We start from the raw sequence: 288,358 nt of genomic DNA, 5'->3' as shown, positions 1-288,358 counted from the left end.
GCACTGGCAGCCCACCCCCTGTAAAGGCTCTGAAATTGGAAAGTGGCCGACGGGACCCTGTGAAGACTCCTGGAGGCAAAACAACTCACAGGGGTCCCAGGGGGATTGCAGAGTCAGCTGTGACTCCTCCAAAGGTGGTGAAGGGCCAGAGGAAGTCTGCACAGCCTGGTGTGAGCATCACGGCGGAGAAGGGCGGCATCCTTCCCGGCGGTCGGGACGCCACCGCCAGCACCGTCGTCACTGGTCCGGAGACCACCGCCAGAGTCATTGCCCAGGAGGGCCCAAGTATCGTCACTGGTCAGGAGACCACCGCCACCGCCAGAGTCATTGCCCAGGAGGGCCTAAGTATCGTCACTGGTCAGGAGACCACCGCCAGAGTCATTGCCCAGGAGGGCCCAAGTATCGTCACTGGTCAGGAGACCACCGCCAGAGTCATTGCCCAGGAGGGCCCAAGTATCGTCACTGGTCAGGAGACCACTGCCACCGCCAGAGTCAGTGCCCAGGAGGGCCCAAGTATCGTCACTGGTCAGGAGACCACCGCCAGAGTCAGTGCCTAGGAGGGCCCAAGTATCGTCACTGGTCCGGAGACCACCGCCACCGCCAGAGTCATTGCCCAGGAGGGCCCGAGTATCGTCACTGGTCAGGAGACCACCGCCAGAGTCAGTGCCCGGGAGGGCCCAAGTATCGTCACTGGTCAGGAGACCACCGCCAGAGTCATTGCCCAGGAGGGCCCAAATATCGTCACTGCTCCGGAGACCACCGCCAGAGTCATTGCCCAGGAGGGCCCACGTGTCGTCACTGGTCAGGAGACCACCGCCAGAGTCAGTGCCCAGGAGGGCCCAAGTATCGTCACTGGTCAGGAGACCACCGCCGGAGTCAGTGCCCAGGAGGGCCCAAGTATCGTCACTGGTCAGGAGACCACCGCCAGAGTCATTGCCCAGAAGGGCCCAAGTATTGTCACTGGTCCGGAGACCACCGCCACCGCCAGAGTCATTGCCCAGGAGGGCCCAAGTATCGTCACTGGTCAGGAGACCACCGCCATCGCCGGAGTCAGTGCCCCGGAGGGCCCCGGCTGCCACAGCCCCGCTGGGCAATGAGGGAACGTCATGCCACACACCAATGCCCAGTCCAGAGAACGTCATGCCACACACCAATGCCCAGTCCAGAACCGCCATGGCAAAGCACCGCTGAACAGTCCAGAACCGCCATGGCAAAGCACTTCTGAACAGTCCAGAGACCGCCATGGCAAAGCACTGCTGAACAGTCCAGAGACCGCCATGGCAAAGCACCGTTGAACAGTCCAGAGACCGCCATGGCAAAGCACCGCTGAACAGTCCAGAGACCGCCATGGCAAAGCACCGCTGAACAGTCCAGAGCCGCCATGGCAAAGCACCGCTGAACAGTCCAGAGACCGCCATGGCAAAGCACCGCTGAACAGTCCAGAGCCGCCATGGCAAAGCAGCGCTGAACAGTCCAGAACCGCCATGGCAAAGCACAGCTGAACAGTCCAGAGACCGCCATGGCAAAGCACCGCTGAACAGGGTATGCACCGGGGAAGAATGAAAAGGCCGCCACATCAAGCATCGTTATCCCATGTGCAGCTGGGACAGTGACGGGACAGGAACTGTCACGAGGAGACTAATCCAGTCTGGGCACCAGTCCCCCTCCAGAACCAGTGGAGCCTGTTATCTACTTGCAAAACTGTGGCTTTGCAATCCCCAGGATGGTCCAGTGGGCAACCCACCCACTGTAGAGACTTGAGAGACTGTGGCTTTGAACTCCCCAGGATGGTACGGTGGGCAAACCACCCACTGTAGAGACTTGAGAGACTGTGGCTTTGCACTCCCCAGGATGGCCCAGTGGGCAACCCACCCACTGTATAGACTTGAGAGACTGAGGCTTTGCACTCCCCAGGATGGTCCAGTGGGCAACCCACCCACTGTATAGACTTGAGAGACTGTGGCTTTGCACTCCCCAGGATGTTCCAGTGGGTAAACCACCCACTGTAGAGACTTGAGAGACTGTGGCTTTGCACTCCCCAGGATGGTACAGTGGGCAAACCACCCACTGTAGAGACTTGAGAGACTGTGGCTTTGCACTCCCCAGGATGGTACAGTGGGCAAACCACCCACTGTAGAGACTTGAGAGACTGTGGCTTTGCACTCCCCAGGATACATCAATGGGCATGGAGCCCCGTCATGGATCTGGCTTTGCACTCATCCGGCTGAGGTGCCCCCCCTTCCCTTCCCCCTGAGGTGCCTGTAGTATTTCTATCTGATGCCCCGGCAGTGTTCTCTCCGTGTGTGGACAGGTATCTTTTGTGGGCCTCGTCCATGCATTTTTGGACTAGTGGTGCACGGACATTGATATGTGCATATCTGCACTACTTCTCGTAATGCATATACTTTTGAATGATTTTATATTATATCTGTATATTTTTGGAACATGTATATTGATACATTACATGTTTGAACTGATTTTGTTTTGTCTTTGCATTCTTCCGGGGGGGTTGTGGGTTGTTACTGTGATTTTTGTGAATGCATTGGTGTGTGTGTTGTAATATGCGAGGGTGGGGGTGTTTCGTGTGTGTCCCCCTAACTTTTGCCTCCCCCCTCCCCTATGTCGTAGGTGCAGTACTCACCGTTGTCTTCGCCGGCGCAGGCGTTGCTCTTCGTAGATGAGTAGGAATACAAGGGCCGGTAGGATTTGTAATTCCGGCTCCATGGAGTCCTCTTTCCTCGTGGGATGTGTTCAGGTGAGCGTTTTCCCATTGCAGTAACTGTTTCCGCCGTGTTTTTATCCACGGTGAATCCGCCCCGGAAAAGGTGGCGGATTGGCGGGTTGTGATACTATGGGCAGTACATTGTCTTCCGCCTGTCTGTTGGCGGTGACCGCCGCGCTGCTTGTCTGTACCGCCGTGGCGGGCGGTGTGTTAAAGTGGCTGTCTTTGTTGGCGGTTTCCACCAGGTTCATGATTCGCTTTTTTTCTCCGCCGGCCTGTTTGCGGTATTACCGCACCTTTAACACCGTCCTCCAGGGTTGTAATGACCCCCATAGAGAGGACACTTTCCATGGGACAGCCTCTGAGCGCAGTGTAAAGAGGAGGGTGGCTCTTTCAAAAGAAAGCCTTCGAGTGTAATGGAGGCAGGAGAAGATGAACAATCACTTCGACCAATAACCAGATCCCATTCCATTTCGAGAGCTAGCACCTTTATATTATAGCATTTCAAGTGAAATGCCCTCTAAGAATGTAATAGCTGATGGCATCTCTTTAGGTCTGGCTAAATAGTAATTTTCATTGAGAAGAACACAACATCCTTTACAATATAAATAAAATGCAGACACTTCAAACTAAAGTATATTGAAAAGTGAACATTTTCAGGAGGAGAAAAAACTAAGTAACTCATTTTCCCAACTTTAGTAGACAATTAGACAGTGCAGCTCTTGGGTGGACCTATTGTTAACTGTACTTTAAAATATACATGGAGTAGACTTTGACTCCACCCGGAGGACGATAACTTTGTCACTGCATGCTTTTGACTTTTTTTAAACGGAAAAGTACACTCAATGATCACACTATCAAATTCAATTCTTTATCCTCCATATGCTTTTGAAACAGAAAGCAATCGTGTTTTAGTACTTTTTTTCTGCATTACCAAAGTCAATAGAGCTGGCTTTAATAAGCTAAACAGGATTTGTACATCCATTTGTGAATGTCTTTGTTAATATGCTTTGGTAAATTAAAGCCTGGCCTTGCCAATTCTTGTTTTCATTTATGACAACGCCATAGCTGACCCGCTCTTTCGCAAGGCATTGTATAGTCAGAATACTGTATTGCATGAGTGTATTGCTTGTGTTCAATATTTTCAGGAACGTGGTCTATAGCAACGCCTGTAGAGTCGATATATTCCAATGAGGGGCAGGTCTCCTCCATGGCGCAGTTATCCAGTAGTTTAGGTCCAAACACACAGACAAAGAAATAAGGACCATGGGAGGACCTGAGATTGAACCCACAAAAAGAAGCAGAACCTTTTCTCCCTCAAGGATGGCAAGGAGGGTCCACAGTGACACTACCTCTAATTTTACTTCCAGGGCTTTAAGTGCAATGAAAAAAGTGTGTGTGTTGGTGCCGGGGTGTTCGAAAAGGGCTGGGGCTTATGTAGTTATAGGTGTGGCTTAAACACATAGACTAAATTGCTGTGATTCCCAGTGTCCACCAAGCAGGTATTTTGGTCGCTTTCTGAGCATTCTGTTCTTGCATCCAGGTATAATAACACAACTGATATGCACTTAAAACCAGCCTGGACTATTGTCTTTGTCAATGGTTGTCTCTGTGTGCGTTGCAGAGCCAAAGATTGGATGATCATGTATTCTGAACATTTTTTGACCCTCTGACAGGCACTATGGGAAGCTTACACTACCTTTAGCCTCAACTCCAGAGCTCTCCACTGTGGCGTATAAACACCTGGAAGCGACTGAGTTCAAAGCATGCAGTGCACAAGAGTAATTGTGGCATGAAAAAAAAATACAAAACTCATTACCTGGGAATTACTAACTCTTATGGAGTGTACGATTCAGTAAAACATGTGAAATGTAAATGGGAACTAAATCGCTGACATGGATTACCGAAACATTTATTACACTAAGGGCCAGATGTAGGTAGCCTTTTGCGCCTCACACGATGCAGAAACACATTTTGCGAGTCGGAACCGACTCGCAAAATGTTTTTCCGACTCGCAAATAGGAAGGGGTGTTCCCTTCCTATTTGCAACCGCATCGCTATGTAGAGTTGATTTGTGACCGCGAAAGCGGTCGCAAATCAACTCGCAGTTACCATCCACTTGAAGTGGATGGTAACTCATTCGCAAACGGGAAGGGGTCCCCATGGGACCGCGAAAGCGGTCGCAAATCAACTCGCAGTTACCATCCACTTGAAGTGGATGGTAACTCATTCGCAAACGGGAAGGGGTCCCCATGGGACCCCTTCCCCTTTGTGAATGCAAAAAAAAATAATTTTTCAGAGCAGGCAGTGGTCCTATGGACCACTGCCTACTCTGAAAAAAAACGAAACAAAAAGGTTTCGGTATTTTTTCTATTTGCAGCTCGTTTTCCTTTAAGGAAAAGGGGCTGCAAAGAGAAAAAAAAAAAAACTGCTTTATTGAAAAGCAGTCACGGACATGGTGGTCTGCTTTCTCCAGCAGGCCACCATCCCCGTGAGTGCCTAGACTCGCTATGGGGTCGCAAACTGCGACCCACCTCATAAATATTTATGAGGTGGGTCTTTGCGACCCCATAGCGAGTCGCAGAAGGTGTCTGAAACACCTTTCTGCATTCCCTTTTGCGAGTTGCAAATTGCGAGTCGGTGGGACTCGCAATTTGCAACTTGCAAAAGGGAACCTTCCTACATCTGGCCCTAAATGTTTTTAGAAATCATCAGTGTTTTTCCCAGTAAAGTTAAAGACATGAATACAGGGCCAACAGGGACCCGTTTCAATGCCCGTTCTAAAATACTACCGGGCCTAATACCCAGGGGCATAGCTTGGTCAGTGAGATTGGGGCAATGTGATTCAGATTTTCCGACAATCAGGCTGGCATATAGGGGGTCATTACGACCCAGGTGGTCGGTGATAATGCGGCAGTAAGTACTGCCAACAGGCTGGCGGTACTTACCGTCATATTATGACATTGGTGGATTGGCTGAAGCCAACCCGCCAATGTACCACTCTGACCGCCACAGTGGTAACAGACGCAGGGCTGGAGATAACCATCTCCAGCCCGGTGGCCGTCATTATCCCGCCTGCGGGATTATGACCCCCCTACTACCATGGTTTTCATGGAGTTCGTAACGCCACGAAAACCATGACTATAGGCCATATCCTGTCACTGAAAGGGGTCTCCCCCTTCCCATTACCCCCCACCCCCTATCTCCTCATGCCCCTCCACCCCCCTACATTCACGTCCCCCTTTCGCACACACATGCATGCACACACTCATTCACATGCACAAACACACATGCATACATCCAGTCACACACACATCTGCACACACTCCCAAACATACACGCAGACACGCATTCACATTCACAACATTCATGCACTCACACTTCCATACATGCACACATGCATTCAACACTCAACACACACCCCCATTCACATACACACACACATTCACACGCACACACACACACAACATCCATCAGCCTGCATTATTTCCTGAAGAGTTCAGTTTGAAGAAGTTTCCTAAATTGAAGGTGGTTTGGTTCTGCCCTGACCGGAAGTCCGGCATGATCCACAGTACAGAGCACCACGTAGGTCATCCTGCAAAGCGATAACACACTCTCATGTAGGCCACACTGTAATGCATCATCCATCCTTCAACACGGCACGCCCACCCTGGCGCGAGCTACCCAATCGCTAATGCGCTTCAGTGACTTGTCAGAGGTATGGAGCTAGTGACATCTTAAGAATTTTGGGGGCCCCTGTTCGGAACAGGTTTGAATTTACGATCCAATTTTACTTCTTTCCTGCCCTCTTTGGCCCAGTCACTGAGAGTGCAGTTCAGACCCCTCTAAATGCTAAATGTGTTTACATCTAATATTCAGGGTAAGTGACATTTTCTAACATTGTATCACACAGCAACAGCTCACTAATATTACTGCAAACAATCTCTGTGACGCCCTCCCATTTCCTGTCTGTGAGTTCCCGTTCTGAATTAAAATAAACTTTATGGCTGTTGCATGAAACATAAACATAACATTTCTCTGCAAAATGTCTGTGATATACTGCCACACATCACCCACATCAAAAATAAATTAAAGGGAAACCGTATTTAAAACAATATGTATCAGAACTATTCAAGATCATCAGAGCAAGATCTTCTGCAGAACAGAGGGCTGGCTCTGTCAGGGGCGCCCCTGAAAGGCTGGGGCGCTGGGCCAGAGCCCACTTTGCCCGTGCCTTAAAGCGTTTCTCTATGAAGCACTATATAAATAGAATACAGTCCAAGGAGAGTTCTGGCGCATTAAGGCCACTCAGCTTCGAGTGACCAGCAGCTGATGCAATAGAACGCTCGGCACCAAAGAGGCCCTTGTGAAACCGGAAGGAAGTGACACGTATTCAGCTGTGAGGTGGGAATGTGCGGGTGATGGAGAAGGTAACGAGGTCAACAGAGAAGTGACTTCCCTATAGACTTCTCTTTTTTATTTTTGCTGAAAAAGAGACCACAGCGCTGCTCCAGCTGACACTTTCAAAATAAGTTAAGCAGGGCCACTGGCGCTAGCACGTTTCTGCGGGGGTGGCATGGTGGGAGGGACACAACTTGATGGACCCATCTGAAGTGTGACTGGAAACAGGAACATGTTTGGCCAGCTATGTGTTTGCCAGGTGCTGTGTGCAAGTGTGAGTGACGCAGAATGCCCACCAGCCTTAAGTCAGCGGCTGTGACCAGTGTTGGCGACTGCGGAATTTACATTGCGCCAAGCCTGATCCCTGCGAACCTCGAGGCGCTCAGAAGATCTCATTGGTAACAGACACCCCTCGAGAGCACTCTACCCAGGAAATAAACTGGAAAAAGATGCAGCTTGGAAAGTCTATTAAGGATGGTTTGTGAGTCGCAATAAAGTCATATCCCATCCACAGACGAGCGAAAACAGCACGGGATGGGGCTTGCATCGTGGATATCATTGGTGCAAATTCAGGTACAAGCTGCACTCGAGTGGATGGACCTTTGTCTGGAATGGAGCTTAACATCAGTTCATCTATAGTACACCAATGACAGTGAAGCACTTCAGGCTGCATAATAATGACAGAGAGGAGTAGATTGCAAACCATGAATGTTTATTAGCAGATTAGCAAAGTTACAAACTCAAATCATTTGATTTAGCCATAAATGAATAATCGCCTTATAAAAGCATGTTCTATATAACACAAAGCAAGTCAAACTAGCAAATACAAAGGCAAGTCATTTAAAGATTGTCATGAGAAAATGGAATAAGATTCAATTACCCATGAATGGAAATTCCCTAATACTAGCGGAGGTTCAAATTAGGTTGGGGGGTGGGCATTAAACAGCAGGTGTCAGCAAATAGAGCCTGTAAAAGGCAGAATCAAGTAAAGATTCAGTCAAGTAAGCGAGAAAGGATTTGCTCAGGAGTTTTCACTCTGTGAACATGGGCAAAGACAAGTAACAAGTCTCAAATGCATGGAAAAGGGAATCTGGTACAAGCAAGTGCTGAATCTAACCAGCTCAGTAATGCACAATTAAACATACAATTTCTACAGTAAAGAGCAACTTCCTACAGTTTCCAAGCAGTGGGAACCAATCAAACTCCAGCTTGCCCTAATAACATATAGACTAATGCCAATGGGGAGAAATGTAAGGGGAAAAAAGCGCTCTCAACAGTACCTAAACAAGAGTAAAACAAAGTACAAAATGTTACAAAAATAGGTGCTCCCGGCCTCAGAGGAATCTCCCCCACCCCCACAACTGTGAAAACACAGATATACAGAGTAAATATTGGAGACCTAGGCACTCATATTATATATCAATTCAGTATTGAATAGGGCTCTGACAAACAATGTAGAGTAAATAAATCATTAATAGAACATTCACTGGAAATCTGTAAATTAACACAGTCCAATAAACATCATGTTGATTGACGAATCCATCCTTTATTGTGACAATGAACCAGCCAACACGTGTTTCGTCATGGGAGTGGGTACTCCCCGTGACTTTATCAAGGCTGTAAAGAACCCAAAATGCAATATATGTGTAAATTGAAATTAAGGATAACAATGCATATTTACATGTATTCTATTACTAATATTAATTACCATAACAAGAAATAAAACATAACACAGAACGGCAGTTGCCAACTCTTCATTATTGTGCAATTAAAGTCAAATTCAGGAACTATTCATTTAAAAAGTACTATAACATAAAAATTTACCATATAGGTCACAACCATCACAGCCCAGTGTGACAAGCGAGAAAGGGAAAACCAAGGCAACACCCACAGCTAACCAACTATCAATAATGATAATGTGAACTAAATTCAAAAGTAAAATAAGTGTGATCAATGTCTACAAGTGACCCATCAAATTACACCCAAAACACCAGTAACCGGTGAGCAATATCTCGAGAGAATATAAGACCCAGGTGAAATTGCCATACCTCGATCGATTATAATGCGAGAAAACTCAGTGTTGCTAGCTTTTCATAGACATGTATCACATCAACTTCTGAAAGTAAAATAAAATGCGAGGTATAACAAGTAGCAAACAAACTATCATAGTCAAGTGCTTCCCCTGATATCAATGTCAAACACCTACCCGCTTATGGCCATATAGCCATAGCAGCGTTAAAATGTAATAGAGTGTCCACGACGTCTCTGCTGTTGAAAATATTACCAAAGAGCCGATTAGCACAATGTCGTAATTAAGATAAATCTCAATATTAAGTATGCTCCCAATATAACCACAAAAAGTATTTATCTCTTACCTGATTCTCATATGAGACACATCGGATAGACCGGAGCCGAAATTAGCAGTTCCGATCACCCAGCCTTCAAAGAAACCTGACTACATTGAAATGCCTCCTTAAGTAACCGCCCATAAGCCGGCGCACGTACCACTAAAAAGCGCAACGTATTAAAGTGTAAGGTACAATTCACCGCCAACTCGCGGGCGCCATCTTGAAGAGAAAAAGATCATCATTCATTACTACCCCAAACACCCTGTAACTAATGAGGTTACAGTCACTAATTTCAACCTTAAAATGGTATCAAAAAAGGGGAGAATCCAACCAGGATCAGTATAAAGAATATAAAAATAAACCGCTTAAGACCACAAAATGAAAAATAGTCAAGCATGTAACTACATCAACCAGAGTATGCCAATATACAATATTTCCTCATATATCCTGCAGTGATGATATATCTATATCTGAAGCAACATATCAAGAGATCAGAGAATTAAACGAACATTTGTGCCTTGGCCCCTGTCTCTCAAGTCAAAGAGCCGTTGATCAAAACAAACTTTTAGAAATGTATTGATCTTATTAGAAAGAGCTGGTATAGGGTTATAATGAATTGGCTCATAACAGGCAGGATCCTCTAATTGTCTCGATATCTCTAAACTGTAATCATAGGTGTTCATTATCACAATGTTGCTGCCTTTGTCAGCCTCCCTTATAGTAATGTCCTCACAAGTACGTAAGCTTTTAAGGCACTCCAATTCATTCTGAGTCAGATTGTTGTGCTGCTTCCGATAGTGAGCCTTATTTTTATTCTCAGCCTTCAAAAGATCCTGCCACACCAATTTAAAAAAGGTATCTACGCTATTGCCTCCACTCAGAGCAGGTGTCCATCTTGATCTAGATTTCAGGCCACTAGCTCTAGTCTCTGGTACCACATCCAAGTCTTCTAAAACCTTAGTGACTGCCATAGGATCCTGTTCATAGTCTGTAATCGAGATCAATACCGCTGTATCATGTATATCTTTAATAGAAAGAGGGTGATAATCTTTACTAACAGCCGAAAGGATGTCCCTGTCCGTAGTATTGTCATAAGCACTAAAAAACTTCTTAAGTTTCAGTCTCCTCACATATTTAAAAAAGTCAATTTTGGTTTTTTGAAAATCCCCGGAACTAGTCGGGCAAAAGCCTAGTCCCTTAGTAAGTAATGTATTAGCACGAATAGAGAGTTCAAAGTTCGATAAATTGACAATAGCGATAGACCCACTATTAATATCCCTCATTTCCTCCTGTTCCAAGATCTGGTTTGAACCCCTACTCTGATTTCTTTTTGCCCCCCCTCTCTTACTTCTTCTTGTTTTGCGGGGTCTTCTATCCTTCTGTTTGTTTCTCTTTGTCCTTGTCTGATTCTCTGCACTTCGGTTAAAAAAGACCTTGTTCCCTGTTTATTAGAAGCTTCCTGATCTGAAATGTTAGAGACCTCACTGGATTCACTATTAGTGGCAGAGATATTGCTAAGTGATGACTGCGAGCCAGAAAGTCGGACCTGTTTGCCATCAATGTCCTTGATTAGATGATCATATCTACGTGAAAAGGTAAAAACTCTGCCCCTAATATAGTCTAATTCGTCCCGTTTAAGCTTACGAGATTTCCTACGTGTCACCTCTAGTTGGTGTTGACTCACAATCTCGTTTAGAATGGCATAATTTTTGGAAGTTGCCTCCTCCATGTTCATGTCTTTGATATCAGTCTCCAATATTTGAATTTCACGCTGTAATTTATTAACTTTCCTCTCAGAATTTTCAATTAAAATTTTAAAAAGTTTCATAGAACTCGAAGTCAATTCCTGTTCCCAAGCATCTAATAGGTCCGGGTCCAAATCATCAAATGTGGGAAATATGTGTGATCTCAAACCTCTAGGAATTCTATTGAGTTTAACATAATGTTTTAAAGTGGCCCCATCCCACCACTTAGAAATTTCCTGCTTCTTTAGCCTCTCTAATCTGATAAATTTATCCCTTAATCCAACCCTAGCTCCTTTATTGGTATTAGAAGAGTGTGCTGTCTGCATAGATCCCAAATCACCAAACAGATCAGCCGCCAGTTTATCACGATCCATTGCAAATATCTCAATATAAACACCTAAATAAAGGTATATGGAGCTGCTAACCCCTATTCATGTATAGACTAATGCCAATGGGGAGAAATGTAAGGGAAAAAAAGCGCTCTCAACAGTAGCTAAACAAGAGTAAAACAAAGTACAAAATGTTACAAAAATAGGTGCTCCCGGCCTCAGAGGAATCTCCCCCACCCCCACAACTGTGAAAACACAGATATACAGAGTAAATATTGGAGACCTAGGCACTCATATTATATATCAATTTAGTATTGAATAGGGCTCTGACAAACAATGTAGAGTAAATAAATCATTAATAGAACATTCACTGGATATCTGTAAATTAACACTGTCCAATAAACATCATGTTGATTGACGAATCCATCCTTTATTGTGACAATGAACCAGCCAACACGTGTTTCGTCATGGGAGTGTGTACTCCCCGTGACTTTATCAAGGCTGTAAAGAACCCAAAATGCAATATATGTGTAAATTGAAATTAAGGATAACAATGCATATTTACACGTATTCTATTACTAATATTAATTATCATAACAAGAAATAAAACATAACACAGAACGGCAGTTGCCAACTCTTCATTATTGTGCAATTAAAGTCAAATTCAGGAACTATTAATTTAATAAGTACTATAACATAAAAATTTACCATATAGGTCACAGCCATCACAGCCCAGTGTGACAAGCGAGAAAGGGAAAACCAAGGCAACACCCACAGCTAACCAACTATCAATAATGATAATGTGAACTAAATTCAAAAGTAAAATAAGTGTGATCAATATCTACAAGTGACCCATCAAATTACACCCAAAACACCAGTAACCAGTGAGCAATATCTCGAGAGAATATAAGACCCAGGTGAAATTGCCATACCTCGATCGATTATAATGCGAGAAAACTCAGTGTTGCTAGCTTTTCATAGACATGTATCACATCAACTTCTGAAAGTAAAATAAAATGTGAGGTATAACAAGTAGCAAACAAACTATCATAGTCAAGTGCTTCCCCTGATATCAATGTCAAACACCTACCCGCTTATGGCCATCTAGCCATAGCAGCGTTAAAATGTAATAGAGTGTCCACGACGTCTCTACTGTTGAAAATATTACCAAAGAGCCGATTAACACAATGTCGTAATTAAGATAAATCTCAATATTAAGTATGCTCCCAATATAACCACAAAAAGTATTTATCTCTTACCTGATCCTCATATGAGACACATCGGATAGACCGGAGCCGAAATTAGCAGTTCCGATCACCCAGCCTTCAAAGAAACCTGACTACATTGAAATGCCTCCTTAAGTAACCGCCCATAAGCCGGCGCACGTACCACTAAAAAGCGCAACGTATTAAAGTGTAAGGTACAATTCACCGCCAACTCGCGGGCGCCATCTTGAAGAGAAAAAGATCATCATTCATTACTACCCCAAACACCCTGTAACTAATGAGGTTACAGTCACTAATTTCAACCTTAAAATGGTATCAAAAAAGGGGAGAATCCAACCAGGATCAGTATAAAGAATATAAAAATAAATCGCTTAAGACCACAAAATGAAAAATAGTCAAGCACGTAACTACATCAACCGGAGTATGCCAATATACAATATCTCCTCATATATCCTGCAGTGATGATATATCTATATCTGAAGCAACATATCAAGAGATCAGAGAATTAAACGAACATTTGTGCCTTGGCCCCTGTCTCTCAAGTCAAACCAGGCAGCGATAAGTCAGTTAATATTACAAGAGTCAATACCTGCTATATAAGTCATCATAACAGCTATACAATGATCCAACATCAACAGATGGAGAAGGCTATATTGTAAAGAGAAAAAAATTATATATACTTTAAATGAATATACCATAATATATAAGCAGTACATAATAACCGATTGAAACAATGGCTATCCTCCACAGCACTCTAATAGACAATATTATTTACTGGAATGGAGAAGACCCATATACTAATGTAAAGACAGCAATATGATAACCGTAATGTCTACAATTGTGTTACATCAGTCCAAAAAATATTCCATTTCGTAATTCGAATTAAGCCCCATTTCTACCGCTCTAAGTTTGAGAATCCATTGGCATTCCCTCTTCCTTAGTTGTAATTCCCTGTTTCCGCCACGCGGATTGGCACCAACTGTCTCAAAGCCAAAAAATTCAAAGGTCCATCTGTCCGTCTGGCTCGGACATTGACTCATATGTGTAATAATGGGATAACGCTCATCTCGATATGTAAGGGCTCTGTAGTGCTCACTAATTCTAACTTTAAGGGGTCTAATAGTACTACCAATATAGTATAAACCACATTTGCAGATTATCATATATATAGTGAAACAACTATCACATGTGATGTGGGAGGTGATAGAGAATTTATCTCCCATCAGACTGACAAAATTAGAAATACCGGATCTACTAAGTTTGCACATCCCACATCGGCCAGATTTTAAAAAAAACTTGTTATGGGTGGTGAGCCAATTATCATGTGGAGAAAACTTAGGGTAACTTGGACATAAAATGTTCTTAAGAGTTCTACCCCTGCGAAAAGTAAATAACGGTGAATTAGATAAAAGATCCTTAAGAGTTGTATCTGCTTTAAGTATATGCCAAAACTTCCTCATACATCTCCGTAAAGCCATTGATGCAGGGGTATAATCAACTACACACCTAATGTGTTTATCTTATACTACGTTTTTGTGCTTTAAAGTATCTACCCTGGGAACACACATAGCGGGTCATTCTGACTTCGGCGGGCGGCGGAGGCCGCCCGCCAAAGTTCCCCCGACAGAATACCGCAGTGCGGTCAAAAGACCGCCGCGGTAATTCTGAGTTTCCCGCTGGGCCGGCGGGCGACCGCCAGAAGGCCGCCCGCCCGCCCAGCGGGAAACCCCCTTCCACGAGGATGCCGGCTCCGAATGGAGCCAGCGGAGTGGAAAGGGTGCGACGGGTGCAGTTGCACCCGTCGCGATTTTCAGTGTCTGCTATGCAGACACTGAAAATCTTTGTGGGGCCCTGTTAGGGGGCCCCTGCAGTGCCCATGCCATTGGCATGGGCACTGCAGGGGCCCCCAGGGGCCCCACGACACCCGTTCCCGCTAGCAAGGTTCTGGCGGTCAAAACCGCCAGAACCAGGCTGGCGGGAAGGGGGTCGGAATCCCCATGGCGGCGCTGCCTGCAGCGCCGCCATGGAGGATTCCTCAGGCCAGGGGAAAACCGGCGGGAAACCGCCGGTTTCCCTTTTCTGACCGCGGCTTTACCGCCGCGGTCAGAATTGGCCTGGATGCACCGCCAGCCTGTTGGCGGTGCATCCGCGGTCCCCGGCCCTGGCGGTCTATGACCGCCAGGATCGGAATGACCCCCATAATCTTATCACATGCTTTCTCCAAAACCCCAACAGGATACCCCCGTGATTTGAACCTGGCTGTTATATCACAAACATTTTCAATGAAATCAGATTCAACACTACAGTTTCTTCTGGCACGTATCATTTCCCCATAGGGAATAGAAAAAATCTGATGTCGCGGATGTGCGCTGTTAGCGTGAAGAATTGAATTACAAGCTGTGCTTTTCCTATGTAATCGACTTTTAATTTTGTCTTGAAGAATAAAAAGTTCCACATCGAGAAATGTAATGTTAGTTTTGCTATATTCCCAGGTAAACCTAATATTGAATTGATTGGAGTTTAAAAATTCAACAAACTGCTTCAGTTGGGTAATATCCCCAGTCCAAATCATGATACAGTCATCGATATATCGTCCCCAGAAGAGTATATATGAATTCCATGTTTGTGCTTCCGGACCCCATATAAGTTTGTGTTCAAGATACCCCATAAATAGGTTTGCATATGATGGAGAAAAGCGAGATCCCATAGCTACACCTCTCTTTTGACGAAACCATTTGTTTTTAAATAGAAAAAAGTTATTATCCAATATCAGTCTAATCATATCCAGCACCATTGTAGTGTGTCCATATAGACTGCAGGATATATGAGGAGATATTGTATATTGGCATACTCCGGTTAATGTAGTTACATGCTTGACTATTTTTCATTTTGTGGTCTTAAGCGGTTTATTTTAAATTCTTTATAATGATCCTGGTTGGATTCTCCCCTTTTTTGATACCATTTTAAGGTTGAAATTAGTGACTGTAACCTCATTAGTTACAGGGTGTTTGGGGTAGTAATGAATGATGATCTTTTTCTCTTCAAGATGGCGCCCGCGAGTTGGCGGTGAATTGTACCTTACACTTTAATACGTTGCGCTTTTTAGTGGTACGTGCGCCGGCTTATGGGCGGGAGGCATTTCAATGTAGTCAGGTTTCTTTGAAGGCTGGGTGATCGGAACTGCTAATTTCGGCTCCGGTCTATCCGATGTGTCTCATATGAGGATCAGGTAAGAGATAAATACTTTTTGTGGTTATATTGGGAGCATACTTAATATTGAGATTTATCTTAATTACGACATTGTGCTAATCGGCTCTTTGGTAATATTTTCAACAGTAGAGACGTCGTGGACACTCTATTACATTTTAACGCTGCTATGGCTAGATGGCCATAAGCGGGTAGGTGTTTGACATTGATATCAGGAGAAGCACTTGACTATGATAGTTTGTTTGCTACTTGTTATACCTTGCATTTTATTTTACTTTCAGAAGTTGATGTGATACATGTCTATGAAAAGCTAGCAACACTGAGTTTTCTTGCATTATAATCGATCGAGGTATGGCAATTTCACCTGGGTCTTATATTCTCTCGAGATATTGCTCACTGGTTACTGGTGTTTTGGGTGTAATTTGATGGGTCACTTGTAGATATTGATCACACTTATTTTACTTTTGAATTTAGTTCACATTATCATTATTGATAGTTGGTTAGCTGTGGGTGTTGCCTTGGTTTTCCCTTTCTCGCTTGTCACACTGGGCTGTGATGGTTGTGACCTATATGGTAAATTTTTATGTTATAGTACTTATTAAATGAATAGTTCCTGAATTTGACTTTAATTGCACAATAATAAAGAGTTGGCAACTGCCGTTCTGTGTTATGTTTTATTTCTTGTTATGATAATTAATATTAGTAATAGAATACGTGTAAATATGCATTGTTATCCTTAATTTCAATTTACACATATATTGCATTTTGGGTTCTTTACAGCCTTGATAAAGTCACGGGGAGTACCCACTCCCATGACGAAACACGTGTTGGCTGGTTCATTGTCACAATAAAGGATGGATTCGTCAATCAACATGATGTTTATTGGACTGTGTTAATTTACAGATATCCAGTGAATGTTCTATTAATGATTTATTTACTCTACATTGTTTGTCAGAGCCCTATTCAATACTAAATTGATATATAATATGAGTGCCTAGGTCTCCAATATTTACTCTGTATATCTGTGTTTTCACAGTTGTGGGGGTGGGGGAGATTCCTCTGAGGCCGGGAGCACCTATTTTTGTAACATTTTGTACTTTGTTTTACTCTTGTTTAGGTACTGTTGAGAGCGCTTTTTTTCCCTTACATTTCTCCCCATTGGCATTAGTCTATACGTGAATAGGGGTTAGCAGCTCCATATACCTTTATTTAGGTGTTTATATTGAGATATTTGCAATGGATCGTGATAAACTGGCGGCTGATCTGTTTGGTGATTTGGGATCTATGCAGACAGCACACTCTTCTAATACCAATAAAGGAGCTAGGGTTGGATTAAGGGATACATTTATCAGATTAGAGAGGCTAAAGAAGCAGGAAATTTCTAAGTGGTGGGATGGGGCCACTTTAAAACATTATGTTAAACTCAATAGAATTCCTAGAGGTTTGAGATCACACATATTTCCCACATTTGATGATTTGGACCCGGACCTATTAGATGCTTGGGAACAGGAATTGACTTCGAGTTCTATGAAACTTATGAACATTTTAATTGAAAATTCTGAGAGGAAAGTTAATAAATTACAGCGTGAAATTCAAAAATTGGAGACTGATATCAAAGACATGAACATGGAGGAGGCAACTTCCAAAAATTATGCCATTCTAAACGAGATTGTGAGTCAACACCAACTAGAGGTGACACGTTGGAAATCTCGTAAGCTTAAACGGGACGAATTAGACTATATTAGGGGCAGAGTTTTTACCTTTTCACGTAGATATGATCATCTAATCAAGGACATTGATGGCAAACAGGTCCGACTTTCTGGCTCGCAGTCATCACTTAGCAATATCTCTGCCACTAATAGTGAATCCAGTGAGGTCTCTAACATTTCAGATCAGGAAGCTTCTAATAAACAGGGAACAAGGTCTTTTTTAACCGAAGTGCAGAGAATCAGACAAGGACAAAGAGAAACAAACAGAAGGATAGAAGACCCCGCAAAACAAGAAGAAGTAAGAGAGGGGGGGCAAAAAGAAATCAGAGTAGGGGTTCAAATCAGATCTTGGAACAGGAGGAAATGAGGGATATTAATAGTGGGTCTATCGCTATTGTCAATTTATCGAACTTTGAACTCTCTATTCATGCTAATACATTACTTACTAAGGGACTAGGCTTTTGCCCGACTAGTTCCGGGGATTTTCAGAAAACCAAAATTGACTTTTTTAAATATGTGAGGAGACTGAAACTTAAGAAGTTTTTTAGTGCTTATGACAATACTACGGACAGGGACATCCTTTCGGCTGTTAGTAAAGATTATCACCCTCTTTCTATTAAAGATATACATGATACAGCGGTATTGCTCTCGATTACAGACTATGAACAGGATCCTATGGCAGTCACTAAGGTTTTAGAAGACTTGGATGTGGTACCAGAGACTAGAGCTAGTGGCCTGAAATCTAGATCAAGATGGACATCTGCTCTGAGTGGAGGCAATAGCGTAGATACCTTTTTTAAATTGGTGTGGCAGGATCTTTTGAAGGCTGAGAATAAAAATAAGGCTCACTATCGGAAGCAGCACAACAATCTGACTCAGAATGAATTGGAGTGCCTTAAAAGCTTACGTACTTGTGAGGACATTACTATAAGGGAGGCTGACAAAGGCGGCAACATTGTGATAATGAACACCTATGATTACAATTTAGAGATATCGAGACAGTTAGAGGATCCTGCCTGTTATGAGCCAATTCATTATAACCCTATACCAGCTCTTTCTAATAAGATCAATACATTTCTAAAAGTTTGTTTTGATCAACGGCTATTGAGGGAAGATGAGTACCTATATTTGCAGGTATGCAGACCGAGATTTCCCCGTCTTTCCACGTTACCCAAAATTCACAAAGATGCTTGCTCACCTCCGGGCAGACCTATTGTATCGGGAATGGGTGGTCCGACGGAGAGGTTGTCCGAGTATGTAGATGTATTCTTACAGCCATTTGTTAGCAATCTCCCCTCGTACATTAAGGATACCAAACATATTCTTGGTATCCTAAGTGATATCACTTGGGAGCAGGGTATGACGTTAGTGACGTTAGATGTTACCTCTTTACATACCAGTATTGATCACGATTTAGGTATGATAGCTTTACGTCACTTTCTATACAGCCAATCGGCCAGTCTATATGGACACACTACAATGGTGCTGGATATGATTAGACTGATATTGGATAATAACTTTTTTCTATTTAAAAACAAATGGTTTCGTCAAAAGAGAGGTGTAGCTATGGGATCTCGCTTTTCTCCATCATATGCAAACCTATTTATGGGGTATCTTGAACACAAACTTATATGGGGTCCGGAAGCACAAACATGGAATTCATATATACTCTTCTGGGGACGATATATCGATGACTGTATCATGATTTGGACTGGGGATATTACCCAACTGAAGCAGTTTGTTGAATTTTTAAACTCCAATCAATTCAATATTAGGTTTACCTGGGAATATAGCAAAACTAACATTACATTTCTCGATGTGGAACTTTTTATTCTTCAAGACAAAATTGAAAGTCGATTACATAGGAAAAGCACAGCTTGTAATTCAATTCTTCACGCTAACAGCGCACATCCGCGACATCAGATTTTTTCTATTCCCTATGAGGAAATGATACGTGCCAGAAGAAACTGTAGTGTTGAATCTGATTTCATTGAAAATGTTCGTGATATAACAGCCAGGTTCAAATCACGGGGGTATCCTGTTGGGGTTTTGGAGAAAGCATGTGATAAGATTATGTGTGTTCCCAGGGTAGATACTTTAAAGCACAAAAACGTAGTATCAGATAAACACATTAGGTGTGTAGTTGATTATACCCCTGCATCAATGGCTTTACGGAGATGTATGAGGAAGTTTTGGCATATACTTAAAGCAGATACAACTCTTAAGGATCTTTTATCTAATTCACCGTTATTTACTTTTCGCAGGGGTAGAACTCTTAAGAACATTTTATGTCCAAGTTACCCTAAGTTTTCTCCACATGATAATTGGCTCACCACCCATAACAAGGTTTTTTTTAAATGTGGCCGATGTGGGATGTGCAAACTTAGTAGATCCGGTATTTCTAATTTTGTCAGTCTGATGGGAGATAAATTCTCTTTCACCTCCCACATCACATGTGATAGTTGTTTCACTATATATATGATAATCTGCAAATGTGGTTTATACTATATTGGTAGTACTATTAGACCCCTTAAAGTTAGAATTAGTGAGCACTACAGAGCCCTTACATATCGAGATGAGCGTTATCCCATTATTACACATATGAGTCAATGTCCGAGCCAGACGGACAGATGGACCTTTGAATTTTTTGGCTTTGAGACAGTTGGTGCCAATCCGCGTGGCGGAAACAGGGAATTACAACTAAGGAAGAGGGAATGCCAATGGATTCTCAAACTTAGAGCGGTAGAAATGGGGCTTAATTCGAATTACGAAATGGAATATTTTTTGGACTGATGTAACACAATTGTAGACATTACGGTTATCATATTGCTGTCTTTACATTAGTATATGGGTCTTCTCCATTCCAGTAAATAATATTGTCTATTAGAGTGCTGTGGAGGATAGCCATTGTTTCAATCGGTTATTATGTACTGCTTATATATTATGGTAAATTCATTTAAAGTATATATAATTTGTTTCTCTCTACAATATAGCCTTCTCCATCTGTTGATGTTGGATCATTGTATAGCTGTTATGATGACTTATATAGCAGGTATTGACTCTTGTAATATTAACTGACTTATCGCTGCCCGGTTTGACTTGAGAGACAGGGGCCAAGGCACAAATGTTCGTTTAATTCTCTGATCTCTTGATATGTTGCTTCAGATATAGATATATCATCACTGCAGGATATATGAGGAGATATTGTATATTGGCATACTCCGGTTGATGTAGTTACGTGCTTGACTATTTTTCATTTTGTGGTCTTAAGCGGTTTATTTTTATATTCTTTATACTGATCCTGGTTGGATTCTCCCCTTTTTTGATACCATTTTAAGGTTGAAATTAGTGACTGTAACCTCATTAGTTACAGGGTGTTTGGGGTAGTAATGAATGATGATCTTTTTCTCTTCAAGATGGCGCCCGCGAGTTGGCGGTGAATTGTACCTTACACTTTAATACGTTGCGCTTTTTAGTGGTACGTGCGCCGGCTTATGGGCGGTTACTTAAGGAGGCATTTCAATGTAGTCAGGTTTCTTTGAAGGCTGGGTGATCGGAACTGCTAATTTCGGCTCCGGTCTATCCGATGTGTCTCATATGAGGATCAGGTAAGAGATAAATACTTTTTGTGGTTATATTGGGAGCATACTTAATATTGAGATTTATCTTAATTACGACATTGTGCTAATCGGCTCTTTGGTAATATTTTCAACAGTAGAGACGTCGTGGACACTCTATTACATTTTAACGCTGCTATGGCTAGATGGCCATAAGCGGGTAGGTGTTTGACATTGATATCAGGAGAAGCACTTGACTATGATAGTTTGTTTGCTACTTGTTATACCTCGCATTTTATTTTACTTTCAGAAGTTGATGTGATACATGTCTATGAAAAGCTAGCAACACTGAGTTTTCTCGCATTATAATCGATCGAGGTATGGCAATTTCACCTGGGTCTTATATTCTCTCGAGATATTTCTCACTGGTTACTGGTGTTTTTGGTGTAATTTGATGGGTCACTTGTAGATATTGATCACACTTATTTTACTTTTGAATTTAGTTCACATTATCATTATTGATAGTTGGTTAGCTGTGGGTGTTGCCTTGGTTTTCCCTTTCTCGCTTGTCACACTGGGCTGTGATGGTTGTGACCTATATGGTAAATTTTTATGTTATAGTACTTATTAAATGAATAGTTCCTGAATTTGACTTTAATTGCACAATAATGAAGAGTTGCCAACTGCCGTTCTGTGTTATGTTTTATTTCTTGTTATGATAATTAATATTAGTAATAGAATACGTGTAAATATGCATTGTTATCCTTAATTTCAATTTACACATATATTGCATTTTGGGTTCTTTACAGCCTTGATAAAGTCACGGGGAGTACCCACTCCCATGACGAAACACGTGTTGGCTGGTTCATTGTCACAATAAAGGATGGATTCGTCAATCAACATGATGTTTATTGGACTGTGTTAATTTACAGATTTCCAGTGAATGTTCTATTAATGATTTATTTACTCTACATTGTTTGTCAGAGCCCTATTCAATACTAAATTGATATATAATATGAGTGCCTAGGTCTCCAATATTTACTTTGCCCTAATAACATGTCTTCCCCCTTCGCACCAGGTTCACACAAAAGAAGTTGCAGCAGCACAGCCTTTAGAAGATATCTCATACAGGATGGTACATTGTGTACAAGAAATTCATTCTTCAGCTTTCAGTGAAACTTTCAAATATACGATATTCCTACAGAACTGAACATTAGCTTAAACTTCTGCAGTTCAGCTCCTGAAATGAGAGAAACGAGAGAGAGAGTGAAATAACCAACAAAAAACCAACACTTTTCCAGCGTCAGCATGAGTTATCAAATTGAGGCCTACAGGCTACTTTAACGTGAGCACACTTTTTACTAGTGTCACCACTGATCGACTAAAACTCACCCTCCAGCTTACTGAACCCTACCATCCAACCCACTAAAATTATCATTCGATGCACTGAAACTGAGTGAGCATCATGCCCACTAAAACTCACTGAAAAGCTAACTCACTAAGAATAATAAAGCATTTTTTTTTCTCTTTGCAATAAATCTGCACATTTAACTCGTCAGGATATGAATTTGAGTCAAGTGAGACAGAGACAAGACTCTGACTCAGTGACGCTGACTCAATACAGAGCTTTTTGTTGAGAATGGACACCCAAGCAAGTGGGAGTGAGCCTCTGAATGTCATACTGAGAATGAGTGCTCACTGTAGTGACACAGAGGCCCTGAATGAGATCCGCTTTTGCAAAAGTGAACATTAGACATTCTAAAGTCATCATTCTTAGTGGTTAGGTGTGATATTTATTGCATCTGATAAATAACAATACCGCTGAGTGAGTGGTTTATTGATTGCAATAAATAGCACCTAATTATGAGTTTTTCCCCTATAATGAGGAATAACATGCAGATCTTGGTGCTTATTGCACCAAAATGCATATGCCCATTAATTACTGAGCAATTTTCTCCCTTTAAATTCTGACACGTTCAATCTGCTGAAATTTGTTGAGGATGCATTTTCTATTACATTGAGTGCCTCATTTACAAGGCCTTTGTGCCACCTTTGCGTAATTTTTTAACATAGCAGTGGCACTAGCAGTGCTATACACTGCTCCAGATTTACATACTGACGCATTGGGACTAATGCGTCAGTTTGTAAACCCTTGTGTCACATTATACCTGCACCAGGTATAATGTATGCAGGGTAGGCGTTCCCACGAAAAAAGCTACAGAGAAATGACGCAGTGAAATCTTACTCAGTGATATTGGGGGGATATCCACCTCAGTGAGACAGGTCATCCAGTTCACTGAGATGGATGGCAGTGAGACCAGGGACCATTTCATGGAGACTGATCATCAAGTGAATCAGAGCATTCAAAAGTGAGAGACTTAGAAGACCAGTGAAAACGAGCATCGACTCAGCCAGGAAAGATATTCAACTCTCTGTCCAAAATTGAATTTTTCCTGCTAGAGTGCTCCCCACAGACAGATAAAACAACATTTTTGGCCCTTTTGTTTTTTTGTATTTTGGTTCTGCAACTATGTGTAATTTAATGCTTACCCAAGCCTCAGCTCACCTTATAGAAGCAGTAGCCCTCAACTCAGCGATACTATATCTTTCTTTTCAATCTACACCTTTGCTACAGCTCAGTTTTTTAGGTTGGGCATAGCAGAGCGCAAACACTGCTTTTCTGACGTGTTGTTATCTATTTGGGCTCTTAACCATGCCCACCTCACACCCTTCACTTTCACTCATTCATGGGATTGCCCTTCAAAAATAAAATCCTTTGTTATCTTTGGTAAATGCTTTATGTTTGTCCCTCCTTGGGGCGGTTTAGTTACCGCCTTGGAGATCGACTCTGTTACATGGCTAATTGCACTTTTGCAATACATTTGACTGAAACAAACATCTTTTTCCTTTTGTGTGTCTCCTTCACGCTCATGTCGTGGTGCTTTGAATCAGATCCTTTATGTGAAACTGTTTTACTTTTCATTCAAGGCCTGAAGAAATACAATCAAAATCACCCCATCCTGATTGAAGTCCATTGGCTCCCTAGTCCGGCCTTCACCATCTACAAAACAAGCTGCATCATTTACAAAGACATCAAGACCAACACTGTCTTGAGGACAACCTCACCATATCCTGTGATCCTCAGCATGCCTGCAACTCAGACTCTATCAGGCTACAGACTGAGAAGAGTAAAAAAGAAAAAACAAGGCATTAAAGACCGCCAAGGAACCGCCATGCTGAAGACTGCCAGTGCAGGCGGTTTTCCGCTCGGCGAATTATGACTGCTGGCAGCCCTCCGTCCTTTTTCGGATGGAGAGCTGCCAGCAGCCATACTGGCAGTCGGCGGGGAAGTGGAGGTTGCTCCACGTCCACCGCCCGTCATCAGAACACCACCCACCGAATCACATCCCATGATTCGGTGTGGTGGTGTTCTGGTGACGGGTAGCTGGCGGCGGAGCAGCCCCCATGCATCCCGTCCCCTCCCGGAGGATCAACGGAACAGGTAAGTTGATCGTCCGTTAGGGGAGGGGGTGAGGGGGTGTTGTGTGCGTGCATGGGGGTGTGCGTGTGAGTATGTAGGGGTGTGTGTGAGTGCGTGTATGCATGCGGGGCGTGTTGTGTGTTTGAAAATGTGTGCATGTCTATCTGTTTGTATGTCTGTGAGTATGTGTGCGTGTATGTCTGTATGTATGTGTGCGTGTATGTCTGTGTGTGTGTTGGTATGTTTGGTGGTTAGAGTGCAGGTATGTTTATTGGTGGTGTCTGTATGCGTGTAGGGTGGGGGGGTGTTCCAATGTTGGGAGTAGGGGTGGGGAGGGGGGTCCTGCCACCTTTGGGGGGTGGCAGGGGGGTTGGGGGTGTGAGGGGAGGACTCGGGGGTGGGGGGTGGAGGAGACCCCTATCAGTGCCTGGAAGGAATTCCCTGGCACTGATAGTGCCTACCGCCATGGATTTCATGGCGGTTCCAAACCACCCGAAATTCATGGCGGTCTGCAGGGTCGTGATACCGCCGGCGGTTTGGTGACGGCTGCCGGGCTGGAGACCGAAGTCTCCAGCCCAGCAGTCGTCACCGCCCTGGCGGTCAGAATGGAGAAGTGCCAGATGACCATGGCGGTAACCTCCATAGTCTTAATTCCATTTTTTTTTCCGCCGGCCTGTTGGTGGTATTACCGCCACTTCTCCACCGTCCGCCAGGGTTGTAATGAGGGCCTAAGTCTTTTTCATCTATGAACCCAGAATCTGAAACACTCTTTCCGTATGCATCAGGAACGCCACAAGCTGCTCCAAATTAGGACAGAGCTGAAGATAAACCTCTTTCAAAAACACTATAGCACAATGAATAAAAAGTTTACAACAGGAGCCCACCTCTCTTATCACTTGTTGACTTTATGCATGTCTTTGACCCTGTATGACACTCCACTACATTTTGGCTAGGTTTGTGACAAGGAAATACCACATACATACATTCATAAAATCAGATGCCATGTGCACCCAATATGTGCGCTAGATTCCTATAATACATGAAGTAACATTACAGACTATAAAAACAAACTCAACAGAGATAATTTCCTAAGGTCAAACATTTCGGTCAAGCAGGGGAGCAGGGACTAGTTGCAGGTATTCTGTTCGTACATTGTGCAATTCAGCAGCTATATGGATATTTCTTTCTCACCCCTCCTTTACACTCAAGTTTAATCCTTTGTCTTAATTCCGTAGATCATCACTGGGTTTGATCCTGTGAGGCTTATGGGGGAGGGATCCAGCAATACAATCAAAGCAAAAGGGCCCCCATCCGCCATCCGCCACAGATTCAACATTAGTTATTCCATCACAACATGAACACAAATCATATCGTGTCAATATATTGTTTTCCAAAATTCAGTATTATTTAATTATATCCAGTACATGGCTGCTCACCATCGAGTTGGGCCGCTGTTCAAGTGAAAACACTAACCAATAGCTCGTCTTGGTTAGAGAGGGATGCCTTAAGTCATCTTGGCATTCATCTGGTTTAACTGCCACATGCTAGATGAACACATAGAGTAGGGCTGATTTTAAAATGTTCGAAGGTGTTACTATACCTTCTCTAGATTAACCATGGAGAACCTAAAAATCCTCTTTTCTGTAGTTGTGTCCACACAGTAATGGATATATGCCCTGATGATGACCTCACTAAAAATAATGTCTTACCTCTACTGAGGTCGAAACGCGTTGGCAACGATTAATAGGAGGAGTATGGAGGAGTCTCCTTCCTTTTGCAACTCAAATTATTCCCTCAAAAAGAACTGACCCGGGATGATAATATATAGCCTTAAGGTGGAAACAGTCTTGTTGACGCATCTCCCCCACTTATGAATGTTTATATATCTAAAGAGAGTAAAATGATATACATCCTATATTTTGTGTTTACTATCCTGGATACTCATCAACACTTGAAATTTGTATGTGTGTCATTGTTTTATGTATTGACATGATGTGTGACATGTAATCACAATGCTTTGTAGTATTTTGGTGTATAGAATTACAGTATGTATTTTCTGTTTGTTTTTTTATTTTAAAAAACAATTCCTTTTGAGTGTTACAATATTTTAAGTGCTAAAATATAATTAAATAACGCTGAATTTTGAAAAAGAAATTCCTGACGTGATTTGTGTTCATGTTGTGAAGGAATAACTAATTTTGAATCTATGGAGAATTAGGGGTCTTTTGCTTTGATTGTCTTAATTCTTGGCACATGAGGTTAGAGCACCGGTGCAGGCAGAAGGTACATATGGCCACTTTTCTAGTTTGGGGTCAAAAGTCCAAGAGGACTCAGGGTGTTGGCATCAAAATAAAAGTGGTTCCATTTAGCAAATCAAATAGCCCACATTTGCAAACCAGGGCAGTTTTGAAGTTGTAATGACACGCTGTATAGGTGTTTTGCAAAGTATGGGAAACTGCATGCATTTGTGCTTGCTGCAGACAATGTTTGTGGAAATATCAGGGAAATCAACAATAACAAGCATGGGCAAAGCCAATTGGTCTCCATTACAAAATGAGATATTTGCTTTGTCAATGTTTAGCTGTGTTGTACAGTAAGGTGGCTGCTGTGCAGCATGGCTGAAAGTTTAAAGAAGAACTGGGAGGGACAATTTTTGTCAGGAGGGAGGGTTGGGGCGGGAGGCAAAACAGTGGGAGGGGCAAGGCAACCTGAGGGCAGCGGGAGGCAACACACACAGCAGAGGGTGTGGGGAAGAATCTCTATGATTCAGCCAGTGGTGTCCGTGTCATATTGCTTTTTTTGTTATGGCAGGTGGGATGTCAAGCAGCAACATGAAAGTGGGAGGGGGAAAGCAGCAACACAGACAAGGGAGGGAGAGTAGGGCAAGCAGTAACCTGGATGCGGGAGGGAGGAAAGGGGCAAGCAGCCATATGGATGACAGAGGCAGGTTGGGAGGCAAACAGCAACACACATGAGGGGGAGGTATGGGCAAGCGGCAACATGGATGAGGGAGGGAGGGCAGGTGAGGGCAAGCACAGATGTGGGAGAGAAGGCAGATGGCTGCAAGTAACATGGATGACGGGGACCGGGTGGGTGCAGGTGAACAATAAGGACAAGCAAGGAAGGAAGAACCATGGATCAGGGAGGAAGCAAGGGCAGGTGGAGGCAAGCAACACAGATGATGGAGGGTGGGAGGAATACAGAGGGGGAGAAGTACACAAAGTAAATGGCTGAAAAGACGTGCCGTGGCAGGGTGCTTAACAAAAAAAAGTAAAGTCTAAAAAGAACATGAGCAGTGGAAGGGCACAAGTAATGCATCCTTGCTTCAGGGGAGGGGCAGACCAATAAAGAGGAAGGAAGCCTATGGCAAGCTGACTAATAAGAAGAAAACAAACGAGTACGACAAGGAAGCCAACCAGGCCCGCAACACTCATTGGGCTAAAAGGGCTTCAGCCCTTCTCGACGCCTTCCTTAGCCTGGGCTGCCTGCTGATTGCACGCACAACCCTTCCTGATGTACATTTCTTAAAATTATAAAAAGAGAAACAATTCCAATCCTCTTTTGTTTCCATTGAAACTGCACATCGAGTTGTGTTCCTAACATCCGATGTTTTAGCACCAAGAGAAGATCATTTTAGGGACCATTTCAGATCCGCCTGAGCCAACTGACCACTAAAAGGGCTTGAGCAACCCCCCACCTCCTTACCCCCTCCCTCACCTGTAGGGCACATCCTAAACTCACATATTTGAAAGCGCTCTCATATGTGTTAATGTAGAAAAACTAGGCTCTGTGAATTATTAGCCTAGGATCACACAATTTGGTGAAACAGGGAAGGTGTGACAGATCTACAGTTTTCTAGTTTCATGCTGTGAAAATCAGCAACTGGATGGGTATCTCTCTCATATCAAACATTTAATACCTTGGTTTAAAATGTTTGGCGAATGATGTTAGAGCAAACCACATTTTGTTGCAGTTTTCCATAACACAAACTTGCCCCAAAGTCATATGAGAGCTTCACCACAAACCCAGAGTAGTTGTACACTTCTTTTCCAAAATAGATTAAGGCCCTCATTATGACATTGGTGGTAAGTGCCGCTTACCGCCATGCTGACTGCTGCCAACATACCGCGACCGCAGCGGTATACCGCTACGGGTATTATGACCCACACATAGAAATCCGCCACTATACAGACACACACATAAGTTCACCAGTGTAGGACGCTGGCCTGGCTCATAGTGGGTACCTTGTGGTACTTACACCTTGTGCCAGGTCCAGTTACCTCTTTTTAGTAGAATAGAGGTGTTTCTAGCAGCTTAGGCTGATAGAAGGTAGCTATGGCAAAGCAGCTAGGCTGAACTAGGAGACATGCAAAGCTCCTACTATACCACTTATATCATATAGCACAATATCATAAGAAAACACAATACTCAGAGTTACTAAAAATAAAGGTACTTTATTTTTTTGACAATATGCCAAAAGTATCTCAGAGAATACCCTCACTTAGAAGGTAAGTAATATACACAAGTTATATGTACACAAACCCAAAACAGGTAAGTAACAGTAAGAAAAGTAGTGCAAACAATGTAGCATCACAATAGGATGCAATAGGTGAACATAGGCCTAGGGGCAACACTAACCATATACTCCAAAAGTGGAATGCGAATCACAAATGGACCCCAGACCTATGGGAGCTTGTAGAGGGTCACTGAGACTGTAAGAAAACAGTCAGGGTGTCCAAGATACCCCACCCCAAGACCCTGAAAAGTAGGAGTAAAGTTACCCTATTACCCCAGAAGGACACAACAGTCGTGATAGGGGGATTCTGCAAGAACCACAAGCACCAGCTAAACACTGAAGACGGATTCCTGGATGTGAGGACCTGCAAGGCAAGGGGACCAAGTCCAAGAGTCGCAATAGTGTCCGGGGGGGCAGGAGCCCAGGAAACCCTAGATAAAGGTGCAAAAGGGCTGCCTCTGGGTGGAAGAAGCCAAAGATTCTGCAACAACGAAAAGGGCTAGGAACTTCTCCTTTGGATGGAAGATGTCCCACGGCGTGCTGGATATTGAAGAAGTGTTTCCACGCAGAAATACTGCAAACAAGCCTTGCTAGCTGCAAGGGTTGCAGTAGAGGTTTTTGGGAGCTGCTGGGGACCAGGAAGGACCAGGATGTCCCCCTTGGAAGAGGAGACAGAGGGGGCGCTCAGCAACTCAGAGAGCCCCCACAGAAGCAGGCAGCACCCACAGAAGTACCAGAGCAGGCACTTAGAAGATTTGTGAACCGGAGTCCACTCAGAGTCACAAAGGAGGGTCCCACAACGTTGTAGTCCAACTCAGAGGGTTGAGCACTGGAGGACGGAGTGCTGTGGACCCAGGCTAGGCTGCGCACAAAGGAATCCTTGGAGAAGTGCACAGAAGCCGGAGCAGCTGCAAATTACGCAGTACACAGGTTTGCAGTCTAGCGTGGGGAGGCAAGGACTTACCTCCACCAAACGTGGACTAAAGGATCACTGGACTGTGGGGGACACTTGGATATAGCTCCTGTGTTTCAGGGACCATGCTTGTCGAGATGAGAGGGGACCCAGAGGACTGGTGATGCAGAAGTTTGGTGCCTGCGTTAGCAGGGGAAGACTCTGTCAAACCACAGGAGATTTCTTCGGGATTTCCAGTGCAGGGTGAAGGCAGACAGCCCTCAGAGCATGCACCGACAGGAAGCAGTCGAGAAAGCAGGCAGGATTAGGCTCTACAATGTTGCTGGTAGTTGTCTTGCTACTTTGTTGTGGTTTTGCAGGCATCCTGGAGCAGTCAGCGGTCGATCCTTGGCAGAAGTCGAAGAGGGAAGTGCAGAGGAACTCTGGTGAGCTCTTGCATTCGTTATCTGAAGAATACCCCAGAGGAGAGACCCTAAATAGCCAGAAAAGGAGGTTTGGCTACCAAGAAAGGAGGATTGGCTACCAAGAGAGGTAATAGCCTATCAGAGGGGGTCTCTGACGTCACCTGCTGGCACTGGCCACTCAGAGCAGTCCAGTGTGCCCCCAACACCTCTGAATCCAAGATGGCAGAGGCCTGGGGCACACTGGAGGAGCTCTGGGAACCTCCCCTGGGAGGAACTGGTCAGGGGAGTGGTCACTCCCCTTTCCTTTGTCCAGTTTCGTCCCAGAGCAGGGCTGGGGGATCCCTGAACCGGTGTAGACTGGCTTATGCAGAGGTGGGCACCATCTGTGCCCATCAAAGCATTTCCAGAGGCTGGGGGAGGTTATTCCTCCCCAGCCCTTCACTCCTATTTCCAAAGGGAGAGGGTGTAACACACTCTCTCAGAGGAAATCCTTTGTTCTGCCTTCCTGGGCTGGAGCTGCCCAGACCCCAGGAGGGCAGAATCCTGTCTGAGGGGTTGGCAGCAGCAGCAGCTGCAGTGGAAACCCCGGAAAGGCAGTTTGGCAGTACCAGGGTTCTGTGCTAGAGACACGGGGGATCATGGAATTGTCTCCCCAATACCAGAATGGGTACATGTTATATGGCCATGTTCGGAGTTACCATTATGACGCTATACATAGGTAGTGACCTATGTAAAGTGCACGCGTGTAATGGTGTCCCCGCACTCACAAAGTCTGGGGAAATTGCCCTGAACGATGTGGGGGCACCTTGGCTAGTGCCAGGGTGCACACACACTAAGTAACTTGGCACCCAAACTTCACCAAGTGAGGGTTAGACATGTAGGTAACATATAAGTTACTTATGTGCAGTGAAAAATGGCTGTGAAATAACTTGGACATTATTTCACTCAGGCTGCAGTGGCAGGCCTGTGTAAGAATTGCCTGAGCTCCCTTGGGGGCAAAAGAAATGCTGCAGCCCATAGGGATCTCCTGGAACCCCAATACCCTGGGTACCTAAGTACCATATACAAGGGAATTATATGGGTGTACCAGTGTGCCAAAGAGAATTGGCAAATTTAGTCACTAGCCTGCAGTGACAAATTTATAAAGCAGAGAGAGCATAAACACTGAGGTTCTGGTTAGCAGATCCTCAGTGATACAGTTAGGCACCACAGGTAACACATACAGGGCACATACTATGAGCACTGGGGTCCTGCCTAGCAGGATCCCAGTGACACAAGGGCTAAAACAAACATACATACAGTGAAAATGGGGGTAGCATGCCAGGCAAGATGGTACTTTCCTACAACCAGCCCAAAGGTAAGTGATAAACTGGCGGTACCAAAACCCACACCGTTAAGGCAACAGAAATACCCCCACAGCATCATGACCCACGAATCACTGCGCGGTCATTCAACCGTGGTAAACCATTGCCGGTACAGACCGCCGCGCTCAAAATACACACACACATACAAAACTACACCACAATGGACAATTCAAACTACATACACCTGACACCCATACACACACCACACCCACACACCCACACCAATATAAAACACACACTACCCACAACCCTTTACGACCCAAAGAATTTGACAACTGAGAGAGAGACAAGCCAGGAGCACCCACTGAATCTGAGCCACAAAACACCGTCATCCATACACCATCCATGCACCTCACAGCACACACGCCAACACATCACCCCACACACACTTACACACACTACTCACACTGCACCAATGGCACCACAACGACACCCCAGATTTTCTGAGGAGGAGCTAAGGGTCATGGTGGAGGAAATCATCCGGGTAGTGCCACAGCTATTCGGATCACAGGTGCAGCAGACGTCCATTGCTAGGAAGATGGAGCTGTGGCGGAGAGTCGTGGACAGGGTCAACGCCGTGGGAACAAGGGCTGACATCAGGAAGAGGTGGAACGACCTACGGGGGAAGGTGCGTTCCGTGGTTGCAAGACACTAGATAGCTGTACAAAGGACTGGCGGTGGACCCCCACATCCTCCCCCACAACTAATAACATGGGAGGAACAAGTCTTGGCGATCATGCATCCTGAGGGCCTGGCAGGAGTAGCAGGAGGACTGGACTCTGGTAAGTCAAATCTTTACAACTTAATCCCCGCTACCTGCATGCATCACAAACTCCTACCCCTACCCTCACCCCCATCACTCCACCACCTCACATATACCCCAACATCACAAGCCCCCCATCCCAATACCAAGCCCTGCATGCAACACCAATGCATGGACCCCCATCACAGACCTGCATGGACACCCATCACCACAGCATGTACACTAGTGACAATCACTTAGCCTACCAAGTCACAACTCACACAAGCAAAAGCTGCCTTAGTAATAACAACCATAGAGGGAAACATACCCATGCACAAGATGTCACACGCAGAAACAATAACACTGCATTTACATCCCCACATGACCCCCACACAACATCACCAGAGAAGAGGTGCCAGCAACATCCAGTCCCCCCCAAAAGAGGCCCACAGTGATGACAGCAGCTCTGCAGGCCTGAATCAGGATGACCAACCTGGCCCATCAGGGACCTCTGGACAGTTGGTGACCCAGCCACATTCCCAAACCACCACAGAGCCTCCCCCCCTCAGAAACACCAGCACAGCACACACCCAGCGGGCCCATCCCTCTGTCCCCAGGACATGTCAATCAGCAGCGTGTCCACAACTACAGGGACCCCAGGCAACCCAACAAACACAGGCCGATCAGGGACCTGGGGTCAGTGGCAGTGGGCACACGGTTCAGGGGACAGAGGCATATGACAACAGGGAACCGACCCTCCAGGAGGCACTCACCAACATCCTGGGAGCTTACCACCATTCCCAGGAGACCATGGGCCAGATACTGGCCAAGCTGCAGGAGACCCAGCGGCTGCAGGAGGGACAGTACCTGGGGATCAGGGAGGACCTGAGGGACATCCACACCACCCTGGTCACCAGTGCAGGGGTGCTGACAGACATGGCCAACACCATGAGGGAGGCAGTGGCACACCAACGGGCCCCTGACACTAGCCACACCGAAGAACAGCCCTCCACCTCCACCAACGTTAGTGGACAGGAGGCCCCCCCACTGGAACAACAGGCCACCAGCACCCCACCCCCTGCAGAAGGAGAACCACTACGCAAAAGGTCCCTGTGATCAAGGCAGAAGCCAGGGAACATTGCCAAGACCCCTGCCAGGAAATAGGACTCCCTTGATTGTCACCCTTGTGTCCCACTCTGTCACCCTGTCCACCTTGAACTGACATTGCTCCACTTCCTTTGTCCCCTTGGACAATGCACCTGTGATACCAATAAACCGGACTCTATCCTGGACATTCCTCCACCATTAACCCAGCACATTGCAATACCCCCTAAACATATTATCACAGAAATAAACACACTTGAAATAAATACAAGTATGGAGTCTGTCAACTGATTGAAATATGTATTACTTAAACAAGCTGTAAACATTGCAATTAAAATGTACAGTTATATTTACATAGGTATGACCTGTAGTGGGCAGCAGTAAACACACCAGGAGCCAGAGTGGGGCACAGATATCTGAAAATAGAGATGCCAAAGGGTACAGTAAGTGGCCATGGAAATAGGGAAATCAGGCTGCCATGTACAATGCCCAACACAAAACTGCAATGAAAGGTGAAGTTACAGTGTCTTACCTATGTGTCACTGGAAGTAATGTTGGATTATTGTAGTTCTGTTGTCCACATCCTCTTCCTCTGCCTCCTCTTCGTCACTGTCCACATGCCCCACCGCTGTCACACGACTATCCTCAGGTTCATCCTTCTGCAGAAAAGGCACCTGGCGTCTCAAGGCCAGGTTGTGCAACATGCAACGATGATCTGGCACACCTTCTTGGGTGAGTAGTACAGGGATCCACCTGTCAGATGGAGGCGCCGGAATCTGGCCTTCAGGATGCCAAAGGTGCGCTCAATGATCCTCCTTGTGCGCCCATGTGCCTCATTGTAACGTTTCTCTGCCCTTGCCTGGCATTCCTCACTGGGGTCAGTAGCCATGAGAGGTTGGGGTAACCAGAGTCACCTCTAAATATCGAGGGATACCTGTTAGCCACACACTCACCACCCTTAGGGACAACCCCACCCCTATATACCTACATCAATTGGGTGGGGACCATGGGCTCACCTATTAGCCACACCCGGTGCCTCAGGAGTTGAGCCATCACATATGGGATGCTACTATTCCTCAGGATAAAGGCATCATGCACAGAGCCAGGATACTTTGCATTGACATGGGAGATGTACTGGTCCGCCAAACACACCATCTGCACATTCAGAGAGTGAAAGCTCTTTCGATTTCTGAATACCTGTTCATTTCTCCGGGGGGGACAAAGGCAATATGTGTACCATCTATGGCACCAATGATGTTGGGGATATGTCCCAGTGCATAGAAATCAGCCTTCACTGTGGTCAAATCCTCCACCTGGGGGAATACGATGTACCTGTGCATGTGTTTCAGCAGGGCAGACAACACTCTGGTCAGCACGTTTGAGAACATAGGCTGTGACATTCCTGATGCCGTGGCCACTGTCGCTTGGAAGGAACCACTTGCCAAGAAATGGAGCACTGACAGGACCTGCACTAGAGGGGGGATACCTGTGGGGTTGCGGATAGCTGAAATCATGTCTGGCTCCAATTGGCCACACAGCTCTTGGATTGTGGCCCGATCAAGTCTGTAGGTTAGGATAATGTGCCTGTCCTCCATTGTCGCCAGGTCCACCAGGGGTCTGTATACGGGGGGATGTCTCCATCTCCTATTCATCCTTAGTGGTTGAACTCTAGGGTGAAAAACGGTGAGCAGAAGGTCATATTCAAACATATACTCAGATTAATATGCAATTTTTGTTTTATAGAAACAGTATGTGAACTTGTAAGTCAGTTGATGTGCCTATGTCTGATGTGACGCAGTTAGGTGCCATGGACTGTGCCCCCCTGAAATGGCGGCTGCTGGACCTGTGAGGAGGGACAAGTGGAAATGAAGTGATTCCGCTGGCGTTGTTCGCCGTTGCGGTTGGCGGTCGATGACCGCCGTGCAACACCGCATTGGTTATCATTGGGGCCTACGGGTTCCAGGAGCCAATGGCGATGTATGCCAGCGGTGACGGTACGCATCGCCACGGACGTCACCACCATTTTCTATCTGTTTACTCACTTGCTACCTGACCTTCAACAGGAGAGGACCTACACTGCAAGTGCTGCTGTGACCTGTGTCTGGAAGCGACCATAGCTCGAGTGTCTGGGGAAAGGGCCCCTGCCTTCACTTCCGAGGAGTTGGAGAGACTGGTGGATGGGGTCCTACCCCAGTACCCTTTACTTTATGGTCCTTCATACCAACAGGTGGGTACACTGTGAGCATGATGCGTGGGGTATGAATGTATGGAGTGCTGTGTGTGTAAGCCTCATGTAGGGGGGGCTGAGGGGGCCTGGACAGAGTGCTGCATGTATGGTGGTCAATGTCTGTGCGTAAGGGGATGGGATGGATATGGTGGGCCATGAGTATGACAGTCCGGATGGTATGACTAATACCTTTTCTATTGTATTTTTCCTGCAGGTCAGCGCCCATCAGAAAAAGGGTGTTTGGCGTGCCATCGCCATGGAGGTGCGGACCCTGGGGGTCTTTGACAGGCGGAGCACCCACTGCCGCAAACAGTGGGAGGACCTGCGCTGCTGGGCAAGGAAGACGGCAGAGGCCCAGCTGGGGCTGGCCTCCCAATGAGGAAGGGGCGCCCGTCGTACCCTGATCCCCCTGATGTTCCGCATCCTGGCGGTGACCTATCCAGAGTTGGATGGGCGCTTGAAGACATCACAGCAGCCACAAGGGGGTGAGTACAGATTCAGATTCTTGACTTTGCTGGCATTAAGGTGTTACCTGGGTGGGGGATGTGGGCTGTGGGTGCCCCTAGGCCAGGGCGAACATGGCAGGGTAGGTTCCATGATGGGCAAGCTCAGATGCACTCCAACCACAATAATGTTGGTGGGCATCTACTACTGGGCAGGGTCCTGTGGGTTTCAGGTGTGCAGCTAATGGCGTTAGGCATTGTACCCCATTGGCTGGTGACTAGCATTGTAACTGGTAGTGCATGGCCTAGTGCATAGGGCTGTTCCCTGTGAGTTGTGTACGCCAACGGTGGTATTGTTGCTGGCATTGACCAAGTGTATCCTCTGTCTCTCCCCCCTTTTTGTTTTGTCACCCTGTTCTTGTGTGCATTAGCATCATCTGGCGGAGGAGCAGAGGCACCGGCGACAGAGGGAGCTGCATCCCACATGGGCCAGGTGGCTGAATCCACCAACGGTGAGGGCACCAGTGGGACGGAGGGCGAAGGGAGCACCACGATGGAGACAGGAGGGGACAGAACCGGCAGCGACTCCTCCTCCGATGGAAGCTCCCTGGCGGTGGCGGACACCTCTGTGCCCACCCCAACTACAGGTACTGCCGCCCCCCGTACCAGCACCACCCTCCGAGCAGCCCCTCAGCGTGTTTCCTGTGCCCGCTCACCCAGGAGGGTGGGCATCTCCTTCGCCCCAGGCACCTCAGGCCCTGCCCCAGTCAGCCCTGCTGCCCTCAGTGAGGAGACTATTGAACTCCTGAGATCCCTCTCTGTCGGGCAGTCAACCATACTGAATGCCATCCAGGGTATTGCAGGGCATTTGCAACAAATAAATGGGCATTCACTCTGGCGTGGTGGCCCAACAGAGAGCATTCCAGGCTCTGGCCAACTCACTGATGGCAGCCATTGTCCCTGTCTCCAGCCTCCCCCCTCCAACTTCCTCCACCCAGTCCGAATCCCCTCAACCCCGGCCTATCCCAAGCACACCTTCAGACCAGCATTCACCCAAATCAACACACAGAAGTGGCTCAGGCAAACACAAGCACCACACTTCATCCCACAGGCACTCACACAAGCACCATCCAGATGCAGACACACCAACATCCACTGCCTCCACTGTGTCCCCCTCCTCCTCGTCGTCCACCTCCCTCCCAGTAGAGTCTCCACTCTGCATGCACTACATCCTCATCCACTACCTCCATCACCAGCACGCCTATCACTACACACCCCTCACTGGCAGTCACCACCCCCACATCCATGCACACGTCCCTTGTGTCCTCTCCCACTGTGTCTGTGACCCCTCCTCCCAAGTTACACAAATGCAAGCACACAGACATCCAACAGCCTTCCACCTCACAACAGCATCCAGCCCATGCACCTGCATCCAAGCACATGAGGCTGACACCTTCTACAACCACTCCCTCTCCGTTCACTCCCAAACCTTCACCCTCTTCCCACCCCAGTGTCCCTAAGAAGCTTTTCCTCGCCACCATTGACCTATTCCCTACCCCTCCCCACGTCCTTCACTTCAGGCCAGGGTGGCCAGAACCCAGACCAGCACCTCAGACTCCCAGTCCACGGCCACTGTGGTTTCTGCAGCTACTGCAGGTGTGAGAGGCTCCAAGGAGGCACCCATCAGCACAGCCAGTGTGCCAGCACCACCTAGCAAGGGCAAGAAGGGGCCGCCACCTAGCAAGGGCAAGAAGGGGACACCAGCCAGCAAGGGGAAGGAGGCACCACTAGCCAGCAAGGGCAAGAAAAAAACACCAGCTGGCAGAAGCAAGGATGCACCACCATCTGCCAAGGGCAGGAAGGGGCACATATCACCAGCCATAGCACTTCACCGAGGCTGCAGGGGAAGGGCTGGAGCCTTCCCCCATCACCGACAGCACAGCCACCTGCACCGCAGCCAGCCACTTGCACCGCAGCCAGCACCGCCACCTGCACCGCGGCCAGCAGCACCACTGCCAGCAGCAGCAGCCCCAGTGGGCAGCCGTCCGAGGCTGCAGTTGAAGGGATGGAGCCTCCCACCACCACTGACAGCATCACCACCTGCACCGCGGACAGCACCGCTACCTGCACCGCCACCTTCCCCGCCGCCAGCGGCACCACTGCCAGCTGCAGCAGCCCCAATGGGCAGCCGTCCGAGGCTGCAGGTGAAGGGCTGGAGCCTTCCACCACCACTGACAGCACCGCCATCTGCAGCACACCTGCCATCCAATGAGCAGCCGTCACTGCCGGCGAGCAGTGTGTAGTAGTGACTACATGGGCTGCAGTGCATCCTGGCCCCTGCAACACCTGTCGGTGTGACATCCAGGGGAGAGACTGTGACCTTGTCCCATCCATGATGAAGCACAGTGGGCACAAAGCCCCCTCCAGAACCAGTGGATGAAGGCATCCACTCACCCCCTCCTTGGCAGGATGAAGCACAGTGGGCACAAAGCCCCCTCCAGAACCAGTGGAAGAAGGCATCCACTCACCCACTGCTTGGCAAGATGAAACACACTGGGCACAAAGCCCCATCCAGAACCAGTGGAGAAGCCACCCACTTGAGAGACTGTGGCTTTGCACTCCCCAGGACCAAGCAGTGGGCACACCACCCACCTGAGAGACTGTGCCATTGCACTCCCCAGGACCAAGCAGTGGGCATGGAGCCCCCTCCAGGCCAGTGGCGTTGTACCATCGTTCGGCTGAGGTGCCCCCCCATTCCCCGTCCCCCTGAGGTGCCCCTGCAGTGTTCTCTCCGTATTGAGGCAGGAGTCAAGTGTGGCCTTGGCCTATGTGTTATGGCCCTGTGGGCCAGAGACATTTTGGAGTGGGCATTGTCCCTCCTTTTGTATATATTGTACATACTGTTTATTGATTTAAGGACGTATTTATCTAAAACTGTACTATTACACTCATTTTAATCCATTCCTTTTGTCCTTGCGTTATTCCTGAGGGTTATGGGGTGTATATGTAATGTTGTTGCATCTGTTTGTGTGTATGGTGCTGGGGGTGGGGGTGTTGCGTGTGTGTGTCACTGTCTTTTTCCTCCCTTGTGTGCTAGGTGCAGTACTCACCGTGGTCGTCTTCGCCGGCGTTCGTGTTCCTGGTGTATGAGGAGGTACACCAGCATTGGAAAAATGTGCAGCTCGGGCTCCATGGCATCGTGGTTCTTCCTTGAGTGTCCAGAGGTGAGTTGTTTCCCTTCCGTGTACTGTTTCCGCCGTGCTTTTGATGGCGTTGATACCGCCCCAGAAAAGGTGGTGGATAGGCCTGTTGTAATGCTGTGGGCGGTACATTGTCTTCAGCCTGGCTGATGGCAGTTACCACCGCGGTGTTTGTTGCTACCGCCGTGGCGGTCGATGTGTTCAAGTGGCTGCCTGTGTTGGCAGTTTCCCCCGTGGTCATGAGTCCATTTTTTTTTTTTTACTGCCGGCCTGTTGGTGGTATTATCGCTGCTTTATCACCGACCGCCAGGGTTGTAATGAGGGGCCTAAGTGATTTGCCCTAGATTCAAAGGATGTTGAGCAAAGGCTGGGTTTCGAATCTGGTTCCCATGTTCCGGGGTTGGTAGTGCTAGCAACTAGGCCACATCTATGCATGTGAAAGCTTGCCTTACTTGCCCTCGAGGACCAAAAAGGAGGAACTTGAGCTGAGCCAGTGGCTCTAGTCAGTGGCTCTAAATCACTGTGTAAAATGAATATTTAGCTCGAGGTCAATAGAAACAGAACTAATTAAGTCTCGACAAATGCCTGGCACCACTTATCTACCAAATGGCAGCTTAATTTCATTGCAGTTTACAGGCACTATACTAAAATGCAGCAAACCACAGATCTGTTGGCACACAAAACTGAATAACAGTATACCTCTAGTATATCAGGGCCAGCATTTTGTCCTGGTATCATCCATCCAATATGCAATGAGTATGATGTCATATCTCAAGAACGACCTCCAATGTGCCATCATGAGCATTTTCCCACAGGTGCCCCTTATACAGAGAATTGCCTTCAGTAGGTCAGCAACAGCATTTTTCCACAGGTGAAGCTTACTCCAAGAAGTACCTGTGATATGCCAGTGCCAGCATTGTACCATGGGTGTCAGTAGTGTGCCTTTTATGCCATGCTACATGACAAATTACATCTACCATGCCTGTGCCAGTACTTTGCCAAGGGTGTCCCGTATGCCAGGTTTTACACCTCTAGTAAGTCAGTGTTACGCATTACCTGTAATTTGCCAATGCCAATGCCAATTACTTTGTCAAATGTGTTTTGCTAAGAATTCCCTTCTGTATTCCAGGGACAATGGCAGACTCTTGTACACACTGCATTCTCACTCACTGTTGCTCACTTACATCGACCTACTAACACTTATTCTCATTCTCACTCACGCTTCTCTCTGATTCTCACTCAATCTGTCCCTTTCTTGCTTACACTGACTCGCACTCTCTCTAGCACTCATTCTTACTCCCATTCATTCTCAGGCTCTCATTTGGCATGTAGTATTTCATTTCCTGAGTGCTAGCAGCAGCTCAGCAATGTGGTGTCTGGCTAGGTCAATGTGCTTAGATTTTCCTAAAGCCTGTGGTCTGCAAGCATATATATATATTTTTAATCTTACACCAAAATGTTTAAAGGGAAATAAGTAACAAATTATGTATTTTATTAAGCATGTTGACCAGTTAAAATTCAATAAAAATACTTACATTTTATAGTGGACTTGACGCTCTATATGCTGTGGATTTGAAGCAGATGAGAAAGCATGTAAAGAGTAGACGAAGGGTGGGCAGTAAACCTCGCTCCACCGTCGGAGTTCACAGAGTTTCACCGCTCCTTCCTCCGCTTGGAGCATGGAGTTCGGCAAAACCTTCACCGACTGCTGGCGGAGTGGACTTTACCAGCACGCTAAATTCAGGCTCCTCCTATCCTGCCTTATTCCCGTGCTTATATAGCTGATCAAGTGCACAAGTTGACCTCCTTCCCTGTTGCTTTCTATCCAGAAGTTTCCAGTAGGCAGTCAAGCTCTAAAGGGTGTTAAGAAGCAGCTCTCGGTATGAAGCTAGTTAGGTGGTCGTGCGGCGGGAATATTGGGCTGCCAGGATAGGACATTCATTCCACTGGGCTCACATATTGACGGAAACAAAAAACATGTCCAGCATCTCCACCTACACATTTGAAAGTTAATCTGTGTGTTTGCCTTTTGAAAGTTAGTCACATTAACCAATTATCGTCATCAGGAAGCCTGGATGCTGTAGTCTTCTGGTCTGCGCGATGGAGATGATCAGTCTTGCCACTGCCATGCCAATATCTCTCTTGGCAGCATGCTGTCCTCTGTCCCCTGGGCTACTGGGTCTTCAGTGCAACTGGGGTTCCACGCCCTCCCTTTGCCTGCACCAGCTGTCACCCCACCCATCCAGCCTTTCCTCTGCCGCCATTCATTGGTCCCCAGCTTCCATTTTAGACATGCCCGTGCTCATGGATGTTTCCTGCCACTCACACTCCTCAGCAGGTTGCTGAGGCATTTACCATGCTGTGCAGAAGGAAGGTGGCAACACCGATGAGCAAAGCACCTCGCCTAGAATGGAGAGGCCCAGGCTGGGAGCCTTTCCTCCAGCCTCACCTGTACTAGCCCCCAAAGAAAGTTTTTTTTAGTTTTTTTAGTCCTCATAAAGTAAATCCCACCACACCACTCGAGGGTCATCAACCTGCATCCAGCATGGTGAACCAGTTTAACCAGGTTAAACCCAAGCAGATACAGCACTTCACCTCTACCGGGCATCCCCAATGCTCATATCAAACCACAAGCCCGGGAGAGAGGGGGGGAAGAGGAGGGAGTAATCATTGGACTATATACCAAAAGTAATTCCATTTTGCAGAACATTTTCCCAAATGGCCCAACATTCATCGTTGTTACCCATCGGGCCACTACGTTCTAAGCAAGAAAAGTAATCTACAGAAGACAGCCAGTCCAAAACATTCGGAGGTATGGGGCTGACCCATTTTAAACATATTTGTCTCCTAGCCAATAACATCAACAAAAACAATAAACACTTGAGCGACCTGGATAGCTTCTGGTCCCATGCGGAACCAGAGGAAACACCAAAAAATACTAAAGAGGAGGTCACCTCCACTTCAGTACTTATAAACTGCTTAAGACCAAAAGATAACTAAATTTGGACAACTCCAAAACATATGTATATCGTTTGCATTAAGCTCCCCACATCGTGGACACTTTTTTTCTGACTTCCCCACAGTGGATAACTTCTGGGAGGACCAGTAAACCCTATGCATTGTGAACAATTTATTTTTTTTCAAAGCGGCTGATCTAGTTACCGACCAGAGCATGGAGCTTGATAATTCCCAAATATGCACTATATCGATATCTGGCAAGACCTCTCCACATTTTTTCTCGGGAAGCAAAACCGCTGAATCTGAAACATCAAGCAATGCCTGATACCAAACAGAGACTTCTTTATGTACTGAGATCGAGGATAATTTCTCTTCCCAATAATTATACACTCCCACTTTCTCTTGGAGGGATGCCGCCCGCTTGCTAATTGTAAATATTTAAACCTTGAAATCTTGTGATCTGTTAATTCCTCAAATCTTGACCAGGGCACCAACTTAGCTTCCTTCAAAATTTGTCCCCACCTCATCACTCCCTTTAACACCAAGGCCAATCTATCTAAAAGGAACTCAGGAGTACCAGGAGAGTCCCAGACTGGAGCTCTTGGACTGTAATAATGAATATGGAGAGCTTGGCGTACCAACCACCATACTCTGGCAGCACCCTTAAGAAGCTTCAAACTAATCTTTTTGAAGAATTTCGGGTGACCAAACTTATTTTTTTTAAAAACTACCAGCCGCTAAAAACACTTGAGTCACTGCGCCCCAAAAGAACGTATATTCAGACCTATCCCCTAGCAAAATCCTAACATTTTTCAAGTGAAAAGCTAAGTAGTATTTATAGAAATCTGGAGCTGCGATCCACCCGCCCCCTTCCCCTAGGGCCTAAATAATTTTTGCCAAGCAATCCTAACGCCTTTGGAGGACCATACGAACGAGGTGAAATCAGCTTGCATCTTCTGAAACCAGCTCTTCTTGAATTCCAAGGGGATCGTATTAAACAGGAATGTGCATTTAGGAAGAATAACCATTTTAAGAACATTTACTCTACCTATAAAAGACAGAGAGAGCCCACCCCAAGTCTTAAGTAAGTTACGAGTCTCCTTACAAAGCTTATCAAAATTAACTCTAGCCAATTCATTAAGATTGGGAATAACTTGAATTCCCAGGTATCTAATCTGTTGCTGAACCAGCGGGCTATCAAAGGTAGTATTCCAACACATAACTTCAGTTTTCTCGGGGTTAACAGAGTAACCTGAGACTTCTCCAAACTCCTTTAAGCAGAATAGAATTCTAGAGAAAACATGTGTCAGGTCCCCAGTGTATATCATAAGATCATCAGCATACAGAGCAATCTTCTTCTCCCAGCCCATACATAAGAAAGGAGGGATCTTTCTATCCGCCCTAATTGTGGCTGCTAAAGGTTCAATATATAAATCAAAAAGAAGAGGGGATAACAGACAACCCTGCCGTGTCCCTCTCTGAATGCTAAATCTAGAAGATACCTTATCGTTGATCAAAATGCAGGCAGATGGATCTTTATTGATGACCTGAATAGCCTCAATACATTTCGGGCCCAACTTAAAAGCCTCCATTACACATTGTAAGAAACGCCAATTTACCCGGTCAAAAGCTTTGGCTGCATCAAATGTGAGGATCGTTAGGGGAACTTTTTCAGAGATTGCCAGATCCACCGCACCCAACAAGTCATGAGTCAGCTCGTGTAGATATCTGCCCCTAACAAACCCTTTCTGGTCCTCATGGATCAAATTGCAAATCACGCTCTGAAGCCTGTTGGACAAAATATGGGTGTAAAGCTTATAATCTGAATTCAACAGAGATATTGGCCTGTATGAACTACAGAGGGCCGGATCTTTCCCTGGTTTCAAAAGGAGGCTAATAACTGCCTCACCCCAAGACTTAGGCATATCAACCCCTTCCTGTAGAAGATGATTAAACAATTCTGTCAAAATAATTACCAACTCCTCGCAAAGGTTACCATATAACTCATTTGGCAGACCACCTGGACCCGGAGCCTTCCCCTTCTTTAGATTCTGAATTGCTGCTCTCACCTCCCCAGAATATATTTCCCTAGAGAGTTGCTTCTGATTCAATGCTGTTAACTGAGGGAGATGAAGCGCATCCAAATGCGCCTTTACAGACGTTTCAGAAAAATGCTGATCTTCTGTGTACAGACTCTGAAAAAAGCCCACAAAGGCCTCCTCTATCTCAGAATTGGTTGTGATTAAAGCTCCCGTAACCTCTGATTTAACAAGCGAAATAGCATTCTTGGAACGGTCTGATTTGGTTTTCCTGGCTAAAAGTTTCCCACAGCCTTCCCCATATTCATACTGGGCAAACCTGCTGCATTCCCATGCCCATCTCGCTTTCCCCTCTAAAAATAAGCCCAACTCAGATTTTGCAGATTCTAACTGAGCGTTGAAATACCTCCTCTGACTCTCCTCCACCCGTAAAGTAGCCTCCTGCAAGGAAGCCACCTTAAGCTCAAGTTGTTTTAATTGATCTTTCTCTGCCCTTTATCTATAAGTGGCCAACCCCACAAGCCTACCTCTAATAAAAGCTTTATATGCGTCCCACAATATCTGCAATGTGGTGGATCCATAATTCAGTTAAAAAAATTCATTAGTCTCCTTCCTCAAGCCATCCACAATCAACTCATCCAAAAAAAGAGTACGATTAGCTGTCCACCTGGGAGTAGACACTTGGCTATTAAGGGAGACTTGCATTATTACTGCTGAATGATCTGACAGATGTGTTGGGGCATGGCAAACCAATATTACCATGTCCCTTAACTGATGTTGAATTAAGAAAAAATCTATCCTTGAATGATGACCATATTTCTTGTTATTAAATGTGTACCTGGGACCCACCCCACCCTTCTGATGCCAAATATCTATTAAACCAAGATCCAACATTCCTTGTTTTATCCTTGACCGAGTTTTAGGTGAATTCACCGTTGGTCTTGGTGTAGACTTATCTAGAATAGGGTTCAATAAAACGTTGAAATCCCCACCAACTATAATCGGATATTTAGCAACCAATAAATGGTTAAACAGATCTTGAAAGGGTGAAGGGTCATCGACATTAGGACCATAATACCCAGCGATCGTAAACCAGGTACCGTGCAAGGCGGCCTCCACAATCAACCACCTACCCCTAGAATCCTTTTTAACAGTAGTAACCTTCACACATACTGATTTCTTTATCAAAATTGCCACCCCCTTAATTGCACATGATTGATTAGTGTATGCACAATAACCCACCCAGTTCAGATGTTTAAGATATACATTCCATTCGGTATCTAACAAATTAGTTTCTTGTAAGATAATTACTTCCTCCTCTACCCTCTTTAAGAATTCAAAAATTCTCCTCCTCCCAGGAACCTGTAAACCATTAACATTCCATGATAAAAACTTCAACAGGGCCCCCTTCAGGTTAACCATTGTCGATAAAAGAAAAATTATCGCAGGAGGACCATAAACTTAACAAAAAGTTGAAGCCGCTCATAAGAGTACATACCACACTGCTGAGGACATTTTCAAACATTTGCATAATTTCCCATCCCTCCACCCATTCCCCCACCCACCACCCATCCCGCATGAAAAACACCACCTGATCTATATCCCAAGTACACCCAATACCTTCTCCACCCATGGGAACACTCCCTCGTCGTCCAGAAGGGTGACTATTACCACCCATATGAGCTCAAACCGGCTGGCTCTTCTAAAAATATATACAATCAACATGGAGTTTTCATTTTCTCAATTAATGCCTGGACTTCCGCAGGTTCCCTAATGTTGTACATAGTATTATTCCACATAATCTTCAAAAAGGCCGGGAACCTCATCTGGACTGTGGCGCCATAGGACCTGAGATCCTGCATATACTTCCCCAATTCCCACTGCCTATCTAAAGTTGCTTTGGAAAGATCCGAGCGAATCTGAAAAGACCAATCGCCCATTGAAAAACTGCCCGCCTTGAGAGCATCAAACAAAATTCTTTCTTTTACAGAGTAAGTACCAAAAGTTAACAATAATCTTCCTGGGGGTCTTCCTATCAGGCTTCCTCCTGAAGGGATCCCGGTGAACTCTTTGTATATCCTCTTTCAACCTTATCTGGTCCATAGTGGGGAACAATTTCTTGAACAGGGTTAATACAAAAGCCTTAATATCATCCCCTTCCAGCCCTTCAGGAACATTCAGTAACCTAATATTATTACTCCGTAAGCTATTCTCCAGAGATTCCAGCTTCTCCTGAACCATCTTGCCGTTGCGTGTCAGCTGGGAAATATCCTGGGAATTCGACAGTACTCGGGCCTCCTGCTCTGAAACTGCTGTCTCTAATTTACTTATCCTCTCAGCCAACGCATTAGGTTTAGTTTCCAATGCCACACAGGACTCTCTGATTTTTCCTTGGTTATATTCAGATACCTCAAATTTACCTCTGATCTCCTCAAATAAGGAAATCAAGAGGTTCTGTACTGCAGAATCATGAGGGGATGGACCAGATTCTAAGGCCTTCGTATACAAGGGGCCCTGCGCCCCACCACACTCAACAGATCGGATTTGCGCAGACTCTTTCTCGCCAGCCTGCTTCCCATTCCCAAGGGAAGAGGCTAAGGGGGTCAAGGAGCGAGGAGAGTTCTCCAAGGGTTGTGGAGGCTGCATCTCTACACTGCGTAAAGTATTCCTCAAAAAGGGTGCAAAGGGAGATGCCAGCTTGCCCCCCTCAGATAGTAAGCCTTGAGCGCACAAAGCCTTACTGATTTTACTAAGTTTGTTACTGTGCCTCTTTCTTGGCTCCAAATCAGGCGGAAGGAGTGCAGAAAAACTCACTTTTTTAGATTTTATAGTCCCCTTCACTTGTGCTCTCTTATTATCAGAACCCCCCTTACTAGGAACTACTGAGCTATTAATTACACCTTTTTGGAGGGCCTCTTCACTCTCCCCAATACTGCTAAAATCTTCCTGTCTCTGCACCAATGGGGGGCCCCTACAAGACACCCGTACTCTTAATTTCACTGGCGTCATAAACACACTGCCTCCCACTGAAATGGCCGAATAATACTTGCTGTGATCCTTGGATTCCTCCCCTGAGTCCTTCTTAAAGATGTTGAAAGCTGCTGCAAAACATGGCCCCCGGAAACAACAGAGGATGAGAAAACGTTTTCCTCAATGAAAAATGAAAGCTGCCTCTGCCCAAAATCCGGTGCGTGGAACGCTGAGCCTTGGCATATCCATGAAAGAAATCAACTCCCCGCCTTGCCCTGGCTCACAGGGGGGGCTGGGACGAAGTAAGAGGCTCATCAGCCTCGCGGCTTCCAGGCACGGCGTTACAGCGTCATTCAGTCCCGAGCGCCAGACGGAGAGAGCTCGCGACCACGAAGCTTACGTGGCCGCCATGTTCCCCCCCTCTCTTTTTCCCCCAAAGTAAAGTTTTGCACAGAGTCCTATATAGCCCTAAGATGGGTGGGTCACCATCAAACTTATAATGGACAGCAAAGAGCTGACCTTGCCACAAGTTCATATCAAGTTTTATGTCAAGCCTCGTCCTACCTAGGAAGCAGAAGGGCTGGATTTCCCTGATATGTCATCGAAGCAGTGCCCCAACGCATAAGACTCTGTGTCAAGAGGTGCATATATGTCTCATGCAACAAAGTACTCTGAAAAGGAAGAGGTTTGAAAGAATGAAGACCTTTCATAAAAATAAACCCCCCCCTTCGTCGCTGCGGTGAGCCATGAGTGACTTGATGAAGGGATACTGTTTAGGAGACTAGAAGACAGAGAAATCAGAACCTGTTACCAGTGCCACCTGGCTTCACAAACAATCTATCCCACACCCAACCCAGACACTGAACAAAGCTGCCCACTGTGTACTGCTGTGTTGAGGTGGCCAGGTATAAAGATAAGCATGTTCCGCGGTACACAGTAGGACCTTTGAACTTTATAAATTATTTAAATTCTGTTTTGTATACCTGTTGTGTTGTGACTCCATCATGTCAAGCAGGTGGTATTTTTTTCATTATTATACACCCCTTCTTTAGTGCGCTCCCTGCTCATGTGCTGAGCTGGGGTGGGGAGTGTTCATTGTGCTGGAAGCGGGTCACAGAAGAGTGTGAGTTGGTGCTTCGCCCACAACACGGGCATTCAGCTGATTGCATATGTATATAGGGAAAGACAGCTGTGCTTCAAGCAAGACTTGCTCTCAATTGATGAGAGCTGCTACCTTTTTTGCATTATTTAAGTGGCAGGCGGGCCAGCCATTCTCCGCCTGCTCGTGGAACTCCATGGAATTCCATAGTTTTTTAGTAACTCCATGGAATTCTGCAAAGTGAAACTCCACGAGCTCAACCCAGGCCTACTGTAGGCGCTGTTAATGGAGAGACCTCTTTGCAGACCTTTGCACATCATCCCACATATATATCTCACATTCAGTGTGTTGTAGTGCACCAAATAATACTTGAAGGTATACTATAATATATAATGCAGTAAATAACCTTTCTGTGCTTGTTCTTTAGAAACAAATTAGTGAGCTCCTGCATTGGGCTGGTTCAATTGCCATTTGTACAGACAAGCAGACTACTTCTAGATTACTTCATTAAGGAGTTTGAGGTGATTTAGGCAGTTACTGGATGATTAACTTTCATTTCTTGGCTTTTTTTGTTGGTTTATTCAAGAAAATTACACTGTTCTTTTTCCCACCAACTTTTTGTAATGAAGAAGTAATTGGCGTGGGACCTTTGTATTTATTTTTTATATATTTCTTCAGACATTGTTATTTACACGCAACAGGATGGTGGACACCAGAGGCTTTGGACCACAAAATGTTAAACGTTGAAAGAAAGAGATTTTTTTTACTCGTTGGTTAACCACACAAGATCAGCATGTGCTGTGTTAGATGAAGAACCTGGCCTGCCATTTTCCAACTATACTCCAGTAGAAGATTTACAAGTTATTGATTCTGGATCTGTTGCTTATGCAACCACAGGCATGCCAAAGGCTCCTAGCCTATACCTGAAACAGTAAAAGCATTCATGCAACTTAGATATAGAAGAACACAGAGATGCCCATCAGTTGCATCATCAAAACCAGATAAGTTACACTACCAACGTTTGCACTCTTCCTGGACACCAGGAAAATTATACAAGTTTCTGACAGTTCTGCAGGAAATAAAACACTTTTCATCCATTAAACATGAATGGTTTAAAATGTAATGTCCATGGCATGCCTGTACTGCTAAAGTTGAAGGTGCCTTATGCAAGAAGTGTGTACTGTACCTATAAAGAAGTTGGAAGAGGTTCTCATCAAATTGTGGGAAAATTAGTGTTTCAGCCCTTGACAAAATGGAAAGATGCTCAAAGTGATTTTTATTCCCATGCTTCCTCCATGTTTCACAAAGGGAGTTTAACAGCAGCAGCTCACTGCTTGTCTGTTTTTGAGGGGAAGGCTGTTGCTGCTACAAGTATGATTGAGAGCAACTGGAAGAAAACAATTGTGGAAAACAGAAAACAGCTTGTACCTATAGTGCCAACCAAGATACAGCTCTTTGAGGGCACAGAGTGACTGGATAACTCATTACACTAAAAATGAACTTGAAGAGAATTATGGCAATTTCCGTGCTTTCTGCACCTACAGCTTCAAGAGCTGATGAGGTTCTTGCATGGCATCTGGCACCATGTCCTTCCAACGCAACCTACACTACTATAGAAGCAATTGTTGATGAACCGGCGAAAATGGTTGCCACCTTGAAACAGCATTGTGAAAATTGGTTCTATTCTGTTCCTAAAGTGCTTTGTAGAAAAATATATAGAAGATACATTTTTATTCAATTTTCAGCGCATTTCATAGAACAGTAGTGTATAAATGTGTTAAATTAACAGACGTGTGAGCTCTCATTATTGTTCAGTTCGAAATGCAGAATTTGCCACTTCTTTTTCTCAGCTTGGCCTGGGCATGACCCAATCCTCATTCCTTGGCATGATTGACATGATAGCCAAGCCTCTTTTCTGACATGCTGTGTTGCCACCTTTCCCTGAGAAAAATACCAGCCATCTGTTCACCTTTTAATATTCTGCAAAGGCCCCGACAAGATACTTAATCAGACATTTATATGAAATCATTTGTATTCATTTTTAACAAGCCTTTCTGTCTTTGTTTACTTTAATTAGTTTGTTTTACTTAATTATCCATCAGCTCTCACTAGACGTAGACCACATTTTTAAGTGTTTTTTATTGTATTAGCTGTGTGTGAAGTGTGTACTGCTAGCTGGAAAAAATACAGCCTTACCTGATTTTTCTATTTTTTGTCCCAGCAGGGACATTAAAATACTAGTAACAGTGGTATGAAACCAGACAAGTGGTAACCCTAGTGTGCCCCTGAAGCCAACCAATGGTAAGAAACGGGTGGCCTTCTAAGTCCACTGTTAGGAGACAAAAGCTCTCAAAGAGAGAGCAAATGCGCTGTCTGGGCGAGACCTAACAAAGGGCATACCAAAACACAAACAGAGGCCCTCAGTCAGCCGAACAAATGGCCAGCACGTGACCTGTCAGACCTGTACTTCTTGTACTACCAGAATACACTGTGTGGCCAGGGTACAGGTCAGGAGTACATGCGGATGTACGGAGTCCACCCCATTAAAATATGCTAAACTCGTTCAGTTTCATTTTCAGGCACTGGGGCACAATCAGTAGTGCCTACAATTGTCTGCTTTCATTCCAAGCAGCAATGTGCAGGTAGCGAGGGGGCTTAGTTATTTTGAAATTTCAGCTGGGCACAAAACAAAGGCTTAAGTTAAGGGGCCATCGGGCCTCCTTTAGTACGAGTATTCTTGCTGAGATCTATCTGGAGCCTCACACCTAGAAGCAAATGCAATGGGGAGGAACAAAACACACAGCTTGTTGTTACTTCACAAATATTTAGGAGAGGCATGGCCTTGGCTTTGTTTGGTCCTTCTTTATAAGAGATATGCATGCGCTGTGAGAATGTCAGAGGTGTAGGTCTGTCCAGTATTCACACAAAAAGCAATTTAAATGCCACTGTTTTGTTTTATGTCTTTTCTATTGCTACTCATCCCAATGTAGAGTATCAGAGTGCTTTACATCATATGTACACATTATTCATTTACAATAAGTCATGTGAGTGTAAATCAATGTACAGCTTGTGTTATATAAGACAGTTAGTGCTACAAGGTGTAGGAGTCACATGCCCTTCATAGCTCACTGTGCTACATTAGAAGGATTACAATTTATGAACTGCAAGGAAAAAGGATCTCTGTGTTAAAAGCAGTAACATACATCCCTACATAAAATAAACATGTCATCTGAATGTTACATCATGTGCTTTGCTGGACACACACCTAACTTCAATGCTATTTTGATTCAATATTAGGACTAGACAAAACGCAGATCTTTCCATCAAATGTGTTAACTTCCAGAGTTATCTTACCATTGTTGTTATTCCCTGAGATTTACTCTGCACACAAAGATCTTTGCACTAGGTGCCTTAACCCTGTAAGATATTTTAAAATGCAGCCTTTTTTTACAATATATTTTTATTGAGTTTTCAGTACAGAAACATAGAGCATACCAACTATCACCTCCTTCCAGGTGTTTGCAGCATACTTCTCTGAGTCCATCAGTTACATATTCAGGTCAGTCACCTCATTCCTCTAGCTAGCAACTTACCAGCCCTCCTGCCACAATTCTACATATAGAAGCTTCACACAGCACCCATGATGACCCCATTCTCCACTGCCATCCAACCACGTGCCAGCTCACAGCCTTTAGGAGTCGGCGTCTTCTGTGGCCGAGGGACTCCATTCCTTCTCTGACTTTCTTGGGGACCCTCTTCCCTAGTACACCAATTTTATAGCCCTCCAGGTTTGCTTGAAATGCAGACTTTGCATTAAGCAAAATAAGCAGAATAGATTTATTGCCTTTTCTTAAAAACATAAAAATATAAGTTGAGGCCCAGATTTTGCTTCGGGTTGAATCACTTTTTTGGCACAGCCCAGACTCAAAATCTCATTTGTTAAATCTCGAAATGGGCTCAAATGTACTCATGGTAGAGATGCTAAACAGGTGTGAGGTGTTAAGATCTGATGTGACTTCCTGTGATGTCACTTCCAGTAATGACACGTGCAGTTTCACACGCTGTGCTGTCACCTGCGTACTGCTCAACTTGGTTAGCCCCCCACTTCTTTTCTTAAGACTTTTGCCCCGAGGCCAGTCCGACCCCGAGAGACCTCGAGCTCAGCCAGAGGCAAGCTTCCGACACAATCCGATCTTGGCCCTTGAGCAGTTTTGATGCGTTCCTTGTTAACCCGTTCTGTGCCGGGGACGTAATGGTTACGTCCACCGGCACAGTGCTCCTGTGCCGAGGACGTAACCATTACGTCCTGGAACATGAGCTCGGAGGGAGCGCTAGTGCTCCCTCCGTGGACTTAGGCAGGGATGGAATGGGAAGCCCTTCCCCTTTCACCCCGACCCCTCCCTAATGACGTCAGCGCTCAATCGTGCGCTGACATCATTCGAGGGTGCCGGTCACACTGGAAGCCATTTGCTTCCAGCGCGACCTCGGAAAAACAGGTAAGTTTCTCCTCTGCCAGGGGTGGATGGGGGTTCACACAAAGAGGCATCGGGGGAAAAGAAAGGGTTTTCCTTTCCCCAGATGTCTCTTTGAGCATTCCTGCTGCCCGATCGCATAGCGTTCGGACAGCATGAATGCCCACTAAACACCAGGGATTTTATTTATCTGTTGTAGATGTTGTTTGTGTGTGTCGGGAAGCGGCCCCCTAGGCATGGATTGCTCCCCTTTGGGGGGCATATATTTTTTATGGCCATTTCTGCCCCCTTTGGCAGGGGTCGCCCCCCCCAAAGGGGGCAAGAACTGTTGGCCATTTCTGCCCTGCCTATTGCCCCCAAGGGGGGCAGAAGCCACTTAGGCACAAGGGATAGTGTGTGTGTGTTTTTTCTTGTTTGGGGGGTGGCCCCTTCGGCAAGGGCCGCTACCCATGGGAGCACACTACTAAAGGTATTTTTTGCCCCCCTTGAGGCAGATAGGCCTAATTTTTAGTAGGCCCATCTGCCCCTATGGGGGGCAGAATCCACTTAGGGACTAATTTCTAAATGCTTGATGGTGGAGTGTTTGTCAACTGGGAAAGTATTTGCATTTGTGATAACAGTTTTTTTCTCCTTTTTGTTCTAGTTCAAAGCTTTTGCTTCCTTTGCTGTGGCTCCTTGCGGTTTTGGCAGTGGTTGACCTGCGGTTTGCATAGTTACATGTTTTAGGTTAGTAAAAACAATTTACTCCAAAGGAGTATTGGTGCCATGCATGAATGACATGTTTGTAGGTGGTGTACTAAATGCAGGATTGTGTGTGAAATTGTCCTTAGATTTGTGCACAATGATATTTGTGTTTTCTTATTTCTAATTTGCTTTTCTTTCTTTCTTTTTAGTGGGATTTCATTGGTGATTGCTGTCTGTGCAGAGTAGTTGCTGGTGAGTAGGTTTTTCCGACAAGTGAGTGGCAGCATTTTTCAGTACATAACTCTTTGTATAAAGCCACACTTTGTTTATTACATTACTTATCTTACACAGTGCTGGTTGTTGGTGGTGCATTTGTCCAGTTAATTTTCGTAGGAAGGATCATGGCTAGCCGCAGGATGACCGCTCAGCAGGTTGCTGGTATGCTTTTTGAGTCATTGTCTGATTATGATTATGAGACTGCCTCTGCATCTGAGGCAGAGGAGGAAGTACAAGATTCTGGCAGTGACGTTTCTGACGGAGAGGAATCTTCTGATGAGGAAGCCACTCTCAGTGCGGATGAAGGGCTTGTTTTAGAGGAGGACACTGATGTGCCAATAGTGCAGCAACCTGGGGCTGAAAGGTTTCCTGTTGGAAGACCTGAACTCTGGGTTGCCCCAAACATGGAGCAGCCAGAGTTGCCTGCCTTTACTGGTCTCCCCAGGTGTAGAGTCAATACGGATAACTTTTTTGCCTGTCAGTTTCTTTGAGTTATTTATGGATGATGTGTTTTTGGAAGAGATTGTTGAGCAGACTAATTTGTATGCGGAGAAGTATTTGAGGGACAACGCTGCCAGACTTAGGCCACACTCTAGAGCTACCCAGTGGATTCCCACAAATTTGGAAGAGATGAAAAGGTTTTTGGGTTTGACTCTTTTGATGGGGTTGATAAGGAAGCCGTCACTGGCTTCTTATTGGTCTACTAGTCCCTTGATGGCAACGGCTATATTTCCTGTAACCATGAGTCGTAATCAGTATTTGCTTCTTCTTAGGATGCTGCATTTTGTTGACAATGCTTTAGCCTTGCCATGAGATCACCCTGATTCTGACCGTCATTTTAAGGTTAGGCCTGTGCTTGCTCATTTTATAGATCGGTTTTCAGAGATCTATTGTCCAGGCAAAGAAATAACTGTGGACGAGTCTTTGGTCCTCTTCAAGGGTTGTTTGGTTTTTAGGCAGAACATTCCCAGCAAGAGGGCATGATATAGAATTAAATAGTATATGCTGTCTGAAAGTAGTACAGAATATGTGTATAATGTCTGGGTCTACACTGGTAGGGATTCCAGTATTGACCCCCCTGGTTGTCGGCCCACTTTTGGAGTTACTGAGAAAATTGTGTGGGAACTTGGTAGACGATTGTTTAACAAACATCTCCATTTGTATGTAGATAACTTCTACACTGGAGTGCAGTTGTCCAAGGAATTGTTTAGAGTGGACACTGTTGTTTGTGGCACACAATTCGTTGTAACCGGAAAGGCTATCCAAGGGAGCTTGTCTGTAAAAAAACTTGAGAGGGGACAGTGCAGTCCCTTGTGGAATGATGAGCTCCTAGCTTTGAAATTTTCAGACATGTCTACATGCTAAGTACCATTCATGATGAGAGTACTTCCCCCGTGACTGTTTGGGGCCAGGTTTCTGAAGTGCGCAAACCTGTGTGCATTTTAGATTATAATAAGCACATGGGAGGTGTAGATAGAGTTGATCAGAGGTTGGAACCTTATACTGTTATTCGTAAGTCTTACGTTTGGTATAAGAAGTTAATAATTCACCTGTTCCACATGGCAACTTTTAATGCTTTTATTGTGTTCAAGGATAGGTCTCCAGAGTCAAAGATGACATTTGTGAAATATCAGGAGTCAGTGATAGAGAGCCTTATTGTGGTGAAACAGGCAAGAGTTCCGAGATAAGCAGTGGTGGAGGATGTGGCTAGATTGAAAGATCGCCACTTTGCTGAGCACATTCCTCCCACGCCCAAAAAAGACTTTCAAGCTAAGAAATGTAGAGTCTGTGCTCAAAGAGGTATCTGGAGGGAGACTCAAATGTACTGCCCAGATTGTCCCTCAAAGCCTGTGCTGTGTGTGGGTGGCTGTTTCAGGATTTACCACACCCAGAAGAATTAGTGGGAACTGCCATGAGTGTAAACTGCCTGTTTTATATTTTCATGTGTTCAGTTCCATGGTTGGCATTTCTGTCATGTACTTAGTTAGAGCTTTTGTGGTTGTAGTGTTGTAATTATTTCTAATTAGTTAGTGGTTTCTTTGTTTTAAAAAAAAGTGATGCCATTGTGTGTGGAACGGCGCTTGGCTGGGGGTGTAAATATTGACTTGCTGTTGGCTACATCAACACACTGCCAGCCAAACGTCAGCCCACACACTCCCATCAGCTGGTGTGAGTGCTGTATCAGGCTGTAAGTGATGGGCCCTTGAGTGGCGCTGTCTGTTGATATGTGATATGAGTGTTGTAATGTGCTGGGCCCGTGGCTGGCGGCGTGAATGGTCTTGTGCATGTCATGTATGAAAGGTGTGTGAATGGACTGTAAAGCGGTTGGTGCCTTGTCGTGGATTTACAGCTCACGAGCTGTGTCATTGGTTCAGTTTTTTGGCCTTTCAGTTATTAACAGTGCATTTCATTTTTGTGAAATCTCTTGTTAATAAAATTTGATCTACTGAACCATCACTCACCCTCGTGCCAAATCCAACCAGTATGTGTGGTAAAAATGACAAAACATGCCCCGCTTTAATCAGGCGTTGCAGCACACCTGTGACACGTTAGGTGCCTTGGGTGGGACCCCGATGATGAAGCATGCCACCAACTTGGTTGGTGGGTGAGGGGTCTTTTTAACATAACCAAAGTGTGTTTCTTTTCACAATTTTAGTGTTTGGAGCATCACATAAGTATGTTGACACATCAAAATGATCTATTGCAAAACTACCTGTGTTTTGGGGAGGGGGGCACCTATGTTTTTGGTCCCAGGTGCGGCCTTCATCTAGGGAAACCTACTAAACCCAGACATGTTTTAAAAATAGACACTCCAAGGAGTCCAGGGAGGTGTGGCTTGCCTGGATCCCCCCACATTTTCTTACCCAGACTCCTCTGCAAACCTCAAAATGTCTTTAAAAAGCATATTTTCCTCACTTTTCTTTGTAGGATCACCACTCCGGCACAAATTTCCTACCACCCAGCGTTCCCCTCAGTCTCCCAAGTAAAATGATACCTCACTTGTGTGGGGCCCCAAAGCAGAGTCAGCCTAAAAGATGTATAAAAGAAAAATATGTGCTTATCAACTCGCTGTGCTATCCCATCAATCTCTACAGGTTTTTGGCATTTTTCTGTTGCAGGCACCTGGGCCACCCACACAAGTGAGGTATCATTTTTATCAGGAGACGCTGGGTGGAAGGAAATTTGTGGCTCCTCCCAGATTCCAGAACTTTCTGTCACCGAAAATGAGAGGAAAAAGTGTTTTTTTTAGCCAAATTTTGAGGTTTGCAAAGGATTCTGGGTAAGAAAACACTGGGGGATCCACGCAAGTCACAACTCCCTGGTCTCACTCGGACATCTAGTTTTCAGAAATGTTTGGGTTTGGTAGGTTTCCCTATATGGCTGGTGAGCCCAGGACCAAAAACCCAGGTGCCCCCGCAAAAACAGTTAGTTTTGTATTTGATAATTTTGATGTGTCCACATAATGTTTTGGGGCATTTCCTTTTGCAGGCGCTAGGCCTACCCACACAAGTGAGGTACCATTTTTATCGGTAGACTTGGGGGTACGCTGGGTGGAAAGAAATTTGTGGCTCCTCTCAGATTACAGAACTTTCTGTCACCGAGCCCCACTAGTCACCCCATCTTGGATTCCCGTAGGTGTCTAGTTTTTAAAAATGCACAGGTTTGGTGGTTTCCCAAGGTGCCGGCTGAGCTAGATGCCAAATCCACAGCTAAGCGCTTTTCAAAAAACAGGTCTGTTTTCTTTGGGAAAATGTGATGTGTCCACGTTGTGTTTTGGGGCATTTCCTGTCGTGGGCGCTAGGCCCACCCACACAAGTGAGGTACCATTTTTATCGGGAGCCTTGGGGGAACCGTGGATGGGAGGAAATTTGTGGCTCCTCTCAGATTCCAGAACTTTCTGCTCACCGAAATGAGAGGAAAACGTGTTTTTTAGCCAAATTTTGAGGTTTGCAAAGGATTCTGGGTAACAGAACCTGGTCAGAGCCCCACAAGTCAGCCCATCTTGGATTCCCCTAGGCGTCTAGTTTTCAGAAATGCACAGGTTTGCTACGTTTCCCTAGGTGCCGGCTGAGCTAGAGGACAAAATCCACAGCTAGGCACTTTGCGAAAAACAGCTCAGTTTTCTTAGGGAAAATGTGATGTGTCTACGTTGTGTCTTGGGGCATTTCCTGTCGCGGGCGCTAGGCCTAGCCACACAAGTGATGTACAGTTTTTATCAGGAGACAAGTGATGTACAGTTTTTATCAGGAGACTTGGGGGAACGCTGGGTAGAAGGAAATTTGTGGCTCCTCTCAGATTCCAGAACTTTCTGTCACCGAAATGAGAGGAAAAAGTGTTTTTAGGCCAAATTTTGAGGTTTGCAAAGGATTCTGGGTAACAGATTCTGGTCAGAGCCCAACAAGTCACCCCATCTTGGATTCCCCTAGGTGTCTAGTTTTCAGAAATGCGCATGTTTGCTAGGTTTCCCTGGGTTCCGGATGAGCTAGAGGCCAAAATCCACAGCAAGGCACTTTGCAAATAACAGCTCTGTTTTCTTTGGGAAAATGTGATGTGTGCACATTGTGTTTTGGTGCATTTCCTGTTGCAGGTGCTAGGCCTACCAACACAAGTATGGTACCATTTTTATCGGGAGACTTGCGGGAACGCTGGGTGGAAGGACATTTGTGGCTCCTTTCAGATTCCAGAACTTTCTGTCACCGAAATGAGAGGAAAAAGTGTTTTTTTTGGCCAGATTTTAGGTTTGCAAAGGAATCTGGGTAACAGAACCTGGTCAGAGACCCACAAGTCACCCCATCTTGGATTACCCTAGGTGTCTAGTTTTCAAAAATGTGCAGGTTTGCTATGTTTCCCTAGGTGCCGGCTGAGCTAGAGGCCAAAATCCACAGCTAGGCACTTTGCAAAAAACAGCTCTGTTTTCTTTGGGAAAATGTAATGTGTCTACGCTGTGTTTTGGGGCATTTCCTGTCGCAGGCACTAGGCCTACCCACACAAGTGAGGTACTATTTTTATCGTGAGACTTGGGGAACGCTGTGTGGAAGGAAATTTGTGGCTCCTCCCAGATTCCAGAACTTTCTGTCACCAAAAATTAGAGGAAATAGTGTTTTTTTTAGCCAAATTTTGAGGTTTGCAAAGGATTCTGGGTAAGAAAACACTGGGGGATCCACGCAAGTCACAACTCCCTGGTCTCACTCGGACATCTAGTTTTCAGAAATGTTTGGGTTTGGTAGGTTTCCCTATATGGCTGGTGAGCCCAGGACCAAAAACCCAGGTGCCCCCGCAAAAACAGTTAGTTTTGTATTTGATAATTTTGATGTGTCCACATAATGTTTTGAGGCATTTCCTTTTGCAGGCGCTAGGCCTACCCACACAAGTGAGGTACCATTTTTATCGGTAGACTTGGGGGTACGCTGGGTGGAAAGAAATTTGTTGCTCCTCTCAGATTACAGAACTTTCTGTCACCGAGCCCCACTAGTCACCCCATCTTGGATTCCCGTAGGTGTCTAGTTTTTAAAAATGCACAGGTTTGGTGGTTTCCCAAGGTGCCGGCTGAGCTAGATGCCAAATCCACAGCTAAGCGCTTTCCAAAAAACAGGTCTGTTTTCTTTGGGAAAATGTGATGTGTCCACGTTGTGTTTTGGGGCATTTCCTGTCGTGGGCGCTAGGCCCACCCACACAAGTGAGGTACTATTTATATCGGGAGCCTTGGGGGAACCGTGGATGGGAGGAAATTTGTGGCTCCTCTCAGATTCCAGAACTTTCTGCTCACCTAAATGAGAGGAAAACGTGTTTTTTTAGCCAAATTTTGAGGTTTGCAAAGGATTCTGGGTACTGGAACCTGGTCAGAGCCCCACAAGTCAGCCCATCTTGGATTCCCCTAGGCGTCTAGTTTTCAGAAATGCACAGGTTTGCTACGTTTCCCTAGGTGCCGGCTGAGCTAGAGGCCAAAATCCACAGCTAGGCACTTTGCGAAAAACAGCTCTGTTTTCTTAGGGAAAATGTGATGTGTCTACGTTGTGTCTTGGGGCATTTCCTGTCGCGGGCGCTAGGCCTAGCCACACAAGTGATGTACAGTTTTTATCAGGAGACAAGTGATGTACAGTTTTTATCAGGAGACTTGGGGGAACGCTGGGTAGAAGGAAATTTGTGGCTCCTCTCAGATTCCAGAACTTTCTGTCACCGAAATGAGAGGAAAAAGTGTTTTTAGGCCAAATTTTGAGGTTTGCAAAGGATTCTGGGTAACAGATTCTGGTCAGAGCCCAACAAGTCACCCCATCTTGGATTCCCCTAGGTGTCTAGTTTTCAGAAATGCGCATGTTTGCTAGGTTTCCCTGGGTTCCGGATGAGCTAGAGGCCAAAATCCACAGCAAGGCACTTTGCAAATAACAGCTCTGTTTTCTTTGGGAAAATGTGATGTGTGCACATTGTGTTTTGGTGCATTTCCTGTTGCAGGCGCTAGGCCTACCCACACAAGTGAGGTACCATTTTTATCGGGAGACTTGCAGGAACGCTGGGTGGAAGGACATTTGTGGCTCCTTTCAGATTCCAGAACTTTCTGTCACCGAAATGAGAGGAAAAAGTGTTTTTTTTGGCCAGATTTTAGGTTTGCAAAGGAATCTGGGTAACAGAACCTGGTCAGAGACCCACAAGTCACCCCATCTTGGATTACCCTAGGTGTCTAGTTTTAAAAAATGTGCAGGTTTGCTATGTTTCCCTAGGTGCCGGCTGAGCTAGAGGCCAAAATCCACAGCTAGGCACTTTGCAAAAAACAGCTCTGTTTTCTTTGGGAAAATGTGATGCGTCCACGCTGTGTTTTGGGGCATTTCCTGTCGCAGGCACTAAGCCTACCCACACACGTGAGGTACCATTTGTATCGTGAGACTTGGGGAACGCTGTGTGGAAGGAAATTTGTGGCTCCTCCCAAATTCCAGAACTTTCTGTCACCGAAAATGAGAGGAAAAAGTGTTTTTTTAGCCAAATTTTGAGGTTTGCAAAGGATTCTGGGTAAGAAAACACTGGGGGATCCACGCAAGTCACAACTCCCTGGTCTCACTCGGACATCTAGTTTTCAGAAATGTTTGGGTTTGGTAGGTTTCCCTATATGGCTGGTGAGCCCAGGACCAAAAACCCAGGTGCCCCCGCAAAAACAGTTAGTTTTGTATTTGATAATTTTGATGTGTCCACATAATGTTTTGGGGCATTTCCTTTTGCAGGCGCTAGGCCTACCCACACAAGTGAGGTACCATTTTTATCGGTAGACTTGGGGGTACGCTGGGTAGAAAGAAATTTGTGGCTCCTCTCAGATTACAGAACTTTCTGTCACCGAGCCCCACTAGTCACCCCATCTTGGATTCCCGTAGGTGTCTAGTTTTTAAAAATGCACAGGTTTGGTGGTTTCCCAAGGTGCCGGCTGAGCTAGATGCCAAATCCACAGCTAAGCGCTTTCCAAAAAACAGGTCTGTTTTCTTTGGGAAAATGTGATGTGTCCACGTTGTGTTTTGGGGCATTTCCTGTCGTGGGCGCTAGGCCCACCCACACAAGTGAGGTACCATTTTTATCGGGAGCCTTGGGGGAACTGTGGATGGGAGGAAATTTGTGGCTCCTCTCAGATTCCAGAACTTTCTGCTCACCTAAATGAGAGGAAAATGTGTTTTTTTAGCCAAATTTTGAGGTTTGCAAAGGATTCTGGGTAACAGAACCTGGTCAGAGCCCCACAAGTCAGCCCATCTTGGATTCCCCTAGGCGTCTAGTTTTCAGAAATGCACAGGTTTGCTACGTTTCCCTAGGTGCCGGCTGAGCTAGAGGCCAAAATCCACAGCTAGGCACTTTGCGAAAAACAGCTCTGTTTTCTTAGGGAAAATGTGATGTGTCTACGTTGTGTCTTGGGGCATTTCCTGTCGCGGGCGCTAGGCCTAGCCACACAAGTGATGTACAGTTTTTATCAGGAGACAAGTGATGTACAGTTTTTATCAGGAGACTTGGGGGAACGCTGGGTAGAAGGAAATTTGTGGCTCCTCTCAGATTCCAGAACTTTCTGTCACCGAAATGAGAGGAAAAAGTGTTTTTAGGCCAAATTTTGAGGTTTGCAAAGGATTCTGGGTAACAGATTCTGGTCAGAGCCCCACAAGTCACCCCATCTTGGATTCCCCTAGGTGTCTAGTTTTCAGAAATGCGCATGTTTGCTAGGTTTCCCTGGGTGCCGGATGAGCTAGAGGCCAAAATCCACAGCAAGGCACTTTGCAAATAACAGCTCTGTTTTCTTTGGGAAAATGTGATGTGTGCACATTGTGTTTTGGTGCATTTCCTGTTGCAGGCGCTAGGCCTACCCACACAAGTGAGGTACCATTTTTATCGGGAGACTTGCGGGAACGCTGGGTGGAAGGAAATTTGTGGCTCCTTTCAGATTCCAGAACTTTCTGTCACCGAAATGAGAGGAAAAAGTGTTTTTTTGGGCCAGATTTTAGGTTTGCAAAGGAATCTGGGTAACAGAACCTGGTCAGAGACCCACAAGTCACCCCATCTTGGATTACCCTAGGTGTCTAGTTTTAAAAAATGTGCAGGTTTGCTATGTTTCCCTAGGTGCCGGCTGAGCTAGAGGCCAAAATCCACAGCTAGGCACTTTGCAAAAAACAGCTCTGTTTTCTTTGGGAAAATGTGATGTGTCCACGCTGTGTTTTGGGGCATTTCCTGTCGCAGGCACTAGGCCTACCCACACAAGTGAGGTACCATTTTTATCGTGAGACTTGGGGAAGGCTGTGTGGAAGGAAATTTGTGGCTCCTCCCAGATTCCAGAACTTTCTGTCACCGAAAATGAGAGGAAAAAGTGTTTTTTTAACCAAATTTTGAGGTTTGCAAAGGATTCTGGGTAAGAAAACACTGGGGGATCCACGCAAGTCACAACTCCCTGGTCTCACTCGGACATCTAGTTTTCAGAAATGTTTATGTTTGGTAGGTTTCCCTATATGGCTGGTGAGCCCAGGGCCAAAAACCCAGGTGCCCCCGCAAAAACAGTTAGTTTTGTATTTGATAATTTTGATGTGTCCACATAGTGTTTTGGGGCATTTCATGTCGCAGGCGCTAGGCCTAGCCACACAAGTGAGGTACCATTTTTATCGCAAGACTTGAGGGAACGCTGGATGGAAGGAAATCTGTGGCTCCTCTCAGATTCCAGAACTTTCTGTCACCGAAATGTGAGGAAAAAGTGTTTTTTTAGCCAAATTTTGAGGTTTGCAAAGGATTCTGTGTAACAGAACCTGACCAGAGCCCACAATTTACCCCATCTTGGATTCCCCTAGGTGTCTTGTTTTTAAAAATGCACAGGTTTGGTAGTTTCCTTAGGTGCCGGCTGAGCTAGAGGCCAAAACCTACAGCTAGGCACTTTGCAAAAAACATGTCAGATTTCAATGTAAAAATGTGATGTGTCCATGTTGTGTTTCCTGTCGCGAGCATTAGGCCTACCCACGCAAGTTAGGTACCATTTGTATCGGGAGACTTGGGGGAACACAGAATAGCAAAACAAGTGTTATTGTCCCTTGTCTTTTTCTACATTTTTTCCTTCCAAATATAAGACAGTGTGTAAAAAAGATGTCAATTTGAGAAATGCCCTGTAATTCACATGCTAGTATGGGCACCCCGGAATTCAGAGATGTGCAGATAACCACTGTTTTTCAACACCTTATCTTGTACCCATTTTGGAAATACAAAGGTTTTCTTGATACCTATTTTTCACTTTTTATATTTCAGCAAATGAATTGCTGTATACTCGGTAAAGAATGAAAACCCATTCCAAGGTGCAGCTCATTTATTGGCTCTGGGTACCTATGGTTCTTGATGAACCTACAAACCCTATATATCCCCGCAACCAGAAGAGTCCAGAAGACGTAACGGTATATTGCTTTAAAAAATCTGACATCACAGGAAAAAGGTACAGAGTAAAACGTGGAGAAAAATGGCTGGTTATTTCAGCTGTGATTTTCCGTAGGAAAACCTTGTAGGATCTACACAAGTGACGTCTTGCTGAATTCAGAATTTTATCTACTTTTCAGAAATGTTTAGCTTTCCAGGATGCACCATTGGTTTCACACCCATTCCTGTCACTAACTGGAAGGAGGCTGAAAGCACAAAAAATAGTAAAAATGGGGTATGTCCCAGTAAAATGCCAAAATTGTATTGAAAAATTGGGTTTTCTGATTCAAGTCTGCCTGTTCATGAAAGCTGGGAAGATGGTGATTTTAGCACCGCAAACCCTTTGTTGATGCCATTTTCAGGGATAAAAACACAAGTCTTCTTCTGCAACCCTTTTTTCCCATTTTTTTTAACCAAAAACTAAATTTTCGCTTTATTTTGGCTAATTTCTTGGTCTCCTTCAGGGGAACCCACAAAGTCTGGGTACCTCTAGAATCCCTAAGATGTTGGGAAAAAAGGACGCAAATTTGCCATGGGTAGCTTATTTGGAGAAAAAGTTATGAGGGCCTAAGCACGAACCACCCCAAATAGCCAAATAAAGGCTCAGCACAGGAGGGGAAAAGGCGTGGCTGAGCAGCAGGCAATACATAATACAGAACCATCGGTACAATATGTGTTGTTTTTAATGTGTTATTCCATTTTCAGCTTGCTGTGCGGAGGAGAGTGGCGGAAGCCCAGACTAGCTAGTGTTTTTTTTCACTACAAAGGGTGCCCTCTGCCTTTGGAGCTGTCCCTACCAACTCTTTGCCCCTTGTCAATAAAGTCAGCTCGAAGCACATCTTTCGTCTTCCCAGAACTGCAGCATGAAAACACACCCCTTGCCTGAGCTGCTGCGAACTTTCGCTGAAAAGCAAATATGCGTTGAAACAAACGTCTGATTGGTGTAAAAAGGTAACACCCGCGCTTCTTTAGGACGAGACGTGACGACTCCGGGCGTGTCACGTATTTGTGCTTCATGTATGAATGTAGAGAGCTGCAGCTTGCTGTGGTCAATACTGCCCCTTAGTGGCAAGTGTACATAGGACACCTACATGAACCAAATTGTACTACAAAGCTGGAGTCAACCCTTAATGCCAACCTTTGTCTGGGTTCTTCAATCCATCTGCCTATCCGATAGCAAACCAATCGTATGACGATTTCAGAATTAAACAGTTGCAGGATCCCAAATATAGGTAAAACATTTTTACTACACTGTTCTTCGTTTCTTATTACAAATTTCAGTTAGTGTTAAAAAGAAATATATTTTTATCAGCTCTTTTTAAGTTTCGACAACATACAACTTTTAGTTGTCTATTGTGGAAGACCGATAGGGTGCAATACTTGCAGCGGGCTTTTGGCCAACCCACTGCTTATCATTAGTTGACTCTGTAATCAATCTCATTTGGTTTATTGTTTTTTGCTAATGCTGCATAACATCAGCCAAAGCATCTATTTTTGCCGATGCTGAATTGGCAAAAAAGCGATGGCAAAACCATTAGGTCTGCCAAAATGTGCAACCCTTTGGTTTTTCCAGATCTTGCCTGTCCGTGAGATGGAGAGCACAGATGTACAGCACCAGTCCTAAATGTCTCAGTGCACCCAATGTTTATGGCAATCACAAACTTTGTGAAAGATTCCTTTTTGCGATACTATTGTTAATTTAATTCGTGTTAATAGCCTGAAAAAGAGTGATGGCTAAGACCCTAGGAGAATCAAGGCTCAAAAGAAAAAACCCTCTTTATTTAAAGGAGGCAGGGTAATATGACAACCTACAGCTTCCAGTGCACTTTACTATATTTAGACCATTCTCACCTAATTAACACAATATATCAATAAACTAATAACATATAAAACGTTTTATATCAAACCGTATACAATGTATTCTCATTATTATAAATAAAAAAGATACAAGGAAATATTTTTCTTTAAAAATATCATACAATCTTTATTCAATGTGCTTTCTGGTTATCTGCCTAGGAAATGATTTATCCACCTTCAGTTGCTCCTCCAGGACTCATCCTTCTGCAGAGTCATCTTACTGTATATTGTTTGACTCGTGCTCTTCACAAACAACTTTGAGGACATCACTGTTTACAAAATGGCTAGTCATTTGATGAAATATATGTTCACAAAGATGTAGTAATATTAATCTAAACAATCTGTGTTGGTGAGTGATTGTGTTTGATGAATGCTGTGATATGGGGGAAATGATTTATAGTGATTTTTGTTTCCACACTGTGAATTTAACTTGTATGATATTTTAAAGGAAGATTATTTTTAGGGAGATATTTTTAATTAAATGAATGAGACTTAATTATATACGTTTTGAGGTAAAAATTTGGATGCGATCAGTGCTTAATTTGTAAAATGATGAATGCCAGTGCCCCAAGCACCGCTTCCATGCATGCGACAGGCATTATTGAGTATTAGTGGCCCAACACCAAGGCTGCGTAGTCTTGAATCCACAAGACTCTTGAATCCACTGCTGTCCCTTTATCTCACTCTACTGAGTTCCTGCTTTCTCTACTCGTGATGTTTGTTTCCGTCTTTCACTTCCTCCTTCTTTCCTTTTTAAAAACATTTCTTTATTGATTTTTAAACAACCAGGAGAATATAGGCCACCCTTTCACAACATAAAGAGAAAAAAACTTGAGCTATGGAAATGACAATACAACAAGCTTCGCTGACCGAGGCCCCGGTCCAGACACTGCAAAAATTATATACAAAACCTACCCCATGCGGGACCCCAGTCTGTGATACCGGGGTTATTCTGTTGTGTCCTCTGTTTCTGGGCCAAGCCAGGTCTTACACCCCTCTCTTCCCTTCAGGGAACATCTTCCTCAGCATGTTTCCAGGGTCCTCTCACCTTCTTGTACTTTCTGGGGCAGCCACGTGCCTGATACACCATGTTTTCATAGTGCATGCACCAGTGTACATTGGATTCCAGCGCCCTTTGCTCAGAGACTTCTCCATGCCCCACATCCGAACCACATCCCATACTGCCACCATCAAGGCGGTGTCGCAGAAGAGTAGGGAATATCGGTCCAGGGACTCCCCCCCAAGAATCCCCAGGGCAATCAGCTGGGGCGTCAACGCCAGTGCACAGCCTAAGGCAGTGAACATGGATATCCTCCTACCCCCTCCCTCCCAGTATCTCTGCAGCTTGGGGCATCCCCATATTGTGTGCAGTAGTCTGCCTTTTACCTGCAGCCCCTCGGGCACCGTTCTGAGTCTGCACTTTCTATTCAAAACAGTCTTGTTCTGGTGTAATAAGCCCTGTGGAGCAGTTTCAGCCGGATCCGTTGGAATCTGGCCTGGATGGCTGCCTCTCGATGGCGCCTGAAGGCTGCTACCCGGTCACCGTCCTCCAGTCTACCCAGATCTCCCTTCCACTGTCCCCAGAGACGATCCATTGGGGCGTTACTATTGTGTAGGAGCTTTGAGTATAGTTTGTACACCGTATGGTTAGTCAAGGGGGTCCTTAGTGCACTATATTCTAGATGGGATTCATCTGGGGCCTCCCTTAGCTCCTCAAAGTGTGGCTGCAGAAGATGTCACAGATGTTGATATCAGAGGTACTGGCCCCGGGATAATTTGTATTTGTTCTGCAGTTTGGGGAACAGTATAATCTTTTGCCCCTTTCACAATATCCCCACCTTGGGTATTCTGATCAGATCCCATCTGTTTGGCCCTGGACTGCCCTCAAGCTTCTCAACTGATCTGTGGCCCAATGAGGGATCTGCCAGATCTCCATCACCACCGCCGTGGGGTGTCAGCAGCTAAGACAACTCTCATCTATCAAATAACCATAGGACCTATCCTTCCAGGTCCATCGCTCACCTATCGGCCATAACCAAGGGTTTCTGCTGCAGGGAGAAGACCCACTCATTGCTACCCGTAGCTGGGTATCCCAGTAATACCAGCGGACATCAGGGAGAGCTATGTCACCATCTGTCTCCGTGTGACGGATGTTCATGCTATCCTAGGAGTTCCGCCAACCCAGAGCAGGCTGCGTGTGACATTAGCCGCTTCTCTGGAAAATTCCTCTGGGACCTCAAACGGAGTGTTTTGTAGGATTTACAGAAATTTGAGGCGGTATATCTATATCTATATATGTAGGTATATAGAGAGGAAGCTTTTTCCACCATTCCATCTCGGTTTTATATGACTCAAACATTTTCCCAGGTTTTCTGCTAGGAACAGTTCTCGATCTTTTGTGACGAATGTTCCCAGATAACTGAACCCCTTTGCTGCCATGTTAGGGGGTGATGCCAAGTGCCACCTCCAGCCCCTCAGAGAGTGGGAATGCAATTGACTCACCCCTGAAAAGGAGCCAAACACTTCCAGAATCTCTAGCACCCTGGGTACTGCATTTATGCGCCTGCCAGGTACAGTAGGATGCCATCCCCATACAGGAATATGACATCTTCCCAATCTGGGTACCATCTCAGGCCAGGCAGTTCGATCACCAGTGCATGGGGAGAGAGCTGGCACCCCTGTCTGGTGTCCCTACCCAGGGGGAACTCGGCCAAGAAGTCCCCATTCACCTTATCCTGAACCATGGGGTCCTTGTACAATAAACCCACGCAGGACAGAAATCTTCCATGGATCCCCATTTTCCTCAGTATAGCCATGAAACAGGGTCATTAAAGAGAGTCAAAAGCCTTTTCTGCCTTGGGGAGAGTAGGAGAGGTGACTCTGCTAGTCGTTCGCTATGCACCAGGTAGCTGACTAGGCAGTGGAGATAATGGCCCTCATTATGAGTTTGGCGGTCTTTTGCCAAGACCGCCACAGTTGCGACCGCCAAAAGACCACCAGTGTTGGCGGTATCCCGCCCGCCATATTAAGAGTCCACAATGAAGACCGCCAAAAACAGCCACAAATCCAACACCGCCAGGACACTGGTGGCTGGGAAAGATGCGGTTCCACCACCAGTACCGCCATGCCGACAACATTCTACCGTCCGGAAGCACAGTGGTCCTTCCATGGCGGAAAACCATTGGTGATCCAATTTGCAGCGGACTGAACATACTCCTGTCAAAACACAACACCACATTGGACAGTTCGAAGACCCCACACCTGACAAACACACCAGACACACCTACACACAGCAATATATCACACATCCCCACACAACCCACAAGCCTTTGTGACTAAAACCACAGAACGAGAGACAAGAGCAGCCACAATCACAAACCTAGCACCTACACACAAGGCACATTTACACTTCACACTCACCACACAACTGGACCACCTACACTATACACACACATCACAACTACACACAGACACCATAACCTACCAGCACTCACAACCAAATATCCCCAACCCACCAAGCACCCTACACTGCAGGAGTTGAGGGTCATGGTCAATGAAATCCTGAGGGTAGAGCCACAACTCTTAGGAGCACAGGTACAGCATACCTTCATAGCTAGGAAAATTGAGTTATTTCAGAGAATAGTCGACAGGGTCAACTCTGTGGGCACCCATCCAAGCACAAGGGAGGACATCAGGAAGAGGTGGAACAACCTGCGGGGTAAGGTGCGTTCCATGGCGTCCAGGCACCAGCTGACAGTACTGAAGACTGGCGGTGGGCCCCCACCTCCTCCCCCAGAGTTCACATTGTGGGAGAAGAAGGTCTTGGACATCCTGCATTCTGAGGGCCTGACTGTAATACCTGGAGGACTGGACTCTTGTGAGTAACTAATATTCCCCTGGCACTAATTTGTCCTGTCCAGCATGCTTCCTCACCACCCAAACCCTCCCCAATTCACTCCTTCTCCCACAGCATCTCCCACCAGTCACCTGATACCCCTCTCCTGCATGTTACACCACCACCCACCCCCAATGCCCACACACTACCTTCCGAATACACTGCCAAGTACAATCACTAAGACTCCCACATTGTGCTAGCCCATCCACATCAAAACATGCAATGTGCACGTCACATCACACATCTTGCATGTATGACTATTGCACTAGTTACAACAACTGGATGCTTCGACTGAGGACCACTACATGGCAATCACAGCAATGCAATGGCACTACACAATGCCAAACTTGCCCAAACACAGACACAGCACTGTCAACAATCCAAAGGGCCACAAATCCAGGCCTACTACCCTGAATGGACTAATCCTGCCTTGAAAGTGAGAAGGTATACTCCATGCACAACAGGCACAGACAGGACAAACAACCTTGCATACACACATACCCCCTCTCATTTGGACACCACGCTGAGATGTACAGCCATTCCCACTCACATTACCAAGCCAGAATGCCCACCAGCTAACAGGGCAAACCTGTCATGTGAACCATCACACAGAAACAGAACCCACCCACCAAGCTAAAGTGATCAAGCCTGATTCACAACAACCCCAAGGAGCATGGTAAACATGTTACAATCAAAATCCACAAATAATGTTAGCTTTGCTGCACCTGTCAAAGCCATTGTTGGAAATCAAGTCAAGTCACTGTATGCATCAGACTAACAGAAAACCATATACACCTCCAACATTTAACTCTCTCTTACTCCGTTCACAGGTACCTCTGCCACAGCCATCATGTAGAGGTTACCAGAGACTGCCAGCCCTCCTCAGGATGAAGGCCCCAGTACGGAGGCCACTGTATTTCTGGAGAGTGATGACCTATCTGGCCCATCTGGGACACCTGGTCAGTCTACCACTCCCTGCCTTCACCCTTCCCACATCAACTCACCGCCCCCCCCCCCACCCTGTGGCAACAACATTTTAGCCAACTCTTCAAACCTATGCCCCAAGGACTGTTCAATCCAGTGTGTGCCCCACAGTACAGGGACCTGAGTCCACCCCTCACACCCAAGACAATAAAGGTCCTGGTGAAACTGGGAATGGGCACACAGTGCCAGGGACACAGCCACATGGGGGCAGGGGATGTGGGAGGGAACCTGTGACCCAGAGGATGGGACAGCCAAGGGAGGCCTCTGACCAGGAAGCCATCTTCTAAGTTCTGGGAACATATTAACTATCCCAGGACAGGATGGCCCAGATCATATCCATGTTGGGGGAAAACCAGAGGCTCAGAGGGAGTACCACCAGAAGGCTGTGCAGCAGTGGCAGGCCCACAGTGCCACCACGGCCTCCATTGCAGGGATGCTCAGGTACCTCACCACCCTCATGAGTGCTTTCTCCACCCACCATTAGGCCCCTTCCACAAGTCACATCACATTTGAGCCATCGACATCTGCGGCTGCTAGTGGAGTGGAGGCCCTGCCAGAGGAAGCACAGGCCTCAGGCACCCCTCCCTCTGTAGCTGAAGAACTCCCCCGCAAAGGTGGACATCCACCCAGACACCCTGCTGGAGCAGATGCCAAGACCAAACCCACTGCCAGGAAGTGACCCTCTCCTGATGACTCTACCTTGTGTGCCACTGAGACACCCTGTTGACTGTTCAGTGACATTACTCCATTTTCCTATGGCCCATGGACACTGGACCTGTGCAACCTACAGCTGTGCCTCCTACCCTGAGGATTTCATCTACCATGACCCCACTCATCTCCTGTTTGCCAATGTATTCACCTGTTTGTCACTCTATTCACAATAAACACTATGGATTACAGCTACTGCATATGTGTCTTTATTTATACAGATACAATTGTATGTTTACCTAATTTTCAATGTTGTATGGGCCACAGTCCAACAGGCAGTGAAATGGAGGCACCCTCTGCAGCAGACACAGTAGAACAGATATGTGCCAGGGTAGATGTAAGGGAGTCACTAGTCTTGAAACACACCAGAGTAAATCCACTTATCCCACCTGAAAAATGAGCATTACAGAGTCTACGATCAGGATAGTAGCCATGGTGCTACACAAAGCACATATGTAGTCCATAGTTGACCTGCCCAGTTTAGTAGGCAACTAAACAGGGCACAACACGTAACACTACATCACCAGTTGCTGAATATACATCACAAAACACTGTAGCTGGCACCTCTCATGAGCAAAACACCACTCAGTGAACAGTAATCTAAGGATACTGATTATGAATGGCTCAAGCAATAGGTAGGACTGACAAAGATGAACAGTGCACAGTCAGTAGCTGGGATGACATGAGTACAGGAGAATGCAGGACACATAGCACAATGCAGGCTTGTCCACAGGAGATGTGATTATTTCAACCTGCATAGAGTGCACGTTATAGATGAGACATTTCAAATCAGCACCTTATTGCAGTCAGTTACCTCCCACAACATACATCGAGGGATAGGAACACCTTACACCACCACTGATATGCCAAGTCAGGAGGACCATTTATACCGAACTATGTTGAAACACTAGACATGACACTACACAGACAACATACCTGTACGTTACTGGAAGTAATGATTGATGAGCTCAGCCCTTGAGTCAGATGTACCTTCTTCATCTGCCTCCTCATCCATTTCCATTTCTGCATCACCAGCCACTGGTCCAGCTGCTTCCTCCTCATCAGCTAGTAAGGGTATCTGACATCTCAGGGCTAGATTGTGGAGCATGCAGCAGGCAACTATGATCTGGCATACCTTTTGGGAGGTGTAGAGGAGGGCACCTCCAGAGACGTGCAGGCACTTGAATCTGGCCTTCAGGAGGCCAAATGTTCTTTCTATTACAGGCCTTGTTCTGCCATGGGCCTCATTGAAACTGAGTTCCCCTTCAGTGGCAGGGTACCTCACTCGCGCTAACAGCTAGGGAAGATTAGAATAGCTAGAGTCCCCTGTGTGCACAGAGATGGGACCTGTTACAGGATAGGTACATCCACAGGGAACATTGTGGTGACAGGTGCCATAACAGGGACACACATCCAAATGCATACATACCAATGAGCCAAGCGCTCTCCCTCTCTAGACATGCCATCATGTGTGGGTCATTGCTGTTCCTCAGAATGTAGGAGTCATGCACAGATCCAGGAAACTTGGCTGTCACTTGGGAGATGTACTGGTCTGCCACACACACCACCTGAACATTGATGTGGTGAGTGGCAGTTTTTCCGGTTCCTATACACCTGTTAATTGGCACTGGGAGGGACCATGGGTAAATGGGTGCCATCTATGGCCCCTATCACATGAGGGATGTGTCCCAAATCATAGAAGTCTGATTTCACATAGGTCAAATACCCTCTTTGGGGGAACCTGATGTAGCTGTCCAGATGTTTAAAAAAAGCACCCAGTACATCCTTCAACACAAGACTGAACATGGGATGTGACATCCCTGCTGCAAAGCCCACTGTAATCTGAAAGGATCCTGTGGAAAGAAAGTGAAGTACTGACAGAACTTAAACTGTGAGAGGAGTGGTATAGCGATTATGTTTGGCAGGCAATAGATCTGGCTCCAACTGGGTATATAGATCCATGAAGGTCTGACAATTCGGACAATAGGTCTGTATTATATGTCTCTCCTCAAGGGTTGCAATGTCCACTTGCGGGCGGTACACTGGTGTATATCTCAATATCCTCATGACAGGATATCTAGGATGGAGAGGAGAGATTGTACAATGTGATATGCACACCACACATGTTAGCAGAATATATCAAAATAGCACACACCTAACACTGTAGACATGCCGCACACTGCTGACATACTATATTGGTCATGCTGAAGCGGCATGGACTCTACGCTAGATGCACATTGCTGCCCCTGATCAATACTTTATGACATACATCAAGTGAACACTGACCTGTCCTGCACAGAGCATGTATGTAGTCATGCCATTTACCAACATGGTGACAGCGCCAATCAGGCGACGGGTATCTGGACATGCTGGTCATTAGACAACCAGCCACATAAGGTCACTGTGTTATGCATGTCACATGTATGTGTCAAACCATGATGGCCCAACTGGGGCCTACTGCACATTCTGCCGAAAAAAGATGTATGGCACACTTCTTTTGCTGCATCAAGGCATGATATGTGCATAAGATAGCAGGTGCTTGTCCTGCAGCATTGGACAGGTGGAAGTGACCTACGTCTGCCAGCATATGTCGTCATGGCGATAGGCGGTCGCAACTGCGGTTCAACTTCTCATTGGGCAACATTGCTGCCTATGGGGGACTGGGGCCAATAGTGATTATCGCCCGCAGTGACGGTGCTGTACGCAGTGGCTGTTTTCTGCCACCTTGCTCACTTAACTCCTGACACTCTAGCAAGCAAGACCTCCACGAGCTGTGCTGCTGTGTACTGACTCTGGGAGCCATCATGCCACGTCCTGCAGGTGTTAGCGCCCCTATCTTCACCCAAGAAGACCTGGAGAAGCTGGTAGGAGGGGTCCTATCCATGTATGGATAGCTGTATGGAGCACCAGAGGAGCAGGTGAGCCCGATGCCATATTCATGTGAGATAGGGTGTGTGAGATGGTAAATGGCATACATGTACCAATCAGAGAGTACATGCCTGCTGGGGGCATGGAGTTTAGGCGTGTGAACCGTGAGGTTGGAATGTTTGGGCATTTGATGGATCTGCTGTTAATAGTGCACTGCTGTTGGTATGGTGCCAGTGTACATGACTTTCTCCTTCTGTCTGTAACATCCATGCAGGTCAACACCCATCAGAAGAAGGGGATCTGTCATGCCATCGCCAAGCAAGTGCAGACCATGGGGATCCATAGCCAACGGAGCACTCATTGTCACAAGCGGTGGGAGGACCTATGGTGCTGTGCCCGGAAGAACGCAGAGGCCCAGCTGGGGATGTCCTCCCAATGAGGGAGGGGTGCCTGTCGAACCCTGACCACCCTAATGGGCAGCATTTTGGCAGTGGCCTACCCTGAGCTGGATGGGTGTTTGAGGGCAGCACAGCAGCCACAAGGGGTGAGTACTGACTGAGTCCTGGGATTTGGCTGGCCTTAATTGGGATATGGGTGCCTCAATGCTGGCAAAGTGCCATTGTAGGTAATGCCACATGCACATCAACATTTGGGAACTGGCAATAGGCACCCTGGCAGAGTACATTTTGGGGTTGTGTCTCCACCCTTAATTGTCAGTGGATTTACATCTCCCTGTTCCATCTCTCTCCAGATCTGTAATGTGGGGATACACTAATGACATAGGCACATGTGTAACTCCATTCTGGCCATACAATGGATGTGATTGTCAGTAGCACCCTAAGCACTGTGTACGTGCAGCTCCATCCTTCTGCATTAGTGGTTCTGAGGTGTCAGTCCACTGCCATCTGTGTAGGCTACCTGTATATGCAACTGTGTTACTCTCCTTTCATCACTGAGACTATGTAAATCATGTATTGTTTCTGATACAGACAGAGTGGGGCTGGCATTACAGTTCCACCACAGAACTTGCCTTCATGGAACAGGAGTACTGGCCTGCGAACTGACTAGGCCTATATAGGTGATCTGCTGACTGCAGGGTATGTGTAGGCAGGCAACCTGGGATACTGATACATGTAGATTTAATGAGGTCTGATTGCACGGGTTTTGCATTGCTAGGAGCAAAACTTGTGGGGATGTGGCCTTCCAAACTATGGGTTGGTACCAGTGGTGGTAAGTGCCCTGGAAGATTCCTGATGTGTCACCATGGTGGGTATCTGGCATCTATTACAAAGCCCCTAGCTTGTCCTCTGCTGCATTGCTGACTGACTACCTACACCATGTTGACATGGATAGTTGGGGGCACATCATATGTCCTATGACACTTACAGCTTGGCTTGGCTTGGCTTTTGGGTTGTGGTAGATTAGATGTGGTTTGTGTATTGCATGACACATGTCATGTTGATTTGATGGAAAAGTTGCAATCAGTCTCCTCAGGATGCTTATGTGGTAAGGGGATGTGTCTTAGGTGTACTGGCAGTAGTGTTTGTCCATGTGGGCCTAATGCATGCAAATATTTACCTCCTGATATGTGTATTGTCTGGCCTGGTTTTGCCAGTTGTTGTATGTGTGTGCTAGGGTTGAGCTGTCATGATGCGTAGTCCAACTGGTGTAAATGCATGTGTAGTGGCATGGGAAGTGGTGCATGATATAGTATGTCTGTTCCAAAGGTACTTCTGTTGTGACAGTGGATCAATCAATCAATCAGTACATTTGTAGAGCGCGCTACTCACCCGCGAGGGTCTCAAAGTGCTTTGAAGGGGGGGGAGGTAGTGGAGCTGCTACTGCTGGAACAGCCAGGTTTTGAAGTGTCTCCTGAAGGGCAGCAGGTCCTTGGTCTGCCGTAAGTGGATGCGGAGGGTGTTCCAGGTCTTGGCAGAGAGTTGGGAGAATGATCTTCCGCCGGTTGTTGTCCTGTGGATGCGTGGAACGGTGGTGAGGTCGGCAGATGGGAGCTGTCGGTTCGGGGTGTAGAAGGTGAATCGTTCATTGAGGTATGCTGGTCCGGCGTTGTGGAGTGGTTTGTGGGCGTGGATGAGGAGTTTAAAGGTGATCCTCTTGTTGACGGGGAGACACGGTGTAGGTCTCTCAGGTGGGCTGTGATGTGGCTGCAGCAGGGGATGTCGAGGATGAGGCGTGCGGAGGCATTCTGTGTGCGTTGCAGTCTTTTCTGGAGATTGGCCGTGGTTCCAGCGTAGAGCGTTGCCGTAGTCCAGTCTGCTGCTGATGAGGGCCTGGGTGACCGTCCTTCTGGTTTCGGTGGGGATCCACCTGTAGATCTTGCGGAGCATGCGGAAGGTGTTGAAGCAGGAGGTTGAGACGGCGTTGACTTGTTGAGTCATGGAGAGCGATGAGTCTAGGATGATCCCCAGGTTGCGTACATGGTTGGTGGGTGTCTGTGCGGCTCCAAGTGTGGTCGGCCACCATGAGTCATCCTAGGTGGAGGGAGTGGAGTTGAGAATGAGGACCTCCGTCTTGTCCGAGTTCAGTTTTAGGCGACTGTTCTCCATCCAGTCAGCGATGGCCTTCATTCCTTCGTGGAGATTGGTTTTGGTGGTGGCAGGGTCCTTGGTGAGGGAGAGGATCAGCTAGGTGTCATCGGTGTATGAGACGATGTTGAGGTTGTGAGATCGGACGATATTGGCGAGAGGTGCCATGTAGAAGTTGATGAGGGTTGGGCTAAGGGAAGATCCTTGGGGTACGCCGCAGATGGTCTTTGTGGCTTCAGATCGGAAAGGAGGGAGGCGTACTCTCTGGGCTCTGGCGGTGAGGAAGGAGGTGATCCCGTCCAGGGCTTTGTTGTGGATCCCTGCGTTGTGGAGGAGTGTGCGTAGGGTGTGGTGGCAAACGGTGACGAAGGCGGCCGAGAGGTCCAGGAGGAGCGCAGTTTCGCTTTTGTCCAGCAGGGTCCAGATGTCATTGGTGGTGGCGATGAGGGTGGTCTCGGTGCTGTGGTTATTGCGAAAGTCGGATTGGGACGGTTCCAGAGTGTTGTTTCCATCAAGGAAGTGGGTCAGTTGCCTGTTGACAATCTTCTTGATGACCTTCGCCAGGAACGGGAGCAGGGAGATAGGCCAGTAGTTTTTGAGGTAGTTTTTGGATGTGTTAGTATGTTTAGCACATGGTATATGGCCCATTGTAGATGCATTTAGCAGTATGCTGAGTATTGATATATGTGTAATGTGTCAGCAGCTCTGGCTCTGTGATGGGGTCTGGCTACTCACATGACTAAACCACACATTCACATAATACACATCTGATGTGAAGTGTGTGGGTGTCTGACTGGTATTGGCTAAATCTGAGTTGTCCTCCAAAATGGCATCACTATACTGAGTGGCCAGCCATGTGTAAGGACAGATAGGCGGAGTGTGCTCAGTGAGTGTAGTTGTCATCACTGTAATGGACATGTTACAGAGGATATGGAGTAATCAGGTGATGTCACTGTAGAGGCCTGCAGTGTCTTGTTTTGCCAGGTGCACATCCTCTGGGTGATAGGGGAATGGAGAAGTGAGATGTGTATTCAGGCATAGTATTGATAGTGCATCCAGGGCATGCTGTGCCAGCTTAGGAGAGCATAGGTTGGCATCATGGGGATGAGTCTAGTAGTGCAGTCCTGCTTAGGTATTGCTCTAGTTTTGACGGTTGGCAGACAGGTGTAGGTAGCACTGACATGTAATGACATGATGTAGGTATGTGTCTTTGCAAATGAGATTGCCTAGCCATGATATTTATTATGACAGATGTAAATGTTTAGCTGTGTCAATGGGAGGTGTGTGTTATCCATTTTGCCCCCTACCTATCTCTCTCTCCCTCCCTCCCTCTCTCTCATTGTATGCATCAGCATCGTCTGGCGAAGGAACAGGGGCACAGGCGAGTGGGGAAGCAGCAGCCCATGGGACCCAGGAAGGTGGCACCACCAACACCAAGGGACCCAGTGGGACCGAGGGCGAGGGGAGTGCCATGGGGGTGACCTGATCCAACATCTCATCTTTGAAATCCTCCTCCAGTGCACACTCCCTGGCAGTGGTGGACCCATCTGGGACCAACCCAGCACCATCTTTGTCCGGCACCCCACTTACTACCACCGCCCTGTAGCTTCCCACCCAGTTGCCCGTGCCCGCTCACCCAGGAGGGTGGGTGTCTCCTTCACTGCAGGCACCTCTGCCCCTGCCCCAGTCAGCCCTGCTGCCCTCTGTGAGGAGGCTATTGACCTCCTGAGGTCGATCTCTGTGGGTCAGTCAACCATTGTGAATGCCATCCAGTGAATAGCAGCTCAAGTACAACAGAGCAATACGTTCCTGGAGGGCATTCACGGTGCCATGTCCATCCTCCAGAGATCCTTTCAGGCTCTGGCCTCCTCTCTAATGGCAGCCAGTGTCCCTTTGTCTACCATCCCCCCTCCAACTACCTCTTCCCAAACCCAAACCCCTCTCCCCATCCCCATCCAAACCACACGAAAACACAAGCATGCATCCACCTCAACAGACAAGGGTTACACAGACAAACATAAGCACCACAAGTCCCACCACTGGCATGCACACAAGCAACACCCACCTGCAGACACATCAACATCTAATCCCTGCACTGACTCCCCCGCCACCCTCTCCCTCAGAGACACTACACCAGACACACCTGCAGCTTCCACACCACCATGCACGGATCCAGCCACCAGTCCCATCTTACCCACAGTCAGCACAATATCAGACCTGCAGACATCCACCCCAGTCACGACAACCTCACCCACCACAACCATTGACTCCCCCACATGCAGCACATGTACCATACCTGCAGAGACCACCCCAACAGACAGTCACCCATCCACCACAGCATCTCCCAGCACCTCCTTCCCCCTCCTCCCAAAACACCTCACTCACTCAAAATACACCCAGAACCCACAAGCATTCCACCCATGCACCTGCACCCATCACATCCAGACCAACACATCTGTCAACCACTCCCTCTCCCTCCACTCCCAAACCCTTTTGCCATGACCACCCGTGTGTGTAAAAGGTGTTCCTCTCTGAGTTTTCCCTGTTCCCTAACCATCTCCCATTCCAAGTCCTCCCCTGCCCCCCGGTAGTGTCCATGCCCCTCCCCCTGCCAAGAAGTCTACCCCTCCCAAGCCCAGGCCCAAGGACCCCCTCCCAAGCCTAAACCCAAGCACCCCCTCCCAAACCCAATCCCAAAAGCCCCCTCCCCACCCTAATCCCTGAGGTGCCTGCCTGCCCCCTTGATGCCCCTAACCTCTGGTGGTCATTTTGCAGTCAGGAGTCAAGTAGGGGCACTGGTAGGTGCCATTTGTGCCTTGGGCACTTGATACTTTGGACTGGCCAATGACCTTATGTATATTTGTAAATAGTTATTTGATGATTTTATGGTGTATAATACATCTAGGCCAAGCTGCTGTTGGCTTTGGTGGTAACATACTAGTCCTGCCTTTTTTTCTGCATGGGTGTTTAGTGTTTGTGGGCTTTGGTTTGTGTGTGTGCGTGACTTGTGTGTGTGTGTTGATTATGCTAGCTGTTGTGCCTGACCTCCATGTGTGTGTGTGGTCCTGCCATTGGGCCCCCTGTCCTTGCTGTGTTTTTTCTGTTGGATAAGTATGTTTGTTCCATGCATGTGTGTAGCCAAATTGTGTATAGTTTGTGTTGGCATGTGTAATGTTGGTGTTGTGTGCCCTTGTGTGGTTGTTGTGTGTGTGTGCGTGTGTGTGCTGTTGGCTATGTCCTATGCCTTGTGTGTGGTGTAAGCGTGGTGTGACAAATGGATTGTTGCATGACTGTGTGATAGTGTTGATTGGTTGTGGTTGTTACGTGTTGTTGTAAGTATGTGTTGTCAAGTAGAGGTGTGCAGTGTGAGTGGTTGCTGAAGCGTATATGTAGTAGCGGCTGTGATGTGGTTGTGTGAGTCGGTGGTATTATGTATGATTGTGTTATACAGTGGAGGTGCTGTGTGTGTGCGAGTTGGTGTGTGTATGGCATGTGTGTGTTGGCCGTGGTGTGTGTAGTTTGTGTGTATGTAGGTGTGTGAGTGTGTTTAGATTGGCACGTGGTTAAGTGTGTATATGTCTGTTGCAGTGTGTCTCGGCTGTGTGTGGTGTGTGTGTACTAATACCTTTCCCTCCAGTGTGTGCTAGGTGTGTATACTTACAGGTGTTGTCTTCTTCACCCTTGCTGGTTTCAGAGTCGCTGGACGAGCAGGAGCAGTGGGAGGTCTTCAAGTTCAGGTTCCATGGCGGCTCGGGGCAGCACTGTGTTCCAAAAGGTGGGTGTTTCCTTTTATAGAGTTGGTTACCGCCAGGGTTTTGGTGGCGCTGCGCACATGGCGAAAACACTGGCGGTGTGCAGCCTCGTAATATGTCTGGCGGCAACATGGTCCCTGCCGGTCTGAAGATGCTTACCACTGCACGCGGCGGACTGAGTGCACTGCCGGTACTGGCGGTGTATTGGCTGTAAACTGTAGGGAAGACTGCCATGGTCATAATTTGATGGTCTTCACCGCCGGACCGTCAGCGGTACGACCGCCACCGCCAACAGGTATCTCATTTATTGGCAGAGTTGTGCAAAGTGAAACCAGGAAACCTGGATAAACTGTTGCTTACCCACTTAAATTGAGTGATCCTAGAGAAATATTTTACTTCACAAAACTCTTTTTTCTTCATCACCACTTAGGAAAGCACTTTTGTCTGTGTACACATGAGGAATCACATTTTAAGAACTGTATGTGGTTGCTACATTATTTCTTTTCTGTTTCGTGTTCTTGTTTCATGCTTTGTCTTTTGCCATAACTGAAAAGAAAGCACTTTCGAAAATGTGCCTTCAGATTACCACCACCTAAGCAAAACCTATTGTGTTTGGTTAAATAAACTATAATGTTGATCTGTAATAATCCCGGCCACACACACAGGGTTTACATGACAACTGTCTTCATTCTTAGTTCACTAATAGCTCGTGTATAAAAACATCACTTTTGAAAAGTACATCTCAGTGCAGCACTATAATGTGACCTAGTATTGTCAATGCTTCCATTTGTTGATGTACTTTTTTGACTTTTGAATAAACTGCCATATCATGAAAGGATGGATGAATGCAGGGGCGTAGCGACCCCTCCCCGCTTTAGCAGCTACAGCGGGGTGCTTTTTTTTATGGGACTCTTAACTGCAACTTGACAGATAGGAGATCATAATTAACTGAAAGGAAAAAAGAAAGGTGGGTTGCTAGAAAAGGGAGAGAAGAATGGATGAGTGGGTGGAAGTATAGGTGGATGAAAGGTTGGATGATGTGTGGGTAAAAGGATGAGTGGGCAGGTGAAAGGATGGATGGGTGTATGAAAGGATGCATGGATGAATGGGTGAAGGGATAGGTGGATGAGTGGGTGAAAAGATGTGTGTGGGTGAGAGGATGGGTGGCTTGGTGGGTGGATGAGCAGGTGAAACGATGTGTAGATGGATGGATTAAAGCAGTGGTTCCCAACCTGTGGTCCGGGGACCCCTGGGGGTCCACTAAGCCTCCTCAGGGGGTCCGCGACTGCTTAGAAAATGTAATAATTTTAACAGATTTAAGTCCCCAGCTTTCAGTAATGACCCATTGGGGGGTCCTTGGATTCCAATAATGATTCAGTGGGGGTCCCTGGGTTCCAGTAATGATAAATTGGGGGTCCACAGAAGTTAAAAGGTTGGGAACCACTGGATTAAAGGATGACAGAGTTAATTGAAATTTGAGAGGATGGTTGGATTGGTGGGTAAATAAAAATCTGAGTGGGTAGAAGGATGTCATAGTGAATGGAAATCTGAGAGGAAAGATGGATGGATGGCATAGTAAATGAAAATCCGAGAGGATGGATGAATGAATGGATAAAAAGAACAACTGATAGCTGAAAAGCTTTATTGATTGAAGGTACATCAAAAGATGGATGCATGGGTGGATGGATGTGTGGATGTTACATGCATAGATATTGGATGGGAGAATCGATGGATAGATATATGAAATGATGGATGGACAGATGGAATGGGGAAATATTGGACGAATGATTATTGAAAGAATGAATGGTTGACATAGAATAAATGGATGGCAATGTAAATGTGAAATGGTGGACATGAGGTGGTAGATGAAGCGTGAAAGGATGAGGGAATAATGCTTGGATGTAAGTGACAACGGAGTTTTAGAGAGGTCCGTGCTCACTTACATCAAGTGCTTGGCGCTTACGTCAAAGTGGGGAGTATTTTAATGTTCTGCCCATTCCCTTGTGCGCACCCTGTTATTTTGTTCGCTTGCCCGCCGCTCCTTGTAAAGAAGCAGAATGGAGCCAGGAGATGGAACGTCACACAACTGCAAGGAAATGTAAACCGGGGAAAAGGGAGAAAACAGTGACGTGCAAAGGACGCTCCACGATGAACCAATAGGACGACGCTCGCCTTTGAGTGACCAGCAGCTGACGCAACAGGACTTCACGCTCAGCACCAAAGAGGCCCTTGTCAAACAGGAAAGAAGTGAAGTGTTCAGTTCCGTCGGTGGGAATGTCTGGGTGAACGAGAGGGGGGTGGTAACGAAGCAAACAGAGAAGTGACTTCCTTATCGACTTCTGTTTTTTCACTTTTACTGAAAAAGTGACCGCAGCGCTACCACGTTTCTGCGGGGTGGCATGGTGGGAGGGGCACAACTTTATGGAAACTTCTGAAAGTGTGAGTGGAAACAGGAACGTGTTTGGCCCGCAATGTGTTTGCCAGGTCAGGTGTGCAAGTGAGTGACGCAGAATGCCCACCAGATTTAGATCAGAAGCTGTGACCAGTGTTGGTGACTGCGGAATTTACATTGCGTCGAGCCTGATCCCTGCGAACCTCGAGGCGCTCAGAAGATCTCGGTGGTAAACACAGACCCCTCGACCCAAACCCAGAGAATGCACTGGAAAAAAGACACGGCTTGAAAAGTCTATTAAGGGGGTTGGTGAGTGGCAATTAAATAATATCTCAATGGCCAATTGACTCGCTAGGACCCATTCTTAAATTTACTGTAACCTACCATCCGACTACAAGAATGAGCATGTGACAAACTCGAACTGACTGAGCATCCCGCTCACTAAAATTCACTGAAGCGCTAACTCACTAAGACCAGTGTAACTCATTCACTCGGGAGTTTAACTCATTGTGATTTAATTTTGAGTCAAGTGAGAGGCACATTCTGAGCCAGTGAGGCTGACCCAGTACAGAGCAATGTGTTGAGACTGAACATTCAAGCAAGTTAGAGTGATCCCCTAACTGACATATTGAGAGTGAGTGCTCAAGGTACACAGAGGGCCGGACTGAGAGGTACTGAGAATTATGTTGAGAAACTTAGCTCAACAACAGGTACGCAGCACCCTTGTAAATGTCCTTTTATATGTATAAGTGTGTCAACCACAATTCCATTAGGCAATGCACGAGAATCCATTTATTTAATCAAAAATATCCTCTGTTGCTTCCATTAATGTAAGTTGCTATCATACAGTTGCTTGCATCCAACTTGTTTCGTTCATATGAAACTTCTTCAGGGCACAATTATTGTGATGAAGAACAATCAAAGTCCTTAACATTGTTTAGCTCTTCGTAGTGCTTCACTGGAAGTGTTTTCATTGCTTTGTTGTAGTTGCATGTACATGTCTTGGGTTGGGTTCAGATGATTTTTTATATTCTGAATGTCTAGTTGTTCTGTGTTTTTTCCATTCTCTGGGTTACAAATACACAGTTCTCTGTAGTGTGTGAGACCTTGCATTCTCTCAGCTTTAGGAAACTGAATACGAGACACACCCATGGCCCTCATTAAAGTGGGGCGGTGTTAGGTGTGATATTTATGGCCTCTCATAAATAAAGATAATGTGGGATAAGTCATTTATGATTGTGATAAATAGCAAGTATGATTTCTTTCCCCCTAAACATTGGATGTAACGTGGATTTTGGTGCTTATTTACAAAGGAAGAATACTTTTGATGGCAATGTTTTAATGAGATTAATGAGAATAAATCATACTTTTTGAAGTATAAAGTTGGATGTCAGCTGTGTCTATGGAGTTTTAACTGAAGGAGAAGGGTGTAAGTAGACGGGCAGGGAGGGCTTTGTTTGTGGTAGGGCCCTAGCGGATCAGCATTTAATGCTCTTGATTTAGATCCTGAGAAAACCACCCCGGGAGCCATGGTCCACAGATGCTGGGTGCCCCTCCAGACATGTCAGCATTCTCAAGATATGTAGGGCTTGAAGCAAGAATCCAGATGCTAATTCACCAAACCTCTGTAAAGTGGGATCCAAGCAAACCAGGAATGGTGCAGTTGGCCTGAACAATCCCCCCCCGTGGAAACGGGGTAGGACAGTAATGGAGACAAAACACTGAAATCCGCTCTGTCCTCAAGACTTTGGTAATGGCGGCCTCCTGGCTCTTGATGCGAACATGCTGTTAACCCATCTCTGGGACATCAGATGTGTTGGTTTTGAGGAAGTTGTCTCAGAGATGTGAGCAGTAGCTGTGCAGAGTGTAATTTGTGTTCAGAAGGATAAAGCTTTAATTTACAACCAGTCTCACCTGATACGCTCTGCTGTAGTAGTTGACGAGTCTCATATATTGCCATGACTCCCACTCCGGAGCAATGGAGCCTCAAGGTACCACAGCGCGTCTCACCACCAAGAAGAGGAATTAGCATGTAAGTAAGCAGGATGGACAAAGGACAGGGGGCATCACATGACTGCAGAGAATAGGAATCAGGGAAAGAGGGAGAGAACAACAAACTGCAAGGGACGCTGAACAGTGAATGAACACTAGTGGCAGCAGAACCATACAACCAATAATTGCTGTGGGGCATCTGCCTATTCTCGCTTTCTCTACTAAACTCTCCCAGAAGTGTTTAAGCTTCCTCTTGACTGTATGTTTCCTGAATCAATCCCTGTGTCTCCGTGCCCTCGAAGTTCTTCCCTTATCCTACAGTGCACCAGCCACCACCGACCGGCCCTCTAAATCTTCAAACCAACCCGTCCCTGTGTCATGGTTCTTCTTCTTCTTGCACCAGTCCGTTCAATGCACGCACCCACTGGGCAGAGATGGTGACCATCAACTGCATTCATAATCTAGGATGCATTTCTTCCAGTGGAATGGCGCTTGGAGAAGGCCAGCATAGGCCTCTTCTCTTCCTTTTGGATTGTCACTCAGCCTGACACTTTCATATATTTCTCTGCTGCGAAAGCAACTAGACAGCAACCACCGGAAGTCAGATGGCCAGCACTGGCATCGCCATGCTGGTGCTGACTTAAAGGAGCATGTAATTGGATACCTGCTTGTGACGTCATCCAATGACAAGCCTGCTCGCCTGGTAATGAGCAGCAGTGAACGCCGCCCATTCCATACGTCAGCTGTGCTGTAACTGTTCAGATTTGGGGGCACCAGAGTCTCTCAGGGCCCTGTTTCACACTTGATTACAGTAACCCAAGGCCCCTTGTCCCTTTCCCTGAAGAAGAAATGAAGAACCAGGCTCCAGGCGGGCACCCACAATGCCTCTCAGCTGCACCAATGGCAGCAATGCCGCTGCTTTCCACATGTTCAACTCCCACTCTAACTTTAGTGTGATGTACTTTCTGTGCCTAGATGCCACCAAAATTCCCCAGCAATATTTTGTGAGATAAAATCTACAGTTTTTGGCCATGAAGCTCTCCCTCCCTTTAAACTTCACCCACTATCAACCCTTTCAGCCACATGGAGACGTTGCCTGTTAAAAAATAGGCAAACATACACCATTCATTACACACACCTGAACATTGATTGGAAAGATGTTCCTTGTTTCAAGAGAAGTGGTACCTTGTAACGGCAAGTGCATGACTTGAGGCCCTGAATGTGTCTTAAGATTCCCTCTTGATTGCCCGAGGAAACGGAACTTCTCCCAGGAGCCACAATGACTCCCTAAACTTACTATATTGGGAACTCTTGATTGTAGTTGACAGTGATTGCAGAAGTTGAAAATCAAGATGGGGGGGGGGGGAGCAGCCAGAATGTTCCCACATACATCCCTGAGTCTTTACAAATCACTAGTAGTACCATCGTACACAGAGTGATCCATTGAAATGATGGTGATGGCTGGGCATAACTGGATACTCTTCAAAATCCAAGATCAAATGGCCACATTCCAGACAATCTAGGGACACTTACATCCGCCTCCATGGAGGTAAACACTCAGTGGGTGTGCAACAGACCACCTAACAAACAACTGCCCCATTTGCCGTCCTCTGCTTAGTAGGTAAGAATCACACCTCAAAGAAACACCCCTCTTTCTGCGAGAACAGAATAAGGTTCCTGGAAAAAGCCTAAGGATAATAAGGCCTTATCCGTCCCACACCTCCTCACCCCAGGACCCTGCTTACTCACTGTTACGAAATGTAAACACCCATCGATGGAGTGTATATGTTACTGCATACTTACCAACATTTCTTCAACTCACTATCACACTCATTACCTTTAGTTTCCAATGTGTGTTCGATTTATGATACTCCAAGTAGAATTACAGACAGCGCTTATACTGTGTCTCTAACGGCAATCTGAACTGTAATCATTCTGGGATGGAAATGTTAACAACGAATTGAAACAAAAAAGAAAATAAAGATATCAAAACAAACTTTAATCATGGTTGATAAAGAAAAAAGCCCAGCAAAAGGTCTTCCATGAGAAAGAATCCAAAAGGAATTGCATTAAAGGCTAAGGGGCAGTTTTACTAAAGTTTCACACAACGCAGCAGCCTAAAAAGCTGAGCTGCATTACACGAGGAAGAAGCAGGAGAGCACCTTATTTACAGAAATATGGCACTCTCTTCCCCTCCCCCTAGCGCCGGCGCATAAATCTGCTGCCGTGCAACATGCGCACACCTTTACGCCACAGTGCAAGGGTGTCTACGTGAGTCTAGCATAAGTTTTGTACTGGAAGGATAGCCTTAAGTGATTTTCCAGCAGCAAACAAGTTTGGCGCTGGAAAGTAAATTAGTGAAAAAAGATTTAGAGTCATTTTGTGTCACTTTTGTGAGTAGACACTCTCCAGAGCAAACATTCAGAGGCAAACAAAAATATCTGAATGAGTGAGGAAGTCAATTAAAATTAGGGAAACACATGCTTTGTAATGCATCCTTCTCTTGCAGTAGCCTCCAAATATACGCTCTATGCAGGAAATTATATCACAGAAAAAAGACTCACACCATCTTACAACAGGAACTTCAGGGAGCAAGTGCCAGTGATGTGAGCATCTTGGAAATGTGTTAATAAAGGGCTAAGCACCCATATTTTTCCAGGAGAATGGGGCATCCAAGAAACACCAGGTGAAGAACCCCCACATTTGACATCCTTCATGCCTCCATGTCGTCTAATGCCTAACGCTCTCCATCGCATGTGGAGCTCTCCACCAGGAGACCGCGACCACAGTTATGCCGGTGCTGACTCCATGGTGTGGCAGAAGAGAACACGCTGCTCCCTCCAGTGGTTATGGAAGATGTGTTGTCTTCCTTTAGAAAGGCATGTCACCAAGAAAACTTGCTGTCAGGACTACCCGGAAATCTTCCATAGATCAGATTTCCAGAGAGGAAGGTAAGCCCCAAGGCTGACTGAGAAGTTAGCTGGTTAGGATAGCTTGGTTGTAGAGTGGTTGAACGTGTAGCAGTTGGAAGTGGTGGCATCCAGGTGATTCATGGTGGTCGGGAGACAGGGTGCAACATTGTATGTGTAGAAGGCGGGCATCCTGCCCAAGCAAAATGGCCAGAGCCATCCATCTATATTGTATAAATAAAACATTCCAAGATGGTTTTCTTCATCTTCCCAGTGAAGAGTGACAAAGATGCTTAAAAACAAACATCGGTTTTGTATTGTTACAAGTCCTGCAATTAAAATACATTGTTTTGTCTTACATGCCCGCCTCTTTGAGAAATTCATTTTCATTCAAGTTAGCTCACTACAATAGATACGAGCATCCTCTTGACTCTTTAGTGTGTGTTGCTATAAATCTGTTTCTAAGTATGTCTAAACTGTCTATTCAATGATTCCCTTGACTGCACTGTTCTTAGTTGTTATCTACACTCAAGCTTACGAGTGGTCTTTGGGTTGCCATTATATTTCTGTGAGAGATCCTTAAAAGCCAGCTGGGGGCTTTATTTCCTTGCTTGGAAATGAAGAGTGTTGGAAGACTTTCCACTATTGCTCCAAGTTCTCACCCGCGCGTCCTATGAATCAAAATTTGATTCCTATAGGTTCCCTTCCTCTCCTAGGTCCTTCTGCTTGTTGGACCTACCTTGGATGAAATCTCCAATTACTGTAGGAACGTTGATCAAGTTTCTTCCTGGAGTCTACATCTGCTAGTACGCATCTCCTTGGGCCCTGCTGTCCTCCATTTCTAGGATACTGAGTGATTAATAGACATGTATAGTATTTGAAAACTCTGCTTTGACATATTGTGCTGATATATTTTTAATGATCAGTATTTTTATTTTAGTGCCCAGACTTAGGCTTCTTCATTACGTACCAGTGTCCTCTGTTTCCCTAAGTCTGATGCATTTCTTACAGTAGTTATCCACTTGCCATGCAGGTTTATCGGTCTAATGAGAGACAGAGGGGTTATCTGCAAGCATTCCTTGAAAAAGTGGTCATAACTATCGCCTCCTTCAGAGTCTTGCTCTGAGATGTAGTAGTGCTCTACAATAATGTCCTACTGAAGAATACAAAAGAGTGATGGATGGAGTGCACAAATTAATCTAAGTCACTGGTAACTACTTAGGACTGCATCTCAATCGATTGTTATTTTGCACACCACACTACCTCAGTATGGATCCAGCCATGTGCAAATCAGCCTTGACACTGAAGTATACAAAAAGTGATGGATATGCTTCAATTAATTTCAGCCACTGGTAAGTACTCAAGGCCTAGGTTTAGGGAGGGCCTGGCCTGGTAGTTTGGGCTGAAGTGTTCATACTTTAGAAGGGCCAAGACTGATTTGCATATGGCTGGGTCTAAACTGAGGTGGCATGGTGTGCAAAATAACAATGTACTGGGATTCGGCTCTGAGTAATTACCAGTGGCTCAGATTAATTCAAATACTGAATCAATCACTTTTTTGTATACTTGACTAAACATGCCCTGTATATTGTTTCCCTAATATTCCAACTCAAAGTGCACCATGATATTGACGGCATACCGAGTCACTGTGGATTAAGGATAGGTAATTCTAGAAGGTAGCACCAGCCCTGAAATAGCACCAGAACCAGGAGTATGGGTCACCACTCTCCTCACTCAAAAATCAGATTCTACATAGACATGAAATTTCACCTGAATGCCTTGTGTAGTATGAGGCTCTAGGTCTGAGCTGGTACCAGCAAACCCTCTTCTTGGGGCTCTCTTCACAGCCTTACTTTACTTTATTCTGGCAGACTCCTCTTAAACAAGGTAGGCTCCATTAACCGATTGGGCTGATACCTTTGACTGGTCAGGGCATGAACCCCAAGATATTGAGTTGTATTGGTTTGCAACAATCCCCTCAGCTTGGCCTTACCATCAAGTTTCCTGATTTTCTCAATTCAAGCTGATTTATGGAAGCCTTCAGCTCGAAGCTAAAAGGCAACAAAGTAATTCTGTGTCCTTTGGGTTGAGCTGCTCTGTTAGATACTGCGAGAATAGTACAACCCCAGGCAATTGGAGATCTCAGGCCTGATTTAGATCATGGCGGTGTTACTGTCTGGCTGCGTCAAGGGTGGACCTGAGAAGACTGTCAAGTGGACAGTGTTCCGCCCTCCATATTTAGATGTTACAACTCTGAAAGCGGAGGACTGGCGATGGATTGCTGATGGAGGGAGACAGTGGCGGGACCCAATGGACTTCGTACAATGGCAGGGGCTATGAAATAGAGGTGAGTGACACACACACTTCCCTTAGCCATGGGCATACCCCAGCACTACACAACACACCACATACACACCATTATCGATTACAATGCCAACACAACACAAACTGAAAACACACATTGACATCCATCCATGACACGACATACACACACAAACTGACAATGCACCCACACATTACACATCCACACCAACCAACACAACTACACACTCAGCTATACAAACACACATGCACAACTACACACATCAGAACAATGTCCACCACACAACAACACTCACCTGAATGTGTCACATGGCAACACAACATACACAACAACATTGATCTCACATACAAGTGACACACATACAGGCACAACCACAACACCCACTCCCTCAACCATCCAATCCACACACACACACATAGACATACTGACTCACATACACAACAGATGGCAGAAACCTACCCATACAGGTCCCCCTTGCAATGCACACACATGGACACTGTAATTAAGTGTGAGTATACCGTCATTGTGGTGCCAGCATTCATCTGGCAATGAATGATGACACCACAATGACAGTTGTGTCTGTGGGTGATATGCTTGTTGTGCCAGTGTGTCTCCTGCCATGTGGGACACCATTGTGCATCCCACATATGCATGTCACAGTGATTAAAATAAATACTCTGACATGTATATGCCTGCAGTGGTCCCAACCACCTGTGCAGTGCCCACTCAACGTACCCTGGCAATGCAGCATCCCTACTTTTGAATCCGGCGACGGGGGTTGTGTTTTCTCCGTGGGTCAGCGGCAGCTTTGATGACAGGTGTTGTCCAGTTGTGTCCAGTCAAAGACGGGTTTGGAATGGGGATCAAAAGTACGTTTTCACCCCTTTTCCCCCAATTCGCCAACGCAGACATGGAGGTTGGATCACCACTTTTTTTCTTGCTGGTAAGGCACATCCAAATCTCGTTGGCGGGAAGAGTGGCTGGGGTCCCGCCTGCATCCACTTTTCCCTCTCCCGCCATTAAAGTAGGTGGTGTTTCTTGGCAGAGACGGGGATTCCAATGCAGGCTTTCGTCTATGGTACTGCCAACATTTAAATACGACAGGTGGACTGTCACACAAGGGGACGGATTTTCAGTCGAAAAGTCAACGGCTGGACCGTTACCTCCAAGTCCTTTGCCTCTCCCAGCGTTCTGTGAAAAGTCGCTGCCTGTCACAGCCTGACTCTTGGCCCATCCTCGCATTCTCCTGCAAATCCAGCCGCTTCTTCTTGCCCCACTGCCATACACCTGGGCTGGATGGCTGGGGCTCTGGTCAATCCATCTTCAAGACTTCTCCCTTGCAAGATGCAGTCCTTTTAGGATTCAATCACCAACCTGGACACCAACCCTGATGCTTGTACCAGTGAACATGAGGATTTATACCTAAAACAGCATGCCCTAATTGAGGCTCACATATGTATCTAGAACCTGGTGGTGGCCTCTGCCCTTTCACGATGCCTGTCCTCGTTACTGAGTCTCAAGAGCTGAGGGATGCTCTGAATATTAGGAAAAAGCCACATTCTGATCTAGTTATCATCTGTACTTTAGCTGGCAAGTATTAAGCACACAAAGATATTCTTATCATTTGGGGGAACCCATAAGTCCAGTCTGTTGTAGTGAGAACAGCTTCCCTGAAGAACGTCCCCCCAAATGCACAAGGCTAAATGGTATAAGTTCAGTATCAATAATCTATTTTATCAGAATGAGTCGCACTCAGGCAGGCTAACACTAATGCCATCATGGTGTGGCATAGTTTAACCATGCAACATAAATATAACTTTAACACCTCATTTACCTACAATCTGTAGGAGTCAGACCACAAGCTTATTTCAAACTTGCAAAGGTTTTCAGGGTTTCAAAGCCACTATCTTTTGTCACACAGTGTGAGGTGCTGCAAAGGAAAGCCCAAATGCTATTTTGCTCATTTTTAGGAGATGCACCATGTTGCAAAGTCATCTTTTTACCCTGTTCACCCCCATATTTTTTGTTGCTGACTGGTGATAGATATATTTGCTTTAGTTCTTTTCCTTAGTGTCCTCTTGACATCGTCTGTTTCCAGCTTCTCTAATTTGGCATTTCTCCATAATATTGGATCAGGAGACTGTGCCAGCATCCTTATGCCTATCACATTGTGAGGCAAACAACCATGCAGCTGACAACATCGTCCCTTGCACAGGAACTTCATTGAGAAGTCCTCAACTTCATACTCAAACTTGGGGACAGTAATCACATAACTTCCTGAGAGACAGCCTGATGTTCAGTGGGAACGGAAAGGGATGGTTCGAAATGCCTTTCTTCTGATTTTTCAGATTTCAAGACTCTTGTAGAAGATAAAAGATAGCCTGACTGCTCTGTCATTCCGGTGGCTCCACCTTAGCATGGCTAGATCTGGTTCTACTATGCATTAAATATTTTTAATGCACCACATCCACCTCTACAAGAAGAGGTATCTTCTGTTCACAGAGCAAATTGCTGGGGTTTTGATATTGAGCCTTATTCAAGAACATCTAGCTTACAAGATTGGGCAGATCTACCTTGCAGTCACTGGGTCGCTCCCCTGTCCTCACAGCGCCACCAGATCCAGATCCCCTGTTCTGCCTTCTCTTTTGCCTGCATCGCTGCCTGTGCCCCGAGTGTCTGTGTTGCCGTGTGTCTGCGTTCGTGCTCCCCTTTTTTTCCTTCTGTATCCCCGAGTGCCTGTGCTGTGTGATCGCGCTCCCCTTTTTTCCTTCTGTATCCCCAAGTGCCTGTGTTGTGTGATCGCACTCCCCTGGTTTTCTTCTGTATCCCCGAGTGCCTGCATCTTCTGAGTGCCGTCCCCCTTGCCCTCCCGCCGTCTTCCCCCTTGTTTTTCCTGTTTATCTGCGCCTTTCGGCACTTCGCCATTTTTCTAGGCCTCCTCGCCTTCGGAGCCTTTTTCCCGCTGCTTTTTTGCCGCTTTTTTCGCCCTACCCGCCCTCCTCCCGCCTCCCAGCTGACCCCGCCTACCCCTTAAATGGCGGCCACTGCGAGGCAGTAGTAGCGACCCTTGACCCCAGGGTAGGTCGCTCCCCTGTCCTCACAGCGCCACCAGATCCAGATCCCCTGTTCTGCCTTCTCTTTTGCCTGCATCGCTGCCTGTGCCCCGAGTGTCTGTGTTGCCGTGTGTCTGAGTTCGCGCTCCCCTTTTTTTCCTTCTGTATCCCCGAGTTCCTGTGCTGTGTGATCGCGCTCCCCTTTTTTCCTTCTGTATCCCCGAGTGCCTGTGTTGTGTGATCACGCTCCCCTGGTTTTCTTCTGTATCCCCGAGTGCCTGCATCTTCTGAGTGCCGTCCCCCTTGCCCTCCTGCCGTCTCCCCCTTGTTTTTCCTGTTTTTCTGCGCCTTTCGGCACTTCGCCATTTTTCTAGGCCTCCTCGCCTTCGGAGCCTTTTTCCCGCCGCTTTTTTGCCACTTTTTTCGCCCTACCCGCCCTCCTCCCACCTCCCAGCTGACCCCACCTCCCCGGCTACCCCTTAAATGGCGGCCGCTGCGAGGCAGTAGTAGCGACCCTTGACCCCAGGGTAGGTCGCTCCCCTGTCCTCACAGCGCCACCAGATCCCCTGTTCTGCCTTCTCTTTTGCCTGCATCGCTGCCTGTGCCCCGAGTGTCTGTGTTGCCGTGTGTCTGCGTTCGCGCTCCCCTTTTTTTCCTTCTGTATCCCCGAGTGCCTGTGTTGTGTGATCGCGCTCCCCTGGTTTTCTTCTGTATCCCCGAGTGCCTGCATCTTCTGAGTGCCGTCCCCCTTGCCCTCCCGCCGTCTCCCCCTTGTTTTTCCTGTTTTTCTGCGCCTTTCGGCACTTCGCCATTTTTCTAGGCCTCCTCGCCTTCGGAGCCTTTTTCCCGCCGCTTTTTTCGCCCTACCCGCCCTCCTCCCGCCTCCCAGCTGACCCCGCCTCCCCGGCTACCCCTTAAATGGCGGCCGCGCGCAGCTGGCGCGCCAAAGGCGCGCCTAAGGCAAGCCCGTCTGCGCCCGTCGGCGCCTGGACCACGCACAGCGCCTGAACCCCTGGCCCCCGCGCCCCCCGCCTGCCCTACGACTCCGCCACCCTTGTCAACCTCAACCCCGGCCGCACTCCGGGCTGCTACCGCGCCCCCCCCCAAACGGACCCACGGACCCTTCACCTGCAGCAACTGTCACTTCACCTGCCTACGGACCAACACCGCTCCCGTCAAGAACGACTCCCCCGGAAGCAATCTCCACTGCATCCTGGTCAACACCCGATCCGTCCACAGGCACGCCATCGAACTGTGGAACCTCATCAACTCTACGAACCCGGACATCGCCTTCCTCACCGAGACCTGGATGAATCCCTCCTCGGCACCCGACATCGCCGTAGCCATCCCCGACGGCTACAAAATCATCCGGAAAGACCGCACCAACCGCATCGGAGGAGGCATCGCCATCGCACACAAAAACTCCATCCGCATCTCAACCGACACCGACAACTCACTCTCCGACGCCGAACATCTCCACTTCACGATCCACAGCGACCCCAAGACCACCCTCAGAGGCACCCTCATGTACAGACCACCAGGACCCCGCACCAAGTTCAGCGAAGACATCGCAGACTTCGTCAACCCTCACGCACTCTCGTCCACTGACTACATCCTCCTAGGAGACCTCAACTTTCACCTGGAGAACCTCACCGACAACAACACCACCGCCTTACTGGACAATCTCACCAACCTGGGACTGAATCAGCTAGTCAACACCCCCACCCACTACGCCGACCCCATCTTCTCCTCCAGCAAACACATCACCTTCAGCCACACCACCGAACTCACCTGGTCGGACCACAGCTGCGTCCACTTCATCTTCAAGAAGACCACTGTGCACCACCACACCCAGCAACCACCAAGAAGACACTGGAATCGTATCACCACGGATCAGCTCGCATCAACCCTCTCCCAGAACCGACCCACCAGCACCACCGACCCAAACGAAGCCGCCAACAACCTCACCAACTGGATCTCCGACTGCGCCAACCTCCTGGCCCCCCTGAAAACTCAAGCCAGCACCAACAACCACAAGAAAAACTCCTGGTTCACCCCCGACCTCAAGGACTCCAAGAAAGAATGCAGCGCCCGCGAGAAGACGTGGCGCCTCAACCAGACCGAAGAGAACATGTCAGCTCTCAAGGACGCCACCCGCCAACACCACCAACGCCTCCGCGCCGCACGAAAAACAGCCTACCGGATCAGACTTGACAACAACGCCCACAACAGCAAGGAACTATTTGGCATCGTCAAAGAGCTCTCCAACCCGGACGCAGAAAACAACTCCATCCCTCCATCACAGGACCTCTGCGACTCCCTCTCGACCTTCTTCCACCACAAGATCACCGACATATACAACAGCTTCCCGACCACCGACGCGAACCCCCCCCCGGAACCCGCTACCGACATCGCCACCATCCTCACCTGGAGCCCAACCACCACCGAGGAGACCACCCGCGTCATGAACTTGATCCACTCCGGATCCCCATCGGACCCCTGCCCGCACCACATCTACAACAAAGCTGACGACATCATCGCACCGCTCCTCCGAGATGTCATCAACGCCTCCCTCACCACCGCCACCTTCCCGGAGAGCTGGAAACACGCAGAGCTCAACGCCCTCTTAAAGAAACCCACAGCAGACCCCACCGAACTCAAAAACTTCCGGCCCATCTCTCTCCTGCCGTTCCCCGCCAAAGTGATTGAGAAAATTGTCAACACTCAACTCACCAACGCCCTGGAAACCAACGACTCCCTCGACCCCACACAGTTCGGTTTCAGGACCAACCACAGCACTGAAACCGCCCTCATCGCAGCCACGGACAACATCAGAGCCCTGACCGACAAGGGTGAGACCGTGGCCCTCGTACTCCTGGACCTCTCCGCAGCCTTCGACACGGTCTGCCACCGCACCCTGATACGACGCCTCAGCAACGCCGGCATCAGAGGCAAGGCCCTCGAATGGATCATCTCCTTCCTCTCCGGAAGGACTCAGAGAGTCCGCCTTCCCCCCTTCAGATCCACAGCCACGGAGATCATCTGCGGCGTACCTCAAGGATCCTCCCTCAGCCCCACTCTCTTCAACATCTACATGACCCCCCTGGCGAACATCGCACGCAAACACGGACTCGACCTAATATCATACGCCGACGACACCCAGCTCATCTTATCCCTCACAAACAACCCAACCTCAGCTAGGACCAGATTTCATGAAGGAATGAAGGAAGTGGCGAACTGGATGACAGACAGCCGCCTGAAACTGAACGCCGACAAGACGGAGGTCCTCATCCTCGGCCCCACCCCACCGCATGGGAAGACTCCTGGTGGCCCCCCGCCCTAGGCAGCACTCCCCAACCCACCGACCACGCACGCAACCTCGGCTTCATCCTGGACTCATCCCTCACCATGACCAGACAGGTGAACTCGGTGACCTCAGCATGCTTCAACACCCTACGCATGCTCCGCAAGATCTTCCGCTGGATCCCCACCGACACCAGGAAGACTGTCACCCACGCCCTCGTCACCAGTCGCTTGGACTACGGGAACACCCTGTACGCGGGCATCACCACCAAGCTGCTGAGGAAACTCCAACGGATCCAGAACGCTGCCGCAAGACTCATCCTGGACATCCCTCGCCACCACCACATCTCAGGACACTTGAAAAAACTCCATTGGCTCCCCGTCAACAAGAGGATCACCTTCCGACTCCTCACCCACGCACACAAAGCCCTTCACAACCTAGGACCCAAACTCATCAACAACCGCGTCTCCTTCTACACTCCTCCGCGCACTCTACGATCCGCCGGACAGGCCCTGGCAGCCGTACCCCGCATCCGCAAAGCCACCGCCGGAGGAAGATCCTTCTCTTTCCTGGCAGCGAAGACCTGGAACTCTCTGCCCAGCCACCTTCGCGCCATACCTGAACACCTCTCCTTCAGAAGGCAGCTCAAGACCTGGCTCTTCAAGCACTGACCCCCCCCCCCAGCGCCTTGAGACCCTTTATGGGTGAGTAGCGCGCTTTATAAATGCGAATGATTGATTGATTGATTGGTGCCTAAAGAAACTGGGCTGACTAAGCCTTTTCCACTGCCACCAACAAGGTCACCAAGCACCACCTGGCAGATATTCTGCATGTTTTTCCTCAGGCCAGGTATCCTGAAGGTGGTTGCAATCTAAATCTGGTGCTGGCCGGAGACATGAACAAACCTTTGAACCTATGGTTTCCCACAATTTAGAGCTTCTATTTTGGAATACCTCTTTTCCTGTCAACATACCTTCTGCCATTGATGCAAATTTCTAGCACTACACACCTTGGGGCTACACACAATATTACACTGGGAGCCGGTGTTTCCTGAGGACCAGTCCCACTTTGCTCCCAGAGTATTAGCTGAATTGGGGCTGAAAGGCAAATTTTCTTCCTATTTTTTTCCACACTTACATTGCACTTTGGCTGGTGAATGCTGCACATCAGTTTCAGCTTATTGTTTACCGTGACGTAACAAATCTCTGCATTCCACAAATACACCATTTGTGACCTTTGTAGTGGGCGCTGCTGGTAGAGTTGCAGAAACACCAATGTTTTGATAGTTAACATGATGTATGTCCCAGTGCTATCCTACTCATAGGGCAGACCCTCCATCCATTGTATGAGTACAGTTCACCACAGTTAAGGCAGCTTCTATAGCCAGGCATGTGCTGGTCACAGAGATAAGCCCATATGCTATCCAAACATGTCCTACACATACTCTACTCATGAAGCTTCCTCCTGAAGTGATACCCAGTCTGTAAGTGAGGCCTGAGAAGCCTTAGCTTAAGCAGGCTGGTGCTGCCTTCTTCCCCTCCTCTCGATTCTCTTTGTAGAGAGACTAGGAGAGAAGGGGGGTCACATAAAGTTTGCTTTATGTAGGAGAAGGGCTGTGCTCACCTGTGAGATACATCCACACTCATGGTACCTGAGATAGAAAGCTCAAATTTAACATCTAACCGGCCCTTATCCAGTCATATACCTAGGAGGGGCGTCACACTCACAAATTTATAATGGGAACACTTGACTAAAAAAACTATAAAGTTAACTTTAACCTTCTTTCTGGCTATTTTATGGTTAAAGGGTGGAAAGCAGCTTGCAAAGTGTGCATAAGTGTACTTACAAATGTGTCAGTTCTTTTCAGCACCTCTCTCCCACCCCCATTTCTTACTTGGGTGGTACAGAACCACTAGGTCTCTGAAGCCTGCTTAGTTTCCTTTTCTATTTAGGTTGAGGAGCATAAGCAGCTACAGTGGACATTGTTCAAGGTCTCGTTGGCTACTTTGAGCCCAAGTCAATGAAATTCTACTGGCATTCTGTATACTGTAATCGTAACAGTGCTCCTGTTAGTGCCAAACCCTGAAGCAAGAATAACACTATATGTATGTACTATACCCATCCTTGTAAAAGGAGCAAAATCCTAGCAAAGGAGTGTTGCACATACCAGCATGTGAGAATGGGTATTATGGGAGAAATTCAAGACTATGTAGAATATGTAACAGGAGTGAGGGAGAGTCTTTGCTGTAGGCTTTGTCAGAGTGGGCATGACTTCATAAGGCGCTGTCTAAGAAACAGTATTTTCTACTACACTACAGGAGTGTTGTGTGAGGAGCATGTAATGTGGAGAGGTGTTGTATCACATCTATGATGTATACAGCAGAAAAGACTTGCCTCATGGCCTTGCCTTTCTTTTCGATCTTGATTATGAGTTTGGTAGTGACAGGGCTCCTTTTGTTGTGTTTCATGTCTAGCAATCAGCTTTAGGCCAGGATTGTTAGTGTGTAGGTTGGAACTGCTCTGTTGGTGATGCAGCAGGGTTTGAAACTGTGAGACTGAAGAGGAAATCAGTTCACATCTATTAAAGGGGGTGTGATGTGGTTGTGTTTTCCTGCCCCCACATAAGTCGGTGGTGGCCGTAGATTACACTTCAGTGGGCTAGTGAGGAGTCCGGTGATAAAGACATTGCTGCTGTACAGATGAGAGGATCAGAGCTACGGTGATAGTCCTGAAGTCCAACATGGGGGGATAATGGTTTATTTTGTATAGCAGTGAATGCTGATATTGTGGAAGCTGAACTTTCGTGGTGTTCTCCACTGTTGATGGAGAATCAAAGTGCTTCAGGGTCCATGAAAAGCAGAGGAGTGAATCCATCCAAATTAATATTGGAGAGCCACCATGGATCTGAACTTACCTGCTATTTTTAGTGTTGAAAATGTGCTTGGTTTTTAGTTGGATGGAGCTTGAGGAAGGTACAGAACACCCAGGACAGTCTATGGATGGGGCAGGTCTTGGGGTGGTGCCCACCAATAAGGTCATCAAGCCTGACCTGGCAGGCCTGTTTCCTTCCACCCAGGTATAATGCAAGTAGTTGGGATTTGAATCTAGTCCTGGCTAAATAGATGCACAATCCCTTCAAATGAAGAGACTTCTGTGACACGAAGATACTCTTTTGGAAGATTTCTATTCTATTTGCTATTACATCTGCCAGACACATGCGAGTGTCAGGCAAAGTGACATCGCTGTGTTGATGAATCTTGATTTCACTGTTGGTAAGATGGAGTCATAGGAGCTCCACGTAGAACCTGAACATGACGGGGAGATGATGGAGCCCTCACGATCTCTACAGGTAACATGTTGATGCTACGATCCAAAAATACCCATTTGGATGCGTTAGTATCTTTCTGACAAACAAGTAGTACCAGCGGACTGAAGGGACCGCATATGTCAGGTGTGTTACTAGGTTTCTGGTGAAGGCGTTAGGGGCACTGGTGTTAAATCTTTCTTAGCAGACAGGTAGTACAAAGTAAATAGTTTTCTGCTGTAAGGGAAAACAGCTTCCTTTGTGCCCGGCTTGATTGGCAATCACGTCTGCACTGCTGTGAGGCCTGAAGCTAGAGATGTAGTTGTGCTGGGATGGTTGTCAACTTGGTCTTCCATCTAGATGCCAAATGCTTGCTCAGTTAGTTGAATAATTGGTCAAAACATGGTCAGATGTTTTTGCGGTTTGCGGTTGACATTTCTCAGAGTTGGATTGTGTGAACTATTTGAGTGTGTCAGGGAAGATGCTTGTGCGAAGTCTTTGATAATGTTGAGAGGAGCTGTCTGCTTCTTTGCTTCACGGTGGTAGATGATTCAATATCATCATGATATGTGGTTGCCTTAGGAATTGCGAGGATGTTGGTATGACATTTGCATGAAAGTGGTTTGAAGATCTCAGGTGCTACATGGTGTGATTGGAGTCTGAGGTGGAGGTGATATCTTTTCTCCAAGGCTGGACTGGCCATCCCGGACATCATGAGTTTCCCCGAGAGGCTGGAAGGGTGGGGACCTGCTTTTGTATCTGGGGGTCTGTTTTATAGCAGTGCAGCTGTTTTAAAAGCACTGCAGAATCCTTGTATATCACACAGTTTTCAGACAATAAAAGTGCCAAGATAACTCGGATGATTAATGTACTTGCTGGACAGAGATCGGATTTTTGCCTAGTGGCAGTTTTGACTCATCTAGGATAGTGCAGAGGGTTAATATGCTTGCTGCAAAGGACATGCACTATGCAGATAACACAGCATGATTTTATGTGCGTAGCTCAGTGGAATACTGCCTTTGTCACACAACTCCTTTTGTTGTTGTGCAGTTCATAACTTACAATCATAATTCAGTACAGTGAGCTATGAACTGCCATGAAAGAGCTGCATGCAAACTGCATGCTACAGGTTAGAAAGTTATGTTTACCCCCAGTCTTTGATCATCCTAATTTTGCTAAAAAGGGTTTGTTTGGGAAGTGCCGCCTCAGGAACACCAGCCCCCTAACCCCCCGTAAGAAGGACTACGCCTCGCCTATAATCTTCTCAGTAGGGTAGTTTGAGAAGGCCACATTCTTCCAACTGGCCTCTCGCCCCATGACCGAGATTGCAAGCCTGTCCTATTCCTTCAGATCTATGCGAAGAGCTTCCAAGAATGGAGCTGTATATGTGTCCCATATCACCGCCGGGTTTTGTGTGAATATAATTTCCGATATTTAAAGTGCACTCGTTCGCAGAGCAAGGTGGCCTGCCAGTTCATTGCCCTCCGCTCACACTACACCAGGAGAAGAATAGGTGTGTCCCAATTACGTTTCAGACGAGAGAATTTCCCAAACATATCTAATATTTGCATCAGTCACTCGCCTGGGCAGAGAGGGAGCGATATGAATAAGAGCAGATCATCAGTGTAAAGGACTCCCCTTCTTGCCTTGAAGCCCATTCCATCCTAGCCCCGGGATCAGAGCATCTCATCTGATCCACTCCACAGGTGCGATCACAAGGGCAGATGGCAGCGGCTGGAGGGGACAGTCCTGATAGGAAGAGGAAAACAGAGCAAAATTCACCCTCACTCTGGCCTGCGGTTCTGTGTACGAAATCTCAGTTTCCTGAAAAAATCAGGGACCTATGTTCATATTCGACAGAATCAGGAAATGATATTTGCAGTACAACATATCACACACCTTCTTAGAGTCAACCAAGAAAAGAGTGCAAGGACCTTATAAGCGCTCAATACATTCCGCGGCATTATTCACTCTGATGATGATATGCCGACTGGTCCTGCATGGCATTAACAGCTTTGATGAGGGCTTTGAATTTGTTGGAAAGTTTCATGATGGCTAATCAGTAGTCTGTTACTTTGTCTGTGGTGATGATATTTTCTTTTTTAACATTTTTATTGAATATTTATACAGACTTCAAACAATAAAGGTATGTCATCCCACCACTTATCCCATAAAATCGGTATAGATTACCATATGGATTTTCCTTTGATAAATCTAAAGTCCCCCATCAACCAGTTACAGAGCCCCCCGCCATCCAGACACACTTATCTCATAAACCACAATTACCCCCTGACTGCCCCTAATATAAAACACCTAAATATTGCATCTAGCTGAATAGGTGAGCACTATTTCATCACTTTAAATCAATCCGTGACTTAAACTTTTTTTAATTAACCCCTTCGCTGCAAGGCCTTTTCCCCCTCCTGTGCCGAGCCTTTTTTTTGGCTATTTGGAGCAGTTCGCGCTTAGGCCCTCATAACTTTTTGTTCACGTAAGCTACCCACGCCAAATTTGCGTCCTTTTTTTCCAACATCCTAGGGATTCTAGAGGTACCCAGACTTTGTGGGTTCCCCAGAAGGAGGCCAAGAAATTAGCCAAAAAACAGTGAAAATTTCGGTTTTTTTTTTAAAATGGGAAAAATGGGCTGCAGAAGAAGGCTTGTGGTTTTTTTCCCTGAAAAGGGCATCAACAAAGGGTTTGCAGTGATAAAATCACCAGCTTCCCAGCTTTCAGGAACAGGCAGACTTGAATCAGAAAACCCAATTTTTCAACACAATTTTGGCATTTTACTGGGACATACCCCATTTTTACGATTTTTTGTGCTTTCACCCTCCTTCCAGTCAGTGACAGAAATGGGCATGAAACCAATGCTGGATCCCAGAACCCGCAACATTTCTGAAAAGTAGACAAAATTCTGAATTCAGCAAGGGGTAATTTGTGTAGATCCTACAAGGGTTTCCTACAGAAAATAACAACTGAAAAAACAAATATTGAAATTGAGGTGAAAAAAACATCAATTTTTCTCTAAGTTTTACTCTGTAACTTTTTCCTGCAATGTCGATTTTCGAAAGCAATATACCGTTACGTCTGCTGGACTCTTCTGGTTGCGGGGATATATAGGGCTTGTAGGTTCATCAAGAACTCTAGGTACCCAGAGCCAATAAATGACCTGCACCCTGCAGTGGGTTTTCATTCTATGCCGGGTATACAGCAATTCATTTGCTGAATTATAAAGAGTAAAACATAGCTATCAAGAAAACCTTTGTATTTCCAAAATGGGCACAAGATAAGGTGTTGAGAAGCAGTGGTTATTTGCACATCTCTGAATTCCGGGGTGCCCATACTAGCATGTGAATTACAGGGCATTTCTCAAATAGACGTCTTTTTTACACACTGTCTTACATTTGGAAGGGAAAAATGTAGAGAAAGACAAGGGGCAATAACACTTGTTTTGCTATTCTATGTTCCCCCAAGTCTCCCAATAAAAATGATACCTCACTTGTATGGGTAGGCCTAGCGCCCGCGACAGGATATGCCTCAAAACACAACGTGGACACATCACAGAAAACAGAGGTGTTTTTTGCAAAGTGCCTACCTGTAGATTTTGGCCTGTAGCTCAGCCGCCACCTACGGAAACCTACCAAACCTGTGCATTTCTGAAAACTAGAGACCTAGGGGAATCCAAGATGGGGTGACTTGTGTGGCTCGGACCAGGTTCTGTTACCCAGAATCCTTCGCAAACCTCAAAATTTGGCTAAAAAAACACATGTTCCTCACATTTCTGTGGCAGAAAGTTCTAGAATCTGAGAGGAGCCACAAATTTCCTTCCACCCAGCGTTCCCCCACGTCTCCCGATAAAAATGATACCTCACTTGTGTGGGTAGGCCTAGCGCCCGCGACAGGAAACGCCCCAAAGCGCAACGTGGACACATCCAAATTTTTGAAGGAAAACAGAGGTGTTTTTTGCAAAGTGCCTACCTGTAGATTTTGGCCTGTAGCTCAGCCGCCACCTAGGGAAACCTACCAAACCTGTGCATTTCTGAAAACTAGAGACCTAGGGGAATCCAAGATGGGGTGACTTGTGTGGCTCGGACCAGGTTCTGTTACCCAGAATCCTTTGCAAACCTTAAGATTTGGCTAAAAAAACACATGTTCCTCACATTTCTGTGGCAGAAAGTTCTGGAATCTGAGAGGAGCCACAAATTTCCTTCCACCCAGCGTTCCCCCACGTCTCCCGATAAAAATGATACCTCACTTGTGTGGGTAGGCCTAGCGCCCGCGACAGGAAACGCCCCAAAGCGCAACGTGGACACAGCCAAATTTTTGAAGGAAAACAGAGGTGTTTTTTGCAAAGTGCCTACCTGTAGATTTTGGCCTCTAGCTCAGCCGCCACCTAGGGAAACCTACCAAACCTGTGCATTTCTGAAAACTAGAGACCTAGGGGAATCCAAGATGGGGTGACTTGTGTGGCTCGGACCAGGTTCTGTTACCCAGAATCCTTTGCAAACCTCAAAATTTGGCTAAAAAAACACATGTTCCTCACATTTCTGTGGCAGAAAGTTCTGGAATCTGAGAGGAGCCACAAATTTCCTTCCACCCAGCGTTCCCCCACGTCTCCCGATAAAAATGATACCTCACTTGTGTGGGTAGGCCTAGCGCCCGTGACAGGAAACGCCCCAAAGCGCAACGTGGACACAGCCACATTTTTGAAGGAAAACAGAGGTGTTTTTTGCAAAGTGCCTACCTGTAGATTTTGGCCTGTAGCTCAGCCGCCACCTAGGGAAACCTACCAAACCTGTGCATTTCTGAAAACTAGAGACCCAGGGGAATCCAAGATGGGGTGACTTGTGTGGCTCGGACCAGGTTCTGTTACCCAGAATCCTTTGCAAACCTCAAAATTTGGCTAAAAAAACACATGTTCCTCACATTTCTGTGGCAGAAAGTTCTGGAATCTGAGAGGAGCCACAAATTTCCTTCCACCCAGCGTTCCCCCACGTCTCCCGATAAAAATGATACCTCACTTGTGTGGGTAGGCCTAGCGCCCGCGACAGGAAACGCCCCAAAGCGCAACGTGGACACAGCCAAATTTTTGAAGGAAAACAGAGGTGTTTTTTGCAAAGTGCCTACCTGTAGATTTTGGCCTCTAGCTCAGCCGCCACCTAGGGAAACCTACCAAACCTGTGCATTTCTGAAAACTAGAGACCTAGGGGAATCCAAGATGGGGTGACTTGTGTGGCTCGGACCAGGTTCTGTTACCCAGAATCCTTTGCAAACCTCAAAATTTGGCTAAAAAAACACATGTTCCTCACATTTCTGTGGCAGAAAGTTCTGGAATCTGAGAGGAGCCACAAATTTCCTTCCAGCCAGCGTTCCCCCACGTCTCCCGATAAAAATGATACCTCACTTGTGTGGGTAGGCCTAGCGCCCGCGACAGGAAACACCCCAAAGCGCAACGTGGACACAGCCAAATTTTTGAAGGAAAACAGAGGTGTTTTTTGCAAAGTGCCTACCTGTAGATTTTGGCCTGTAGCTCAGCCGCCACCTAGGAAACCTACCAAACCTGTGCATTTCTGAAAACTAGAGACCTAGGGGAATCCAAGATGGGGTGACTTGTGTGGCTCGGACCAGGTTCTGTTACCCAGAATCCTTTGCAAACCTCAAAATTTGGCTAAAAAAACACATGTTCCTCACATTTCTGTGGCAGAAAGTTCTGGAATCTGAGAGGAGCCACAAATTTCCTTCCACCCAGCGTTCCCCCACGTCTCCCGATAAAAATGATACCTCACTTGTGTGGGTAGGCCTAGCGCCCGCGACAGGAGACGCCCCAAAGCGCAACGTGGACACAGCCAAATTTTTGAAGGAAAACAGAGGTGTTTTTTGCAAAGTGCCTACCTGTAGATTTTGGCCTGTAGCTCAGCCGCCACATAGGGAAACCTACCAAACCTGTGCATTTCTGAAAACTAGAGACCTAGGGGAATCCAAGATGGGGTGACTTGTGTGGCTCGGACCAGGTTCTGTTACCCAGAATCCTTTGCAAACCTCAAAATCTGGCTAAAAAAACACATGTTCCTCACATTTCTGTGGCAGAAAGTTCTGGAATCTGAGAGGAGCCACAAATTTCCTTCCACCCAGCGTTCCCCCACGTCTCCCGATAAAAATGATACCTCACTTGTGTGGGTAGGCCTAGCGCCCGCGACAGGAAATGCCCCAAAGCGCAACGTGGACACAGCCAAATTTTTGAAGGAAAACAGAGGTGTTTTTTGCAAAGTGCCTACCTGTAGATTTTGGCCTCTAGCTCAGCCGCCACCTAGGGAAACCTACCAAACCTGTGCATTTCTGAAAACTAGAGACCTAGGGGAATCCAAGATGGGGTGACTTGTGTGGCTCGGACCAGGTTCTGTTACCCAGAATCCTTTGCAAACCTCAAAATTTGGCTAAAAAAACACATGTTCCTCACATTTCTGTGGCAGAAAGTTCAGGAATCTGAGAGGAGCCACAAATTTCCTTCCACCCAGCGTTCCCCCACGTCTCCCGATAAAAATGATACCTCACTTGTGTGGGTAGGCCTAGCGCCCGTGACAGGAAACGCCCCAAAGCGCAATGTGGACACAGCCAAATTTTTGAAGGAAAACAGAGGTGTTTTTTGCAAAGTGCCTACCTGTAGATTTTGGCCTGTAGCTCAGCCGCCACCTAGGGAACCTACCAAACCTGTGCATTTCTGAAAACTAGAGACCTAGGGGAATCCAAGATGGGGTGACTTGTGTGGCTCGGACCAGGTTCTGTTACCCAGCATCCTTTGCAAACCTTAAGATTTGGCTAAAAAAACACATGTTCCTCACATTTCTGTGGCAGAAAGTTCTGGAATCTGAGAGGAGCCACAAATTTCCTTCCACCCAGCGTTCCCCCACGTCTCCCGATAAAAATGATACCTCACTTGTGTGGGTAGGCCTAGCGCCCGCGACAGGAAACGCCCCAAAGCGCAACGTGGACACAGCCAAATTTTTGAAGGAAAACAGAGGTGTTTTTTGCAAAGTGCCTACCTGTAGATTTTGGCCTCTAGCTCAGCCGCCACCTAGGGAAACCTACCAAACCTGTGCATTTCTGAAAACTAGAGACCTAGGGGAATCCAAGATGGGGTGACTTGTGTGGCTCGGACCAGGTTCTGTTACCCAGAATCCTTTGCAAACCTCAAAATTTGGCTAAAAAAAAACATGTTCCTCACATTTCTGTGGCAGAAAGTTCTGGAATCTGAGAGGAGCCACAAATTTCCTTCCACCCAGCGTTCCCCCACGTCTCCCGATAAAAATGATACCTCACTTGTGTGGGTAGGCCTAGCGCCTGTGACAGGAAACGCCCCAAAGCGCAACGTGGACACAGCCAAATTTTTTAAGGAAAACAGAGGTGTTTTTTGCAAAGTGCCTACCTGTAGATTTTGGCCTGTAGCTCAGCCGCCACCTAGGGAAACCTACCAAACCTGTGCATTTCTGAAAACTAGAGACCTAGGGGAATCCAAGATGGGGTGACTTGTGTGGCTCGGACCAGGTTCTGTTACCCAGAATCCTTTGCAAACCTTAAGATTTGGCTAAAAAAACACATGTTCCTCACATTTCTGTGGCATAAAGTTCTGGAATCTGAGAGGAGCCACAAATTTCCTTGCCCAGCGTTCCCCCACGTCTCCCTATAAAAATGATACCTCACTTGTGTGGGTAGGCCTAGCGCCCGCGACAGGAAACGCCCCAAAGCGCAACGTGGACACAGCCAAATTTTTGAAGGAAAACAGAGGTGTTTTTTGCAAAGTGCCTACCTGTAGATTTTGGCCTCTAGCTCAGCCGCCACCTAGGGAAACCTACCAAACCTGTGCATTTCTGAAAACTAGAGACCTAGGGGAATCCAAGATGGGGTGACTTGTGTGGCTCGGACCAGGTTCTGTTACCCAGAATCCTTTGCAAACCTCAAAATTTGGCTAAAAAAACACATGTTCCTCACATTTCTGTGGCAGAAAGTTCTGGAATCTGAGAGGAGCCACAAATTTCCTTCCAGCCAGTGTTCCCCCACGTCTCCCGATAAAAATGATACCTCACTTGTGTGGGTAGGCCTAGCGCCCGCGACAGGAAACACCCCAAAGCGCAACGTGGACACAGCCAAATTTTTGAAGGAAAACAGAGGTGTTTTTTGCAAAGTGCCTACCTGTAGATTTTGGCCTCTAGCTCAGCCGCCACCTAGGAAACCTACCAAACCTGTGCATTTCTGAAAACTAGAGACCTAGGGGAATCCAAGATGGGGTGACTTGTGTGGCTCGGACCAGGTTCTGTTACCCAGAATCCTTTGCAAACCTCAAAATTTGGCTAAAAAAACACATGTTCCTCACATTTCTGTGGCAGAAAGTTCTGGAATCTGAGAGGAGCCACAAATTTCCTTCCACCCAGCGTTCCCCCACGTCTCCCGATAAAAATGATACCTCACTTGTGTGGGTAGGCCTAGCGCCCGCGACAGGAGACGCCCCAAAGCGCAACGTGGACACAGCCAAATTTTTTAAGGAAAACAGAGGTGTTTTTTGCAAAGTGCCTACCTGTAGATTTTGGCCTGTAGCTCAGCCGCCACCTATGGAAACCTACCAAACCTGTGCATTTCTGAAAACTAGAGACCTAGGGGAATCCTACTGACTTGTGTGGCTCGGACCAGGTTCTGTTTCCCAGAATCCTTTGCAAACCTCAAAATTTGGCTAAAAAAAAACACATGTTCCTCACATTTCTGTGGCAGAAAGTTCTGGAATCTGAGAGGAGCCACAAATTTCCTTCCACCCAGCGTTCCCCCACGTCTCCCGATAAAAATGATACCTCACTTGTGTGGGTAGGCCTAGCGCCCGCGACAGGAAATGCCCCAAAGCGCAACGTGGACACAGCCAAATTTTTGAAGGAAAACAGAGGTGTTTTTTGCAAAGTGCCTACCTGTAGATTTTGGCCTCTAGCTCAGCCGCCACCTAGGGAAACCTACCAAACCTGTGCATTTCTGAAAACTAGAGACCTAGGGGAATCCAAGATGGGGTGACTTGTGTGGCTCGGACCAGGTTCTGTTACCCAGAATCCTTTGCAAACCTCAAAATTTGGCTAAAAAAACACATGTTCCTCACATTTCTGTGGCAGAAAGTTCTGGAATCTGAGAGGAGCCACAAATTTCCTTCCACCCAGCGTTCCCCCACGTCTCCCGATAAAAATGATACCTCACTTGTGTGGGTAGGCCTAGCGCCCGCGACAGGAAACGCCCCAAAGCGCAACGTGGACACAGCCAAATTTTTGAAGGAAAACAGAGGTGTTTTTTGCAAAGTGCCTACCTGTAGATTTTGGCCTCTAGCTCAGCCGCCACCTAGGGAAACCTACCAAACCTGTGCATTTCTGAAAACTAGAGACCTAGGGGAATCCAAGATGGGGTGACTTGTGTGGCTCGGACCAGGTTCTGTTACCCAGAATCCTTTGCAAACCTCAAAATTTGGCTAAAAAAACACATGTTCCTCACATTTCTGTGGCAGAAAGTTCTGGAATCTGAGAGGAGCCACAAATTTCCTTCCACCCAGCGTTCCCCCACGTCTCCCGATAAAAATGATACCTCACTTGTGTGGGTAGGCCTAGCGCCCGTGACAGGAAACGCCCCAAAGCGCAACGTGGACACAGCCAAATTTTTGAAGGAAAACAGAGGTGTTTTTTGCAAAGTGCCTACCTGTAGATTTTGGCCTGTAGCTCAGCCGCCACCTAGGGAAACCTACCAAACCTGTGCATTTCTGAAAACTAGAGACCTAGGGGAATCCAAGATGGGGTGACTTGTGTGGCTCGGACCAGGTTCTGTTACCCAGAATCCTTTGCAAACCTTAAGATTTGGCTAAAAAAACACATGTTCCTCACATTTCTGTGGCAGAAAGTTCTGGAATCTGAGAGGAGCCACAAATTTCCTTCCACCCAGCGTTCCCCCACGTCTCCCGATAAAAATGATACCTCACTTGTGTGGGTAGGCCTAGCGCCCGCGACAGGAAACGCCCCAAAGCGCAACGTGGACACAGCCAAATTTTTGAAGGAAAACAGAGGTGTTTTTTGCAAAGTGCCTACCTGTAGATTTTGGCCTCTAGCTCAGCCGCCACCTAGGGAAACCTACCAAACCTGTGCATTTCTGAAAACTAGAGACCTAGGGGAATCCAAGATGGGGTGACTTGTGTGGCTCGGACCAGGTTCTGTTACCCAGAATCCTTTGCAAACCTCAAAATTTGGCTAAAAAAACACATGTTCCTCACATTTCTGTGGCAGAAAGTTCTGGAATCTGAGAGGAGCCACAAATTTCCTTCCACCCAGCGTTCCCCCACGTCTCCCGATAAAAATGATACCTCACTTGTGTGGGTAGGCCTAGCGCCCGTGACAGGAAACGCCCCAAAGCGCAACGTGGACACAGCCAAATTTTTGAAGGAAAACAGAGGTGTTTTTTGCAAAGTGCCTACCTGTAGATTTTGGCCTGTAGCTCAGCCGCCACCTAGGGAAACCTACCAAACCTGTGCATTTCTGAAAACTAGAGACCTAGGGGAATCCAAGATGGGGTGACTTGTGTGGCTCGGACCAGGTTCTGTTACCCAGAATCCTTTGCAAACCTTAAGATTTGGCTAAAAAAACACATGTTCCTCACATTTCTGTGGCAGAAAGTTCTGGAATCTGAGAGGAGCCACAAATTTCCTTCCACCCAGCGTTCCCCCACGTCTCCCGATAAAAATGATACCTCACTTGTGTGGGTAGGCCTAGCGCCCGCGACAGGAAACGCCCCAAAGCGCAACGTGGACACAGCCAAATTTTTGAAGGAAAACAGAGGTGTTTTTTGCAAAGTGCCTACCTGTAGATTTTGGCCTCTAGCTCAGCCGCCACCTAGGGAAACCTACCAAACCTGTGCATTTCTGAAAACTAGAGACCTAGGGGAATCCAAGATGGGGTGACTTGTGTGGCTCGGACCAGGTTCTGTTACCCAGAATCCTTTGCAAACCTCAAAATTTGGCTAAAAAAACACATGTTCCTCACATTTCTGTGGCAGAAAGTTCTGGAATCTGAGAGGAGCCACAAATTTCCTTCCAGCCAGCGTTCCCCCACGTCTCCCGATAAAAATGATACCTCACTTGTGTGGGTAGGCCTAGCGCCCGCGACAGGAAACACCCCAAAGCGCAACGTGGACACAGCCAAATTTTTGAAGGAAAACAGAGGTGTTTTTTGCAAAGTGCCTACCTGTAGATTTTGGCCTCTAGCTCAGCCGCCACCTAGGAAACCTACCAAACCTGTGCATTTCTGAAAACTAGAGACCTAGGGGAATCCAAGATGGGGTGACTTGTGTGGCTCGGACCAGGTTCTGTTACCCAGAATCCTTTGCAAACCTCAAAATTTGGCTAAAAAAACACATGTTCCTCACATTTCTGTGGCAGAAAGTTCTGGAATCTGAGAGGAGCCACAAATTTCCTTCCACCCAGCGTTCCCCCACGTCTCCCGATAAAAATGATACCTCACTTGTGTGGGTAGGCCTAGCGCCCGCGACAGGAGACGCCCCAAAGCGCAACGTGGACACAGCCAAATTTTTGAAGGAAAACAGAGGTGTTTTTTGCAAAGTGCCTACCTGTAGATTTTGGCCTGTAGCTCAGCCGCCACCTAGGGAAACCTACCAAACCTGTGCATTTCTGAAAACTAGAGACCTAGGGGAATCCAAGATGGGGTGACTTGTGTGGCTCGGACCAGGTTCTGTTACCCAGAATCCTTTGCAAACCTAAAAATTTGGCTAAAAAAACACATGTTCCTCACATTTCTGTGGCAGAAAGTTCTGGAATCTGAGAGGAGCCACAAATTTCCTTCCACCCAGCGTTCCCCCACGTCTCCCGATAAAAATGATACCTCACTTGTGTGGGTAGGCCTAGCGCCCGCGACAGGAAATGCCCCAAAGCGCAACGTGGACACAGCCAAATTTTTGAAGGAAAACAGAGGTGTTTTTTGCAAAGTGCCTACCTGTAGATTTTGGCCTCTAGCTCAGCCGCCACCTAGGGAAACCTACCAAACCTGTGCATTTCTGAAAACTAGAGACCTAGGGGAATCCAAGATGGGGTGACTTGTGTGGCTCGGACCAGGTTCTGTTACCCAGAATCCTTTGCAAACCTCAAAATTTGGCTAAAAAAACACATGTTCCTCACATTTCTGTGGCAGAAAGTTCTGGAATCTGAGAGGAGCCACAAATTTCCTTCCACCCAGCGTTCCCCCACGTCTCCCGATAAAAATGATACCTCACTTGTGTGGGTAGGCCTAGCGCCCGCGACAGGAAACACCCCAAAGCGCAACGTGGACACAGCCAAATTTTTGAAGGAAAACAGAGGTGTTTTTTGCAAAGTGCCTACCTGTAGATTTTGGCCTCTAGCTCAGCCGCCACCTAGGAAACCTACCAAACCTGTGCATTTCTGAAAACTAGAGACCTAGGGGAATCCAAGATGGGGTGACTTGTGTGGCTCGGACCAGGTTCTGTTACCCAGAATCCTTTGCAAACCTCAAAATTTGGCTAAAAAAACACATGTTCCTCACATTTCTGTGGCAGAAAGTTCTGTAATCTGAGAGGAGCCACAAATTTCCTTCCACCCAGCGTTCCCCCACGTCTCCCGATAAAAATGATACCTCACTTGTGTGGGTAGGCCTAGCGCCCGCGACAGGAGACGCCCCAAAGCGCAACGTGGACACAGCCACATTTTTGAAGGAAAACAGAGGTGTTTTTTGCAAAGTGCCTACCTGTAGATTTTGGCCTGTAGCTCAGCCGCCACCTAGGGAAACCTACCAAACCTGTGCATTTCTGAAAACTAGAGACCTAGGGGAATCCAAGATGGGGTGACTTGTGTGGCTCGGACCAGGTTCTGTTACCCAGAATCCTTTGCAAACCTCAAAATTTGGCTAAAAAAACACATGTTCCTCACATTTCTGTGGCAGAAAGTTCTGGAATCTGAGAGGAGCCACAAATTTCCTTCCAGCCAGCGTTCCCCCACGTCTCCCGATAAAAATGATACCTCACTTGTGTGGGTAGGCCTAGCGCCCGCGACAGGAAACACCCCAAAGCGCAACGTGGACACAGCCAAATTTTTGAAGGAAAACAGAGGTGTTTTTTGCAAAGTGCCTACCTGTAGATTTTGGCCTCTAGCTCAGCCGCCACCTAGGAAACCTACCAAACCTGTGCATTTCTGAAAACTAGAGACCTAGGGGAATCCAAGATGGGGTGACTTGTGTGGCTCGGACCAGGTTCTGTTACCCAGAATCCTTTGCAAACCTCAAAATTTGGCTAAAAAAACACATGTTCCTCACATTTCTATGGCAGAAAGTTCTGGAATCTGAGAGGAGCCACAAATTTCCTTCCACCCAGCGTTCCCCCACGTCTCCCGATAAAAATGATACCTCACTTGTGTGGGTAGGCCTAGCGCCCGCGACAGGAGACGCCCCAAAGCGCAACGTGGACACAGCCAAATTTTTGAAGGAAAACAGAGGTGTTTTTTGCAAAGTGCCTACCTGTAGATTTTGGCCTGTAGCTCAGCCGCCACCTAGGGAAACCTACCAAACCTGTGCATTTCTGAAAACTAGAGACCTAGGGGAATCCAAGATGGGGTGACTTGTGTGGCTCGGACCAGGTTCTGTTACCCAGAATCCTTTGCAAACCTCAAAATTTGGCTAAAAAAACACATGTTCCTCACATTTCTGTGGCAGAAAGTTCTGGAATCTGAGAGGAGCCACAAATTTCCTTCCACCCAGCGTTCCCCCACGTCTCCCGATAAAAATGATACCTCACTTGTGTGGGTAGGCCTAGCGCCCGCGACAGGAAATGCCCCAAAGCGCAACGTGGACACAGCCAAATTTTTGAAGGAAAACAGAGGTGTTTTTTGCAAAGTGCCTACCTGTAGATTTTGGCCTCTAGCTCAGCCGCCACCTAGGGAAACCTACCAAACCTGTGCATTTCTGAAAACTAGAGACCTAGGGGAATCCAAGATGGGGTGACTTGTGTGGCTCGGACCAGGTTCTGTTACCCAGAATCCTTTGCAAACCTCAAAATTTGGCTAAAAAAACACATGTTCCTCACATTTCTGTGGCAGAAAGTTCTGTAATCTGAGAGGAGCCACAAATTTCCTTCCACCCAGCGTTCCCCCACGTCTCCCGATAAAAATGATACCTCACTTGTGTGGGTAGGCCTAGCGCCCGCGACAGGAAACACCCCAAAGCGCAACGTGGACACAGCCAAATTTTTGAAGGAAAACAGAGGTGTTTTTTGCAAAGTGCCTACCTGTAGATTTTGGCCTCTAGCTCAGCCGCCACCTAGGGAAACCTACCAAACCTGTGCATTTCTGAAAACTAGAGACCTAGGGGAATCCAAGATGGGGTGACTTGTGTGGCTCGGACCAGGTTCTGTTACCCAGAATCCTTTGCAAACCTCAAAATTTGGCTAAAAAAACACATGTTCCTCACATTTCTGTGGCAGAAAGTTCTGGAATCTGAGAGGAGCCACAAATTTCCTTCCACCCAGCGTTCCCCCACGTCTCCCGATAAAAATGATACCTCACTTGTGTGGGTAGGCCTAGCGCCCGCGACAGGAGACGCCCCAAAGCGCAACGTGGACACAGCCAAATTTTTGAAGGAAAACAGAGGTGTTTTTTGCAAAGTGCCTACCTGTAGATTTTGGCCTGTAGCTCAGCCGTCACCTAGGGAAACCTACCAAACCTGTGCATTTCTGAAAACTAGAGACCTAGGGGAATCCAAGATGGGGTGACTTGTGTGGCTCGGACCAGGTTCTGTTACCCAGAATCCTTTGCAAACCTCAAAATTTGGCTAAAAAAACACATGTTCCTCACATTTCTGTGGCAGAAAGTCCTGGAATCTGAGAGGAGCCACAAATTTCCTTCCACCCAGCGTTCCCCCACGTCTCCCGATAAAAATGATACCTCACTTGTGTGGGTAGGCCTAGCGCCCGCGACAGGAAATGCCCCAAAGCGCAACGTGGACACAGCCAAATTTTTGAAGGAAAACAGAGGTGTTTTTTGCAAAGTGCCTACCTGTAGATTTTGGCCTCTAGCTCAGCCGCCACCTAGGGAAACCTACCAAACCTGTGCATTTCTGAAAACTAGAGACCTAGGGGAATCCAAGATGGGGTGACTTGTGTGGCTCGGACCAGGTTCTGTTACCCAGAATCCTTTGCAAACCTCAAAATTTGGCTAAAAAAACACATGTTCCTCACATTTCTGTGGCAAAAAGTTCTGGAATCTGAGAGGAGCCACAAATTTCCTTCCACCCAGCGTTCCCCCACGTCTCCCGATAAAAATGATACCTCACTTGTGTGGGTAGGCCTAGCGCCCGTGACAGGAAACGCCCCAAAGCGCAACGTGGACACAGCCAAATTTTTGAAGGAAAACAGAGGTGTTTTTTGCAAAGTGCCTACCTGTAGATTTTGGCCTGTAGCTCAGCCGCCACCTAGGGAAACCTACCAAACCTGTGCATTTCTGAAAACTAGAGACCTAGGGGAATCCAAGATGGGGTGACTTGTGTGGCTCGGACCAGGTTCTGTTACCCAGAATCCTTTGCAAACCTTAAGATTTGGCTAAAAAAACACATGTTCCTCACATTTCTGTGGCAGAAAGTTCTGGAATCTGAGAGGAGCCACAAATTTCCTTCCACCCAGCGTTCCCCCACGTCTCCCGATAAAAATGATACCTCACTTGTGTGGGTAGGCCTAGCGCCCGCGACAGGAAACGCCCCAAAGCGCAACGTGGACACAGCCAAATTTTTGAAGGAAAACAGAGGTGTTTTTTGCAAAGTGCCTACCTGTAGATTTTGGCCTCTAGCTCAGCCGCCACCTAGGGAAACCTACCAAACCTGTGCATTTCTGAAAACTAGAGACCTAGGGGAATCCAAGATGGGGTGACTTGTGTGGCTCGGACCAGGTTCTGTTACCCAGAATCCTTTGAAAACCTCAAAATTTGGCTAAAAAAACACATGTTCCTCACATTTCTGTGGCAGAAAGTTCTGGAATCTGAGAGGAGCCACAAATTTCCTTCCACCCAGCGTTCCCCTACGTCTCCCGATAAAAATGATACCTCACTTGTGTGGGTAGGCCTAGCGCCCGTGACAGGAAACGCCCCAAAGCGCAACGTGGACACAGCCAAATTTTTGAAGGAAAACAGAGGTGTTTTTTGCAAAGTGCCTACCTGTAGATTTTGGCCTGTAGCTCAGCCGCCACCTAGGGAAACCTACCAAACCTGTGCATTTCTGAAAACTAGAGACCTAGGGGAATCCAAGATGGGGTGACTTGTGTGGCTCGGACCAGGTTCTGTTACCCAGAATCCTTTGCAAACCTTAAGATTTGGCTAAAAAAACACATGTTCCTCACATTTCTGTGGCAGAAAGTTCTGGAATCTGAGAGGAGCCACAAATTTCCTTCCACCCAGCGTTCCCCCACGTCTCCCGATAAAAATGATACCTCACTTGTGTGGGTAGGCCTAGCGCCCGCGACAGGAAACGCCCCAAAGCGCAACGTGGACACAGCCAAATTTTTGAAGGAAAACAGAGGTGTTTTTTGCAAAGTGCCTACCTGTAGATTTTGGCCTCTAGCTCAGCCGCCACCTAGGGAAACCTACCAAACCTGTGCATTTCTGAAAACTAGAGACCTAGGGGAATTCAAGATGGGGTGACTTGTGTGGCTCGGACCAGGTTCTGTTACCCAGAATCCTTTGCAAACCTCAAAATTTGGCTAAAAAAACACATGTTCCTCACATTTCTGTGGCAGAAAGTTCTGGAATCTGAGAGGAGCCACAAATTTCCTTCCAGCCAGCGTTCCCCCACGTCTCCCGATAAAAATGATACCTCACTTGTGTGGGTAGGCCTAGCGCCCGCGACAGGAAACACCCCAAAGTGCAACGTGGACACAGCCAAATTTTTGAAGGAAAACAGAGGTGTTTTTTGCAAAGTGCCTACCTGTAGATTTTGGCCTGTAGCTCAGCCGCCACCTAGGGAAACCTACCAAACCTGTGCATTTCTGAAAACTAGAGACCTAGGGGAATCCAAGATGGGGTGACTTGTGTGGCTCGGACCAGGTTCTGTTACCCAGAATCCTTTGCAAACCTTAAGATTTGGCTAAAAAAACACATGTTCCTCACATTTCTGTGGCAGAAAGTTCTGGAATCTGAGAGGAGCCACAAATTTCCTTCCACCCAGCGTTCCCCCACGTCTCCCGATAAAAATGATACCTCACTTGTGTGGGTAGGCCTAGCGCCCGCGACAGGAAACGCCCCAAAGCGCAACGTGGACACAGCCAAATTTTTGAAGGAAAACAGAGGTGTTTTTTGCAAAGTGCCTACCTGTAGATTTTGGCCTCTAGCTCAGCCGCCACCTAGGGAAACCTACCAAACCTGTGCATTTCTGAAAACTAGAGACCTAGGGGAATCCAAGATGGGGTGACTTGTGTGGCTCGGACCAGGTTCTGTTACTCAGAATCCTTTGCAAACCTCAAAATCTAGCTAAAAAAACACATGTTCTTCACATTTCTGTGGCAGAAAGTTCTAGAATCTGAGCGGAGCCACAAATTTCCTTCCACCCAGCGTTCCCCCACGTCTCCCGATAAAAATTATACCTCACTTGTGTGGGTAGGCCTAGCGCTCGCGACAGGAAATGGCCCAAAACACAACGTGGACACATCACATTTTTTCATAGAAAACAGTGCCTACCTGTGGATTTTGGCCTCTAGCTCAGCCAGCACCTGGGGAAACCTAGCAAACCAGCGCATTTTTGAAAACTAAAGACCTAGGGGAATCCAAGATGGGGTGATTTGCGGGGCTCTGACCAGGTTCTGTTACCCAGAATCCTTTGCAAACATCAAAAGTTGGCCAAAAAACACTTTTTCCTCTCATTTCGGTGACAGAAAGTTCTGGAATCTGAGAGGAGCCACAAATTTCCTTCCACCCAGCGTTCCCCTAAGTCTCTCCATAAAAATGGTACCTCACTTGTGTGGGTAGGCCTAGCGCCCACGAAAGGAAATGGCCCAAAACACAACGTGGACACAACATATTTTTTCACAGAAAACAGAGGTGTTTTTTGCAAAGTGCCTACCTGTGGATTTTGGCCTCTAGCTCAGCCGGCCCCAGGGGGGGGGGAAAATGCCCTAAAATAAATTTGACCCCCCACCCCACCAAACCCCCCCTGCCCAGGAGCGACCCTTGCCTACGGGGTCGCTCCCCCAGCGTGACATTGGCGCCAAACAACAAATCCCCGGTGCCTAGTGGTTTCTGCCCCCTTGGGGCAGATTGACCTAAAATCAACAGTTTGCTCACCAGGGGAGCGACCCTTGCCTGATGGGTCGCTCCCCATCTCTAAAAAAACAAACATACAAAAAAAAAACACACAAAAAAAATTTGCCCTGGCGCCTAGAGGTTTCTGCCTCCCCCCCTGGTGGCAGATCGGCCTAATAATAGGCCGATCTGCCCCCAGGGGGGGCAGAAATGGCCTAAAATAAATTTGCATCCCCAACTCCCACCCCCCCACCAGGAGCGACCCTTGCCTACGGGGTCGCTCCCCCTGCGTGACATTGGCGCCAAAAAACAAATCCCCGGTGCCTAGTGGTTTCTGCCCCCTTGGGGGCAGATTGACCTAAAATCGACCAATCTGCCCCCAAGGGGGGCAGAAATGCTCTAAATACAGTTTGCCCCCCAGGGGAGCGACCCTTGTCTGATGGGTCGCTCCCCATCTCTAAAAAAACACACAAAAAAAAAAACACACAAAAAAAAATTGCCCTGGCGCCTACAGGTTTCTGCCCCCCCTGGGGGCAGATCGGCCTAATAATAGGCCGATCTGCCCCCAGAGGGGGCAGAAATGGCCTAAAATAAATTTAACCCCCAACCCCCCCGGGAGCGACCCTTGCCTACGGGGTCGCTCCCCCTGCGTGACATTGGTGCCAAAAAACAAATCCCCGGTGCCTAGTGGTTTCTGCCCCCTTGGGGCAGATTGACCTAAAATCGACCAATCTGCCCCCAAGGGGGGCAGAAATGGTCTAAATACAGTTTGCCCCCCAGGGGAGCGACCCTTGCCTGATGGGTCGCTCCCCATCTCTAAAAAAACAAACATACAAAAACAAAACACACAAAAAAAATTTGCCCTGGCGCCTAGAGGTTTCTGCCCCCCCCTGGTGGCAGATCGGCCTAATAATAGGCTGATCTGCCCCCAGGGGGGGCAGAAATGGCCTAAAATTAATTTGCATCCCCAACCCCCACCAGGAGCGACCCTTGCCTACGGGGTCGCTCCCCCTGTGTGACATTGGCGCCAAAAAACAAATCCCCGGTGCCTAGTGGTTTCTGCCCCCTTGGGGGCAGATTGACCTAAAATCGACCAGTCTGCCCCCAAGGGGGGCAGAAATGCTCTAAATACAGTTTGCCCCCCAGGGGAGCGACCCTTGTCTGGTGGGTCTCTCCCCATCTCTAAAAAAACAAACAAACGAAAAAATAAACCACACAAAAATGTTTTGTCCTGGCGCCTACAGGTTTCTGCCCCCACTGGGGGCAGATCGGCCTAAAAATAGGCCGATCTGCCCCCAGGGGAGGGCAGAAATGGCCTAAAATAAATTTGCCCCCAGAACCCCCAGCCCCCCGGGAGCGACCATTGCCTACGGGGTCGCTCCCCCTGCGTGACATTGGCGCCAAAAAACAAATCCCCGGTGCCTAGAGGTTTCTGCCCCCTTGGGGCAGATTGACCTAAAATCGACCAATCTGCCCCCAAGGGGGGCAGAAATGGTCTAAACACAGTTTGCCCCCCAGGGGAGCGACTCTTGTCTGATGGGTCGCTCCCCATCTCTAAAAAAACAAAAAAACAACAAAAAAATAAATTTTCCCTGGCGCCTACAGGTTTCTGCCCCCCCTGGGGGCAGATCGGCCTATTATTTATCGGCCTAATAATAGGCCAATGCCCCCCGAACCCCCACCCCCCCCGGGAGCGACCCTTGCCTACGGGGTCGCTCCCCCTGCGTGACATTGGCGCCAAAAAACAAATCCCCGGTGCCTAGTGGTTTCTGCCCCCTTGGGGCAGATTGACCTAAAATCGACCAATCGGCCCCGAAGGGGGGCAGAAATGGTCTAAATACAATTTGCCCCCCAGGGGAGCGACCCTTGCCTGATGGGTCGCTCCCCATCTCTAAAAAAAAAAAAAACAAACAAAAAAAAAAACACACAAAAAAAATTTGCCCTGGCGCCTAGAGGTTTCTGCTCCCCTGGGGGTAGATCGGCCTAATACCAATAGGCCGATCTGCCCCCAGGGGGGGCAGACATGGCCTAAAATAATTTTGCCCCCCCTACCCCCCCCAAGGGAGCGACCCTTACCTAAAATTGGCCGATCTGCCCCCAAAGCGGGCAGAAATGGCCTAAATACATTTTGCCCCTCCAGGGGAGCGACCCTTGTCCAAGGGGTCGCTCCCCATCTGTAAAACAAAAAAACAAAAAAATCCCTGGTGCCTAGTAGTTTCTGCCCCCCTTGGGGGCAGATCAGCTGAATCAAAATAGGTTGATCTACCCCCCAGGGGGGCAGAAATGGCCTAAAATAATCCCCCCCCCCCAAGGGAGCAACCCTTGCGTAAGGGGTCGCTCCCCTTGCGTGAAAGTAACGCAAAAAAAAAAAACTCCCTGCCGTCTAATGGTTTCTGCCCCCCTTGGGGGCAGATTGGCCTCATCAAAATAGGCCAATCTGCCCCCAAGGGGGGCAGAAATGGCCTAAATATAATTTGCCCCCTAGGGGAGCGGCCCTTGCCTAAGGGGTCGCTCCCCACCTAAAAAAAAAGAAAACATAACAAAAAGAAAAAAAAAGAAATGATCCCTGGTGCCTAGAGGTTTCTGCCCCCCCTGGGGGCAGAAAAGGCTTAATAATAGGCCGATCTGCCCCCAGGGGGGGCAGAAAAGGCCTTCCCAAAAAAATGCCCCCCCGGGAGCGACCCTTGCCCAAGGGGTCGCTCCTGTTGCGTGAAATTTGCGCCAAAAAAAAAACTCCCTGGTGTCTAATGGTTTCTGCCCCCCTCTGGGGGCAGATTGGCCTCATCAAAATAGGCCAATCTGCCCCCAAGGGGGGCAGAAATGGCCTAAATATATATTGCCCCCTAGGGGAGCGACCCTTGCCTAAGGGGTCGCTCCCTACCTAAAAAAAAAGAAAACATCACAAAAAAAAAAAAATATATATCCCTGGTGCCTAGAGGTTTCTGCCCCCCCTGGGGGCAGATCGGCCTAATAATAGGCCAATCTGCCCCCAGGGGGGGCAGAAAAGGCCTTCCTAAAAAAATGCCCCCCCTGGGAGCGACCCTTGCCCAAGGGGTCGCTCCCTTTTGACAGTTTCATTGAAAAAAAAAAAAAATCCCTGGTGTCTAGTGGGGTTTCAAAAGCCGGATTGCAAGCAATCCGGCTTTTGAAACCCTGTGAGAGACTTCAAGGGGAAGGAAATACATTTCCTTCCCTTTGAAGCCTCTCGGGGCCTCCCCCATGGGATTGAAAGAGAAATGCAAAAGCATTTCTCTTTCAATCGCGCTGGAAGCTCTGCTTCCAGCGCGATGGGGGAGACCCTGTGACTAATCAGTGCGCGCTCGCGCGCTGACGTCACAGGGGGGGTGGGAGGGGAAGGGCTTCCCCTTCCATCCCTGACTTTGGGGGAGTGGGGGGAAGCACACAGAGGGAGCGAGAGCGCTCCCTCTGGGCTGTGTGCCAAGGACGTAGTGGTTACGTCCTCGGCACAGCAGCACTGTGCCGAAGGACGTAACCACTACGTCCTCGGCACAGAAGGGGTTAAACCAATCGAGTGCTTGCAAACGGGGTTTCGGTGCTTGGGTCAGGAGACCCAAAGGTTTCCAGATCACATTAAATTTTAGATGCTCCTTCTTGATGTTAGTAGTCAACAGTTCCATCACCAAGATATCCCACGGCCTCCAGTGCCAATGAGTTACATAAGGTGGATCTCTTTTTTTCCACTGGGAAGCAATTGGCAGTTTTACCACTAAAAGGCATTGCCACAATAGGGCCAGCCTATTTTAATGGTACCTGAGTAGTCAGACAGGGTCAATCCCACTATTGTTACTACCAGATCTTCTGATATGGCGTATATAAACATTTCCCAAAATGCTTTCAAAAACGTCTTCCCAGAAAAGGACAATCACACCGAGCATGTTAAGTCTCAAGCTTCTGGTTGCATCCCTTCCAACATCTGGGGTTAGTTTTTTGCCAGTGATAACCGCATTAATCCTGACTTTGTTGGGCACTGATTCTGTACAGGTCAGAAGCTAGGCTGGTAGCTGTGCAAGAAATAATTGTTGTTAGTAGACTTATATTTGAGTGACAACAGCACTCTCAATTATATTTTCAAGGAATTTAGGGCCATATGTACGAACACATTTTCCCATAGACACAGAATGGGTAAAACCCTTTGCTACATCTGGCCCTTAGTTCTATACTGGGTCACTGCATGATCAGATTGTTGTGGTCCAGGCTGATATTTTTCAGTGTTGGGTGCATCTGTATAATTTGAGTATGTACAGGAGAATGCCTTGTGAAACGTTGAGAATGTTGATGACTATGTACTTCTCTGTTAAGGATGTCTATGATGGTTGATCGTATAATATCTTCTTGAATAGTGGATGCATTGAGAACTTCGAGGTGGTGATATGATATTTGATTGAAAGCATTATGAACATCTTTGGTGTTGTATGAAAAGACTGGAGGTACAATAGCAAGTGCTTTGGGCTATAGAAGTACTGTCAATCTTTCCTATTAAGAATAGGTTGATGGTGTTACATTTATCTATAGAGAGGGATATCTATACAAGCTGATTTCATAGTGGTTTTTCTCTTGTTGGAAGCTGTGATGATTGTTCATTTGTAGTATGTTGTGTTGCCTGTGGTCAGTTTAAAGTTTCTATACAGAGCAGAGACTTTTCATACGTACTGTGTTAACTTGTGAGGTGATTTTACACGATTTCTCTTCTTTAGAGATGGATACTTGCTATCAGGAAGTTGTCAGCTGAACCAGATTGCAGGGCATTGGTTTTGTAGTGTGGGGATTCTTTTGGTTAATGCATCTATGCAGTGTGCTGTTCGGTGAGTGGAGGAGTGTGCCAGCATTTGTTGCAATCTGGACCATGGTTGCAAGGCTCGTTAAAACTTTTTGAGCACATGAAAAGGAAAGACTGAGGAAAAATAAATGTTTTAAATGATTTATTGAATGGGTGAAGTGCCTCATCCTGTAATATAGTGAAGAGGTAAGTGATTCCTTTAATAAAGTCTTTGCTGTATCAGGATTAGAGGTCTGCAGATCAGACAGAAGCCTGCTATCAGGCAGGCTAGGAGGAGGAAAAAGCAACTTAGAATTCTCTGGAGTTGGGTTTTTTATTCCAGAAGGGGTCAGTTTCTAAAAGACATGAGAAGGACTGTGAGGGCTCCACTAGTCTCGTGTATGCCTAACGGAGTGATGATGCGAAGGTTGTATGTATGGGAGGAACTGACTTGACTTTAAGAGATCGAACTTGAGTCATTGTTGTGCACTGTAGTTGTATCAGCAATGTCTGTAGAATGTCATACTAGGGAATATGCACTGATCAGCATCCAAAGAAACCTTTGTTTTGCGGGGGAATGTGAAGTGGAGCGAGTAGTGTATGGATTAGGATGTTTTTTGTGTTTACTGTGGATTCTAGGAGAACCTGGATGGTCTGACAGAAGGGATTTGAGTGTCAAGGCCACTCAGCCAGTGGGGTGCAGGAAGGAGTTGGAGAGATGTGTCATTAGTTCTTTAGGAAAGCCCTGTTCAGAAGGATAGAGTCTAATATGCAGGGGAAGCTCATTTACGGATGTTGGGGGATCTTGAGATGAGTAGGATACAAGGGTCTGTGGGCCTTCTTTTTGGGACTTCAGGATACTTACAGTGAATGGACTGATTATAGGTAGTGGGGATGCAGACAGATGTGGGGTTTGTCTAATAGATAGTTTCGGTTTTGGATACAGGCAGTTTGTGGGAGCAAGTGTGGCTATTTTCAAGATGTAGTGATCACGTAAATCTGATTCTGTCAGTAACACTTAGGAACACTGAGGCATGAAGAATGGCTTTCAGCATGGACATTGATTCTTCAAAGAGCCAGAAGTAGCAGAAGTGACATCATGTCCCATCTAGCGGCAGTGACAACAGAGGGTTGATTCACCTGCCCAATTATTCTCTTAACAAACTTTTACTTGCTGCTGAGGAGATTTCTGAAGTCCATGGAGAGAAAACAAAAGGAAGCAATCAGGTGCCCTTGAGTTGTGTTATGTTCCTATATCTGCTGCAGCCCTTTTGACTTAAACTAACAGTAACAAGGGCACTACTAGCCATATCAAAGAGAAAGTCAGGGGCAGCAGTTGCAACCCTGGGTGGTAGAAATGAAGTTGCTGGGGGATTGATTCTTTATAGGACACAGAGTTGGAACTAGACAGTCTAGGCTGTTATCCTGATGTAGTCCATGAAAGTAAGTAGATGCTCATATAGAAGCAAAGGGCATGATGTCAGAGGTGTGGCATGGAAGAAGATCCTCAAGGTTAATTCCAATGAACAAACCCTAGATCTGTGGTCTACATGTGTGACCACTGAGGCATACAATCTAGGTCTTTGTTGGATTACAGTTTAGAAAAAAAGCCATGATGGATGTTGATGGATTTGTCCTTGTGTGGTATCAGGGCTACTGGGGTTTCTGTGTAGAGATGGACCATAAAAAGTGCAAGTATAGAACACTGGGGGACACCACAGATGACTGGTAATGGTGAACACCTGTAAGCGTCCCTTTGTACAAACTTATCTCTGCCTGGGAGAAAGGAAATTAATCACTTTGGAGCTGGAATTGGTGATGTAAGCCAGGCTCCCTCAGCACTCCTGCCTCAGCAGGCCAGTACACAGCTCAAATCACTATGGTTGTCTGATGATCTCTGCACACACGAAAACTGTGGGACAGAGGAACCATCAATTCTTGTAGCTGTCATACATATCAGGTCGCTGATCATTACTCCCAGTGAGTTTCAAAAGTCCGGAGGGATGACCATGCTTGATCACAACAATGAGAAAACCTCATTTTGATGAAATAATTACAAAAACCACCACATGTTGTTAGCACCATTCATTCTGCCCAAATCCACTGCTCATGGTTGGGCCCTTCAAGGAAATTCTTATATCTGTTTCAGGAGTGAAACACTGACTGTTTGGCCTTTCTGAGACTTTAGTTTGCTTGAGTTGAGTGGCTGAGTACAATAAGTCCGAAGTTTTGTCAGAGACACCAACAAAATCTCACCTTTCCAGCAACAGGGACAAATCAAAACTCTGGGTTCCTCAGCATCAAAAATAAGGCTTCACATTATCCTCATCATATCCTCAATGGTGTAATTCAAAAGTCTCTGGTGGCCTCTCTGGTGGCTGCTAAGAGCCTACATCCTGAATGACCAGAAGGGAATGTTTGATTTGGGTTGGACACTTGTGTCCTCTTTGACCAGTGTAGAATAAGGGATCATTCTATTGATAGGAGTTTCTATGTGTCTCCAAAGAGCAGTGTTGAGCACAGATTCTTGGAAGATTCTCAGCACATTGATCAACAACTTTACCAGCAGGAAACAGTAAAAAGTGACTAGTGAATGCCCATCACTCTCAGCTGCCATCATTGACAAGTGATAGGCAAAACCTACTACAGCTATAAGAAGTTGTCCTCCTCCACACCATCCTCATCTTCCTCATCATGTGCTAGAGCCTGAATGTCATGGGTAATGTTATTGATCATCCGGTTGAAGCACTCACTTTCAGAGTGCAGAGACCAGCTGTCGTAGCTCTGCACCGCGGAGGCCGATGTGCTGCTCATGCTTCGCTTGATCCTTCCGAAGCTGTCAGTCAGTATTCCACCTTCACGGATCCCAATGCTCTCCAAGAAGCTTTCAAAATAGCCGATGTCTTGATCAGGGATGAAAGGCCTCAATCCTACAGGAGCAGAAATAGAAAGATGCGAGGCCAGATTATAGGGTATTTGGTACAAGCAGGACTGTAGAACATATCCTACACTTCCTTCTGCAATGCCCCTTCCACTCAGTTGGACACTACAGGCTACTTGAAAGCTAACAGGATGCAAGCCTAAAGGATACAGCAAGTAATGTCTGACCTCTGACATTAGTAGACTGAAGGTTTCAAGTGAGACACTGACAAAGTTTGTTCTGTTCCACAACTGAAGATAACCTGACTATGCCATATTATCCTTCCTGCTGAGATACTCTGGTGTTGAGGGCATATTTCACACTGAAGCAAAGAAAGGGATAGCATAACAGTTTACTCATATCTCCTCACCATGCTGTCAAAATATATATGAATATTTAATTGTACACGTGACACCTTTAAGTGAAGAGTCCAGCCAAAAGCCCAATTTTGAGTAGGCAAACGAGTAATAAACCTCCAAGTAGAAATGTATAGACGTTACCTAGGAGAAGGAACTTTCTCTTGTCCCCATAGAGTCGCAAAAGGTCTGTACAATAATCTCGAACGGCCATGCCTTTCCGGTACTCGTGGAGCAGCACCGCAAACTGCTGGATCTCCTGTGAGGAGAGTTTATTTCTTAACTGCAGGACAGTGCACAGTAACCAAGAGGAAAGAACAATGTTAGTCACTGACAACACACCAACATGAAGGGGACACTGGAATCCCCTCAAAACACCTGACCAAGTGGGTGTCATTCATAGATTGTGTGTTTAACATTTACGACATTGTGTTTAGTTCCGAAAGACACGCATAAACTGTGATATGTCTGATCTGACAGTTGTAGCATTCCCTGATGTCAAATAGATGCTCTGTCCCAGTGAACCGATTAGCCACTAGTGCGTCACATCACAGTTGTAATTGTACTTGATGATGCTGCTAAACTATTTGTTTATGATGTAATAAAAGAAAAATTTATAAATTGATTCAAACAAAAAATGTATGTTTAACAGCAATGCTTTCATCCATGCTTAAGATACTGTCACTAAGCAAAACAAATAAAACAAACCCTTGCATGCAAAATATGGATGAGCCATCCAACACTGACTTTTCACAGAAAGAGCCACAAATAGAACAACTCCCAGATACCCGTGCAAGAAAGACAGCTTAATATGTCTGTACCGCATGCTACACATCAAACCTTGGTGTTCTATGATGTTATACAGCAAATACTGTGCACCAAAAACATAAGCAAGTAATGATAAGCCTGCCAATCAAGTTGAGGGTCTTCAGGAAACCACAAATATACAATGCAATAAAACCTCAAATTACACCCTGGATCTGTCATAAAACAATGTCCAGCTCTCAACACAGCATTCTCCTGAGCATCCACTAAACCTTATGCTATGATCAATCCATAAAAATCAAAAATAAAACACAACCACAAATAACTGCTCAGCAGCAACATGATACACCCTTAACACCGTCTAGCCACACTAGGACACGCTCATGTGCTCCTTGTGTCATGCCACACCAAATTACAATCCAGTCTCAAAACACGCTTAGCCATACTTTTGTCCGTCCACCAAGAAGCTCAACACACATAATAATTCACGTAAAAAATGACACTGTTATATAGGTATGAACTTTTGGGCCTAATTTAGAGATTGGCAGATGGGTCACAAATGTGGGGGATATTCTGTCTGGTTTATTACTAGGCCATTATATCACATGGTACTTTTAATAAGGTGGATGGCTATCCACCACTTTTGTGATGAAGTAACCCATCAACCCAATGCTAAATCAGGCTCTCTGTTAAATGATTCCCTGATCAGTTATTCGGAAATTCCCAAACATATCAAAAATCATTCATAATATTTGTGAGATTAACTTATTTTAATGCTGCTGTTTTGCTATCTGTATGCCCTGCAAGCAACTGTTATTTCCTCAAACCAAATCAATGGCACTCAATTTATCAAGAGTGTTAGGATGATCTGTCTATACAAGATCTATCTATACAACTCTAGCACAACAGAATTCCACCACGAAACACTGACAGATACTCCAGATCAAGCTTTGAAACAATGAACAACACATTGCGATCCGAATGTGGACCCTTGCTCAGCCCTTCTACGACTGATCCATGCAAACCTGTCTAATCACAGCATCACTTATCAAAAAAGCATTGTCTGCTAATACAATGACACATTCATGGAAGCGTGCTGCCTAAGAAGCCTTTTCAGCCACAATAGGACATGCCCATGAAACAGTGTCCAAGGACAACTTGATGCACCCATGAAGCACTGCCAAGCCAAACTATGAACCTATCACAGGACACTGGTCAGCCATGCTATGGTCAATTCATGAGATAACCTTGTCCATAAAATACTCCAAAGCCACACAGTTATATATGCACAAAACTTACTTTAACCCCTCATTGATCCCAAACAAATGTTTACCCGTTCCTGGAACCCTATCTAAACAGATCCTGAACCACTACAGAAGCAATTCATCCTCTAACTCAGACCATTTATTAGTGAGAAGGTCCATGTTGCATGATCATTCCGAAACCATACAGCCCTCACTTATGAAATTATTTCACCTATGAAGCCGCAGGTATGGAAATATTTACTGAGCAATGACTTTGGTTACCTAGTTTTACCTGTTAATGAGGTTATAATCCAAGGGCAATATTAGCTTAACGCGACTAAGACAAATGCAGAACATCACCCAAAGGAGTTACACCGTCACAATCAAAAAGAATTGACAAGCAGACATACTTCGAATAAAGTAAGAACTCTGTCACTCTCACTCAGCTGGATTTCGAATTTTACTGGGACAGATCAGCAGTACATTTTGGTTTTCATGTTTGGTAATCCTTGTTGGAGTCTGTGAAAAGTAAAACATTAGTGCTTGCCCGGCTCCCACATTGTCTAAAACATTCCTGTAAATTGCCCTTAAAGGATATCTGAGAAGTTTGGTATTCAAAGCTTTGGTTTAAGTCACTGTCAAAATTTCAATTTTCATTTCTTACAGGTTTTCTCTGTATTAGAACCAGGGAGGTTAAGTTAAGAACTTCTGCATCTCTTTCTGTAAGAAGTCCATTGGTCTTCCTTTCTCAAAAACTACATTTCCCTGAATTTACATATCTCTCCTAGATCTTTTTTCAGAACATCTTTTAGTTCTGGACTTTTCCTGGGGTGACTTCCCCAGCTCATTTTTGTCCATTTCCATTCCGAAGCTTTAGCCTGCTGTCTTTGTCCATCAACCATCAACTTACGTGGCCATTAAGCGGGCCATGGAAGTAGGAGGGTCCATGTTTCGTAAGTCCTAGCAATACCTGATTTGCCCTAACATTTCAAGTAACTGGTCCATCAAGGCTAAGGATGCTTCAGTATTGCCTGGCCTCTTTTTCTGCTGCTGTAGAGAACTGGCATCGTTGGTGAGGTCATTACGTAGAGCGGATGAGTGATGTTTTGTGTTGCCAACATATGGGCAATAGCCTACTTGAATGTTTATCAGTGTTTGTTTAAAAGTAATGATCAGGTACAAGAAGTCTCACTCTGCGATTGAAGTAACCACATTTTACTTTAGAAAAAAAGCTGTAAGCATAAGGTCTCATTAGCCCCCGCGTTCTGCATAACTGTGGGCCTCATTTAAAGGTGGGCTGTCACCGGGGCATAAGTCGGGTGTACAGGGGGCAGACGGAATCTACCCACTATTTTCAGAGGGTGGACGGGGTCTTCCCTGCCATGAATTTGGCCCCAGGGAAATATGCTGAACTAGTCCCTGTGTAATTTTCCGACACATTCAGCAGCGCCTACACATTGTCTGCTTTCACTTCCCAGCAGCGGCATGCCGGCTTTTTCTAGGCCCAATACAAAGGCCAAATTTAAGGGTCCATCAGAGAGCTCTCCTTTTCTCCCAGAATCATCCTGACAGAGGTATCTGAGCATCACATCGAGATGCCAATACAAAAGAGGGGAACAAAGGCAACCTGTATTTCACAAGTAATTAAGAGAAACTATGATTGGAGGCATGCTTTTGACGTTGTTAAGTCCTGTATGTAAAAAATATGCATGCCCTGAAAGAATGTCATACAATCTATAGGAGTATGTAAACAAATACCATTTTTAAAAACTCATGTTTTTCTTTTATAGCATTACTCATCCCAATGTAGGGTGTCAGAGCGCTTTACATACATATTATACATTGACAATAAATAATACAAGTGTGTACATCAATGCATGGGATGTTTAACATAAGACAATGTGTGTTACAGCATGTAGGAGTCAGATGCCATGAAGTCACTTGCACACCGCCTACCGGGTCAGTCATCCCACTTCTTTGTTTAAGTACTTGTGCCCTGGCTTTAACTAGTGCTTAATTTGAGCTCGTGGTTTCCAGTGCTTGGCAACGGTACTTCATCGTCGACGCCAGAACTCATTACAGGCTATCACATGGTGGCCTGTTCCTCTTATTTAGAGATGAGCACAACATCAGTTGTTTATTAATTCAATTTACATAAACAAATGACTACTTCCTGCTGTCCGAACCATTCTTTTAGCTTTGGGGGCCTGGAACAGTCTATATTTTCACGCTTGTGGGAGTGTGAGGGTTAGTAACTTTGTCGGTACTGGCACTGACAGATGGCAGGGGCAATGGGTTGTGCCAGGCTGCAGTGGCTTCCTGGCTTTCTGCCGGCTCCAGCCCTAGGACTTGAGAAACCTAAAAGCAGAATGATCAGACTTCACAAATAAGAAGGATGCCCTGCACTTGCAAGGACTGGGTATTGCTAAAACTCTTTTCAAGTAATCTTCAAACTAATATAACATTTCTGAGCACAGGTTAAAAATCAGATGATTAGGTCTTTGGGACTCAAACATTTTTATAATCCCCCCAGAGCAATGCAAATGTAAAGAAAAGAAGTGAAAAAAAACACACACAAGAGTAGGTGCGAACAAAGCAGTGACGTTGGCGCCCCCTACCGTCGTCATGTAGTCTTGCAGTTGCTCCAACTCGACGTTGCCTTGGTCACTTTCGCTGCAGGCCGTAGCGGAGCTGTGGTACGATTCACGGAAGGAGGGCGAAGAATTTCCACTGTAATAAGCTTCAAATGTGTCGTGGGAACCATTGCTAAGAGAAGAGGAGCGTGGATCACATTCAGAGTACACATTTCATGTACGTCAGCGACGCAATGCTGGGGTGGGAACTTGAATGCAGCGTTCGAAGTGCATTGAAAAACAGTATGGGAACTATGATTCTTGGTGTAATGGGGTGGGGGCAAAAAGAACAAAACATTCTGCAACTACTGCGTTGGGCTTTTTCTTTTCAGGTAACTTGGATATAAAATAACGCACACACCTAAGTGCAAGTTAAACTGATCAGTGGCAAACACACTACTTTACTTTATTCAACCTCTGTTGGTTAATGCAGTTACTGCAGTCTGTGTGTGGAACTAGGGTCACAGAACTAAATCCTGGTTGCACAGTGGGGACTCGTTACTTGCGTATTTTTAGTGCTGCGAGATCACAGCCAGTGCCAGTAAGCACTGTGAATATGTAAGTCATTATTTGCATTGCACATTGTATACGATAGGCTTGCACAAAATGTGGGGTAAGATTTAGGTTGAACATAAAAAAGCACTTTAAAAAATATAGATTTTAGAAATATACAGATTGTATCTACTGCAAACATTTATATTTTAATAGATGTCTATCTCATCGGCGTAACTTGGTCGGTATGATTTTTTTACTAGCACACACTCCAGAACTCAGCTGGTTATACCCTTGCATTACCGCTCACAAAATACATCGTTCACACCGTGAAGCTTCAAGTGACTCCATCAAATAAAGCCCATTCTGGCACCCTAAGAGCCATTTTCCTGTGTGCCTCTCACTTGGTTCTGCAGCTCAGCTGACCCCTGGCATTTCCCTTTCTGCCATTTTAGGACCGCGACCTCATCGATGCGGTGTGAGCTTCAGATTTCTCAACAATCACGCTAGGACGTCTTGTTAAAAACACACTTCTTGAGAAGCAGGAAATGTGGGGCGGGGCTGAGGGGGCATTGGAAAGAGAGGAGTGTGGATTGCTAAAGGTACTTAAAAAGCAGTAGATTTCAACCTAATAACATTTTCTAAGGCCTTCAAAACCTAGGAGAGTGTGTGTGTGTGTTTTTGCCAGTGTGGGCATGTAAAAGTTCTGATAGACACTGAAAGCACTCGTAGCCAACTATTTACTACAGAATACATTTTTTTAGGGGGGTATAACGCCAAAACATCCGCTTGGAGCTATGCCCCTGAGCTATCTTAACAAAAACTAGGGTAACTGCTCTTGTTAAAAGAAACCAAGTATGGCCACATCGCTCTGCACAGATCCCACCCAATGTGCTTTTATTAAAGAATTCTGTTTTATTCAAGCAGGGTGAGGCAGGAGGACAAAAGAGGGAGCGAGCAGGATACACTTCCGGAGCTTGGGCAGTGACATGATGCCGTCACACGGGCAGAACAAGCGTGGCAGAGTGCAACAGTGTCTCAAGGCAGCAAGTACTTGAGATCTTGCACAGTGTGCGTCTTGCGCTAGGAGTGCAAGAGTGACGGGGAAGCATCGTTGAGAGACCATCCACAGCGTGGGACTTCAGCTAGGAGTTCAGGTGTGACACTCACTAGTATCAGCATGAGGGCATGTACCACCTGGAACTTCTGCTAGGATGCAACAGTGACAATGGGAAGCACAGACATGATACCATGTCAAGCATGGGACTTGTGTGAAGCGAGCAACAGAGACTATGGGAAGCATTGTTGTCTCAGGAGTATGGACCTAAGACCATGCAGGACATGGAGCTTCTGAATGAAGTACAATGTGAAATCTGGGAAGCAAGGACCTTCCCCGAGGGATGCAATGGACCAGAGGCCATAGACTGCATGGAGGTTCTACTGGGAGTGCAATGTTGGCTATGGGAAGCACAGACTTGAGAGCATGCACAATGTGGAACTTGCAGTGGGAGAGAAGTTGTGGCCTTAGGATGCATGGATTCGATGCCATGACGGCACAGAAAGTCCACTGTGAGTGCAACAGTGAATGCAAGAAACATGGGCCTACAGACCACGCGCAGTAAGGAGTTAGTACTGGCACTGTAGCTCTTAGAAGGGTGATCCTGAGCCCAGCAAGAGACTATGCTGGGAGTGCAGCTTTGGCTCCTGCAAGCATGAAGAAAATACCATGTGCATTGTTGTGCTGTACTGGGGGTGCAGTGGTGATGCTGTAAATCACAGAGGTCGTTATGGAAATCAAGGTACTTACAAAGAACTGCAGCAGCTGAAATCGGCATCATATCCATAGGTCACGTCTGTGCTTCGACTGTCGCCTGCAGGAACACAGTAGCTTGTCACCACACAAATCACATACATGGCTTTGGGAGCATAACGGCCCCCATACATAAACACATTCATCATTCTCCAGGACCAGAAGGATCCAAGTCTCAAAACCTGCATCAAAGAGCAGCTACTGATCCAGAGCCAGCACGAACAACGCCCACCAGCAGCATTACTGCTAACCTGCTAACAAATTACCAGCAATCTAGTTCTAGTGCTGTTACTCCTCCACCAAATCAACATCCAACCAGAGTAGCATCACTACACCTGACCCAATATTATTACCCACACATCCACCAGTGCCAACATTACCGCTGACCCACCAACTGCGAAGCACCAGCAAATAATTCCCAGAGGCTGAGCACAGTTTACCAACGGATGCTCGTGCTACGGTGTAGCTTCAAGAACACCACTGGTAGAATTAAGTGTAAACTGGGACTGACTAAATAGTTGTGCTCTAGGTCTCTGTGGCTCAAGCTGGGTTTTTATGTTCTGATTCACTAATGAAAAGGTGTTGTGTATGTCCTTGGAATCCTTCAGGACGCAAAGACTCGCCTTCAAGTGGGGAAAGTTTGAGTAAAGAAGGAATTTGGGTTTATGGTTACATTTGAACATTTAACTCTGAATATTTTATCATGGGTTTGGTCTTATGATTCCATGAATCAATTTAACTGCATTAGATTCTGGACTGAACATGGCTGTCAAAGGACTTTTCCTAATTCAGGTAAAACTAGCTTCTTCAAGTAATGCTCCTTCCTTGAACCTAACTCTCTTGATATAACCTGCATGCTGGTTGTAGGGCAGGGCTAAAGGGAGGTACCAAAGGCTAAACTACTCTTCAACCACTGCCCAATTTTGGTCAATCCAAAATAGCAACTAATCTGCATCCTCACACCAGACAGTGGACATTCCTAGAGCAGACCTTAAGGTGTCCTCACTCACTACCATGCCAGACATTTTAGGCTAATTCAGGGAATACATGAAATGTGAGTGGGACCCACTCCTGGACAGCCATGGCCGCTCCGGGTTGGATGTGTAGTGGAATCCGGCGCGATCCACACACTCGATGCTCTGGTCACCGTAGATAATTTGAAAAACTTGGCATAAAAGGGCACAAGATTCCTCACCAGCGTCCTGTGTGCAAGAGAAGAGGCCATTTAGTCCTGAGAACTGAAATCCAAACAAAATCAGGTAAAGGATGGTACAGTCAGATTTGGCTCCCTCCCTTCCAGGAGTGTGAGCTCCCTCCCAAAAGTATGACCTTATTCCAAAAAAGCCCCCGTTAGCAGGACATGCAACTTTCTGTGTCCTGGCATACTGCACAATGATAGCCTGCAAATATTGTCACGAGGCCCGAAGATCTCACTTTAGCTGACAATATGAGGGATATACAAAGACCAAGTGAGCCTCCTTGCGGTTAGGCTCCCCTGTACTGCATGATCTTGCAATACCCACCCCCTCCCTCTTACACCCTCTTTATCCCATCAGTGTCAAGTTCTCACCCAACAGCATAAGCTCCCACCCTCTCAAGAATGCATGCTCCCTTACAACAGAGCTTCATCCAAGTAGATCTCCAGGCTTCACTCCATATGATCCAACAAGATGGGCTTTCTCCCAGCAATATGAGGTCCTCTCCTACCAGCAGGATGCAATTGCTCCCTGTAGAGCTTCTACCAGAGGGGGACTTGCACCCTCAGCAGAGGAGTTTGAGCAATGAAAAGTGCTGAGCATTCTGGGTGTAGCTATTTCTCCTTGTGACATACCTTGTTCTCCACAGCCAGGATGATCAGGTTGCAGTAGGCATCAGGACTTGGTACTTTTGGGTCCAGTGGGGAGCTTCCCATGTGCCGCCGCTCCCAGCTCCCATAAGTCTTTCCCCTTTCCCAGCTCCCACTGTAAGCCTGTCCCCTCTCCCAACTGCCTGTAGGCTTGCCAGTCTTCCCCCTCTCCCAGCTGCCAGCGGGTTTTCCTGTTTGCCTTTTCTCCCAGCTACCACTAAATGTAAACCTTCTTTCCCAACTGCCAAAGGCCCGGCCTCCTTGCTTCCTCTCCCAACTGCGGTTGGCCTGCTTTCTCTCCAGGCTCCCTCCCCCTGTAGGGCGGCCATCTTGGCCTGTCCGCGACATTTTCCAGTCCAGGCTGCATATGGTGTGGCGCCGCTCCATGTTGCCTCCTGGCTGTTTAGGTTCTGTGCTGCTGCCAACCTGGCTCGTCTCTGCTGATCCACCTGTGGGTTTCTGCTCTGCCTCGCTATTCGGGTATTTACCGAGGCTTCCTCCAGCGGGGACAGGGTCGACACCCAGACCTGCAACACACAACGAAGAGAGGACTTCAGAGGAAGCCAGCAAGTAGGCTATCCAAGAGTTGCTAGAAGAGGCAGTGGAAACAAAAACAGTAAAGCAAGAAAAAAAACATGGGATGGATGCGTAGGCCAATGGCAGAGACAAAGCAAGAGTAATCTAAAAATGATGACGTCTGCGTGGGTCAGGTGGGGCATGACTGCTGTTGTATCCTTGTATTTGTTTTTTTTAAAGTATTTCTATTTGCATTTTGCCATCAGTTGAACAAAAAACAACAGAGGTCTTTGACTTCAATCAGGTTGTATCAGTTTGTCGAATAAACAAAGACACAATCGCATCCCTCTCATACTGCGAAACCTGTCAGACCAGGAGGCCATCGAAAAGCACCTCCAGTACACAGCTAAATCCCGTCAATGAGGACCTCCACTTCTCTCCGACTACCTCGATCTCTTCCATATTCTTGAGTACTTAGTGGGCAACCACAGGCCCTGTATACGCTCTATTTAGCAAGAGCGCATTGATCCATTCATTCCCCAGCACCATTCCTCATGGGTGGGTGTCTGGGAACTTCTACTGCAGTTCCATTATGTGTATCTGTTTTACAGTTTCTTAGTGTATGCTGTGCAGTTAAACACCCCAAGGCAGGCGCTATGCTAGAGCTGGCGGCTGAGTGCTGCTTGAGGAACTCATACCTGTTTTGAGGACAAGCAGATGCAGTGCATCATCTCGCAAGTAGGAAGCGGCTGCAATTTCATGCGTGGGAATCCGCAGGATCAGCTCCTCATTGTCCCGCCATGTCAGGAGGAGGCACCGGGCTGACAGGCTTAGGATGCAGTCCTGCTCCACCGTAGTCTTGAGGGGAAGCTCCTTCAGTTGCTGTAGGGATACGAAGCCTGGGTTAAGACAAGGGGAATCAGAGCACCCAACAAGAGATGAAATAGAGAGGATGGTACACAATTCACTGGACTCTAGATTAAACAAAAAAGTTGATGCAATTACACTAATCACACACAACAAAAAGGCCCTGAAATACAGGCTTGGGGCACTTTGGTGGCGCACATAATTTGGACAAGGCACTGCTCATCTATTAGTCTGCACTTTAAAACTGAGCTTGTGGGAAGCACCAGCACTTTAGGATGGAGCTCTGGAGAGCTTTTTGACCCTCCCAGGGTAGCGAAGGTGAGCGGTCCAAGGCCTATTCAGTGGAAGTGGTGTAGGCTAGTAATTATCATTCACTGGCTCACAATAATAACACTCAATAAATGATAGTACAATCAATGCTTTGTCTTTAAAAAAAAAAAGGAAAAGTACATTTATTACACACACACACTACTAAATACTATGCAGTAATTTACAAATATGTACATAGGCTGATGGAAAATACCATAGATGACATTACATATCACATTTGACCCCCTAAAGTGGGTCACACAAACATATAAAGTAAGTATATTGGTTTGGTCACAGGTTCAAGAGTAGCAAACCACATGTTAGAAACATAAGTTTGTACTTAAATCCAATCATCAATAATATGTGCACTTATTAATGTTTAAAGCGTATTCACTTTTAGTATTTACTGTCAGCTTTATTATATCAATAAAGCATTTAAAAATGTGCAAAACATGTATCTGTGTGCTTTTTATATACTTTCAAATAAAGAAAATGCATTCATAAAAACAGCCCCTTGAGCGCATCACATTTTAATAATAACACAGTGCAACCATAGACTTAGCTCCTAGAAGGCACCATACAACAGGTACCTTTTCTCAAAGTTTTCATGCAACCATAGGGTAAGGCCCTAGGGGACATTGCACTCCCAACTGCAAAGCCCAAGCTCTAGCCTTGAGAGTGCTTTGAAAACATTAAGAAAGCCTAGGGAGGTCCTAGTTTTCTGACCCCTGCAGACATAGGATCATTTCCTTATAACAACTCTTTGGGTTGTTGGTGGTGCCCCTTCAATCCTGGGGCCACCACGAAGAGACAACATGTGCTAATGAAAAAGCCCTGCAGGGCTTTATGGGGCACTCCTTCTGAAGTTGTGCATATTTGATGAATGAGTGGCTCTCACGCTGCCCAGGGAACAGCCACTGCCTTTGTTTCTTTGCCACACAGCTGTTCCTTTTATTCCCTTTTGGTGGGGGTGCCTGGTCCTACCCAGGCACCCCCATGCCTCCACTTGTTGGGGGCAGCTGAGGGAGCCCACCCCTTGCTGCCCCGCTGGCTCCTGCATGGCTCACACCTCGATGTACAGCTGCAGGAGTTGGCAAGTTCTCTCTCCTTGTCCTCTCCTGTGTGCAGGGATCTCTTTTCACGCAGTAGCCACCCGCTCCCCCACTTACACAAGCACGGGGCATGATGGCAATTCCGTATTACTTTTGGCCTTCGGGGGTCAGAGATGGGGTACTGGCCCCCTCGTGATGACTACACCCGGGGAGATGGGGCCCTGAGCAATAAAGAGAGTCCAGGGAATGGGCCTCGTACATGCCTTCTCCCTGGAAATAATTAGAGGAAACATTGTGCGTAGATCCCCAAGCCCTGGTCCACTCTGGGGGTAAGTTTTAGGAAATGCAGCGGAGTTCCACACTCTGTTTTTCTTCCCCAGAGGTCAAACGTTGCCAGTCTTCCAAATGCCATAACTCTGGCCCCACTGGGCCGATCTGGACTATTCTGGGTTCATTTTACTCCTGGTGGTGAGCTCCAATGATCATGTGTGGTTTTAGTAGAGCTCCTCACCTCCCAAGTGGTGTAGTCCACAAAGAGCTGGTTCTCCTGGCTTCCTGTGCCAGCCTTCCTCCTAGTCTTTGTCCCTAGGCACAGAAGATCTGGGTTTTGCACCAATTGGGCCTCAATCAAGGTATGTAAGGCGGCCAGCCTCACTTGCCTTCAGGGAAACCTACTGATCCTAGGGTCAACTGGGACAGAGTCTTTCTGGTGGTTCTTCCTTCCAGTTCTCCATGGCAGCCCCAGGGTCCAGCAGTGAAGAGCAGAAAAACACTAAGCAAGAGAGAGTTTCCCCTTTGTGCAAGAGTTTTTAAAGGGGAGAGGAAGGTTCCAGAAGCCAGGCCAATCCTACGGTGCCACGTCACTCCTCCACCCGTCCCAACCCTCCTGCACACCATGCTGGGACAGTTCAAAACTGCGTCATCCAAGAGTCACTAGTCATATCTCTGTGGGCCTCAGCTCTGCCCCTTGCTGACATCAATACCAGGGCCTTCCTCATCAATTCTTCAAGGGAGCCACGTCCTGTGTTGGCTCCAGAGGTATAGGGTCCATCCTTTGTTCAGAGGCCTTGGGCAAGCCCAACACTGGTACAGTGTGACAGCTGAGTGATTGATGCAAATCCTTCAGCCCTACTTGATTCCTCCTGAAAAGCTTGGTGAAGCACTGTTAATTGCTCCATTTGTGTGGAAAGGTCTTTGGTCCTGCTGCTGGACAGAAATGTAATTAGCCTGGCACCGTGGGGTGAGCTGAGCCAGAGAAATATGACAATTCTGGATGACCCATAAGTTGTACAGATATCTTTGAGGAACTTGCAGATCTGATTTTCTTGAACAGGTTACACCCCATTTCGATACGTCACTTGTCTCTGTAGGCAAAGAACAAACAAAACTACAGTCTAAGGCAGTTTTCTCCCTATGTGTGTAGCAAAATGTTACTACAGACAAAACAGTAAATCACACTGTCTTTCCCTATTAGTGTACACTGACATTATAAGGCATACCCTAGGCCAATATCTAACCCTGCAGAGTCCCTCTGCGTGAGGCTGCCTGTGCACAGTTAACGGGCTGTGCATAACAATAGTCTCACGCACAGCACGCCCATGTGTGCACATGTGTAACCATCCAAGTGCTTCTTACCCTAGCTGTCCCTTCAGGTACCCTGGCTTTCAGAGACGGTAAAGCGAGAAGTAACACACAAACCTAAAGCACATTAAAGTCAATTCTGAAGCTAGGAAAGCCGATACAATGGGCAACATCTGCAAACATAAGACACACACACTGAAAGCAAAACAGGCTGCTGCCTTCATTGGCAGTGCCTATCTCATCCAGTGCTGCTGATGTCTTTGTCCATAAATCCAGATATTGTGTCTTCACCTATCTGTTAGACACACTCACAAGCACACACATGCGCACACATAGACACACACATACGCAGGTGCCCCCCTTTTATGATGAATACCCATGACTGCTGACAACTTACCCTGGCCGTGTCGAGCAGCTGGAGCATCTCATCACGGCTGGATGGGTTTAACGAGGAGATCACCCACGTCAAGTGGCCTAGGAACTGGAGATAAAAGTAATGTTCAGTATCTCTCCAGACCAGGACACTCACTGGAAAGTGTTCATGGAAGTGCAGCAAGACATAGGCAAGTCAGAAAACCATGCAATAGTGTGGCTTTGTGAGATTTCATCCTGCAAACCTCTTTACTTTAAACTTAGTGACTGACAGTGGGTAGCATTAGTTACTCTCAAAACTTTGGATGCGCTTGTAGTGTTTGACTATTCTCAAAAGAAACTTTGGGCAGTGGTAGAACTGCACAATGCAAAATGCCGAGTGACATGAATTGTATCCAGGCATCTACCGCAGCTGGGTCGGCTTCTTTTGTGGGGGCTTAATTTAGAACAGGCCTGTGAGTCAGTCTGGCTTCTTTGTTACGGATTGTTTGTGTTTATCTTGTGGCTGTCCCAGGCGGGTCAGAGCAGTGTGCAGAGTCCAATCTAGAGTCTGGTTTTATGATTACTTGACTTTGAAAATTTTGTCTTAGGAACTTATTGTGGACCGCTTGGGGCTTATCAGGATCCTGATGGTCAACATTGGGCTCTTCATACTATGCCCCATCTGGGACCAACAAGTTACGTTCATTCTAACACAAAATAGTCTGTGCAATATTTTGAAAGGGGAGATACTCCTCCTCTTCATATACTTCTCTAGAATGCTGCAGACAACCAGGTGACCGTCAACAAATACCTGGCGCTACCCATGCTGAAACACCTGTTGACAACAGCGAGCTGCAACATGTAGCTGCTGAGCTGGAGGAGTGAGTGGTTTGATCAGGGGCAGTGGTTCCCAACCTGTGGTCCAGGAACCCCTGGGGTCCGCGACTGCTTAGAAAATTAAAAAAAAACATTAACAGATCATGTTCCCAGCTTTCAGTAACGACTCCGTTGGGGGGGGGGGCTGTCACTGGATTCCAATAATGATTCAGTGGGGTCCTCAAGTTCCAGTAATGATAAAGTGGTGGTCCACAGAAGTCAAAAAGTTGGGAACCACTGATCTAGGGGGATCTATTAAGAACAGAACACTGAAGAAGATAGACCAAACTATTCTCACCTGTTGAAAGTTTTCAGGCACTCAGGGCATCAAGAGACCCAACTGCCTTTGTATTTTAGCCTCTTAAATATCACCACATGGTCCACACCCTGGAAGGTCATTAAGATCTCCAAAATAATATGGATTCCTTGTCATATTCTTTTTTTCACAGGAGATACTCTTATGTTTGTGAGGCATATCTGGATAAGTTGCTGTATGGACTAAAGTACAACCTAGAACTACCTAGTAAAGTGTTGTCCTCTGTAAAATATTGCATCTGATTTACATCCTCAACCTTTAAGATCTGATCTGATCTTAGCTCCTCATGCTACCCTATCAATAAACTGAAGTTGAATGGGTCACAATATCCCTATTTGCGCTTCTCCCTTGCCTTCATAGTTCAAGATGTGGGATCTTGCCCTTCAGATACATTTTTGTTGACAATGGTCTGCTGCTAAAAACTGTGCTAGGCATTTAACCATATGAGTTCCTCTATGTATGACTATGTGGTACGGGAGCGGGAATCGAACTGTGTTATCATCTTGGAATTATTCCTTAGGCCTGCATCCGAAAATCAATTAATCTCCATTTCCAGCAAAGCCATTTTACAGCAAAGCAGATGAAGATCAATTCCAGCCAATAAGAGACTTTTTTCATCAATTCTTTACCGATAAAAGGCGCAAAATTGATAATGATGGGCTAAACGAAATGTTAATTAATCCAGCTACTCTGGGTGTACCTTGCATTGGACCTTAAATAACTTCGACTGGCATTTAACCTGTAATTATTTGTGGTGAAGTTTTTTATTTGGTTTGGCCATGTTGTACCTTAAGAAGCAAACTTCAGGCTCCCCTCTTAACATCCGTCAAGCGATTTCATCTGCGCTTCTAACATCGTCTTCTGTTATAGTCAATCGATTGTGATGTAAATTGAACACATCTCTAACTATTGATCGAATTGATGCTGGTTTTGAAAAAGTAATCCCAAATCCCTTTAATAAAGAAATCAAAGTTGGACCCAAAGGTGGAGGCTAATCAGTGCTTATTACATTCTATTGAATACCGACGTTCACCAGTAGTAGTAACATAAAAGGGTGAATCTAGAGGGCATTAAGGGTCTGGCTGGCCAGAGGAAGTACAAAAAGAAGGAGCCTCGCCAGGCCTTTCCTGCTATCATCTTCTGCTGTTCTCTTCAACTAGTATCACAAACCTGACCCTAGGAACCCACTTCCCTTGCATCCAACTCCTGTTAGCCTTACACTTCAGACTTGACATCTGTTGGCACGACATGCAACTCTTTCATTAGCTGTGAGTTGTGATGCCATCTTCTGTCAAGTGCCACCACTGTGGTCTGATGCCCTTTATGTTGCAATCTCCAAGACTGCAAACCCATTGACTTAATGCTTGCACTGACAACGTGGTGATCCGAAGGCAAATGTTTGAATCTTGGTAAAAGACGTGTGATGTCAGTAAATCGAGTATCATTACATTGGATAATAGATATCCCTCGGTTACAACACTTACGAACAGCAGAAGATACGGTGCTTTATTTTGATGGGTCCTAGGCCTGGCGCGTAGATCTCTGGACCTCCCTCTCATTGAGCCAGTTTTCCTAGTCATCAACTCTAGCTCACCACCATTTTCATGACTCGTCTTTATCTTAGACACCCTCTTCTCCCCCACAATGTAGTGCCTCACCTTCACTTCCTTTTCTACGTAGTCGCGAAGCAGGATCTGCGGGTCCAGCAGGTAGTCTGGGGGATAGGCGGGCACCGAGTGCAGCGGTCTCCGGTGGTTACTGTTCCGCACAGCCTGCCTCCTGGCCGATTTAGGAAAAACCAGACGCTTGATTGGAGAAGCGAACCCCTAAGAAGACATCCCCAGGAAAAGAAAGGGGTTGAGTCAGAGTGCAAGAAACATAAGCCCAGATTGGGCAGAGGAGCCCGTACTCAGTAAGGGAAGGAAACAGTACTGGCACAGCAAAGAGGCATGGGATGAGCAAGGGAGGATGGGTGCAGAAGGGTGAGCAGGGGAACATGGTGAAGTATGAGCATGGGCCAGGATGGAATAATAGGGTGAGGAGAGGGGTATGTGTGGTGAAGGAAAGGAGTTCGAGGAAGAGAGTGCAGGGTGCGGAAGGAAAAAAAGGATGAGGAACAATGCAAGAGCAAGTCGAGTGAGATGTTTCATTGTATTTAAGGGTAAGCTGTGTTAGGAGAGTACTGCATGGAGATCCGAGGGGTTACCGTCAAGGGAGTAGCCATAGAAATTTAAAATACCCCCCATTTTGAGGCAAAAGCTCTCATTGCGACCCTCCTCATAAGAGCTCGCTTGTCTCTTCCATCCAAGCATCTATCCGTTCATCCTTACATCCAACAGGTGATATCCACCATTTCACCTTTACCTTCTCTCATCTATTAATTCTTTTACCTGTTATTCATTCTTTCATGATTGTCGGTTCACCTCCAACCCAATCCAGCTATCTACTTATTCACCCTTTCACTCATCATCCATTCTTTCACTCACCCATTCATCCACCCTTTCACTCCATCCTAGTATCCATCTATTTACCCTATCCTCATCCATTCCTACTTTCACTCACTGATCCTTCCATCCTTTCACTCATCTGTCGATCCATTCATCCCTTGTCTCATTCATTGATCCATTCATCTATCTATTCATCCATCCATCCTTTCATTCATCCATCCATTCTTTCACATGTCGATTCTTTCACTCATCCATCCAGCTGCTCATCCATCTTCCCTTTCCCTCCACCCACACTTTAATTCGGCCCATCTATCCACCCTTTCACTTATCCATTCATCCACCATTTCACTCATCCATATGTCCTTTCACTCATCCATGCATCCTTTTACTCACTCTCATCTACCCTTTCACACATCCATCCACCCTTCCATCCACCCATCCCTCCTTTCACTCACCATATTTACATCCATCCTTTCACTCATCCATCCATCCACCCTTTCATCACCCATCAATCTACTCTTATACTCACACATCCATCCACCCATCATCCATCCATCCATTCACTGCGTCATCCACCCAGCCACCCTTTCACGTTAAGTCCGAGCCTTTAGTCTGCTGAATTACAGACAGAAGAAGCCGATCAAGAACTCGTCCGCGCTGTAGCTGCTTATGCAGGGGGCGGCGGGCTGACGACTCCCTGACCAGTGCTATCATTCATTTGATCTACTCATGTGGCGTAAAAAGAGTATCTAGTGCCACAAAGTACGCGCACAGTCACCGACACCCTAGAGTGTGGCGCTGTGCCTTGAGTTCCTTCTATCAGCAGACTCAAACTTCAGTCGGAGCCTCCGAAGCGTGGAGTGGGCGGGACGAGGCCTGTCGCCGGGGCTGCCACGAGAGCTGCCAGTGCTACTGGGGACTTGGCTGCTGCCCAGGCCGTGTCTGTGCCGTCCTCGGTTAGCGAAACTTGGCAAAGGTCTTCACTTCACAAAAGGCTAAGTATGCGCCATGTGTGGTATTTGCTTTCACACAGTGCCCGCAAGTGAAGAATAGCGTCAAGGCAGGAAGTAAGTAAAATGAGCCATTACTAAGACATGCATTCTTCATTGCACATTCTCTGTTTCTTTCCTTGGGATGCCAAAATCCTACCACATGGTTTCTGGCCTATGTTGTCTCTTAAGTACCGTGTGATGGGAGTGTGTAGGTCTCTCTTGTTATGGTGCATGAAAACAGCCATCCACACGGACTTCACACCCGTCCCCAGGCACTTCAAGCAGCCCAAGGAACTGGTGTTTTTTGCGAAACGCAAAGAGTTAGGCTGAGAAAGCGCGGCCTTGACCCACAGGCATCACTGAGAAAAGAACAAAAGGTGTTTTTCTACTTCTGAATGGGCCTTGGGCGAACACTACCTTGGGAGGGGCTGGCCCACCCTCTAGAACCGGGCGTGCACGACGAACAAGGGACACTGGGCGCTGTATAGCGGATCATGTGATAAATTTGCGAGCAGAACAGCATTATGGCACCAGTCAGATTTCACTCACTAAAACGGATTAGAGATTGGCACTGTCGAATGCCCTAACTGCGAAGAATCGGTAGTCGTCTCTGCTAAGGGTCAAGCATTCTGCATTTTAACTACATGCTTCTTCGCCCTATAAAATAATTAATAAAATACTTTCAAAATAGATAGACTGCCACCTGCTGGTAGAACTTGGAACTGCAGGATAGATGTATCGTGGTAACAACACAAGGCATTCCAAAGACTCTTAGTTGTACAAACTGGAAGACAGTGTCCCTCAGGACCGCCTTCAATGACCCGTAAACTCCAAATATCTCCCTCCCTGAATGGTAAAGTTTAGCCATTGTCAAATATGTGGTACACTTACATGAGTGTGACGTGGTGTCACTACTAGCCGTTCTCGGAGACACTGTTCTGATATCGCCACACGTTTACTCTTGGATAGCAGAATATACGACCCACTATACTTTGAGGATGCCCCAAGACCATCCCCATACTTTTCCAATCAATCAATCAAGGCATTTATAGAGCGCGCTACTCACCAGTGAGGGTCTCAAGGCGCTAGGGGGGGGGGGTTACTGCTGCTCAAAGAGCAAAGTCTTGAGGCGCCTCCTGAAGGTGAGGTGGTCCTGGGTAGTTCTTAGGTGAACGGGAAGGGAGTTCCATGTCTTGGCTGCCAGGTAGGAGAAGGATTTACCTCCCGCGGTGGTTCTGCGGATGTGCGGTACGATGGCGAGTGCGAGGCTGGCTGAGCGAAGCTGACGGGTGGGCGTGTAGAACGAGAGGCGTCTGTTGAGGTATTCAGGGCCCCTTTTGTGGAGGGCTTTGTGTGCGTGGGTGAGGAGTCTGAAGGTGATCCTTTTGTTGACGGGGAGCCAGTGCATGTGTTTCAGGTTAGCGGATATGTGGCAGTGGCGCAGTATGTCGAGGATGAGGCGAGAGGAGGCATTCTGTATGCGCTGGAGACGTTTCTGTAGCTTTGCGGTGGTTCCTGCATATAGGGTGTTTCCGTAGTCCAAGCGGCTTGTGACGAGGGCATGGGTAACAGTTTTTCTAGTTTCGGCGGGGATCCAACGGAAGATTTTTCGGAGCATGCGAAGGGTGTGGAAGCAAGAAGACGAGACGGCGTTGACTTGCTTGGTCATAGTGAGGAGGGGGTCCATGATGAATCCGAGGTTGCGTGCGTGGTCTCGAGGGGTAGGAGCGGTGCCCAGGGCCGTGGGCCACCTAGAGTCGTTCCAGGCGGATGGGGAGTGTCCGAGGATGAGGACCTCCGTCTTGTCTGAGTTCAGCTTCAGGCGGCTGAGCTTCATCCATTCTGCGACGTCTTTCATTCCATCATGCAGGTTGGCTTTGGCGGTGGCTCGGTCTTTGGTGAGGGAGAGTATCAGCTGGGTGTCGTCGGCGTAGGAGATGAGGTTGATGTCGTGTTTGTGAGCGATGTTGGCGAGGGGGCGCATGTAGATATTGAAGAGGGTAGGGCTGAGCGAGGAGCCTTGTGGAACGCCGCAGATGATCTCGGTGGGTTCTGAACGGAAGGGCGGAAGGAAGACTCTTTGGGTTCGGTCAGAGAGGAACGAGATGATCCAGTCCAGGGCCTGTCCTTGGATTCCAGTGGAGCGGAGGCGGGTTATTAGGGTGCGATGGCACACGGTGTTGAAGGCAGCCGAGAGGTCCAGGAGGATGAGGGCGGTTGTTTCTCCGTTGTCCATCAGGGTTCTGATGTCGTCGGTGACTGCGATGAAGGCGGTTTCCGTGCTGTGGTTGGCACGGAAACCAGATTGAGAGGGGTCGAGCAGGTTGTTATCTTCAAGAAAGTTGGTCAGTTGCTTGTTGACGGACTTCTCGATGACCTTGGCCGGGAAGGGGAGAAGAGAGATGGGGCGGAAGTTCTTCAGGTCGTTGGGGTCAGCCGTGGGTTTTTTCAGGAGAGCGTGACTTCTGCGTGTTTCCAGCTCTCCGGGAAGGTGGCAGATGCGAACAAGCTGTTGATGATGCTCTGGAGATAGGGGGCGATGATGGCGTCGGCTTTGTTGAAGATGTGATGGGGGCACGGGTCCGAGGGGGAGCCGGAGTGGATGGTGTTCATGTTGATTCTGGTCTCTTCGAAGCTGATGGGGGTCCATGCATTGAGGGTGGTGGCTGGGGCTGTAGGTTCCGTGGTGGGCGGCGTGGACTGGGGTCCGAAGCTGTTGTGTAGGTCAGTGATCTTTCGGTGGAAGAAAGAGGCGAGGGAGTTGCAGAGTTCTTGTGAGGGTGAGATGGTGCTGGAGCTGGCGTTGGGGTTGGAGAGCTCTTTGACAATGTTGAAGAGTTCTTTGCTGTTGTGGGTGTTGTTGTCAAGTCTCTCTTTGAAAGATGCCCATTTGGTGGAGCGGATCAGCTGGTGGTGTTCACGGGTGGCGATCTTGAGGGCTGACATGTTTTCTGCGGTGTGTTCTTTGCGCCAGGTTTTTTCGAGGGTCCGGCAGGACTTCTTGGATTCTTTGAGGGCATCCGTGAACCACGGGGGTTTCCTGATGTTGGTCTCTCTCGGGTGGCTTCTGAGAGGGGCGAGGTTGTCGGCACAGTTGGTGATCCACTGAGTGAGGCTGAGGGCCGCGTTGATGGCGTCGGTGATGATGGCTGGTTGGTTATGGTTTAGTGTTGAGAGGAGCTGCTCTGTGGAGATTTTGTTCCAGGGTCTGCAGGGGATTTGTTGTGTGCGATGGTGGTGGGTCTCACATTTGAAGGTGAAATGGACACATCTGTGGTCGGTCCAGTGTAGTTCAGAGGAGTGGCTGAAGGATATGTGGTTGCCGGCGGAAAAGATGGGGTCGAGCATGTGGCCAGCGGTGTGGGTGTTCACCAGTTGCTTGAGTCCGAGGTTGGCGAGGTTGTCGAGCAGGGAGGCGGTGTTGGTGTTGTTGTTCTTCTCCAGGTGGAAGTTCAGGTCCCCGAGGAGGATGTAGTCTGACGAGGCTAGGGCATGCGGGGTGATGAAGTCAGTGATGGATTCGCTGAATAGGGCGCGTGGGCCAGGGGGCCTGTAGACGAGAGTACCTCTGAGGGTGGTTCTGGGGTCGGTGTGGATCTGGAAGTGTATGTGTTCGGCGGCGAGGGGGGTGTCTTCGGTGAAGGTCGTGATGCTGATGGAGTTCTTGTGGATGATGGCGATTCCTCCCCCGATTTGGTTGGCGCGGTCCTTCCGGGCGATCTTGTAGCTGTCGGGATTGCTACGGCGATGTCGGGGGCTGAGGAGGCGTTCATCCAGGTTTCTGTGATGAAGGCGACGTCTGGTGCTGTTGTGTCCAGGAGGTCCTATAGTTCAATGGCGTGCTTGTGGACGGAGCGTGTGTTGAGGAGGATGCACTTGAGGTGGTTGTTGGTTCGAGTGCCGGGAGGAGGTCTGCAGGCTCGGTGGAATGTGGACTTGCAGGCTTGACAGGTGAAGGGTCCGTGAGTGCGTTTAGGACTGGCTTGGTGGCAGCTGGCTGTGCGTCTGGGGTTGAGGGCGTTGAGGGAGGCAGCGTCATATCTAAGATGGGTATTTTGAGTGCGGTGGGGCCAGGGGTTCTGGCGCTGGGCGCGGTCCAGGGTGGACGGGCGCAGACGGGCTTGCCTTTGGGGCGCCCACACAGCGGCCGCCATAAGAGGGAAGGGGGGGAGGGGTCAGCTGGGAGGCGGGACAACGAATGGGAGCAGGGGGGGCGGGGGCGTACGGGGGCAGCGGCAGGAAAGCGGGAGGCGGGAGAGTGGGAAGGCGGGAAGGCGGGAGAGTGCAAAAAAGGCAACTAGAGGGAAGACGGCAACAGGAGAAAAAAGGCAGCAATATAGAGAGGGCAAAGAGAGATTAAGGCAACAAGATAGAAAAGGCAGCAATATAGAAAAGGCAAAGAGAGATTAAGGCAACAAGATAGATATTGGCAACAAGAGAGAAAGCGACCACAGGAGAAGGAAAGGCAGCGAGATACAAGAAGGCAGCAAGAGAGAAAACGACCACAGGAGAAGGAAAGGCAGCGAGATACAAGAAGGCAGCAAGAGAGAAAACGACCACAGGAGAAGGAAAGGCAGCGAGATAGAAGAAGGCAACAAGAGAGATTAAGGCAACAAGATAGAAAAGGCAGCAAGAGAGTACACGGCAATAGGAGAAAGAAGGCAACAAGAGAGAGAGCGGCAGAACGGATGCAAAGCGCAGAGTGGAGTCAGGACCTACACACAGGTGGCAGGGGTCTGGGCAGGTGGAGCTGCAGCGGCGGGGGAGCGACCTACCCGAGGGTAGGACCCACAAGTCGTTGTGACAGCCTAATAACACTTCTAATTGATTGAGTAGGAGAAGAACATGCACTATTCTCCTTTCCTTCACTTCCATGGCAATGGTATCCTTATCCAACTCCAGATTGTCTCTCAAACCACTTAGGGGCTGATTTCAGAAAAATGTCGCTGCACCCAGTGCTTGGCCACTTTCCTTGCGCCCCTAGCGCCCCCTTAATGCCACCATGTGTGCACCGTATTTTAAATACGGCGCACCATGGCGCAGGGTAGGGGGCAATAGCAACGGAATTCCTGACGCTATTGATGTACTCTGCAGGAGTAGCACCAAAATATTGGCGCTTCTCCTGAAGATTAAATAGGGGCCCATTGTATTCAATGGCATGCCCCCCCTAACGCCTGCTCTGAGCAGGCGTTAAAAGTGCCGGAAAAAAAGCCACAAGGAAATCTCAGAGATTTCCTTGTGCCATTTTTTGGGCCCCCCTAACGGTGGAAAGCCCCTCATGCATACCTTATGCCTGGCGCAGGCATAATGTGGCGGAAGGGTTTACAAAGTGACGCAATGCATGCATTGCGCCACTTTGTAAATATGGCACGTGGAAAAAGCCAGTTTAGTGCCGCCTTAGCGTAAAAATGGCGCTGTGGTGGCGCTAAGGTGGCGCCTCTTAAATCAGGCCCTTAGTTCTTAAAGGATTCAGGTGCCAAGGAACTAAGAAATAAAACAATCCACATCGTGTTGTGCTAGCCCAATCCCCTTGCTTCCTTCCCACCTGAGGTTGAATTGTTTCTTGTATAGTAATGACGAGGTCCTAGATGTAATTTTTTTAGGTGGGAGGGAGGGTATGGACGGCTAAAATAGATTGATCTTATCAAGGGGAGATTTCGATTGATAGGAAGCTGTTCCCTTATTTATATCCCATTGTACGTAGATGTCTCCAAGGAATAGCTGTTGCTGTGTGGAGAGAACGTGCTTGATGTGTCCTGGGAGTGGTGGATGTTGTGTCACTGCTAGGCTGAGATGATGGGTCAGATGATGGGCCAGAGAGCCTAGTTCTTGAGTTTGCACAAACGCTGAGAGGGCTGAGGTGTTGGCAGATTCTAGCCCGTGTCTTATTACCAGGCAGTGCAGCACGGCAGAGTTTACAGCTGTAAGATCGCTGCAAAAACCCGATCTGTGATTTGAGCTGCGTCGCCTGCCTCAATTAATTGGCAGAAGGGTTTTCATACAAGAAAGCTAGGCTAGGATCTATTTTTCCTTAATGTATTTCAGAGAAAGCTTAAGATGGTTAAGATTTAAACATGTCGCAGACCGTGGATTTTAGCAGAATCTTCCCATTATCGTACATACTGATGTGCAGCTAAACGGCCCATACCTAACTTTTTGCTCATATGGCATATTTGTTTTTTTTTTTAGAAGCACGAACATTTCACAGTTCTAATCCATCAATCTTCATAATTAGAGAAAACAAGGACTGAGTCTTTATACTTCCAGATTTCATGCTGTGATACTCTTCTGCAACGAGTATGCTGGGATGGCTGCTTAAGGCACAGTGCCTGAGGCTTTTTGAGGTATTTGTTGTGAATCCATGGGGGACCCTGAGAGCTTCTTCACAGACAATGGGTGGCTGAGGGGAAGTAAGACCTGCTGACCCCTTACTGTGGCACACCCTCTCCTCCACGGCCTAATGTCTGTGCAGAGGCTGCCTGACAAGCTGTGGGCCACCTGCAGCCATCCACCCCACTCCTCCTGCTGATGACAAACAGTTTGCAGCAGGCTGAGGCAGCTCAGCTTCTTTAAGTGCTCTTAGCGGATGCTGGCGCAGGAAAGACAGTGAGCACTGTATTATCAACGGGGCCACTGGAGTTATGCAGCAATTTTTGCATAATTATAGTTTTGCCGCATTTGCAGATTACCCACCATCTGCTGCATAATCTGCAGATTTTAACCCAAAAAAATGTGTTTCTAGCTCAAACGGTTCAAAGGTGACTAAAAATGCAGCTGCACGTGTTGCAGCACAGTGGAATGTCTTTAGCAAAGGTTGACAGGTCACCTTTCTGTTGCTTATTTCCATAGTTGTGTATTAAACTGGTACTAATGAAGTGCCCCAATGCACAGACAAGTGTAAAACGGACAAAATATTTAAAAATGTGCCACAATATGCTGCATAATTTACCTTTTTTTGCTGCGTAATTTGACCAACCCGGACGCATAATTTAGCCCTCTCCTCCAGCATAATTCCAGAGGCCCTGATTATCACACGACTTTAAAATATGTATTTATGTCAGTACAGACTCTCGGAGCCAACAAACTGTTTGTGCTGTACCTCAGGGTCCATATCCCTCTCCATACTATATAATACTTATATGTGCAATTTAAGTGTAAAACATTAGGAAACATTTTCAATGTACTCACTATAGCCTTACAGCATGCTGTCTAGGACTATCTTGGTTGTTAAGGGCTCTGTAACCGAATGATAGGCGCGAGTCACAGGCAAGGGCCTTTAATGAGGAAGAGGGCCTTTGACAACTGATATAGCTTAAGAGAGGAGGGCTCTGTTATTCCTGGCAGCTCTTGGTGTGGTTTTCTTGTCCCTTTTGCTTCTGACCCCCTGTTTTTGGACCCTATGCTGTAATTAATTTTTGCTGGTCGTGATACTCTGGGCTCTTTACCACTGCTAACCAGTGCTAAAGTGCAAGTGCTCTCTGTCTAAAGGATATTGGTAATTGGTTTTCCATGATTGGCACATTTGATTTATTGGTAAGTCCCTCGTTAAATGCACTATGGGTGTCCATGGCCTGTAAAACAAATGCTACTAGTGAGGCTGCAGCACTGATTGTGCCACCCACATGAGTAGCCCTCTAAACATGTCTCAGACCTGCCACTGCAGTGTCTGTGTGTGCAGATTTGCACTGCCAATTTGACCTAGCAAGTGTACCCACTTGCTAGGCCGAAACCTTATTTTTTTCTACATGTAAGTCACCCCTAAGGTAGGCCCTAGGTAGCCCCATGGGCAGGGTGCAGTGTATTTAAAAGGTAGGACATGTACTGGTGTGTTTTACATGTCCTGATAGCGAAATACTACCAAATTCATTTTTTAACCATTGAAAGGCCTATCTCTTCCATAGGTTAACATGGGGACTGCCTTTATATATATTTTAAGTGCAGTTTCCCATTGGGAGCAGATGGAGATGTGGAGTTTGGGGTCTCTGAACTCACAATTTAAAAATACATGTTTTGGTAGAGTTGGTTTTTAGATTATCTATTTGAAAATGGCACTTTTAGAAAGTGAGCATTTTCTTGCTAACCATTCTGTGCCTCTGCCTGCCTGTGGAATCCATGTCTGGGTCAGACTGACAGTTGGGCTGTTTGTGAATTCCCTCTAGACACAGAGGGAGCTGAGGAATGTCCTGCATATCCCGATGAGTCTCCTGAGCTAGAATGGGGAGGGAGGAGCTGACACTTAGAGCAGAAAGGGCTGTGCCTGTCCTCACACAATGCAGAGTCCAACCCCCCTGGAGCGTGCCTGGGGCCAGGCCTGGGCTGAGCAGGATCTTGTGAACAACATAGACTTTCCTTTGAAGTTTGCCTACTTCAAAGGCGGAAGGGACTATAAGTAGTTGACCCAAAACCCCAAACTTTTAGATTACTGCTTGATCATGAGGGACCTCTGCCAAGGAGAAGAGATTGATGCTTCAGGAGGACTAGCCACTCTGCCTGTTGCTTTGCTTTGCTGTGCTGGCCTGCTGCTGCTGCTGCTTCTGCCTTAAGAGGAAAAGGACTGTACCTTGCTTTCTGAAATCCTGCTTGTGAAGTTTCTCCAAGGGTTTGGTCTGAGCTTGCCTCCTGTTAAGAAGTCTCAGGGACGTCAAGGACTTCACCTGCCAGCACCAGGGTACTCCTGCTGAGAACCCTGACTTGTCAATTGGTGCCAGTCCAGTTCCTGGGGCCTTTGAAGTGAGTTCTGGTGAGAAAACAAGAAGATCTACGCACCTGACTCCAGAAGACTCCAGAACTGGTGCCACTGCACGACTCCACGCCGCTGCCTGCAACACGAAGCCGTTGTCCACGCTGGAATGCGACGACCCCAACTGACATCACAGGCCTGACGCCGCTGCAGCCTTGCTGATGTCCTATGACTTTGTGAGTCCAGAGTGCCGTGTCACTGACATCCGTGACACCCGACTCCGCCGCAGCCCTTGTAGCCGTGTGGTGTGACCGCGACCCCCTGAGATCGGCCAACACGTCTTGACCCGCCAGATTCATCAACCCTGCTGGATCATCAGGAACTGATGCCTCGTACCGACGCCGCATCACCTCCCCTGCCCTGCAGTGAGGTACCAATGCCGCAGTGGATTCAGTGACACCTTACCTCCCCGACTCCGAGAACCGGCTTGTTTCTTAGTTACCAAAGGTACTGGCCCTGGGGTCCGTTTGACTAAGTGACCGGCGCCATTGGCATTGGATTGGGAATGACTCCATCACGGCGGTGTGATAACACCTAATTGAAGCATTTGTGTTTCTAAGCACTATATGGATGTTTAATCTTTGAAAATTCATAACTTTGCTTGTGTATGTTGGATTTTTGTCATTTTGATCTTGTTTTACTCGGATAAATATTGGCTATTTTTGTAAACTGGTGTTGAGTGCTTCTGTGGTGTTTTTACTGTTACTGTGTGTGTTGGTACAAATACTTTACACATTGCCTCTGAGATAAGCCTGACTGCTTGTGCCAAGCTACCAAGGAATTGAGCAGGGCTTATCTGAACGGTGTATCTCCCTTACCCCAAATAGAGTGAGGGTCCCTGCTTGGACAGAGTGCAAACTGACTGCCAACCAGAGACACCATTTCTAACAGACTCTAACACAGTTTGATAATTCAATCAATTTAGGCTTGAATGTTCTAAATTAGAAAATGAGGAACACAAAGGAGAAACATTGGCCTGTTGAAGCAAAAGGTCTCCATCAGCCATTATTGGACGGAATTCATTGTCTTCAGTGGAGCTCTCAATATTCCACTGTTGTAATTTGTTGTACATGCTTTTGGCTACATCAAGGGGGAATGGGAGTGTCAATCTCAACTAACACTTTATGAAATGAGTGCAGTGCTTGGTTTGAGCCATTATGGATGGCATGTGACTCCCACACCGTGCAGTCCATATTGTCTTATGTAACATTACGTATGCATTGATTTAGACTAGTATCATTCGTTGTCTCTGTTTAATGTGTGTGTGAGATAAAGTGCTCTAACACTCTACACTAGATTGAGCAGCACCATAGAACAAATGACATGCATGTGAGAAGGGGCTGTTCCGGGGCGGTAGTGGGGGGATCTGTGATGAAGGAGGTAAATGGGGAGCGCCAACATAGCCTGTCATAGGGCGCCGCCAGCGCTAAAGCTGACCCTGCACTTGGGCACTGGGACAGCTGATGAAGAGGAGCAGGAGTCTGAGTTGCCATTGCAACCATCCTCCCTTCTTGTTCTAGGAATGCTTCTGAGTTGGGTGACTGTTTGGGATCTTTGTTTTATGGTTGCTGGTATTATTTATCTTGTGTTTATTAGGTTACTTGTTATGTCACCTAATGTGTGGGCAGCAACATCTGGAAGATGTGCACTGTACGTAGCAAGATATTGTATCATAAATCAAACCAGAAAGGTATTATAATGTGTTAAAATACATATTTTTCCCAACTGTTGTGAACTTTTTGTTCTTCAACGATAATTGATAATGTTAAAATATAAGATAGCCAGCAAGTCGTTCTAAAGAAGGGTGCTTGTCTTCCCAAATATTATTTTTTCATGAAACCTAATGTTTCGTGTTTTAAACATACTTGGCAATGTTCACTGCTTAAGGAATACATCTTTTCCAGTGAATTCTAAGGCTGGATGGGTCCACAGGAGATTATATTGAAAGCACATTTGCTAAACCTTTGGCCATGTAAGATGGTGCTTCCAGCAGTATGGCGTATGACATCTGGAGCAGTGGTCCTCAGGTTCCTTCAACATCGGTGGCAGGCGCCTTATAATACCCTCAATGGTAGCCCGTAGAAGAGCCAAGGCTTCCTGGTTTCCTAGTTCCATTCCAAAATAGCTCGGCCAGCCTAGATATTTTTTTTTCTTTTGATTCTAGGATTTGTAGTCCTTTTCATGCCACCGTGAAATCCATACTACCAGTCGCGAAATGCCTGTGTTCCTTCTGTGTTGACTCACCTTCAAGGGTGAGACGGTGGACGCCTGCTTACAGATGCGCGAGGGCCTGGACACACCATACACCAGTAAATAGTCCTCAAACTTTTTAACACTGTATCCCCCTTCTTTAAAGCTAAATGCATCGGATCTCCCCAAGAATGACAAAACATATGTTCTCGTAATTACTCTATTAAATCGTCCACTCTGAACTTATTTAACAAGTCAAACATTGCAGTTAAGTTCAGTTAAAACTCCCTCCTGCTCACAAACTTCTCGTACAAGATACAGGGCTGGGCTGGCCTTTTGTTCCACCCGCCGGGCATTTCGCGGGTGGGCTGGAGCCATCGGAGATTGATTTAAAACCTCAGAGCCAAGGCGAGTGCCTCTGTCACCTTCCCCAGCTGCCTGGGCTTAATTACAGCAGGCACAAGAGCCTGAGAGAGAGAGGAGAGACAGAGACAGAGAGACAGAGAGAGGGAGAGACTTCGAGAGAGAGAGGGCGGTGGGAGGAAGTGAGAGAGAGCGACAGATCAGAGACGGAGAAGAGAGTGAGTGGGTGGATGGAAAGACAGTGATAGAGTGAGGAGAGGGTGGAAAGGGGCTGATCTGAGCATTTTTTCCAAGGCTGCTTTGGGTTCCCCGCTCGGCCCTGGTCAGATAGCGTCTGACACTGCTGACATTGTCAAGGTCATCTCAATGCCCCCGTTTAGAATTTATATTCTGCTCGAATCTTTACAGGTATCCAAGTAAGTGGCAATTTGAGACCAGGCTGGAAGAGTGAAGCTCTTTTTCTGACATATATTTCTTGAAAGCATTTTTTATATGAAACAGGACTCGGGACCACAACACTATTATGAACCCATGTAATGGTCTTAAAAGTCGTACGTTCATGGATCGGGAACCGGTGCAGCTGGCAGAGGATAGGATCGTAGGCACCACCGTGGCGAGCCCATTCCTTCACTTTTAGAGGCACACGTTTGGCCTTCAAGTAAAATGTGCCCCATTTGATCCAATTTTGAACGTTTGATTACTATGAATAATTGGACCACCTTTTACTTCTATAAGTGTTGAAGTTTGCAAATGGCCATTAAGAGGTGGATGTAAACACAGGACCAGGTCACTACAATACTATAACACGCGAGAAGACCGACAACCGGCTTATTCTAAACAAAAGAAAAAGAAGGGACGGCGGTTGTGGTCCATAAAATACAGAAAGAGATCCTGCAATACACAGCTGAAAAGGATAATGCCATTATGCCTCAAGGAAGGGCATCACACTGCACCCAAAGCTGTCCAGGGATCACCAAACAGAGATGCAGACTCGCTGCTCCATCACCCATGAATCGGGAAAACAACTGAAATGTTTCCTTCATTTCCTGCCAGGTATGTACAGGAAGATCCCCTTAAGCTCACCAGTACTCCCCTTCCACTCACTCTCCTTCACGGCTATGCGCACCCCCAACCAACACCCTCCTTCCTAGCCCTCAGTGCGCCATCACACCAATGACTGATGTTCTACCCATTAGCAGATCTATCATGGGGGAATATTGCCAGAGGCCGGCTGGCTCAAAGACCAGGCCTGCTGGCAATCTCTTACCAGCTTCTCTTCACTGTCAACCTGCTCCCTCAGAGCCCATTCAGTATCCTAACCAGGCCCTTGCGCTGATCCTTCATCCAAACGATGCACATTGAGGTTGATTTGCCTCTTCAGGTTCACCACGCTTGACTGTCCTTTTCAACATTGCCCGTCACCTCACCAAGTAACTAGATCATGATGACGGATGCACAGAAAAGCAACAGGGAGTTTTGTCATGCCTTCTCCGTCCTGATGGCCGACCAGGCTTGTTGGAAACAACACAGCAATCCTTTTTTGGAATTCTGTTCCAAGGTTTGTGGCACATATGGTTTTTTTTTTTTTTGCTAATGATGTGCTTTTCAGCTCGCCTACAAACAGCTGTCTGTTGTACAACACCTTTTGTCTACAATACAATGAACAGAGGGTTCACCCCTTGTTCATAATTTGGTGATTGTCTTGTCCCTCTCAGTTCCCTGCTTCTTATTGGATGGTTCTTTTATTGTGTTTGTCCAATCAGGGAGAACAGCTTCATTACATCGTTTTGATTGACTGACATGTATCCTTCCACTGCTGATGCGAGTGGACTGCTTTTTTATTTTAGTTTACCACTTCAAGGGAGCGCATCACTTTCTTCTTCCTGTCAGCTCACTAGCGCTTGTCAGTACCTTGCCTCCACCACCCACTTATGAGTCGTTCATTACTTCCTCACCTCTTCCTACTTCTGCTTCATTATCAGTTTTTTCTTCATTTATTTTCTTGGTAGCATGTGCAAGTGTCTGAGCTGCACAATGCTTCTGGGCCACTTGCTTTCTTGTCCATTGCTCCACTTCTCCCTGCCCCCCACCTTCCATTCCACTTTTTTAACTATTGTTTTACCTGAGGGGAGTTGGCAGCTGCACACCGTTGCCAGGCTGCTCGCGTTCCCCTCTGTTGCTACACTGACAACTGCTACAACTCCTTTGTTTCTTTCTACTATCCCTCACACACGTTTTTTTTACTATTCTAAAGTGGACATCTACCATGTTGGAACATTAAATTAAAAATGACAAGGTGCATGCACATTTGCATGCAGTGGCCATCTTGGAGTGGTGAGATACTTTATTCCACCATTTCTAGATGGCCATCTATGGGAATGCCTACATCCCCATGTGCCAATAGCCATTGTTAATTTACTGTTCCAACATGGATGATGGCCTTTTCAAAACAGCTATTTAAGTGAGAATTGGCAAAGCCAAGTGGTCTCGCCTTTGCTATACGGCACCAACCAACTGGCTTTGTCACCAATGGTCATTCATCTAAGGGAATGCCAATAGAGCATGTCATTTAGAGGAGGGTGTAACTGTAAACAAAGTTGTGAAATGTGAGCAAAAGTCTTGTATGTAACACAATTTTCTGTTTATGGAAAAGTGGTTTACCCCAGTCGCAGATCTGGGTTTAATTCATAATTTTTTGCTCACGACCCCACCCCAGTTTGGACCCAGCCATATGCAAATCAGTCTTGACTCTGTTCCCCTTGGGAACAATCCAGCCCAAACTGCCAGGCTAGGTCCCCCCTGGATGGGAAACAAGCATCCTGGGACCGGTTTTGGGATATCACCCTTTATCAGCCAGGCTAGCTTGGATCCAGTGGCGCAGTGAGGTCCCACGTCTGGGCGTACCCTTCCCACTTGGGGCGACAAAAGCAAAAAGAACAGATAAGGGATGGAATGCTCAACAATGCAAACACTCAGCCCCATACCATTTCATCTACACCAGGTGCATCATTTACAAAGCCATCACGAGCAGCCCTTGCGCCCAGGATCTGGAACAACAGTGTCATTTCCATCAGGACTGCCTGAATTCTCAACTTTTGCAAAGAGAACTACATCATAATGCTTTAACCGTCTACAACCAAGCTGCCTCTTTTATTACTCGTTGAGTTTATGCTTGTCTTTGACCATTTACAGCGCTCCGCTGCCTTTTGGCGAGGTCTGCACTATAGAAATGTCATACATATGCATAGATAGATTTGAAAGCACGGAAATAGCCATCTCTTAGCTCCAGTAGCAAGCTGCTGCTTATTGCATAGCTTTAAATGCGAAAAAAACGTCTATAAGTGTTGTTTCGGGATGTAATTTCCCGTTTAAAATCTAAATATAAAATGACAACATGATTACAGGATGCTGTAACACAATTACTGAACCACAGTTTTACTGCAAACAATCTGACATTCTCTTAGTAAGGCTGAAGTGAGCTGCAATGAGAAAGAGAGCGGGTTTGTGACAGTAAGGCTTTCTTTTAACTACTTGAAAAGGTGAAACCCTATCAAAACATTTGTATTTTCTCACTGTGTGAGACACATTTATGCATAAATTGAGGTGACTTACACAGTTGAAGAAAAGAGGCAATATCTCTCAATTATTACTCTCATCAAGTTTAAAAAAAAAAAAATGTTCTGGCTGGGATCGACTCTAGGGTGTCCACCGCTGATGCACGACAGTACTACCCATGCCAAGTTCTCAAGGTACATACATGTACGGTATAATGAGCAAAAACGGGAATCCGTCTGTCGATATCCTGAAAATGTGCTTGAAGGTTAATCATCGGAGCCTACTTTGGGCACTGGGGTGTTTTTTTGATGGAAAGATCAAGCTGAGGCACCCAGTCTACATCAGAGACCGTCTTCTAAACAAATAAAAACACTAGAAGCTGCCGGCTCTCGTTACTGAAAGGTAGTAAAAATCATATGTACTCAAACATGTGGGTAGCCGCAACTCTAAGAAAATGGCTTTTCACCATGCAACTCTAAGCATGAACCAAAAACCCTGAGACTGGAACTCACACCTTGAGGATTCCCAGCAAAACACCTGAGACTGGGACTCACACCTTGAGGATTCCCAGCAAAAACCCTGAGATTAGGACTCACACCTCGAGGATTCCCAGCAAAAACCCTGAGACTGGGAAGCACACCTTGAGGATTCCCAGCAAAACACCTGAGACTGGGACTCACACCTTGAGGATTCCCAGCAAAAACCCTGAGATTAGGACTCACACCTCGAGGATTCCCAGCAAAAACCCTGAGACTGGGACGCACACCTTGAGGATTCCGAGCAAAATACCTGAGACCGGGACTCACACCTCGAGGATTCCCAGCAAAAACCCTGAGACCGGGACTCACACCTTGAGGATTCCCAGCAAAAACGCTGAGATTGGGACTCACACCTTGAGGATTCCCAGGTGAGAGATGCAGCACTGGGGGTGCAGCCTGGAAACAGAATATAGGGCCTGGTTTGTGGTGGGTGAGCTGCGGACTAGAAAACTGCAGCTCCGGGGCAAGCTGCCGGGAACCCCAACAATTCTGCCTCGTTTGGGTGAGGTCACCCGTCTTGGGATCATTTTCACCCTCTCGCACTGCCAAACGCTTTCTATAGACTTCAATGGGACTACCAACCCTTCAAACGATTTTAACACTCATGTTCACCCCCTCGGCTTAAATGGTATCACCCTCCACAAAAACCTGACTTCACCCCCAAAAGTAGATTCAATAATGAGTGAAAGTTGGGCCCCCGGAGCGGGCGACTGCAACCATTAAGAAATCTTAAAACCATGGAAAACGGGGGTCCGGTTTAAAAAGCGCCAAAATGCCACATAAATGGTATAATGCGCTACAAAAATGAGAACGGCAAAAGAACAGCGGCACTGAGACAGATTAAGCATATCGGCCTCAGATTTGTGGTACGTCATAGGCTTTGATAGACTGCAGGACGTTTGCAAAACACATTTCAGCCAGTTGTGAAATAAACTGTAAAATATCAACTTACTTTTTTGTCCTTCTTGGGCTCGTAGTCCATGTCGGGCTCCGGTAGGTCTCTTCAGTCTCTGCAGCTCTGCCCTTCCTCTTCACCGAGGCCTTTCCGGACAGGGAAACTCCACCAGCGGCCTGGCCTGCCCTGATACAGGGGGAAACGCTTCCCTTCCTGGGATTCTTTCGGGCAGGGTTGGGGGGGCTGCAGGTCTAGGAGCGGGGCCTGAGACGCTAGACATGACATCAGTGCAGTGAGCAGGGGCATCCTCCCCCCGTGGTTTAACTGCAAGGGGGGAGAGTTAGGCTGTGACAATTCGAGCACATGGTACAACTGCTGTGGGCCCGTGTGTGCACACTCGGGGGTCACGCACTCCGCTGGACCAAGAGGCAGGAAGTGCATTGCAACAAAGATAAAACTGTTGAAAATACTGTTTCCATGGCGACAGGAAGTGCACATTCGACGCAGAAATCCGATGCCCATCTGTGACATCCTTCCCAGCTGTCCCTCTTCAAGAGACGCATGCCCTCCGAAGAAAATAATAAATAGGCCTTTTTGTGGCTTGTGTTTTAAGAAGTGGCATTGCCATGTTTCTGTGTGCCCCCCTACCCCAAACGTTGGGAACTTGGGTGTGAGGCTACACGCCACTTCAGGTGAGGGGGCGGGCGAGCGGACAGCGTTTTATTATCAAGGATCCTTCTACCAGCCCCGACCCATTGTAATCTAGGCATGTAGGCTCGAGCAGTGGCAATGAAGCAAGGGTGAAGCTCCCAGCATGCATTAGTCTGTTCATTTGGAGCCTCTAAAAATTAGTGTGCCATGTGGCAGCCATAGCTGCCAAGTTCCCCATGTCGATGCGTGGCTGGTTTGTCCACTTCAGTATTTTTTTGTTCTTTTTTAGAAAGGAACTTTTAGTCATGGGTTTATACTGGTAAATAAGACCACAAGTCCCAGAATTCAAAGAAAAAACGGGACTGTAGTTAGGAAGGGACCTGGGATGCTTGGAATATATGTTGACTCTTCCCCTGGTTGAAGCACCTGCGTGCCAGTGAGGCAGCATTTCCAACAACCCCACAGACAAAGCTGCTCTCTGCTGATGAAGGGCTTACCAAGAAACAAGTGTCCAGAGATTTACAGCACTTGCTGCACTTACTAAGGTGAAAAACTTTATTTTACTTTATGGATAAATAACGAGCTTGTGTTGCATTTACCATGATGCCCTGGGGCTGACTGCATGCTGGAGTGTGAGGCAGGGTGCTCCCTTTCTGGTTTTCCCAATTCCAATGTGCTTGGTACAGAGCGCACACTTACGTGGGGCCCATTAATGAGCTGGGCAAAGCGGAATTCCATTGCCACGTGGAGTTCAGCTCTGCCTGACCACACGTGGGCCAGTGCTCCCCCATCCGGATTTCCTGGTGGTATAGTGGGAGCTTTACATGTCTCCTAGTTCAGCCTAAGCTGCTTTGCCATAGCTACCTTCTATCAGCCTAAGCTGCTAGAAACACCTCTTCTACACTAATAAGGGATAACTGGGCCTGGCACAAGGTGTAAGTACCTCTGGTACCCACTACAAGCCAGGCCAGCCTCCTACAACCCCCCACAAGCCAAGCCCGAAACCTCTGGATCATCCTGGATGTCAAACTCAACATGGACCACCAAATCAGCTCAGTCACATCCACCTGCTTCAACACCCTCCACCTCCTACGCAAGACCTTCAAATGGATCCCCCTGGAACACAGAAAGACTGTCTGTAGGAGGCTGTCCTGGTTTGTAGTGGGTACCTTGGGTACTTACACCAGGTCCAGTTATCCCTTGTTAGTGACTTAGTAGTGTTCTAGCAGCTTAGACTGGTAGAGGTAGCTATAACAGAGCAGCTTAGGCTGAACTAGGAGACATGTAAAGCTCATCCAATACCACTTATAGTTACACAGTACTTATACACAAGTAAAGACAATACTCAGTGTTACCAAAAATAAAGGTATATATTTGGGTGACACAGTACCAAAAATATCTTAGAGATAATACTCCTTCTGGAGGTAAGTATTATACGCAATATATACACTAGACACCAAAATTAGACAAGTAAATAGTCATAGAACAATGAAAACAGTAGGAAATCCTATAGAATGCATTGGGAGAAAATAGGTCTAGGGGCAACACAAACCATATACTAAAAAAGTGGAATGTGAATCACGAATTCCCCCCTAGACAAGTGTAGTGTGTGCAGAATCGCTGGGAGAGTAAGAATACAGTAAAGGTAAGTAAATCACCCCACCACAGAGCCCAGAAAAGCAGGAGTAAAGTACTGCAAGTTTCCTTAGGACACACTGCACCTCGTTTTGGGGATTTTCCAGCAGCCAACCAAGTCTGCAAAGAACAACTGCTGGATTATTGGATTTGAAGACCTGTAAAGTAAGGGGACCTAGTCCAGAAGTCGAAAGAAGTTCCAGAAAGGACAGGAGCCCCTGCCAACCCAGAAGAGCGTGCAAAAGAAGAGTCCCCGGTTAGTTGAAGCCTGCAGAAATGCACCCTAGGAAGATGCCACTGGGTTCCTGCATGATGCAAAAGATGTCCCACGGCGTGAAGATCGTTGCAGACGAGATTCGTGTTGGAAGGCGCCAACAATCCTTGGCTACGGCAAAAGTGAGTTTTTTTATCAAAATGGTGCTGGATGGACCCAGGAGAGACCTGGGGACCTCAACTCTGTGTGAGGAGGAAGAGAGGGCTCTCAGCACTTTAGAGAGCCCTCAGGATGCCAGCCAGTACCCACAGAAGCTGCAGGATCCGGGTTCAAAGGAGGTGCAAAATGCGGTTGATACAGAACAACAAAAGAAGGTCCCAAGCCACCGGAGAACAACTCAGCGAGTTGAGTGTCACAGGGTGGAGTGCTGGGGACCTGGGCCAGGCTGTGCAGGAAGGAATTTTGCAAAGAGTGCACAGAGACCTCAGGAGGCGAAGAAGACACAATACAGAAGGGTACAGTCGTTGTCGGGGAAGGCAAGTCTTACCTCCTCCAAATTGCATCAGCAGGACCTCAGGACAGTCTATGTCGATGATGTCCACCCTCTGTGTCCTTAGGAGCACGCTCGTTGCCGTGAGAGGAGTCCCAAGGTACTGGTCGTCTTCTTGGAAGGTGCTTTCTTGGAGCAGGGGAGTGATTCTGTCACTCCACAGGAGATTTCTTTGGTTCTTCTGGTGTAGGATGAAGACAGGGAGTCCCCAGAGCGTGCACACCGTGGAAACTGTTACAGTTGCTGACTTGGAGCTGAAGTTGCTGAAGAAAAGTGTCTCTTGTAGACACTTTGTTGCAGTTACAGTGTTTCTTGGAGCAGGCTGTGGTTGATCTGAGGTCAGTGGATGCTGAAGTTGTTGCAGAGGATTCCGGAAGGAAACTTGCAAGCAGAATCTGAAGAGAACCCACAGGAGAGACCTTAAATAGCCATGAGAGGGGGATTGTCTGCCTTATCAGGTATGGACCTATCAGGAGGGGTCTCTGATGTCACCTGCTGGCACTGGCCACTCAGAGGCCTCCAGAGTGCCCTCACACCTTGCAAAGCAAGATGGCTGAAGTCTGGGACACACTAGAGGTGCTCTGGGCACCACCCCTGTGGCGGCGATGGACAGGGGAGTGGTCACTCCCCTTTCCTGTGTCCATTTTCCCGCCAGAGCAGGGGAGAAGGGGTCCCTGAACCGGTTTAGACTGGTTTATTCAAGGAGGGCAACATCTGTGCCCTTCAAAGCATTTCCAGAGGCTGGGGGAGGCTACCCCTCCCCAGCCTGTAACACCTATTTCCAAAGGGAGAGGGTGTAACACCCTGCTCTCAGAGGAAATGCTTTGTTCTGCCTTCCTGGGACTGGGCTGCCCAGACCCCAGGAGGGCAGAACCCTGTCTGTGAGGTGGCAGCAGCTGTAGCTGCAGTGCAAGCCTCAGAGAGTTGGTTTGGCAGTACTGGGGGTCCATGGTGGAGCCCTCAGGATACATGGAATTGGCTCCCCAATACCAGATTCGGAATGGGGGACTGTTCCATGATCTTAGACAGGCTACATGACCATATTCAGAGTTAGCATTGTGAAGCTACATATAGGTATTGACCTATATGTAGTGCACGAGTGTAATGGTGTCCCCGCACTCACAAAATCCGGGGAAATGTCCCTAAACTATGTGGGGACATCTTTGCTAGTGCAAGGGTGCCCTCACACTTTGTAACTTTGCACCTAACCTTCAGCAAGTGAAGGTTAGATATATAGGTGACTTATAAGTCACTTAAGTGCAGTGAAAATAGCTGTGAAATAGAGTGTGCACTATTTCACGCAGGCTGCAATGGCAGTCCTGTGTAATGGTTTTTCTGAGCTCCCTATGGGTGGCAAAAGAAATGCTGCAGCCCATATGAATCTCCTGGAACCCCAATGCCCTGGGTACCTAGGTACCATATACTAGGGACTTACAAGGGGGGTCCATTATGCCAATTGAAATTGGAAAATGAAGTCACCGGCCTACAGTGACAATTTTAAAAGCAGCGAGAGCATAAGCTCTGAGGTTCTGATTAGCAGAGCCTCAGTGACACAGTTAGGCACTACACAGGCATACACATTAGGCCACAAACTATGAGCACTGGGGTCCTGGCTAGCAGGATCCCTTTAAGGCAGGCAAAACACACTGACATATAGGTTTTTATCTACAGGGAGTGCAGAATTATTAGGCAAATGAGTATTTTGACCACATCATCCTCTTTATGCATGTTGTCTTACTCCAAGCTGTATAGGCTCGAAAGCCTACTACCAATTAAGCATATTAGGTGATGTGCATCTCTGTAATGAGAAGGGGTGTGGTCTAATGACATCAACACCCTATATCAGGTGTGCATAATTATTAGGCAACTTCCTTTCCTTTGGCAAAATGGGTCAAAAGAAGGACTTGACAGGCTCAGAAAAGTCAAAAATAGTGAGATATCTTGCAGAGGGATGCAGCACTCTTAAAATTGCAAAGCTTCTGAAGCGTGATCATTGAACAATCAAGCGTTTCATTCAAAATAGTCAACAGGGTCGCAAGAAGCGTGTGGAAAAACCAAGGCGCAAAATAACTGCCCATGAACTGAGAAAAGTCAAGCGTGCAGCTGCCACGATGCCACTTGCCACCAGTTTGGCCATATTTCAGAGCTGCAACATCACTGGAGTGCCCAAAAGCACAAGGTGTGCAATACTCCGAGACATGGCCAAGGTAAGAAAGGCTGAAAGACGACCACCACTGAACAAGACACACAAGCTGAAACGTCAAGACTGGGCCAAGAAATATCTCAAGACTGATTTTTCTAAGGTTTTATGGACTGATAAAATGAGAGTGAGTCTTGATGGGCCAGATGGATGGGCCCGTGGCTGGATTGGTAAAGGGCAGAGAGCTCCAGTCCGACTCAGACGCCAGCAAGGTGGAGGTGGAGTACTGGTTTGGGCTGGTATCATCAAAGATGAGCTTGTGGGGCCTTTTCGGGTTGAGGATGGAGTCAAGCTCAACTCCCAGTCCTACTGCCAGTTCCTGGAAGACACCTTCTTCAAGCAGTGGTACAGGAAGAAGTCTGCATCCTTCAAGAAAAACATGATTTTCATGCAGGACAATGCTCCATCACACGCGTCCAAGTACTCCACAGCGTGGCTGGCAAGAAAGGGTATAAAAGAAGGAAATCAAATGACATGGCCTCCTTGTTCACCTGATCTGAACCCCATTGAGAACCTGTGGTCCATCATCAAATGTGAGATTTACAAGGAGGGAAAACAGTACACCTCTCTGAACAGTGTCTGGGAGGCTGTGGTTGCTGCTGCACGCAATGTTGATGGTGAACAGATCAAAACACTGACAGAATCCATGGATGGCAGGCTTTTGAGTGTCCTTGCAAAGAAAGGTGGCTATATTGGTCACTGATTTGTTTTTGTTTTGTTTTTGAATGTCAGAAATGTATATTTGTGAATGTTGAGATGTTATATTGGTTTCACTGGTAATAATAAATAATTGAAATGGGTATATATTTGTTTTTTGTTAAGTTGCCTAATAATTATGCACAGTAATAGTCACCTGCACACACAGATATCCCCCTAACATAGCTAAAACTAAAAACAAACTAAAAACTACTTCCAAAAATATTCAGCTTTGATATTAATGAGTTTTTTGGGTTCATTGAGAACATGGTTGTTGTTCAATAATAAAATTAATCCTCAAAAATACAACTTGCCTAATAATTCTGCACTCCCTGTATGAGCACTGGGGTCCTGGCTAGCAGGATCCCAGTGACACAGGAAAAACGCAGTAAAGACACACAATCACAACCAGGCCAAAAGTGGGGGTATCCATGATAGAAAAAGGCTACTTTCTCACACCGTCACACACGCCCTTATCACCAGCAGACTGGACTAAAGCAACACGCTGTACGCCGGGATCAACAAGAAGCTCACCCACAGACTACAGAACATTCAGAACGTCGCCGCCAGACTGGTCCTCGACCTGCCCCGACACTGCCACATCTCTCAGCACCTGCTAACACTTCACTGGCTTCCAATAGAAAAAAGAATCACCTTTAAGGTCCTCATCCACGCCCACAAAGCCCTCCATGACACCGGACCAGCCTACCTGAACAGCCGACTAAACTTCCACGTACCCCACAGGACCCTCCGATCAGCCCAGCTCTCCCTCACCGAATTACCCCGCATCAGGAAATCAAGAACAGGGGAGCGCTCTTTCTCCCACATTGCAGCCACTGCCTGGAACACCCTCCAGCTTCACCTCAGACAAACCACCTCCCTCCTCAACTTCACGAAGGAGCTTAAGACACGGCTTTTTGAAGAACCACATCACTGATTGTAGCTACGCAACTGCCCTCCTTCCCCAGCGCCTTGAGACCCTTACGGGTGAGTAGCTGCGCTATATAAGCAATGACTGATTGATTGACCGTTGCTGATATATTATCAGTCTGTGAGTGTTTGATATCACTGCATCCTATTCTTAATTTGGTGCCTGGAGTTTCGATCCTGCCAGTACTGTGCAATTAATAATCAAATCCCTGGTGCAAAATTACTCTTACCCATGGACGTCATCTAGGGGTCGCAGACTCTCCCTTACGACTCCTCGCATTGTCTGAGCGACCCCTGATTTCTTTAGTAATCAACATCACAAATAACAGGGAAATCCATTCCCTGCATACAGGTGTCCTTTTAAAACGGGCGGACTGTGGCTGAGATTGTAAACAGTTGCTCAGAAACTGTTACAAATCGTCTGGTTACAGAGAAACCCTCCTTTCAAGCACAGCACAGGGCACACAGAAACTTCTCTCCAGTGTAGACATTTGGTACGCATTGTGTCAACTTCACTCAAATCAACCAGGAAGAAACAGCATTGTGCTGAAAGAGGGGGGTCTCCGTGGGGAAACGCTTCATAACACTTTGCAAAATGTTACTATAATCTTTGCAGGCCTATGCTTTTATTTAACAGTTAAGTGTACTGTGAGTGACTGGTTGTGCACGTGTCTGTGTGGGTGTGTGTGTGTGTGAGAGAGAAAGTGCATATCCGTGAGTGAAAATGACAATTACGTCACTTATGTTTAATTCTCGGCAAAAGTCTGGACAGGAATACTGTATGTAATTCTTAGTTAAGGGAGTACACCCATTTCATATTGGGTGTACACCTTGACATAATGGGGGCAACCTCTGCACATTTTGAAATAATCTGGTCAGCTCCTGGGAAGCGCCAAGCTACATAGTCCTGGCACACCAATGGTCTGTGCGCCGATTTGTTTGGAATTCGACCTCAGGTTTTGCATAATTTTCTCAAGGGAGAATCCCACCTAGCCCTCCAGGCTGAAGTTTGTGATTAGGATTGAAGCCTGAATTGTTAAAACCAACACTGTTCTTGATCCTTGTGACTTTCAGCCACAGCTGTGCATTTTCACGAGGCGCTACGGTTGGCACTGGGGGCAGTAATTGTACATTGTGGGCTGTTATTGAGGAGCATAGATTGGCCATCTGGCAAAGGATGGTGCCAACTAATATGATGGCAACCCTGCTAGAATATGTGTAGTAACTTAAACAGACACATACCTCTATCTTTTTTTATACCCCTGGTTTTAATTTTACTGTTTTTAAAACTTGGTGATGTGCCTATGATACTATCAGGATCAAAGCTCATGTGACATGACTGGTCAAACGGCATGTGACGTCTATTCCACTACCCCTGGCAATGTGGTAAATCAACGCTCATGCTTTTTAACCCCAACTATTCCTGCCCTGTATCAGCGATTACAATGTTTAGGCCCACAGTGGGGAATAACACATGCTTTCTTTATTTACCGGGGTCTTTACTGCAAGTTTTAACAGAATTCCGGTCCTGCTTTGCTCACATTTTCGTCCTGCTTCTAGCAAGGGGAAAATGTGAGCAGACGTGCAGGAGATATTACCAGGTGCCAATCCCTACCAGGCAAAACTTGAAATTGTGTAGAATTACTAGTAATTGGAGTTGGCCCCACAAACTGACAGAACATGTAGCAATGCTGTTTCTGAGGGTTTTCCACATTTCTTTTGGAGGAGTTACTAACAACAAAAAGCTGATGGTTACTGGCACATTTTCCTCGATGCTGTGATGCAATATTATCACAAATGTAGTGATGTAACACTGCATTACTTAGGACCTAGATTATGAACTTGTTTAGTAATCAATGCCAACGTCAGAGCAAGGGTGCTTTGTACCATAAGACGAGCAAAGAAAATGCGTCTTTGTCTCCATTTGGGCAAAAATCCTCTATGACACTGGGGCACCCTTAAACCGTATGTATACTCCATTAAAAAAAATTATCCTAGTATTCTCAGTGTTAGTCCGCTTTTATTTTCAGAGCTACTGATGCCCGAACAGGTTGAACTGCGGACAGCATGTACACATATATACAGCAGCCGCAGCGGACACGTGTTTCGGCTCGTTTCAGACCTTTTCAAGGCTGTAACAATACATTTCCGAAACCTTTCATTATTACATACCCATTGTTTCAAGTTGTCATCAAAAGAAAATAAAATAGTCTCACATCTCCGAATGGGCCTTTAATAACTAATCCAAATCATAGTTCTACCAAACACAGAAAGGTAGGAGCACTGAGAATGTGCTTCCGTGACGGAAAAAGTGAGGTTCCCATTGGCCATAGTGACAGTAGGGATACTTGTTTTGCATTTGTCCCCTAAAATACTGCCACAGGTCAGATGGCACCTGCAGATCCTGCACAATTTCCTTCGAGATTCAAATTTATTCAGCAAGACAGCACCAGTGCTTAGCTCATTGGGATATGAGTATCCACATGTGTTTCCTGGAGTTTGACATGAGGAGGCTACAGAAGATCAAGAGACAAAGAAGCTTCAGAGCCATTCTCATGAAACCCACAACCACCACCATTACTTTGTGAATACCAGAGAGGCCAAGGTCAAGCCAAGGTGAGCACAGTAAACTGAAAATTTTCATAGCCTGCCTTGAAATGCAAGTAATGTCTGTGGGACGTGGAAATACACTTCTGCAAGTCCAAGGACGCTATCCGTCCTGTGCATCCTGAGCTGACAGGATATGAGCAGGAGTTAGTTAGCCTTTTGAATTAGTCTTTTCTCAAAAAGGCATTCAACAGATGGAGGTCAAAAACAGACCCAACTCCTCCAGCCTTCTCTTTGACGAGAAAGTAACACAAAAAGCATCCTTCCCTCCTCTCAAGTGTAGTACACTCTTAATGCCGTCCTTAGACAACAGAAGGTTGACTTCTTGCTCTGCGACAGCGGACTGCTATCTTGGGAGTCACTCCTGTTTTACAGTAATTTCGGTTGGCGAAAAAGGAAAGGCCTGAGCATAGCTCCTTTGAACAATGTGAAAGACCCACCTGTCCAATGTGATGCATCTTCTGCCAGGGAAGAAAAAGGCAAGGACTTCCGGCAACCCAGCATACCAGGAACCAGGGTGTAGCCAAGGACGTGTGTTCATGACATTAGGGATGTAAAGATGTGGAGCGAACAAGCAGCACATCAGCATTTTGGCCTGTTTGTACACAGCATCCCTGGAGGGGGAGAGAGAGGAGTTGCTGGTGATGCTGAAAAAGAGGCCTGATTTAGGACTCGGCAGCGGGTTACTCCATAACAACGGTGATGGCTATCCCGTCTGCCGAAATCTAAACCCCATTGAAGATAAAGGGATTTAGATTTTGGCAGTCGGGTTATCCATCACCGTTGTGACGAAGTAACCCATCCATGGAGTTGTAAATCAGGCCCAAAGTGTTTCTTTCTTGGCTATGAGGAATTGCCCTGGGGAAGCAGGGGTGACATATAGGTGTAATTTTGAAGCTCTGCTTCATTGGTGGGATTTGGAGTGACTGGACGGTACGCTGGGTGGCCACTCTTGTTACCGAGGTTTTGAATTTTATTTATCAAGCTGTCCTCCCCTGCCCTTCCCAAAAGGAATCTCCTGCGTCTATTGGAAATAGGAGGGCATTATGTTTAAGTTGTGGAACGAGGGGAGGTTATTCCCCAAAGTCAAATTTAAGGCACTTTGCCTTGGTGCCCAAAGTATGGGATAGACTGTGAGTTAAAACCTGCTTGGGCATCTAGGTGTGACCTAGCTCAGGTCGCTTAAGGGAAGTGTTGCAGCTGCTGCAATTGCCCCTGGTGATTGGCGGTATCCTGTAAAAGCCGAGTGCTACAGAAGCGGCCAGCGCTCTATTGTCCCCTGAAGGGAAGGGGTTTTGCCCTAATGGTAGTAAGTGCTCGTATCCTCTCACCTCCTGAGTGGCTCTGGGGTAGGGTATCTGACCTTGGTTGACCTTCGGATGCGGGAGGTCTTTGGATGTGGGAGGTGCTGCTATACTATATGGTGTGTCAGAGCCTATCTATCGGTGAAGGTGGCTTTGGTGTAGCTTGTAGCAGTTTGAATATTCCTCCTCATACTTTTAAGTATCAATTATAAAACTGGAAAAGGTTCAAAGTTCACTGGTGTTGCTAAGGTGAAATAAAACCAGTAATGACCAAAGGACAACAGGGAAAGCCATGAAACAACATACAAAGATTCCTGTGGAACCAATAACAAATACAGAATGTGGATTGGAGTCTAATATAGGTTCTTTAAATGGTTTGGACACTAGATCTCCATTATCAAACTCTATTAGGAAATTTGTAACAAACATTTTTCTCTCAGTGAAAGAGAAAAACTCAGCAAATTACTTTGTTAAGGTCGATACACAGACAGAAGGTGCTGGGTGCAGTACCCAGGACATAGCAAAACTCCTCGGACAGGATGCAATATGTGACTTGAATGCTTCTGTTTCGTCCAGCCCTCTTAAGGGTTTATTGGAACCACATTTCTTGTTGTCCCCTTGTTTACAGAAATTAATCTGTGAGGATATCGTTGGGTTAGCAAGTAATATAGGGGGTAACAGTTCACAGATGAGAAGTCAGCAAATGTTTGCAGTTGGGGTGTTGCATCCAGTAATCAGTTGACGCAAAATGAATACTGCATACCATCAATACCCTCCCTGAATCTGAACCCTATAATTCCATCAGCTTTATTAGATGTTCTATTGCTATGGACTCTGAAACGCGTTCTACAAGCATTGGTAGCGGAAAATCAAAATCAACAAACACAATCACACCTCTTACAGAACATAACTGGGTTATTACAAAAAGTGAACTTTTGTTTGCTGTAATTAATGAAAACTCTAAGTGAGGCCTCGATAGAGGATCCGTCTTATGGGATAGTAAATGTGATTGAGGCGAGGGACCATTCCACTGGGTGACATTGTGATGCAGCAACTCCCCCTATAACACAGGGAGAGGGGACGGGGCAGTTTATACATCTCGGCACCCAATGTTAGTTAAATTAAGATTTCGGCATGTGGGCTCCTAAAAGTTCCCTCAAGCTACCACCTCTCTTATTGGAGAGACCAAAAGAAGGAGGAAAAGTAAAGAAAACCAAAAGGAATACCATCTCTCAGTATCTTACCAAGGAACATAAGTAAAAAAGCAAATCAGCAAAAGCACATGTGTGAAGTGAATGATGAGGTGTATGTCCAGGAAAAGGGAAATAATACTATGGGACATAGGTCTATAAAGCCGAAAATTAAGTAGCAGAAAGGCAAGACACCTTACTGCGATATGGAAAATAATCAGAAATTAAAGAGAAAGCACCTGCCATTTATTGTCTCTGAAAATCAGGATGTAATTTTTTTTATCTAACATGTCCTAGGTGGATGAAGCTAATGTGATTTGGTTTTTGATATCATTCTAAAGGAAAAAAGCAAAAACACTTCATTCTCTAAATAGATCAAAGTGGCTATTGTTGCTTAAGTAGTTCCCAACTTTAATAGATATAAGTTCATCCAATCTGAACACAATAGTGAAAGGTTCATCTTGTCTGACTGGAAAGCTACTATGGAAGCGGAAGAAGATTTGCTCAGCAATAGACCGGGGTCCTAAGGCGTATGGTTTAAACAAAATATGAGGTCGGGGGGTCTATCACACCACAGTGGTTTAGTAGGAAATCAGGGGCATTTATGGCATCATGCAGAAACAGACACTCTACATTTTAGAGACATGTGTCAGGATAATTCAGGGTTACAATCTAGAATTAATAACTGAAATTGATGGATCGTTTTTGAAAATAATGGGATCCCATATTTGGTCCAAAGAGGTTTAGCGTCATTAGGTTTGTAGTTACGTGACCTATATGCTCCTCCCAGGATGACTGTGAATGGGTATGTCATCTATGCATTCGGCTCCATGAAGGGCATCAGGTCTCAGTACCGTGCTCATCATCCTCTGGAAAGTGGCTGGCACTCCAGGTAATCTAAAGGGTAACAACAGTAAATTGATAAAGCTCCCCTGGTGTGTAGAAGTCCGTTTTTTTCTTTATCTCTCGGGTGTAGAAGTATTTGCCAATACTCTTTACATTGATCCAACATACTAATATATTGGGCTTGTCCTAATCTTTCTATCATTTTGTCGATATGCGGGAGAGGGAATGTATTGAACTTTGATATCTTATTGGCTTCTCAAGTTTATGGAGAACCGGATTGTACCAGCCTGTTTCCGGACCAAGACTATGTGCAAATTCCATTCACTCACTGAGGATTCAATGACTCCCATTTATAACATTTTCAGTACTTCCTCCTCTATAGCCTGATGCCAGGCTTCCTGTATCCATTATGGTTTGAACCACACCCGCTTCCCTGTTCTGTAAGCAACAAATGTTCAATTATGTGAGTACGCCCAGGAGTTCCTGAAAAAAACCATGGGAATGACTTGAGATGCTTTAACAATTCTTGCCTCTCTTTATGATCAACCCTTGGTCTATAAATTGAAGGTCCAGTAGACAAAGATCTACCTTTCCTGATAACAGAACTGGAATCTTTACTTTCCATTTCTTCAGGAGTTTTACTTGAACAAATCTGAGACTCTTTCTTTACTGTATTAATCTCTAGCCTATAGGTTACAGGGGTCACTTGTTGTACTACCTTATAGGGCCCCTTCCATTGACTTAGCATCTTATTGTCTGTGGTAGGCAATTGTAGGAGAACATAGTCACCCATCAAAAAGGTTCTGAGTTTGGCCCTTTTATCATAGAGTTCTTTCCGAGTAGTTTGATGTTGTTCTAGAGTCAGTCTCATTATTTCTCTCGCATTTCATTTAAGTGGGTTTTCAGGTGACTCACATATTCAAGAAAGGGTTTAGAATCATCCCTTTCTTTTTCCCATACTTCTTGAGCCACGTCTAATGAAGTAAGGGACTTTTGTCCAAACAACAATTGAATGAGGGAAGAACCCCATACTAATCTGTTCTTTACAATGCATGGCAAACAAGGCCAAAGGAAGCTTTTGGTCCAAGCTTCTGGTTTCCAATTCCAGATGTTTTGTAAGGTATTTTTCAAAGTGGCATTATATCAATCTGCTGACCTGTCTGTCTGGGGGTGGTACACAGCCATTCTTATCTGCTGGATCCCTAGTTGTTTGCACACTTGCTTTATGAGCTTAGAAGTGAACTGCCCTCTGTGGTCAGTGAGTATCTCCTTAGGAAAACCACACTCGAAAATGTTTATATCATGGCCTTAGCTCTTTGCGTGGGGTTGTGTTTTTGGAGGGGAATCGACCTCAGGATATCTGGTTGTATAGTCTACCATAAATAGGACAACAGACATGAAGAGGCTCTTGGAAGACGGTACTTACTTTTTTTCTGACAAATGATAAATTCTCTGCAGTATTTGTGTACCTAGCTGTAAGTATATAGTCAGTAGAACTTATAAAATATTGCTTTCTCTGTTTTTTCCTACCAGTGTGACTGCCTAACAAATGGCTGTGTGAAAAGAACAGGGCCTTCTCTCTAAAAGGATCTGGAACTAATAGCTGTGTGGGTTGTGTATTTCCCCATTCTGATACAATAATCTGCCCTTCCTAAAGAACTGTGGACCTACATCCTGAAGGGCTACTTCCTCTGCTGCTCTACTCCAAGCCTTCAGGAAGAGTGGATCTTTGCATTGTGCGGCTTTAAAATTCCTATGTGGTTCCTGGATTCCTTTTTCTTTATTGGAAGGCAGTGTTACCATGAACCCATGTTTTTCCATCCTTCTCTTGTTTCTCTTCTGTTTGGGGGAGCAATTCCATATCCTCTAGTCCTGAAAAAGGGTGACCCTCCCACCAAGAGTCTCCCTCCTTCCAAGAGTCTTGCACCAGTGACTCCAGTTTTGAATAATCCGTTCCTATGAGGGGTTCTTGTAATGTTGGAATCATACCCACTTGGAGGGGAAGAGGAACCTCTTCGAGATATATTTTCTGTATGTCCATGGACACATTGGGTAGTCACTACTCTAGTTTGTGTTGGTGTCTCTCCGTGAGGGAGCTGTGGCCTAATCACACTTTGCCAAGTTCCAGTGTCTGAAAGAGCAGGCACCACCTTTCAGGAGACACTGGTAGGGTGTTTAAGGATCAGCGTTAGCACACAAAACGGTTTGAATAATCCAATTTCCATAGTTTCCACTTTCTGGGGCAATATTTAGCTATGCGGCCAAGCCCCCACAATAAAAGCACAGAGGCCCTCGTGGGATATGCATCTGGCCCCCCTCACAGGTTCAGGTTTTTATATCTTACAGGCTTCGAGCCTTTTTCATGGGCAAAGCCCCTCCTTCTTGATCCCCATTCTCTCAGACACCCTTGTTTTCTTGGTCTCAGTTGTAAGCTCTGGCTATTTCAACAGAAGTTTCCAACATCAACCTACTGTGTTGTTTTACCCATTTCTGGACAGGAGGATGTAAAGAGTTTAAAAATTGCCCTAGATATATTTTTTCTAACAGTTCATCCTTAGTAGTCGTTTCCGGTTTTAACCACCTCTCTGTCATATGTTTTACTCTGTAATACAAAGGCTCGGGGAGTTTCATTAGGTCCCTGTTTGATTTACCTCAAGCTGATTCAGGAGGTTTTGTCATCTACCCCCAGTCTTTCCAGGATACTTTTATTATATCCACAAAGGCAGCAGTTCCCCTGAGTGTAAGGCTTGGGCAGTAGTTTGTAAGTACCCGGTTAACAGGGTTGCCAGGTACTGTCCCCAGTGATCTCCAAGCCATGCAGCACGTTCAAAATTCAAAAATAGTCAAAAAAATTGGGATCCCCTCTCATTTTTTTGCAGGCCCCTTTGCTGCCCCACCACATAAGCTAACATGCCAATTGCTGTATCCTGAATTTGGGCCACTTTGTCTATTTGAATGGCCTGACTTTGGATGACTTTATGGAAAGACTTCCGGTCTTTAGTATCTATTGTCATGCATTTCTCTAACACGTGTTCTAGTTGTTGCTGGACCACGTCCATTTTACCCACAAATGCCTCCATTTCCTCCTATCCTACTTCTGACACCATTTTGTGGAGGTACAGTCTGAAATAAGGCATAGGAGGCTTTTCTTGTTTATGTATGGTGACTTTTAATAACTATAAGTAAAATCACATATTGACAGGGGATATTGCAAAATGTTGTAAACATAGGCTTCATCCAATAAGTTTCACTCTTCTGGGTAACTTTTGTATTCTCTATCTTGGGTTGTATGTTTATGATGTTACTGTCAGGGTTTTAATCCTTTTTTCTCCACTCCAGATCCAGGTAGGTCGTTGCCACTAGCGGCCCTCAACAGACAGGAGAATATTCATGTAAGTGAAAAGACAACATAAGGGAAATGAGAGCTAAACTTTCATCTAGAAGAGCATGCTCCCCTTAATTACCTCCCTTTTATTACGTTCCTGATCCCCTGAGCGAGATTGTCCTTTTTCTTGCTTGTGGGTTCCCGTCATCAACACCCAGTGCTCTCTAATGTTTGGGAGGTCTTATGTTTCCCTTAATGGAATCTGGTATAAATCATAAATCAGCGCTTACTCCCCTCTCCGAGTCTCCTACTATTACATTAGTGCTGGTTACTTTCCACAGGTCCAGTGCTCATGTATTTTCTCCCTCACATTTTCCACAATTAGCACACCTGGTGAACATTTTCCCCTTCCTCTAGATTCCTTCTAGTAATTATTAGCAACACCTTAGTACATTCAAACTACAGGCCCCTCCCACCTCAGGAGGGCTTTCCGTTCCACCTTTGGGCGGTGGTTGAGCCACATTCACTGGCCATAACTCTCCTGAGTTGAGGCAGGTGTCTCCACAAGGGTCGGTGGCAATCACCACTCCTCAGGCCAGCTTTCTTTATCCTCTGCCGCGTCTGTCGCAGCGTCTCACTCTGAAATCCCAAGAACATTCCTTTTCTTTCTTCTTCCTGCTCTTTTATTTAATCTCCCTACCCTTTGTTTTCCTTGTGGCTTCTTTCCTCTGTTCTTCTTTCAGGTTTCTGGGGTTTCTGTACTCTAGCTCCTCCCTTTCCTTCCTGTATGTGGGAAACACTTGTCAGTTTTGTTGATTTTCCTTGTCCTTGTTAACCCTCCTCTTATCCTAACAGTTTATCTTTCTCTCTTTATAGGTGCTGGCAGCATTCACCAGCAGTCCTCCTGGGACACCCCCAGCTGGCCTAACAGGTAAGTGGTGTTTTAGGCCCCTCTGTGCCTCAAAGAACCACCCCCATTGGTAGTCCAAAACTGAATTACGTAAGGGATTCTGAGTTAGCTGAGTTTCTTTCCCTGAAAACAATAACAAATATAATTGTTTTGCACAATTTAGGCAGGCCACACTGGACCTGATAATATACTCATGGCCATAGTAAAGGTAAACACTGGCTGGTGGATGGAAATTTTCTAGTTTTATTTCAGTGGACAGAAGAAACAGGAAGGATTCCCAGATGCTGGAGGGATTAAACCCTTACTGAAGAAGGAGATTTGGAGGCAACCCTGCCAACTATAGGCTTGTCAGCTTTTTAGATGTTTTTCCAAAGGGTTTCCCTAAAGTACTGTCAAGAAATTTGGAGGAATGGGCTTCTGTAAACCTTCTATGTGTAGAACAAGGAGGGTTTTGGGCAGGCCGCTCCACAATCCACCCTAGCTTTGGATTATGGGCAATTGTGAAGCAGTCCCTTGAGATAAATAAGACATTGTGTTGTTGTTTGTGGATTTTAGTATAGCTTTCTAAACTGTTATAATGGCAGGCCATTGGGAAAATTGTTAGATTGGAACGCAGTGGCATAGCAAATCTTGAGCCCCCCCCCCCCAAAAAAAAACGTACATGAAGGGGGCCCCCTCCGACCCAGGCAGGAGCTCTCAAGCCAGGGGCCTGCTACCTCTGCACAGTGTACTGTGTGAAGGGGACCCCTTGGATCTTGGACCCCTACGGTGGGGGGTCTAATGTTACACCACTGCTGAAACGTTTCACACAGTTTGCAGCACCTAATACAAGCTCTTTGTACTTCACTCCTCGAATTGGACTCAAGTTGAAACGGACCACTCTGGCCAGTTTAGTAAAAAGATGCATATTGGTGATGGACTGCACCAGGGATGTTTCCCAGCTCTGATTCCTTTTAGCTTACATGTGACTGATCTATCAAACTCATTTGATGTCTCCAGCTCCTTTACTGTTCCATACACCATGTCTAATGTATGCAAATGATTTGTTTTTTATTAAATTATACCACAAGGGGCCTCCATAAAAAAATCAATATGTTAAAAGATTATTGTAAGGAAAATCATTTAAAAATAAATAGTTAAAAACAAAAGCTTAAGTATTTAGTGAAAAGGTAACACACTTTACATGGTTTTTAAATAAGGGGAAATTAGAAGACATTAGAATCTATAAATAGTTGAGAATGCTCTTTCCAATAATTTAAACTGGTACCATCACATCAGAGTTACTAAAGGAAGAGCACTTTTACAGACAGTCTCTCTTGTGAAGTTTGATAAGACATATGGAGGGTTATCATATACCCATTATTTAAAGCATTTTTGCACAAAATACTACCACTAGCACTTTCTGGCTCTAAAATGACATGTAGAAAAAAAAAGAGATACAGTAGATCTCATAGAAAGAAGTTTTTGAAACGAATACTAACCTTGCAGAAAGGACCAATGATCCAAATTGTACGCTGTGAAATTAATTTTTTGGCATGCTCACATATGGCAGGAATTCGTTTTTAACATTTTTGCAATAAGTAGTCTCTCGAAGATGAAGTGTTGAAATTATCACAGATTTGTTGTTTGGAGGCTCAACACAGCAAACTTAAAAGGGCAAGGACATTTTTGAAACATATTAATGATTCTAAGTAGCATTTTTCAACCTCAGGAGCTTTTGGAGGATGGGAACCGTCCCTCCCAAAAAAGCTATTAAAGGAGGTCTCCTTAATCATGTCTCTACAAAAGGATAGAACTTCTTAATCTCAAAAATCTTCAATAATTTTACTTTCAGTGTCTAAGTAATTCTGATGTGTTTCCATATTTATTTTGTTTACCGGATCAAAATCTTAATTTCGAAATTTTAAAGTTTGGATTAGGATGTAAACCTGTTTTGGCTGTACCAAGTATAGTGGTGATATTTAAATAAATTGGGAGAACTTGTATATGTGGCCAGACAATGAAATGTATAAGTACACATTTTAATGAATTGTCATGTGTTTTTCAGTTTGTGTTGTAAATCCTTAAAACCTTTGTTTTTAAAATATGGGATTTAGTGCCTTATTATGAGGATGGCGGACCGAAGACTGCCAGCCTTGCAGTGGCTGTCAGACCACCGTGGCTGTGTCAGTCTGACTGCCACATTACGAAGTTTGCGAGCAGACCAAACAACCTGCCACCATCCCCGCCAGGATCAGTGATCCTGATGGGCTGACGGCAGTCCTGGTTGTAACTCAGCGCCGCCGAACTCAACGCCGCCCTGCTGATTAAAACCTTGTTCTCTGCTAGCCTTTTCATGACAGTCTGACTGCCATGAAAAGGCTGGTGGAGAACAAGTGCAGAGGGCCACACGGGGGCCCCTGCACTGTCCATGGCATAGGCAGTGCAGTGGTCCCCCTACCCAGCACCCTTGAAATGCACACTGTCTGCTGTGTCTGCAGACAGTGTGCATTTCAAGGGTGCTTGTGCACCCTCCTTGCTGCAACATTGCCGCCGGCTCTAGTATGAGCTGTCGGCAATGCTGCTGCACCTTTCACACTTGGCTGATGTGCTTGGTTCCCGCCATCAGCCTAGTGGGAAAGTTGTGATAGGGCTTGTGGGGAGACCGCCACCTTGACAACAGTCGCCCCAAACCGGGTCTGCCGACAGACAAACTCGTAATTAGGCCAAAAATGCTATTGACCTGCTAACCAATATGAGCTTTTTTGATGTTGCTGCAGGGCTGGAACGATTTTAAAACCAGTGGAAAATTTGAACAATCTTAATTTATCGTGATGTGAAAGCTGTTTCAATTTTTTCTTTCATGTATTTGTTTTTATGGACAAGTGACTTAATAAACATATTATTATTTATTCATTCAGGGATAAAATGCAGTATTCTGCAAACTAAAGTTACTTGGCAGCCCCTGTGGCAGGGGAGGAGGAATTTGAGAATTGTTGCTCCTGCTGATTCAAATGGTGTCTATTGAGCTGATGCTGTGGCCCGAAAGGACTGGGTTGGCTGCTGCAGTACCGGCAGGGAGAGTTGGATTGTCAGTAAGCCATTTCCCTGGAACCATGTTTTAATTTGCTGTATTGGTCTTGAAATTGTTTAGCTGGTATCAATAAATCCAGAGCGAGATCTCTGCCTTTGAATCTTTCTAGAACTGAATCAGCATTTTCTCCATGGAGCCGATAGCCATCTATGCCCATCACTACTACATGTACATCACCAGAGAACCTGGTTGATTTAATCCAGGTGTGCCTTCTGAACATGAAACTGGTGCCAATAGCACGGCTGGTGCAGTCTGTAGTGCCCCAGCCATCCTGAAACATATACTTGACTGCATCCCAGTCATCATGTATCATTTTGGCCAAAGAAGCCCTGAGGTCCCCTAGATCAGCTAGAAAGATGTTGCTAGCTATATACCACAATGTGTGGGTGTACAGACTCAAAAGGCAAAGAGAATTAAGAGAACAAAGGGCTAGGATAGACTTGCTGTAGAAAACATTCTCTTTCAGAAAACATCAAGTCTTTTCTATTCCCTATCTAGAGAGTTTGTTGGAAAGGAATTTGGATTTACTTTTTTTGTAGAAGCCTGAACAATCAGGCTCTCTGGCGTAGAGTACTTGGTCAGGAACTTCAGGCCACAGGGAGCTGGTCTATGTTGCTTAGCCACAGGTCGACTGATTGGTGGGCATGCGCATGGCTTGGCACATATAGCCAGAAGGGCATCAGTAAGGGCTTCATTTAACAGCAATAATGGCTTAAATGAAGATGACCCTGGTTTAAGGGTTCCTCGTTAACATATTTTACTTGGTATAAATAGTTACAAACTGTAATTTCCAGTGTTACAACTGCAGTCTGAACTACCACTGTGAACAAAGCACTTCTCTTCGTTGGTGGCCCGAGTGCGGAGTCAAGTTTCATTTCTGGAGATTTTTCTACTCTATTGGCATTTTGCAAGTCTAAGTTCAATGCATTGTTGGTGTGTTGGACTTTTTAGTTTATGTAGGGTCATCCCTAATCTTTTTGCCTCCTGCCTTCTATTTTTTTCTGACCTGTTGCTGTTGACTTTTGAGCTCTGAGCACTTTACCACTGCTAACCAGTGCTAAAGTGCATATACTCTCTGTGTAAATTGTATTGTTGATTGGTTTATCCATGATTGGCATATGTGATTTACTAGTAAGTCCCTTGTAAGGTGCACTAGAGGTAACCAGGGCCTGTAAATCAAATGCTACTAGTGGTACCTGCAGCACTGTTTGTACCACCCACATAAGTAGCTCTGTTATGTCTCAGACCTGCCACTGCAGTGTCTGTGTGCAGTTTTAACTGTAAATTCGACTTGGCAAGTGTACCAACTTGCCAGGCCTAAACCTTCCCTTTTCTTACATGTCAGACACCCCTAAGGTAGGCCCTAGGTATCCCCAAGGGCGGGGTGCAGTGTATGGTTAAAGAAGGACATATAGTAATGTGTTTTATGTCCTGACAGTGAAATATTGCTAAATTCGTTTTTCACTGTTGCAAGGCCTGGCCCTCTCATAGGTTATCATTGGGGCTACCTTATCTGATTAAATTGTAGATTCCCTTTGGGAGCCAATGGACATGTGGAGTTTGGGGTCTCTGAGCTCACAATTTAAAAATACTTCTTTTAGTAAATTTTGAGATTGTGTGCTTGAAAATGCCACTTTTAGAAAGTGAACATTTTCTTGCCTATGCCATTCCTGTGACGCTGCCTGTTTGTTGATTCCCTGTCTGGGTCAGTTTGACACTTGGGCTGCTTGCACCTCACACTAGACAGTGACACAAAGGGAGCTGGGGTATAGTCTGCATTTCCTGATGAGCCATCTGTGCTAGAAGGGAGGGGAGTGGTCACTTACACATGAAAGGACTGTGCCTGCCCTCATACAATGCAGTCTCGTTGGAGTGGCTGGGGCCTGGCCTGGGCAAGGCAGGATTTCACATTCAAAAGAGACTTTACTTTGAAGAAGGCCTACTTCAAAGGAGAAATTGGGTATAAGAAGGGCACCCAAAACCACAGACTTTAGAACACTTCTGGAAACCAAGAGGAACCTCTGCCTGGAGAAGAGCTGAAGAAGAAGAGCTGCCCTGCCTGTGCTTTGTGGAGCTATCCTGCAGTTGCTGCTTCTGCCAGAGTAAGATGGCAAAGACTGGACTTTGTGTGCCTTCCATCTTGTGAAGATCTCCAAAGGCTTAATTTAGAGCTTGCCTCCTGTTGTTTAAAGTCTCAGGGACAGCAAAGACTTCTCTCTGCCAGCACCTGGAGTCTCTGGAGAGACTCCTACTCTGCCCTGTTATGCCCATACAGTTCCTGGGACCCTGAAAGGAGAAGCTGGCAGTCTAAGAGGAAGAAATCCACGCACAGAGCGCTGTGCGGGGAAAAGATCGACGCAACTCCGATCTGCGGCTAAAGAAATGACGCGCCGCTGGCTCTGTGGCTGAAAATCGACGCTCACCAGAAACGCGACCGAAGAATCGACGCAAGGAGCTGGAGAAACGACGTGCACATCGCTGAAGGAGACTCTGAGATCGAAACCCACGCTGCGTGGTTTTTGAATCATCGTGTGGCTGGATTTCCAACGCAAGTACTGTTGGGCGTGTAAACACAACGCAAGGGGTGCCCGGACCCAAGAGTGCTAACCGGATCGATGCATCGCTCTCCTGCAGAGAGAAGAAACGACGCGCCCTGACCCGACAAAAGGAGAAATGACGTAAGGTCCCGCTTGTGAGTGAAATCGACGCACCGCAAGCCCTTTTTTGATGCACACTCACCCGTGCTGGGTTATTTTTGACACACCCAAGGTACATTTTCACGCAAACAGTGTTAGTGTGTGTTTTAAACTACATAAAGACTATTTTTGCTTTTTAATTGATAACTTGACTTGTGTATTGTGGATTTTTGTCATTTTGGTCTTGTTTTGTTTAGATAAATATTTCCTATTTTTCTAAACCTGTGTCGTGTCATTTTGTAGTGCTTTCATTAAGTTACTGTGTGTGTTGGTACAAATACTTTACACCTAGCACTCTGAAGTTACGCCTACTGCTCGTGCCAAGCTACCAAGGGGGTAGCAGAGGTTAGCTGAGGGTGATTCTCTTTTACCCTGACTAGAGTGAGCGTCCTTGGTTGGACAGGGGGTAACTTGACTGCCAACCAAAGACCCCATTTCTATCATGGTGTAATAAGGAGGAATCCATTTGTCCCCTTCGTGATCATCATTGGTGTCCTGAGGGATATAAGATTACTGCATGGAGTACAGATAAAGTGGCATGAATTCTCTGCTGATATCGATGTCGGGGCAAAGATCTGGCTCTGGAATCCAGTTGTATAACTACTGGTTTCACTTTCATGATTTCATAGAGTGAAAGGGCCTTGGGTGGGACAAAGTCAATTCTGGGCCAGTGATTGGTGCTAGGACTTGATCATCGACCTGCGCTTGTGGAGTCAGCCTTAGTACAGACAATACTGGTGTGGACCTTGGTGCCGGAGTAGAAGTCAGTACGAAGGGGGTAGACGGTCTCGGGGAGGATCCACTGGCAGATCTTTGACTGGAGACCCCTCCAGCTCTGTGGGGACCAAAAGCGATAATGCCAGAATCACAAAAAATGCCAGCATGACCTCTTTGAAGGCTACTATTTGCTGTGGGGTGAACTACCTGGAAAATCCCATTGTGGGATCGGATCATACTCAGGAGAATGTGATCTTTATTATGATTTACTCATGTCTTCTCGCTAGACTTTGAGTGGTGACATGGGCTGAGTCTCTCTTGACTTTCTTATGCTAATGCTTAGACTCTGACTACGACTCACCAAAAAACTTTGAGCAGGAAGTGGACTTTTTCCGGGAGTGGACTCATTATCGAGCACATGATTTGAAACAGGAATAGGGTTTATACTATGACTGTGGCCCATTACAGAAGTTTTTTTGTTTTTTTTAAAGTATTTTTTTATTAACATTTCACTGCTTTACATTATACATATCCATCTGTTGTAACCATTTGTTCTTGCCATGCATAACATTTAAAAGGTACATCTGTATACTGATCCTTATGTATGTTTCATGCCTTGACCTATTGCACGTTTTGACCATCACTAGGTCTTAGTTCTTCCTTGGATCTAACCTTTGGCGCTTCTTGTTTCAATATGTCTGATGTTCTGTGATTCTACATTACATTTTTATTGTGTACGTCTTCATAGCAGCTCACTTCTATAATAAACTGTGTAAAAACAAGAAGAGAAGAAAAATAAAAAAGAAAACAAAAGAAAAAGGAAAACATGGTGGCTTCCTAAGGATGGCTCCTGCGTTAGCTGGGGTAAGTCCACTGCGGAGGGATTGTATTATGTGGGGGGGACTGGGTTATCTTCTTTCATTCTCCCTTTGCTACACTGTACCTATGCGCGGACATCCCCATTCGCTGCTCGTGTCCTATTGTGGGTCACTGGGGCAGACATCGGCCTGGTCAAATGTTGTTGAGCGTACTGCCCCGTGGGTGGTTCTGTTGGGCGTTTCCGCTATCCCACCCCATGTCCTCTCATGTTCCTGTTTCTATTGGTGCCACGCTGGGTGTTGTTGGTCCCGCCACTAGATCATTCCATTTGGTCATTAAGTCCTCCCAATCTGAGGCCATGGGGGTCTGCTGGATGCCCCTGGCCTCCTCAGCCCTCAGAACCTGTAATTCAGCCCTAGACCATTTCGCGACGTCACTTTTCCATTCAGCAAGCGAGGGGTGGCTGGGTGCTTTCCAACCCCTCGTGATTAACCTTTTATATAGGGCCAGGGCGAGGTCTAAAAAACGACTCCTGACTTTCCCCCGAGGGGCGCCGCTCCCGAGGCCCAGCAGACAAACAGAGGGGGATAACGGTGGTTCCATGCCAAGTAGTCTTGATACAAACGCTGTCGCTGCTCCCCAGCCAACCTGTAGGACCGAGCATTTCCACACCATGTGGTCGAAGTCCACCTCCCCGCCGCCACATCTGGGGCATGTCCGAGGTGTCCCCCCGTATATGCGGAACAGTTGTTGAGGGGTAAGGTACGTCCTATGTAGATAGTTATATTGGATGTATCGTAGTCGGGTGTTACGTGAGACCACCCGAGGATAAGCTAAGGCCTTACACCATTCCGCCTCAGACAGGTCACGCCCGATCGTTTTTTCCCATTTTTCCCTCAGAGCATGCAGGGGGTCTAGTGCGGCTTCAATCTGGGCTTGGTATATTTTAGTGATCAAATGGGGTTCTCCGCCCGATGTCAACAGGAGGTGTAACACTTTGTGGACAGGGGGCTCCGCATTAATTGTATCCCAGTGATCTTTCAGGGTATGCACTAACTTCCTAAAGAGCAAAAATTGGCCCTGGGGCACCCCTCCACTCACCAGGTCGGCGAAGTTCCTCATCACTCCTTCACTGAAAAGCTCTCCCACTGTCCCTATTCCCGCTCCCGTCCATGGACCCAGGCCCGAGCCCCCTGGCTGTTTCTCCTTCGGATCCACGACCAGGACCGACAACGGCAGCGCCGGAGAGTAAGGCCGGCCCGCCCCGGTTCCTCTCTCACACCTCTTCCAACACGCCATTGCGGTGGTGGTCATTAAGTTGTTTCCGAGGGAGGCGACCCTCCTCCCCGTCATTCGTGCTACTATTCGTGCTGTGTCTATCATACCGTGGGAAGTGAACAGGTCCAACTGTATGGCACCTATCATCCAGCCGGATACCCACTGTAGCTGGGACGCCAGATAGTATGCCTTGAAGTCAGGGGCCCCCAGTCCACCTGCACTTGTCGGTCTGCAAATGGTTGACAGTGCCGTACGTCTGCGACCGTCATCCCACACCAGTTCCCTAAGCAACGTGTTCAATTCGCGGAACCACGACGGGGGATCCATAACGGTAAAAGTAATAAAAAGTAATAAAGTAATAGAGGAGGCGGGGAAGCATAATCATTTTTGACAGCGCGATTCTGGCCATTATTGTTAGCTTCAACGACCGCCAAAAGCCCACCGAGGATCGCAAGGAGCGGAGCGTCCTACCCAGGTTACCATCTCTGAGGTCGCCCAGCTCGTGGTATATCTGAATTCCCAAGTATTTAAAAGTCCGAGGGGCCCAATTCACATCTAACAGGCATGTTTCAGGGCGTGTACAGCCTGGGAGCATGGGGAATACAAACGTTTTGCCTCGGTTAAGGCGAAGCCCCGACAGACCCCCGAAAACCTCCAGGATCCCCAGAGCCCATGGGAGACCACTGATTCCATCTCTCAGGTAGACAAGTATATCGTCAGCATATAGGGAGATAATATGTTCAGTTGGACCCCACTTAATTCCTTTGCCCACTCCCTCTTGTCGTAGCTGGGCCGCCAGAGGTTCAATTGCCAAGGCAAACAGCAGCGGGGACAAGGGGCACCCCTGTCTTGTTCCCCGGTACACTGGGTATATGCTGGATATCGTTCTGCCCGTCTTCACCCATGCCAGTGGAGATGAATACAGTAGATACACCCTTTTCACCCAGTCTTCCCCCAGTCCCATTTTTAACATCACGGCCCTGAGGTAGTCCTACCTAATCGAGTCAAAGGCCTTCTCGAAATCTACAGCGAGCAAAACCCCACCAGGGGGCTTCTCCCCTTCTGACATATGTAAGATAGTAAAAAGTTGCCTTAAGTTCAACGACGTGCTACGGCCAGGGACAAAACCATTCTGGTCTGCGAGCACGAGTGTGGTCATGAGGGGGAGCAATCTGCCAGCCAAGACCTTGCTAAGGATCTTAAAGTCGCTGTTCAGCATTGATAAGGGACGGAATTCAGTCACTAGTGCCGCACCGCTCTTTGTCTTGGGGAGCGGCACCACCAAGGCCTCACGGAGCGTGCACGGCAGCTGCCCCTGTTGGAGAGCCTCCGCGTACATTTGCGCTAGCTGGGGAGTCAGTAGTGTCTTGTATTTTTTATAAAAGTCCATTGGCAGGCCATCCGTGCCAGGAGTCTTCCCCGGAGCCAATTGCGTTATGGCCTTCTTTATCTCTTCCATTGTCACCGGTCCCCCCAGGCTGTCCCAGTCTTCCGGGCTCAATCCTGGGAGTGGGATTTGCTGCAGGAGATCCTCAAAGGCCTCCGCCCCTAAGTCGCTTGGTTTCCTATACAAGTGCATATAGTACTCCTTAAATGCATCATTAATTAGGCCTGGGCTGTGTCTACGAAGTCCCTCTTTATCCTGTACACTCGTAATGGGCTCTCCACCCCCATTTGGTCGTACCAGCCATGCCAGAAGCCTCCCTGATCTGCCTTCCTCTGATTGTAGCGATGCCAAATATTTTTGCATACTATGGCATCTAAGCTGTTCCTCAATCCGGGAATGCTCTCTACTGGCTCGGTTATATTCTTCATTTTCCCGAGTCTCAGGGCCCTGTCTCAGCTCCCCTGCATGCATTTCCCTCTCCAAAGAAGCCAGTTCCCTTTCAAGTGTGCGCTTCATTCCCACTGACTGCCCAAGGCAGAATCACCTCGTCACCACCTTAAGTGTCTCCCATTCTGTAGCCCTGGATGGGGTGGATCCGCTATTGATCTTAATATGTTCTACCAGGTGGGTCCGCAGGGTGTCTCTATATGCCTGATCTTCCAGCGCAGCGGGGATCAGACTCCATGATGGTATGGGGGTTCTATTTTCCGCAATCCTTAGTGTCAGCAGCAAGGGGTTATGATCCGACAGTATGCGGCCGAGATACTCGGAATGAATCATGTTACGCGCAAGACCCGCCGTGCATGTCACCCTATCTATTCTAGTGTGTAGTCGGTGTAGTCCCGAATAATATGAGTAGTCTCTGTCCGTTGGGTGCTGCTCCCCCCAGACATCCACCAACCCCCAGGTGCACAGCCATTCACTTAGCTTTTTGGCTATTCTAGTTGATGCGGCACCCTGCAGCGGCGGTGTTGTTCTGTCCATGTCTATGTCTAGTATTGCATTGAAGTCCCCCCCTATTAGTAATTCCCCTGTGCATTGGCGGGTAAGCTGGCTCAACAATCTAGTCAGAAAGGGGATCTGGTCCTGATTAGGGGCATAAATGCAGCTTATAGTAATTGGGGTGCCGTGCAGTTTCCCTTCCAATATCACATATCTACCTTCCCGGTCTATATTGGAGGAGTCTATCGCCAGGGGAACCCCGGCCCTAACCCATATCATTACGCCTCTTGCATATGCTTAGTATTCTGTGGCAAACACTTGACCCCTCCACCTTCGTCTTAACTTTTCCACCTCCCCAGCTGTCAAGTGTGTCTCCTGGAGCATTGCCACTTGTATCCCTCTTCTCTTCAAGTACGAGAGAATTCTATGTCGTTTAGCCGGCGTACCCATCCCCCTAACATTCCACGTTAAGAAATTGTAGTCCGCCATTTTAGTGTAATAGCCTGGCGAGGGCGCCCCTGGTTCCCACAGGCCCCCGACTTATCCCTTCTTGTGTTCTGATTCGTGTTGTAGCCAAGTATCGCCAACCATTTTGCCACATTAACTTGTAACTGTAAATGTAAATGTAAACCCCAACTCCCCCTCCCCAGGGCGCCTACCAACCTGCGGGCAGCCCAGACAACTATGCAACAGTGCAACTTGTTCAAACATATCACTACAGTTCTCGCCAGCTTAAGTAGACAGGCGAGGTTTTGGGTTGGGGGGTGGCCAGCTCCGGAGAGGCCTCTTGTTCAGGCGTAGCGCCGTGTCTCCGGGCCCCCCTGCGCCGGAGTTATCCTAGTTCGTCAGCAGTCTGTGGCGTCACCCTGGGGGCACATGTCGAACCGCTCGTTTCTCCAGCCGAGGACACCATCGTGTCATCCGACTCGTCCCCTGAACCCTCCGGGGGAGTTGCACCTCCACTCACTCGGGCCGCCGCCTCCAGAGCCGCCCTTTTGCCTCTTTCTTTCTGTGTCTGCGTTGGTACCAGCCGCGGACGACCCCCGGGCCCCGCGCCCCCCGGGACCGGTGGGTCCTACTCCCCATCGTTCCCGGGTCCGCAGGCCGGCCCCCCCCGAAGTCCATTTTTCTCAAGCCAGTCCCACGCTTCCTCCGGGGACTGTAGGAAGGTGGTCTTCTCCTCCAGTATCACTCTCAGTCTGGCTGGATAGAGCAAGGAGTATTGTATCCCTTCTTCTCTTAGTGCCCGCTTGACTGCCAGGAATGAGGCCCGTTTGTTCTGGACTTCCAGTGTGTAGTCCGGAAATAGTGTCACCTCTCCGTTTGCTATTTTAAACGGGCCCAGCTCTCTGGCCTTCTGTATAAGAGTGTCTCTGTCTCTGTAGTGCAGTAACTTGGCGATCACTACACGAGGTGGTCTACCAGGGGCAAGAGGCCTCGACGGCATCTGGTGCGCACGTTCCAGCGTGTAGAAGGGGGACAGGCATCCAGGTGCCACCGCTGTACTGAACCATTTCTCCAGGAACTCCACCATGTTGGTTCCCTCAGCCCCTTCGGGGAGGCCTACCACTTGCACGTTGTTCCTCCTGTTTCTCCCTTCCGCGTCTTCAGCTCTTTGTTCAAGCCGTGCCATTCTGGAGGCAAGGGAGGTCACCTCGGCCACTAGATCCTTCTGTTTCGGCCCGATATCTGCCAACGTGGATTCTGTTTCTTTAACTCTGTCCGCCAGCTTGTGATGGTCTGCTCTGAGTAGACCTACCTCAACCGCTACTTGGTTAATGTTGCGTTGTAGTGTTGTTTTTGTGTCCTCTATCGCCCCTAATATTTTGTCCAGGGTTTCCTGTACATTGAACTGGGGATGGCCCTGTGCCTCCATTTTTTTTTGCTCCGCCAGCGTCGTAATGTCCGTGATTCTGCGCTTTTGTCGGGCCTTGGGGGACATCTATTGGGAGGGGCGGGGGGGCTCACACCCCATGGGCGCTAGTCCGAGTCACGTCGCCGGCTCCTGTCTTCTACTGCTCTTGGCCACAGGTCCAGCCACAACTCCAGACGGGCGCAGGGCAGCCCCTCAAGGGACGCGCCAGTTATCTACGATTTGCAGCTACTGAGTCAAGGAGATCTGTGCTGGTATCCCGGGGGCAGCCGCTACTTCCTTACTACCCTGATCCTTCCAGTAGTAACTCTGCGCATTTGCACCTCAGGGTACAGCCCCGCCCGCTCCGCCGCTGCGTCTCGGCGTTCCCAGGGCGTTCGCCACAGGCTGGTAGTTCGCCGTGGGCCCGGGTCTGTCACGCGCCCACGTCAGATCGCACCCACCTCCTCTGGGTACTCACTGTGGTGTTAGTGGTCCTTTGGGGCCCAGCCCAGGTCCTCCAGGTTCTCGTTCCGTCTGGTTACAGGATCCACTGGTACATGGGGCCATCAGCAGGTCGCAGCGCTCCCGGTCAGGCTCCCAGCCTGGCCCGACTCGCTGGCTGGGTCCAACTTGTTGCTGGTTTCGGGCACACAGGTCAGGCCCCACCTTTTTCCATTCAATGTGGGGGCGAGCTTGGTTTATTCTTGTAGATTCCTCCACCCTATAAGCTTGCTGACTGCTCTCAGCAGGGTCCCAATCGGATCCTCTTCTATCGGCGTGAGCACTATCCAGGGCCGCATCCTGCTCCGAGAGGGCTGTCCGCCCCCCCCCTCTCTTGCACTGTTTCTCCCGGGGTCTTCCGCCGCCCCCCAGGCCCCCTCACCTCCACGGGGTCCGGGGGCGGGACCACGCAACTTGCCAACACTCGCGGGAGCTAATCCCGGCTGCCGTCCGCAGCGCCGCCGGGCGCAGGCCTCTCGCGGCCCGCCGGGCTCCCCCGCTCCTCGAGGGCCAGGCGCGGTCCAAGTCCCTTCTTTGTTTGTTTGTTTGGGCACCTCCTGGTGCGCCGTCTCTTCTGTGGTCTTCTGCCCCCCCCCCAGGCCCCCCTCACCTCCTCGGGCCCAGGAGCGGGACCGCGCAGCCCGCCAACACCCTCAGTAACTTGTCCCGGCAGCCGTCCGCAGCTCTGTGGGGCGCAGGCCTCCCGCGGCCCGCCGGGCCCCCCGCTCCTCAGAGGGCCGGGCGCGGCCCAACTCTCGTCTGCAAGTGTCGGATGGACACCTCCCAGTGCACCGTTTCTTCCGGGGTCTTCCGGCCCCCCCTAGGCCCCCTCACCTCCGTGGGACCCAGGAGCAGGACCGCATAATTCGCCGACTCCCGCGGGAACCGGTCCCGGCTGCCGGCCGCAGCGCCATGGGGAACAGGCCCACCGGTCTCCCCCGATCCTCGGGAAGCCGGGTGCGGCCCAGCGACTCCCTTCAATTTTTCCGACGGACACCTCCAGGTGTCCGCGTCTCTGACCTAGTGAGAGCCACTCAGGGCCTCACTATGGTTTCCGGCCGCCTCCTCGCACTCGGGGTCGGCCCGCCGCCTCACACAAGGCCCCGGCCCCTGGCCCCGGGGCAGGTCGCGAGTCTCTCCCTCGGCTGGCTGTCAGGTCCGAGTGTCCCGCGATCCCGGCTCGGCCGCCCCCAGGGGTAGTCCCCGTTCACCTACTCACTCCCGGGTTCCGGGTTGCCCGGAGATGGCACGTCTTTATTGCTAATTTATGTCGGCCCCTCCGGAGCGAGGGGATTAAGCGTGCGCCGTCTCCGGACCGCTGGCCACGCCCCCGCCCATTACAGAAGGTTCTCAACAATCACATGGGGTCAGTGTTTTTAAAGCTGGCAACATTTTGATCCCTATAGGAAGGACAGGATCAGCACCTTACTGATGATGATCTCACCATTCCTATTGGGATCTAAAAGATTGAAAATCTTTTGGAGGGAATCAAGATGTATATTCTGCACTGCCCATAAATCCTGGACTATCTTCTTGCTAAAAAGTCAGGGGGAAGCCAAGTTCAGCTTTTGTTAGCTCGTCTTTAAGATTTTTTCTTTGACAGATTGTTTTGTCAGACTTACCTGTCATAAGATGGGTCGTCCAGAAACTGATGAAGTTGAGTGTGTAACTGGTCCAAATGACATTATGAGTAACAGTAGGAATACAATTATGCTGAAAAAGTAGAAAGAGGGGTCATCTCCGGATAAAATGTTGAGACAAGTTAAATGACTTATCACCAAATATTGACCTTGAGATATGATGTAATGTAAACCCTGAAGCGCATAGGGGAGGGGGGGCAGTTTAGCCTAAGGTCTATGCATTTTTGTGAGTTATGGGAGTTAAGAGTCTCACTGTAGCTCATTTTAGCGTTCAGGCCAACATAATGGTTGAAAGGCTTGAGAGACTGTTCACAGAAAGTAGCTATTGAGCACTGAGGGGCAAAGGGTTTGCTGTGTATGGATTATTAAGGAGAGATGTGTGTGCAACACTCAGTAAGTAGAGTCTTAATTGTAGGTTGGACTTTGAGGTCCCTCCCGTTTTTTTGGTCTCCAATAATGCCAGTGTGTTGGGTAACCATCAGGTTGGGGGGTGTACTTTTGACATTTTGTAAGAGTGGATGGGAGTGAAAGTTAAAGTGCAGGAGGCCTTGAGTAGTCAAATTACATGACTGAAGGTAGGAAGTGTTCTGAAGGTTGCATGGAAGGAATCATGGAAAAACATACCCTCAATGATAAGAAAACTAGAGACCCGTCTTCCTTTTTGTATGGCCGCAAAAGCATGGCTCTTCCAGTCTTCAGTTCCTAAGTGATAAAAAGTTACATCAAAGCACAATCTCTCAAACATGAGCAGGCATTCAAGCAGTGCCACATTTGCTGCAACGTGACCAGACAACCGGTCAGGTCTTCATGCACCTCACCCAACTTATCCCACAAAGGTCAACCGCACCAAGTAATCAAACATGCAGGTCTGCCAACAATCGCTTCGGACAATTAGAGTCCCACACTGGAATACCAGTGGCAGTTCCACATTACATGAAGTGTAATTCATCTCTCACATACCCGTTAAACAACAGCGTGCATGCCAGCAGCGCCACCTTTGCCACAACATAACTGAACCGTCGGTCAGGACCTCGTGCACAGCAACCACACACTTCTGCAACCACACATGCAGGTGTGTGGTCCTATTACAACCACACACTGCAGTAGCTCTGGAAAGTTAGATGGCGACAATGCCACATTTGTACCAATTGCACATTATGCAAGCGCCAAATAGCGTGACATAATGTAACGTTACATAACATAGCACAGCATAACATACCTCAAGTGACTTGTCTAAAAAGGCTATTCCTGCTTCCAAATATGTGCCCGACTATGTAATATATTAAATCATTTTGTCAATTTTGTTTTACAAAGTAACCTGTTGTAATGAATGAGGACCATATTTAGAGTAGGGGTGAAAGCAGGATATCACCAAAAAGTGGCAGATGTCCCATCCGTGGTATTAAGAAAGTATTGATGTCAGTAGCATTCTGTATACAGCTGATGGGATAACAAGTACTTTTTGATGGATGTCCCACTCCACAAAACTCTAAAGGAGGCCCTAGGCTGTTCTAAATTTGTTGGGTTTTCACTTTTGGTTGTTTTGTTCATTGCCATTTTACTTTCAAATCTGTCTCCATCAGTTGAGTTCTGTTCCTGGTTTTAAAGTGGAAAATGTATTCTCTCTGTACTAATAAGGTTTCAAATTGTTTTCTATTGAAAAGTCTGGTGCCGCTTGCAGCACTGACATCCCAACCACAACCTACAATCCCAATAACACAACCATCCCATTAGATCCCCTCCTCTGGAATAATAGAAGCTGTAAAAAACATAGCATAGGACCTGCAGAGTAAATAAATACCAGCAAACCATGAGTATATTTTGTGCACCTATCTCTTCCCTCCTCCTCCCATCACACTACGATGCGCTGCACACCAAGACAACAGCACTTCTCCGATCACTCACACACAGCATCAGACGTCTTCACACACAGGACAACTGCAAATACCCCACTCTATCAGGCATGCACTCCCCATGGTACAGGATGATACCCGTCTGAAAATACACTTTGGCACCCCACAACAGGGTACAAAGCACTATATAAATCCTACAGTTCAATACAATTTCCAAGCAGTCAGTAGGTGAAGTGTGTTTGAAGGAGCTGCCTGCTCTGCGTGTGGGCTCTACTACCTGATAATAAACTAGTGTCTTTTACTTCACGACTTATGCATGCCCAACAGTGCTTCACATAGTTAAGCAGAAGTGGGTTATACTTCTGAATATCAACACCAACAACATTGTGGTACAAGAAAATCGAGAATAGACTATCATGGGACAAAATATCAAAAGGTAGGTGCAGGGCCAGCTTAGGGCAGTGCGAGCGGTGCAGCCGCACCGGGTGCTGACCTGAATTAGGGGGCGCTGACCTTAGGGAGGGGCGCTGTCTTTAGCAATAACTTAGAAACTTGCGATTTAAAAGCACCTGCAGAAAAGTTCCTTTTGCATCCATTCTTCAGGAAGCAAGATATCAAGATACCTCTTGTGAATAATGTTCCTGCTAGGGTGAGAGATGGGAGTTTTGACTAGTGGCAGTTTTGACCCACCATAAAGTAACGCAGAGGGTTAATATGCCTGCTGCAAAGACCAGAGCTATATTGTATGTCGATAGCTGGGTGGATTAGCAAAGCCAGCCTTTACACTTGCTTCAAAACAAATGAAAGCATGTTTAAGGGGGGCTTTGGAGAGATGAGGGGCACACGTGCCGGGTGGTAGTGAGGGAATCCGAGGAGGTGGTCATAGGTGGGGGGGGGGCGCCAAAAAAGTCTGTCTCACAGGGCGCCACCAGCACTAAAGACAACCATGGGTAGGTGCATATAGGGAAGTATAGATTTATTATTTCTAACTCCACATCTATATACCTTGAAGATATATGTACTGCTGTACATTGTTTTGAATTCTGGAGAAGCGTGCTACTCACCGAAAAACATCTTGACACCTCATCAGGGGTAGTAAGTGCTATGTAAATGCAAACCCTTCCCTCTTCTATACCCCCACTATACTTTTTTCAAGTCAACTAAAAGACTTGCATGTCCACCGCTCAAATTAATCTCACATTTCCCTATACTAACGTGTAGGGGACCACTAATCCTTCTTGGGGTCCGGAATGTGTCATGCTACTCGCCGAAAAGCGATTTGACGCCTCGTCAGTGGTAGTAAGTTCTGTATAAATACAATTACAATGTATGGGACGATAGGTATAGAAAATCTAGACTTTGTTACCTGTCGACATTTTCAATATCCTGCCCTATCGACCTGTGGTTTGGATATTTAGAGGCGCCTGCAGAAGTGCATTTCAGTGTGACGTCATACCAGAGCCCCGGCTTGGACACAGCAGGCAACTCGATTAACAGCTCACGTGCAGGTACAAGCTCGTTGTAATATCTCGAGCGCTCTTCATTCCGGGGGTGGCAGCAGGTTCTCTCAAAATGGCGGAACAGCAGTTGTGTGGGATTTTGGGTGGGCGATGAAAGAAAAAATGCCGCGAGGAGGCAGACGAGAAAAGCACGGCCTGACAGATAAACACACTGGAAGCAGCCCGCAGCCAGGCTCTACTGAAATGAATTTTAATATTTTCATGTAGCAGCAAAATTAAAAATATACAAAAAGTTTGTGGTATACAAAAAAATGTATTTTACAGAATGCCACCGGCTTGTCCTCCCCGATGCAGCCCTTTCTCTTGGATCAGCTCAGTTCATAAGAGACATCCCCGGAATCTGGCTCCAGCGGCAACGGACACAAAGGATGGCGCTGTGAACAGAAACAGAGACGGGAGGCCCAGAAAGATGAGACAGAGAGTGGTAGGTGATGTTCTAAGAGACAGCCAGAAACACTGGAAGCTGTGCGGGAAGAGACCCTCGCCAGGGAGTAAGCTAGAAATCGACTGAGGAAGAAGAGAGAGGGGCCATCTGCAAAGGCATAGAGAGAGGGAGACAGTAGGCCTGGGAAGTAGAGACAGTCAGCAGGATGGGAGAAAATGGCCCTCGAGAACATGGGCTCCCAACACAGGTCCGGGATGGCCAGAGCCATGCCACGTGTTCACGCCCTCTTTATGAGGTCAGTGTGTTTCCTTACTCGATCACAAACAGGGTTCCAGCCGGTGCTTTAAATGGGCAGGTACTGTCCGGTACTGAGCGCCTGCACTGCTTTAAACTGGAAGGGATAGTACCTGCACTTCTCAGCACTGCTGCAATACATTTAATGGGCGAGTACCTGCACTTCTCAGCAGCAAACAGGCACTCCCGCTTGTGGGTACCTGCACTCCCAGGTTTCCATTTAAAGCACTGATTCCAGCCAGATCGGAAGGAGATACATCAAACTGGCCTTGGACCCCACTCACTTCTCCCTGACCCCCAACCCCTCACACACTGAGGACCTGCCGTAGTCAGCGAAGGAATGAAAGCAGGTAGAGGAGAAGAAATAGTCACGGAGATGAGGTCGTAAGGGAGGGAAGCATTCAGGTCAGGGTACGAGACAGGGAAGTGACCAAGTCACTCACGGGTGATCAGCAGTCGGGACAGGCAGTCAGGTGATAGTCAGTGAAGTGAGGCAGTCAGACACACGACTGAAAAAGCTGTCAGAGAAAGAGACAGCAAAGCCAATGACGTAAGAAAGCACATCTGCCAGGGAAGGAATAAAGAATGATGGGGAGGAGGTGAAGAAAAGAGACATAAGACTGACGAATCAGTTACAGCAGAGAAAGACAGTCACTAGCGAAGTGAATGAGACAGACAAATGTATCAGAAAAGGGAGAGAGACAGTAGGTGGAGTGAGGCAGCCGGGCAAGGGACTGATGCAGTCAGAGATGAGAGAAAAGCACCTAGAAGAGTAAAAGAAACAGAATGCCACAGAAATTCAACAGGCAGGAAAGAACGTGTCGACGTCCGGAAGTAATTAAGCTTATTGACATTGGTAGATGGAAACTGAGCTGGTCATCCCCACTTAGTAAACCAGTGAGGCAGTCAACAGCAAAATGAACGTTCAGTTTAATTTTCAAATCCCGCCACTCTGAGATTACACCCCGGTGCATAGAGAGGACCCACATATTAATGCCACACATTTGCCACCATCTTTGGGGCTGATCAACTCTTAGGCTGGCGCGGGACTCTATACTGGTGACACCACCCATGTGGTAATAGCACTATAAATAAATAAACATAATCTATAAATTTAATATACCCTCCCAAGAGAGGCACAATCACTCCCCCACCCAGAACAGGTATGTGCCACAAGGCTCCGGTTCCTACAGAGACTAACAAAAAGGGGGGAGACATTCTGTCCGCGCCCCCACCTTTCATTTTGCACCTCTTAATGTGTAGATTTAACTTTTTCCATGTCAAACCTCCCATCAGTGAAGAGCACTGTGCTTTTCACAGCTGGCATATGGTACCTTTCAGAAGTGACACTATTTGCTTTCTTCTTAGCAGCGCTGTCCCAGCAGTGACTACTTCCTTTCTGATGCACATCTACCCAGTCTCTTCTCAATGTTATATTCCTACCATAACATCTCGCAGAAGCCTGCAGCCACACGTCATGAACAACAGTACCCAATCTCTTCTGGCTGCAGTGATGCCTTACATCCTTCTGGTTTCTTCTCATCAGTAAAGGTAGTTCATACAATCTCATCAGTACCATCTGCTCTTGTTGGCAATGTTGCTCTGGCCTCCACATTCAGGAGTGTCTACACCCAATCTACCTCTTTGTTGTGGTCTGCTCCTCTTTAGTCTCAGCAGTGCCTTTACATAGTCGGTTCACAGCAGTGATTTTTTGCACTACTATCTCAGCAATGTCCCAGCCAATCTGTCCCGAGCAACACTTCAATATAATCTTAGCAGCACCTCCAATCACCCTATTTTCAGCAGTGTTGCCTCCCTTCATTCTTTTGTCAGCAGGCCTGGGCTTCCCTAACATCTCAGCAGTGCCTCCAGTTATTTTGATTTCAGCATTACCATCACCCACTTTATTTTATGCATTTCTCTGGTGTTGTATAACCAAAGTGTTCACTCTACACTCAATCGATTCAGTGGTGTCCCATTATAATACAACAAGTTTTTGTAAAATGCATTTCCACACCAAGAAGTACCCTACTTCCAATAACAGATATTTGTTGTCAAGCAACTCAAAGGTACACAGGTTACTGACCTGTGAAGACCCACCAGGCATCAAACCCATGAACATAGCATCAAACAGATATCCCTACATACCCTATCTCCATACACCTCCACCCAGTTCGAAAGAAATTAAAGCCAGACGCAGAAACTGTTTTCCTCTTGCGGCACTGACAGTTTCAGAGTATATCAGCTGTTCTCCATTTACTGAAGGCCTGGGACACTAGTGTGTGGTTCCACATCTTGAAATGAAGGGATATCTACAAGAGTTTAGCACCTGATGCCAATATATGGTGGCATCTGAGCACCCCCAGTTTATGGATGTAAAACTAAGGCACAGGAACATTATTTGATTTATCCAATTCCGTTTGAGGAGGCAGAAATCCAAGACTCACACCCAGCTCCTCAATCTTCACTTAGGTTCCAGTCACTCTTAACTCCTCTCATGCCATGAAAAGTTCTGGCAGTTGTAAGGGGGGAACTGTTTGGCCTTGCTAATTCTTTGGGGACACAAGTCGGTCTCAGTGATCCCTTAGAACCAACAGCTAGATTCACTAATGTGACAGAGGCACCGGCTGCCGTTCCTCATCTTTGGATGTACAAATTAAACATGCTAATACCTGAAGTGGTCAGTTGAGCTTTCTGCCTGCCTGAAGGCACCCACTGAGCCTACTGGTGGGAACCACTTGACCTTATAGGATCCCACAAGATACATTCAGCCTTACGCATCCTAGGAGGTTCTAGAGTATCTGATGTCCTTCTGGATGCACTAGTTAACCCACTAGCTCCCTGAAGACACCAGTGGACCTTACTAACTCACTGGATCAACCAGCCGACCTTGCTCACTCCTGAATGGCTGAGTTAACCCCTTGACTGCCCCCTGAATCGCAAGTTAACTTTGCTTATACTGGAAGGTGTTGTCTAAATATCCTGATTCCCTTAAGGTACTGTTTTTCCTTCTAGCTCCTTGTATGCACAGTCTGACCATGTTGACTTCTTGGAGGCTCCAGCTGCCTTTTTTACTAATTGAGGTACTAGTTGACAATGCCTACTCTTTAGAAGTCCATGTTCTTGTAAACTTCCTTGATGCACCAGTCACATTGCTTACCCCACAGAATCACTTCTTTACTTTTATTGACTTCCTAGAGCCAAATCAACCTTGCTGATCCCAGGCAACATAATCCTATGCATTTCTGGAGGCATTTCGTAACCTCATTAACTTCCTGAATACATAGGTGGTCCTTAATAACTCACTGAAACTACTAGATGGCCTTGCTTATTCCCTAGAAGGCACAGGTGATGCTGCTGACTCCTAAAGACACACGTTAACCTTCCTTCCTTTCTTACATAAGGGGCACCCTTTGAACTTGTCGATTTCATGGAGTTAGTGGTTGTTCTTAAACACTCTGTGTATGGCACTGGTTGACTGCAATACCTAACTGGAGACACTGTATTACCACACCAACTTTCTGGAGACTTGGATAACCTTCTGTATTCACTAGAGCCACCCCTTTACTTAGCTGATTCTCTGGAGGCACCGCTTAATTTTGATTGGTCCATGGAAACAGTAGCTGACTATGCTAATGCTTTGGAAGCACCATTTGACTGGTACTACCTCTCCAGATGCAGCAGCTAACCTTGATGACCTTCTAGGGGCATCAGCTGACCACTCGCAGCCTCTGGAGACACCAGTCCACCATCCTCACTCTGAAAAAACACTAGGTCACCTTCTTGCTCTTTGAATGCACCACTTTACCGCTCCCAGAGGCCCAGCTTGACCTTAGTGATTCATTGGATGTACCAACAGACTTCGCTGTCCACCTGAAGGGCACGAGTTGGCACTGCTGATTTCTTACAGGCACTAACTAGTCTTGGGATTTACTGGAGGCACCCATTCATCGTGCTTATTCCGTGGAGCTACTGTTTACTCTTTCAGGTTCTCGTCAGGCACTGACAGCCCAAGCTGGAAGCAATTGTTGACTTGGAAACCACAGCTGACTTGCTTGACTCTTTGCAGGGACTAACTATTATTAGTGATGTCCTTGAGGAGCCAGTCGGTCTTAGAGACACATAGATGTTGCCAGAGACTCTTTGGAGGTGCCACCTATTTTTACAGACAACTTAGAAACACCACACGGTCTCCACCTTGAGATTCTAATCAAAGTAGGGCTGTGTCATGAGGAATAAAGGCTTGAATTGAAAAGAGCTGAACAATACCAGAAAACACACACACCGCTCTCACCTCCAACTGTATATATAAAACAAAATATCTCACTACATGGATGACGCAACTCTAGCACTCCAATCCAATATGAACGACATAAAGCCAGCACTTCATCAAAAACCGGTCCTTTTAAGACTTGGACCAGTCAGTATCCTAATGATGCATGAGGCAGGCCAGCGCTATCACTCACCAACTCGGGAGGCCGATTTGTGTTAGCTGCTTTGACTGGAAATAGCAATACAACACAAGTGTAATTTAGTCTCCATTTAAAAGAAGTGTAGTTTGCAGTATAACTTGGCACCACAAAGGCCTCACATCCTTTTTAATTGAGTAAGCTAATACGGGGCAGACTTCCTTCTTTTCCTAGCTCTAGGCTGGGGCACCAGAAAGTATACAGCCGGACCTCAGTCCTGAGTTAGAAATAGATATTAATGATTGAATCTGTGTCTACCAGTGTTCAGCGATGATATTTCTGATGCACTGGTGTCACTGAGGCTAGGATCTTTCAGTGCCTCATAAGGAGAAATATACCTACATGTGGCCTCCTGGTATTGGCAAAGTTAAATAGTTCTGAATAGGTCTTTCAGCTTTGAATTAGCTTTGGTTATAGTCATAGCCTTTTTCTAGAAACAGGTGAAATCCAGCCTTCTGATTAGGCCATATTGGATGGGGAACACCGGTGTGCAAGCCATCACAGTATCATGAAAGAAGTTTCCAAAGTAATATTTGGAAATATTACATGCTCTGGAATCTAAATGCAACACGTACTCTACAACTCCTCTGAGGGAAACCAAGTGAAATGACGGGAACTCAAACCCACACAGCAGGAGACATTCGAGATCCCCTAAATCAGGAATCCGGTGATATCACCAGAGCTCCAACCCCAGCTTTGGGGACATATTCACATAACGTCTTTGGAAATCCAGAGATACCATGGCATCCCCTGCCTCAAATACGACATTCTTGAACATCTAAATAAAACAATTGGTAAAATATTCTCTTTGATAATGGTTTCGGGAAGACCAGCGTTTCTCGTTTGTGAGCTCCAATCATAATTCAGGGTTCAGGCCATGCTTAAGATGATGATTCATTTACATCAAAGAGTTCTAGTGGTGGAGTTATAGAGTCATTGCAGTTAACTTGCATCGTCCAAACAAGGAACAGTAACACTTTCTCCTCTACTCTATATATGGTGATAGAACATATCTTTGCAGCATGGTACCTGGCAAAGTTGAATAGGTCTGAATAGGTTTTTCATTTGTTTCCGGTGTGTCAGCCACCTCTGTCATAGATTTGGTGCCACTGCTGGGCAGCACACATTCCATGCATGCTGAATAACTTAACCACATTCCCTCTTTTTCTTTCTTCGGGGTGCTGTTAGCCCATCTCTCTGTTAAAGGGGCAGTCACCAAAGACAAGGAAGATAAGGCAGCTCTTTGGAAGGATTGAGTCAGTGGCTCGTATTGACCCATTCCGATTCTGTCCTCATTTCCGCATCGTGCTGATACACACAAAAGGATGATTAATCCCCTCAAACGTGGACCCCCTGGTTTAGAAAGCAAAAATAAGCAGCCGACGCTGGTGCGAGAACTGCTCCTAGAACCACACACTGATATGAGTATGGAAGTCTTCTACATCTACATGCTGACAGTATTACTGCATCTGGAGATCCCTTAGAACACCCTACTGGAAGCTGTAGTGTGGCACAGAGACCAGAAATTCCCATCTAGACCGTGTTAGTTATGTTCACTGGCTTAGTTTCTATGTGAGAGTCTGGTATCAATTCTGGTATATGCCCAGACATTTTCAGCATCTTTTAAGTATCAGTTTATTTAGCTGTCTATGGCAGCCCCTCATCATCTCTTCAGGGCTTTTCACCTCAAATCAACAAGAGTAACACTGAGAGAGCTTCCTTGTCTTCCTTTGCGGTTGGAACCCTGTCCTACCCATTTGCATCACTGTAGCTATTTAAGGATGAACCGGCTATCAAGGCAATGAGCATTTGACTGGCTAGGCTATCACCCACTTGTGAGCCGAGGTGCCCTATAACTTAAAAGGAAGTGACAACTATTTGTTGGTGTGTAAAATCCTCATGAGATCAGATTTCTGGTTGTCAGAGAATCAGCATCGCTGTCCTACCTACTTGGTGAAAGACTTAACTGCTTGGTGTTATGGTCCAACCTTTCTCCTGCAAACCCAGGGTACAGGGCACAATTAATTGCCCTTTGTCAATTTAACATAGATTGTCCGTCTATCTGAATCATAAGGGCAATGATGAACTGGACAGATAAATATTTTTGCATTACCACAAAGTAGTGTCTTTGCTCAAAAAGAATGTGCTTTTCCCTTTGGCTTTCCAAGCCCATCTACAGTGTTCATGGAGAAGATGTCAAGATGGACTAGAGTGGTAGAGTTCCAGAATAGGTTTGGCGTCTTTGCTGACCGCTCTGGCACTTTAATCAGTGTTGCATCCCCCTGCTCACTGCGATTGGCACCGCTCTGACCTAGCAATGCAAGTAAGATAGCTGTCCTCAGGAGGGTAGCATGACAACACATTATGACAAAGGCAAAGAGTTACATTCCATCCTTGACAGGTCTGGCATACTGCATGTTGAGGGTGGAAGTTCTGCATGGTAAAGCTGGGAGTATACCCATTCCTTTTTGGGGAGACAGAGATCATCACATCTCTGACAGTGAGGATTATAGCTTTCACTTGAGAGGCAGAAAGCGGTAACCTTGAAGGTGGAGACTGAGTGGTGCTTCTTTAATGCAGAGGCTAAGAGTGCTTCCTTTTTCTGATGGAAACTAAACAGCGCCTTTTCTGGCTCAGTTTAAGATTCATACCTCTTTCTGGACACTGGGAAGGTCAAAGGTACCTCAGCCATATGGGGACGGTTGTCAAGGTATATCTACATCATTGATGACAGAAGTAGCACCATTACACTGGATAGATTACCTGTTCAGGGCGAAGTCCAGAATCCCAGTACTATGGACCTAATGCCGCTCTGGGCGGATGCTGGAATAGCACCATAGTGTGTTGGCAGATTATTCTTTCTGCAGCCTGTGATTCCTGGGCCAGGCATTTATGCAACCTCACTTGCATATCTTAAGAATACATCATCATGCCCTTGTGGATAGAACCAATAATCACTAGCCTCGCCTACCTCGGTGCTGTATGTTGTGCCAGCTCTGCTTATGCTTACCACTTTCCACACAAGCTGAATTCTATTGATATTGATGTAGAAGAGATCTATGTTCTCCTTCTGGGCCCTGTTGACACGGAGTTGGCTCAAAGCATAAAAGCCTACAATGCAAGCCCTTTGAATGAACACACCATGAGTGACATAGGCTCTCCAGTTCTTCTTTCTTTCTCCAGTTAACTTATTTGCACCTAAATTCAGAACCCTTCACATATCTCCTCACCTACATCCCCATTTTCCCTGGTTCATTTATCACAAACAAAAGACAAAACGAGGTGAAATGCAAAGGAGATAATGTGACAGCCCCTCTGAGCAAGGGTGCAGTGGCTAAGAGGAGGTTGCACCACAACCCTGGCAAGTAATGACCACCTGACCTTGGGCAAGCAGTCATGAGTAGTGTCCCCTCAGGCTTCTCTGAAGCAGACAATGGTGTCAGCAATAGCACTGTTGTGGCCTACACCGTGGTCTCGTACTCCATCACCTCCTGAGCATCACCCACACTGCGGTATTGCAGACGTGGCGTGGCTGGAGAGGAGTATTCCAGTGCTAAAATGGTTTTACGGAGGCGTCGGTCTATAAAATGTGCGTCCCATGCAGGGTACTTCTTCCGTGGCAAGTCTATCCGGATGACAGGCCCTTCTGTCCGTAGGGTGCGGGCCACAGGTGTAGGTGGGAGGCTAGGCCGCACTTGGAAAACAGGTATGCAGCTGTCCCTGTCTCCTGCAATGCCTTCCCTCTCAGCGCCTGTAGTCCGAGGCAGAGACCTTGGTGGGCTAGTAACCACCTCCCCAGGAGTCCCTGGACAGACCTCTTGCACCTCTTGGAAGACTGAGCCTTGAGTCTGGCTTCCAAACATAGGCCCATTGGGGTGCAGTAGGCAGTAGTAAATGCACATGAAGAAGACTCCCAGGGCAAAGCTGCAGGTCACTACACAGACTATAAGCAGTGCACTGTAGTCTGAGATACTGTTGCGGTGAATCTCACGGTATTGGAACCAGAGTAGGGTGAGTGCCGCATTCTCCGAAAGCACAATGAGGTAATAGGTGGTCATGCGGCAGCGGGTCGGACCCTCCTTGACGTTGAACCAGCAGAAAATGTAAATGATGCCAACCACCATGTTATAGATGATCTCCTCCCACTTAGACATGCAGAAGTCTGTCTCATCACGGATGATCCAGAAGGTCATGAAGAACCAGTGGGCAACGATGAAGATGCCAAAATAGAGCTGAAACACAGAGGCGAAGAGAGAGAAGGCGATGGCACGTGCAGCGATGGTGAAGAGGTGCCAGAGAATCTGCACCAGCACGCCGGTGTAGGACATGGGCATTTTGTCATCTCGTGAGTCGCGGAGCACTTTCTGGTAGGAGCCAATCATCCACGCCAGCGAGACCAGGGAGGCCGAGGCTGACAGACCTGCATTGGGAGAAAATGTAACAAAGATTCATCTGAGTTTCACAAGGACAGAGCAGAATGGGTATTGTAAGGTAAGACTGAAAATAATGTAGCATAAAAAAACACATAGAGCAAGCTTCTAGCAAGATTAGCACTCTAATAAAGACTGTCACACAAAAGAATCAACTCTCATTTTAGAATTTTTGACTTTGTCCCATGAGGTCCATATAAACACCAAATAAGGATAATGGAAGCACATGAAAAGGAGGAGAATATGACAAGGGGCTATTAAAAATAAGGAAAAGATAAGAGGTGAAAACAGAAGGGGAAAGTGTGTAGAACAAGTGGTACATAGGACTTGCAGGCCTCTGAAGAGAATGGAACAATGGTGAGAGGATGTGGCACAGATGTAGATAGTAGGGGTCAGAGAAAAAATGGGACTGAGGTAGGTAAACATAATTATAGATGCACTGCCTATGTGTGGGAGATAAGAAAAATGGGAAGTTGAGTGATGGTAATGGAAGGACCTGCAGTAGCAGGAATTAAGAAAGAAAAGGAAAATAGAAAAGTGCAAAGAAAGAAGGAGGAAGTGAAAGAAGGAATAAAGAATGAAGACACAGGGAAGTGAAAGTTTATAAGGGTAAGTAAAAAGAATGCATAAAAGGAGAAAGAAACAGGGACCATATTTAATAATTTATTAAGGTAAAACACAAGTATTGGCTAAGTCATAGGTTCCCCCCTTTTGGCCTATTGGCTTTGCCAATGCATTTTGCTGATGCTTTGTAACGTTGTCAAAAAAGGAAGACACAAACGCACCCAATGACGATGCTGATGACTGCGTTATTCCCAAGGTGTATGCATGCGTAATGGCTTATGGGCACACATGAGGTACCATGCTTGCAGGAACCTAGGGAATTACACAGGCCCCGTTTTTCTTTAATTTATTTACCACGCTAAGATGGCAGAAGCCATCTGGCTTGGTAAATAAGAAAATTGTAGTTGCACAAAAGTGAAAGCACTTTTTGCACTGAAAATGAGATAAGCAGAAGATAGCAGCTAATTGGCCCTTCAAAAAAATATTTAAAAAACAATGTTACAGTTCTGCAGTCCTGGGACCAACGCAGGATTAGGTGGGAGAAATAAGGAGTGGGCTTGGGATGAGGGAGCAATGGCGGTGCACTCAGCTGGTCTGGTGGGAGGCCAAAATAATAATATAAAAAAGGCTAGGAGAGGAGGGGAAAACAAAAGATAGCTTGGGGAAAGGGACAAGGGAGAAACACGGAGTACTCGGATTGGGTGTTGGGGGGAAGCAGAACACAAGATTGCAAGCTAGAAACACGTACACTGTCTTCTTGTGCTGAAAGAAAGAAAAAGTAGTAACCCGAATGAGAACAGGGATGAATAGTACGAGTCATCCAATCAAACGAATGGTAAAGATGTGACAATGATGAAGGCAAGCTATTAACTAAGAAGAAAGCAAACGAGATTTACAGAGAAGCCAAACATGGGCAGGCTCAACTGGTGTGCAGGAGCAATGCCGTTTAAATCTTCCAGATTCAGTCTGGTGCCTGCGAATATTCTAAAGGTAAAAAATCTACAATTAGAAGTCTCCATCAAAACTGACCCTTTTAAGGAGGCCTGGCCACACCTAGTCACTCCTGTGGGCCCGTCTAGGACAGATCTCCATCACTTACCAAAATTCTAGTTCTTTACTCTCTCCACAACAAAGAGCTCCAGTGAGAAGTTAAAAAGCACATCTCACCATATTGGATAGGCATCGAAAAGACCACAAGAGGTGCCTATACATTCAGGGCCCTATTACGAGTTTGGCGGACGGGAATGCCCATCTTCCAAACTCCTGACAGGGTGGCTGGCGCCTAGGCGGAGACGTCTCTGCCGGAGTTATTAAGAGTTTCCTGCAAGGTCGGTGGGCGGAAATCTGAGTTTAGGCCCACTGGCCTAGCGGGAAACAGGCTGAAATGCTGTAGCTTGCAAGTGTGCTCCAGCAGACAGTGAACACTGCAATGGTGCTGGCTGGGGGGCACCAGCACTGCCCATGCCAAGGGCATGGGCACTGCAGGGCCCCCCCTGGGGGCCCCTGCAACCATTGTCTGACAGCCTTTTCATGGGAGTTTTACCACCATGAAACCGCTGGTGGAGAAGGGGTTTATAATTCCCAGGACAGCGCTGCTTGTAGATTAGGACCGCTACCATCCTCCAGACTGCCGGGGTCTGAGATCGTGTGAGATGAGGGTTACCTGGCGGTCCAACCGCCAGGGTTTTAATGTGGCAGTCAGACTGCCACATTGGCGGCTGTCCAGACTGCCAACACAAGTGTGGCGGTCTTGAGACCCTGTGGCTCCCGGCACTGGTTTTTCGTCACCCTTTTCATGGTGGGGTTCCCGCAATGAAAAGGCTGTTGGAAAGTGGGGTTGTAAGCAGCCAGGCAGCCCTGAGTTCAGTGCCGTCATGGCTGATTACAAGCCCGACTGCTGGGACCCCATCAGGATCTATGATCCTGGCGGGGACAGCAGTTTTCAGGTGGGTCCACCCACCAAAGTCGTAATTTGGTGGTCAGACTGCCACAGTGCGGCAGTCCGACCACCAAGGTGAGTTTGGCAGTCCCATGACTGCCACACTCGTAATGAGGCCCAAAGTGGTTTTTCGTTTTAGAAGATGTTTCAATTAGTCTTCAAGCACAGGCAACCTCTATAAGAAAATCAGCCTTCTTTGATACTGTTCTGAAAAAATTATAAGCCTTTTGGTACAAAAGTCCTATATCTCCATAAATAGACAGAACAGTATTCAAGTAAAAATTTATGGGGTCGATAAAATGGGACACATAAGATAATTTATCCTTAAATTTTTGTAGATGTCAACTGTTGAATGGAGAAATTATATTTACATTTTAAGAACCCAGTGAAAAAATATTAGTTGCTAACTCTTGTGTCACTTCTGAAGGTAACATTTCCTGTCTGCCCCATGGTCTCAGTGTTATAGTCTGAGACCCAATGATGATGTCAAATACAATGAAACCAACCTCAATGAATGAGGAGAGATTCTGAATCACAAGCACGTCCTTACAAGAGCGCAACTTCATCCATTCATGTTTAATCAAAGTGAAGAGAGGCTGTGTTCTACAAGGTCATAACTGATGAAGTCATTTTGGTGTGCAAGGACCATCATGTATTCCCTAAAATACTGTAAGTATTGAACCATCTTTGGTGGAAAGATCAACAGAAGAAAGCCATAAGAAATTGACAATCCCCAAATGATTGTTAAAGAAGAAATTGGTAATACTAGTTATATTAGGTAATGCTAAGTATGTATTTATAGGTAAGTATAGATTTACTATTCTTAGCCCTACATATATGTACCTTGACAATATTGTTGCTCTCTATATTCTGTCATACTATTCCCTGCTTGTTGATTGTAAGGAATCTTCCTTACAGTGAACCTCTAAATCTTTCACCTTTTCTGTATCCTGATTTTTAAACTTCAGTGAAGTATGGCTCTTTTATGCCTGGATCAGCTCTCATTTGCTTTTATAAAAATATTAAACCATTCCACGAGGAAGGCATATCCAGTCAATGATAATGCAATGCTCATTTGGGCTTTGTTTTCATAGAACAAAGAACAAGTGTAACATCTAGTCATAAACAAACTGTCATTTAAGTTCTTGAGGGAGCTTTCTTTAAAAGTAGATAGCTATTTAGATATGTAGATGCATATACATACACAACCACACATACCTAGTCTGAGATTACACAGTCAGAATAATTCATATTAAAACTTGCAAGATATTTTTGGCAATATTATTTTTTTAATCAATATTATGTAAGAGATTTCATGCTATTTAAAATTTAAGCAAGCCCTGAGCTAATACACAGTCAGCTGTACGGGTCTTACTCAGCTCCTCTGAAAGGGATTAACTGAAATACACAAATGCTGACAGATCTTAGACTAAAAGTCAGGTATATGTCACAACTTAAGACGTCGTCCAAGAAGAACAGGGGACACTAAGTAAGAAGGTGAAGACAGTTTGGCCCAGATTTAAGAGGGCCTAGCGCCTCCTTGCGAAACATTAGCATATTTTTTTTAATGCTAATGTGGCCCAACGAGGCCAAAATCGCAGCACCAAATTTACAAAGTGGGACAACCTCGAAACCAACAAAAAATCTGATATGGAAGTTCTAAAGTCTCATTACTGGACCTTTGTTCATGACCATTATGTTTTAAATCCGGACAATGGTTGCCTAACTAACCAATAGTTTGATTTCAAGTTTGTTCCTGAATTTGAGACTTTTTTAGATAATATCACACCCCCTCTTGCCACAAGCTTATATGTAAGGTTCCAATTGGGGAACCTGCCGCTTCATGCATTAAGTTTGAAATGGAAGAATGGTGCGGTATATAACACTTGCCCAGCTTGCGGCACAGGCCCCAAAACTGCACAGCACAAGTAGATACGGCCCGTGTGCCTGAATCTGGAGACAAGAAGATATTATGTTGCCCTTAGAATACAGAAACTGATACTTTGAATACTGAAATCTGATACTTCTGATATTATAGTGTTCTCCGTGAGTAGTTTTCTGATAAGTGTGTGGTACAAAAGGGGTACGTTCCTAGTCTAGCCTGAAGCATTTTGTGCGGCTAGAGACAGGGATAGCACCCCACTGTTATGTTTTAGAGTCTTGTAATATGTTTTTTTTCCCTTCTTACATCACTATAATTGTTTAGATTTGTGTGAAGGCAGTCTCTTGATTTTTCAGATACTTTCCCTCACACTGTCTTGGCTTGTTTAACTAAAGCATGTGCCTAGTGTGTCCAATGACGTATTTTAGCACATCTACCCAATTTAATTCAAGCACATTTTTTAACAGAGCTATGCTAGAGTGAGTATTGTTTAATAATCCATCTATATTTATGGTAGCGTACACACAGATTATTAATGAATTGCATTGCACTCACAATAATTTAGGGCCTCGTTACGAGTCTGGCGGTCAACAGACTGCAAGACTCGCGATGGCAGTCATGACAGTCATGACTGCTGCCGGTTTGGCAGTCGCCGGTTTGGCAGTCCGACCGCCAAATTAAGAGTTTGTAGGTCAGACCACCAACCAACTGCCTTCCCCGCCGGGAACAGTTTTCCCGATGGGCTGACAGCGGTGCAGATTTTAATCAGCCATGGCAGGGCGGAACTCAGTGCCGCCCTGCTGATTACAACCTTGGTCTCCACCAGCCTTTTCATGGCGCTTTCACCGCCATGAAAAGGCTGGCAGAGAACAGGCGCAGGGGGCCACTAAAGGGCCCTGCACTGCCGAGCACCCTCTTAATGAGCACTACATGCTGTGCAGACAGTGTGTGAATTAAGAGGGTGCTAGTTACAAATGCGGGCGACAGCATTGGCACCAGCTCAATTTCGAGCCAGCAACAATGCAGCAACCACTTTCCCGCTGGGCTGACGTGCAGAAACCTAGGTTTCTGCCCGTCAGTCCATCAGGAAAGTCGTAACGGGGCCGGCGGAGAAGTAGCCAGTGCGGCGGCAACCTCCCTGTCAGAAGTTCAGCAGATGGGTCTCGTAATCTGACCCTTAGTGTCTTACATTGTGCGTGTTGCACAACGCATTGATACGAAATCACAAAATACCACTTATTTGCAGCCCATAAATGTGTTCAAATTGCATATACATATTTTATATTTTGTATTCTCTTTTCATCTGTTTTCTAATGTATTACATGTTGCACTATTTTTATTGTACTTTGATGGTTTTAAAACTGAATAAAGTATTTTAACACAATTATGTAAATCGTTTTTTAAGTTTTTGAACTATACTATTGATTTTAAAAATGTAATGTTTATTATTCTAATGCATTGCACTTTGTTTAAATGTTTCTCAACATTTTATTGAGGAAAATAAATTTAAATTATTGATTGTTTATATGTATTTTCTTCAAGTTGTGTTTATGTTGGAATATTGGTTGGGTAGTGTTCTATTAAAACATATGGGGTCATTTTATTAAACTTATGAAAGGACTTTCGAATGTTTAGGTGGGAAAAGCTCTTAAGTTACATTTTTTACATGGTTTTTTATTCATAAATGCTTGTAAATGTGTGCTTAAGGTTTTGCAAATAGCCATAAGAAAATGCACAACTTAAGCTCAATTGTGTAACTTACTCCGCCTTCAAATTCTTACATTAAAATAAAAAAAGAATTGCTATTATTAAAAATCATTTAACATTACACATGACAGTGTTTTGTAATACATTTCTAAGGTAAATTTTAATGAAAAATGTTATTGACAATTTCAAGTTGTTGAAAAATGAGTCATATCAAGGGCTATTGAACGAGTACACCCAATATTCATGAGTAATACTGTGCTTGACAATATCAAATATAGGGGCGTGCATATTTTGTGCTGTCAGATGTTAAGGTAACATACTACCTTAAAGGTAAAAGAATTCACAAAAATTCTTAACTCTTTCTTATATCATCCATACATTAAGCGTGAACATGGTGGCATAACTATGGTAGCCCATGTGTGAAGGAATTCTAAATTTCATAGGGTGGGTGGAGTAAAAACCTTTTGCCAGGGAGAAATATTTATGGTTGAAAGAAAAATATATTTTTTTAAAAATTGAAAAAACATATTAAATCAACTGCAATTGGCAATAGACACCACACTTGCCATTCAAGCCCACTAATGAAAGTTACACATTTTTGTGAACTGCATGAAGATCATAGCAAATCTTAAGAAAGTCTTAAGTTTATTCTCAGTGACCTATTTGTGTGAATTGCAATATTAATCCCAAGTTCAGCACACTCTTGCAATTTTTTAAAGATTGTCTTAAGCAAAGAGATATTAGTAAACTGGCCAGATGTACTTATTTTTTTATTATTACTTTTATTATTATTGATATAATTATTGTATTTATATGTTCATTTCTCTTTAAGTCTTATAGACATTTGTTTTTACATGTTGTTGGTTTTGTGGGAAATTGGGTGGGTAGTTTTCTTCACAAAAGAGAGATGTATTACTAATATTTAGTTTTTTTTAAATTAAAGGTAATTATTTAATTGTTAATATTTTTATTAGAGGATTCATTATTTTTTAATGATAAGTTGTTTGATTATTGTTTGGATTGTGGGGTATTCTTGGCATTGGGTTGGTAGAGTTTTATTCAAACTATCTTTCAATTACTATGCAAGTATTATTGTTCAGTTAATGTAAATTATTTCAACTGCTAATATTTTATTTATATGTATTTTTTTAATTATGTTGTAAATTGTTTACAGGTGGTTTGGGGGTTTGAGTCAGCAGTGGTTTAATTAAAATAAACATTAGTTAATATATGATTGTTATCTATAAGCATATCATTTTAACAGAATTTATTTAACATACTAATTTTGAGAAAACAAATATAATTTGAGTATTCGGGTTTATTAATTCACAAGTTAATATTTTTTGAAAAATGAAAAATGGATTGTACATTTTTGAGGAACTGGGTGGGTATTCTATTGTTTTTAGGATTATTAATTTGCAAAAGTATTGGGGATTATAGTAATTTACTTAAAACTCTTTTGATATTGTTTTAAATTATTACATAAAACAATTTACTATTCAAATAAACATAGATATAATAGTAAAAAAAGAAAGATTACATTGAAATTCATAATAATTTAATTGTATTTGTTAGTTATCATGTCCCACACAATTAATTACACATACCCAAGTTTTATAGTGGACTGGACTTAGAATAGTAAATCTGACCCCCCAAAGTAAGTGCTTGTGGGACTGGAGTTCAACTGTCTAAACTAATCTCCTCTTCCTCCCAAACAGATGTAATTTCCCAATTTTTGTGGATGCTCAGTGAGAATTCTAAATATGCCCCCACTGCTCCCCCACCATATATATATATATATATATATATATATATATATATATATATATATATATATATATATATATATATATATATATACTTTCCCCAATGTTGTGAGACTGCAGATAAAGTAGTAAATCACCCGCACCCCCCCATTATATACACCCTACCAGTGTTAGTGGGACTTGAGTTAGAATATTTACATACCCTTTCTACCCCATATAGATGCACATTCCCCAAAGCTTGAGAGACTGGAGTTGAATAATAATTATTTTTGCAACACAAAAAGATGATGGACAGTGTTAAAACTTTTCAAACACACACCCCTGGTCACAGATCTGGGGGTGAGAGTTTTGGGGTATCACCCCTCATCAGCCATCAGAGGTTGAATCCAGCGGAACAGTGAGGACCCACGTCTGGGCATACCTTTCCCACTTAGGGCGACAAAAGCAAAAAGAACAGATAATGGATGGAATGCTGAACAATGCAAGCATTCAGCCCCATGCCATTTTGTCTACACCATAGTCAACACCAGGTGCATCATTTACAAAGCCATCACGAACAGCCCAGGATCTGGAACAACAGTGTAATTTCCATCAGGACTGCCTGAATTCTCAACTTTTGTAAAGAGCACTACATCATAATGCTTTAACTGTTCACAACCAAGCTGCCTCTTTTATTACTCGTTGAGTTTATGCTTGTCTTTGACCATTTACAGCGCTCCGTTGCCTTTTGGCTAGGTCTGCACTATAGAAATATCGTACATATGCATAGATAGATTTGAAAGCACAGAGACTGCTGGCCCCAGGATGCTTGTTTCCAGTCCAGTAAGGACCTGACCTGGCAGTTCGGGCTGGACTGTTTCCAAGGGGAGCAGATTCAAGACTGATTTGCATATGACTAGGTCCAAACTGGAGTGGCATGGTGAGCAAAAGAACAATGGATTAAACCCATATCTGAGATTAGGGTGAGTGTTTGAAAAGTTTCAATACTCCGTCCATCATTCTTTTGTGGTGCTGAAGTTGCCCTCAGTCTGAAGGGTATGCCCAGACGTGGGTCCCTTGCTCACTGTGCCACTGGATTCAAGCTAGCCTGGCTGATGAAGGGTGATACCCTGAAACCAGTCCCAGGATGCTTGTTTCCGGTCCAGGGAGGACCTGGCCTGGCAGTTCGGGCAGGACTGTTCTCATGGGGAACAGGGTCAAGACTGATTTACATATGGCTGGGTCCAAACTGGGGTGGCATGGTAAGCAAAAGAATGATGCATTAAACCCAGATCTGTGACTGGGGCTGAGTGTTTGAAAAGTTTCAACACTCCGTCCATCATCCTTTTGTGTTGCTATAAATATTTTCCCCTCAAAACATATGCAGTTCCCCCATTTGTGGAGCTGTAGATAGAATATTTAATCTTACTACCTACATATATTAACCATCCCAATGTTTGTGTGAGTGGATTTAGAAGAGTAACTATGAACCCCACTCCCACAAATGTATGTATGTTTGCCACAATTTGGGTGACTAGAGTTAGAACAGTAAAGATGATGTCCTCTCTCCAGTGTTTCATAAGATTAGAGTTATAAAATGTAATCCCCCCTAAAAATATATGTACTTTCCTCAGTGTGTGTGGGACTGAAGTTAGAACAGTAAACGTGAAACCCCCCAATGTCGTCCCCTTATTCCAATGTCTGTGAAACTGCAGTTAGAATATTTAAATCTGCATTACATCAAATATAAGTCCTTTCCCCACTGTTTATGGGACTGGAGTTAGATTAGTGGGTACAGCCCCTAAATATATGCACTTTCCCAAATGTTAATGATTCTAGGGTTAGAATAGCAAACAGGACGTCCGCAACAATATGCATGTTCCCTAAAGATAATTTATTTGGAGTGTGAATAGAAAATGCCATCTAATTTCACATTATTATATATATTTTTTTTATTTTGTATAATTGTAATTATCATGTCAGACATTTTATTTTTTCACTTTTTTGTTCTTTGAATTTTCGATTTTATAATGTTAATGCTATGTATTTAAAACATGTAAAACAGATCTGATATATAGTAATTTATTATTTTAATAATTTATGGTGGTTGAAAACTGAGTCTAGAATTTGAGGTTTTTGTTATGTTTCTATTGACAATTAAGTATTTCCATATTGTTGGAAATAAAATAAAAAAAAATTTGTAACTTTTAGGACAGTGTACATTATTATGTGATAAAAACATTTCATATCGTTTATGTTGTTGGATAAAACATACTTGTTACAAAATGCATCTAATAAATCATAGGTATAGAAAATCAATAACTTGGATATAGTTATTTTAACATTGATACATTTCTATGGTTACGTAGTTTTGTGGTCGATATTTGGGACTACAACCATGTTTAAAAGGAGTAGACCAGAAGATAACTCAATAGATTTGCTGGGGTTAATTGGCAGTAAAAGTGGAACTCTTTTCATGGTATATTTATCATGAGCACACTTCAAGCTTAGAAAAGAGCATCCATACAGCAGGTTTTGAGTCAGGTGTTGTGGAACACATTCAACCACTTGGCTCTTTTTGACTTTCATTTTTTCTTTACTATAAAGACCTAAAATATATGCCTGTCATTGTGAAACATCAATCGAAAGAATGTGGCTCTGTGTATTGTAATCTGTTTGATATTACTGGGATATTTTACATGTGCATTCTAGGATTTATCATGCACTGTGAAGTTTGTGATCCTCTGCTCACTTGTTGCCACGTATGTTTTTAATGTGGTAATTGCAGCAATCTAGCACAAAATGAAGACATATAGGGGGTTATTCTAACTTTGGAGGAGGTGTTAATCCGTCCCAAAAGTGACGGAAAAGTGACGGATTTACCACCAGCCGTATTACGAGTCCATTATATCCTATGGAACTCGTAATACGGCTGGTGGTATATCCGTCACTTTACCGTCACTTTTGGGACGGATTAACACTCCTCCAAAGTTAGAATAACCCCCATTGTTAACTAAGTCTTGGGACTTCTCCCACTGGTGGAGATTTTGCTTCAGAAAATTAAATACGAAGGTAGTTTTCTTTACTGGGTGGAGATGTCAATCCCAGTTTGAGCGGGTTTCGTGGTGTGTGTAAATGGAGAACAGTGACGGCAGAATGTTGTAGACTTTTTGGCAGCTGTCTCCTCAACCAATGGCAACCAATGCATATGGCTGTGCATCTCGAGTTTGGTGAGTCTGGGTTAGCTCAAATGCTACAATAAAAAAGAGATGAGAACGCATTCTAGAGGGGCCCCGCATGAGTTTGTTAGCCTGAGCCCCACCAAAATGAAAGACATAGCTGCTTATGCCACTGTACATGCGTGCCAATCAAAAGAAGATACAGTTTCAACTTAGAAATGCTTGTAAAACCACCTGTCTGGCCTGTTCTTCCCGATAAGATGCACATCACCTTGCCAGACTAAATAGAACAAACACAAGATGGTCCACCTTGATCAGAATGACTCTGTCAACAGAATTAGATTCCCAAACTTTGTGGAAACAATGTAAATAGTGAGTTGTTGCAATCTACTGGGCTAGTTAATCTTATATAAAGAAAATAATTGTTAATTTTTCAAAAGAAATAGCAGTGACTGGGCATTCTGGTTATTGTGCATTATTCAAGTACTAACTGACTCTGAGTTTTTAAACCCTCTCCTTAAACCCTCCCCTTCAGCAGTATACTTTGACTGATTCATCTTCCCAGACTCTGAGAGTTAGTGGCCCCAAAAGAAGGCTCTCTTCAGTTGCTTAAGATGTGCAATAGTGCCAATCTCTGGGGTCCAGGGATGACTGACAACCCTTATCACAAAGATAGCTCAGATCTACTTACCTCCCCGATCCTGGACAAATGACCTGTCTAAATGCCTTCTGTTTCCTAAGGAGAAATCCCCAGACCTCTGGCAGGAGATTGGTCCCAGAAAATACTTAGCCCCATTGAAACAAATCTTTTAGAGTTCTTACTGTAAATGAATCACCCACAAAACAAGCATTTGCAATGCAATGGGTCTTCCATTTGCTTGAGTTAGAACCTTCAGCGTTGTATATTCCTAACTGGACTTTTATTGCCTCCTAAATTGAAAAATGTATAAGTAAAACAGTTGACAGAAGCAAGCCAATTCAAAGTGCCACAGCTGCCATGAGCGTGAACGCAAAAGAGAGACACAAAAGGAAAAAGAAGTTTGTTTGCAGTCAAACGTATTGGCAGATGTGCAATTATCCATGTAACAGTGTTGATGAGCAAGGCAGTAGCAAAACTGCCCCAAGGAGGGACAAACATAAAGCATTTACCAATGATAACAAAGGATTTTTGAAAGGCAAGCCCATTAACGAGTGATAGTGATGGGCATGCAGTGGGTGTGGTTAAAAAACCCACAGTTAGATTACAACACATCAGAGCACTTGCACTCAACCTAAAAACTGCTTATAATCCAGTGCTGGTGAACATCAGTCTCAAAGATGTGTGACTCGCAGGAACTGAACTCCTGCTTCAGAGGTAGGAGGTGACGGAGTGATGAAAGCTGCCAAAAAAAAGGTCCCCGCCCGCAAAGAAAAGTATGGATTTTCAAAGCACACATGTGACACAAGAAGATTGTTTAAAAATAGTTTTGGCTACTCTGCCTGGGTGCGTATATGTCAATAGTATAGCTAATAATATTGCAGCAAGTGCAATGGCACTGGGGACCAGGAGACTCAGGGAACCTTGGCATCACATAGTGGTGCTTTTTCATTACTCACCAGCACAAACAGGGATGGGGATGGAATGTATTTGCATCTGGTACTGTTCCTACTTTGGGAGTAGGACTACATGGTTTACGACGGAAGCATTGCCAATTGTGGGTGTCTTAGTTGGTCCCACACCGTTTGGAAGTTGTTGCCTGACTTTGGCTAGCTTGCAGTGCCTCACACACCTAGAACGTGAAGCTGATTTGTGGCAACCTAAACACGACACTCTGACTCCTCAGGGAAGTCAAGGTAAACAGATCATACCCCTTTCTCTAAGTTACACAAGGACACATGCCAGGGTAAACAAAGAGATGCGAGATAAGTTTCAATATATTTATTGAAGCAGTTGCACAGATTATAAAAAGCATGAGCTGCAATAATTAGGCAGATGAAACATAACACAGTGATCATTGTTACCATCAGAGTGAAAAGAATAAAAAAATCCATAATTTTGGTATGATCCTAAAGCCTAATGATTCCTACCTACACCCTAATGTCTTAAACCTGAGAGCATAGAGGTGGTAACCTGCCTGTCCCGGTCTGTGGGAAGGACTCCAACCCCATTCCTGAAAGGCGGGCAAGTGCCTACCTGTTGTTTGCTGGCAAGCCTCCTGGTTGGCTGAAGAGTCAGTGCCAGGATCAGAAAAGCAGTCAAAAGAATTGTGTAAGTCACAGGACGGCCATGACTGGAATGCCCTCTACCCTCCTTAGGTCTACATGGTGTATATATAACAAATCTAACAGTGCTCTAAGATCAGGCTTGACGTAATACTATGTCTAAAACTGAGAGTTGGCTCCATAACTCCTGGGGCAGCAATACTAGTTAGAATATCATATAATGAACATGGCAGCATTGAGCAGGGCACAACGTGAAATGCGTGTGAGGGCTGATAAAATGTGCAAGTGGACAACTATGTCTTCACAGAAAAGGCAGCTTATTAAAATATAAAAACAATGAGTTAAAAGCTGGATGTGCTAAAATACATTAAAATGAATAATACGTGTATTTGTGTGAAAGGGCACAATCTACAGTCCCAAAGCTAAAATAAGGGTGCCCAACCTAGGTACTAAGGGGGAATCCACCACAGTGTGAAGGTGTTTCAAAACCCCAAATAGTGAAAGAGGCGCGGGGTAGTGAAACAGAGTAGCAAGACAAAAGAAAAGAAAGAGGAAGAGAGAAGATGCGGTAACAGAGCCTGTCAAAAAATTAAAAAAACAGGGAGAGTTCAGAATATGAAGAAAAGGAGCAAACTTATGAAAAATAGAGAATAAACAAAATATGAACAAAGTAAAAAAGCACTCCCAAGCAGTAATACGTGCCACCCGTTTATGCAATCCTTGCAGTCTTTGACATATACCATCAATTACATAGCATGGATAATAGAGGGCACTCCTGCGAGGAAAATGATATGAGTAAGCTGATCATGCTTCTCGTATGTGTTGGAACAGTCTTGGGTTTTTCACCATCTGGACGCAGATTTCACTAAATTTGGCACATATCCCAGCTTTCAATGAGGGTTGATCGAACACAGAGGAAAGCAAATTTTCATGTGTTCTAAAATAAAACTAGTCAGCAACCCCAATCAGAAAATAGTTTTACTAACAAAAATAATACTGTGTGTAAAGATTGCATCTAATTACACGTAATATCTCAATGCTTGTGTTTCCTATGTTGGCAAGTGCTGTCAAATAAGTAGTTCTGTGCCCTTTAGTCGATACAAAATTGTGTTCCTACATCTATGTTTGTGGAATGTCCTTGTTTTGGGATTTCAAAATCTGGTCACCACAGAGACGAGGAGGGAGGAATGATAAACTTAATAGAGGGACCCAAGTGAAGAAATAATAGGAGGTGACTATGTTAGGATACAGCTGGTAGCCCATACGGAATTTGAATAATGTCTACCTTAAGCACCACAGCAGTTGTCAAAGTAAGATGAGCATTCTCTGGATAAGTGATTTTTTATGAGATGGAAGGCCCAATGATAATCTTTTGTGGGTGCAAAGCCAGAGATTCGCCAGATCACAAGCTTGGTAACCACAACATTGTGTCGCATAATGGCTTTAACAATCCATTCTGAATCACAAATAGGAAGGGCACAAAGTGTGTCCCCATCATATTTGGGATAATAAGTTCAATATGTGAATGGTTGTGACCGCAACAGTGGTTGCAAATCATTGATCAGTACTAACCCCTCTCTGGGTGGCATATGATTTGCAAAGGGGACAGCTTCCTCTGTGAGAGTTGTGGAGGGCAGTCCCTTGACCACTTCCAGCTCCCCCCAACGTCCTCCCCGGATTTCGAAGTGTTTTCTAAAGCAGCACCTGTGCCTTTAGGGGACACAAAAAGATATTTACATCCAATGATGCAAATGACGTGATGAGATCTGCTGGCCTTTGCAGGCCTCAATCCTTGTGTTTGCACCCATTTGTATAGGCTCAAAAACATTCCTCCTGCCTCATTGATTTTAACTTTTGTAATGATCTCATCACAAAATCTATATTCACAGGGGTTTTGTGACGTCCTGTGATTAGATTAGTACAAAAGTCGCAAAAGTCGCATCTAACAAGGAAGCCTGTTAACAAACCAGTCAGAGTTGCACATACTGGTTTGTAAACAGGGCTCCACTCATCCAGCCAAAATCTGAAACAGGACTATTCCCAACCATAACGATAATCAGGAGGAACCATGGATTTAATCACATATCTTTCATCACAATTTTGAACCAGAGAGCCCACCATCCATATACCAAGCAGCCAAAAGGGTCAGAGCACCACAGGAATTGAGGCGGGAATACGTTACCCTGCAACGGATCAATACGGCTCTGCTGAACCATGATGCTCAGCTGCAGGACCAGCTGGGGGGCGCTCTTCAGGAATGTTTCCAGGAGGCGCAGCATGCTGATGTCAGCACTCTCAAACATCATCCTCCAATAGAAGTGTCTTTGTCGGTGCTCGGACTGCCAGCGGCTCTGTAGGCCGAGGTAGAGGGCTCGCAGATACCTGCAGAGTAGAGAAGAGACAAGCAATCGAATAAAGAGTGAGTGTGGCTGCCTTCAGGTCAAAGAATAGTTCTGGTGTAGAAGGCACACAGGTGAGTCAGATGAGGTAGTCTCAAGAGCAAGATAAAGGGTATAGATGGATGTCTGCAAGGTGGCGGGACGAGTTTGACGGGCAGCAAACTAGTAATGAGGGCCTATGTGTTGGACAATTTCTCAAATGATATGAACAGGGTATTGTTGATCTCAGAATGTTCTCAGGCACCCAACTCTTTATTTCCTTTATAAAAAAACACAAACCAGTCTCTTCCCCTACTCCTGCTCACTGGGTGAAATGGGTTATGTCTTTGGCGGATATCAATACTTCCATTTTTGGTGCCCATTCCTCCAGAGGAGTCATAGCTTCCAAAGCCTTTTGGGCCAGCTCTCATCTGGGGGACATTCGCAGATCAGCTGATTGGAATAATAATGTATTCAAAACGGTCTATTGCAAACCTGAACATACAGCTTCTTCTATTGTCATTAAAATGCTTTAAACAAGCATAATAGGAGCCTCCTGTCTTGCAATAAAATGTAGATTTTTCTAGTAATTCATGAAGGAAAGTGTTAATTTTATTAAAGACAAGGAGGCGAGTATTATCCCGCTTCAACACTTTTAACTTTGTGTTTCTTTTCCTCCCTGGCAGTGACTTCAGCACCTCTGCCATCTTCCTCATAAAGTTCTACCATCTCCTCCTGGGTTTTCCCTGCAGTCTTCTTCAACTTTGGACTACCGTGGTGATTCTGTGGCTCCTTCAACATCATCTGTTTACTTGGGTCCTGGATTTATGAACTTTTGCCAAGAACTTTTTTCCCTTACTATGGCACTTGCTATTGTGTTTTCTCTTATACCATTATTCAATACTTATTAACTTCTCACTAAAGAAAAGGGGCTCTTCACAGTCAAGCTAGGTGTTATAGGTGCTGCTAGGTTATGATTGGCTGATTATATGTACTACATTTTTTATCCCATTGGCTATGTTTACCATGCCTGATGGGATTTGTAGTTTTTCTTAATATCTTGACTGCTGCTCTTGAAAATAAAGCAAGAATTGAAAGCACAATACTCACATCTGTGTCTTTAATAAAATGAAGACTTTCCATCATAACTTACTAGGAAAATCTAGAATCAACAGTTTTGCTTTGGGGTGAACCGTTGCCTGCAGTAACCCAAGGAAATTGTCGATGGCCATGCCCTGTAGGCGCTGCACAAATGCCAAGGCTGTTTGATTTTCAATGTGCGCTCTACCCATTACCCATGCCTTCAGTATGGCTGCGGGATTGTTACAGACTATTTCCTTTGCACAGTAGTCATACCAACTTCCTCTACAAAGAAGGGCATGGTCTTCAATTTGTCATCTTTGGGAACAGTACTGTTAACTTTCACCTGAATATTTTCACTGCTGAAAGCAGCAGAAATTTCAGGGTTAAAGTCTGGGCAAAATAAGCTATTACTGGCAGAATCAGAACCGAAATTACAATTGTCCATGGTATTTGTTTAAGGAGACGCTCAGTACCCAACTAGTAATGGACCTCATTTTCCCCACTCACAGAGTTACGAGTACCCTCGGTACGTCTTAACTCCCTTTTCCAGATCATTTGTAATGAGGGCTGATATGTTTCTTTAGACTTTTGTTAAGATCCAAGTTCGGTCTGTGACTTTAATACATTTTAGGACACCAAGGGGTAGTTGTGCAACGATTAGTAATAGAGATTACCAAATAGAGTTTTTCGTGAATCTCTATTTGGTAACCGCTATTACCAATGTACAAAGGGGTTACTTAGCCCCTATTCCCTAAATAGCAATTTGTAGTGGGGCACAAATAGACCTACTTCATGAATATTAATGAGGTGGGTCGCAATTTTTTACCCACATGGATTCGCTGGCATCACAGGGATGATGGCCTGCTGGTTTCAGCAGAACACCATGTCTGTGATTTCTTTCAAATTAAGCCGTTTTCCTTAAAGGAAAATATGATGCATTTAAAATACAAAAATTTTAAAAATCATTTTTTTTAACCATTCTCAAAGGGGACAACGTCCCAAACTCACCCCTTCCCATTTGTGTATGGGTTACCACCAACTTTGAGTTGGCAGTAAAGTGTGTATGTTTTGCAACTGCATTTCCGTCACAAAAAATTCGTACATACCAATTCAAATCGATATTTAGAAGAGACACCCTAATCACACCCTTTCCAAATACCGATTTGCATACCCAAATTGCAAAAGTGTACTGAACCACAATCTTTGCTTTGTACATCTGAAAAGGCATTTCTGCGTTCGCAAACAGCCCGATTCTTCAGATCAGCCATTTGCTACTGCAAAAAGGTTTTGTACATCTAGCTCCAAATGAGTAAGAGCAGTCTAAAATTTGCATACTTCCTCCAAAAAGTTAGAGGCGGCTGTCACAAATAATGTTCAGCTCTTAGTAGCCAATCAAATATGCAGCTCAGATTCAAATTTTCTAGGGTCAAAGATTTCAATTTCCAATTTGCCAGCCCAATTACCAAAATATCTATGATTTTTTTTCTCCAAATTTTGAAGACTTAAAAAAAAATGCTGGACAGATTCACACTAATGCAAAAACCGCAGCCAAATGCAGCAGCCTGTTTGCTCATGCTTACTTTGATGATGATCGTTACATCATTTTTTGTGATGTTCCTGACAGCAATATAATGTTAATTTCCAGCTCTCCAAGGCATTTTGTGGTCAAAAAGCATTTTTAGTGATGTATTTCATTATTTCAGATTTAGTGATCACTTGGATCACAGCACAAAATTAGGAGGTAAAATTGAGTACTAGGATTACTGTTATTGTTAGTCTCAGGCCTTTGAGATGTGCAAGAAAAAAATAAAGCATGAATTATGGTACACCGTTATCACGATCCTTTGCACTTTTTTCACCACACAATTACAACCAACATTTTCCTGGTGAAAAGTACGACAGTTCGCCAAAGGGTCTGCTGTTGAAATACACCACTGATCTGAGCACTGGAGTCACTATCGTGTTAGATCCAGTTAAAGGTTTCAGTAATTCAAACATGAGCTCAACCACTGGTAGCTATGGTACAGAGCAGCTTTAAGTAGAGAAAATGCGTAAGGCATTTATAAATATCAAATCAGTGAGAAAGTTGGAAACACAGCACACTAAGGCCCATATTTACAAGCGGTCTGGGCCGCTGAAGCATCACTCTTTGTGACGCACTGGCAGCGCAGGCTGCTCACCCATATCTACAAGGCCACACAAAAACCATCTTGTGTGGCTTTACGTGGACTTGTAGATATAGAGTAAGGCAACGCAGCGCAAGTCACTACTTTGCATCATACAGGCGTTCCATGGGGGTTGCACGGGTGTTCCCAAGCAACACCCATGGATTTTGACCCATTCCCAGATTTACAAGGTTTCGTAAACCTGGGAATGTGTCAAAGGCCTACGCCTCCCCAGGGATGGCATAAGAGGGGCGCAATGGGGAGAAATAATATTATTTCATCCCGTTTTTCCTCTTTCTGTGTTTACTGCATTCTGCAGCACACATAGAAGGAGGAAATCACCTCCACTGATTATTTTTGTACAGGGAGGTGTCCCGGGGAATAGGACAGAAATGCACAGTATCTTGTAGATACAGTGCATTTCTGCCTTTTCGCTGTGGTGCAGGGTGGCACAGCACGTGCCTTGCTGCGCCACCTGCACCATGGGCCTTGTAAACATGGCCCTAAAAATCCTATGAGAAATGACAAAATTCCCCTTGGGAACACATTGTTGTCATTCTTCTATGGAACAATCTTACATCAGTTACACCAACCTCTCAACCACTTTATGACCAGTGAAAAATCCTGCTCCAATTTAGAAAAATTAGTAGAATTTCATGAACAAAATGACACCAAAATAAAAAAAAAAGCAAAGGAAACCTGAGATATGGATGTTTAGGTAAAAACAGCTGAGAAAACAACAAAGCACCAGTGATAGTCTTTGGTCACAGTAGACCAGAATTTAGGTGCAATTTCAGGTCGACTGAGATGGAGCACAGATCGAATACACCAACTAGATTTGACCTGATCAGAGGTTTTACCTTGGAACTTAGCCTTTGAAATAGAAATCAAAATCCGTGAGCGGGGCGGGCTGGCTGTATCCAAAAAAGTCTTCATGAAGTTGGATAGGCACTGGATGTGGTCCCGCTGAAGCCACTGGTTTAGGCAGCTAAAGCCCTAAGCAGGAGAATTCGAATTTTGTGCCCAAAAAAGTAATTTCACCCTTCGGATCCTTATGCCGCCTTTACTCAGTCAAGATTTTTACATTCAGGATTAGTCTCCTTTGCAGAGCTCAGAATCCTCCCTCAGGGCAAATGCTGCAGCTGTATATGATGATGAGTTTTACTAATCTAGATATCTTCTTTTAGAGGGTCCACTGAACTTGATTTGCTGCAGTGAACAAACTCCAAGTGGAGGAAACCGTTTTTTTTTCATCCCTGCATGATTGTGCATTGAGCAGATAGCCTTGGGAGGTTTGTCCTGGTCCTCCGGAGGTCTTGGAATCCAAAAGGTTCTAAGTCCTAGTTTTTCAGGGGCAATGGGAGATGTCCATTTTGACAAGGCCAGTTGTCCCAGGACCTCAGGAACAGTATTTGGGAGTCAAGACTCACTCCAGCTGAGGCCGCTGAGAAGGTCCAGATCAGCTTGACACTCCAGGGCCCTGTAGCGAACACAGGAGGTCAGCCAAATGACTCTTGTAGCCCTGGGTGCAAGTAGGAACAGGTCCAGCTCATCAGGTCTTCTTCCTGAGCTCAAAATGCAGGTGCAGTCATTGTTCCGTTCTTTCACAGGTCTAGAGTATTCTGAAGAGGGTGCCAGGGGAAGCCACAATAAATGCCTGATATTAGCTAGTGGATCGGGTTGTCTCATTGCTCCTCCTTCACTAACAGAGCAAATGTTTGCCGGGGTGACCATACCCACGTTTGCAGCAGTTCATGTTTGCCTTGCTGCAAATAATCCCACAGTGGGCCTCAATGCCCAACTCAAGATGAAGAAACGCTTCTGCCCTTGAGGAGAGCTTGTACCCCCCCCCCACTCTCCCAAGTGTGGCCAGGGTGATGCGCAGTCCCATCCTTCTTGGTCACTTCTAACTAGTTCTGCAGAGCTTCCACACCACTGGGTTTGGTGCCTGGCTGACCTGGATTGCAAAATCTGGGGCCTTTACATGTGTCACCAAGCATTTGCTTGTGGTAGGGAAGGCCCCCTTAAAATAAATTAAACACCTCCCTACACCCAAGTCTTTGTCTCTGCTTTAGAGCAGTTTTTACACCCCATCAGGGGCTAATTACCGGGTGAGCAACATTTCGAGAGCTAAAGTTATTTATTATTTTTCCCTAATATTTATTAAAAATCTGACTTTACCATTAAGTTGAGGTTTATAATAAATATTACAAATTTTTGTTTAATCATTTTTCTAGCTAGTTCCTAACCATGAATGGCAGAATTTGGAGCCTATTACATCACTGGCAGTCCCACCACGAGACCACCAATGCCACGGCGAGGACGCCACCATCATGCCCGTGGCAGCCCCTCCCAGTCGTATTACAATGTTCCCGCCAGGCAGGAACATTGTATTACAATGTTTTCTTCAGGCTGACCGGCGGTAACAGTGCTTCGGTATTTGCCTCTGCTCCCTTAAGGGAGACAGTGCGCATTCCGAGGGTGCTGGGCAGTGGGGGACCCCTGGCCTGCTGATGCCATGGGCATGGGCAGGGCAGGGCCCCCCGTGGCCCTCGCACTGGCTTTCTGCTAGCTTTTCCATGCTGGGGTGACTGTCATGGAAAGACTGGCGGAAAGCTGAGTTGTAATCAGCGCTGCCGTGGCTGACCACAACTCAGAACACCATCGGAAACAATGGTCCTGGCGGTGATGGCAGTCTCTAGGCGGCCCGCCCGCTAGGGTCATAATGTAGTGGTGGGAGCGCCAGGAGTGCACCGCTCCTACCGCCACTGCGAGTGTGGAGGTCAAAAGACTGCCACACTCATAATGAGGCCCTTAATATATATTATCACTTCCTAGTGTTTTTCTATGGCCCAGCTAGCCTTGCTAAAGCGAAAATATCTTTGGGGTGCTAGTCATTCCAAGGATTTGTTAACTCCAAATATCTACATGTCCTTTCAAATATCATGTACCCTGCCTTGTGGGCTACAAGGCCTATAAACGTGTGAATTATCAATATTTCAAAGGAAGGATTTTTTCTATTACATAGGGTTATTTTGACAGGCGGGACTACAGGTTCCACACTGCAGCAGCCAGGTTAAAGTGGTAGGCCTACTGTCAAGTTTTCCTGGTCACACTACTGGATGGCACAGTAGTGCTGTATTCCATATGTGACATTTAACTTTCCATGCCATGGGTGTATTTTGAGCATTAGATAAAATGCTCCTTTCGGAAAGTTATATAAGCCAGCAAGGAGTTAGCCAATTTCGACATGTTAGAGGGGTGAGAGCACTTGGGCCTGGCTATCAGTGTCCTGAGCCAAAAAACCAACAGCATCAGTCCACAAAAAAAATGTGGGTGACCGCAAAAAGAAGCACTTTCAAACGACTGATAACATTTTATTTTGAATTATAGGTGATTTGTATAGTAATGCAGCCAACACATACATTTATCCTCTGCACTTAACTCGAAATATATTTTTTTTAATTAATTCTTATTAAAATAGGCAAATAAATGACAGTGTTCAAGTTTTGTTTAATTATATAGTCCACAGAGCAATGCTCTTTTGTCAGTGTTTGTGCTATTCCCACATTTGTTTAGTGGTTCTCATGTGCAATATTATATGTTTCCTGAATTATTCTGGCTTCTTTCCTGAACTGTTTGCTTCGTGCATGTTTTTGTACATTTATTGGTCTGAGTGTATTTTTTTTGCACTGAATGTGCATCCAGTGGAGCGAAGATGTTTTTGTTTGTCTGAATGTGCAGTGACATGCATTAAGTTGTCTAAATGTATTTCTATCAGAGAAAATGTACATTTGGTCTTCGTTCCATAAGCCTGTACAGCTAATGAAGGGCCTGAATCACAGCTGTGGCCTACATTTAAGGCCATAAGAAGAACTTTTTCCACATGTCGGCCATTTACATAAGGATATCTTTCTGTTTACTACCGTATAATTCTTTACCATGAGTGAATGCAACTATGCATCAGTAGGTGGGAAGTGGCAGGAACAAGGTGTGGATTTCGTTGTCAATTTGTGAACAACCAAACAATTGTGACTTTTTGAACATTCACAAACCGCCCATTTCCACCCTCAATATGGTCAGAGTTGTATTAAAGCAAAGAGCTGGAGTAACTCCACTTTCACAGTGGAAAGGGGAAAGAATTACCTCCGACCTATAAAAAGGCTTAGGGTAAGGGGATGTCCACAGAGAAAAATATTTTCCTTGTGGAGAAAAAAACAGAAAAAAATGTGTATTTGCTCATCAGTCTGATGTGAAGTTAAAACCTTAGGTAAAATTTTGCTTTCGGAAGGTATCATGGTCAGATGACATTCCCGCCAGTCTGCCTGCAAAGCTGCCTCTGGTGCAGGTTTATGGGCATGGTCCTGGGAATGTTTGGGAATTATATTGTACGTATATTTACACACCACAGGTACAAAACTACCCAAGTCTCTTTTCTATGTTCATGAATACATGGAGCGTGCTTCCATGTCGCCGACAGGTAAGACTACTCATTTTCATTTTTTCTGTTTTACTGCTTGGCGTCACACCATTTGCTGATACCCCACAGGGGGAGCTGGTAACCTTAAAAAGTGGTGAGGCAAGTGAAGTGACCCACCACTTCTCAAAAAATAAAATAAAACACCCTCTTCCTCCAAAAGCCCTTAATAAAATACACCCTTCTTCAAAAGTCCAAGATAAAATACTCCCTCCCTCCAAAAGCACATAATAAAACAACCCCTCCCTACAAATCTCCAGAATAAAACTACTATGTTAAATAAAACTGAAATAAAAGGTACCGTCAGGCCCTGGAGGCATGTGCTTGGTATCCACCCAGCTGTCCTAAGACAGCTGGATGGAGGGCTTCAAAGTGCGCATGTCACTTTGGCTGGCACAAAACAGCCGTCGAAAGTGACATGCGCACTTTGGAGCATTCAGCCAGCCAATGCCCCTATCCTGTATGCTGCCAATCGGCAGCAGAGGACACATCCCAATGTATTTTGCCTCAGGGGCACTGCAGCATGCACACTGGGGAAAAAATAATAGGCAATTAAATCATTTCATAGCAATTTTATGTTTTTCACCCCTGGCTAACAGTGTGAGGTGGGGGGTGGGGGTGACACGCAGGGAGGTGGTGGGGGGACATTAAAAAACAATATATATTTTTTAAACTTACCTCGGTCCGCGCGCCGCTTCTCTCCTCCATCGCTGCAGACAGGCACAGGCTCCCAGCCTGCCCTGCAGCCAATCCTGACGCTGCTCAGAGCAGTGTCAGGATTGGCTGGGAGCGCCCAGCCAGGGCCCTCGCAGGCAGACTTGGAGCCTGTGCAGGCTCTCTCCAGCCTGGCAACTGCATTGCCAGGCTGGAGAGAGCCATGTGTGCATGTGTTTTTGGCTGGTCCGAGATAGCCGGCCAAACGTACATGCGCAGTGAGGGGCGTGCACAGTGCACTCCCCTCACTACCCGTCCCCCCATATGCCCACATTTAACAAGGGAAGGATAATAAATTACGTTTATTATCCTTTCCTAGTTAAAGGATTTGCAACGGTTGCTGCTGGTGGGGGTGGGTGGGGGGGTGCTGTTCCTATGCCCAAGTGAAGGAGCCGCCACTGGTGACGCTGCCCCCCACCTCATGGACAAACTACCACTGAGTGTACCACAAGCAGGTTGTTATGTTTATTAGCTTCTCATATGGCAAAGCTCAGCGAAGCTGTTCTTCAGTTGCACTGCACACGGCCCCTGTACACTTGCACGGCAGGGATGGGGAGCGTTTGTGGCGTGCCATAAGTGGACCACTCAGGGACATTATTCCTGGTCCTGAGGATGGTGTGCAAATGTGCGCAGGGACCTGGGAAAGTCAGCAGACTGGCTGTTTTAAGCAAACAACTCTTGTTTCTTGTGAGAGTTCATGGCTTAGCAATCAGTATTAAATGGAAGGTTGTAGCTTGGCTCAATCTAGTTACTTCCCCATGAAGACGGAGGCTTATGGTCCTGGGAAGCATGCTGAAAATGTAAAAACTGTGAACTATTGGAGGAAGAAGACACTATCCAAAGAGCTAGAGCAAATTCACAGCACTTATTTAAGCAGTCCCTAGTTGAAGCTGTTAGTGACCCTCAATTAAAGAAACAAAGTTTGGATCACGATGAGGATATGAGCATGGAAAATATGTGCATGTGAAGGCACATTTGGACATGCTGTATATATTAGAGATGTAATAAGACTTGATCAAAAGACTGTGGATGAAGAAGGTTTTTACGCTCAGTACTGTGGGACTGTGACAGGTGACCTTCCATTCCATGATTTGCTAAAGGACATTGTGTTGAAAGAATGGAAAGCTGTAGATAAACACACATTCTACATTTTCTCCATTAGAGATATCAGCTTGAGAACTTTGAGGATCACTTTTCCCCTGTGTTGAAAGTCAATTCTATTTTGTCTTCTATGGCATCCTCATTATCTCTTTCATCTGAAGAGATCACTTTGTCAGACCCTATTTATAGAAAGGTTGAATCTTCTCTAAAGAAGACTTATGCTGCCCTCATTTTGAGATCCAAACCAGTTCATATGCGTCTTATACCTCTTAAGCCCGGCTGAAGAATTTTCAAAAAAATGTTTGGTTGTCTCCAGGAGAAAGCTGATCTGAGGTACTATCACAATTTCCTTCTAATATCACCTATGACAACTGGCAAGTCTTGGCTTTGGCAGCTAAAATAGCTGGAAGGTGTATGCTTTGGATAAAGCCTTTAAAACTGGAAGCAACCCAGAGGTATTTAATTCAGTAGATTGTATTTACAGATCTGAAGTTGTGTGGTGCTGAACTCATATAAATGGTTCCGAGATCAGCCGAAGAGAAGATGATCCTAAAACCCTTCAAGCTTTTCCCTGGCAGGACATATTTTGCTTATAAACAAAACCAACAATGGGAAGATGTGAAATGTCTCTTTTACGTTTAGAGGCTGAGCTCTAAGATTTGGATCCACATTCCCCAAAAAAGCCCCACCATGAAGACATTCCAGAAAAGATCTTCGGAATAAGTGACTGCTGGCGGTGAGCGCCAGACTGCAGTTGTATCCCCTCAATAGCTTACTCAGGTTAGGATCCCTGGGTACTTTCAATAATTCAGGACGGATACAAGATCCCTTTCAAGGAGACTCCTCCAGTTCTGATGTTCAGATCTACACCATTGTCAAATGACAGGACAAAGAGGGAGGCTATGCAGTCACATGTAGAAAAGTTACTTCTAAAGAGGACAATAATTCCGGTTCCACTTCATCAGAAAGGAGAGGGGTTTTATTCAACCCTTTTAAGGTCTAGTGTGCAAGCGCCCTGGCTTGTTGTAATCTATCTGTGGGTTCTTAACCACGCCCACCACACGTCCATCACTGTCACTCGTTCATGGGCTTGCCTTTCAAAAACCCTTTGTTATCATTGATAAATGCTTTTTGTTTGTCCCTCCTTGGGGCAGTTTTGTTACCGCCTTGGCCATCAACCCTGTTACATGGATAATTGCATGCTTGCCGATACGTTTGATTGCGAGCAAACTTCTTTGTCCTTTTGTGTCTTTCCTTCGCGCTCATGCTCATGGCACCCATGACACTTTGAATTGGCTTGCTTACATTAACTGTTTTACTTTTCATTTTCAATTTATGTGGCAAGAAAAGACCAGTTAGGAATTTACAACGCTAATAGCTCTAACTCAAGCAGACGCTAGACCCTATGCATTGCAAATGCTTGTTCCAGTGCTGAGGCCCAATGGATCATTCCATCTCATTTTGAACCTTTTAACTGATGGATCCTTGTGAAGAAGTTTAGGATGGTGACACTTCAAGAGATAATCCTGTTGGTTCACAAAAGCGACTTTCTGGTAACTCTGGATCTGCAGGATGCTTAATTTCCTGTGCCGATACACACCCAGACAGCCATCCTTTTCTGATGTTTTGTGTGAATCACAGACATTTCCATTTCCATGTTCTACCCTTCAGATTCTCAATGTCACCACAAACTTTTACCAACATACTAGCAGCTATAGTGGTATTTTTACAGCTTAATGGGTTCTTAATTTTTCCACACCTAGATGACTGGCTACTCTGTCCTTCCTCTTTTTTAATGCTCAGGAGGCAGTGGCCATAGCGACAACCCTGCTTCAGCTGTTGGACTTCTAGTTGAATATTTAGAAATCTCAATTAATACCAGCCAGGATCAGGTGAATGTGTATTCTTCCTCAGGACAGAATTAAATGACTATTTGCATGCTGCTGGAGAGTCCATTGGCATTGGCAAGATCTTTGTTTAACGTTCAGTGTCTGATAGCTGCTGCAACAGGAGTGGCTCCATGGGTGTGCTTTCATTTGAAACCACTGGTAAATAATCCTTTGGGACACTGGGATCCGAAATGCAGACAGTAGGAGACACAAATACTGGTCACTCAAGAGATAGCCAAGAATCTCCGCTGGTGGCCCAAACTCCCAGTCTAGAGAGATGGACTCTCTTTCAAATGTCAGTACCTCTGCAGTTGACAAGGAATGGCAGTCTCTGGGGGTGGAGTGTGGCCAGCTGTCACTACAGGAGAGATGTCACTTATGCAATTGGAGGGAACTGGCTGCAGTCTTGAAAGCTGTTCCATTTTTTCAGTCACAGGTGGTGGGTCAGAATTCAGACATCCACAGGGACAATCAAGAGACTTAGGGCCTGATTTTAACCTTGGCGGACGGCGGAGGCCGTCCGCCAAGGTTCCGCCGCCAAATGACCGCACCGCGGTCACAAGACCGCGGCGGCCATTCTAACATTTCCTCTGGGCCGGCGGGCGCTCTCCAAAAGAGCGCCCGCCGGCCCAGAGGAAATGCCCCTGCAACGAGGACGCCGGCTCAGAATTGAGCCGGCGTAGTTGCAGGGGTGCGACGGGTGCAGTTTGCACCCGTCGCGTATTTCAGTGTCTGCATGGCAGACACTGAAATACTTTGCGGGGCCCTCTTATGGGGGCCCCTGCAGTGCCCATGCCATGGGCATGGGCACTGCAGGGGCCCCCAGGGGCCCCACGGCACCCCCTACCGCCATCCTGTTCCTGGCGGGAGACCCGCCAGGAACAGGATGGCGGTAGGGGGTGTCAGAATCCCCATGGCTGCTGAGCGCGCTCCGCAGCCATGGAGGATTCCCCCGAGCAGCGGAAAGTCGGCGGGAGACCGCCGACTTTCCGCTTCTGACCGCGGCTGAACCGCCGCGGTCAGAATGCTCGTGGGAGCACCGCCAGCCTGTTGGCGGTGCTCCCGTGGTCGGTGGCCCTGGCGGCCACCGGCCGCCAGGGTCAGAATGACCCCCTTAGTGTTACCTGAATTGTCAGTGGGGAATGAAGTCATCCCGCTTAAGTTCTTTGGCAACTTGGATTTGTTCATGAAAGCAGTATACATTTGGGTTCCTCAGCAGATGGACTTCTATTTGCAGCCTTGGAGCAATGGGAAAATCTGCAAGTCCAGGTTTTGACTGTCCTTGTCTGCCAAAGGTATGAGCAGCCCCTTCTGGTAGCCACAGTGCCGCTGACAATGGAATGTTCAAGCCAGGTGTCTCCAACCAGTCGATCTCCAGCTACCAGTAGCTCCCAGATCCCTTCATAGAAGCTCACAGCCAGGAGTTCATTTTTAAATAAGCACAGAGTCATCTTTTTCTTTTTAAAGTTAATGGAAGGCTGTGTTTATTTTACACTAATAACACCAGGCTGCAGATAGCAGGGCCTAATGAGAAGCAGTGCTGGAGTCAGATTTATGACCCAGGTCACAGAGGTGAAAAATTGAAGCACTAAGGTATTTAACTCTTAACTGAAAGTCCTTGTCAACTCAGTATTGGAAATTATGGTTATTAATGCTTTAAAACTGGATAAAAAAAGAAACTGAAAAGTTAACTTATAATTAAGTTAACTTATAATTTCAATTTTCTCAAATTATTTCTCAAAGTATTGCATCTACAAACAGGAGGTTCTTGCTCCCAGTGGCCTTTAGAACACTGTGCAATATTAATAACTGAAAAATACAATCATTTTTTAAATGGGAGAATTTTAAAGTACAGAAAAATGTTTCAGATTATGAGCATTTAAAATGTCTCCCATTTAAAAGCACGGTTGTATATTCGTGTTATACTCGTAACGGTGCCACATATGATGAAAGGTATGCCCTGTGCCACAAGTACATCCGACACCCGCTCTCAGTTACACATACACATATATCCCTTTCATAGGCACACATGTTTATACATCCCCAAAGACCCCGCTCTCACTGACACATGTGGCAGCCCTCTATTAGTGCCCCCAGTCAAAGTATTTAGTTCAACCCATAGTGTCTGGCTCTATGAACTTAGGCTTAAAGTCAAGGAAGTTTAGTGTGGGGGTGTCTGGTAATAATTCATAAGTTGTTTAACCTTCAGTAGCTCCCAATGATTTTCACTGATCAGAAGTAGCTCTTGCTATAGAAAAGGTTGAAGACTCCTGGTCTAAGCAGACAGCACCCTCCAGAAGAAGCCCACAAAAATGGAAAACCCCGAAGGGAAAAAACCCTCTGATGGTGATTGGAGATATCCAGGAGGCCGATGAGGACTGGCACTAAAGGTTGAAGACCAGGACTGCAGCAAACACCGAAGCCACACATAAGGCAAGTAGAAACCAGGAATTCCAGTCCTCCCTAATTAGAGATGTGTATCCTGCCTGAACTGTATCTAACAATGACTGAGTTGTTCTGATTATGCAATGTGGGCCCAGGATATTCTGTTGAAAAGAAGTTGGACTCTCAGGATATTGTTGGGAAAGAACATCAGCAATTATGTTCTAGGATCCTGGAATATAGGTTGTAATGAAGTCATATTGATTGAAAAAATAGGCCCATTTTGCTTGGTGGCTGTTCCGGCATTGCATATTGAAAAGACACTGTAGGTTCCGATAATCAGTCCTGATTTCAAAGGGTCTTTTGTTGGGAAATGTCTCTACTCGCAACAGGCTAATTTCATAGTCAAATGTTCCAGTTCTAAAACTGAGTAGCCTTTTGAGCCATTAGACATGGCCCATTTAATTTGGCTGATTGCAAAGGTGGCCTTTTTTATTGCCAATTACATCGGCCAGGACAATAGGGGTACTTGGAATCAGATGTGCAAAGCAATTTTCCGGTCGTGTCGGTAAAAGTACTTTTTCAATTGTACAAAATGTAAATTGTGATTTGCATTTGTGATTCAGTATTTGGAAAAGGTGTGTTTTGGGTACCCCTTCCAAAAACCAAATGAGTATGGTATATATTACATTTTGGCGACTGAATTCCGGTTGCAAAACAGTAATACTATGCCACCACTTTGAAAGTGATAGTAACTCATTCGCACCCTTTTGCCCTTTGAGAATAATGAAATGATGTTTTTTGAGAAGAGACAGTGGTCCCAAGGACCACTGCCTTCTCTTCAAGAATGAAACTACTAAGTTTCATTTTTTTCTTTTTAAACGCATCCCATTTTCCTTCAAGGAAAACAGGCTGCATTTGAAAAAAAATAAGATTGCTTTTTTTTTCTTAAAAAGCAATCACAGACATGGTGGTCTGCTAACTTCAGCAGACCACCGTCCCTGTGATGGCAACAATTCTTAATGGGTTGGAAATTGCGGCCTACCTCATTAATATTTATGAGGTAGGTTGATTTAGGACCTGCTCGGGATCGCTATTTGGGAACAGAAGTACTTCATACATAAGGAAGACTGATTTCCTTATTGCGATTCAGAGGTAATTGCAATTAGAAAATCGGTATTCCCAACGTTTGCACATCTGGCCCTTGGTTCTCTGGTGATCTCATATCACTGTCTTACTACAAGTTAGTCCCTAGGCCTGACTCCTAATTCATTATTGAAATATATTCTAGGCTTCACTTAGAACAGGAGATATTTTTACCAGTTTTGGAGAATGATAACCCGAACTTTCTTCTCTTGTTATACATAGGGCCCTTTTGTGCTATTTAGATCGCACTAAAGATTTTCGTCTCTCAAAATCTCTTTTTGTATCCTTTGGTAATGTCAACAAAGGTAAGAAAGTGCCTTCCTCTACTCTGAGAATATGAATTTGCCAGGCCATTTGGCAGGCTCACAAATCTGCTGGGGGACAACCTCCTGCACACATTCTGAGATGTTCATTCGGTTTCTGCTCCTGGGTTGGTGGGGTCTCCATTCCAGAAATCTGCAGGGCGGCGACATGGGCATCTCTTCATATGTTTAGCAACCATCATAGACATGGGGGGTGATTCTGACCTCGGCGGTAAAATGCCCTTACCGCCGGTCAGAAGACCGCCATAACACCGCCGCGGCCGCGGTCAACCGCCACGGTCATTCTGACCCATAACGGCCAAACCTCCAAAAATCCGTCCTCCACTGCAGCCCGCCACATCGGCGGGCAGCGATAAACTGGAGATGACCAAACCTCCACCGTCACGCCAACAGAAATACGCCCATGCCATTACGACCCACGAATCCACACGGCGGTCATTCAAATGCGGTATTCCATTGGCGCTACACACCGCCGCGGTCAGAATACACACACATCACCAAAACACAGCCACATTGGACAATTTGAAAAACACACACCTGATACACATACACACACCACTCCCACACAATCAACCAACTATAAAACACACACCCACATCACCCACAAACCCCTGCGACCCCAAATACTGAGAGAAGGAGAGAGAGACACAGCAGACAATCCAAAGGAAGACACACTGAGGCACACTACACCATCACACACACCACATAGTAGCACAAAGCACCACTCACCAACACACTCCTCATCACATACACCACCCCACACCTCACCCACACCACCCCATGGCACCCCAAAGGCATCCACGATTTTCGGACCAAGAACTCCGGGTCATGGTGGAGGAAATCCTAAGAGTGGAACCCCAGCTCTTCGGCTCGCAGGTGCAGCACACCAGTATAGCCAGGAAGGCGGAGCTATGGCAGCGGATCGTGGACAGGGTCAACGCGGTGGGACAGCATCCCAGGAATAGGGAGGACATCCGCAAAAGATGGAACGACCTACGGGGGAAGGTCCGGTCGATGGTCTCGAGGCACAACATCGCGGTCCAGAAGACTGGCGGCGGACCCCCACCCACCCCTCCCGAATTTACATTGTGGGAACAAGACGTCTTGACCATCCTGCATCCTCAGGGCCTCGCAGGAGTAGCCGGAGGAATGGACTCTGATAAGTCCCATCTCAACTACTATATCCCCCACACCCCACCAGCATGCCAACCCACACCCCCACCCTCACCCCCAACCCCCCAGCACACATCCTTCCTGACAATGTCTCACCAGCACAACCCACCCATCCCAACACCAACTCCTGCATGCCAACACAAACCATGGGCACCCATCACCTAAGCATGACCACTGCACTAACCCCTCCCCCCCACTAAATACCCTCACAACACCTCCCTCCAGGGAATGCCTGCACTGGGGGACAAGGGCACCCACAACACGCATGCTATTGCACACACAGAAACAATAACCAAACTCTCTTACCCCATGCAGGACCCGAACGACAACACACCAGCCAGGAGGGTCCAGAAGTGTCCATCCCACCACCGGAACAGGCCCACACTGAGGATAGCAGCTCTGTCGACAGTGAACCTGATGACCAGCCCGGACCATCGGGGACCTCTGGGCAGTCGGTTCCCCTCACCCAGACACAGGCCACACCAGACCCGACCCCCTCTGCCGACACCAGCACAGCTCCCACCCAGCGGGCCCATGCCTCTGTCTCTAGGACAGCTCAATCAGCGGTGTGTCTGCCACTACAGGGCACCCAGGCTAACCCGACACCCCAACAACAACAGGGACCTGGGGGCAGTGGGAGCGGGCACACCGGCCAGGGGACAGAGGCCGGGGGAAACCGGGCAGCTCGGAGGGCTGCTGTGCGACAGGGGGGGGGGGAGGAGAGGCCCAGGGAACCCACTCTCCAAGAGGCCCTCACCACCCTCATGGGGGCCTACCACCACTCCCAAGAAACGATGGCGACGGTACTGGCCAGGTTCACTGAGATCCAGGCACAGCAGGAGGAACGCTACATGGGCTTCAGGGAGGAGCTGAGAATCATCGGGACCGCAATGGGGACCATCGTCCTGGCCCTCCACAGGATAGAGGACGCGTTGCGGGACCATGGTGCACCACACAGGGCCCCTGTCACTAGGCCGGACCAGGAACAGCCTACCACCTCCGCCGGCGCTAGTGGACAGGAGGTCCCAACACCTCGACAGCCCCCCAGAACCCCACCTCCTGCTGAAGAACAACCACCCCGTAAGAGGAGCCTGAGACCAAAGAAAAAGACAGAGTAGGATGTCAAGACCCCCGCCAGCAGGACATACCCCCTCAAGTCTTCCCACTGTCCCACATTGCCACCCTGTCCAACCATGAACTGCCTATGCTCCATCCTTCCACAGGCAAAAGAACAATGCACCTGTGAGACTGAGAACTGGACTCTGCCATGGATATTCCTCCACCCCCACCCATCACCCTTAGAATCACATGTACCGGTATCTAGCACTGTAAATAAATCACTTTTTGCACACAAACCTGTTTTGAGTCATGCTGTATTATTAACAAAGGGATAACATATTACTGTTCAATTTCTGTCCTGTCAATTAGTCATGACAACATACCAATGTCAATACGCTGTATTTCATGGGCGAACCAAGCAGAAGTCAGGTACTGAGTCAGACAGCACTGAGAAGGGAAGGGAAAGGCATAAATTAATAAAAAACATCTGTGGGGAACTACAGAAAGTATAGATGCAGGAGGCTAGAAGCAATTGTGAAATGGCGTGGGTGATTCTTACCTGGGTGTTCCTGGAAATACTGTTGTATCACTCTGTCCCTATTGTCTGTGTCGTCCTCAGAGTCTTCCTCCTCTTCACTCTCCACAGGCTCCACGGCTTCTACAACACCACCATCTGGACCATCCTCCTGCAGGAAAGGCACCTGGCGTCGCAAAGCCAGGTTGTGAAGCATACAGCACGCCACGATGATATGGCACACCTTCTTTGGTGAGTACATTAGGGATCCACCAGTCATATGCAGGCACCTAAACCTGGCCTTCAGGAGGCCAAAGGTTCGCTCAATCACCCTCCTTGTACGCCCATGGGCCTCATTGTAGCGTTCCTCTGCCCTTGTCCGGGGATTCCTTACTGGGGTCAGTAGCCACGGCAGGTTGGGGAAACCAGAGTCACCTATTAGCCACACACGTTGTCTCTGTAGCTGCTCCATCACATAGGGGATGCTGCTATTTCGCATCACATACGCGTCATGCACTGACCCTGGGAACTTGGCATTTACATGGGAGATGTACTGGTCAGCCAAACAGACCACCTGGACATTCATCGAATGATAATTCTTTCTGTTTCGGTACACCTGCTCATCGTCTTTTGGGGGTACCAAAGCCACATGGGTCCCATCAATGGCACCAATGATGTTGGGGATATGTCCAAGGGCATAGAAATCACCCTTCACTGTGGGCAAGTCACCCTCCTCGGGGAAAATGATGTAGCTCCGCATGAGTTTCATCAGGGCAGACAACACTCTGCTCAAAATCTTTGAAAACATAGGCTGAGACATTCCAGATGACATGGCCACTGTGGTCTGGAATGACCCACTGGCCAAAAAATGGAGGACTGACAAAACCTGCACCAGAGGGGGAATCCCTGTGGGTTGGCGGATGGGGGACATCAGGGCTGGCTCCAGCTGGGCACACAGTTCATGGATAGTGGCACGGTCAAGTCGGTATCGAAGGATTATATGGCGTTCTTCCATTGTCGACAGGTCCACCAGCGGTCGGTACACGCGAGGATTCCTCCTTCTCATCCCAAGTCCCAGCGGACGGTGCCTAGGAAGGACAACATGGAGCACAGAGTCAGCCAAACCACAGGTACGTACAGACAGCTTGCACAGTTAAAGAATGGCAATGGGTTGAAAGGCGTGTATGTGTGGCAATGCAAGGCCTAGGCCTGTGTGTCGCAGTCAAAATTAAGCCATGTGGGCCCTTGAAATGGCGGCTGCCTGACCTGTGAAGTGGGACAATGGGATGTGAGGTCACTGCGCTGGCGGGGCACACCGTGGCGGTAGGCGGTCGAAGACCGCGGCGCAAAGCCGCATTGGTTAACATTGAAGCCTATGGGTTTCAGGAGCCAATAACGAAGTGCGCCGGCGGTCGCGGTACGCACCGCCGCGGACGTGACCGCCATTTTCTATCTGCTTAATCACTCGAGACCTGATCATCCACAGGAGAGGACCTATACTGCAAGTGCTGCTGTGACCTCGGTCTGGAAGATACAATGGCTGCTGTGACTGGGGAAAGGGCCCCTGCCTTCACGTCTGAAGAATTGGACAAGCTCGTGGATGGGGTCCTCCCCCAGTATGCGCTACTCTACGGTCCTCCAGACCAACAAGTGAGTACCCCGGGTGCTAATGGAATGGGCTATGCCTGTGTGGATTGGGGTGGATGTAAGTTGGTGGGGTGGGGTGGGGGGCGAATGAGGAGTGCAACGCCCGACAGATGAGAGCATGTGCCATATGGCAAAGTGGGTGGGGGGGGGCCAATTACATCTAACATGCAGGCCATTGATGATTTCCTCCTTTCCACCCTGTACATGTCTAATAGGTCAGCGCCCATCAGAAGATCGATATTTGGCGTGCCATCGCCAAGGAAGTCCGGACCTTGGGGGTCCACAACAGACGGGGCACCCACTGCCGCAAGAGGTGGGAGGACATCCGCCGCGGAACAAGGAAGACCGCAGAAACACTGCTGGGGATGGCCACCCAACCTAGGAGGGGTGCCAGTCGCACCATGACCCCCCTGATGTCCCGGATCCTGGCGGTGGCCTACCCTGAATTGGATGGGCGCTTTAAGACATCACAGCAGACACAAGGGGGTGAGTATCAGCACATTCTCCTATCTTTCTGCGCAGTGGAGGCGTCTGGGTGGGGGAGGAGGGCTGTGGGTGACATTAGGCCAGGGCGCTTTCTGTAGTGTAGTCCTCTCCCTTAGGCATGGCCCTGTGCCCCCGGCCCCCACCTCTGTAGGGTGACAAGTACAGCCATTGAAGGTCCAGCATCTCCCATGTGCGCGTTTGACGTCTCTTGGCCTGTTGTCTTAGTCAGTAGTACTGAGTAGTGTACCCCGAATGCGCGGCTTAGTGCATTAGGCACCTGTGTCTGTCCTCTCCGCCAACGGTGTTGACATTGCATGCACTCAACCTGGTCTTCTTTTTTCTCCCCCCACCCTTTCTCTTCATCTTCTTGTGCATGTGTGCATTAGCATCATCAGGCGGAGGAGATATGGCATCGGAGCACGAGGGAGCTGCAGGACACAAGGCCCCGGTGGGCCCAGGAACAGACACCGAGGGCACCAGTGATCCGGAGGGCGAGGGGAGCATCACGACGGGGACCGCTGGTGAGAGCAGCGAAAGCGACACGTCCTCGGATGGGAGCTCCCTAGGGGTGGCGGCAACATCCATGCCCCCCGCCTCTACAGGTACAGCCGCCACCCAGCGCACCAGCCCCGCCCTCCCAGCAGCCCCTCAGTCTTCGCTCCGTGCCGCTTCGCCCAGGAAGGCGCGCGTCTCCTTCGCCCCAGGCACCTCAGCCCCTGCCCCTGTTGCCCCTGCTGCCCTCAGTGCGGAGCTCATTGACCTGGTAAGGACGCTCATTGTTGGGCAGACGACCCTCCTGAATGCCATCCAGGGTGTGCAAAGGGAGGTGCAACAGAGCAATGCGTACCTGGAGGGCATTCATTCGGGTCAGGCTGCCCATCAACGAGCGTTCACTGCTCTGGCCTCAGCACTGACGGCAGCCATTGTCCCTGTTTCCAGCCTCCCTCTTCTGACTGCCTCCAGCCTGTCTCTGTCTCCTGTTCCTCAGCCTATCCCATCCACACCATCAGACCAGCCTGCACACACCTCAACACCCAAGAGCAGCTCATCCAAACACAAGCACCACAGATCCCGCAAACACTCACCCGAGCAACACCCAGATGCAGACATGCCAACAGCCACTGCCACCCCTGTGTCCCCCTCCTCCTCGTCTCCCTCCTCCCTCCCTGTGACGTCTACACTCACACCTGCATGCACCCCCACATCAGCCAGTGCTTCCATCACCACCTCACCCTCCAGTACAGTCCACACTCGTGCAGTCACCACCCCCACTGCCATGTACACGTCCCCTGTGTCCTCTCCCACTGTGTCTGTCACCCCCTCTTCCAAGACACACAAACGCAGGCAGCCACCCACCCAACAGCCATCCACCTCACGACAGCCTACAGCACCAGCACCTTCACCCAATGACAGCACACCTGACTCTCCTACAACCACCTCCTCTACCTCCACTTCCATCTCCACTACTCCTACCCTTTACCTTGGCCCTAAAAAACTTTTCCTGGCTAACCTTAACCTCTTTCCCCCCGATGACCCCCCCCATCCATCTCCAAAGAGTCCCAAGAGCACCGCAGCCACCACCAGCCCAGCTTCGGGTGTCACTGTTGTGCCTGGGTTCTGGAGCCCACCCTTTGCCAGCAGTGACACATCGAGCTGCAGCAAGGACACGTCCAGCCCCCCCCCCCGGCAAGAGGACCCGCAAAACCAAGGACCGCCGTGCGAGGACTGACAGGGCTGCCCCCAAGGAGCAATGTGCGGCCACTTCACCACCCACACCATCTGGGGGAGGCAAGGGCCCGAGAGCCCGATCAAAGGAGCGGAAGGGCAGCAGGAGCGCGGAGAAGGTGGACCCCACATGCCACATCCCAGCTGGGAAGGAGGACACTAAGGAGGCCAGGAGTCCGTCCCCGAAGGGTCCAGATACGTCACGGTCCGAGGGCGACTGAACAGGGAGTCCAGGCCAGGTCTGGCTCCCTTGACCTGCTGGATGGGCACCGCTGAACAGGGCCCGCGGTGCAGACGAGCACCGCTGAACAGGGCCCCGCCGTGGAGATAGGCACCGCTGAACAGGGCCCGCGGTGCAGAAGAGCACCGCTGAACAGGGCCCCGCCGTCTCAAGCACCGCTCCGCTGGGCCCTTCCTCTCAAGCACCGCTCCGCTGGGCCCTTCCTCTCAAGCACCGCTCCGCTGGGCCCCGCCGTCTCAAGCACCGCTCCGCTGGGCCCTTCCTCTCAAGCACCGCTCCGCTGGGCCCTTCCTCTCAAGCACCGCTCCGCTGGGCCCTTCCTCTCAAGCACCGCTCCGCTGGGCCCTTCCTCTCAAGCACCGCTCCGCTGGGCCCTGCCGTCTCAAGCACCGCTCCGCTGGGCCCTTCCTCTCAAGCACCGCTCGGCTGGGCCCTTCCTCTCAAGCACCACTCCGCTGGGCCCTTCCTCTCAAGCACCGCTCCGCTGGGCCCTTCCTCTCAAGCACCGCTCCGCTGGGCCCCGCCGTCTCAAGCACCGCTCCGCTGGGCCCTTCCTCTCAAGCACCGCTCCGCTGGGCCCTTCCTCTCAAGCACCGCTCCGCTGGGCCCTTCCTCTCAAGCACCGCTCCGCTGGGCCCTTCCTCTCAAGCACCGCTCCGCTGGGCCCTTCCTCTCAAGCACCGCTCCGCTGGGCCCCGCCGTCTCAAGCACCGTTGATGGTTCATTGTGCCCACCATGCCTCCTCCTTGACCAGTGGAGACTGTCATCCACATGATGGACTGTGGCTTTGCACTCCCCAGGATGGTCCAGTGGGCAATCCACCCACTGCAGAGACTTGAGAGACTGTGGCTTTGCACTCCCCAGGATGGCACAGTGGGCAGCCCACCAACTGTAGAGACATTGAGAGACTGTGGCTTTGCACTCCCCAGGATTGAACAGTGGGCAGGCCACCCACTGTAGAGACATTGAGAGACTGTGGCTTTGCACTCCCCAGGATTGAACAGTGGGCAGCCCACCCACTGTAGAGACATTGAGAGACTGTGGCTTTGCACTCCCCAGGATTGAACAGTGGGCATGGTGGCTCCTCGTGGATCTGGCGTCGTGGACTCATGTGGCTGTGGTGCCCCCCCTTCCCATCCCCCTGAGGTGCCTGTAGTTTTTACATCTGATGCCCCTGCAGTGTTCTCTCCAAAGGACTCAGGTCTCCTGTGTGGGCTTTGCCCTTGTTTCTCAAGACTTTGGCCCACGGACATGCTGAATTGGTAGGATGTGCAGGACTTGGTACTTCAGTCATACACTGATGTGTATGTCATTAGTTTTGTTGTGGATATCTTTCATGGTTGTACGCTAATTTTCTGGAGCTTTTTGGTACATAAATATTTATTCCAAATATGATTATGTCCTAGCATTTTTCAGGGGTGTTTGGGTGGTGTCACTGTGACTTGGTGCTCTGCATTGGTGAGTACATGATTGGGGGGGGGTCGCATATGTGTGTGCCCGTAACCTTTCGTCCTCCCCCTCCCGTGTGTCGTAGGTGCAGTACTCACCGTTGTCGTCTGCGCCGGACTTCGTACTCGTGGTAGATGAGAAGGTAGACGAGAGCAGGTATGATGTTCAATTCGGGTTCCATGCTGTCCTCCGTCCTCGTGGAGTGCGTAGAGGTGAGCGTTTTCCCGTTCGTAGTCTGTTTCCGCCGTGTTTTTATCGGCGGTGCTCCCACCCCGGAAAAGGTGGCGGATTGGTGAGTTATGATAGTGTGGGCGGTACATTGTCTGCCGCCTGCCTGTTGGCGGTGACCGCCGCGCTGTTTGTCTGTACCGCCGCGGCGCTCGGAGTGTTAAGTTGGCGGGCTGTGTTGGCGGTTCCCGCCAGGGTCAGAATTCCATTTTTTGGACCGCCAGCCTGTTGGCGGGTTGGCCGCCGCTTTAACACCGACCGCCAGGGTTAGAATCACCCCCATGGTGTCTTACATGTTGTTTCTGACAGTTTTTGTGTAAAAGTGATAAAAAAGATCAATAAAGTAATTGTTTCCAATAAAGTACTGGGTTGACATGGTGCAGAACTTGTGTCGTGGCTTGTGAAATCTTCACATTATGAGGACTGGGACGAGGGAATAATGAAACAATTACTTACCAGTAACCTTCATTACCCCAAGTTGGTCGGCCTCGTCTCAGTCAAGGCCACTCCCTCCCACTGAGTATTAATTCTGCCCTTTTTTCAGTCTAGGTACTCATGGGCTGTGTGGAAGAAGGAAGGCTTTATTCCATGTATTCATGGAAACAGAAAAGGGACTTGGGTAGAATTGTGCCTCTGATGGGCAGGGCTGCCCTCATTTTGTGAGAAATGGGACAAGGGGGGCCCACTCAGGGTAACTGATTTTTCAACGCACATCAGCATTTTAAAATAAATCTATACCTTGGTAAACTATTAGGTGTCTGAAATGCCTGGATCCATTTTTACAGTTATTGACAAATTTGATAATATATTTTAGGCTATATCCTTCTAAGCCCTCATTACAGCTGAAGGGAAATAAATTCTTATCCCTGCACTAAAGAGGGTCCCCTAAGGTACTGGTGCTTAGCGGATGCTGTCAACACTTCACCTTTTTCCCCACCCACTCATAATCAGGCATTAGTGGGTTCTATGGACAAACCAAGTGCTTGTTTGATACCATCAAAGATAACTTGTTTTTGGTTAGTGCTTCGTATTGTACTTCTGTCATGTCTAAGCTCTGTTAATGACAGGTGTTGTTATTGCCTAATTCACTAGCACACAACTTACCGACCTCTGAAGGACAAAATGTTGAGTTGGCCTTTCTAGGACTGAAACTCTGAAAATGCTGATCACGGCAGATATCCGCAGTAAAGACTCTCTTAATGAGCCATTTTAGTTAAAATTCAGAGCAAGGGGTCCCCAAATACCACAGGTGCAGGGATACGTGAAACCAAGCAGGATGATCAAACTTTGATGACTTAGGTTGCAAACTGAAAAAGTAAAAGGCAAAACATAATTTTCTATTTCCCTATTGTGATAAGCCTAAATACACTGGTGGTGACTGCTGGGCAATCAAAAAACCTGCGAGAATAAATGGCTTGGGTGTTTACAATGCCAGTGTTTACTATAAGAGCTCAGGCCAGGCATTTTGAGAGGAACCCAATACATTATATCATTCATTATTTGTTGCATTAAAATTTGCAATCTGGGCAACTTTCTTAAGTGCTTTCAGACATCGACTCCATTCATCAAGAGGGAGAGGCAGGCCTGTCAGAAACTTTTGTGACAAAACTTTCAGGGTGCTTCTTCCAGCCAAGCCAGCCAGATATCACGGCCACCTTGTAGTAGAATGAAGGCCCTCTGAGAAGGTGAACAAACACTATTTAGCTGTGCAGGTGGCTCCGCCATGTGCTGCCACCTAATTGTGTGTCCGCTGTTAGCTGCATTATGAAGAAGTCACAGACAGCACTGTTTTTGATTTTTAAGGTCAAGCGTGCAAGCGCTCTGACATGTTGTAATCTATTTGTGGGCTTTTAACCACGCCCACCACACGCCCATCACTATCAGTCGTTCATGGGCTCGCCTTTCAAAAATCTTTTGTTCTCATTGGTAAATGCTTGGGGTGGTTTTGTTATCACGTTGGCCATTGACCCTGTTACATGCATAAAATTGCATGTTTGCCGATACCTTTGGCTGCGAGTGAACTTCTTTTTCCTTTTGAGTCTCTCCTTCGCGCTCATGGTGCCGTGGCGCTCTGAATCGGCTTTCTCATGTCAACTGTTTTTCTTTTAATTTTTAATTTATGTGGCAAGAAAAGTCCAGTTAGGAATTTACAGTGCTAATAGCTCCAACTCGATCAAACACGAGACTCCTTGCGTTGCAAATGCTTCTTCTACTCACACTCTGCAGCAAGAGCCCGGGGCACTGAAAGGTGAGGGCTTGGATGGCAAGCAGCTTTAACTACTCATCCCTTTTGATGGGCCTGGGGAGATGCGTGCAGGTATCTTTTCCCCTATATATAACTGATATTTTATTCATGCTGGCATCAAACAGTCTGAGGAAAAGATGAATTGACAAAGCTTTCCCAACTGTCAGTGAACTTCTATCAGATTGTTCTGAAGACACTGTCTGTTCTGTACGGCGGACGTTGTAAGTAGGAACCGAGGGTTATTGGTCACAATTCCTGAAAATAATTATACTAAAATCAAAACTCTGTAATTTAGTTTAATGCTGATATCAAGCTCAACCCAAGCCTAGGGTATTTTGTTAATGCTAGCCTTAAAACTAACCTTCGCTTTGTGTCCTGATTCTAAGATTAACACTAGCCCTAAGCCTTGTACGTAAACCTTATATCAATCTCATGTGAACCCCGTGCCCTCTGATTAAATCTAATTCTAAAACCATGCCTTGACCCTGACTCTAGGCCTAATGCTAATACTATAACTAATATAAGCCGGATTCATTCACCAGTGTTGAACTGAAAATCTAATACTAACCTTAAATTAAACTTTTGTTTGAAAAGAAAAAATATATGATTTAAACATAAAATATTTTAAAACTAAAGTGTATTCTATAAACCTGGTGTCAGGATTTATGGTCTGTTCCGCACGGCTGATAGAAGACACATGCAATACTTCTAGCGGACAAGTCCCATAATACAACAGTTGCCTCAAAGAAAGAGTGATGGAAAGTGTGGGTCTTCCCGTGGATCCCTGTGTCATTCTTACGCCCTCATTTGAATGGCATGATTAACTCCTTACCAGGCAAAGCCAGATGTTTGAGCACAAATCAGAACTACAATTGGTGCACGAATAGCACACATTTCCTACTACTTTCCCATGCACAAATTTCTGCAGGTTAAATCTTGTGAAATGTGTGTGGGAAAAACTAAAACCATGGGCAAACATGCAGTTTTCCCATGCCGTACAACTACTTTTTACTTTGTCCAAAGTTCTAATCCTGACATATGAAACTTGGAATGGAATGAAATGTTGAACCATGTGGTATGGATAAATCTCTGGGTTGATACTACCAACAGCAAATACCCCTTAGACTCTGATACCACAAGGCCTCCGAGGCTGCAGGAACAGGTCACTCGTAGTGGTCTTATGACTCTGGCAAGGCAGACATCTATTAACTTAGCACATGGATCCATAGAACAGCGATCGAGGTGTTCTGCTCAGAGGATACCTACACACACTCCTGATTGGGTTTCCTTCACTGCAGGCTGAATGGGTATTCTACCACAAAAATCAATTTTTACTATAGATCTCCATAATATCTACTACTAACATATTGTCAAAGTAAGTAGATGCGGAGTTAAAAATAGTAAATACACTTCTCTGTATGTGCTTCCCTTGATGATATATTGGTAGCTGACTTTTTGGTGCCAGGGCATGGAAGGATCAATATTACTGGATTCGTTATTTTGGCATACAGTTGTTGAATGAAAGTCTTGGATATCTAGATAAACTGCAAGTGGTCCTTGATATTACCTCAGAGGAGTACCTGGTAACGTCTTCTATTTTTCTGCAGAGCCCTTGAGTAGATAGGAGAGCGGAGGTATGTGGGTATTGGCAGGGCCATTGGACTTATACAATTTTGTGGTTGCGGCATTCCCACAAAATTATGGCTTTGCCACATAATCTATTATCTGTTGCATAATTTGCTTATTTAAACAAAAAAGGGTCTAACTGAAATGGATCAAAAGTTTCTAAAAACACAGTACACATGTTGTGGTGAAGACTCATTTACAGAAGTTGTCCGGCCATCTTTTCGTTGCCTATTACCATATTCGGATCTTAAACTGGTATTAAAGAGGTGACACCTATGTCCAGACCTCGTTAACTTGTATAAAATGACAAAATAATCAAGTAATACTATCACTGAATGTGCAGCATACTTTGCCTTTTGTTGCTGTATAATTTAGTCAATCCTGTTGCATAATTCCAGTGGCCCTGGTTAGAGGTATAGACAGGTGTAGCAGGACAGGTGTGTGTAGGAGTAGGGTGCTAGGAGAGAGCGAGAGGAGTAGAAGTACTAGTGCACGTATCAGGGTACAGGCAGTCGTAGGCTTACAAGGGAACAAACAAAGGTCGGGCTACGAGGGTATTAGAAGGGGTGGGTGTACTGGCATAGGGTGCGGTAGAGATGATAAGGTATAGACAGGGGACGAATTACTAGGGTATAAGCAGGGTATAAATGGTAGGTATAAGCAGGGTTAGAGGAGCAGGGTAAAGGAGAAGCATAGTTGAGAGAGAAGGGAAGCTGTCTTGATCTTGTGAGAAGGGAAAGACTGGAGAGACATTCCTCTTCTTCCCACAGTGAGGGCAAAGAGAGGGTATAAGCCAAGGGGTCTAGGTAGGACTGTATAGGACATTGTTCGACCTGAAGGGCATTTTCCATGGTGGATTTAATTTGTTTCCTGTGGAAAGTCTCTACAGAATAGGGTTGGAGACTCACCTCTGATACAAACTTGTACCCACCTCTAACCCTAAACCAAAGCCTACTTACAACCTTTTCCTAAACCCCAATTTCAACCCTAACCTTATCTTTATTAAATATAATTTTGCAAGATTCAAGATTTCCATAATTTACATTATATCAGTGTTTGTTTTTCAATGTTAGCAACAACAAAAATTCATTTTCAAATGTATTCATTATTGATTTGTCGTGTCTTTCTATGTTTTCTTTGTTTCTTGCAGAATGACAGTGCGTCACAAATGTTAGTGCAGATCATGGATGCGCTTCGAATCAGCCCTGGGTCGGTAAATATGGGCCTCTTGGCCTTAATATAAATTGCAGTTTAACACACGTACATTTTAATATTTGTGTAAACGGCCAAGTTTCTATTTTGACAGGCATGTGTTTATGTTTCTGTGCACGGCTCCATTACTACTGCATGCTTCTAGCGCCTTATCTTTGGGTGCTCAGCAAATGGCTTAACCACAATTGTTTTTTACTGGTTTTGAGAGATTTTGTTTGATTGTCAGCAAATCTAAGGGTTAGACACAGGGTTATCTATTGCTTTGACCTTATCTGTGCGCTATCCTACATGGAATGCTAAACCTATGTGTGTTACTACAGTAAATATACAGAGTTATGACAGAATGAGAAAGGAAATGTTCATAAGGGCTCCTTAGCTTTCTGAGGGAAGCTGGTTGGAAAAGACACAGCATCTGGAAAAAAAAGTCACTTACTGGCAACAGGAACAAACTCAAGATATAGGAGATGGATGCCCTTTCTCAGCTCTGAGACAGCATGGGTAACTGCTGTTTGGTGACAATTAGAAACAACAATTTTCACATTTGCTCAACATTTTAGTTACCATGTCTCGCTTCACAAATTCCACCAAAAATTTAAAATGCACACATCAACATGAAGGTGAATACCTATGGGACAGACCAAGCTAGGAAAATGTCCTAGCGCCCGACATCCGTCTTTAGAAGACCTGGAGGCAGGGGAAGCGGCCAACAAAATTAAAGGGACAGGAACTGAAACAGAAAACATTGGCCACCATACCCCGGCAGCCGGAACCATAGAGGACTAGAGAGACTGACCGACCAGCTGGGGTAGTGGTGCATCTAAAAGGCTAGAAGGGTTTGACAAGGCGGGACACATATCGGGCATTCCTAAAGTAGTGCACACTCATCCATGCTTAAGGGAAAAAGAGCCTAGCGAAAAAACATAAGGTTGTTCACTAGGCTGAAGCACAAGTGTGCACGAGTGTGTGATGAAATCATATTTCCTCATCTGGACGCAACCTTGGCGCGTAGCGGAAGAGGGTGAGGAGAGGGGGATGTCTGGTATATGGTTAACTTTCCAATATCTTAAAAGCTTTTAGAGGGCTGGGGTTAGCCAAGACTTTTGATTTTAGTAAAACTATATATATAATGTACTTTTTATACAGACTTTTAGCTACACCTCTTCTTCCATGGATACACTACTGCGTCAGTCACTTTTTTCTTCCACCCACTACTGCATGCAGCATTGAGCAGTGGGTGAGGCCACTTCAGCCATTGGCCAACTCCACTGTGAATGACAGCATTCTGCCCTTTCACAAGGAGCATACCTGCACATAAAAAATCCCCATAAAGTGTTAGAGATTACTGTGGCAATGTGTGCATTTAGTGACCAAAAAATATTTTTTTCTTTTTGCCAATGTTCTTTTCTATATTGCTCAGCAACTTCCTCAACAATAACATTTTGCAAAAACCATGACAAAACAAAATATGCCAAAGCTACTGGCTTTACCAATGCTAGTTTTCGTATGTTTTCAGCTACCAGTCTACTCGGAGTGCAAGCTAACTATGATCTGAAGGGCAGGAGATGGGTAACAGAAATCTACATACTAGCACCAGCGGCGGCCGGCAGTTTTAGGAGGGAGGGGGACAGGCGGGAAGCACACTCACACTCATTCTTTCACACACACACACACACACGCACGCACATCCATTAACAACACTCATCAACATTCAAACATACATGCACACACCAAACATTCATTTAAAAAGATCACACACACACTTACCTTCAGCCTCTGAGGTCCCAAGAGGGGTGGGACTGCTGCCTTCCCTCGCTGGCTGACCTTGGGTTAGCCAATGAGGGAAGGCAGCACTCCCAACTTCCTCACAGAGTGGGATGGGGTCAGTGAGTCTGCTGATCCCACCCTTCTGTGTGACGAGATGTCACTGATTGACACTCGCCCTGGGTGCTTCAGGGCTTAAACCTGAAGTGCCCAGGTCGAAGTCAATGGGTGACGCTTCCCTCATCACCCGGGGGAGGGCCTCGAGGCACCTTTGCTGAGCCGAGATGGTCACGCCCAAGGGAGCTGTGACCTTTCAGCCCAACCAAAGTTCAGCTCAGGCAGCCAGGATTCTGCGCAAATCGCGCACGTCTTGCTCCTGGCTGTCTGACCTGAACATGAAGAGTGTCTGTTAGGCTGACCTTTGTTCAGCCTGGCCGGCACTCTTCATAAGGGGCAAAAGGTGGGGGCGGGGGCCCTCCCCTTTAAAGGATGGGCCGCGCCTGACCAGCACTGTACTTTTTGAGGTAAAGAAAACATGAATCCGAAAATTATCTATATTCCGGGATGTACTTCCTGTGAAATTCAACTAGAATGGAGAGTGGAAAAATATTATTCAATTGTTTTACCTATCTTTCCAAAACATATTGAGCAAACGGGTGACGTCATTATTTTGAACTATGGATATAAGATGAAAACAGAAACATCTCAGCGAAAAATTACAAGGACTCTAAAACACTTCAAATACCAGAAATGACAGAGAGAAAAAATAAATGGGGAGAAGGAAAAGCGATGGGGGCCACGAGAAGCAGGAGTTCCATGTCAAAGGAAGTGACATAGGAACAATACTGCAATTGATCGTATTCTTTAAAAGCTGACACAAGGAAATTGCAGTTGCTGCAACGATATGGAAACATGGCGTAATCTCACCTAGCGAGGGAAATGAATACTTTGGATGGGGAGGCTCATGAAGGATGGATCGTTTCAGGCCATTTTGGTAATCTTGGAAACATTCTGCAGGAAAGGAGACATGGCCGATGGCCTCTAATGCTACCCAGATAATACTTCTGTCTGGGAGGAGTAAACTGGTCAAGGGTGTAAAGGGAACACTGCAAAAGAAGCAGCAGCTGGCTAAATTAGGAAGCTGTGAAACAGGAGCCTAGCTGCCACCTAAGAAATGGAGAGCAACAGGAGTGGACCATGGCTCGGAGTGAGAGCAAACGGGGGAAAGCATGCGAGACTGAAGCATCTGGAGACCTCACAGTAGCCCCCCCACACACAAAAAGCAGGCAGACTCATAAAGAAGATTGGAGTTGTTGTGGAGAAGGCCGCGCAGGGGAGACAGGGACTGAGAATTTGCACACATGCAGGAGCGAAGGAAACAAGCATTCGCAACGCAGTGGGTCTCTCGTTTGCTCGAGTTAGAGCTATTTACGTTGAAAATTACTAACTGGACTTTTCTTGCCACACAAGCGGAAAATAAACAGTTGACATAAGCAAGGCGATTCAAAGCGCCGCAGAGTGCGTGAAGGAGACACACAAAATGAAAGAGAAGTTCGCTTGCAGTCAAAGTTATCGACAAAAGTGCAATAATCCATGTAACAGGGGCGATGGCCAAGGCGGTAACAAAACTGCCCTAAGGAGGGACAAACGTAAAGCAGCTACCAATGAAAAGAAAGGATTTTTGAAGGGCAAGCCCACGAACGAGTGATAGTGATGAGGTGCGGTGGGCGTGGTTAAAAGCCCAGATACATACCAACACGTCGGAAAAGGAGCGCTTGCGCGCTGCTATGCTCAACCTTAGAAGGATATGACATAAAGGTACTCAGAGACACGGGATGCACGCCCATTCATCCAAATGCCATAGATTTAATGAAATGACGCAATTGAGACTCTGCTTTCCAATGACACTACACGGTTGACCCCAGGAGTAGCAAGGGCAGCGTCATGGGTCCCAAAGGGCAAGCCAAGAGTAGCAGATGATATCCCTGACTACTTCTAATTGGAGTCCTTGTGAGAAAGGACACAAACACGTGATCACAAAGAAAGGATTCAACCCACACAGAAGAACAGAAATGCCAGATACAGACATAACTTATTAATGCAGTTTTCTACAACGCGAAACAATGTAAATACACCAGGACAATAAAAACATTCCATACAATCAATTATTGATGAAGGGTCTTGTTACGGTTGAGGGGGAGGTCCGCTTAACAGCAGGCATATGGCATAAGGGAATCTTCAAATACAGAATATTGCAAAGTTGTGATGGTCTTAAATATAAATTAGCATTACTCACTCTCTCCAGGTGATCCACCTCACCTATTTAACCTATGCCAAGAAGTAGAAACATCAACGCGCATTCACAATTTACTGCAGAAAATTCCCGAACACTGTATTTTGGGTGTAAATATTCCAAAAAATGTAATTATATAACTCTCAATAAATATCGAAACCAGCACATAAATGTGAATTATGCTTTCCCTCATACATAGTTACGTAATCCCAAATTCACTTCTATTAAAACCTGACCATCAACTGCGGGGTTGCTTTTGGTCCATAAACGACATTTATTTCTTAATATTGAGGCTCTGCTTTAGTTTACACCCGCATGCCTCAATCTGACAGTATTCTCTACTTTACTACCCTTCCCTTCTGTGACTGGCATGTACTTTTGGCACCTTTCAGGCCGGTGAATCAAACGTGAGAAAGTTAATTAATTAACATGTTTTTTGTGCTGTACTTGTCAAACTGACTTATGGCACTTTGCAATTACATTGTGTTCAACATTAGGCTCTGTCTGGACTCGGCTCTTACAAAGCTCCAACCTTTCAAAGAAATTCACTCTAAGAACATTTCATAAGTATATTGTCAATGTCATCAACAATCTAGGGTCCACCTGAACTAAACGACGTTGTCACCAAAGGATCTCTGGAGAAGATAATGATGGATGTTTTGCAAACATCACAATAAATGTCTTAGCCTATAATTCAGACACTGATCTCTAAAGGAGATTAAAAACACCACTGTCCTCAGTTCAGAGCAAGATACATCTCCAACAATTGGAATGACCCTAGGCCCTGGCCATCTGGTAGTACAACCCTGGAATGTTTTCTGCCCCGGCCACCTGCCTTCTATCAAGAATCTATGGAGCAAAGTCACCAATTCGCACCCTCATACGCACAATCCTGTCTCACCAGAGCCGTCTTCGGTCTAGACTTGGCACCCTGTTAGAACCTCTTCTATTTACCAAACGGTACTTCGTGACTTCAAAACCTCCAACCAGGCTCAACATTAAGAATGCCTCTAGCAAGCTGTCAAATTAGAAGAAAGACCCTCACCACAACTGAGCAACAGCACAATCCAGATCGACAGTCACTCTCAAAATCATGAAAGCTCAATCAAGTAAATGCATGGTCAGTTCATAGAGAAACCGACTGCACAAAACATCTCTCTACAGGTACCTCCATCACTCGTTCCTGAAATACACCTGTTGCAATGGGATGAAGGATCGATGCGGGGATAAGAGCTAAGCCCGTTTATCAAGTTGAAGCATGCTCTATGGAGGTCGGGGTCACAATAACTGCCTTAACTATGCCCCTAACTCTTACCAGACCCAATGTTCTTATTTAACTAAAGGAAGATGTGCAGAGGAGGAAAGGAGGATGAGGGAATGGAAGATCCAACAATACCAATGGACTGAATATGACATATTTCCCTTCTTTAACAGAAAAATGTGTGAAACCAAGACAGTAATTTTAAATGATTTCGTCATAGGTAAGTATTTCAGACATTTAGGAACAGATCTTTATTTCACAGGTAAAGTTTCAGGCCTGAGAGGGACAGAGAATGAAGAAAAGTTCAGAGGGTTTGGAAAGTGGGAATGACTTTTCCCAGCAAAATGCATTTTACCAGGCAAGATATGGCCATGGAACTGGATGCATGGGAGACGTGGATGTTTTGCAACTCTTATCTGAAAAGATGCAGGTTTCCCATAGTCTGACTCTAAGCTCATCGTCAAACTCCATTCGTGGCCACCAGAAACGGCATCTCAATATTTTTTTTAAGGAAGACATTTTCAGGTGCCCTTGATGACACATATCCATCAGAACTTCGCTCATATTCAGGGAAACACACTTCTTGATATGAAAGACAGAATTTCACAAACTTCTGGTGCTACCAGTGAAAAAGAATGCAGATAACCTTTTAAGGTCTTGCTTAAGAGCCAAGCTTCATGGATATATTATTTGCTAGATTGAGTTCCCCATCTCCTGCATCTTCAGAAAGCCATTCCTACTCTTTTGCTCCAACTCCTCGCATTGCACATAGATTGTTATTACAGGCAACAATATTCTATTCTTCATCAACAAATGTTTCCTCCTTGGGTTTAGTACACTGCAATCTGGATAAGTAGTCAGTTCCTTTTTGTTACCTGGTACATATGCAATGTAAAAATTATACTCCTGAAGCTTCAAACTAAGGCTGGCAATACTCACTTTAGATGCCAATACTCCTCCTCATGACAAAATTTATATCAAAGGCGTGTGAAATCTAGGTGGAGAACATCTCTTCTCCCACACAAAATGTCTGAAATGTTTTTTTGCCCAAACATATAGAAACAACTCATGTTCAATAAGAATATCGTCTTTCATATTTATTCAGGGTTTTGGATGCAAACACCACTACTCATTCCTATTGCCTGAACTTTGGGAAAAGACTGTCCCCAAACCATGGGGGTCATTCTGACTCCCGCCGGCTGCGGTAACCGCAGGGCCGGCGGGAGCTGCCAGAATACCGCTGCGCGGTCAGAAGACCGCCGCGGTTATTCTGGGTTTCCCGCTGGGCTGGCGGGCGGTGGGCTGGCGGGCGACCGCCAGAAGGCCGCCCGCCAGCCCAGCGGGAAACACCCTTCCATGAGGATGCCGGCTCCGAATGGAGCCAGCGGAGTGGAAGGGGTGCGACGGGTGCAGTTGCACCCGTCGCGATTTTCAGTGTCTGCATGGCAGACACTGAAAATCTTTGTAGGGCCCTGTTATGGGGGCCCCTGCAGTGCCCATGCCATTGGCATGGGCACTGCAGGGGCCCCCAGGGGCCCCACGACACCCCATACCGCCATCCTGTTCCTGGCGGCCAAAACCGCCAGGAACAGGATGGCGGTATGGGGGTCGGAATCCCCATGGCGGCGCAGCAAGCTGCGCCGCCATGGAGGATTCCCCAGGGCAGCGGGAAACCGGCGGTACACCGCCGGTTTTCCGTTTCTGACCGCGGCTGTACCGCCGCGGTCAGAATGCCCATGGGAGCACCGCCAGCCTGTTGGCGGTGCTCCCGCGGTCCCCAACCCTGCTGGTCTCGGACCGCCAGGGTTGGAATGACCGCCCATATGTGTCTGCATCAACAGAATAATATAGTTTCCGAAGAAAGAAGGATTGGTGCTTTGGCAATATGTTTCTTAATGCAGGCACCATGTTAATCCTGTTCCCATGCAAGGTCTATTAGTATCTTTAAAAGCTAACATGAATGTTTCATCACTGTGGCAAAGATTTTTTACAAATTTACTATAGTATTAAAAACATCAGTTTGTCCTTCTTGTCAGAGGCTGTGGCATCTCTAATAGAATTCGCAAAGGATTCTTTGGAAACCACAACTTTGCCAGAAACAGTGTAGTCAAGATAGTCCACCTGAGACTTGAAAAACTTGTATTTATAGTATGGACGACGAGACCTTTCCTTGAAAACCTTCTGCAAACCTGTTGTATGGTATCAATATCTTCCTTCTTGTCTTTAATGAAGAATAAGACAAGATTTTAAAAGGATCTTACATGTTTCTCCATGTGCTTAAAATGTGCCACATTGCATTTTGGAAGACGATGCTGCTGATGCTAGACCAAAGGCATTTTTTTGCATTGAAATACACCAAGAACAGAGATTAATGCTGTCAGAGGTCTAGAGTCTTTTGAAAGTTCAATCTAGCATCAAGCACTGTGGAGATCCAATGCACATAAGACAGCTGCCCCAGCCAGTATTAACAAGAGTTTGTTAATCTTTGGTAGAGGATGATTGTCCACAGTGATGCACGTGTTTAGAGCTCCGGATCTACATATAGTCTTAGGTTGCCATTAATCTTATAAACCAGATCCTCTGGCGATATCCAGTCCGATGATTACGTCTTTTCAATTCAATGATATCATCATTTTGAAATTTGTCAGGAAGGCTCTGTAGGTCTTTGAATACAGGAAACTGTACATTTCTCTGAGCTTTATTTCATGGTTACTGCACTATACTTCAGTTTCAAGTGATACATACATTCCAAAAACATTCCTTTGTTGTTGTTTTTGACACTACTAGACAAGAGTTGCTAATGTGTCCTCATGGCAGGGTTTGTGATCACAATGGTGCAGGAATTGAGAATTATTTTCAAAAATGTTTGATCCCTCCAAGCTAGGATACAAACTCCTTGCTGCACAGGGTAAATTATTTTCTTTGACTATCCCCCGATTAAAACTTACTGTAATAGTCAAGTAACCTAGAAAGTTTATTTTATGACCATAAAATGTTACTGCTTTTACATCTAGTTCAGAACGTTCCTGCACTCTAGTAGGAAACAAGGATTTTAAACAGTTGTCAGACATGATCGTGAAAGGAGAACCAGAGTCTACCATGAAAGCTAAGTTCATCTCAAACACCTTTAAAGTACATGTTCCATATCTGTATTATTATCTTCCTGAACAGCAAGAATCATATTCTTAGTTACTTCTGGTTCTTCATAGTCCAGCCCTATTTTGGGTGAAGGTTCCTCTGAAACGTGTGCAATTTTAGATTTCCGTACCAATTTTTCCATCTCTGCAGACTTTTGCAAAATGCTACATACGTTTACAGATATTACATTCCTTGTGGATGTCAGGACACCTTCTGTAGGTTGCCATATCAGTGGGACACACACATCTATAACATAACAACATAGTTTAATTTCTACTGTAATTTGTCACTTCTGTTATGTTGCTGTTGTTGCTCAGGTAGCAAAGTTCACTTTCTTTTTTCATGTTTCTCTTCATTCACATCCTTGATCCACAACACATATTTTTAAACTGCTTTGGCTGATTTGATCCCTTCTTCTAGACAGGATCTCATTACCCACGAAGGTACCTGAATGTGTTTATTTTTAGTAATTGCCATTGGTTGAGCCCTCATCATTTCATGAGTATGGCCACCAAACTGGCAGTATTTGACAAGCTTCTTTATACATTAAGACGTTCATCAATATTCTTACATTCTTTCAGGCATCTGGCATAAAAATGAAATCTTTCTCATGTTTTGCTTGTATTGGGTTTAAAACCTCCCTCCAGCATCAACACTGTTTCTTCACACTCATTGTGGGAAGACCTAAATATTTCTTCTCCCTCTGAACCTAAGGAATGTCTTCTTTCTAACCGCATCCTATCAGAATCAATCACCACTCGGGATGTGAGGAGTTCTTCTTTCCATTTTTAGGGTCAAGCGTGCAAGCGCTCTAGCCTGCTGTAATCTCTCTCTGGGCTTTTAACCACACCCACGGCATGCCCATCAGTTTTGTTGGTTCGTGGGCTTGACTTTTAAAACTTGCTGATTTTATTTGTGAAAGGCTTGCATACGTCAGGCTTTTCCGGTGTTTAGTCCCCCTCCAGCGCACCGGCCAACTACTGAAAAGATACGAGGCTTCATGTTTTCAGGATGGTTTCAGGCCTACTTTTTCTTTTTATTTCCTAAGCAGCGCGATCTCGGTGCATATTTGCCGATACATTCAACTGCGAGCGAACTTGTTTCATTTTGCGTGCTCCTTCGCGCGCATGGTGTGGCGCTTTAAATATGGTTGCATTCGTAAAACTGTATTACTTTTCATTTTCATTTTAAGTGGCATTAAAAATCCGGTTAGGACTTTACAACGCTTTTTGCTCAAAGTTGAGCAAATGCGAGACCCATTGCATTGCAAATGGTTGTTTGCATTGTAAGGGTGGTTTCCCTTTATTCATAAAAAAACATCTGTTAGGTGAAATTGCATGGTGAATTCATATATCAGTGTGGCAACCCTCCTTAGAAGATGGTGACCTCCATGGTTGGAAACAGGCTTAACAGGTAGCCAGGAAGTCACTACTGAGGGGACGTTTTACCCCTCAAAACTGAGTGGAAAGAAAGGAGTAGGTCAGTTTGCAGGATATGAGGCTAACAAATCTGTGCTCAAAAGAGGTAAACAGTTTCAGGTACTTGGGAGATGAGAGAGGGCAGGCTAGCAGCAGGTAGGAGCCCAACAAAATGTGAAAAATGGGTGGGCCTGGCATTCAGAGTTTTATGGTAAGAGGGGTCAAACATTTGAAATTCAATAAAGGAAGAGGAGGGAGCAGAAGTTGAGAAGACTTCCGCTAATGAGGAACTAAGGAAAGGAGGCAGTGAGGGAAGGGGTGGGGCTTAAGCCTACGAAAGGCAGGAATTTTCCCAGTAGTCAGGACCAGACTGGGAACCTTAAGCAGCCCTGGCAATTTTGTCAGATCAGCCACCGGGGAGGGGTGGAGTGTCTGCAAGTGTGAAGCTATGCGGCTTTTATTACTGGGGGCTGATTTTTGCAAAGTGCTACAAAACCAGCCCCCAATAGCAAAAAGGGCCCCTACCACTGCAAAACCGGGCCCCATCATTCAAGCCTCCACAGGAAACACCCGGTGCCCGGTACGCCAGTTCGGCCCAGCCAGTAGTAATGGAGAATGGCAGGAAGGCAACCCCATTTCTGACTCTAGGTTTGTTATCTTTCCAGGTGGAAAACCCTAGGTCCCAACAAGAGGTGGCCAAGTACAGGACTGAAGTGAGAAGGAGGAAGGTGGAGAGAACAGGGGAGTTTGCATTTCCTCCAGGGCAAGCCCACTATAAGGAACCGAAAGAGCTGCAGTTAGGCTGGATTGACTCAAAACCTTCATTAAAAACTGTGACTTCAATAGCTGGGCTAGGTTAAGAACAGTAATACCCTGAATTATTTCAAGAGGCTCTTTTGTACATATATATATATATATATATATATATATATATATATATATATATATATATATGTGTGTGTCTGTATGTATGTATAAATACAATAATAATAAACCCCCTCGCATTTCATCTCCTGTCTCCATGCTCGTGATTGTTGAGCATCAGAGTTAGACACTAAAATGAGGGTCAGAAGAGGCAGCAGGCAGCCCACGCAGACAAGCAAACACAAAGAATCCAGGTCAGCTGGATGAGTGCATACCACAGAGACAGGACCCAGCCATTACCGAAAAAGAAACGAGATATCACGCATCACACATGGGCACATGGAGGACAGATAGCCCACACAGATAAGCAGATGTGACCCCAATAATCCAGAGGAGGACAGAAACATAATATAGGTATTATATCGGGTGAGCGCAGAAACAAGCACACAGACCACGTAGATGACTACAGAGAGAAGAACCAGACATTGCAGAAGAACACAGAAAGGTAATTTAGGGCCTACAGCAGATGAGCACAGAAACAGCACCTAGACCACACAGATAAAAACAGAGCTGAGGTTCAGGCAACAATCATTCTGAGCGAGGGTGTGGGTGGAGAGGGACGATATCTATGCTTAATTCTGTGCCCCAGGAGTTACCATTGGGGCCCAGCAGCTGGTGAGGCCTCCGACACTGTGCTCCATCTGATCTGTGGTCTGGGCCTTTCCTGTGGGAGCTCTGTGCCGCGGAAGCAGACGGTGCTGCAGCAACTGTAAGTGTGGGGCTGCAGCCTCATTAGGTGCCAGTGCTCCTGCAGGGCTCGCGCCGCCCTTCCATCCGGACCCACATCCGGCTCCTCGTGTGGTCTGTTTGCGTTACATCAAATGGGTTGTTAATATGCACATGGAGAGGAGGAACTAATTTTAGCCGTTCCTGAGGCCTAGAGAACACAGTGTGCAGCCCCGGGGAGTGAGGGAGGACTGGGAGTGGGGGAACGGCAGAGGGCACGGAGACACAGACACACAGCCGCCACAGCCTGATGGAAGACGGCCCTGCCAGCACCACTACATGTTAAATACAGACTATAGCCAATCGTATTCTAGCATGGACACACATATGTGTGCTTAGGGCTTAGAAAAGAAACAGTTTGAATGGTGATGATAAGCATGTTTTCTTTTTAAAACTCCATTTTCACAGTGCTCATGTAAACAAGAGGGAGAAGTAATTTTCTGTTTCTCTGGGCTGCATGCAGTGCTTGCACCCATAAGGCTTCCTCATCTTGCACAGAATAGGCTTGGGAGGAACCAGAACTGCTACAGAGCTGCCTTCCATGCAGTTCTGCGAGACAGCATGGTTTACATCCAGGAGTAGCAGCAAATGTGCTGAGAAGTGCTCCCGCCGTTTCCACAGGAAATCAGTGGAAGTTAATGCATAGAGGAAAGCCCAAAAAAGTAGGGTTAGACACACGGACCAAATCCTGAGGCCTGAGGGAGATATGCTGGAAGATCGATTTCCACCCGCAGGTCCAGCAGTGAAATAAGGTATGTGGGGAAACTGACACGATTTAGCATGCTGTAAGCTAGTTCAGCACTCCGTCCATCATCCTTTAGTGTTGCTAAAGTTGCCCTAAGTGGGAAGGGTATGCCCAGACGTGGGTCCCTTGCTCACTGTGCCACTGGATTCAAGCTAGCCTGGCTGATGAAGGGTGATACCCTGAAACTGGTCCCAGGATGCTTGTTTCCGGTCCGGGGAGGACCTGGCTTGGCAGTTCGGGCTGGAATGTTCCCACAAGGAACAGGGTCAAGACTGATTTGCATATGGCTGGGTCCAAACTGGGGTGGCATGGTGAGCAAAAAAACTGATGGATTAAACTCAGATCTGTAACTGGGGGTGAGTGTTTGCATTGTTCGGCACTCAGTCCATCATCCTTTTGTGTTGCGTAAGCTAGTTCAGTGGCACAAGAAATTACAAGTAATTATATAGTTGATGAAAATTTTGAATAACAGATAGGTATTCTAGACTAATAGGAGCAGCGATGTGTAATGAGGTAGGTTTGGGGCTTTCATCGGTTTGGCTATGGCTTCGTTATGAATGCTGAAATGTTAGCAATAATTACCATAATTCCGATACATATGTTCTGTACATGATTGGTGCAGAATAAATAATCAATCATTCTAAAGTACAAATTACTGTGTGTGTATACAGTTTTGGAATTCTAGGGTGGGCTCTGCTTTGTAAATACCTCCCTCCCCGCAGAGATGAGAAATACTCTGACAGGGTTATCTGACTCCCAATACTCTCTGATTAAAGGAGTAAAACTTGTTAGAGTGAGGCCTAGCGGACACCTACCAGTTCTTTTTTCTGAAAGGTGTATAATGCCTACATATCTTAATTGGGGATCTATCTGGGTATGTAGAGTTAGACTGGGGCAGAAAATAGGCCTGGGCTCCAAAATAAAAGTGGCACACGTCATCAAATCAGATAATGAAAAAAGTGGTCCATGTTTGCAAATCGGGGCAGTCTTGAACTTGTAAAGACATGCGGTACACGTGTTTTTCAAGATGTGGGAGACAGCATGAATTTGGCTTGCAGCTGCCAAAGCTTGTGGCAATATCTTGGAAATCAACAGTAAAAACTGTCTCACCAGATCCTAAAAAGGCCCACAAACAGTCAGCAAACTGGCAGACACACTGACTGGTCACACTGGCCCTTCTGCCACTGAAAAGACTGCCCTATGGGCAGGGCCACTGGAATTGTGCGGCAGGAGAGGGCCAACTTATGCGGTAGGATTGATTGAATTATGTGGCAAGAAAAGCTAACTTATGCGCATAATGCGCCACATTCTGTAATAGTATTAGTTCATCATTTTTTTAACATTATAGTACTGTCTGGGCATTGGTCGCATCTCATTAGTGCCAGCTGAACATCCAGATATAGCAATAAGCAACAGAAAGGTGACCAGTCGAGTTTTCTCAAGGGCCTTTCACTGCGCAGTAACACGTCACTGCATTTTTAGTATCTGATGAACCGTTAGAATTAGAAACAAATTCGATTTTTTTGTTAAAAGCTGCACCTTATGCAGCAGATGATGGATTATGTGACAAATGTGGCAAATCTATAATTATGCAAAAATCACAGCAGCTGCTCAATCACATAACTCTATTGGCCAACATGTTGGGAGTTCAAAAAAGCAGTACTACAAGTCTCAAAATTATGTGTGGATCACAAAAAAAAAAATCAGGGCTTGCTGGAGATGGGGCTCTCAGCATGGGGCAACCTGAGTCACTTGGTCCACAGGGCCATGAAACAGTCTCTTGTAGCAGAGTCACAACAATGTGTTTCAAGAGGGATGTGTCCCCACAGCTCGCTGTTGGAGGGATATGTCTTTGCTTTCAGTATTTATTTAATACATTTCTAAATTGCAACATGCTTTCTTGTGGGTGCTTGAATGAGCTCTGGTCAACAATCTGCAGCGCAACAGAACAGAGGACTTGGTAAGCTCCTTGTGTCAAAAAAACTGAGATGAGACAGTTGGCACTGCTATCTATGTTGGTCAGGTGGTTCTATATAATAGTGCAGTTCATGACTTGATAATGTAACGATTTTAGGTCTTTCTGGACTATCTTGCGACCACAGACAGAAGTCCAGAATGTTCAAATGTTGTCACGGTTACACTTACAGTTCTTCCTCTAAGTTTGCTTCTTTTGGACATCTTCAGCCTGCATGACCTTGTTCGGATGTCCTAACAGTCTGTTCTTGCCCAATAATTTTTCTTGTACCTCAAATCTCTTTTCACAAAACATTGGTGTACTATGGATATGTCATTGAATGTTATTAGTTTCTCCTAAAGGGCCTTGTGGAGAGCTGGCAGAGTTGGGTGTTTGCACAAGTACCTCAGCAGTGGTCCCTCCACACACTTACTTTCATTTTCTTTGACATACCAGTAACTTCAAACTTCACCTCATCGATTACCTTTACCTCAACATGATCACCTCTGTCAGATCACCTTACTATTCATTCCCCTTAACTCAAATGAAATGCATTAAGTATGGTAAATTTAGTGCTAGGGAAAGGCTGCTTCTGACATCCCTTTTGCTGTTCACAACAGCTGCCTAGCTCCATGCACAGTATATTCACCTTGTTGCAGAGGGTGTGTGTGTGTGTGTGTGTGTGTTAGTGTGTGAAGTGTAGCATAGAATTTCTACTAGAAACATACCCTTTCAGTACACAATCCTATGTCTAGGCAAAATCTAATACATTCCTCAGATTGGATGTGTGCTGTCCATCGCAGCACTCATGTGAAGTGTGGATTGTTTGGAGGAATAGATGCATTTCTGCAACTTCGCACCTGCTTCAGTGAAGCATATGTTTTAATGTAAAGCCTGGTCTATCTTAGTAGATCGGGCTTGGGTTAACGCTGATCGCCCCATTTCCCTCCCATGTAATGCCCCTTCTGTGGAAATGGGTGCAAAGCACCCCACACTGCTGTTTGCAGAAAAAGGTAGCTTTCTGCGAAGTCTTTGTAACTTTGCCCCTTTTGAACCTTAGTTCTTATTTTTACGCACAGATGCGTTCTTATCTGCTGTATGCACGGTACCAAGTAATACATACTAATAATCCATGAATCGTACCCAGCAGCACTTTGCATTCAAGTCCCAGCACGCACAGTGTTGTTGGCTGAACGCGTAGCTGAGTTTGAACCCCTTGCCAGCTGCGCACCGGAAAGCAACCAAGATGGAGAAATGCAGGAGTCCGACCCCCCAGGAGGATCGCGCCCCCCCCGCCGGTAAAGGATGGCTGCTGATGAGGTCGCTGATCCACCTCCTGCTGGGGTGCCCCGGTCTCTAATTAGCCGTCTCTCGCGGGGAGAGGCAGAGAGGGGGGCTGCCTGCAGCCCGAGGCAGCGAGAGCTCGCCGCGAGCCACCCGTCCCTCTCCGAGAGGCTGCACCCGCGAGTGCAGCATTGTCATTACTGGGACAAAGGGAGGGGAGGGGGCGCCTGGAATTATACCCACCAGCTAATGACTGAACCAGACGCTTCTAACAGGTGCCCCTCCTCTGCAGGGCATGATGCCAAGAGGGGCACTGCGGCCTGGCACAACCAAACCAGCTCACAGGAGGGGCACGAAAAGACAATCTCTCAGGGCGCGTTTTTAGGGGTGAACACAGGGGGCCACCGATAAAAACTGACTGGCAGTCGTGAAGATTGTGCGCGCGTGTGCTATATACACAAAGTACTTTGAAGTTTTTAAGCAGACTTAATTAAACTTTACTATTGTCAGTGACAGGGCAAGGTCTTTTGAGTGTATCACTCACCCCAGTTCTCCTCTTCAAACTCTCTTTGCAACCTGTTTGTTAGATATTTACACTCTTTTTCTCCTCAAATCTTTCTGAAATACCGAATCTGCATATTTCACACCTTAACTCTTTCCTCTTCAGCACCCTCTTTTCACCCTCCCTTGCAGGTACTGTCTGGCATCTATTTCAATTCACCATCCCCTCACACACACAATGTACCCACCCACCTGTATGCCCTGCATTTTCTTTAACTTTCGCCCTGTCACCATTCTGACACCTCCTACACACACACTTTACATAGAATCACAATTGGCACTGCTGACCATTGTTCTGTGCACTCCGCAAAGAGACCAAGGATTGGATGAGCACGACATAGCAAACCCCTGATTGGTCCTGTAAGAACTTGCACTACTTCTCGCCTAAGCCCCCCAGGTCTCATCGTGGCCCGCCCACAACCTGAACTCACAGAGCTACATAGGAGTAACACTTTTCACTCTAGCATCGAGGAGTAATATGTTGCATGAAAAAATTAAGGGAAAGAAATACACCATCTAGGAAAAAAGCAAATACTCCTAGGGGAATGCAACCGTAAGTAAAACATGATATGTAAACTGGAACATAATCGCTTTTCGTAGGTTGAGAGCACAGTGTCTGTATTTACTGGATGGAGTTCGTGGTGGGCCACAAGAGTGGACCAGGACATTTACAGATGGGGTACCGCCCCACTAGGCCCTCCCACACGCCCAGCCCGAGCAACAATACTAGACGTGGCCTAGGGTTTGACCTTGGAACAGGGGAGCCAGGCTTGAGTGCCCACTTTAGCCAACATTCCGGAGGCTGGACAAATCACTTAATCTCCCCGTGCCTGCAAAAATGGGCAATGTAACCCATGGCTCTTGTAAATTAGTAAGGTTTATTGCTCTAGAGCTAAGAGTGCGGTTAAGTACAGAAAAACCCTCCCTCGCCAAAGATAACCAAGACACTGACAAGCCCCACGTTGCCCTTTATCGAGGGGCTTCACCCCAGTATCAAGATGAACAGTGGATGCTATGTGGGTGCATAGGTGACAGGTGAGCGTTTAACTTAATTCCAATTCCAAGCAACATCTGAGAACTGTCAGAATGCAAAGTCACTGTCACAATGTGACTGTTAGACAAAAAAGAAAATTAAGCATAACTAATGAATCTTCAACTGATTCTTTCTTTTTTAAGAAAGTGCATTTTATAGCTTTATAGAACCAGAGCATTCCTTAACATTGTTTGTTTTAGCAATGCATATATATTTGTGTTTTATACACACACACAAAAACACACACAATTTCACTGAAAAACGTTGTTAAAAGGGAGTCATGGTTTTGTACTGATATGCGAAAACAGCTTTTTTGTATAAAAACAAAATATCATACGAATTCCCCTGAAATAATTGAATTCAAGAGCACTGAGAAAAACTTTGTCCCCGATACTGATTCACACAAAATGTGCTACGACGAACCCGAGCTGAATCAGTGATGTGTGGGCTAAATATTTGCAAATGCTAGAAAAATAAAATGTCTTATTAAGTCTCGACTCCTCTGTAAGTACACAGTCACTGACTATGCCTAGATGTATTACATTCGTATTCAAATTGTGTTATTTCATGGCTCTATCAATGTATTGTTGGAATTGTGAATTGCAAGTCACTTAAGTGTACTGAAATATGTGTCCTGTGTATGTTTAGAATAATTTCACACTCCCTTCACATAGTGAATTTTGACGTCTCTTTATAGGTATGATTAAAGTCGAGTCTTCTATACCAGTAAAGTGCTAAGTAAAATATAGACCACCTATATCTGGAATAACTTAACCCCTCATCCTGGAGTTTCTCGCATATGTCTTATTCTTGTTATCAATTATGTATGTGCTATATCTATAAAGAGTAATGTGATATGTGTCACCCTGATATCTAAGCAAAATGTATCTCTCTTCCTATAGCGTTATTTTTTGTCACTCAGATAGTTAGAAGTTTATGCCTGTACATTATCATGTAATATGGAAGTCTCCTCTATGTCTAAAAAATCACACCTTCTTCCTACTCTGTTATTTCCCACATATTTCACATCTCTTTTACACTTACAGGGAGTGCAGAAATATTAGGCAAGTTGTATTTTTGAGGATTAATTTTATTATTGAACAACAACCATGTTCTCAATGAACCCAAAAAACTCATTAATATCAAAGCTGAATATTTTTGGAAGTAGTTTTTAGTTTGTTTTTAGTTTTAGCTATGTTAGGGGGATATCTGTGTGTGCAGGTGACTATTACTGTGCATAATTATTAGGCAACTTAACAAAAAAAAAATATATACCCATTTCAATTATTTATTATTACCAGTGAAACCAATATAACATCTCAACATTCACAAATATACATTTCTGACATTCAAAAACAAAACAAAAACAAATCAGTGACCAATATAGCCACCTTTCTTTGCAAGGACACTCAAAAGCCTGCCATCCATGGATTCTGTCAGTGTTTTGATCTGTTCACCATCAACATTGCGTGCAGCAGCAACCACAGCCTCCCAAACACTGTTCAGAGAGGTGTACTGTTTTCCCTCCTTGTAAATCTCACATTTGATGATGGACCACAGGTTCTCAATGGGGTTCAGATCAGGTGAACAAGGAGGCCATGTCATTAGATTTCCTTCTTTTATACCCTTTCTTGCCATTCACGCTGTGGAGTACTTGGACGCGTGTGATGGAGCATTGTCCTGCATGAAAATCATGTTTTTCTTGAAGGATGCAGACTTCTTCCTGTACCACTGCTTGAAGAAGGTGTCTTCCAGGAACTGGCAGTAGGACTGGGAGTTGAGCTTGACTCCATCCTCAACCCGAAAAGGCCCCACAAACTCATCTTTGATGATACCAGCCCAAACCAGTACTCCACCTCCACCTTGCTGGCGTCTGAGTCGGACTGGAGCTCTCTGCCCTTTACCAATCCAGCCACGGGCCCATCCATCTGGCCCATCAAGACTCACTCTCATTTCATCAGTCCATAAAACCTTAGAAAAATCAGTCTTGAGATATTTATTGGCCCAGTCTTGACGTTTCAGCTTGTGTGTCTTGTTCAGTGGTGGTGGTCTTTCAGCCTTTCTTACCTTGGCCATGTCTCTGAGTATTGCACACCTTGTGCTTTTGGGCACTCCAGTGATGTTGCAGCTCTGAAATATGGCCAAACTGGTGGCAAGAGGCATCGTGGCAGCTGCACGCTTGACTTTTCTCAGTTCATGGGCAGTTATTTTGCGCCTTGGTTTTTCCACACGCTTCTTGCGACCCTGTTGACTATTTTGAATGAAACGCTTGATTGTTCGATGATCACGCTTCAGAAGCTTTGCAATTTTAAGAGTGCTGCATCCCTCTGCAAGATATCTCAGTATTTTTGACTTTTCTGAGCCTGTCAAGTCCTTCTTTTGACCCATTTTGCCAAAGGAAAGGAAGTTGCCTAATAATTATGCACACCTGATATAGGGTGTTGATGTCATTAGACCACACCCCTTCTCATTACAGAGATGCACATCACCTAATATGCTTAATTGGTAGTAGGCTTTCGAGCCTATACAGCTTGGAGTAAGACAACATGCATAAAGAGGATGATGTGGTCAAAATACTAATTTGCCTAATAATTCTGCACTCCCTGTAGAGTTAAAAGTGAATATTTCATACATGTTTAGGATTATTTAGTATGTGCTTCATCTATGTCTAGACTAGACTTGCAGTGCTGTTTTATACCTCTCTTACACAAATAGTTAAAGTGTATCACCTATACCTGAACAGTATCATGTAATGTAATCATCTCAACTATGATTATTCTAATTACACTCAGTAGTGGCTTGTGACTTTTCAAAGCAGTGGGGCATAATACTTGGGGGTGGGATACCTAAATACCACAACTTAAACCACCACCTCTGCTGTCTAGGGGCTTTTCACGTGGGAGCAGTGGGAGTCGGCATCCACGGAGGAGAGAGGGGAGGTCAAATGGGTGGATGGGCACGCAAAAAAAAAGAAAAAGAAAAACAAATCAAGAAACACTTACCTTATTGGGACAGCATAGCACTTCATCCTCGCGCCGGACGTCTTCTGCCTGGACTGAGGTGTGTGCCAAAGCAAACTCCCTTTACCAATCCTGGCGCTGCTCACATGCTGCAAACCAGCATGAGACCAGTACCCTGATTGGAGGGAGCGGCCTCTGTCGGCGCTCCCCAGTGCACTGGAGGCCTGCACTTGCTCTCAAAGTGCCCAAACAGACATGTACACTATAAACAGTGCACAGGCGGCGCTCTGCCCACCCCTCCTTCCTGCTGCCACTCAGCAGGCCCGGCCCCGCCCTGAAACTCGGTTCCACGCAGGATGATGAAAAATAAAAAGGTAATAAATGACTCTTTTATTTTTCGTCTCTGGGGGGCATGTACGAGGTGCGATGCTCCCCTGCTCCAATGGAGGAGCTGTGCCTGTGAGGGAGTCTCAAAGATGTTCGAATGAGCTAACTTTGCAGCAATCCCTAGGGGAGGCCCCGGATGCTATTTTTTCAGGCACTGCGGGAGCACATGTAAAAAGCAATCAATACATAGTTTATGAAAGTGTCTGTCTACTAAGACATGGAGGCCTTTTTGCTGGAATATTCTGTAATGCCATCCACCACAGATCCTGTAGGCTCATGCGGTTTAAACAAGGATGATAAAGGTGGGCAGCCTCTAGGTCTGGCTGGGCTACAAGGGCCCATGCACGAGCCATGCCCTGAAAATGTTTGCATGCAAACAAACTGTGCAAACAACGTGATATAAAAATATGATCAACTCTTCAAAATTCAAAAAAGTCCACATGAAAAAGCGTTTCAACTTAGTACATCTGATAATATCACTGCACTGAGAGACATTTATTGAAAGCGACAGGTTTTAAACATGAACTTAAAAATATTCATGTTCTCTCACCCCATCCCCCTCCCACCCCCGCCCTGCGTGGCCAAGCCACTTGTGAATTAGGAGACAAGTCAGTTGTCATGTGCACCCCGTATGTGGCCTACATGTTTACACAGAGCAATATTTTATTATATTTAAATCAGGCACATAAGAAATGCTTGTATAGCATACATCCTAAACTCATGTATTCCAAAGTGCTCTCAAGCGCAATATGGAAAAACAGAAGCACAGTGAAATAAAATATTTGCCTAGGATCACACAGTTTGTTCACACAAGGAAGCCACGAAAATTCCTAGCTTTTATGATTTCACATTGTACCATTCAGACATTAGATACTTATCTACCTCCCTCTCCCGTGTTACATCATAGGTTAATTGTGGCACGTTAGGTTAGAGCGTGGGGGTCAGGCAGAAGCCACATTGAAGCTCGGCTCGTTATGGGCTTGAGCGTCCAAGAGAGCCTCACGCTGAGCGAGAGCCAGGTACCTGGCTTCAGTCTGGCTCAAGCTTTTAGTCCCGCGCCCACCTCTAGAAACAAGCAAATGGTCTATTGAACTGAGTGGGATTGAAAACTGTGACAACATGGATCACCATGGGCCCCTGCAATTGGTGAATTGCTCCACTGACTGACCCATCAGATTCACTGCGCTCGTTCACGCTGAGCAAAGCGTACTTAGTGAAACACCTCTGACAAAAGGCAAAGGGCCCGATTCAGAGTTTGGCGGATGGGGATACTGCATCACACATGTGCCGCATCTCCTGCTCGCCATATTATGAGCCCATTATATCATATGGACATCGTAGCACGACGGACGCATCACTGTCACGTTTGTGATGGAGTAACCTGTCCGCCAAACTCTAAATCAGGCCGCCATACCCCAGCTCTATTTATCAATGGCTAGAAACAGCTTGCAAAAGCCACGAACCAGACATTGCAGACAATAATGGACCCTTTGACGTATCTCACTTTCACCCCTTCCAGCTGGCCTCTCTATGATGATGCTTTATTTCCGTGACTGACACTAGACTCAAGTCTCTTCAACAATAAAACAAGAAATACTTTTTTCTGAATGGAGTATGCACCACACTGGCATAAGGTGCTGTATACTGTGTAATCCCAAGGTCAGGCCTGAACTGCCCCTAAGCAGGGCCTGGAAACACGTGCTCTGGGCTAAGGAGGAAGAGATGATGTAGGGAATGGTCTCTTGAACTCCCCTTGTGCACAGCCCCATCGCTTCCACTGCACGCAAGGAGAAATGTCATGCACAGTTCGGAAGGGACAAGTACATCCCCGCACTGTCTTGTGAGCACGCCCCCGGGATGGGCCAAACTGAACTGCCCCAACCAATCCTTGCAAGGCTCTCATGCTGTTTATAGAAATATACTGCATGAGAGCAGAGGAAGGATTGGTTGGGGTTGGGGAAGGTGAACCCAGCACTCCAAAGGAGACCAAGGGGGCTGTGCAGTGTTCCCGTGGCAGCTGAACACAGCACAGGTTCAAAAGGCCTGAAGTGCACATGTCGGGTTGAGCACAATAATGGACCTGTCCAACCTGACATGCGCACTTGACTTACTCCCTTCTGCCTGCCACGCTGCCAATCCACAGATTGGCCTTGTGCTGCCAAGATATCCTTGGAAAACCGAGACACAGCCGGGGGGAACAGTAAGTGAAAACTTAGCTACACTTTTAGTGAATATTTGTGGAGCTTTGGAAACAGTAAGTGAAAACTTAACTACACTTTTAGTGAATATTTGTGGCGCTTTGGGCAGCTTTGTGAGGTTGCAACGCCCTAACGCTCGAATGAAGGAGCCGTCACCTCCTATAGTGGTATTTCACATACTCTTGAAGTGTATCTTCTATATCTGAAAAGTATTATGTGATTTATGTTTCCTCTATTTCTAGACTAATTAATGCCTTCATTCTACAGTATTATTTTGCTTCTCTCTGACACTTACGATTAGAAGTAAATCTCCTACACCTGTACATTATTATTAATATGTGTGTCTCATCTATGTCTAGACTAATCACCCCCCCACTTTCTACAATGTTATTTCACATCTCACTTAAACAGTTGGAAGTGGATCTTTTATACCTGATCAGTAATGTATAATACAGGTTTCTCAGCTATGCCCAATCACACCTCTCTCCTAATGTGCCATTCCACATCTCTCCTACATATAGTTGAAAGTGTATCTTCTATACCTCAACAGTATAATGGCCTATCAGTGTCTCGTCAATGTCTAGTCTATTTCCTACCCTCTTCCTGCTTAGAGGTGGAAGTGAATCTTCTGGACCTGTACGATATTATGCAACAAAACTCTCTCATCTATGTCGAAAGAAACCACGCAACTACTATACTGTGGCATTTCACGTCTCTCTTACTCATATAGTTCACCTGAAAACTGCCATGTAATATGACTGTTTCAGCTATGTCTAAATTAACCACACATCTCTTCCTACCCTGTTGTTTCATATCTCTTCTACACATACAGCTAGAAGTAAACCTTCTATACCTATTCAGTAATATGTAATACAAGTGTCCGCAAATCACACCTCTTTTCCTACTGTGTTATTTCACATCACTCTTACACATAAAGATAGAAGTACCTTCTATCCCTGAACATTACAATGTAATATGTGCCTCAACTGTCTAGACGAATTATTCTTCTCTTCCTAAAGTGTTATTGCACATATCTCTTACACATATAATCAGAAGAGAATATTCTATAGCTATACAGTTTTATCTCATATGTCTCATCTCAGTATGGACTAAGTGCTACCCTGATCCTAAAGCATAGTTTCACATGTCTTACAATTATAGTTAGATGTGTATGTTCTATACCTGAACAGTGTTCTGTAATGTGTCTCATCTATGTCTCGACTAATCCCTCCCTCTTTCTGCAGCGTTATTTCATACCTCTTTATAGTTAGATGTAATTTTTCTTTACCTGAACAATATTCTGCAATATGTGTCTTGTCTATGTTTAGGCTAATTATATCCCTCTTCGCATTGTGCTATTTCACATCAATAATAAATATTGTATTAGTAATGCTGGGCATGTACAGTCTTTGTTATATAAAGGTCTTACACTTATGTCTGTAAAACAAACTGCCGTCCTCTAAGACTGAGCCCATGCTACAGAAAAATAAAACAAATAAAATGCTTGTCTTATGTAATAGGTGCCATTCCAGTAAGAGAACCTGCTCATAGAGTCTTATCTGCAGGAGAGAGAGTCCTGTCTTAATCCTTCCCTCAGAGACCAGGCCAGCTTCATTCATTGAAGAAAGTGTACTTAAGGATAAACCACTTAATCCCAAGATTAGACAGCAAGAATTGCAATATGAGACTATTGGAGCAGGTCTGGAAGATGTGCATGTCAATCACCAATCTAATTCAACAACAAGCAGAAGCCAGCCTTGGAAACAATTCACTCATTTATTTTTAGGTCCGGCGTTAGACTACTCACATTTTACTACAACTAAATAGGCAATATACTTACAGGGGCTTTCAGCTAGCCCGCTTAATTTATTAGTCTACTGTTGTACCGTTCAAATATTTCTTCCGTCCACTACAGCATACAACATGAGGCAATGGGTCAGCCCATTTCAGCATTGGCTAACTTCACTGTGAGTGACGGCATTCTGACCTTTCATACGGAACACATCTGCACACAAATTCGTTCCCTACAGTGCCAAGTACTACAATGGCAATATGGGTTTTTTGAGACTTAAAAAAATGAATTTTGCTTCAGCTGGAGGGACTTGTACTCAGGCGGGGAGGCTCTCACCTTTAGAACACTTCTCTAACTTGTGTATGTGTGCTGGCTGTGGTGAACGCTGTATCGCCTGAGTGCCACTCAACACTGGTGAAAATGGAATTGGCCTTGGCTAGGTGCTACAGTAACACTCTTGCTCAGCGACTATCAGCCTGCAGTTGTGCCATCTTTACTTCCCCTAAGATAGAAGCTGTGAATGACCCAGTTTCCAAGTTACCTCTTTGATATGCACACAGTAAAGAATTACTTCTGGCTCCTGAAATTTAGTTGTCAAGAGATGCACAGATGTTTTCTGAGGGTATTGAGCACAGTTACTGAGGATGCCTATCATGTGGCAGGTGCAGCCCTCTGTGCGCATTTTTGGAATCAGGTAAAAAACATACATGCACCAGTGGAATATATGGCAAGCGCATCTTGTGTTGATTCAAGGCCTTCTCATCCAACAATGTAATGGGGTCAAACCTCAGTCAGTTAGGGGGTGGACTGTGCAACTAACATGTTGGCTACCAAAGAATGTAAAAGACCGAAGGACAGGTCTGTTAGAAAGCCTAGTTAATGCGAGTGGACACCATGGCTGAAGGCTTGACCTCCAGATGCCTCACTTTCAAGCAAAGAGTCAAAAGAATAAACAAGCTCTTATTACTGAGGAAAACCAAAAAAAGGTGGTGAGATATAGCCAGTAGGTTCTTCTGTGACATCCTTATTGGTGGGCAATATGAGGTCTTGGTGGTTGTGTTCTGTTTCCCAGAATTCGAACTGGCATCGTTCACGCAACAAGAGGTGTAGCACCGACTAAACAAGCATTTGCAATGCAACGGGCCTCGCGTTTGCTCGAGTTAGAGCTATTAGCGTTGTAAATTCCTAACTGAACTTTTCTTGCCACATTAATTGAAAATGAAAAGTAAAACAGTTGATAGAAGCGAGTCAATTCAAAGCACTACAACCGCCATGAGCGTGAGGGTTATTGGCCCCCTGCGTGAATGTCTAGAAAGGATTGTGGCTGGGATGAAAGGCAAACCGAAACCGGAGGAGGGGCCACCACACTCTGTAACAGTTGGAAGTGTGACATAGTGTGATGGCCAACAAAAATGCCCACTTAGTGAAATCACATGGGAGGGAGCTCAGCACCAAAGGAGGGACATTTCACAAAATGCACCAATATAAATGAAGCATTTAAGACAAGCACAACAAAGAATGAATAGGAAGAATGGGTGTGGTTAAAAGCCCACAGAGAGCTTACAACATGCCAGAGCCCTTGCGTGGGCTACAAGGAAAGGGACTCCATAGCAATCTAAAAACTCAGGAAATTTATCAGCAGTGTGTTATGCCACGTAGGCCATAAATCCAACGAAAGTGGAAATATTCATGCATACTTTGAAAAATACACTAGAAATAGCAAAAGAGCAATGAATGGATATAGATTGTGCTCTGCTGGTCCAAGAGGGACTACAAAGACTGCAGTCCTTCAATGAGTTTGTACTGTCTACTAAGTTACTATGTTGACCTATCATCTTGGCCAAACTTTTTTATGAACTGTGGACCGTAGTGATTTCTGAACCATTGCAAGCAAAGTTAGTAAATAACATAATAATGACAAAATCATTTAGTGGACATGTTTTTGAACATGTGAAATTTGAGCTGTTGGCCTGGTATTAGAGCAAAACCCAGTAAGCAGATTCTACATTCCTTTTCGACCAAGCCCCTTGACTCTGGAATGACCGTAAGGTCAGTGGTGCCCAGAACCTTTGAAAGCATTAGGGCATAAATAGATCTACCACCATCACATTCACTGAGCAAGCCCAACCTATGCTAGATGGTTTGTGGGGAACAGCATTAAAAAATAGTTTTGTAAAACAAGGATCCAAACGTGCATTTTATGGCACAATTTTTAAACATGTTTGCTTAAATGCTACAGGTCTTACAGGCAGATTTTTGGTGGTATGTAACATAAGTGATAATGATGGATGACCAAAAGGGAGTATATGGCGCTACTTGTCAAAAATCAATGTTTCAATTATTATTGATGGTGCACTTAAAAGAAGGTCACCCTAAACTCCTTACACTCAGTGATGAATCACTGATAACAATTTTAGTTTATATAAGGCACACATCCAACACAAAGTCCATTAGAACTCAATGTTCATATCTTTATTCTCCAACTGCATAAACGAATATTCAAGTCCAAGTTCTTCAATTCTTCAGATTTCCAACTGTGAATTGTCGGTAGCCATTCGAACTCGCCAACACGTGATTCGTCAGGGGTGTACCCCAAGACTTCATCTGGGTTGTCTACACGAAATGTAGATTTTGAAGACTTCCTTATTATCTTATTCCAATTAGTAATAGCTCCTCATTACTGCAACTCCTATCGTTTGCGAGTACGCTAATGGACTTTGTGTTGGATGTGTGCCCTATATAAACTAAAAATGGTATGTAACATATCCTGAGCCTTGAGTTAATGTTGGTGTAGAGGGTAGTTGCACTTCTGAAAATAAACATTATAAACTACAGGTATAATAGAGCATCTTTCTGCAGAGGTGCAGAAAAAGATGGATCATAGGTTTCACAGCAGGTCAGATAATCTGGTCATGCAATTTGATACAGCGTCATCTCCTTCGCAAGGCACACACAGCATCAATTCTAGACTCCTCCTTTCATCTTCCTTTCATTTTAGCATCCTCCTCCTTTAAAGGAGTTTCCCAGTCATATAATCAGACTACTAATCACCCTAGAAGGTGCAGTTTGAGAAAATGAAATGTTCTCTAGGTCCAATCTCAATGTGTGGGCTGTGGAACAACTCATTTTAGTCCCTCGCCCACCTCCAGAAACAAGCGGATCGTCTATTGAACTGAGTGGGATTGAAAGCTGTAGCAACATGGATCACCATGGGTCCCTGCAAATGGTGAACGACTCCTCAATTTGGCAGAGTTCACAGACTCAGACAACAGAGTTTAACCTAAAAACCCTGCATGTTTAGACAGCATTCAGGTGTGTAGTGTAGCTCTGGTGCACATAGTCTTCCAGGGCTGCCTTTTAGGCCTGACTTCGCAGCACAGCTTTATGAAAGACAGTGATACCAATTCCTTCCAGATGCAAAGAGTGGACTTTGGACCCTCCCAGAGACGTACATCAGTTTCACCGCAAACGTGTGGCTGTTAAGTGTATCGTTCCGCCTCATATGAAGTGCTTGCATAACAATTCACCAGCAGCTATTACACAGCTCAATAGGAAAACAAAACATCAGTAATTAAGTTATTTATCTCTCGCATGCATTATATACAGAAAGCCCTCTAATTTTCAGTGTCGATGGCTTTTTGCACGCCTTAGTCAGGACTCGAAAGACAAGTCGCACTGATCAGCTTTGCCGTGATTTTTTTTTTGTTCTCAGTAGGCGGGGCTATGACAGCGCGAGACAGCGACGAGGGACTCACACTGGGACGGGCTGGCGCTGTCCGCTGTCCTCGCGCGACCTCGGTCAGTAGAATCCGATCCCATCTCTGCCTTTGTGCAAATATGTGACCAGCTTCAGACACCGACGCCCCATTGTGGTACGGGGCACAATACCCCGAGACCGGTGCTAGGTATGGACCCGGAGACACACTGAAAATATACGCACGTCAGCGCACAGCTGGAAACAGACACATCAGGCAAAAGGCTGGATGTGCACACAGCTAAATACATTTTTATAGCTCCAATACACGCAAATCAAAACAGCTGGATTTATAGACACAGGGTTACAGCTGCAGGTACACACAGATGATGTACAGTGACAGACATCTACACATTCACAGACACACAGCTGAAGTATTCATGCAGATGCGCACAGCGGGGTATACACACAGAGAAACGCAACTAGATATATGTGTAAACCTAGATACCCACACTTAGCTAGAGATACCCAGAGAAGTACACATCTAAATATAGTTGTACACTATGTATGCACGCACCTAGAGACAGCGCTAGATACACACACATACACAGCTTAGTCTAGATCTATAGCTACATATACACACAGCGACACAGGTATACACAGAGGCACACAGCTCAGGCTAGGTCTACAACTGGATGTATCCTCAGAGACACAGCTGTACACACACACAAGCACACAGGTCAGCCCAGGTCCACAGCTAGATACATACATAGAGGCGCACAGCTAAGGGTATGTCTAAAGTGACAAGCGGGCTAAAGGCACGCAGGGACAGAGTCAAGCAGCTGGATGTTCACAATAAGACACACTGTCTACCTAGAGGCACACAGCTGGAAGCACACTCTGACAGACACAGCTACCAACACACAAAGAGACACTGTAGAGGACAGGCGCACACAGAGGCACACAGCTAGAAGTAGCAGCGAGACATAGCTACAAATACACATAGAGGTATACAGCCTGATGCACACAGTCGTGCCTTGAACATATTCTTAACACCCCCTATGTCCATGCCTGTGTCCAAGACCAACGCAAAATAGCCCCTTCCCCAACAGAGGAATGTGACGGGGCCAGTGGCGGCCCGTCGTTTAGGGCGGAGGGGCCACGCCCCCCCACCCCATGAAGAGTGTCTGTCAGGCTGAACAAAGGCCAGCCTGACAGACACTCTTCATGTTCAGGTCAGGCAGCCAGGAGTGAGCCACGCGCGATTTGCGCAGACTCCTGGCTGCCTGAGCTGAACTTTGCTGGGCTGATGAGATCACAACCCCTATGGGCGTGACCTCCTCAGCCCAGCAAAGGTGCCTCAAGGCCCTCCCCTGGGTGACCCATTGACACTCTCCCTGGGCGCTTCAGGTTTAAGCCCTGAAGCGCCCAGGGCGAGTGTCAATCAGTGACACTTCGTCACAGAGTGGGGTGGGGTCAGCAGTCTCACTGACCCCATCCCACTCTGTGACGAGGCTGGGACACGGGCTCAGCCAATGAGGGAAGGCAGCAGTCCCAACCCTCCTGGGACCTGGAGGCTAAAGGTAAGTGTGTGTGTGTATGTATGTGTGATATGTTTTACATTGAATGTTTGGTGCGCGCGTGCATGTTTGAGTGTTATGAGTGGTGTCAATGGATGTGAGTGCGTGCGTGCGTGTCTGTGTGTGAAAGAATGAGTCTGTGTGTGTGTTTATGTGTGTGTGTGTGCCCCGCATGCCCCCCTCCCAAAGCTGCCGGCCGCCACTGGATGGGGCCCCATTGAGTCTCCTCTATCCTGCAGACATTCACTGGCCTAGGGCTCAATGGGGGCCTTTGATGGGATAGGGGCACCTTAAGGGGGTGTGGCCCCCTGCACCACAAGGGATGCAGGGGTCTGCGTTACACCTCTGGTCCAGTGTGAACACAACTGACTGCGAACGGCCTTCGGACAATGATTTTCACGTTCCAACTGATCAATAATCCCCAAAGAGAATATCGATCAAATATAAAAACCCACTGCACATGAAGCTTACCATAAAACACACTATCGAGTTTAATCTGTGAATTCGCTGTATGACCTATGCAATTGCGACAAATCTGCATGAAACTTTCAAACACTGAATGAAAGTGCATTGCATTTTATATTGTGAAAAACTGTGTACAACTTTGTGAACAGGATCCCAAGTTAGTAGCAAAAAGATAGCTAAAAATAACTATGCAGGTGCATGTTTGCACAGACACATCATCACGGAAAAGTTCATAAGTACTCAGAAGTCTGAACAACAATTGTTAAAGAACCTAGAAATTCCCCTAAAAACGCAATTTCAAGGAACTTTATATTTACAACTTTCACTCAAAAAACACTCGCCAGCTCTGGTTCGAAGTTTAGCCACAACTAGGTAACAATGTAGCCGTGTACTGCTCATGACCTCACATGATGTCACTGATGAAATCACAAATAACACTGTTGACATAATGCGTGAGGTCAGAGCCCCCTTCCCCTAATAACAGATAAAAACCACCATAAGTCTAAAGCACACACTTTACTGTTACAGCAACCCCAATGTCACACCTCAACCTCTGTAACACGGAGGCAACCCTGGTCAAACGTTAAAGCAAAGACACTTAACACCAGAGCAAGGTTTGTGACATCAGGAAAACAGAGCTTTAACACAAGAGTAACCCCTTCCTAACATCAGAACATTCCCACTCTACTGTTAGAGTAGACTCACCCTAATACCAATGTAATACCAGAATGGCACTAAAGCAATTTCTGCAACAGCAAAGCAATCACACCCTAACACTACAATAATCTCTAGAGCACCTGGGCATCAAGGGCAACCCAGCCCCAACAACAGGATAAACTAACCCTAACAAAAGAGTAAACAAACCCTAACACCAAGATAAACCAATTCAAACACCAGGGTAAGCCAAACCTAACACCTAAGTAACCCGACCCTAAAACCAGAGCAAACCGTACCTAACATAGGGTAAACCAACCCTAACTCCAGGATAATCCAACTCTAACACTAGAGTAGACCAACCATAACACAAGAGTAGACCAACCTTAACTCCAGGGTAATCCAAACCTAATACCAGGGTAAACCACTGTAACACCAGAGTAAACCAACCCGAACACCAAAGTAAACCGCCTCTAACACCCGAGTACTCCTATCCTAATGTTGGCCCAACCCAGCTCTAACGCTTAATTAACCCAAGCAATGCCAGAACAAATTTGCTCCAACAGGAGGGTATTTACCTTAGGACTAGAGCAAATCTGTTGGAACACCCGAGCAACACTGCAATAACAAGCAAGACATTCACTTTAAAACCAGTGCAACTCAGACCTAACTTCAGTGCAACCCCCAGGCAACTCTACCAACGTCGGATGAACCTCAGAACAAAAAATGAAAATGGCTCCCGCCCGTGTAACCTGCAAAGGTCGCACTAGAGTACCCACTGTGATAAACTCAACAGTGAACCTTCATCTCTAAAAGCTATCACCAACACAACAACCCTGGCACTGAATGTGAGTTATCCCCACACAAAGACCCGAAACACAGCTGGCCACAGATCGATGCACCTAGTAGCACCTCTACCTAACACCAGCTCTCTCTCTAACCCAAACTGTGTATCAATTCTTCTTCAAGATCCACGAAGCAACCCAACCACCTAACATCAGAACGATCTGAACACTGACTGTGAAGGAAGTACTTTTTTTGGCCATGAACGCACCACCTGCTCTTTGTAAGAGCACACCATCACAAAGCAGGACGGTGAAACCCATCTTGTAGAGTTTGAACACTCAAGTCTTACAAATGAATGGTGCCTGCCAGAGCCAGCACCTTTACCGCAGTCTGCTCCACCATAAGCAGGGCGGAACGGGGTCAAATCACCCATCCAGGGATGCTCAAACATTGTGGCCTCAAATTACCCATCCAGGAAAGCCTAACCATTGTGGCCTGAACGTTCGGATTACTTATCTAGGGAATCGTAAACATTGTGTCCTCGAACTTCAAGTCACTCAATAAGGGAGCTTAAACTATGTGGCATTGTGTTTTTAAACTTCAAATCACCCAGCCAGAGAAGCTTAACATTGTGTCCTCAAACAACAAATGAGCCAACCAGGAAAGCTTAAAAATCTTGGCATTGTGTCCTCGAACTTCAGTTGAACCATTCAGGTGAGGCTTAAACACGATGTCCTCAAACTTCAAATCACCCAGCAAAAGAAGTGTAAATATTGTGGCATTGTGTCCTCCAACTTCAAATTACCCACCCACAGAAGCATAAACATTGTGTCCTCAAAACTTCATACTACCCATCCAGGGAAGCTTGAACATCATGACATTGCGTCCTCAAACTTCAAATGTACCATTTAGGGAGGCTTAAACATTGTGTCCCCAAACTTCAAATTACCGAATAAGAGAAGCATAAATATTGTGGCATTGCATTCTCAAACTTCAAATGACCCATCCACAGAAGCATAAACATTATGTCCTCAAACTTCAAATCACCCAATAAGAGAAGCTTAAATGTTGTGTCATTGCGTTCTTAAGCTTCTAATGACCCTTCCACGGAAGCTTAAACATTTCGGCAATGTGTCCTCATACTTCAAATCACCCATCCAGGGAGGCTTAAACATTGTGGCGTTGCGTCCTCAAACTTCAAATCACCCAATAAGGGAAGCTTATAGTTTGGGGCATTATGTCCTCAAACCTCAAATCACCCATTCATGGAAGTTTAGGAGATATGCGTGAGCACTGGAAACATCCAAGACATCCCGGATTTCAGGAAAGCAATAAACACCTGACTCTTCCCGGATGTTGAAGGCCCCACCAATCACAACACAGAATTTGTACCACTCAAGGATGACATGGGCGCTACAGTTCTCGGGATCATCCTCAGACATACATGTCCCCCATGAAGGGTAGGCACCGAACAAAACCTGCGGCTGTGTATCTCGCGCTCCATGGTTACACACACACACCCTGCTTACTTGCAGGTACACGTCCACAGTGGAAGCAGCACGTGCCCTACATGAACGAAACTAAAACATTTCCCACGTATACCACACTACGTTCACGTCTCTTCTTCCAGCCAGACACAAATGCTTTATAAGCTTCAGCGTCCTATCTCTCACTCCTTTTCACAACTCTGATCATCGCGCGCGACACCGAAACACTCCTACGGAGGTCACACTACAAATCCACACTGTGCCATGAAAACACACCGCACGAAGGTGCATACTTCCCATCTTCGAAGCACTTCAGCACCTAGTCAGAGGTAGGAAGCGCTATTTCAGTGCAAACACATTACAATGGAACTGTGGTCGTTACATGGGTTGGGGACAATCGATCGCCCGAGCAGGCGCCTGGAAGCTTGTGAAGTGGAAGCCGGCGCTGGTTTCAGCAAGAACCAATCATTCTACACCTGCGAGAGCTTCGCGGATCAGCGCTGTATCCAGCCCCAGAGCAGAGCTAACAGTCATGACCATCACCCGAGGGTTATCCACAGACAGACACGCTTCAGGGCCTTGGACAGCGCCGAGGACTTCTAGTGCTGTAAATATCTGCCTTTAACTACGCCGCGTGGACTAAACATTGGGCACCATGGTCGCCTTTGTCTGTTTGCTGTTAGGTTATTTGGCATCGTATATTAATCCAGCATCTGCCGCATAATTTGGACATTGCAACAAAAATGTTTTAAGCTCAATCAGATCCAAAGTTACTAAAAAAAAAGAGCAAAGCACGCGATGTACAGTACCAGCCCATTTGCAAAGGATGACTGGTCAACTTTAAGCTACGGCGTTCCTAGTCTTAGGTGTTAAACTATTATTGGTAAGGTGAAGCCTTTACCAGAGTAATGTTGAAACAATGGTGCCATCTAATTGTGCCAAACAATTTGCCTTTTTGTGCTGAATTAGTCAATCCTGCCGCATATGTTGGTCCTCTACTGCCACACATTTCTATTGGCGCAGTCTGTAGCTGGGATTTAAAGTACTCTGCAGTCACAAGTTTGAATCAGAGCAGGGCCGACCCAGCCTTCCATCTTTCCAAGGTAGGTAAATTGTGTTCATTAAAGTAATAATAGTAACACCCGATATATGTGCAGCGTTTAAGCACGGCAAAAGTGTGACATGATGCAATAGACGAAAACAAATCAATACTGAGGATTGAAACCTGGCAGGCCTTTATTAACGAGTTGCGAATACTTAGCGGTGCTGGAGCGAAGGTACCATTCCTTTTGGACCTACCTAGTTCTCCAGTGAAAGTTTGACAAGTCCCTCATTCCCTTGACAACAGCTCTCGCTCCCCTAAACCACAGCATTGCTCTGCCTTACACCTCCTGTACACAATCCACCCCTTCCATACGTGTGGTTTCCGCATTCTCTTTAAACCCTGCCATAAGTTTGGGTTAAGGCCTTCTCGTGACATGGTTTAACCCCCCTGCTCTGGATATGGTTTGTCCCATGCTCTGTGGAACGTCTATACTGCCACCCTTAGGGAGGACCCCTCAGGACACTCCACCACATGTCTTGCAGATGGCTTAAACGGCAATAGAAATGTTTTCAGTTTACACCTTGGGTGGTTTACCGCCTTCCCTGAGGATTGTTCCACTGCCAAAGGGGGGTGTCTAATTCGTGCTCTAGGAATGGTTCTCCACCTGCATTTAAAATGGTTTACGCACTACCCTGTGAACGACTTACTTCCTCGCATGGGGATGGTTTGTTCCTCTTTTATGGGTGATTTACGTACCCTCTGACCTAGATACGTTCCCCATGGATGGTTCACTTGCTGACCGGATATGGAATTCGTCGTTGCCCTGCCCTGCGCATAGGGTGGTTTGCACTCTGCCCTGGGTCCGGTTACGATCACTGTTAGCGGTTCACCATTTGCCCACGAGATGGTTTACCCCGGCCCAGGGATGAGTCCCCCCATACAAATGGTTTACTCTTTTCAAAAGGGCGTATCACCCCACGAACTCCGTATTTTAACATCTTCCCCGTGCCTGAATCCCCCATGTTCTGTGAGTAGCTTCACCTGCTGCCTGTTCAGGTGATGCCCAAACCATAGCATTACCCCCGGTTATCGCCCCACACCTCGCTCGCCTCCAGTCCTCCTCGTAGGCTGTTCACCCACAGTACCCCTGGCCTGATTTCCCCCTGGACTGCGGCTTTTCCAGTGAGAATGACTCGCCTAGCACCCCCTTTCCACCTCTCCCAGATCACGCTCACGGCCAGGCCTGCGATGCGCCGGTGTCCAGGCCTCACCCTCCCTGGACACTTGACACACAACACAGTGCATGTGCCCCCATCATTCTCCCCCTTTACTTTCAGACCCCGTGCACTTCTTCACCTGTGGCCCTTTTCCCCACCACGGAGAGCGTGGTGCACCCATTAACCTCTCCCACGGTCCCAACCCTTCTTGCCTCGAGAACCTGTGGCCTCCCTGCCTCGTGAATTTCCCCAACCTCCGTATATGGTCCAACCAGTATCCTACACTCTGTGGCCTCCGCGTGTTTCATTCACCGGTGAATGGTGCACCGAAAAGGCCCCGTGATCTCCCTGCCCCATGTGTGTCCCCCATTCCCTAGTTCGTGGTTCACCATCACCAGACACCCTGTGGTCTCCCTGCCCCTTGGGTGTCCCCCATCCCCCAGTTCATAGCCCACCCATCACCAGAGACCCTGTGGCCTCCCTCCCCCGTGGGTGTTTCCCACAACTGCCCCCAATGTGGTCCGCTCATCACCCCCAGACCTCCCTGCACTTTGGTTGTCCCCCATTCTCTAGTGCATGGTCCTTCCATCACCACAGACCCTGTTTCCTCTCTGCCCTTTGGGGGCACCGATCCCCAGTGCACGGTCCACTCAGCCCCCACAGACCTCCCGCCCCGCTCACCTCCAGACCTGGCCCAGCTGCAGCAGGTGGATGAGGCTCTGCAGGATCCAGCCGCAGAGGCGGCAGCAGCTGGCGCCGGCCGAGGCCGGGGGCACCGCTGAGGCGCTGGCAGGGTGGGCGCTGTCCTTGGTGCCGCCCTCCTTGAGGCTCGGGCCCCGCACGGCGGCGCTGGCCGGCCCCGGCCTCGAGTGGTCGTAGACGAACCACCTGAAGCTGAGCATCTGCACCACCAGGGAGGGCAGCAGCACGAAGAGCAGCGTGAGCCCGAACCACCAGCGCTGGCCCCGCAGCAGGTAGTCCGCCGCCAGCCACAGGTCCGAGGCCCCGTCCGAGAAGAAGACCAGCAGCGCCAGCAGCACCCACAGGCAGTCCCGCAGCCGGTACTCCCGCGGGACCCGGGCCCCCGCCGAGCCGCCGCCGTCCGACTTAGCGGCCATGATGGAGAGAAGGGGAGAGACTTCCGGAGGGGCCGGGAGAGCTGGGGGATGGAGAGGATGGGGATGAGAGGAGGGGAGGAGGCAGGATGGGAGGAAACAGGAAGACGGGAGGGGGAGGGGCAGGCTGGGAGGGGGTGGGAGGAGGAGATGAAAGAGCGGGGAGGGGGCAAGAGGGGCGAGGTGCAGCCCGGGGGTGGGATGATGGAAGGGGACCATGGAGGTAGGGAGGAAGCAGGTGGGATGGCGAGGGGTTGGGCAAGGTGATGTGGAGAAGAGATGATGGGAGTGGAGGGGAGAGGCGCTGTGTGTGGAGAGAAGGGAAAAGGGAAGGGGGAAGCAAGGCTAAGATACATCAGGGGAGGGGGCGAGAGGCGAAGAGAGAATGGGAGAGCAGAGCATCCACATCTCCATCTGTAGCAGCTCACTAGTTCTTCTGTCTATCGTCCCACCAATCAATGCAGTATCGTACCTGCCCATTTAACCATGCATCCATTCATTCATGCACTGACTTGTCTATCAATGCTTCACCCATGTCCCTGTCTATCTCCAACCAGCGATTAACCCATCTACCAGCATGCCATCTATGTGAACTACATCCATGTGCTTGCTCATCAGTCACTTCATTCTCACCCGTCTGTCAGTCCATCAATACATCCATTATTTGTCTATCCACATTTGATATATCCACCGACATATGGGCCCATCCATACAGAAAGATGTCCATCCTGATATCCACCACCCATGCATGCACTTATTGGACATCCACTTAACTTTGTAATCTTCACATCCCTGCAACTTTCCAACAACTGCACATTTATTATTCATCCATCTGTTTTACATCTACGTATTATGGATTTATCCACTATCACCCACATCAGTAATCAATCGGTCCCTATATTCACCCACTAACCTGATCATCCATCAGCCATACATGCTTCAATGTATGTTACCCTATACTTCTTTTGACATGTATCTCTATACATTTGTCTTTCCTTGCTTCTCTCCTGGTATGAAAGTTCGAGAGTGACTTTCCAAATTAATTCCTACATTTCCATCAGGTCGTCCACCTAGCGACCTGTCTATTTATCCATCTAGCCATGTATACAACACCAGTCTCTCTGAGAATAACCTAGCTATCCACCCACGTGTCTCTTTCCATCCTTAAGGTCAGTGATCCTTCTGTTCCTCAGCTGCTTCATTAAAATATTCATCCAAGCCTTTATCAGCGTTCTTATCCTATGCATCAAACCTTCCACCTGTCTATCCACCCAAAATTCATCAGTGTATTAATCAAACCACCAAATGAACGGTCATTAATGTCCATTCATTCATCCATTTGCTGGTCCTCCCATTCAACTGCCCCACCCCCCTTTCATGCAGACAGGGTTATCCCTGCGGAAGTGTAAGGTGTTCATCAGAAAATACCAGCAAACAGCGCTTGGACGCACGTCATCAGGTTTCAGCCAAGCAATATACACACACACTTAAACCTAAACATCACCTGAGTGCACATGGAGACTAGAACATGTATATTTGTGAAGCACATGTTGATCTCTTGGTGCATGTTGGCACTGAATAACGGATGTTTTTTGTTAATAGGCCCAGGTGATTTTAAATTATGTTGGTGTAATTTGCATAGATTCGGTAATTTTTCATAACGCTTGTTACTCAAAATTCCTGAAATTAAGTTTTTACATCACGTCACATAATTGTGTCGTCTTTTGTGGCAAAAACATGGCGCAGGAGCGCAAGAACTCCAGAAGCTGTTGTTCTTGGCAGTGGTGTTTTTTGCACTTTTTATTAGCACACAAAGCGTCCTT

The 288,358-nt window shown here is 46.3% G+C and overlaps 2 protein-coding genes and 1 long non-coding RNA gene across 3 annotated transcripts; 1 reads left to right on the top strand and 2 right to left on the bottom strand.

Moving 5' to 3' along the window:
- Positions 1–82,903: 82,903 nt before the first annotated feature.
- On the top strand, positions 82,904–223,158 carry LOC138303875 (uncharacterized). Its single transcript, XR_011205460.1, has 4 exons — positions 82,904–83,350; positions 176,822–176,874; positions 177,684–177,738; positions 221,859–223,158. It is a non-coding gene; the product is annotated as an uncharacterized lncRNA (long non-coding RNA).
- Positions 122,787–161,036, bottom strand: CCM2L (CCM2 like scaffold protein). Its single transcript, XM_069243375.1, has 10 exons — positions 160,717–161,036; positions 142,597–142,764; positions 139,790–139,873; positions 136,282–136,465; positions 135,053–135,594; positions 134,291–134,423; positions 133,219–133,282; positions 130,905–131,052; positions 126,422–126,560; positions 122,787–125,931 (listed from the first exon to the last, which is right to left on the bottom strand). The coding sequence occupies exons 1-10, from the start codon at positions 160,744–160,746 to the stop codon at positions 125,651–125,653; spliced, it is 1,773 nt and encodes a 590-aa protein (XP_069099476.1). The 5' UTR covers positions 160,747–161,036; the 3' UTR covers positions 122,787–125,650.
- Positions 196,173–286,594, bottom strand: XKR7 (XK related 7). Its single transcript, XM_069243376.1, has 3 exons — positions 286,102–286,594; positions 220,977–221,176; positions 196,173–205,566 (listed from the first exon to the last, which is right to left on the bottom strand). Exons 1-3 carry the CDS (start codon positions 286,536–286,538, stop codon positions 204,608–204,610), a joined length of 1,596 nt encoding a protein of 531 aa, XP_069099477.1. The 5' UTR covers positions 286,539–286,594; the 3' UTR covers positions 196,173–204,607.
- Positions 286,595–288,358: the final 1,764 nt, after the last annotated feature.

The sequence above is a fragment of the Pleurodeles waltl genome, chromosome 7, assembly GCF_031143425.1.
Source record: "Pleurodeles waltl isolate 20211129_DDA chromosome 7, aPleWal1.hap1.20221129, whole genome shotgun sequence".
In the NCBI taxonomy this organism is placed as follows: domain Eukaryota; kingdom Metazoa; phylum Chordata; class Amphibia; order Caudata; family Salamandridae; genus Pleurodeles; species Pleurodeles waltl.
This window is presented reverse-complemented; position numbering and strand designations above follow the sequence as displayed.

Coding starts and splice junctions, on each gene's coding strand:
- CCM2L (XM_069243375.1), bottom strand. CDS start 160,746: ATGGACTACGAGCCCAAGAAGGACAAAAAA. Junction 136,466..139,789: donor AGCTGCTCGACACGGCCAGG/GTAAGTTGTCAG, acceptor GTATCCCTACAG/CAACTGAAGGAGCTTCCCCT. Junction 125,932..126,421: donor GAGAAAGTTCCTTCTCCTAG/GTAACGTCTATA, acceptor CTGCTCCTGTAG/GATTGAGGCCTTTCATCCCT.
- XKR7 (XM_069243376.1), bottom strand. CDS start 286,538: ATGGCCGCTAAGTCGGACGGCGGCGGCTCGGCGGGGGCCCGGGTCCCG. Junction 221,177..286,101: donor CAGCTGGGCCAGGTCTGGAG/GTGAGCGGGGCG, acceptor TCTACTCTGCAG/GTATCTGCGAGCCCTCTACC. Junction 205,567..220,976: donor CCGTATTGATCCGTTGCAGG/GTAACGTATTCC, acceptor CTCCCAATGCAG/GTCTGTCAGCCTCGGCCTCC.